Raw genomic sequence first — 234,518 nt, forward strand, 5'->3', positions numbered from 1 at the left:
CTTCTCTGAACATTTATGAGAGACGACTACGACTTATGAATACGACTTATAGATAGACGAATTATGATAGACAAATGGCCCTTTATCGTATGCTGACACCATTGAGTGGAGAGATCGTTGAGTCCGTCCCACTGAGCCGGTCACGAACCTAGCGGGGCGTGGGAGGCGGCCTGACCGCTGATTCTGCGCTGTGGAGCCTCATTAGGCCTCCGCTGACGGTTCGACGCGTCAGACCTGTCTCCCCGCTGTGTCTCCGATCGGGAGGAGCCCGCCGACACCGCATTGAACGCCCTGCTCGAGCGACCGCGGCCGCCCTGCCACAGGTGCTTCATCACAGGATAAGCCGGCGACCGAGCCGGGCTGGGCGAGGGAGAGACCGCGCCCGGACGTCAGCCCAGCCGAGAGCGACCGCCACGTCATCCCCGAGAGCGGAGGAACGGTGCGCTCAGCGCTGCCGACGTCCTCCCGAGCTGGATAAATGGCCACTGGATGTCATTAGATTAGCCAGACGGCCATAATTTGACCGTTACCGCCTCCATCTCCAAACGTGGACCCCAGCGCTGACAATGATAAGATTTCAAATTTTACGAGAAGGTTTCATGGTGAAGCCATTTCTGAGTGTGAAGAGGAGAGAGAAGAGACGTCGAGTAGTCGCCCCCCAGTGGCACCGGTAGATCACACTTTTTCATGAAAATCATGGAAATGCGTCACGCTTTTGGGGTGAAAGTACACAGTCATGGTACAGGACATTTTCGGTACTTACCAGGAACAGCTGGCCGCGGAGGGAACTCCGGATTCAGGGTAACGAGCTGACCCCACTCAAATGGCCTTGGATGACCCCGGAGCTCAAGATGGACCGTCCAGAGTCCCGGCCGTCGCGCATTCACCGCGCAGGGCGATCAGATTAAAGGGACACTCCCACCTTAACATTAGTTTTGAGTTGAGATAGCCAAATTGGTGGCCATGGCCTGCAAATACCGGTTTGGGCACTCACAACATCGACAAATGCTTTAACCCGGCAGTTGCTGGGGTATTTCGCCACCCACCGTTTGCTGGGGGGGGGGGGGCGTTAAACGCCCCCAGCCGATAACTCGAGAACCAATAGGCGCAGCGAAACGCACGAGGCGGCAAACGAAAGAGCGCGACGAGACGCTTCAGATGAGTACTTTAAAGTTGAATTTTGAGGTCACGGGTCGGGTCAAGGTCAGGTCAAACACCTGAAATCGGGCTTTCAGTAGCATGGACTTCAGGACTTCGCAATGGGCGCCTCTCGCCATAAACTCTGTCAAAACGGTGCACAATCCATCTTATAAGGCCTACAAGAGTGTCAGCTCCATGTAGGGGTCAGTCAAGCATAGGTCAGGGTCAAGGTCAGGTCAACCGGGTAGGCACATATCCCCGAAAATCAAAACTGATATTCGCAGCCTGTGACACATGTTTTATAGGTAATTTGGGGCGTAGAACACGATGGTGACATTCAATTCATTTTATCATATGTGTACGTGTTTGGCTCAAAAAGTTCAATTTAAGAAATTCATGTATCATGGTCGTGAAGTAGTCACGAAAAATTGCCAGGATTCAGTTCAAGATTATGGAAAATGCGGAACGATAATCAATAATCGAAGATAGCCATTTGATTGATCATGGTATTGGCAGTCTAATGGCGTTTACGGCATGTCTGTATGTCTATTCCGTGATTTTATATGATTTTTTGAACATAGCCGTTTTTGGTCGAAAACTCAGAAATCATGACGTCACTAAAACCTCGATATCTCAAAAATTTTCCAACCGATTTTTTTGAAACTTTGTCACAATAAACTTCAATCAATTCCCTACAGGTACCAAAAATTTGGCGCGCCTGCGCGCGCCGTTTTTATGCTATGGCCATAGACCCGGGAACAGGGGGGGCAGCGGGGGCGCTTGCCCCCCCCAACTTGAGAGCCGAGGGGGCGGCGCCCCCTCAACATTGAGGCAGCGAGAAAAGATCTTTCCTCCCTTTTCCGGACTTTTTCCCTTCTTGTTTCCTTCATGCATACATCTACGCATCAACACATGGCATTTTCCTTGTCATCTGAATGGTTTCAGCTGATACAGTAGGTATCGATTTGACAACATCTGCTATTGACTATTGTCATCCCGCTTTGATTTGGGCCTGATCGTGGCCATAAGTTTGGCAGGCCAGATTTTATACTGCACCAGCTTGAGTCAACTTTGAGAAATACATAACGTACAACGGTGGTAAAATCGTTGCTATTATAGGTAGGTATAACACAGTTTACCCGCTCCGGATGTGATGGAGGGGTGTGGGGCAATGAGTGCACTGACGTGGCGCCCTCGGAGGGCCGGTATGGGATTAAAGCTCAGCGACACTAAAGCTCAGGCTACACTATCAGCATTTTTTCGGTTTCTGCGTGATTTCGGTTTCCGCGTTTTTACGGTTTCTGCGTTTTTTCGTTCCGGGCGGCCGCCGCGTGGACGGTGTTGTTTATAGCATAGTGATGGATAAGTGATCAATTTATTTAATTATTCATGTTAAATATTATCGTGTTTTAACAAAATTATAATTAAATAACTGTTTTAAAGATTTTGCAAATACCAAGAAAAGATTTTCGATCATAATCATTTGTCAGTTTAATTACAATTATCATATTTGATGTAGAATGATGAGTTTTGAAACACATTTTGTCTTATTTAATCATGAATTACACCATTTTCATTATTTACCTTTGAAACTGTTCCATCGTCACAATATTATAAGCAACAATCACTTCTAATCATCCATCACTAAAACGAAATCCCGCAGAAACCGAAAAAAAGTTCACAGCTCTGAACTTTTTTTCGGTTCCGACTCGTCGGTTTTTGCGGGTTTTCGTTCCACGGGACGCCAGACTGGCAGTGTAGCTTGCGCAATGCATTCGCTATGAGGCGAACTTGACGCGAGCCGAAATCCCGCAGAAACCGAAAAAAACGTCGGAATTCATGCTAGTGTAGCTTAGTTAAGGGCTTGTGTGGTGCCTTTGGTTATCGGTAGCACCCTCAGAATCACCGGCGTAGGGCCCTCAGAGCCGCCGGTAAGGGGCCTTTAGAGGCACTGGTGTGGGGCCGCCATGCAGGTGCCGGTGTGGGCGCTCAGATGTGCTAGTGTGATTCTCTCAGAGGCGCCGATGAGGGTCTTTACAAGTTACAGGCGTTGCTGTGGATCCTCATAGACGGTGGTGTGGGGCCGTTACAGACGGGTGTGGGGCCTTTAGTGCTGCTGACGCGAACTCTCTACAAGCCGGCAGGGAGTCTCAGTGACCGGCAAGGGGACCTTACGCCGGCAGAAGAAGTCCTGTGGGGTCCTTAGAGACAGGCCCTCATAGGCGCCGACGAGGGCCCCACAGTTGCCGTTATGGGGCCCGCAGAAAATTAAGTGTGGGACTATCACAGGCGGGAAATGCCCCTAGAACTGGCACCTCATAGGCCGGTAAGACCTCTCAGAGGCCAGTAACGGGCCTTTGGAGATCACCGAGGTGTCCTTAAAAGCCGCAAGAGGCCCTCAGACGCCGGCGTCGGACCCTTATGGAGATCTTAGTGAGGCTATTTAGGGCCCATGAGGTGCTCTGACGAGCCCCATGGGGCCCTTCTGAGTAGAAATATGGCCATCGTTAACCCTCAGCGGTCAAATGGCGCCGCAGGGCCCCTCGGACCCGAGGATCCCCTTTATCCCGATGGGGGGGGGGGGTACGTGTCCCCTTAGACCCCTAGCGACGCCACTGTTTCATATGCATCATTGCAGGTATTTTAGGCTCGCCCCCCCCCCCCCCAACTTGAAAATCGTTCCCGGGCCCCTGGCTATGGCCCGGCGAAAAAAGTGGGGGCGTTTAACGCCCCCCCCCCCCCCAGCAACTCGCGGGTTAATTCGGAGATATGGAATTTCAAACTTGCAGTTTTCGGATTCTAAGGGGCTAGTGCATTGGTATGCCCCCTTAGAATTTGTGACGTCAGCGGAGATCTAACGATTTTTAAATCTTTTACTAAAACGTTTGGTAGCACGCGGTGGTATATGCTGCTTTGCGCGCAACAAATGCCGCACTTTCAAATAAAGTCGCTAGGAACAGCGGAGATCCCAAAAAGTAAACAAAAGTAAAAGTCTAATATCTTGAAAACCGGTGAATATTTTTCGATGAAATTTGGTGGATATTCGTTTTCGCTCTTTCTGAACCGAGCGACATCACTTTCGTACCGATTCATTAACTTTTTTGAAGGTGGGAGGGTCCCTTTAACAACCACAGCAAAAATAAAGTACTGCGATAACAAACTGCCTATTCTCCGAGCCTGAATTGATAATCTTCAGCCTTACATCACAGTGACTATCCTTACATGAACGCCAAATCGATGAATTACACACAAATGAATGAATATGGAAGCATGATCTTTGTTGAATGCAGCTGCCATACATTGTTTTGAAGTTTTTGCTTTGCTTTTTAGGTAAGCACGGTCGGCTGACAATTGCGTCACACAATAAAATCAATAACCCAGAAACAATGCAGTGACACCACTTGTGAATAAAATTTAATATCTTAACCCGCGCCCTGCTGGGGGTCCTGGATTTCCACGCCCTGCTGGGGGGGGGGGGGTGTTTGAACACCCCCCCCCCCTTGTAACTCGGCTCCTGGGCCACGTAGCGATACGCGGAAGGCGGCGTTCGAAAGAGCGTCAAAAATAATGACGAAATCACTTCGGTCAATTTTTTGGTCAGGTCAAAGGTCAGGTCACCAGAGGTCATTGAAGGCAAAATTTCGCCGATTTCCAGGTCGAATGTCGAAAATTTCCAAGAAGCCAACGCATAACTCGGGAACCAACAGAGCTACAGCGCCGCGAAAAAGCGCATTCGATAGCCCTATTAACGCCCTTTCTGAGTAATTCTCTCAGATTTGACCTAACGTCAACGGTTTTGCCTGCAGGGGGCAAAAACTGCAAAAATAGCCGATTTTTTCGAAAACAGTTTTTCTGCAATAACTTTTGACCCAAACCTTGTACGAGCTTACTTTTACCGGCATCGTGTTCCTCTCGTCAAGACGCATCGAATGAACTATGTCTTGACCTTGAAAGGTCAACTTGAAAATTTGACCTCAGGTCAAGGTCATGACCTGACCGGAAAGGGTCATGTTGCATATCAGTCGATCCGTATCGTCGAGCTGAACACATCTAAGGCGTTTTCATCGCTCTAGCATGCCTCTATCAAAAGTTATTTGCGAAAAACTGTTAGATACCATTCGTGACCTAAGATGACCTCAGGGCATAAACAAGGGTCACGGACACCATTTTCAAGTTCAGTGTGTCTAACCCACTTGTAATTCGGTGTTTGGGAGTGTTTATAATGTCTTTCATCCAAAAGAGGCGCATTTCAATTTTCTCCCATTGACTTATAATGGGGAGGTCGCAAAATTGACCTGACCTTAGGTCATCGATATCAAAATTCTGAGATATACATTTTGTACATGCTATTGCTCTTAGCAATCGCTGAAAGTTTCAAAGCGATCGGTCACTCGGCGTAGCTATGACAGACATTGAAAGTTTTTATGAGGTGAGGTCACTTCAAGTGACCTGGTGACCTGACCTTGAATGACCTTGGTCTGAAATTTTCACAACATGTGTAGAATTGATGTATGGTAAGGTGTACCAAAAACGGCGGCGCTCCGCGCCGCCGTTTTTGAGATATTCGCGAAAAACCACAGGGGGGGGGTGTTCAAACACCCCCCCCCCCCAGCAGGGCGCGGGTTAAATTGCAAGTGCTGAAAAGTTTTTCATCTCTTGCTCTTGTCGCACACACATGACTGATTCTCCAGCACCCAAATGGCCGCCGCGTATGATTGCCGATGAGAAATCAGTGGATGTGGACTGTGGAGGGAAGGTTGAGAAGGTGACCTAGGCTGGCAGAGCCGACTGAGCGGGGATGGGGGAAGGAGAAAGAAACGAAGGGAAGAACTATACGCACACACATCTCCAATCACCGCCTGGCCCTCTCGCCAGATTGGGCGCCTCTCGAATGGATCCGGTCCCTCGGGCAGCGGTGAGCGATGACGGGAGGGGGAGGGGGGTTACCTCCAACCCACGTCCCACGCTCCCACGGAGTGTTCGCCGGAGAAGGCAGACAGGGCGCGCCGGGGGCCAGTTCGAAGACTGTGACCGTTGACTAGCTGGGTCGGGGCAGAGTGAAACGTCCCGATCGCTGTGCCAGTCCCTGAGGTTGAACGAGCCTATGGCCCTATCTGCTATTTTTGATGCGTCTTCCGATATATCTGCAAGAACCATCACTTCAAAAACTCCACTACCAAGCGAGCTCATGTTATTGCACACAAGCGGGTAAAATAGGCACACGCACAACCATGACGGTGATTAAGTACACTGGATAAAAATGTCAACAGCGCGTCAAAGGACACAGTAACGGCCACGGGCGCGGCGGCGGCGACCGCTCGGACTTGGAAGACTGCGAGTGTGGCGCCGGGTCGACCGGCCGCACTCGACCCCGGCCGAGGGCTCCGCGCGCCCGGAAGACACAGACCCCCACCGACAACCCCTCACAACGCGGCGCGCAGCCACGGCACACATACACACAGACACAGACGGAATACCACAGTGCATGGGTAAAACTCGCCAAAACGCACGGCCCCAAACACAACGCACGGTCACCATCATCACAGGGTTGCCGCTAGCAAAAATATCATTCAGGAATGCTTTGTTCAAGGCACAGGTTACGGGCCCGGCGGCCGGAATGCTTTTCACACGATCCGACGCACGACAGATCCACGCACAGGGTGAGATGACAGCCAGGTCGCACCAGCAGCAGCCCCGGCTGGGGCCGCACCGCACTCTGAATAAACACGCCCTGCCGATCTAGATAAGGCTAACCACAGCGCTGGATTACTTCACTGCATAGCATGGATGAGACACATCGCTAAATGACCGCAGCGCGGGCGCAGAATGACGGTTAAATGACGGCTCGGTGGTGGCTCCCGCGTAGAATGATCAGTCATGGACTGTGTGGTGGTAGATCAGTGTGCCAGTCGAGCCCAGTCGTGCAGGGCCGCGGCCGGTCGGCGGGAGAAAACTCCACACCACGGCCGGGACGCCCGTCGGCCCGGTGCGCGTGTCACCCTGTCACTCCGAGAAGACCGCAGTCAGGCGGACGGCCGCGCTCACCGCGCCAGGTACATCAGGTACCGCTCAGAAGCACGGGACGGGAAGACGGCGGCCAACACCCCGGTAAGAGCTGCCAGTGGCGTCACAGCGGCGGACTACAGCGTCCCACACGAGACGGGAAGACCTGAACTTCCTCTGAGAGCACCTGGCCACACCACCTGTGCCGACCCCTCAGCAGACCGTGAATGCTACTAGCGCTATCTGTATTATCTCTGGCCGACTGCAGCACTGCAGCGCGGGCTGCGCTATGTGAAGACTAACGGAGCGCCGCCCGTCCCGCTACGAGTCCAGCTCCAATACCCTTTGCAGCAGTTTGTTCGTTTCGTCAATGCGGTTTGTGTCCCGCACGCGGTCCCGCGCCTCGAGGTCGGACCGCTTCCGGACGCCGATGACCACGTGGTCTCGCTCGTCTTCGTTGCTGATCCTGGGGATAGAACGACGGCGTAAGATCAGTCACCATGTGTGATCATGAAAGAGTTCAGTTGCCGATGGCAGACGACGGTGGATGGTAAGTGAAACACTACCTGCCAATTAAATCACTTATCCAAAACAATGAAACCTCTTCAAGGTACAGGATAACATAAAACACAAGTGGTTTAAAACAATAAAGTCATCGGAAGCGAGCCAACAAAAACAGATCTTAAGATCTCTTTTGAATGAGCCGGCATTATCTGAGTAGCAACATTTATCCAGTTTCAGTCGGGGAAACTGTGGTCAAATCTTCCATTTTTAGAAAGCCTTCCATTTTTGGAAGGATTTTCTATATATGGGTACGCACCTTCCAAAAATGGGTACGCTGACGACGTCATCGTACCCAAATATAGAAAATGTTGCGCATATGTTGGAACTTACCGATTTCCGCCGAACATGAGGCAAATGCGACTATCGCCCCTGGTCGCTTTCTATTCGCCATAGTGAAGTGTCCATAATCTAGCGTGGATGCCTAAATCCTAGCGTGGATGTATTTTAGGTAATTTTTCAAAGTAATGAGTCGTGGAAAATTGACAAAAATTTACCGACAAACGATGGTTTTATAAGACTTTATCAAACATTTTGTAAGCAAAAAGCATCAAAAACGAAAAGTAAATATCCTTAAAAGTACTTTAGTGACGGGCCATGTTTGTTCGATACCGCCGACTTTATTTACAGTGCGGAATTGTCTGGACAGAGTGCGGCGGTTTCGGGAGTGTAGTGGCGAGTAAAACTTGTATTTGTTGCCGTTTTCTGCATTTATTAGCATATTGTGTGGTTGATTTCAATTTTTTAAGGCTTTTGCCAAACATTTGGGTGGAGGTCTCGTCATTTTTCAATGTTTTTTTCCGGAATATGGGACGAATTAAATAGGCGTTGCTGCGCCGTTTTTCGTGTTACTTTCTATCGAAGGAGCATGAATCTTCAATTTATATGAGGAATAGTAAGTTTAATTTAAACCATTTTTTGTCAGGGCTATAGCTGTGTTCCTCCTGGTTGGTTATTGACCAGCTGTTTTCTCTTCTGAATTTCTATGTGTCCTCTAGAAGTAGAAAAAGAGAGCAGTGCGCCAGGACACCATGCTATTATATCACTATGTACATTGACATAGCATGCCTGTATTACCAACACTAGCACTGCTGCTTCTCCTTATATCAATGATCATAAATGGCAAAATCAACTATTAATGTTACACATTTAAAAAGGCCGTAACTTAAATCAAAGAATGTGAATCACAGTTGGGAACACTGAGATTAGACCTTCCAATTTTGGAAGCCTTCCATTTTTGGAAAATGCATACCCATTTATGGAAGGTCCTTCCAAAAATGGAAGGCTTCCAAAAATAGAAGATTTGACCACAGTTTCCCCCACTGGTTTCGGCCGATAATATGACCAACCTTCGATAGCCTACCTAGTGCTCTTGCGAATCAATAAGAACATCGGCCAATGCCAGCACGTAAAACTCACCCTCTCACAAGCTCTCTGCTACCCGGTGACGTGGCCAGGCCACTGCGCGAACGACTTTTGTTCAGCTGGGCACGTCTCTCGGCTGCAACACGACATTAAACCACGTCAGACAGGGAGGGGAATGGTAAGAGGTTAACTGCAAGAGAGGTGTTCACGAAATGTGACTGTAAACTGACTGCAACTAAGCAGAAAGGAGACCGTCTTGAGAGCTACATAGGTAGAAAATGCGTTACCGCTGTGCCTTTCCTCGGAAAACGATATATATAACGGGTCAATTGAAAATCAGTGGGGTGATTGGCTTATTTTTGACACAAACACTGGGCAGCTACAATTCATGACGACGCTTCTTGGAAGGCACAAGCTTAGATAACTAAGAAATGCGTGTGCGTTCACTTACAAAAAGAGATAATTTCTAAAGTAACTTCGCAGCATGCGCCCTACTAGATGCGAAAACGGCTGTTAAAATAGCCAGAAATCACCAAGCCAGACAAAAGCTGCCGGTTCAGTTGCCTAGCTAAGAGCAAACTTCACACATTAATCAATTCCGCGGCATGTCTTCGAGAGTGCTAATGATATTAGCATAATCCCGAAGAGAAGCAAAAGAGAAAAGAAACGTTAGCACACCGCATGCATTCTCTGGTACGGTAAAATTAGCTCTAATATGAGAAAACCAAGCAGCAGGAGCTACACTCAAAGGGAAAATAACCGCTATTCGGCAACCTTGATGGACAATAACAAAACCTAAATGTAAATAGAGCGAACAGCGTACAGAATCCGCTTCAGGAAGAGTCCTCCTAGAAACTATACGTCCGGTTCGCGATTCCATTTCAATAAACGAAGTTGTGATGCATTTTTTCAGTTACGCCCTACTGGCTACGCCCTACCCTTGGCTAGCAAGTCACTCGGAATTACCAACACCACACCATGCCTCGGTCGGGAAAACCGCGTATAATTCGTCTGTGGGTGCCACCATGCCCCTGTAACTGTACAAAAGGCGCCACATCACACGAACAACACATCGTGCCCGGTGCAGCAATCGTTTAACTCCCGGTGATCAAACCCATTCTCTATCTCATCACTGCAAACGTCAAACCCTGTGAAGGAGCACCAACAACCCACCAGGAACCACCAATCACCGAGCCCATTCAGTTCAGATGGTCAAATTGAACAGGACTCGCGTCGCGAATTATAGTTCGCGTCCTGCCATTGAACAGGCAGCGACGGAGCCAATACCCAGAGAGGCCCTGGTGTCACCGGGTCAGCCGCCCGCTGCCCGCTGTAAGGTCATCGACGGGTCACCGTGGGGTCATTAAAAGGTCAGAAAGGTCAGCGAGGTCAGCAGTCAGCGAGAAGCAGCAGCAACAGCAGCAACAGCAGCAGCAGCAGGTATATCCGGCCACCAACAGCTAAACCTTGCAGTCCAAAGTCAGGTCCCCACGGCAAATGCACTCTACCCTGGTGGGGCGCCGCCGAGAGGTCTGTAGCCTACGCAACATGGGCTTATCCTAGCATACGAAAAAAACTGCAGTGGCCAATGGCCACTGGAAAATGGGATTGAGTAGGAATCCGGAATGTAAAACGTAGCCTGCGTGGTCAGCAAGACATGGGTGGGATGTGTATGAGCGGATTAGAAAAAATTGTAACCTTAGGAATGGAAAATGTGGCGAAATTTTTGGAAACTGAACATTGTCACCCTGTACATATACTGTAATGAGCATCGTCAATGAAGTGTAATGCCTGGTGTATCATGCCTTCACAACGTCTTGTTTACCGAAAACGAATGTATTTTGTGCGTTGCATTTTTGGCGAGTCACCAGAAAATAGCTTCCATATTTACACATGTACAAAGAATGTGTAAACCAAACCAAAAAAGGAGAAAATACCAAGTTGAACACATATTCAGAGCCTTGTGGCCAGTATCATCGACTCTGAAACTCGTCACACGGGACTAGTGCAACCTAGGTGGGGGTATCACCATCCCAGCGAGACTCGAGTGTCAGTGTCACCTCCAGCTCCGAGTGTCACCTCCCGTGTCGGCCCGTGTCTGCAGTGAGTGCGCCAGGTCTGCCAGACCAGTCAGTGCTGCCCGGTCAGTGATGGAGAGGGAGGGGTCAGTCACGCGGGTCAGCTCCACCTCATGCGGCCACATGCGGAGGCTCGGGAGGGCGGCTTACCCCATCGGAATGCGATTGGCGCGCGCTGTGGACGGGGAGACGGTCAAAACGGGACGGGTGAACGGAGGGAGGCAGCCGCAGCGACGCAATGAGACCCGATACGGAACTATCACTATAATGCTGCGAAACGGTCACATGACTACAGAAGCGGCGAAGGCGTTACTATAGGCTCAATCGAACACACATATAAGTCGCAGCAAAACTCTTGACGGACAAACAAGACGAAAAGCGCTCTAAAAAAGCGAAGCATGAAATACAATGTTAAATGTTAATGATATGTAACGGCAAGAATATCGCTGACAAAATAGGAGTCCACAAGCAAAGAATGACAAGAAGTATTGAAGCATGAACTTTCAAGCTCAAATATAAAAGGAGCGGATCCCTCTGCTAAATTTTTCGGAAGCAATAATTTCGTGAAAACCCACTGTAAATGCTCGGTTAAGCCGGCCAGTGAGCTGCACGACCAACTATTGTTTGCTACAACGACGATATGAACAGATGTACAGCTGGCTACACGAATCCTTAAAATATACAACTCTTTCCGACACCGAACGCTACCCCAAAGCACGCTACACCTCCCCTAACTACCCTGTCTCCCCTCCCCTCGCTCTCCCCGCCATGGACCCACCTCCTGCCGCCCGCGGTGGCCGCTTCTTCTTCTGTTCCCGGCTGAAGGCGGAGCCCGACTTCAGCGCCTCCAGCAGGCTGTCCATCACACCCTCCTGGTCGTCAGGCGCGTTCATCATGGCCTCGATAGCCTGCTTCTTGGACTGCTTCTCGGACCGCTCCCGTTCCGCCTTGGCCTTAGCCTCGCGCGCCCGCTCGATCTTGGCCTCTGTCTCGCGCAGCTTTAGGTTGTCCTTGTAGGCGTTCTGGAGGCGGCAGTATGGATGTCAGAGGTGTCAGAGGTGTTCACCAAGAGATTGTCTGTATAACAGGCAAGTCACCAAAGTTGTGGCATGATTCATAGTATTTACTATTTATTAGGCTTCAAATTATAAATCAGCTTAGCGTCACATTAAATAAAAATGAAGTAAATGACGTAACAACACATATGACTAACGCCCATAGGATCCCTTCCAAATTCTCACCTGGAAGTGATTGACGAACGTGTTGACGTCTCCGAAGAAGTCCTCCATCACATACTTCTGCTTGTCGAACACGTAGTAGTCGGCGATCTTTGAGAAGAGCTCCGACATCTTCTCGGCCATGGTGGTGATGATGTCGACCTGCTGCCGCGCCTGCACGGCGAAGTCGGTCATCACGTCGACGAACTTGTCGTCAGGAGAGAGGGCCACCTTGTTGTTCTTCAGGTCCGTCTCCAGGTTCTTGGTGGCCGCCTCCATCTGCCGCATGTTCTTCCGTACCTGCTCCTCAGATACCTGCAGCGGGCAGAGGGCGGCGATGTCAGAAATGGCACAGCCGTAAGGATCTCCGGGCGGCTGAGCCGCGGCGCTGAGATATAATGATGATTCCGATTTTAGGGCACAATAGTTTTACATTGCCCATCGGCACTTGGTAGCTAAAAAGTAAAGACGAGCTCATCATATCACCTCCACGATGTTTACTCACAATACTTTCTAACGTATTCCAGCTGCAGAATGTCAGAAGCAAATGAATCACGATGAATCTGAATAACTGCAGTAGGAACCCTCACCTTTGACGCGCGCTCGACGTGGCTGATTTCGTCCATGAAGGAGAGCAGTTCGGGGTGCTTCTTCTCCACCACCTCGGCCAGGTAGTGCAGCAGCGTCATGCGGTTCTCCACGTCCTTCGTGTTGTTCAACTGGGGACGGAAAGGGCGATGGTTAGCGCGCGAACAGATGCACCTGTTAGACTAACTATTTAGTACATGCGAATAAAAGCATGCATAGTGCATATCCACTATAATGGCTTGTGTGCGGTTACTTGTTTAAGTTAATGGGAGCGCCGGCTAAGGAGTAATACGCCCTTGAAGGCTCAATGGCACACAAGAAAAAGATCAAAACTTTCTCAAGATATGCAGCGCATATAAAATCCTAAAAGCTTCAAACATGTTCTCGTTGTTATGCCTGCTCTCTAGCTCTTTTCAACAAACCAAACTCACAACTGAACCAATAGGTAAACACCTTCCATGATTAGAAACAAACGGGCAGCAGTCAGAAGTGACATTGGTGACCAGCGAACGAGGGGGGCGTACCTTGGCAATGTAGCTGATCTCGAAGCCGACTGCCTGCGCGTTTTGTGATCCTGTATTCATGTAGTTACCCATCAGAAGGATGAGCTCCAGCATCCGCGCGAACTTTTTACTAGACATGATCTCTTCACAGGCCGCGGTTGCCGCCACGATCGCCTGGGAGAAAGAGTTGAGTCAGCAGTTGTGCCAGTGGTGAGGGACTGATACACGTCGGATTCACAGCATAAAGGAGACACACATTGGAGCTAAGTTCAGAATAGGCTAGATGTGTGACAGTTCTACGTTTAGCTCAACATAACAGACGCAACAGAACCGGCGACTTCCTCCGGCTGAAGACTCACCGGCTTGACGTCTTGTACCATTTCGGCGAATCGCAGTTTAAAGCTCATTGATTTTAGCCGTGGTAACAACCGCTTGATAGAGCCAATCTGCAAGAGAAGAAATACTGTTCAATCTTTGCTTGAGTCAGTAATTGTTTTCTCAATCAAATGCATTCTTACTGCAGTCTCGCCTCACTTCAACAGAACAATGCATTCATCACATCAAATAGTAAGCGGATCGTCAAATCAGATTCATCAAGTCACCAAGTCGTCTGTAATTCCTGAAGGAGTAAAAACCCACTGATTTTGTGCTTATCAGCGACATCCATTCATTAATCAGTTGACTGATGTAGTTCATTCAGCCCATCTTCTCTTAATTGCACAGCAAATTGACTGCTGAAATTAACCAGCAATGCCGACGTGCACGAAGAGAAGACTACAAGTGATCACAAAAAGCACACACGAAATAAAGGTTGCCCGTCAGCCACGAAGAACCCAAAGCCACCCAAAGGGACAAATCCGTCAAAGCTCTAAATGCGCAAATGCTGTTGCTATGTCATATTTCATCTGTCTCCGGCCATCCGACGGCAATATTGAGGCACCCATTACGTCCCTAAATCCCATGACAGACTACCATTACCTATTTAAAAGTCATTGGTCTACCTTCTACCATACACGACCCCCTCCCCGCTCTCCCGCTGAACTGACCGTGATGGCGAACTGCTCTGCCTCAGTGAGGTCGTCGTACTCGGCGCGGTAGTTCTCCAGCTTCTTCAGCTGATCGGGTGTTGGGCAGTACTGTATCAGCGACTCGGTGAGCGTTTCGGTCAACACCTCTTCGTCACAGCGCAGGATCGCCCGCTTCACGTCCTCGTACGACATGTGCTTCAGCGGGCCGCCGAGCAGGATGGAGAGGTTCTGGGCAGCCTTGCCGTCCAGCACTCGCAGCTCCTTAGTCTGGGAGAGGAGAGAGGGAGGAGAGAGAGCGGCGAGGGTGTCGGTTTGAAAGAATGGACGGCCCATGTAGCTATGAAACCGAGAATAACGTATGTTATAAAATGGCATCATGAGTAATCAGTCCTGAAAGACGCATCGTACTTGAGCATTACAAGCACCAGATGCAGCCGTCGGACTACGCGTTGGGATACAAGTACACACTGCTTATGTTTGAGTGCCGCTAAACAAAACTGCAGAAATCACGACCGTAACTTACCTACCTACCACAATGATCGTACTCACGCTCAATACAAAGGTCGACCTTTCACAGCACAGTATCAGCTAACCAAATCACCTCGAGTCATCTGCAGATCACAGCCCCAGCACGTCACAACCCCCAGCGAACTCACCCGTTTCGTTTTGGCGTTAGCGCCATCCGTGTCCATTTTCACAGCGACTGGTTTGGACGAGAAGCGGTTCTGGAGGCCCTCCAGAATGTCTTCGTCGGCCAGTCGCTCTTCGTTGATGCCCACCCAGAAGGAATTCTCCTTCAGGTGTTGTGGCATCACCTGTGACAAGGGGGAAATGTTGGGAGAGCTTAGAGAAAGTCCGCGAGTGAGAAGACGCCAGCGCTGCGACGTCTTACTTCAACTGCAACGTCATTAGTGAGGAAGCAATGACACCTTTTCCAAGAAAGCGATAACAAACGAGAACTACAAACACATCAACCATTCAAAGATGGTGGCTAGTGGTCGACGGGTCGTACCTTCTTCCAGTTGGCGCGTTTGAGATTTTTGGCGAGGCTCCACTTTTTCTTTGGTTTCATTCCGTAGGGCAGTTGTATCGGCTGAGGAGCTCGCAGGGCGCCGGGCGGGGGCGGCGGACCCATTCCAGGCGGTGGCGGCGGCGGCGGCGGGCCCATACCGGGCATGGGCGGGGGCGGGGGCGGACCCATGCCCGGCATGGGCGGAGGCGGCGGGATGCTGCCGGGCGGCGGTGGCGGGGGCGGCGGAGGCGGCGGCGGCGCTCCTCCCGGCGGGGGCGGGGGCGGCGGGGGCGGGGGCGGGCCGCCGCCGGTCGGCACTCCCGGCATGCCAGCGGGGATCTGCAGCTGGCCGGGCGGACCGGCGCCGCTGGCTATCCGCGCCTCCAGCTCGCGGCAGCGGCGCTCCGTGGAGGCCAGCAGCGCCTCTGTCTCCTGTTTGCTGGTCAGCAGCTCATCCAGCCGGCGGTTGAGCTCGCCCGAGGCCCGCTCCTCCTCCTGGCGACTGCGCTCCACCACAGTCTCAATCAGAGGCTCCACGTCCAGCTTGAACCGCTTCGTGGCACGGAAGTCGGGGTCCACGCCCGACTTGTGCAGTACGATCTGAGAGACACACTCCTCGATCAGCTTGAAGTACGCCACCCTGATAGGAAAGAAAAGATCGTTAGACGCTGCTGAATAGCCCCACCCAACGTTTGATTCACGGTAAAAAAGCGAAGACGAAACGGCACCAATGACATTTGACCCTTTCGATGTGGCAGTCCCTCAATCAGCCAGCGATGCTACTCATCGTTCACTAGCCGGCCTCAGCTCAATGTGTGAAACTCATTGCTTCGCTTCTGCAACCATAGTGCAAACATGCGAAAGGACACGGTGCTGCGTGAGAGACCTCAGCAATGAAGTGATGCCTACAAAGCGCGGCGTGTCGCTCACCTAACGCTGTGGTCGTCCCTGATACAGAGCATGTGCTGCACGATGGAAAGCAGGTACGGCTCGCAGGCAGAGTTCATAGCCGTGTTTTTCAGCAGCTCGATACACGACTCCATGTCGTCCAGCTCGAGCTTGATGTTGTCGAAGCGCTGGCAGAACTCTTCGTAGTCGTCGTCGCGGTGTTCGGTGAACACTTTCAGCTGTGTTTGTAGGTCGTCCACCTGTTCCGACTCCATCGCCTGGCGCAGCACGGAGGACACGAGATCAGCATTGCAGGCAACGGGCGGAACAAACACGGCGCGGCCACGGCAAATTTATCTTTAACTTCCCAAGAAAAACATTTGACAGGCAAGAATTATCATCAGCATCCCCCCCTCATTATATTTCACGCTGTGACTTTTAGCCTTCTATAGTTCTAAACTCCATCGCTGCAGCATCCAACCGGCTATCCAGCGGGATCAAGCAGGACCAGCGCCCAGGCTGCAGTCCGCACGTGTGCGCCATCACAGCCCACTGGTGCTCACCTCCAGAATGTCCATCAGTCCGACGCGCATAAACTCGTTGCGCAGGTGTAACCGAAAGTCCAGGTCGTCGGGGGAGCTGACCAGCGAGTTGATGAGCAGCAGGGTGGATACCTGGAAACGCGCCGAGGATGGCACACGGTCAGACACGGACAGGTGGTAGATGGTAAGCACATTCACAATAGAACGTTCAAGTCGCTCAATCAAAATATACGGGCTATACCGAAAATAAATGTAGATCCAGTATCAACACCCGACCTCTTAAACAAGTCTGTGCATCCTCAAAAAGATACTCAACGGGATGCAGAACATCGTATGTTCTTTTTTGGTCATGATCTCTTTACAGTCATTCCCCTCTCCATCCGCGAAGTTGCGCCTCTCACCCTCAGTTGATCGTTGCTCCTGTCCATCAGGCCCTGGACGATGGGCGCGAACCGCTCGCGCTGGTTGAACTCGCCGCTGATTGTGATGGCCTCCAGGGTACAGGCATGACCGCGAGGCGGCACGATCGCCAGAGCGGCCATGATGCGCACCGCCTCCTGCATCACCTGTGGACGGGAGAGACCGCACCGGCGGCGGCGGGGTTAGACAGAGTGGCGTGAACTGTGGACGGGAGGGACCGCACCGGCGGCGGGGGGTTAGACTGAGCGGCGGAGGGTTGGACAGGGAGAGATCACCTGTGGACGGGAGGGACCGCACCGACGGCGGCGGGGTTAGACAGAGTGGCGTGAACTGTGGACGGGAGGGACCGCACCGGCGGCGGGGGGTTAGACTGAGCGGCGGAGGGTTGGACAGGGAGAGATCATCTGTGGACGGGAGAGACCGCACCGACGGCGGAAGGTTAGATTGAGCGGCGGAGGAAGACAGACAGGCATCACTTGTGGACGGGGGGACCGAGACGGCGGGGGGGGGGGTTAGACTGAGCGGAAACAGAGCAGTGGAGGTAGCGAGTAATATCGTGTGACCGTGTCACTGTTGAGCGAGAAACTATTACATGGCTTAATTGAGCTTCAAGCACTGTGAAAGAGAGCGAAAAACGTACCTATAGTACGCAACAGTCTTCGTGGGAAGCATAGAGCGTATGGTCTCTTTCCAAGTAAAAAAAAAAATATGTTGGTGTCTCAGATTCTCATTCTGTAGCTAGTGACACTATTCAGTACCTAATCCCAACAAACTGAGCGTCTGCTCGCGTGCCATCCCCGGCTCCCCGGCCGTCACGTCATGTCCCTATCTTCCTATATCTGCGCGGTCCCCACTGAGTCGTCCCCTGGCCACCGACCTGCGGCCTGGCGGGGTCGATGGAGCGGGCCAGGATGGTGAGCGCCTCCTTCTGCTCCAACATCTGCTTCAGACCCACGGTGCTGTTCATGATGGACTTGAGACATCGCACGCACTCCAGCTGAATACGATCCCATTTGCTGTCCCTGAGGAGACACGAGGATTGCATAAAACATTTGTTACATAGGTAGCCATATAAGGGGTATATATTTATCTAGGTTAGATACCGGCAAAACAACCCTCGAAACATTCACTTGATGTATCTGCCGTCGCTAAATCGTGCATCACCCATGAACCCACGCTTTTGTACACCACTCGAGATTGGTACAACAGCCACCCTTCAACCACTTCAGTAACCTAATCCGCGCACCGACCTCTATCATTCGATCAAGGTCGAATCGTGGACCCATTACTACCCTACCCGTCCCTTGTACCGACCCCGTCCCACCCCGCCTCACCGTCCCTCCCCCACACACGCATACCGTCCTTTCTCCACAGACCAATTAATATCCCCCACTCGATATAGACCGTCCCGTTTCCTCCCCCCCCCCCGCACAACCATCCTCCCTCCTTCCCTTCACTCACCCACACACCCATTCCTTACATCCCTTCCCACACAAGCCCTCATCCCTCCCCTCTCCCCCTGAGCACACCTACCCTCTGTAGCACTCGTTGAGCACCGAGAGCAGCTGTTTGAGTCCCTTGGTGCCGAACTCCTGCACCCAGGTCAGCGGGTTGTTGGTGAGCGCGATTCGCAGCGACTCCACGCACTGATAGGTCTTCTGGACGCTCAGGTCCGGTTGGCCGAGGTACGAGATGTAGTCGTGTGGAGAGACGAATCGACTCCGCTGCCGCTGAAAGGGTACGAACGGCTGTCAGGTCTCAGAGAAGCACAGAGCTAAAGGGGAGAATCTGTTAGCATTATGATGATAGTGCTGCAGCAAAATAGGGGCCAAACAGCAGTCAAGCTAGATGAAGAGGGAAGATGGTTTAAGTGCTTGGGGCATTATAATTGCGTAAGGATCATGCATAGAAGCAAGGAGAAAGGAGGGAGATTGGGATAATACTCTATTGGATGGCATGAATGCAGATATGATTGGTCGAGTCAACGAAGAATGCGGACCACATTAAGCTCAAGTGTGAGTAACTCAAAGCGCGGATATAACTTAGAGCGCAGGCCCCAAATCACTGATATTGTATCGCGTATTTGATTCGACGTGGATGACTATGAACGACGAATAAACGCACTGCAGTTGCAGTAGCACGTAATGCAGACAACTGATTAGTGGGTTTCTTATCGTTATCTAAGACAGGTTAGCATAACCACAACAGGCTGTCCGCCTGTAAAGGGTGAGCAGAATATCGGATATTCGAGAGGTCAAAAATAAGTGTAGAAGGTAGATATTGACATATTTGACAGTGGACAGGAAACCCATGTATGGCGACCAAGAATTGTACAGATCACGGACGAAAGGCCGGTACATCCGGGGAGGGGAGCGGAGGAGTGGGAAGCGGGATGATGTCATACTGAGGGTGCGGCCGACCGAGGGGGAGGGGAGGGGGAGACGCGAAGGTCGCACCTTAGCCCAGCCAGCCGTTGTGAGGTGCGCCAAACTCGGAACGGTAGTATAACTGTCAGTACAACGTACAGAGTAATGCGGTGTAGAGCCGAGATTAGGAGGATCGCACCCAGTCACAGCCGTATCAAATGTGTACGCCTCAGTATTTATCCGTACAGGGGAGATAGCGCGCGGAGCCGCCGTCCCATCCTGAGCCGGGGAACGATACGGCTGAATCGGACCCGCGACTCAGCCGACAGTGTGGTGACGAGGATCAGAGGGTCAGAGAAGGGACGGAGACTGGTACGCTCCGTCGGCTGCGGCTGCGGCGGGGGCGATCCCCGGTGACTCAGCCGGTATGGATATCGGTCACACGGACACCGGAACAGGCGTAGATATCCAATGGCCAAACATGACCAGCAAAGGCATGCCGCCGTCATCTTATACTGCAGCAGCCCAAAAGATAAATTGTATACGAGTTATTTATTACAAAATATAAATTCAGCTGGAAAGTTAGCGAAACACGGGATACCATTAAAACTACAAACAGGTTTCTTAGGGACAAATACAAAACGACTTGAAAACTCAGAGGGCAGATAATTTCTATAAAAACATGACAACTTTTGTTCACCTGAAGCCAGATTCACTGCCGGGGGCGTTAGGACCTCCTCTACCGTGCCGGCCCAGCCAGCAGGCCGAGGGCCGATAGCGGGTCAAGGCTATCGGTGTGTTACCAGAGCAAACAGACAGAGACGCAGCCCAGCGAGCCACCGCAGCTGCCGTGGGGAGACGGCGCGCGCACAGCGGCGGGGTACGGGACTGGTCTTACCCCGCCGCTGTGCTTGCAGGGATAAGCTGGGCTGGGGTGGGGAGCTGGGACATGGACAGAGGTTGGCAAATAAGTTGACGAGGGGCAATGGTAGGGGAGAAAAGCGGGACTGGAGTGGCGACAAAGCCGGGAGAGAAGACTTAGCGGGACAGGCAGACGGATGGGGGCATGGAGACAAAAAAGGTCAGTGGAAGATGAAGGGTATATGAAAGGGACAGACCACTGACACATATTGGGGCAGGAGCACACAGACGAAGTAGCGGCACGCGACACGTCCGTCCCAGAGGGGTTAATTACGCCTCGTGACCGGGCCGCCGGCCGATGCGGGCCGCCCCTGAGTGATGACCGTTTTTGTGCAGCCCGGCGCCGGTCAATAAAAACAGCCCAGCTCGGGCTCGGCGCCCCACACCGGCGCCTCAGCGGTGGTGTGAGGGAGGATGGCATCTCGGTAGCCTCGCACCAAGGAAGGGTACGTTGGTGATCGTTGGTGGTCGAGCAGTGAGGAAATTACCAGAAATGGGATTGTCTTTCATGCACAGCAGCCGCGGTGACAGACGGTGGAGCTGTAGCGTCATCCGTGCAGTGAATGAAGGTTTATCAACCAGACCTCATCGAAATCAGTATATCTCCCAAATGTCCGGCGATGATTTATAAACAGCTGTATGTATGGAATTTCCTTTGCATCATGTGCAGACCGTGCACCGTGCAATGTTTAGACTCGCGGTGCAAATGAACCAACTGAGTGCCCGTTCACGGATGGACGGCGTGTGCCCGCGGCGACTACCGCTCTACGCGAGAGGGCCGGCCACGTGCCGGTCCATACTACCCATCAATCAGAAAACCACGGCAGCACTCACCGGCGCAGAGCCCTTGGAATGCATGGACAGCATGCTGCGCTTCTTTTCGATGTCCTGTATCCGCAGCGGCGTCTTCTTCTCCTCCGTCAGGTTCATATCGTCCTGTGAGGAGAGGGGGAGGGTTAGTCACCGACCATCGTTCAGACACCGCGGCGCACACAAGGACATTTCAATCGCGCGGGTTGGCAGCGAGCGAGAACTCGGCGCGTCGGCAGATTGCGTAAGGCTCAGGTCAACTCACGCCGACAAACAAGCGAGTATCATCGCGCACCAGCGCCTCCGGGCGGATGGGCGACAATGCAATCACAGCATCATCCACCAGCAAAAATACACAGCCACGAAAGGGCTGAGGTCACCCGCTAATCACAATCCTTCTCAATAAACAGGTCTATGGGCTCAGAAGACGAACAAGGGCACTGGGTAATGATGCGCCAATAGCCCGTGTCATTACTTTGCGAGACGGTGCGCTAACTGCCATTAGTGCCAGCCTAGCGCCGGCCATAACCGCTGACAGGTCACAGTAGCGACGGTAATGTGCTAGTATATTGACAAGAGGGTAGCTACCGGGCTTCAGTCGTGCCTGAGTATTGTCTGTCAATAAGTCATCATCGACGGTATAAATTGCCATCAATATCTTCACAAGTGGCCACATGTCTTTCGCCAAACAAACACAGTTGCCTGAAAGGTCCTTCCAAGTGAACGTCGACAGGCATACGCCGTTTTTCAACGAACAAAAACCATAGAGGTAGTAAAACCACTCCAAATAGCACACTAACCCCAAACACGATCATTCAAATACCTTCCCTATGTCGGCCCGGCCTGTTTTCGACACCCCTCTATCCTCCCCACCCACACCCTCTCCCTCTCCTCCGCCACTGACCAGCATCCTTTCGAAGGCGTGCTCCACCTCGTCCGGGTTCATGGACATGATGTAGGCCTGGTGCTGCTGCTCCGCCTGCTCCTCCGGGTCCGGCTCCGACTGGGGCCGGCCCGGCTTGCCCGCGCGGCGCGGCTTCAGGCTCAGCGCCTTGTCCAACTGTCGGTCACAGGTGGGGGTTAGGAACAAGAGATAGCAAGGACTGCCCTACTGCCCCTGGTGATAGGGAAAATTGTGGTGCAACTTATTGTTGGCAAAAACAGAAGTTCCATAAAAAGGTGTCAAAATTACGATACCGGTGGTGACATTCAATTACTTCGTAAAAAGCTAAACGCAAAAAAAAAAACGAAATTAATATAGATACAAGAATGTTTACTGGAATCATTCGCAAACTTACGGCAACGTAATCATGTGAAAATATCTCGTAAGCTCCAGCCGACTACCTATCGGACCAAATCCTATCGTAATGACTGCTGACGAGCTGTCTAGTGCCGCCTGTGGCTTGTAATGACTAGTCAGGAACCAAAGGAGTGGAGAAGATGTTAAACATCGATCGAATTGCCGTGGAAAAAATCAACACTCGGCAGATTTTCCGGAAAGTCCGACAAGGATTCAGCTTATACACGTGTCAAATGACATAATCTGACCGACTTCAATATCACGTTAAGGGCATTCATTATACCTAGCCAGAACAGACGCTTAGGCGCACGACAGTAGAAGGGTTACGAATGCGGGCGAAGCGCCGAAGCCCCCAAAAAGCGGCAGGTGGGCGGCAGTGTGATCGTGTCGATAACAGTGGGAGACAGGTGGAGCAGGGCACGGGGGAGCGACTGCACCGATTGTCCAGCTGGCGGTCACGGGGGCAGGGGTAGATGGAACCGATACCGGACAATGACGGTTCAACAAGGGTTAGACCGGGACCGACACTGGATGTTATAAGGAGCGGAGGAGTGGGCGAGTGGAGGGGCGGAAGAGTAGGCGAGTGGAGTGGAGTGGAGTAGAGTGGGGCAGAGCTGAGCGTTCTGAGCCGCCACCGACAGCTCCGACGGACGTGACGGGGAGAGATAATAGAAGCGAGACACGATACGCAGCCACGTATGGAAAACAGGAACATTTGCATACATTTTTCCGACTGAGAGTCACGTTACGGAACGTTTGGCACCTGTCATTGGCACGTGTTTCAAAACTGAACGGCCACGACTACGAGCGCGGCCTAATGTGAGGACGTTTTAGGTCTTCAGGGCACACCTGTCCGCAGAGTTATCCAGCGACCACTTAATCTAATGGATTCACGCCAATCATCGTCTGTGGATCACCTCTAAATTATACGGCTCTTCCACGGTCCGAGTCAGGAGTTTGCTCTAATCTGCATAACCAGCTCGTCGGCCACGTCGGGCCGTCAGGTCTGATCGATTGAAGCGCGAGAAGCCCGTCCCGTGACGGCCAGCCCTGACGACAGACCGCTCTCTGACGCAGGCACACACACAGGCACTGACACAGGACAGGTGCGGCGGACGGGGTGCAGCGTGGTGCGTGCGACTACCCTCGTCCTTCACGTGTCGCGTTTGTGGTATTCAGGAGTGATAACGGTGACAATTGCCGTCAGTCGGACTCATTACAGGAAAAACAGACGCGTCAGCACAGGTGGCAAGGCCGCGCGGAGCGACTCAAGGCAGCTCTAATAACCGGCAAATTGCGGTATTGGCACCACAGCCAGCCAAACGTCAACAGCCGGAGCGATCTGACAACGGGATGACGCGCAGTGCAGGCATGTCAACAGTATCGGTGGGGCCGCGGCGGAAACGGGCACCGCAACTCTGCATACCGCGAGCCACACGAGCCGGCCGTTTTAAAAAGCAGGCTCGTCCACACCATTCACGCGCGCAAATTCAGGGTCACGTAACGTCAGCGCCGGTCACATACTGTCGAGTGTGAGCCGGCGGCTATATTTAAATTCCAGCGCGAGGACAGAGCGCTCCAGGGCTGGCCGTGCCAACCACTGGTCAATATTAGCCCGGGACCCGTCCGCGGCCGTTGGGGAGGGGGAGGGGGAAGGATGACGTCACCCTCTGTAGGTGAGGCAGGGAGCGGCGTGGGGAGGGGAAGGGGCGGCACGGCGCGGGAGCGACTTACAAAGCTGGCCTTCATCTTCTCAGGTTTGGCCATCGGTCAGTTGATTCTAGACGCGTCCGTCAGCTGAGGCCCAACTGTGGAGAAAAAGGGGGAACGGTCAGAGCCTATGGATCATCGCTTAGCTCCACGAGCAGCCGAATGACAGCTAGCAGCGATAGGTCAGGCGAGGAGCATTGACGTGTTCAAAGGTCACCGGTCAGTCGAGAGGGCAGTGTGCACGCGCAAAGGTCATATTAGCTGATAGGTGGATGGTTGGTAGTCAATGGTCCCCGGATGGGCTCAGGCGGGGTACGGCGCGGTGGGCGGGGTAGGGTGCGGCGCTAACCGGAGCACACCGCCCCCGCGCCCCTGGACACCAGCCAGACGGGCCGGTAGGCCGCGGGGGAGCAGAGGCCACCGCCGGGAGCCGTGACCGGTCGACCTGCCCCACCGTACCGGGGACCAGCTGATCACCACTGTTCACCTCCTCATACGACACCCACAGGGAGCAAACATTCCACTCAGATAACACAACACTGTAGTGACACACGCGTCGACACCACTGATAACAATGAGACGTCTACCGCAGCTTTCTTCCGACATATCGCGACTCTGATACGGCCACAGATTTATCGCTGCTCCTATACAGCCGCCGCTCTTATTACCACGATATCTGGCGATAATGATAACGATAGAACCCGCAGCACATAACCCGCAGGTTATTATTACTATTATTTAGACATTTTGTCCGAATGGTTGCGTGGGTGGGTTCGGATCCGGGTCCAAGTTGAGCAGTGCTTGTTGGATTGGACCACGGATTCGCCACCCGCCACGCGTGACGCGAACCAGCAAAAAAAAAAAAAAAAACTTTACACTACAGATACATTACATACATTCTATTGAATAGCTATGAAATTAACCAGCCAACTAAGCACAAAATACATTCAAAAAGCAATGAGACCAAACTACGTTTGATTTCGCGGAGTTGTAGACATCGAACCAGATCAGATGTTTGCACAGCAGTAAACAGCCCTTAGTCTGGTATGTAGTCCACCCCGCTCCTGCACCCAAACACGGTGGTTATGATACTCAGCATCAGGGCGATAAGGGAAAATGTCGGACTGCATCGCAGGGATGATGTTCATGATGTGATTGAGCCTGGCAGACCAGATCGGACACAGTGTGATTGATAACAGACGTTGGCTGTAGGATTTTGTTTGATATTAAATGACAGTGTCAGGTCAGCATATTCTTAGAATCATACAGACATCTAACTTAGCCCTGACTTTTTATGAACTATTGTTTTGTAATTGTATTTGTAACTTTATAGGCAACTATTGCTAAGTTTGGCCCAGATGGCCCATATGCTGAACTTAGCTCCCTCAAATCTAATTAAGTTAGAGCCCTAATGAACAAAATTATTGTACTGCCTTACAATACCAAGGCAATGGTAAAAAAACAACTACCAATGCTAGTATGCAATGACATAGGTAGTGCTCCCAGGCCAGATACCTATCACAGCTAGTGGGCAATGGCATAGTGCTCCCAGGTCAGGCTGGCATGAAAACCCCGTCAGTGCTCCCAGGTCAGGCTGGCATGAAAACCCCCTCAGGCATCAGGCAGATGTAAATGGTTGAGCTTAAACTTTCAGCAGTTACCTGCTTGCTGTATAGTTATTGCTGCTGCTAAAATGATACACAGAATGAATTCAACTTTGTCTTTCTAAGACGTATCAAATTCCAAAGTTTTTGCATTTCAAAAAGGAAATCAAAAGCTACATTAACATCAATAGCAATTCAAATCTGGTCATACAATGTCAACTTGGTTAGTAGGCCTAGTTGAAAATTAGAGATGTTATGCTAAGTGACAAAACTTTTTGGCAGTTCACACTTCAAAGTAATAATAAGAAAAAAACAATTAATCTCTAAGCATGCAGCCCAAACTGATTAAGGCACCATGGGCAGTAGGTACTAGGCATATAAAAAACAATTTTACCTACTTATGCGGAAAATGTATTAAGAAATACAATAAGTCATAAGTGCAGGCTAAAGCAGACAATAACACATTCACACGGAAGCCACACTCGCAGATCCAGAAAGGTGATCTTAAATGCTGCTTGAGGGACTTACCAAAAAAAAGTTTCCCCAAATTCCAAATGCTCATTGGATCTTGTTTTCTTATGCAGTGCTGTGCAGTTAAAATCAAACTTTTTTCATAGGTAAAGTTGTCAAGTTTTAGCTTTATCCTTAAAAACTGCAAATTTTCATTGAATTTAGCTACTGCGGGGGAAGGGACATAAGTCCCCAAAGCCCACTGGATCTGCCAGTGTTATGTTACTAATTAAACCTTTATATGAAGGTGGATATTGACAAAGATAATTATTATCTGAAAAAATGTTATTTGTATTACCTAATTGATTTGTTTCTTATACAGATAATGAGAAAGTTAAATGTCACTGTGTGAGAATGCAGATAGCACTTCATATTTATGACCTCCAACCTACCAACAGAGAACTTCAGAGCAGAAAACTTAAGTAACTTCAGAAAGAAGTTGTTTCATTATTTTGAGCAATCAAAGCATATGCCGAACAACGAACATAATAGCACTGGCCGCTGGGCGCTGTATGGGAATATTTGTTGTGATATATGACAAAAATCTATTATTTTTCTTCTTAAATATGAAAAGACTATCTCACTGTTTTTGCAATTATTATATTAGCAAATTACTACAAAAGGTGTGACAAGACACTTCTGACGCAAAAGCATGACCCGAGGCACCATCGAATGTCACTGAACAACAGGTCACTAGCTCAATGTTTGAAACAAACTAAATGAGAAATGAAGAATCCCAGCTTACCTGATAATGAGACATTTAATAGATCCAGAATTTCAATCCACGACCCGTTCCCGAACTGCAGAGCTCCGCCCATCCACTCGCTATCAAACGGACGATACAAAACAAACGGTATGTGGTAGCAAATTTGGTAGCTGGCCTGATTCACTGTCATACTTTTCCTTCACACAGAGGAAAACCCCTATGGGCAACCATGAGCGACCATGAGCCATGAGGGTCCCATCCATATGCAGTAGTAGAGTAGTAAAGTAATCTTGGGCCCCATCCATATGCCGGAATAATTGAACCTCATACTACGTCTATAACTGCTGAAAGTATTTTCAATCCTGCATTTTCATAACCACATGAACACCTTTTAAATGAGTCGTACTAATGAGAACACAATTCATATCACTGAGAACTATTATTGAAATACTCCATGTCCAGTCCATAACGTCGTGCAAGTCATGACGACGGCTCTAAGCATTTTTTGCGGTTTTGAAAACCATTCTTTTTGTACTTGACCTTAAGTCGAATATTGATTCTCGACGCAACATTTTAAAAACATAAATGAAAGTTCAGTACCGACTGCACGATTTTGGAGCTCTTGTTTAAAAACTCATTTTCTCACATTTAGGTACTTCATGTCGCACGGAAGAGTAATGATCAATGGTTAACAGTGCAGTTAGGTATTTATGGCATTGCAAAAACAAAAGAAAACATAAACGGGCCCGGAAACGACTGATAGCAACACAAAATATATGAGCATGACGATGAGTTCTATGTATCTTTTCTTACAAATAAGGTCACACGGCGAAACCACGAATGACATAGGGCATCGTCCAGTTCAACGGGATATTTTCCCAGAGCAGACATATAGCACATCTCAGAAAAAAACACACACAAACACAGACACGTGCTATAATCCGACGCCAGCAAGTCTTACAAGCCGATCGTACATACGAATAGGCATTGAGTAGTGGCAGAGCCCGGCATCTCACCATAGGCTAGCCATTAGCCGGTACGATGTTGAACAGGTAGCGGTAGTTTAGTCCACAGGTGTCAATAAATCCATAATCACTCCAAAACACAATATGCGCGATCGCGTTTACTGACGTTCAGTCACGACCAAGGCCCGTCGCGACCAGCAACCATCAACACATTCACATAATGTCAGTGCCCACTTCGCACACGTCTCTCTCAGTCGTCTGTCCTCTGGCGGATGTTACGCCGCTTGTCGCCCTCCACGCGCCGCTTTTTGAACGTTTCACCCGCGCCGGCACCCAGGGAAGCCACTGTCTTCTGCCGGAAGACGATGCGCGACTTGTCGCGGGGCACGGCCGGCTGCACCTTGGGCTGGTGCTGCTCCGGTAGCTGTAGATCTACGGGCACCGCCGGCTCCCTGCGCGGAACAGCCAGGGGTCAGATGTCAGGGAACAGATAAGGTCAGAGGTCAGGGATCTATCCGTTGTTGTTACAGACACCTCCGTGCTCAGGAACAACGGAGGGGCAGAAGTCGGCGTCAGATCAGACTGTCTAGAAGAGGCTGATCGTTTCCAGGAGAGGGTCGAAGGGAGGGCAAACGAAGTCGTTCAAGTTAAAAAAGAATGGAAAAGCGAAACACCAAAAAATAATAAAAATTAGCACACTCTCGTTACAAAATATTCGGCACTCGAAGAAAATGTTGGATGAATATGTCGGATGATGTAACGTAACCTAAAAACGAGTTCATTATTTATACCGGTCAGAATCAAAGCATCGAACCAGTTTCTTTTTTGTCACACTAGCTTTATCTGACTCGGACACGAGATCAGCTTCCGGCGCCACATGTGGATCAGTGGCGACATCTCTGCACATAACGACTCCGACGAATTACTGCCCAGTGCCTATGTCCCGTTTGTCTTACGATCTTTTGTAACGTAATCGTCCCGTGCTAATGTGATCGTCTGGCTGCACAGGAACAGACGCAGCGCCCCCTGCCCGGAGCCAATACCCACCTGTGCACAGTCTCCCAGCGGCTGCCGTAGGGGTCGGGCCGGGCCGCCGGGCCCACCACCTCCTCCGCCGGCGGCGGCGGCTCGTCACTGTCGGCCTCCTGCTTCACGGCCCCCGGCTCCTGTTTGACGGCTCCCGGCTCCTGTTTGACGGCTCCTGGCTCCTTTTTGACCGTGTCCGGTGGCGGAGGAGCACACTCTGGCAGAGCCACGTACCCCTCGTCGGGTGGCTCCCACACGGCCTCTGCCGGTGGCAGAACACAAGGAGTCAGCGTATTTGTCATCGTCACAACGAAAACAGCATAGCACGCCACATGACAAAAAGTTACAACTTGAACTTTTTGTCTCCGAGCATACATGCTTTGCGGTCATATCCATATAAAACAATTCCTTTATCGCAAGTGCTAATACCAAGAGTCGAGAGGGTAATGAACGAATCACTTGTGCAGTTGCTAAACGTATTTTGCGTCTCTTTCCCTTCGCAACGATACATAACAGTACACTGCATCCTTTCCCGACAAATAAGACGTACATAACTTCCAATGCCCTTAACGCATCTCTCGGAGATCGCGAGCCAGCACTCACCGCCAGTATCAACGTTCCAGTAGTAGGAGTAGCCCTGGTCTGACTTGGCCTCGTGCCATTTCTTGGCCGGCTCTGCTGGCGGCGGCGCCGGGGTCTCCTTGGGTACGGGGACTCCGTCCATGGAGGGGCCCTCCTCACTTGGCACCGGGGCCCCGTCCAGCGTGGGGCCGTACTCGCCGGGGCCCAGCGCGCCCGGCTTCTTGGTCACCTTGACTCCGTACTGACGGGCGAGGTCCGGGTTACTGGCCAGGTCCTTCTTGAAGGCCGCCATCGCCGCCTGGGGAGGGCAGCTCTGTTACCGTATGTGCCAAGGGATGGATAAAAGATGCTTGAGAACACTGTGGAAACACGCACCTGAGAATACACAGTTACACACACCCACACACTGAATCCGGCAAAACGGCAAACCAACAAAAGGATGCTAAAAATGGCTCACATCACACTATCAACTCAAGTATCAACATTAGGCTACATTTAAGTTTAACGTGTTTTTTTTCGAACCCTCATCCATATGTTGATGCATCTAAAAGACAGCAAAATCATTCCTCATACGAATCTTAACTCGAGCTTTCACAGATTGAGCCCGAGTCCCCTGCAGGGGGACTCGGGCGGGGGACTCGGGCGGCTACCGCCCCAGGGCCATGGTGCGGTAGCCGCTCGCTCCCTTGCCTTCTCCATCTGTTCCATTTCAGCGTCCAGTTGCTGTTTCTGGATGTGGTCCTGTCGGCCGCGGCGGGCCAGGTCGGCCAGCTGGGCGCGCACCGCCTCTTGGTGTCGCTTGCCGCGCTCATGGAACTCGATACTCTGCCGTCGGGGAGAGGGGATGGGGGAGGGTGTCAACTTAGATCAGTGGTACCGCTTGCCGCGCTCATGGAGCTCGATACTCTGCCGTCGGGGAGAGGGGATGGGGGAGGGATGTCAGCTGAGATCAGTGGTACCGCTTGCCGCGCTCATGGAGCTCGATACTCTGCCGTCGGGGAGAGGGGATGGGGGAGGGTGTCAGCTGAGATCAGTGGTACCGCTTGCCGCGCTCATGGAACTCGATACTCTGCCGTCGGGGAGAGGGGAGGGGGGAGGGGGTGTCAACTGAGATCGGTGGTGAATTAGCCTGATGCGCTGGTGAAATTGATGCGCTGGTGATATGTTACGATTTACGGCAGAAACGGAAGAAGGCAAGCAATGCAGGATACGCTAGTGGCGAGCGTAGAAGACAACACAACATAATCCAGAACAATGCAATGAGTGTTCATGACGATGCATGACAAAATGACAACCTGCAGCCCAAAATACAGTAAGTTTGCATAAGTCATAGACTCATAAGACATAAATATCTAATTCCCAACAGAATGTGAGAAAATCACTGAAGAACAAAACAGAACAAAACAGATAATCACAATGCCCTTACAGAGTATTTTGAAACTTCCAAGGCACTCTACAAGTATGATAAGAGCGACTTTGAAAAGCAATAAATAACATGGATACTTATGTCAGTTCTCGGGGAACTCACAGATCTATTATCGGCGAACCAGCACTTGCAAACATCGCAAAACTTGCGGGGGTTCGACTTCCAGTAATCTGCCCTGAAAGAAAATAACGGATGCAATTACACATAACCTATAAGTTTGAGCCATTGCAACAGAGTAAAAGAATGTCACAATGGAGTAAGAAGCTAATGCAGCATGCCAACAATCAAATGTCACCTTCACTTTCTAATTTCAATATGCAGGTGGTTGGCCTGCAGAAGTTGATTAAAGTCACATTTTGCAGGGCTGCGGAGTCGATGGATTTTCGGGTGACTCCGACTCCGACTCCGACAACGGCTTCAAAATCGACTTCGACTCCGATTCCGACTCCGGACGCTTCTCTCAAAATTCATATGATAATAATAATGACATTGTGAAGATGCTTTTACTTTACCTGAAACGATATCTACCTGAAACGATATCTACCTGAAACGATACCTACTTTATGCGTACCAATGCCTTGCATTGTAAACGTGCTTTACAGGTAGCATGCAGAATGAAAAACAGGTTCTGGCGAATCCGCCGTTTTCCGCTTGTTTTGCTGAAAACGCTAGTCCAAATTTCCAATACAAAAGCATAGCCTTCTTATGACAAAATGTGCGTAGTATCGTCAAGCAAACTGGTGCAGAGAATGACGTTGAACCATGCAGCGTTAGCTCTGATTCAGGAGTCAGAGCCGGTAAGATTTTGGCGATTCCGACTCTGACTTAGACTCCACAGCCCTGACATTTTGCATGTGGAATGTGAGCTTTGCAATGAGTAGGGTTTGCTTGCTTGTCACTAAAAAAGAACTAATGGTACTTACATATTTGAGAACTATGAGTAATCCTGATTTTGGTACATCTGTTCTTATAGCTTCTCAGCACCTGGAAGAAGAAAAAAATGGGTAAAATTGCAAATAATTATCTAAAGAGATAAGTATAGACAAAAAAGGCCCATGATGATGATACATTTATCAACTTGATAAGATTTTTTTGTGTGGGAATAATCAAAATAAACTGAGCAGCACATTTCAATTTAGATAGCATGGGGAGTGACACTGTTAGCAAGTTGGTGCCTACAGCAGCTAAGCTACAGCCTAAGAGATACTAAACCAAAAGGTCAATGCGATAGCTGCCCATTGCAGCTACAAGTCATGAAGCACAAGCACCAAGCAGTCTACAATTTCAATTTGTTTGAAAGAAAATTGAGCCATGAAATGATGCAGGTAAAGTCATATTACCTATCTATTTAATTTGAACTGGAAAGCAAAAGTTGAAACCAAAATCAAGAAAATTGAAACCTAGCTATCTGAAATTGAAATCAAGCTATCATTATTGATAGATAAAAATATCTAAATATTAATGTTGAATGTTCCCTGAAGTGTTTAGGGTATTGCTTTTTTAGTTTCTGAGCTATTCAGTGTGATGTGTAAGAGTATCCACATAATCCATGGCATAATAATCAACAAAGAGGCACTGGCGGATCTGTCCCCAAATGCCCCCCCCCCCTGCGGCCTGCAGCGCCCAAAATCAACAAATATTTATTTTCTTAGAATAAAGTAAACACATAAGAGATTTTATTACAATCTTTTTTGCATTGAATTACACAGCAGTGTGTAAGGAATCAACATCCAAAACATTTTTTTGGAATTCAAAGAAACTTTTCAGGTGTATATTATTATATGTACCCCCAAAGGCGCGGCATCCCAGACCGCCTTTCTGGATCTGCCAGTGCAGAGAGAATATTAGAATTAGTACCTATTTTGAGTTGGACTACAAACAAGTGGCAAGTCACTGTATATTGGCAAATCAGTCAGGTGCCATGCCTTGGAAGCGTGGTCCGTGGCGTCCGTGGAACTGAAATTGAAATCGTGGTATCCTGTCACTGTCCGATACGGTGACTATAAATTGAAATATCTCAAATATCTGATCCAATCTGTAAGATCTAAAATAATTCTAATTATGTTGAACAAATCATTTATCTTGCATCATACAAGAGTTACTGTTAGAATCTTGCTTGAAACTTGACTGAAACCAAGGGGCACCGCTCGCACCGCCGCTTGCGATGAAACTGTTAGTGTTATGGAAAAGCCTTGGATGAAACGTTCGCAATTTATTTGGCAGTAATATTTCTTAAGCATATGTAGCTGCTGCGCAGCTTCTGTATTCCAACACGTAAATAGAAGAGTGCAGAAAACTTGTTCGATATATGACGTACATTTCGTTGATATAGTCATGTTGCTTAGCAACAAGCTTCAAAAGGCTGATTTTGACGATTTAACACTCATGTTACCTAGCAACTTCATTCCTCACCTTGGATATTGATACAAATGAACACGTTGCTTACGTATAAGTTGTTTACAAATGTTGATTTGTGAGTGCTGCGATTTCTTTTGGGTGTGATATTCGTCAATTTTTGTAGATTGAAGAATATCATTTTTTTTTCAAATTTGCTCTTAACTACATTTTGTAGATTGTATCGCTATTCCTGGTTTTGTTTCATTTAAGAAGTGCATGGACTCTAGTGCTGAGGATTAACTTTGGTTGTTGTGTGTCAATCATGTCAATAGAGTGATTTCATTTGATTAAAATATGTCCATCAAATGATTTATTGTGGTTAGGACTCTAGATCTGATAGATATGACTGATAGATCACTGAATATATTTTCAAAAAGCTTTGTGGTGACTGCCCTTTTCTGGCTTTAAATATATCTTGATCAGCCTGAAAAACTATCATTTTTGTTAAGCACTTAACGGGACTTGCCAATCTCTCATGGACAAAATGTCTTGAATGCCTACAGCATTTGAAGTGGGTCTCTAGTCTCTACTTTATTTTCACCATTTATATTCAAGAATAACAAAAAGCATTTTTAAGTGATTTTGTTTTGTTACGATAAACCCTTTGGCCTTTGCATTTGCATTTATTCAAATTTTGCATTGTTTGTGGAGTAAAGTTTATCAGATGTGCATAATGTGGCCCATGAACAATAAATGTCACTTCTGAAATAAACTGGCTCTAAAAGTGGAGGGAGATTATAACCACTTTAGGCACTAGAGAGTCAAAATGTACCATTTTGAAAGCAGCTTGTGCTTTCTGGGACATTGCAATTAAGGCTCAAAATGACTTTTTGTGTTTACAGGATATAGGTAAGAATTGCACCTACATAGTTCCAAAGAAAGTGATCCCATCAGTGATTCCACCAGTTTGAGCCTGCTTCTTCATCACAACAATGGATCCAGCAAAGGAAATGAAAGTGGACCTACTGGTAAGAGGGAAGAGGCATGTCCATTACATTGAGACCATACATATAAATCATTCCAACCCAACCTGACCAGTGACCATGCAATTGCACATTTTAATCGCTAAGGTATGTATAATTTTTAACACTGACTTTGGCTACTGGCATAATGCTTCTTGGCTATTTGTGTTGTCACTTGGTGTCATTGATGGGTGTGCCATCTCTAGTTTCTCTTATAGGCTGTACCAACTACATAAACTATGAAGTATTGTGTGATATCATCCACTTACACACATTCTAGAATGATTGTTCCCTGAGAGCTGAGAATCTCATCCATGTCCCAAAGCCTCGCTTACCGATCGTGTGTCCGTCAGATGTACGAGGAGTCGAGCGTCGACCCGTCCGAGATCGGGGGTCAGATCAACGTGCCCGGCCAGCCGTCACGCTCTGCTGACGGCACCGTCGAGTACAACACGCTCGACGAGCCGATCAAGGAGACCATCGTAAGTGAGGGACGGTGTGGTAATGTCGGCGACATACGGACACCATCGTAAGTGAGGGACGGTGTGGTAATGTCGGCGACATACGGACACCATTGTGAGTGAGGGACGGTGTGGTAATGTCGGCGACATACGGACACCATCGTAAGTGAGGGACGGTGTGGTAATGTCGGCGACATACGGACACCATCGTAAGTGAGGGACGGTGTGGTAATGTCGGCGGCATACGGACACCATTGTGAGTGAGGGACAGCGCAGAGGTGCCAGGGACACTATCGTAAATGAATGAAGTTGTGGACGTGCCATAGACACGCGGGGCACTATCGTTAGTGAGGAACGGTGTGGAGGTGCCGGGAATACACGGGACGTCATCTTAATGGGGAAGCATAACAGGATTACCAGTGCCGAGGGGCATACTGTAAGAAAGGACGATGTCGATGCCTTTGCAGTAAAATTCACTTCTAATCATCTACATTATTCGATGAGAACGGCACCGTGTCACTATTCGTGTATTCGTGGGTGCAATGATGAGCCGGAGCTTTTATGTGACGGTGAATGTGAAGCATGCTTTTTAAGCAATCAGCGTGCCTGAATAATGAAAATTAATTGTCCTGCACTGGTGTTGTTTTAGTTGTGATAAACTGTCTTCATCGTTTCTTTGTCCGTGACTCTGTCGTCAATAAGTGATCTCTTCGCTCACAGATGCGTGACCTGAAGGCCGTGGGGACGAAGTTTTGGCACGTGATGTACCCACGGGAGAAGAAAGCCCTGCTGAAAGAATGTAAGTCATCTGCAGTGCTCATCGTCAGGTTTTCGTGTATCAAAGAAGACAATTGCGGAGTCCGCTGTGGACGTGATATTTGCGTATTTTATCCGATGGATTTGTTTTATAGCCTACTCGAAGGCCAGGATATGTCGTTGTTGATTGTTGTTCTCTGTATGAGCGTCGTCACATGAGTCATGAGATCCACTCTTCTTACCGGTGTTTTCACAGGTGATCTATCAGTTCCGCTGACCGTCCGGTGTTTTCACAGGGGACCTCTGGGGTCCGCTGATCCTGTGCACCATACTGGCGGTGATGCTACAAGGCTCTCCTGAGGGGGAGACCCCAGCCGCGGGCAAGAGCGGCACGCTGGCCAACGACGGTGGTCCAGAGTTCGCCGAGGTGTTCGTCATTGTCTGGGTGGGCTCGGCCGTGGTCACCCTCAACACCAAACTGCTCGGAGGATCCATGTAAGGATTTGATGCGCTTCATCTATTCTTGCCGATAAAAGTAATTTTTTGACGTATTGTGTGGGTGCTGAACGAGGCATAAAAAGTCGAGAAATTAGTATCGTTAATAAGTGCTGTCCAGTGTCCAGGGCTTTCAGTGAAGTGAATAGAAGTAGCTACTTGCTGCGTCCCAGAGCGCTACGATTCCCATAACTCCCCGCTATTTTCTTGGCTGCTTACTCCCACTCCCTGCCCCCCGACCCGACACCACGATCCGCGACCAAGAATACCATGCCTGTGACGCCGATCGGTCCTCCAGTTCGTTTTTCCAGAGCGTCTGCGTGCTCGGCTACTGCCTGTTCCCGACGATCGTCGCTCTGATGCTGTGCTGGCTGGTGCTGCTGTTCGAGCAGACCACGGCGCTGTTCGCTGTGCGTCTCGTCATCACCTGCCTCGGCTTCGGATGGGCCACCTACGGTGAGTCACGATGGTGCCGGCCATAGCGATAGTAGGTGAGATTGCACAGGGCGGCAGGTCACGGCCAGTAAATAGCGAAATCACGAGCTATCGTCATGCGCACCTTTTGGTCCCGTGCATATGAAATCTGCAGATATAATGGGCAGCAAAAACATATTTACGTTCGGTAAGATGGCAGTTGGTATTACGATGTTATTGCTATAATTGCTTAATTGGTGAAAACTGAAACGAAAAACTGAAACGAATTGAATGTCTGGAGGTCGGGCAGAACTGTGGTGGCATAACTGTCAGCTCACGAAATCTCCGATGTTCCATGTGTAACCAAGCGATTTTTTTGTGTATGAAATCCATCTTTTATTATTTTTTAAATCTTTGTGATATTTTGCCGCTAGTAGCTGTGATAAACGCCATTGAGATGAACTAGAAAGATTACTTACCAATAATAGGTCTCGTAGGCCGATACAATTACATTATATATTATTACAAAATAACTGCCAAGGAAAGAAAAACGAACCGCCAGATGAAACCGGACGCGTTTTTGACGCTGTAATGGTCGGAGGCGGGGGCTGCAGGCCTCGGCCTGTTGATGTTAAGCTTGCAGTCGTGACGCGCTATTCTGACACATTTTCTCCCTGTTTTTAGCGTCGGTCAAGTTTCTGGGTGACAGTCAGCCGCCGTCCCGCAAGGCCCTCGGCGTCTACCCGATCTTCCTGTTCTACTTCGTGATATCTTGGCTGATCATTTCACACGCGGACTCGTAGACATTGCCGCTGGCCGCAGTGCTGTTGTGTTTTACACCGTGCGAGTGTCGTGCTGTTCGGGAGGGCTGGTGGTTGCGGTGGACGTGCGCACAGGTCAGCGCGTGATAAGTTCTCTGCTCGCCTACCGTAAATGGTGATTTGTTTTGTTATTGGTCGCTATGCTTGCGATTGTTGTACTGAACTAAGCTTGTTTGGGCACATTATTAATTTAAGTAATGTCATAATGATGCTATATTTTGAGTAATTAAGTCACATTTGTTTCATGTCTTCAGTCTTGAGACCGTTTGGTTTCAAGAGCATTGTGAGGTACGCGAATACACCTAAAAAAACAAATTTTGAGTGCTTGTGCCCATTCACGCCTTGTTTGTACTTAAAGTCACTTTTTGTACAAACTCGTACCATGGTTCCGCGGCAATAGAGGCTATCGGCCAATTGGGGAAAATATTATCGACTTTTGTGTCGTTAGGCCGCATCAATTCTAAAATGCAGTAATTGAGCTTGCTCAGACTGCTCACTGTATTTGAACATTCGGAATAATTGCCTATTTGGTATCTGCATTCGCGAGCTCCGTTTTGCCGATTGCATTAATTGGTCCAACAAGCAACACTGCGTTGATCGCGTGGATATACACTTACAGTACATACACGTATGCTGTCGGAAACGAAAAGCGAGTAAAGAGCATAATGGCATGAAGACAGCCTTGCAATCGCCATATTATTGATTGAGCTCAAAGTCAAATTATAGGTGGTTTCATACACTCGTTAAGTTTTCGTAATTTGTTTATTTCATGATATATCTCAAGCACTTGTGATGAAACAACATATTCTGATGGCAATGGCTATGATAAATGAGATGAAGAGAATAGAGGTGATGCATGTTATCTTTCTAGTTCTGAGGTAGCCTTGACAGCAGCATCCATCGCAGAGATGAGCTCATCCAGCTGCCCCTTGGTCAGCTCCAGTGTCACATCCTTGCCCTCAGATGTCTTGAAGTTGACTGAAGTGAGAGGTTCATACATCATGCCTGCTGAACTGGATGCCAAGACAACCTGAAAAAGATGATTGAATGTGTTGAGTTTAAACAGTAGAGGGATAGAAGTTGAATATAATTTAAAAGGCATTATCGATTTCTGCTTATTACCAAGCTGTCCTTGGTGGCTTGTGGTAGAAATGATTTACTTGTACTTCATTGATCAATGGGTATTGCCTAAATGTGAACATGTGACTTACCTTAACATTCCAGTCAAAGCCACATACTTCATGTAAACTGTCAGGCTTGGTGTGTGATGAATCAGGGTCCATATTCTGCTTGAATCAGTCTTAGATACTTGAATCGAGGAACCAGACTTGATTTGCAAGCAGGACTATGTATAAATTAATATATCCTGTAATTAAAAACCGTTTTCAAAAGATGTGATCAAAACAATGTCATTTACCAGTTATTTATAACTAGGTCTGTTAAGTTATAGGGTGTGTGGGCATTGTGGCTGTGGAATGACAGGAACGGGAACATGCCTACCTAATTGAGGAGTGGGGCGACACACTGGGCTATGGATAGTGGATACCTGGTTTGTTCATCCATTTCATTGGTAAACCACTCCTCGTCCTCATGCTCCTGAGGCCTGAGGATATGTTGTTCAATAGTGCTCTCCATGCAAATGAAACATCCCACATTTGCAGAACTGTGGACTATTATCACATAATTTGGCCCAAACATGATAAATGCCTTATACTTATACGATATCAGAGCAGAAAAACGGGAAAGGTCAAGGTGAGCAATGCAAAGACTTCAACTTAGCAGGGAAGATGAGCATAGTTAAAATAAGAAAAATATTGGTAAGAAGACATATGACATCTTTAATCAATGGTAATTAGTCCATATAGGTAACAACATATCGACGATATCGACAAGTCCACGCAATAGGGCCTTGGTCCACGCACGCACAGAACCACACACAGAAAAGTTCGTGCGCCGAATTATATACAGGTGCGTCATTTATGTCTGCTAATATGATCACTTGTAAATGACGAACCGTGAACAAAATTAGTTACGGAACCTAGCGGATTTTTTTTTTTTGGAATTGATCATTTTTTGCTTGACTTGAAATTTTAACTACATTGATTTTGCGCATTCAAAATAAATAATATAATTTAGCTAAAAATAGGACACATATCCTCAACAATTGGTAATTCAATGGTAAAAAGCACGTAAAAAGCACATTATCGAAAACGAACGCTAGAGGACACTAGCTATCGAGCACAAGCACAAAGCACACTGCTCCCATCCTACAATAAACAATACTTGCTTAGGGCTTAGGGCCTTGCTTGTGAGAAATTGGAGTGGCTAGGCCATATATTGTTGGACGCAAGAGCCAAGTTGCTACGCGCCCTAACCCACAACAACAACAACAGGCCATATATCAATATAGGTAAGTGATCGGTTGAATATTTTATTATATTTAGGATAACATGATCAGATCGCAGTAGGATCATTTACAATTACTGTTAAAGGAAATAGTTCACTTTTAACATGGGATTTTAAACTGGAATAGCAGTTTCGTAGCTTGAGCTGAGACTAGCACAAATCAGGAGCTTTTACGGCTCAACGATCACCCTAGACGAAGATATTCCATTTCTCGTTCCGAAAAGAGTGCCTTGCAGAGGAATGTGTGCCTTGCACAGGAATGCAGCCACGTCACCGTCAGCCAATCAGCATGCTGCTTACAGCTAATGCAGCATGCGTAGGTTTGAACTACGCAATATGATTGGTCAACGCGTAATAAGCTTCCGCGTCAAACATTATTTTACATAGAATATAGTTCGTCCTATATTAAAGAATAGAAAATAATTGTTTTTACAAAAAGGTTTTATTTTATTTTCTGATCATTTTGAGCATAAAAAATCGTAAATCCATAGCAAAATACTAATTTCAGGAAAGTGAACTGTTTCCTTTAACTACGGTGATATATCAATATTGTTAGTGAGACAACATTGCTTAACTAATGCTATTTCTATTGGACGTTTGAATGATTATTTAATTTACAATTTCTGATTGTTAGTTATGACAGCTACCATTTGTAGAAATTGCAAACAAAAATGATCAATATTTTATTTGGCATGACTTCATGTAACTCCCTTTTTATTGATATTGCTTAGAGTGCTCTTTTTGGTGGTCGTAAAGCGGGCGTCACACATAACCCTCAGAGGTTTTACACGCCACAACCCCCCCCCCACACACACACACCCACATATTTTTTTTGCAACCAAGGAGAGGCACTATACCCAGACATGCTGTCTAATCAAACCAAACCAAAGCTATTCAAACCTGACCTAACCTTACCTACAACCTACAAACTAAAACCTACCACCTATTACCTAAAGCCTAACACCTACAACCTAACCTACAGTGTGGAGTGCCTCTCCTTGGTTGCAATAAACAAAAACAAAAAAACAAATGTGATGCCTGCTTTACTACTACCCTCTTCTCTTGTTTCCTTATTTTTGTTAAGAAATTAGTCTGAATGGATGGATGAGTGGATTTGGCTTCAGCTTGAGGCTTGGTTGCCATGTCTAGTGGTGATTACTGATAGTTGTGAAGATTACCACAGACCCACCAATGACCCTGCCTGGGCCTGCCTTGCTGCAGGTGATAATATCACTCAAAAACTTGACATATCAATTATCACATTCACAAGTAGATAAGCACATATGGTTGTCCTGGGTGTAGTGTGGCCCTCTCTCACCAGTCTAGCTCAAGCTGCTAGGTGCTAGCTGGCTGAATTTAAAATGTTTGTGGATGTAAGTAAATCACTCATGATATAATCACATCAAAATACTAACCCCATTCAACTTAGCACACTGTCAGCTCCTGACAGAGATAGAAGATAAAGTTTGGAGTTTTTCTACTTATAGCTGTGTAGTAGCTGTTCTGTAAACCTGACATAGCTATCCATCCATTCCATAAGTCATAATATACCACATCTGGATCCTGATTATGATGATCTGTTACTCCTTTTCATATACCTATGATCTTAACCTGCTACTAGCTAGGTCTTGAGATAAGATCATGAGATGTTACTGAAGGAGGCCTGTTTCCAGCATCCTCACTTGTATGTCAGAGTTAATTCTGATGATAGTCTAACATTATTATGTAAGCTGAGAAAAGGGTGGCCAGGTAGCAGCTGAACTCTGATTGAGGGCCATGGGAGAGGGCCATGGCTTTGGCCTTTCAGATGCATTTATTAGGTAGGTATCCAAGGTAAAAAGAGGTGTGCTGTCTAGTAAAGAGGTGACCCTCAGGACATGGAGGATGAAGTCATGCTCAGGATGTCTGACAGTCATGAGTATTCCATTGTCAATGGGGTGTGTGAGATGGATGGATACAGAAACTTATGCTGGCATGGAATTGCAGATGAAGATATGTGCATTTTGGAAAAGTTTGTGTTGACAAAATTATTTTGACAAACATTTTGAATGTAAAGTAAATTTTGTATTAAAAAAGTGACTTGTGCACCTTCTGTAGTTTTCATCTAAAGAATATGTGACAAAAGTTGTTATAATTTGGATGCATGGGCATATTACAGTGTGCCATTTTTTAGAAGTCAAATAGCCATGTTTGGGATCAATAATAGACATTTTGATGTGGTTGCAAAATATCCTTAGTAGAGTGTAGTCACTAGTTAGCTTTCCTTACAAACTTTAGAAAACATTGGTGAGACATTGAAACAGGCACTTTTCCTGATTACTGCATCTTATTTCATTTTGAACCAGCTGGTGTTCTGGTTCAAATTCAAAATTCAAAGTTCAAATTCAAAGCCGACCTGACTGGCTCGTCTCCGTGTCGTCAGCTGCTGGCCAGTATGTGCGCTCCGAGCGGTCGCTGCCGACGTGTGTGACGGCGCGCGCCTGACGCGCCGGCCGGCCCCGTGACATGGGATGTATGTCCAGCAAGGCGGACATCAACGATCGACACCCAAACATTTTCCAAGTGGTGAACATCGATGACGAGGGCCGTGAGCTGCGGCCGGCCAAGCTGGAGATCACCGAGCGCGACATCATCCTCCACCAGAGAGGTGAGCGTCGGCGAATCGGGGGAGAGGGACAAGGGAACAGGTGGGAGAAAAGGAGGGGGAGGGCATGCCAGCTTTGCAAGAACGCCAGGTTGTCCCCATCTGGTATTGGTTTGAACTTGGAATGGCTGCTTACAATGATTTTCTTTGCGTGTTTAGATGTTTGAATATTTTATCGTCGTTCAGATATATCGTATCGCATAGGCTTACCTAAAACTATGTCATATCTCACAGCGTAGTTGGCTGTGCTTGATCACTTTCACTATTCACCATCTCTAGATTGTTCCGCCCGCTCCGTCAGCCGCCCACTGAGCCCGCCTTCTCTCGCCCCTCGCCAGGTCGGTCCGGCGTGCGGTGGCCGATCCGCTGTCTGAAGCGCTACGGCTTCACGGAGGGTGTGTTCAGCTTCGAGCTCGGTCGCCGCTGCCCCACCGGTGCCGGCGTCTACGCCTTCAAATGCGAGCGAGCCGAGGCGCTGTTTCAGCTGCTACAGGTCAGTCTCGATGACATCTGTCAGCTACGATGCTATTTTTAGTTAATACTGGTTTTGTGCATGCTCCACTGTGAATGGATTCTTGAATCTGATTGCTTACTAGTGAATGCAGGAGCGAGTGAATTTCTGCACGATACATGTTAGATAATTGAATAAGCGGTAATGTGTTGGTCAGCTTGAGCTCAATATACTCATAACTAAGCTTTCGGCCTACGTGTTTAATGGCAGGAAATTTACTTGATGATTGACTTGACAGGGATTGTTTTTTCTACTTCTTTTTTTTTGTCGGTGGTAGGTAGCTATCTTGAATTCTTGCACATTATTTGAAAAGACCTCAATGGTTCACATTTACCGAATTTTAGCGGCTTGGTGAGTTGAGCTTTGCAGAACGCTGGAAGCTGATGTCTATATCTCGCTCAGTCTCAGCTGCCACTGTGTCTAGTCAAAGTCATTCCAGCCCCATCGTAACTTTAACCCCCTGACTTCCGCCTCAGACGTGCATCCAGAACCCGTCGTTGGACGAGGGACGGCACACGCCGGCGCACACCGCCGACCCGAGCTTCGTCACCGGCTCCAACGGCGATGTGGCCGCCCTGCGCGACTGGCGGGGACCCGCCGGTGAGTGAGACGCTTCTCTGGCCTTACCTGTGCTCGCCGCTTCACGGCGTCAATGCTCCTGGGAGTTGTGTGGGGTGCTGTATGATTGGAGACTCCCTCCATGCTTGAGAGTCCCTCGGGGCTCGGTGATCAGGGTCCTGAATCTTTATAGCATTTAGCTATGCGATGTTTTCTGTTTTGCAAATACACTGCTATAGTCGACCCTTTACCTTGTCATTGAGCTTTTCAGGCATCGTTGTTACGTAACCGCGATTCGCGTTTTCTAGCTGACGAGTAAATCAGTCAATCAGATGTTTCCGAAGGTGGTTTAAGATAGCTGAATACATGCCTGACACGAGCTATGCTGATTTTCCTTCCCGTACTATTCACATTTGAACGTGTTGCAATCATGGGCGCTAGGTATGACTGTTGGCGTCATATCGTCTGTTGTTTTCAATTAGGTCCATTGCTTTGCAGCTATTGAGTGATTTTACATCAGTATTTTGGTTTGCTGCTTGCCTGTAGAGGGCTGCCGTCTGATTTTGCACGTCTGTGCCATTCAGTATGTTTGCCGTCTGTTTTGTTATCTGCTTATTCATTGCCGCGAACAAAGCCACGATTTTTGAATGAGTCGATTGTTCCCTACTGCACCCATCTGTGGGGTTTCTCACCTCTGTTTACATTTCCCCTGCACCGCAGATGGCTCCGACCAGGCCGTATACGTGAACGAGGAGATTTGGACGGAGGATGCAGCGGCGGCCGCCCCCGCCCCCGCCCCCGCCATCGCCCTCGCCCCGGCTGAGCTGGAGCTGCCGCGGCAGCCGCCGGTGCCCGCCCAGCGTAAGACGAAGCCGACACACTCGTACCTGAACACGGTGCCGTGTGACATCAACACCAACTACCAGCCGGCCGATCAGGACGACCAGAGGCACCTGTATGTTAACGTGGTCCCGGAGGCGGCGGCGGCGGCTCAGGCTGTCCCGCTGCACCCGCCGCCGCCCCCGCCCCCGCCAGCCGCCGCCGCCGCCAGTGGCGGTGGAATGACACCCACCGTGGCGCTGCTGGCTCCCGGCGTCAGTGCCGAGGACGACGAGAGGTGCTATGTGAACATTGCCGCGCGCGTCAACTACGCCGTGCTGGACCTGCAGCAGCCGGGCGCCGGGTCGCGCCTCGAGCCGCCGTCGGTCGCCGCGCCCGGACGGCCCTCGCAGGGCTACGCCACCATCGACTTCGACAAGACGGCGGCACTCTCGATGGCCGTCAGTCGAGTCGACACAGACGCCGAGCTAGAGTGTCGCCGCAAGACGCGGCACAACTCGACGATTGCCGAGCCGAATTTGTCGCGACACAACTCGGTAATCAGCACGTGAGCCGCGCCGCTAGCAGAGGCGGTGTAGTCCACGGCGGAATTCGAGCACGCCGGGAGGAAATTGTCGCACCCACCGATGGTATGCAGCCTACAATGAAACGTGTTCGGTGTGCTTTGTATGGCTTCTCGGCATCGGCAGAGGTGAGGAAATTACCGTACGCGCTGCTGGTGGCCTGGATACGACAGTTTCCGCCGGTGGTGCTGTTTTTGCCGACCTTGCACGCGCCTCTGCTGGTAGTACGCCGCCGCTGCTGCTGATGCTGTTGTTGCCGCTCTTGTTACCGCCGCCACCGCTGTGTGTCGAGTGTCGCGGCGGCGTCTGATCTCCCCCTCCGCGCGGTCTGACACGCGCACACCGGTACCCTATTTATTGGCGTGTGGTCAGCGCCGGCCGCTGCTGCCGTGTTGCTGGCCTCCCGCTGGGTGTAGCTGTAGCTCAGTATGTGCCGCGCGGTCCTCGCGTCCCGGCTACTCTCGGAAAGGCCAGTATAGTGTATCGAAGGTCAGTGGCGGCGCACGCTGCCCGGTGACCGCTCACTGCTCATCTCCAGCTGAACGGCGTGCCGTGCTTGTGTTTTATGTCGGCTGACATTGTGGTCTTTTGACCGGTCACTCGTATGGGGTCATGTAGTGTAGTGAATGCGAATGTTGGTGCCGCGCTTTGGCAGTCAACCCTTCTCGGTCAGTTGCTGAGGTCACCAATTTTCAAGTAGATCTGGCACCTAAGGTTTTTCTTGGTTATCTTCCTTACCTATCTTGACTGCTTCTCAAGATTCCCACCGTATCTCTAGTGTTGAACTTGACATTGTTTATCATCCGCGCTTATTTAAGTGTGTTCAACGACAAAGGGAAGTGATGAGCACATTTTAATGTGACACTTGATTGTTTTTTTTAGGAGATGCTCAGTCACAGATTGTGAATCGTGCTGCATAATTTTTCAGGTTGGCTTGTATGTATGTTTCAGATATTTTATGATTGTAAGCTCATCCGTCAACAACCATTCGGTCAAAATGTTGCCGGTACTAAGTGAGTACTAAGTGACAGAGCGTTTCTAACCGAATGGTTGTTGCGCGGTTGCTCTGCCCAGTATTTGTTTCATTTTTTATTTGACGCCATGTGTGACATAACGACAGTGGTGCAGTGTGGTGTGCTTAATGGTGTTAGCATTGGGCGATGGATGTAGATGTTGCCATTTATGCCTGCAAATGCGCATTGTTTTTATTGTGTGCTTGTTTTCAGCAGTGTTGTCGAATTGTTCGCAGAAACGTCTATTTATTGTGCACAACATAGCGATGTGATTCATTATGCGCGTGTTCACTTGGCGCGTGTGTGCTACTGAGCTCAAACTGGCAGCCACCGTCCCGTGCGTCGAGATGCCCGCGCTATCGTGAACTGATGTGGGGCCGCGTGGCGGTAATGGGGTGACCACGGGTCGCCGCTCGCTCCCGTCCGTCTGCTACGGGCAGCGTGGTCAACTCACAGCCGATCGCTCGCAGCTGTCGTGCCGTGTGCACGGGGTCCCGCCGGCGTGCGTGCCGTGTGCACACTGGCCCCGCCGGCGTGTGTACCGTGTGCACTCTGAGTGCCGATGGTATGCGCACGGTGCTGTGTGACATCCCTGCGTACCTGTGTCGCCCGGCACGCGCCCCGACCCTATGCCAACGGGTCGTGGCTGTGGCGCGCGGGTTCCGCCCGATAGACCGGCGGCACGCGGCCGCTGTTCCTCGTCGGTTCTTGCCAAAGGATGTCCGGCGTTGCCACGCGAACCGCGGTCATCCTGAACTCGCCGTCTTCCTGAACTGTGTGGCCGCGGCGGCCGCTCGCTGGGCAGCCCGGTCTGCCCGGGAAGCGCTGCGAGTGCTCGCTTCCAGGTTCCTGACGCGCGGGGAGCGGTGTGTTGTCGCATGTCCCGTGCTCGGCCGGCTTCAGCGGAGCTGGCGACGAGCGAGTTGACGCCCGCAGATGTGCGCTCAGCCACTCACCGAATGTCAAGGTGTTGAAACTTGAAATGACACACGTCCTGGATCTGAAATATTGAGCGAGAAGGAGTGAGATGAATGCCAAAGAGTCGTACCCCGGGCTAGGGCGCCTGGTCGCGTCGCTGCTGCTCGAAATGCTGGTGTTGTTATCTGTGGTGTGCGTGCGTGCATTGCTGTTGTTTGGTGCCCTCGTCACGACCTTTTATTGCAACATACAAAACTGGGAAGATCTGATTAATTGTTTTAGTTTGCGTCTGCTTGGTTCGAGCGATCGGTTTTCCAATCCAACGCTGCCCACCCGTCCTTATTCATCCTGTTGTAGATCAGTTCCATATGGCCTGGTGAAACCACCTCGACAAAAATTTTCAGGCCTTTCTTGTTGATAAACATTATAACTTTAGAGAGCGACCTGAATCAGACAGGTACCAGCCAAAATTATCGACGTTACGCGGGGAAGATCTAAGGATACTCTAAATATGTACGTAGTGGGTGGCAAGATTACTTTACTACTCGTGGGTGGTGCAAGGAGTAAGGACACTGGGGGACCATCCACTTTTCTAAGATATGTGAGTACAAGCTTACTTTCTACATTAAACTGAAGTTATTCTCTGATTATTCTTCATTGTTCGGAAATGTCGGAGTTGTTTAGTGATCGTTTAGCCGTGACGTCACTTTAAAAATTTGCAGCGTTTTAAGGTGATATTGCAAATACACACCCCCTGTGAAAAAGGTGTGTGACTGTGATGATAAATAAATTGAAATAATTTACAGCGAGTAGGCGACGTGTGAATTTCCGCCGATTGCTTGTTGGATGTGAAGAAATTGCTACATTTTCTGTTGCAGAAATTTGACAAGTAGAGTTGGTGCAGTTTCTCTCTAAAACAGCAAGCATAAGGTGGGTATTTTATGCGCGGAGATACGATTCCGGAAGGTGAAGGGGTAGCTTGGGATTGAAATTGAAATAGGCTCATTTCTCGTCACATTTTGCAATATGTGTTGTTTGTGACTTGCATGAGTTTACCAGTGTTATCATCTGCAGACACAATAACAATGGGAACTTTGTATGTGCATTGTGTGTGCGTAGTGCCTAATATATTTTGTTTTGAGCCCGCTTTGATTTTGGTTTTCCTTTGATTGTTCGTGTAAATTTCGGGTGAGAATTATCCAATTATATCAAACTGAAATTTTTATATGCTTAAAGGAAACAGTTCACTTTCCTGAAATCAGTATTTTGCTATGGATTTATGATTTGTTATGCTCAAAATGATCAGAAAATAAAATAAAACCTTTTTGTAAAAACAATTATTTTCTATATTTTAATATAGGACGAACTATATTCTATGTAAAATAATGTTCGACGCGGAAGCTTATTACGCGTTGACCAATCATATTGCGTAGTTCAAACCTACGCATGCTGCATTGGCTGTAAGCAGCATGCTGATTGGCTGACGATGACGTGGCTGCATTCCTGTACAAGGCACACATTCCTCTGCAAGGCACTCTTTTCGGAACGAGAAATGGAATATCTTCGTCTAGGGTGATCGTTGAGCCGTAAAAGCTCCTGATTTGTGCTTGTCTCAGCTCAAGCTACGAAACTGCTATTCCAGTTCAAAACCCCATGTTAAAAGTGAACTATTTCCTTTAAGCATATGCATGTTATTTTGCGTGTTTATGGTATAGATTGACCATGCTGTTTTTATAAATTTAACTTATGTTTGAATGGATGGATTGACACAGCCAGAGCCAATGCAAAGCAGAGCTTGTTGCGTGGACACAGCCCTTACTGTCTGCAGTTCGATTGCAATATTGCAGGCAACTGGATAATTTAGATGCCAAAGTTGAACTAGCCCTTCAAAACCATACACGGCTGGTCCCACTCAGCTGACTTCAATAATCAACTGGCTGTGGCTGCTCCCATCAACCACAGACTATCCCTGTCAGGAGTCTCAAATATTGAGTGCCAGGGCAACTTAAACCTGGGCTCTCACTACCAACTGGGAGTCTGATGCTCTACCAACTGAGCTACAGGACAGCTCTTGACATGCCCTCCTAAACTCTGAAAAAATAAATCAACAACCATGCCTTACCTGATTTAATTGCTAATCAGTGAGAGCATGCTAGTTGTTCCAGTTTGCTAAAATTGTGCACTTTTGTAACCGTGGAACACAAGGACAATTGCCAAAGTACCTACCTACTTACTAAAGAGATGATATAAAAATGGGTACTCAGTTATTGGTACTCTGCCTACTGCTGTGTGAATTGATGTGCAACAGGATAAATGATCAGCATTACTCCTCAGAAATCCCAACACTCACGTTTAGTAGTGACCTTTCATATTTTTTTTTAGATCATCAGCGATATCCAGATTCCAGAACTGCTTGGGCCAGTACTGGATCTTAGGGGATTCTCTGTATCCCAAGTCCCAACAATCTAATTTGCAGACCATGATGAGATCAGGGTTAACCTTTTCAGTGTACTCTCTACTCTTGCCCACTCTTACTAAACCTAACTCACCCCTAAATCTGACTTCCTACAGTGTTAGTATGAAGTGAGTCCCAAAGGTAGACACTTGCTCTGATAATTGTCTGATCAAGCTGTCAGCCACTAGTTTAAAGTCATGTGGTGGGATATATCTACATTGTCTACCTTTTTAACACCCTAAGTTTGGGTCTTTCAAATCACCCAACAACTAACTGCAAACACCCTTATCATTCTGTAGCGGCTAGGGCAAGCTAGGGTCCATGTACCTAGTCTGTCAGTCTCCTAAAATAGCAGGTAGCTGGGCCACCAATATATTCACCAAACCTCAGATTTCAGCTTTGGTGATCCACATGATGTGTCATAGCTTGTCTTGAGATATAGGGATGGGTTACAATACTCATATGTGAGCTGTGATATCCTATCTACATAAAATGCAAACATTTGGCTGTGTCACTAAGGAGTAAATGAGCTCCATCACACTTGCTCCATGCAAAGGTAGACAAGTAGTTGAACTTCTGTTCCTCATGTTGTTGACCACACAAGCCTATTTTGTGAAATAAACGTATAAAAACGATTGGTTACTGTTTCGGTGGAAGCTGTGAAACTATACACAGGTACAGCTGACAGGATTGCCACCGAGCCATGATGAACTTTTACGGTCCTCTGTCAGTCTCTGTGTGATGTTATTTACAGAATTTACGTTACACAACCCCTGTCAACTGGAAACAGCTGTCAATGAATGAAGCCACATAGGCTAAGGTAGCAGCGTAGCCACGTAGCTATTTCCACTAAGTAGCATATGCGGTGTGTGCTAGACGACCTGCCGCGCCTGCTATCGGTCCGGTTGCCTCCTTCCTTCCATTCTCTAACCCTCTCTTCTCCCTTCTCCCCTACACACGGCGTCCGTGGCTCTCTATCGTCCTCCACGACCCGGGTCCGGACCGTACACCGGGAGATGGGACGGGAAGCGGGCCAGCCTGAGAGGGGGCGGGGGGGGGTATCAAACGTCCGGTGTCCACCAACCGCCGAGCGCGTCCGACGTCCGACCGGAAATTGACAGACATGGTATAACACGTCTACAGACATGGTACACGTCTCCTGGCAAATGCGGCGAGCTATTTCAGCACCGTGTATAACCAAAACTGTACTCGTTAGCTGACCACAACTAGGTCAGACTATAATTACGCTGAATGTGTCAGTGGTCCGTGTTTGGACGCGTTGGTTCGAGCAACTGGACCCAATATTTATGGCCCGCCGAATAGTGGCTTCCAAAATTCCATAGTGTATTATAACCTCATTTGCGCGATCACGACAAATACGTCGATTAATATGCGTTCGTACCTATTAATTGTATCGGACTGAAATTGCCTGAAATGTGTATTTTCGCTGAAAGCCGCGTATGCAGGTGGTACCAGGACTAAAAAATGCTCATTGTGAGACAGTGCCGGGTATTCACCGCGCATAATGCCGGTGTCGCGGAGATTTTCCGCAAAAATAAGCCAAACAGACCTGACGTACTCCGAGGTGACTGGGATGTACTGTATGTGTGGCCTTGTAATATGGAACGTGTAAGACGATTGACATTCGTCGGGAGTTGCTACACTGCCTGAATGTTTCATTGGTTTATTTCAGAACAGGGTTCCAGAGGCTGGTGAAGGTTGAGAAGCATGAAGTATGTACCGCTTGAAGTGAACGAATTCTTAGAAGTATCTGTCGTTCTTTAATGTTAACATAATGACTGTAGACTTCTGTGATTACTTCTGGGTAAGTTCCATCTCACTAAGTCCTCTATATCGATTTAAGTGTAGCGACAAGTAAACAATGCTCTTTTAGTTATGAAGAACGCCAAAAGGAGACGAATCAAGTAATGTTTCCCAATTGCGAAAATATGGAACCTAGATTTGTCTTCTCATTAATGGTCATTTACTATTCCTTTTTCGTTATATTTATGTGACAATTACAATCATCAGTACCTAATAACAAATAGTGCATCGTGTTTCTGTCTCAATGCTATTTCTTGCCACAGTGAGTCAACTATCTCGATCTTTTTCAGGGGGAGAAGAACAATGGATTCGATGTTCTGTATCAGAACACCAAGCATGGGCAAAATGCAAGCAAAGAGCTTGCAGATTTCTTCAAGGAATCGTACGTAACTTGTCACTTAATCGTGGCAACATTAACCCCGCGTTCGATGTCTCTCGGACGGCGAAGATTCTACGCCGTCCGGCCAATCACGTTTCATAACCGCAGCCGAGCCCCCGCTGACCTTGGACGGGATTGGCCGGACGGCAAAAAATCTTTGTCGTCTGGGAGACATCGAACGCCGCCTAATTCACATTTTCCACGAAATAATCCAAATGCGGAAAATTTTACGCATTTCATTCAACAATGAAACCGATTGGTTCTCTAGCTAAAATCCCGATTCATGATACATTTCTTAGTGACCTTGTATCCCAGCGTTTCTTTAACTCCCATATCTTCCTGACAGAGCGCTGCTGGAGGAGAGTTACTCCAAGATGCAGGCCAAGCTGGCCAGCAAGGCCAACAGTGCGGGCGTCAGCGGCACCTTCGCCCCCGTGTGGACGCTGCTGCGCACCTCCTCTGAGCGTCTGTCGTCCATTCACCTGGCGGCGGTCACCCGGCTAGCCGAGCTCGTCAAAGAGGTGCAGAAGTTCACCGACGACCTGCATAAGCGGCAGAAGACGGTGAGTGAACGGTGGACGGATATGGGCGCCGGGGGGGGGGGGGGAGGGGACTGAGAGGATGGTCGGTTAGGAGGTGTGGCATGGGGGGGGGTACATTACCAGGAATTTAGTCTGCACTCGCGACGTAAAATGGAACGGACGTTGTGGTATGTCCTTTTGCTGAGAGAAGCATGAACCTAGTGTCTGTGTTTTGTCGAAATGTCATCGGCAGTCCGCACGTATGTTTACCGCCGTACGTTTAAACACGGCTGCGGTTCCATTCAGACAGCGGGATGCTCTATTTGTTTACACGCTGTCAGCAGTGTACTATGTCCGGTCTGGAGGAGCTCTCTCACTACTGCTCCCCTCCCCTCCCATCAGGTGAAGGAGGAGGAGGCGCCCACCATGGAAGTCGTCCAGTCGCTCCAGCAGCTCACCGCCAGCGTTCTGAAAGCTCGCGAGGTGTACCACCAGCGCGCCGCCGAGCTGCGCCGGCTCCAGGAGGCCGCCCAGCCAGCCAAGGACACGGATAAGGCCGAGGCCAAACTGCGGAAGGCGGCAGAGGAGTACCGAGCACTGGTGGACAAGCACCGGGGAGTGCGAGACGACTTTGAGCGGAAAATGGTCGTCTCGTGTCGGGTGAGTGAGAGGCATTGCAACAAACGAATCCCATCTGGACATCATTTTACCGTACACCTCTGTATACAGAGGAAGGTGTATACAGAAGCCAATGACTTATCAGAGCACTACCGAGTGCCAAGGTGTATGATTCATTGCGTCAACATCCGAATTCTTGAAGTAATCCGTACTGAATTAGCCTGTATCGGTGACTGCGGTGCATAGGCGTCGCCAGATATTTTCGGTTGGGGGGGGGGGGGGGGCAAAATCAAGTTTTGTGTTAACCCTCGCCCGTAAACGGCGATCTGCCACCTTCGCCCATGCAGGGGGGGGGGGTTGGTGCGACCCCCCCTTGGCGTTTGAAAACGGAGCGTCGTAGAGCTTAGCGGAAAAGACCAACGGATTGCTCTCGCCGAGATCTCGCGATTGGTGGTATATTTTTTGGTCCTAGGTCAACATTTGACCTACTTTTGACCGGTCAAAGGTCAAATTTTCGGAAAAATAGACTTTTTTCAACTTTCCGCGGCGATTGCGGCAAAACGGTGGGAGATATCGACTTGAAACCTTCACTATCGTATTCCTTGATCAATTCTCTATCGTTTGGTATGTATTTCGTTTCCCTAGCTCTAAAAATGGCGCGTTGGGAGCGCCGGGAGTCGGCAAGGTCACAGTCGGCGGCAGAAATTCGAAAAATCAAAATTTAAATTTTTGAAATCTGATTGTATTTTTGGATTTGGAAGGTCCATTTGCTCCCTATAGAAGCTAATATTGCTGCATATTCCCATTGAGGTGACAAGAATTAGCTAAATAGTGGTTCGGGCGCTTTTCAAAAATAGTACCGGACGCTGTTCCTCTTGTGACGTCATAGCTCCGTGACCTGACCTGACCCGGTCAAGTTTCTTATACCATATGATAGCCAATACTTGCCCCAACATGCATGGGAAGTTTCATCACGATCCATCAACCTATGTCCGTACCACCGGCAGGAAACCTCGGGCGTTGGCACTCAGTTTGTGAAAATCCGGCCGGAGGCTGTTCCCTTTGTGACGTCATAACTCCGTGACCTGACATGACCCGGTCAATTTTTTTTATCAAAAGATGCGCAAGGTTTGCCCCATATAGTACCCAAAATTTGGCGGCGCTGCGCGCCGCCGTTTTTGCACTATTTCCGAAAAACCTCAGGGGGGGGGGGGGTTGCACCAACCCCCCCCTACATGGGCGAGGGTTAAATCTTGCCTTTCCCCATCCGTTACTCACTCGTTTTACATATCATTCGACGCGCAATGGTGCGAGGAATCCGATGGTGACAAAGTTTTCCTTCTAGCTATAGCATGTATTTTACGACCGTTAGAACTACAGTGGCTGCGATTGCCGACGCACTGCAGAGGGCCCCTGTGCAGACTCTCGTCGCTCATGATCATTACCCAGAAGAAGGTGAAAAACGCTCCATTTGAATCGGATCACCTCGCTAAAACCTCCATTCACGCATGCATGCCGAGGTTTTACGTGAAATGCATAGGGCTTATCCCAGCCGCCGATTGTAGCTAAGAATTGGGCATTCAGCGGAGACTGAGAGAGAATGTCGGAAGTGTGAATCGGAAGTACATCATTCATCCTTGCTGCAGTGAGAAGAAGTGTTTTGTTCACTCGAGTGTGAACAAAAAGTTTCTGGTTTTTCGAGTGAAGGGAAGCGCTGCAAACGCGACCAAAAATATTTAACGGAACCAAAAGTTACGCACGGCATAACGGCAAGGGTGCTTAGAGATAGTATTGCGACTTCCAGGCCATTTCAGGCCACTCAGGGTCAGTGTGGACTCTCAGAAGCCTGCTTAGGATCCCGGAGATCGGCGTGGGTCACCCCAAATATTTACGTGTATGTGGTGCTTTAGGGCTTTCCGAGCCTAAGGTGGGCCCGGAAAGCCCTTTAGGGCACACGAGCTTTCAGAAGCCAGTGTGGGCGGCGGGCGCTAAGAGACTAGGCCCAGGGTGAGCCTGGAGCCCTCGAATAACAGTGTGAACCGTCGGGGTCTGTGTCGAATCCTTAAGGACCCTACGTTGGTAGGGACATAAGAAACATGTGTTGCGGCCCTCAGAGGGACACGTGAGTTGTGACCCCTCAGATGCCGGGTTGGGGTTAGTAAAGTCTGTCGCCTCAAAAGTTCGGCTGAACTATCATAGGCCAGTTGAGGTTTTCAGAAATTTTCGAAGGCATCCTCAAAGATTCGTGTGACCCTTCAGAGGTCTACGTATGTATAATGTCCTCAAAGATCCCTGTATGGGCCCTCTAGAGAACATGGACACCAGTGGGACTCTCAGAGGCCGGTTTGGGCCCTCCGAAAGCTTCTTAGAGCTCAGTGGAGCTCCTTAGGAGCCTGTGTGAAAAGCAGGCTCATGAGCCCTGCAGCACTTGAACGGTACTTGTGCCTGTCGCAGACATTTGACGAGAGTTGAGAAAGGCCCCGAAGATTTCGTGTCACGCTTTGAACGAAAATTATGTGTCAACACTCCAAAATTTATGAAAATCAGCTACAAAATGTAATAAAGAACCAACTAGGAACATGGCATGAATCATGGCATTGACATTTCCGAGTCTGGAGTCGGAGTCTTGAAGATTTTGGCGACTGCGACTCTGACTTTGGTTTGAACTGCACGCTCCAACAGAGTCTGACCTCACAGGCATTCTCAGAAAGGTACCCCCATTTTTCCCCGACTCCAAAATTTCATCGGATCTGTATCGATCTCAGGGGGTGCCCGATCCGAGGTTGGGGGGGCAAGCTGCCCCGCTTGCCCCCCCGTGGCGACGCTAATGCTGCGGTGTCTAAGAGCGGCGTTCTCTATCGCTTGATGCCCTGGCATGCCGCTTTGTATACGATATCGATAGGTACTCGGTATCAGCGGGCGATCCGTATCGGTAGCAGTGCCGAGCAGAGGCTATGCAGTTACGGGGTGTCCGGTTCTGCAATGTTTGGGTACACAATGCCGGTGGCCCACTGGGAGGCGGTGAATCGGGTGACCTTGGCGAGTCACTCTGAATCTGATTTGTTTGTATTCCTGGAATTAGAACGGTGCTGTCATATTGATTATGTTTGGAGAGGACTGTCGCCTGCTTCCAGTTTGATTGTTGGACCTCAGCGAATGATATTCTGAAACTTGGTATATTTCATCCCATTTTAAGATGAAAACCAATGTGGCGGATATCGCTCCTGTTAATCACTGTACGCTTTGTCTTTTCAGCATTTCCAAGAGTTGGAAGAGAATTATTTGTGCCAGATGAAGGAATTCATCGATATCTACATCAAGCTCTTTGACGCGAGCTGCAACCAAATCCGCGAAGTAAGTTGTCTACCCTGCCCATTGCTATTTAGTATTGAACACAGGCGTGTGGTTAATCTACCTTCGCCAACCTTGAGCGTCTCGTATTTTGAGTCTTCTTATCTGTAGTCTAGCCCTGCTCCTAAATGAGATTCCATAGCGTCGTTCGGCCAGGACGATAATCGCAGGTTCCAACTCCATTAACTGGACGAACAAGGACTTACCAGCCCGTGGCAGCATCTCTAATCCGCATGCTGGTCGCTTGTGACGCAGTAGCTATTGTCGTTTTTTGGTGTCTTACTCTGAACACCGCTATTTGTGCAGGTGAACGTGGATCTACGCCGTCAGTGCGACGAGAAGACTGTGCTGAAACTGCTCGAAGAGTTCGCGCTCGCCAAACACACCGGACTGGAGAAGCCAGGTATGTGAGGATGTCATTAAAGTGATTGTCGTACAGATCTATCTCGTAAAGCTTTATTCTCCGACCTTCGGAATCCGGTGCACAACGCTGTCTGGTTCCACTTGCCACGGCATCTGACTTGGAAATCTGATTGCGTGATCTTTTCAGAATAGTTCTGTTGGTTATTTGATGACAGTATCGTTACGCGGCTGCCGCCTGTCCGTTCTCTCACTGTTACCTTTGGTGTCATGTCGTCGCTCAGCGTGGCTGGAGTTCGAGGAACTACCAGCCGCCAGCTCGACGTCTGTTGGCTCCACTCCTGACGCCGTCAGCGAGTCGGGGTCGGCGGGGGTCGACGAGACACGCTCGGCCGCCGGCGCCGCCGCCAAACAAGGTAAGTCGGCGCTCGGCTGCACTCGCGACGCCGGCGCTCCCCTCCCCTGAGACCCTCGGTGGTCCCTGCGGGCCCCGTGGTCTCCCCGCCCCTCACCCCGCCCGCCGCGCCCCTGCACCCATCTTGAGCCCGCCCTCGCCACTCCGTGTCGCCCCCGCGTCTGCCTGCGGTGACCTGCATGACCCGGCGCGTGGCCCGGCCCTCCGCTCGAACCCTCGCGCCATGACCGGAGCCGGGCTGTCGGCCCTATCCTCTGTGGAGCATGTGCTTCGCGCTGTGCCGCTCTGTCTGTCTGTGGATCTATCTCTTCTCTCCGTGTTTGTGTGTTTGTGTGACTGTTTGCGCCGGTGTGAACGCGCGGCCGCTCTCCCTCCGCTCTCTCTCTCTCTCCCTCTGTTCGCGCGGCGTGTGACCCTGTCTCTGTTCCGAGCGGTGACTGTGGGACCGTGCCGGCAGCGGCCGGCGGCGGCGGCCCAGCCGGGGACGATGTCTCCACGTCCAGCGGCGGCCCGAGTCGGTCGGCGGCCGCCAGTCCGGACGGCGAGCCGACTACCGGCCGGCCGCTCCAGCTCCGCGCGTCAAAGTGTAAATACGCCGCCGGACAGAGTCCGCCGGACTGACCGAGACGGCGGGCTAACACCGGGTGGTACAGGCTAACGCCGGGTACAGGCTAACCGGGCTGCCGGGCTGCTCTCGGGCTGAGCCTGGTGCCTCAGTGCTCGAAGGTGGTTCGTTGGGCGCCGCGCTGGTTAATCCGGTGGAGCTGCGGGGCTAACTGGGTTCGGTTCTATGTCAGCGCGGGCGTCCTCGCTACGTTTGTCGGACCTCAGGGGATGACGGTGGGAGTGACTGGCTTCGGGGTGCAAGAGGTGGCGCTGCTATGGGCGTTACAGCCTTGGTGTCCTTTTTTAGCACTTCCAATGCCACGTTCTTGGGTTTGTTACGAGACAAAATCTTTGAGTTACCTAGCGCTGGTAATTGTTACGAGACAAAATATTTGACTACCACTGGTAATTCTTGATAATTAACATATTGTCAGCGCACCTAAACGTGTAATAGCATCGAGGCTTCCATATACTTTTTTCAACGGTCACCACCTTCAATGAACTTGGATGCTATTGCTCCCATGGCTTGGGTACTCAAGCTCTTTTGTTCCCTTGTCCCTTGGACCTTTATTTTCTACCGTTCTAATCTGCAACGAGAACGCCTATATGCTGCAATTAATGGCTTGACCTATGCCTGATTGCGACTTTTATGCTTTTTGAGAGGGCTTGCGCCTGATAACACGCTTTTTGCCTGCATCTGGTCGCGTTTCAATCGATATTTACATGCGCGTTTTATGTCACACTATCAAGGACAATCCTGTTTCAGGCCCCGGTTTGTATTTCAACTTCACGCAGCTTCAAATCTTGCAACAGTTCAGATAAACTTTGGAACCTTATAATTAGCCACAGCTGGTTATGGCGCAGACTGCAGACCCATGAATGAATGATTCACTGTTGATTATTGAATATCCGTTTTCGTGTACCGGCAGCTTCACTGTTTGTTTTTGTACCATTGTCAGAGCCCTGGCTATTTGGCTAATCAATGTGCGTTCTGTCAGCCATTTTGTCTTGTGTGTGTGTTGTTATCAGTGTTGACCACCCTGTGCGTGGACATGATGCCCGCCATACTAGGTGTTTCTTGCATGCTTCAGGGGACTTGTCTTCGTGGCAGCCGCAGGGGACCTCGTGGACATCAGGTTAAAACATACACTTTATTTCTCTATCTTTCTGTCCTCTCACTCTCTTTAGTTCACCTCTTCACTTTTGTACACCGAAACTGCGAACTTGTTTCATTTTCTTCCCGATACGTGCACTTGAATGTGTCATCCGTCAGTTTATGTTGTCTTCATTGAATTTGTTTCACTTGACTCTAGTCTTTCTGAGTTTTGGTGCTCGATGCCCACCATCTGCACGGCTAGTCATTAGTAGAATCAAGGAATGAGCCGGTAGGGCACTTTAGGGGTAGCATGATTGGGTGATGCCTGCGACTTAGTTTTACACGATCATTTGCCGATTTTGTGTGCTGATTAGGTAACGAGCACCTTCAAATCTACAATAACTAAAGTTTTCGTGACTAACCGCATTTTTATGATCTTTCCATACTGCTGAAATATTAAATTGTTGATTTTATACAAAAGTTGCCAATTCTTATAACTTTCAAGATGATTTGATAATTTTCGGTCAAAATTTCATTTATGTTCAATGTATCGTTTCTTCTGTCATCCTTTACCAAAAGACTACAATTTACAGGGTTCCTGAGGGGCCGGCGCAAGCGGGAGAAACAATCCAAATCAAAACGTGACAACGAAAAATCGGACAGGTATGCTATAATTTGATCGCTGATGAGTTGAGATTCATTTGAAATTCATGCGTTCGTTCATTCACTCATTCTTTCATCCCTTCATTTATTCATTTATTTTTCCATTCATTCGTGTATTCATCCATTCCTTCTTTCATTCATTCATTCATCGGTCACCTCCGTTCATGTTCTTTCTCTGTTGAATTCGTCGGCTCACCTGCCGACATTGGCTCGTGCTCTGACTGTACCGCTGCACCTCCAGCGAGGAGAACTGATATTGGCTCCTGCTGACGTCTGTTCGTGCTCTGACTGTACCGCTGCACCTCCAGCGAGGAGAACCACAAGTCCAGTCCGGTGGTGGACGAGGAGGGGTTCTCCATCCGGCCGCGGCACGAAACAGAGAAGAAGAAACGCCACGACAGCTTCTATTCTTCTTCAGACTCAGATTCAGGTCAGTGTGGTGCAAATGTGACGGACGAGACCACGCTATTTGTACTTATTACAAGACAAAGTTTGTTTCGTTTCTTAGTAAGACTGTCTGTTGTGTAATGCCCATAGCGTTCACTTTATTTTGAAGTATATAGTTGTTTTAGGTCTTAGAAATGCGTTGGATAACGTCGCATAACTTATTTTGTAAAGTCACTCACCCTTAGGTCAACAAAATTCGAGAAAATAAAACTAATTAGGTCACATGATCAGTGTAACGATTAACAATCCCAGCCGTTCTCTCGACCAACTTGCAAGAACCAAAAGCTGAGCGCGCAATGCGCATATCTAACTAGGTACATTCCCCACAGACGAGGACCCGACCAGTAAGATACACGTGAAGATCAACCCTCTGAGTAACGGCGGCGGTCCCATATCAGCCAGTGTGGATGAGCTGCGTACGCTGGCGAGCGGCCTGACACTCTCCCCGGCCAACACAGGATCGGTGAGTGGGTGAGGGTCAGATCGGTAGGGGCGAGACGGTCAGTGCTGACAAGTAGAGGGCGGCGCTGTAGTCCTGGGAGGGTTAGAACCCCGCCCGTTAGTGAAGGAGTGTAGCCTTACAAAACTACTGACGTCGACATTTGTAGTTGGTACCGACCAATGCAGGCGTGCCGTATTAAATGTACATAGTGTGATTGTTTGCTGTGTGATGTTTGATATTAACGCTAGCTGAATATCAACAGAGTGCAGTTTAGCAGTAGTTCGTGTGCTGTAGGTCCCTGCCTGACACAGAGTCAATCTCCTGCCTGCGTTTTGCCTGTGCACCAACCCTGCATGACACTTAGTGACCACAGTCGACAAACACAAACACACAGCCTTCCGACGATCGAAAACCGATCTCCCTTTTCTATCAGCCCTCGGAGCAGCCACCGACCGAATGTTCTGTGCGTCTGTCTGTCGCCTGTATTTACTATTACCCTTTAGCCACCCGGCGTATTCTGGCATTGAACGCTCTCTGTCACGAGGCCGTCGTGTGTTCTTTCACATGTGAGCTGCAGCTGCGGCGGCCGCGCCACCTCAATGTGGGATGTTTAGCGCAGGTATCGGAGACAGAATCCGTGCATGGAAAGAGGGGGGACTGGACCGCCCGCGGTTGACACACGCACGACTCAGGGATGAGAGTAATGCCAGCCAGCCGCTGCATGTCAGAGCTCGAGTTCTGCGGCTGGTAGCATGTTCTGCACGGAACTGAAGCCGGATGAGCTGACTTGACCATATGTGGTTAAATCTGTGTGTTTGTGGTAGCCTGTAAGTTATTGTTTACTGACTGGGTGATTTTTTGAAGGACTGTGATCATCCCTTAATTTCCTTAAAGACGATCTGTGGTCTGTCAAGGCCGATCTATGCAGGTACTGCCGTGCATGGTACGATTCCTTACCAAACCATGTGTGGTAATATTGACCGAGAACGAAAAGGGTGCCAGGGGGAGTCTTCATCACCAAATAACTCCGCCTGGTAACACTGACAGTCGCGGTGGAGAATGTTCTGTGTCTCAGCATAACCATCAGTCTGTCGAGGGATGCTCTGAAGCAATGTGTCTGGAATGTTTTTGAACTGTTAAGGTTATTGCGTATGCGTAGGCCTGGACATAACGACTCACCCTATCTCTGAAGGGGATTGTTAACAGCATAACCATGTTGTGTTGTGGACATGTTGGTTTTGGAAGGATATAAATACTTCTGCCAGACTCAACATGGCATGCGGCAGAGCACGCTCACATCTATTATCTATTGGGCCTGCTCGCACAGAAGCTAGCCACTAGGCTGCCTATTGTTTAACCCGTCGGCTTCAATTTGCCAGTTATGCCATAGCCGCTTATCATGCGTTGCTTTTCCGAACTTGTCTCGGCTGGCTTGCATGATATGATATGTCGCGGTTGAGATCAACTTCACAAATTCTCTGTAATGTTAGGGCATCTTTTCATTTTACTACTTTCTCTAATGCTCGTACGAATGTGCTGTTACTGATTTTAAGATTATTTTTTTTGCTTTTGTGACTATTGAATCTTAGTTATTCAGCTTACCTTAAAAATCCTAGCCATCTGAGAGTTGCATTTATTTTTATGCGTGCATGCCACCGTTTTAGGCTCATGTGAAACCAGCGCCTTTTGACGTATATAACTGACCTCCCGTGCACTGTGTGTGTGTCGTCGCGCTGATCTGATCGGTGCGCGTTTCCTCGGCAGAGTAAGAGTCCAACAATTGCGGAAGAGAACAGCGGCCTGCGACGTTCTCAGTCACAGCAGCTGTCCCAAGAGTGAGTTGAAAGTGTGATGATGGTGATGACTGTTAGCGTTCAGCTACGTCATGCTGATTAATCGCCATTCATTTTGTCTCATCCCATTCTGTTCTCTTACTAACCTCCCTCACTCTCCCGTCAGACGGCCGAGTAACGACCTGATCGGTCTCAGTTTCCACTCTCCGACGCACTCGAACCAGTCGACGCCGAGCGGCAGCGGGCCGCGACACCTACCGTCGGCAGCGCCGCCCGCCGGCGACGGCGACAGATACGCAGGTCAGACGCGGCGGAGAGAGACAGACAGATACGCACGTCAGGGGCGGAAGACACAGATATTGAAAATAATATACGCACATTAGGGTTGAGAAGGTATACTGTGAAATGCGAGAGCTTAGTGTTGGTCAATACCTTGTTCCCAGTGTGTTTGATTCAAGTCGGTTTACCAATTTTCAGCTTGTCTGCTAATTTTTTCTGTCAAATGATTTTGAACTGATCCTCTCAATTTTCATCGTCACTCACCAGCGCGTGATCCGTCCTATTCGCAATACATTCGGAATTCTAACCCACCCTCTCTGCCTCGCTCACAGAACTCAGTGAAATATTTGCCGAGAGCTCGGACATGCCTCCCGCCCTGCCGCCGAAGCACCAGGCGCCGGCGGCCGCTCCGCAGCGGGGAGCAACTCCCACCCTCTCTTCAATCGCCATACCGCGACCACCGAGCCGACGAAGCGTTGAGGTGAGATTAACTGGAGTAGGGCTAGATGCTGGGGCCTTGGGCTGAGATTAGCTGGGCTGGATTGGAAGAATATACAGGACAGGATACATGGTATTGCGATGGCGCGTTGACAAGAGAGTTTTATATCTTGCATGCGAATGTTCTTTCAAAATATGCTCACTTACAATGGCCAGTTATTGCGCTCATATGACCGTCTAGTGGTGGAAGTGGACTAGGATGTCTGCAGTCTGGTCGAAGGATGCCGCTTTTTGTCCCCATCCCCTCCGCTGTTACTGACTGTCCTCTCCAACCATCAGGGTGTGGCCACGATGACGCGCGGCCGCCAGTCTCCCGCCCTCTCCTCGCCGGTATCCCGGGGTCCGACTCCGGCTCCGGCGACCGCGCCGTCCCCGTCACCTTCAGCGGCCTCTGGCAGCGGCACCCCGCGCGCCGAGCCGGTGGTGGGCTCCTCTCGTGGTCCGTCGCCGCTCACTCTGGGTCTGAGCGACACAGTGCCGCTGGCGGTGGCCTTCCAGGAGGTGGTGCACGCCTACTTCCGCGGCTCGGACCCGTCCAAGTGAGCCGCAGAGCCGAGGGGAAGGGTGGGAGGAGCGGTGGGGTGGTGAAGGGCATTGGGACGTTTATCAAGTTATTGTGTTCTTTTGCTCTAGTTTACTTTTTACCTTTTACCGAACTTTATTGTCTTTTCACTGTTTTATATCATCGACAATCATTATTCCTTGTCATGTAATGTTTCTGGGTCAATTTGATGTGTTTTTTTTTTCTGCGAAAAGTTGCTGATGTTCTCTAATTAATGTGTTCTTGGTGCGTGTTCCTGCATCCTTTCAGTATCGCCTGTCATCCGGTTTCAAGCAGTCCTTCGGTTTGCGGAATGCAAGCGCCGTGCCACCCGACTATGGCCCGAAGCTGCAACAATCACCACCAATATCATCATCATCATCACCACTATCACCACTACCATCACTATTACCAATACCCTCACCAGCACCACCCGGAGACCGAGTACCGTCCTCCGCACGAGCTGCTGAGCCCGGCTCCATATCAGTGTCACCACATCGGGACTGTGCCCCTACACCCACCGTCCCCACCTCCCTATCAGTGCCACACCACCGGGGCCCTGCCCCCATACCCACCGTCCTACCAGTGCCACTCCACCGGGACTCCTCCCCCACATCCGCCGTCCCCGGCTGGGGCCCTGCCCCCGCATCCCACTTCACCGTCTCCCCCACTGCCGCTGCGAGCCTCTCCCGCGGTGCCTCCTGTGTTCTGGCCGGACGTCCTCCGACCCGACTCCTGCCACAATCCGTGGTACGCGCTGGTGGCGGGCGCCGCGGCGCGGCCGGCGCCGGAGCCTATCCCGGTGGCGATCCTGTTCTCGGAGGTGGCAAACGTCCATTTCCAGCGGGATGGAACCGACAACAGGTACTCGGATGGATGGGAGACTCGCTGCCCTTCCCCTTTGTACGAGCGGCCTGAATGTCCTCATGCATGCCATCACTTTTCAACATTTGTTAATGGCTCCCTTTTAAGATTTCCTTCTCCTTTGGTAGTCAAAGATTTAGCTCAATACGGTTCATGCCTGGAGGCATTTTGTTGCCGGTCTGATTACCCTGGTGTCTCGTGACCTTAAGTAACCTTAAACATTAGCATCTGATTCAATTCCGAACGATATATGATCATTATTGCCGATCCTTTCTCGTCATGGCTCGATTGGCCTGTCCTGATTTCATCCGGGTTGACCTAAGCTCACGCTCCCTTATCTAGCTCTGCGGCTGCCGGGTGACCTCTGGTGACCTGTAACCGTTGCGCAGGTGTCGTGTGCGGATGACGGGCGACACGATGGTCTCGTTCCCGTCGGGTATCGTCCAGGTGCTCACGTCCAACCCCAGTCCGGCGCCGCTCGTCTTTCGGCTGAAGAACACGGGCAGGATGGAGAATATGCTTCCCAACCGGCACCTCATCACCCAGTGAGTCCGGATCCAGTAAACTGCCATCACACCGCAAGCTGATACTCTGATCTTGATTTGTATGCATTCTGCTACGAACTGGTTTCTAATTGTTTTTGATTCGTTGAATTAGCAATTCGACGTGCTTGGGAAGTCACATTTAGACATGCCCCGCCCTTTATATTAACATCATTGCATGACGAGTGGTAACAGGGACGCGGGTCGATCTCTATGCTGTTGAATGCACTGACGACGAGACCGCCGACAGGGAGCTGAAGCTCAGTGGTATCGACACTGCCGTGTTCGAGTTCCGTATGGACAACCTGACTGCGCTGCTGCGGAGGCAGGCGGAGAAAAACCCGTCAGCGTCCTACTTCAACGTCGACATCCTGAAATACGAGGTGCGGAAGGTGTTGGGGAAATGTCAAGTGACTGGTACTTTTAAACTGCAGCCGACATACTCAGCTTTTGGCAGCTATTTTGTTCAGTCATTCACTGTTCAAATTTTGGTAACGTGTTATGTGTGTCACTTGCTGAATATTTGAAAACAATGCCACGCTGTTCTGCTTGCAGCAAAATGTATTTGCTGCAGTTTGCTGTTTGATTGTTCGGATAAGCGTTTCGTTATCCGGTGTGTTCAAACTGCAGCGATTTCAAACTGCGGCAAAATATTTACTGTACTTTGCTCGGATGATATTTTCCTTTTTCCGTTGTGATGTCAGTTGTGGATGTGTTTGTTGACAGATTTTGGCCAAGCCCGGCGCGGCCTCTGTTCCGCTGCAGCTGGTCGCCTACTGGAAGTGCGAGCCTACACACACGGACCTCAAGGTTAGTCACTGGACGCCGAAAGGTCATCGCAAGAAGTTATACGAATAAGCATTTTCACAGACATCCCGGGCCTACACAGGCCTGTGCCATATTGTATCTAGGAATGTTCTTTTCTACGAGCGTAAGCCCGTCCATCTGAATGTTATTTCATCTCAATACCACAGGCAAAGCAAACGATCCAATCGTGTGATAGGAGCTCCAACTGGACGAAATCTTACCTCTCCCCATCAGTCTGTGCCACGAAATAAATTCATGCTGACTGTCCTCAGGTGGAGTACAAATACAACTCTGCGGCGCTGACGCCGGCATCGGCTCTGCAGAACATCACCGTCTCGGCACCGGTGGACGGCGGCGTTACGGCCATGCACTCGAAACCCACCGGAAAGTGGTGGGTGCACCGCTCAGCGGGTGGTCCCCACGGCGGCGTGGTGTGATCCGAGATACGGTGGATAGGGCGTTAGGTCTGCAAATCAATCATAGTATGGGAACGTATCTAGGAGTGACGGTCGCACCTCTGTTTGATGGGATCTGTGGTAAAGCGGAATGGCTTGAAGGCAGTCTTGTCAGAGAAGGGCGAATATGATGATCGAATGAATATCTTCACAATCATTTCCAACAACATCTCTGGTGTCTCAGCGTGCTCACTTCTCCCTTACGGGCCCTCCGCCGACTCTCCGTCGCCACTCTCCCGAACTAACCACCGTCCCTCCCGCAGGGTTGTCGAGACAAACCGCGCCATGTGGCGGCTGCAGGAGGTCTCTCCCGCGTCCAGCGACCAGGGCGCCGGCGCGCTCAAGGCCCGGTTCGAGCTGTCGGGCGGACCGGGCAGCCCGAGCACGCTGGCCGCTCAGTTCAGCTGTGAGGGCAGCACACTCTCGGGCGCCGAGTTCCAGCTGCTCGGATCAGGCTACCGCGTGTCGCTCGTCAAACGGCGCTTCGTGTCCGGTGAGCTCGCCCGTCCGTGACCCCGTGCATGTAGTCTGACGTCCGTGTGTGTCATTTTAGGACTGGCCGCATGTTGTACTAATCATGTTACAGTTACGAAGTGTACCGAGCTTGCAACTCAGTTTTAGCCGCCTCTCATCCAAGACACGGATCCACCCAAGTCTGACTGTTACACAATGCTCAGTCTGTTTCTTCCATCCGTCATTGTGGTTCAGCTATCCACTCCTTCCGGTCGTTGCATAATTTCCGTCTGGTCGCAAGCTGTGACGAGACACTTTGATTCTGTTGGCTTATCTCGGCGGTGGCGTTTGAAATGTTCCAACTCAATGCTCGAAAATCTAGACGGCGGGTTTAAACTTAAACGACCATTGTAATGTGGATAGACTGACTTTTCGGTTGTCTATTAGTTGTAACTGAAACATGGACCTGTCCTAATGCCCAGATATCGGCCTATTGCTTGATTCGTTCACATCAGTTCCCATGAGAAGTTCTCGCAATAGGTCAGCGTATCATCCGGACTTATGCAATTTGCGCTCTGCAGACCACCCGGGCGGTGCGAAAGAGGGGAGGGGCTGAGGGGGCGGGGGTGTTCTGTACCTGATCCTAGGCGCGTCCTATCACACGCCGTCCGGACTATCAGAGCCACCAGCGGAGAGATTGTCCCAGAATGGGTCTCCCGCGTAGTGTTTATTTAACGTAGATAACACACGTTCAATGTGTTCCCGTATGACCGTGCTCTTGGTATCTATCAGCTGTTGGGCTGTCTGATTGCGGGGATATTGAATAAGCTCCGAGTTTTGGGCGGCGTACCTGGCCAGTCGTGTTGTTTGATCCACCCACGCTCTATTGACTCGACATGCCTCCCCCGCAGGGAAGTACTTGTGCGACTCGGACTACGTGGAGAGCAGCGAGCGGTACGCGGCGCCGCCCGGGCCCGGGTGACGTCAGCCGCCGCCGGGCGTGACGTCACACACGGCCGCGGTGACGTCACGCACGCGGCACGAGCGTCGGCCGACCTTCTTGTGACCGCGGCCGGGCCGCCTATTCCCTCTGTTAGCTGCTGTTACGGCGCCATCCGGCAATATATTGAGTGTCATGCAGGGACCTGCCGGGCGAGGCCGGTCGGTGCGCGCCGGCCGGTATGTGGCGGGTCATTATCCACTGTATCAGCGTGTGCCGCCGCACGGTCGTTCGGCTATCGATTGGCGGGCCCGTGACTCCGCGCCCCGCCCGCCTGGTCCGACTGCGCTCACGGGCCGGCGGGCGACCACGGGACGCGCGGTCTACCTCGGGAGACTCTCCGCGACTGCGGAGACGTTTTAACGCTGCCGGCCGAGCGGCGCTGGAGCTGCGCGGAGCGGCGCTGTTGACGTTGGCGCTGCCGAAGCGACGCGAAGTCGCACCCCGCAGTATACATACACACACCAGCGCAGTAGCCGCAGTCTGTATTTTATCGCGCCGCTTCTAGTGCTTGTTTTGCTTGTGGCGGCGCGGCGCCGTGCCGAGGAATACTGCCGCGCGGCGGGCGCCCGGTCGATGTTCCGACCGTCCGCCGTCCGCCGCCCGCTGACTACCACCTGTCCGACCCAGGTGTATACTGAGCGAGCCGCCGCCGGGGCCAGCCGTATGTGTGTGTGTCTAAGTGGGACGGGTGACTGCAGTCCCTCGAGCCAGCTATACCGACCCGGACCCTGGAGCCTATGTACACAACATTCACACACCCACGCAGAACCCAGCTGTGTGATGACGCATACTGTGTATATTCGCATCCATGGTAGGCCTATATTTACGAAATAAATATATCAGTATGTTATTCCAGTGCTGATGACAATATGCGGCTGTTGTGATGGCTAATCGATCCCCTTCAGTAGTCCAAGGGCGTGCGTTCAAGATTGCCTGCGGAACGTCATTCGAAGAAAACCACCATTCGTACACATATGATTTCGAAGAAGAGACTGATGTATTTGCAAGTTACAGCATCACTACAAATGGGGATTACGTTCTACATTGATCACATGCGTGTCTACATAGCCTCAGTAGCGCGGACCGCACCACAAAAAAATACAATTTCGGCAAAGTTCTATGCTTACGAAACCTAAACTTAGCCCAAACTTCAGACACAACAAAAATGATTGCTAAGTCGGCACAATTCACTGTGAAAACTCGCATCCAGGAAACTGCCACTGACATGCATTTGCACCACTGGCGAGAGGGCCAACATGTTGCCAATAAACACCCGAGCAAAACCTAATGGGTGTCCGGGCGAACCTGAGAGACAGAGACCGGCCGGCGCCTCTGAAGGGCGGGGCCGCAAGGGCTGGCCCCTGGCGGAGGTCGGTTTCAGTACCTGGCCAAAGCAACAGCAGCGGGAAGGGAAAGAACCGAACTGGAGAAAAGTCGCCGTGGCGGGGGAGGGGACAACCAAATGTCAAAACAGTAACACAAGCCGGTCTTCCTGTAAGGAAGATACCAACGTAACAAAGTCGGAGGAGATACAGCACGTCGCCTGTGGGCCCTTCCGAGTCACCGGTAAAACGCGTGACAAACCTGCCATCGGGGAGTGGAGGCCAAGGGCACGGTGCGGTGCGGAGGGCGGCGGTAGGCCCGACTGGCGGCGATGGCCGCAGACACCCGCTGAGTTTGTGCGCGTCAACCTACCCGAACATCGACTTCAACACACACACACACACACACAAACACACGGCACGTCTAAGACGGGCGGTGCCTACTGGCACCTCTAACAGCTGACTGGGCCCCAGCCGGCGGAGACCGAGTGGGGGGGGGGGGGGGGAGGCGCCGTGCCGGACCGCCCACAGGACACCGGCGGCGGAGACGACTAGCGCTGAGAAACCGTGACCGCACGGACACGCACAAACCAGCAACAAAACGGAACGCGACAACAAAACCCGCGGCGCGCGAGAGGGCAACACAGGAGCGTGGCACGCCACCGCTCGGGAGTTTCGGCGGCCGGAGAGCGCCCTGCTCCGAGCTGGCCGGGACGTAATACCGAGCCGTTTGAACTCCGCGGCGAGTATGCGGCGAGGGCGGTGGCGAGACGGCATCTTTGGTGAGGGTGGCGGCCGACGCTACGGTCCCCTACTGGCAGTGCGGCACCCAAAACGGCGCCTAAATCTGGCGCGCAGCGCACACTCGCTCGACACATCACAAAAGACTAGCTGACGGCGCCGTCTAGACGGTTAATGTCTCTGGCCGGGCGTTGTTCATCTGTTTACTCACCACGTAGAAGCGGTGTTTGTTGCCGAACAGGCCCCAGATGACAGCTATATTTTCTGTGATGATGTTGAACGGTACGGTGCACAGCGCTCCGACTATGCAGAGCGCCATCCGCGCGTAGCCCATGCGGTAGAGACTGAACGACTTTAACACGCCGAACACGTACATGTAGAGGCTGACGGCACCCGAGAGGGCGGCCAGGATGTCCAGCAGCTGGGGCATCGGCAGCGGGAAGAAGGCGGCCAGCACCAGGTTGGACATGGCCAGCGGCAGCGTCACCCACGAGTACAGCGAGATGAGCAGCAGCGCTTTGTAGCGCAGCTGGATGACCGGCGAGTGCACCACTAGCCAGATGCCCTGCATCCAGCGCTTCCGCTGCTGCAGAAAGTCCCAGAACGTGAACGGCGACTTCTCCCACATCTCACCCTCGATGAAGTCGAAAGTGTAGCCCTCCTGGGAACGCACGGACAATCAGTCAGACGGAGGGCAAAATCGGGGAACCGGAACAAGAACCACCTGCACAAGTCACACAATCAGATAGGCGCGCACCAGCGACTCATAAAAACTTTAGCGACATGCCCACCTGTGTAAAATAATAAGCCTGCGATAGTTCCGGGCATTTCCAGAGTGCAGCATTTGCAGTCAGAATTTCATGCAACAGTGCGTCCGCATTTTCCGGCTCGAATACCGAAAGCCAGGCATGTAGCCAGCATCAAATGGAGCTGAAATTGTATTTTTTAACAAACATTTTTTCAGGGGAAGGAGCATTCAACTAAAAAAAAAACTTAAACGAGGCGTTTACAAAATCATAACAAGGCCTTCCTTATCACTATTCTCACCTGGAACGCAACCATGGAAAAGAAGCAGTCCTCGGCTATCGATCCATCCAGTCCATTGTCGAACGAAACCTTACGCTCGGCGCCCAGCTGTGGAGACACAACATTCGGCGTCATTGGCCGTACCATCGCACATGACCTCTGACGTCAGAGTACATGAGGCTGGTGTACTGACGTCACATAGTGATACATACTGACGTCACACAGTGAGACACACTGACGTCACACAGTGAGACAGGCGGCGCTGACGTCACACTAAGTCTCGACCGCGACAGAGCGGAAGGTGACTCATAGTCGGTTTGGAAGCAGCTGACGATGAGCAATTATATTATAAACACGGCTGTTTCATGTCAGTGACAGCCGCGCAATGTTCCGGGTTGAATCATTCAGCCAATGACCGGAGACGGACGACCCAACTTTTCGCAAGTCCGATTCAATGTATTTGAGTACGTGCGACTATCGCAATACCCAACCCACCAGCCCGTCCCCCAAACCTATCGCAGCTCGTCCGAGACCCAGATTGTCGAACAAACGGGGCCGCCTTATCAAGGAGTGTCGAGTCACGTGCGACGCAAGGAGGAGGAGGGGCAGGGCGGGCAGTCAGCGCGTAGCTGCGCGGAAACTGCGCCAATGAGCCCTGACCCATTTGCACCAACCCTTCCCAGCAACCAGGTCGGTTTTTGTACGGAAGCTGTGTTGCTCTTTAAACACAACGAGTTTTGCTTTAGACTGAATTCGCAGAAAAACCTGAAGCCACAGTGAGCTGTTTCGTATTAATAGTGTTTTATCAGCCACTGCACATTATCGGAGTGAAGTTGATAAGGATAGGAACGCAAACTGTGACACAGCCTGGTCAATTTTAGCGGCACGCAGATGTAATCAATCACCAAATGGCAGTCGCTAATCCACCACCCTCACCACAGACCATGGTACGCTGGTTCACCTACCTGGGTCACCACGTAGGATCCCTTCCACGAGAAGTAGGGCTTGTGGAACCGCTTGAACTGGAAGCGCAGCTTGCCCATGTCGTCGGCCACGCGGAAGCTGTCGGCCAGGGTGGTGACCCAGTTGACCACGTTCTCATTGGCGTATGTGATGAGCCCCTGTCCGAACAGGTGGCGTCCGTCCAGCACAAAGTTGATGACGCCGCGCACGGCGTTCTCGGTCAGAAGGGTCTCCTCGTCCAGGTGGACCACCCAGTCGGTGGCCTGCAGCATGTTCACGTCGTCCTCCAGACAGTACTGGAGCGCGCGCGCCTTGAACAGCGCGCCCGACTTGGTCTGGTACGAGCTAGGCACCACTACCTCGCGCAGCCGGGCGTGCTTGGCCAGATGGACGGGCCGGTCAGAGACCACCTCCACCATGAAGTTCTCCATGCCGACCGCCAGGCAGGTGTTCATGTTGCGCAGCGCGTTGGCTCGCACTAGCTCCGGGTAGTCGCCGCGAGTCACGATACGCACACAGACGAACGGCGCCAGTAGCGGCGAGCCCTTCAGAGTGACTTTGTCGGGGAACGCGTCGTACAGCAGCATACCCAGCATGTTGAATATCACCTGTCGGCGAACCGGGCGAGACGGAGGGATGGGGTCAGCTTACGTGTAACAACTAACACTACAGTCAGCACCGGGATATCGGCGATAAAAAGGACTCACAATCTGTTAAACAGTTGCTCAAAACGTGTCTCATCAGCCATCCCTGTTCGTACCAGCTATAACATAGCCAGGTCAAGTGTGTAGTCTCGATATCGAGACATAGACGCATATACACAGATATTAAGAGATAGGAAGTCAATTGTCTATCCTATAAACTATCGATCAGGCCGCATCAACTGGATCCACACCACACGGCAATACCAGCTGCCAGTTCCGTGATACCGCATTCTTCTAAGATGAGCACGTGTTTATGTCCTGGAAAACACGATCCGGGGGAAGCATCGCTTCTCAGATCAAGGTACCGCCGGTGAATCACCACATTGTTATGCAGCCAGGGCGCTTCCTCGTATTTCCATTACGATCAGCGACTACGTCAGGCGAGACACCACGTCAGCATTTGCCGAATCACCCGTGATCGGCATGCAGACATCGGCACCGTGTTTAAGTCGGTCTGCTTCACTGCCCAATGTCCGACCCGTCGCTTGAGAATCCGATTCGAATGGCTATGAACGTCTAAATTCACGAAAATTTCGGCAGATAAGGCAGTCATTTGAGTATGCATGGAGCCATTTGCTAATGGCAATTGGCTTGCATTGGAACACATTTCATTGGGCCGACACTTGACGATGGACGTATTTTAAAGGAGTCGATTGGGCATTCGTCTGTGCAGAGCAGCTTCAGAGCTCCAAGAGAGATAGAGGGCACCTCTAACTGATCAGTGATCATGGTAGAGATGAGGAAAGAAACCATCAAAACCAAATGGGTTGGGGTGAAATGTTAGTCTGAATTTAATCAGAACGGGGAGCATGGGTCTGCTGGATCAACAAGAAAGCCATGATCACAAATTGAGGGGATTCACTTATTCAATGCTACTCGGCAAAAATACGACGGGATAAATGAATGGCTTTTATGATTACGGTGTGATTAAATGCATTGTCAATGGAAAATGATACCGTCGTTCATGTTCAGCATCGTGCGATTCGATTCGATCGCGGTAACACAAACATCCAAACGGTGTTGAGTCACATATCTATCCCAATTCTCAATATCATCTCACGACAAAATACCACAAAATATCCCCCAATATCACTTCTGCCACGGGTAATGAATACCCCGCCGCCATCGGACCGAGGCGGTCGGCCCTGCCGTCGCTCCGTCGGGCCCACGACTCACCTGGGGTAGCGCCAAGAAGGTGAGCAGCCGTAGTAGGTACAGCACCACGGTCCCCGTGAAACCGTACTCCACCCACGGGTTCACCTCAGAGTATTCAAAGTCCGAGAGCCGCAACGCGCCGCATGATGCCTCAAACGTGAAAATCACTATGCACATGAGCACACAGTGGCACAGGTGGCGGACACGTATCATGGCTATGGCTGCTAGAGTGTAGTCGACTTCAGGATTAAATTTTCACTGCTTACGACTGCCAGGCCATGCTGGATCTGAAACAGAAAACAGAGCTCATAAGTTGGTTGTAAGTTATACCAATGCTGTAGGTCACACTGCATTGATACAAAAAATGAAGATAGGTACTTCAAGTACCTACTAGAAAAAAAAAAAAAAATCAACACAATCCCACTGAGAAGGTCCTTTGGAATCATTCAGTATATGTACAAAAATACCCCTGCAAGTACTCCACCCAGCCAGTCTAACTGATGCTTTAATGTCAGCAGTTACTTTGTTGCATTGCAGGAGACTTTAAATAGCAAAATACCAGCAGGCAACATTTTTCTTCATTTTTTGTTTGTTAAATTGCAATGGCATCACTTTCCGATAGCTAATGGTGGGGCTCTAATCAGTCGGGGAAACTATGGTAAAATCTGCTATTTTTAGCAGTCTGCTATTTTTAACAGAAATCTGCCAAAAATGGGTACGCATGTGACGTCATCGTACCCAAATATAGCAGACTTGGGTACGGCCCCATACCAAAGCAGATCTGCACCCTAATTGAAGCAAATGCGCATCAAATGCCTGGCAGATTCATGATTAGAATAGTGCTGAGAATGTCCTCTGATATTTTTGTTCAGATCCGACTATTTTCAAATAATGAATTTGAAAATAGCCGGATCTGAACAAAAATAGCAGAGATCACTCTCAGCACTATTCTCATCATGAATCTGCCAGGCATTTGATGCGCATTTGCTTCAATTAGGGTGTAGATCTGCTTTTGTATGGGGCCGTACCCAAATCTGCTATATTTGGGTACGATGACGTCACATGCGTACCCATTTTTGGCAGATTTCTGTTAGAAATAGCAGACTGCTAAAAATGGCAGATTTTACCATAGTTTCCCTGACTGTAATGGATAATTTGAGGATACCAAAGAGAATACCTTAGAATAATTATTCTGGACAAAAATGTCTGTTTGCCTGCCTATGAAAGTAGTTTTAGTTGCTAGCTTTTAACATCATGGCAAAGAAACAAGATGGCTGTGAATCGCAATATTGTAGTTAAAGGCTGCAATCAGATGCAAGTTCACGTGTGTCATTTTGTGTAGACTTTACAGAGCCTAAGCCTTACCAACAATTGCAGAATTTTAACAGTTGTACTTTGGTGCTGGTGTGAGAGGTGAGCTGCAAGAGACTGCATCAAGCAAAAATATGTAATTGCAAATAAAGACTGGAAATCATAATAATGTGAACTTGGAGAGCAAATGCAGTGAAAATGCACTTCAAACTTCTGGCTTGACCAATTAACACATTACCTTTACAAACAATTCAGTTCATATTTTTTATCGAAGTCAATATTCATGTTTCGTAGAATTCCTTTAATAGCCTTATCTTCTAATAACAATTTCACCAAAACAATCAGTGATAGTTGTTGTTGTTGTTGTTGTTGTTCTGGGTTAGGGCGCGTAGCAGCTTGGCTCTTGCGTCCAACAATCAGTGATAGCCAAACACAGCACTCACCTATTGGGCGGGACCCGCAGCAGCACGGAAGTCCTCCGACATGATTGGTAGTTCGCCAGATACGACGCGAAACAAATATGGGGCGTCAGTTTTGACGTCATTTAAAGAAGATCTAAAACACTGCAAAAATCAGTACCGAAGAGAGTTGTTATTGGTCTTCTTCAAAGGCTGAAACTAAATTTGAAAAAGTGAACTGGACAAATATAAGCCTTTCCTCAATTTCTAATCACAAAATTGGCACAGTAGTCAGTAAATATTTTGATATTTTTGTTAAAACCATCTTCCCAATTAAACACAGTGCAAGTCTTGAAATATTAAAACAACATATTTTAAAACACATTCCAGTGTATAATCCTCAGTTTTGATGTCTATTTGAACTGATAGATATGTAAATTATATGGAAAAACGCTAACTATCTAATTGCTTTTTTTATTCGAGCATTTAATTGGTATGAAAAAATTACTGCAATTTTGTGCAAAAACTGCTGGTTTCGAATTATGCGCGGGAAATACAAACATTTCGTTTTATTTTTTATTCTTTTCGGCGTTTTTAATAGTCGTTTGAGTCGTATTATTTCATAGCAACAAGGCAGAAAATATGAATTCGACTTATTAGATGGCCACGCAAAGAATATTTTGGTCATGTAGCAAAAAGTATCGCATTTGGACGTCCACTCCGAAACGAAAGGATCGGAAAGGATGTTTCCGGCTTATGCCGTGTGGACTGTGGTTTACGTTTAGATTGACTCGACTCGTCGGTCTCAGTCTTGAAATATCAATATTGTCATTTTATCGTCGCATTGTTTCATCTAATCGTAACAAGCTCCAGCAAGTTGTATAAATAATGCTAGGTAATTTAACAAAGCTCATAGGCCATGCGGCAGGCCATGGAAAGGGACAGAAAAATGAAAGTAAATTGAACCAGGTAAGAATTAACGAAAAACGCTGTTATTGTTTCAGCTGAAACGCTTAGGCCCGATTACGGGCATAACCCGTGTGTGCAAATGCTTACGGTTCAACTTACGGTAATGCATTGTCGTTTTTTAGAAAGTGCTTTTGAGTCGTCCCCGACCTGGACTCCCCACGGTGGTTAGGAGTAGGTACCTACCTTCTGCAGAATTTTGACTCGTTCTAAGGACTACCTACTGGTCAGATGCCTTGTCACTAGCTCATCTTAGTGGATCGGTAAGCTCTGATTGACCTCTACCATCTCACCCCAATCAATCACTGCGCTGCTGATCGCCTCCCTTCTCCTCTGACAGACGGTGTTTGAGCTGAAGGCTCCGAATGGCCCGCCCGGTCCGCAGTTCTGGGCCTGGCAGCCGGCCTCCCAGGGTCATGCGCTGCTGGCCGTCGGCGGCGCCGACAGTCGCGTCGGCATCTACAACAACGACGGCACCGTCAACGACACACTAAAACTGAAAGGGTTAGCTACATGATACATCTCATTGATTGATTGAGCTGTGAGCATTGTAGCATTGCCTAGCTTCGCTGGTGCTGGATACAGCCATTCACATACATAAACGAACCATTTATCCCGCGTTCGGAGTCTCTCGGAAGACGAAGATTTTACGTCGTCCGGCCAATTTCGTTCCATAACGGCAGCCAAGCCCCCGCTGACCTTAGACGGGATTGGCCGGTCCAAGGCCCTATATACCGGCCGGTCGACGTAGAATCTTCGTCGTCCGAGAGACTCCGAACGCGTATTTAGACTCCGAACTAGTATCTTTCTGGCATTAACTTTGTTAAGTTTGTTTAAATTTGTTACAGCGAAAAAATATTAATGTTCGAGTTAGGTTGCGAAGGAAAATAAACGGTCGCAATAAAAACGCCGCTTCGCATAGCCAACCGTTTACAGCCTAAAAGCGTCACCAGCATTTCATCCTTCAGCCATAGACTCAATCCATCGTGCACCCGTGCGGGCATGAGTGCAAAATAATTTTCGCGACGTTTGCTCAAGCATTTGTTCGACATTCGGCTCATAGTTAGTTATCGTTTATCGTACCTTCATTCATTCAACGGCTCTCTATTATAACATCCAAACCTATTAACAGTTTCTTGCCGTGATTTTATCGTGTCCTGGCGGTTTCAGGCCATGTGTGGCGCTGGAGTGGAGCAAGGACGGCTCGGCGCTGGCCGCTCTCAACTCGGCCGCCCCCGTGGCCACACTTTTCGATGGTATGAAGGTCAGTAGCGACGGTCACCGGCAGAATGACTAGCCACCGCAGTTGGATATTGACTGGGACGCTGCTTTTTGATGGATCTTTGGGTCATTCGCGATGTTTTTTTTTCGTATGATAAACAGTAAACATCACATAATGGCAATAAGGTACCTAAACAATGTAGCTTCCTTTTATGAATCGTACTTATGTGCTGCCCATTTATGCATTGCAACGCCCGTGCCGATGCTTATATTTCTATACGCCCTGACAGTCTTTTTTTCCGTCTGGCCCTCGCAGGGCAAGAAGAAGGAGGTGATTGCGGCGTTCGCCGACCCGATGACTTGCATGGCCTGGTCCAAGACGTCACTCCTTCTGGCCTGCGGCTCCCAGGCAGGCAACGTGCTCATGTATAACCACGCCAACGGAAAGTGAGTCGGCGGATAGACAAGCTGAGCCCTGCCTCAAGCTGCGTGCACGGTTCTCCGCCGTTCCGGTCAGCGGCCGTCATCGGTCACTTCATTAACCGCTATACTAGCTCAATATGCAGATAGGGCGATGCTTTTGAACGCATACAGGAGCTGGCGGAAGGAACAGGGCGTCGACGCTGATTTTTTTTTCGCCATGCTTATGCGTTTTCATTCTCGTCGCGTATCTACAACGACCAAACACTCTCTTTTCCCTTCCCCTCTCTCTATTCTCCCTCCCGCTCCCTCTCCCTCCTCTCTCTCTCTCTCTCTCTCTCTCTCTCTCTCTCTCTCTCTCTCTCTCTCTCTCTCTCTCTCTCTCTCTCTCTCTCTCTCTCTCTCTCTCTCTCTGTCTCTGTCTCTCTCTCTCTCTCTCTCTCTCTCTCTCTCTCTCTCTCTCTCTCTCTCTCTCTCTCTCTCTCTCTCTCTCTCTCTCTCTCTCTCTCTCTCTCTCTCTCTCTTTCCTTTTCTCATCTTACCCTCCTAAATCTTCCTCCGTTGTCCCGATTCCCTGCAGTCTTCGTGGTCACGTGACACCGCTCCTATACGCGTCCACTTAAGCGTTCGACATTCGATCCGGGGGCATCGGCGCTACCCCTCCCATCACCACATATCCCCAGGTCTCGCCATCCCCTCCCCCCTCTCCAGGTCGGGCTGCATGGAGGGCAAGCACAAGGCGGCCATCACGGGCTGCGCTTGGAGCCCGGACGGACAGCTGGCCATCTGCGCCCAGGACCAAACGCTCAGTCTCAGTCACGAGAACGGACAGACGTTCGCCGAGCTGCGGCTCCGGCTCCAGCCCTCAAACATATCGTACGGACGGGCCGATAACGGCAAGGACTCGCTGGTGAGCACGGCGGGATATAATCGATACGCTCACGAGTCACGACACTCGATCTTGTTGGGATGGGCTATTAAGTTATTTGGCGATATAGCTTAAATGTTTAGATATTCATCCAGATCTTGTCACGGAATCACAAGTCACAGAATAAGCCAAATAGGAAAAAAATAGAAAAAAATAATTAAATGTCGTTTGTGTTGCAGCTGACGCTGCTGCTCGAAAACAAGGCGGTGTTTGTGTTGAACGTCAACAGGAAGGACGGACCCGTGGAGCTCACCTTCTCAGAGCGCTACGGCGACATCGTCGACCAGAAATGGTACGAACTACCCGATTCATCACTACTTCGTAATATTCGTAATATTCACAGATTACAGTTCAATATAGGCTCCACAGCTTTCGGCTCGCCGCCGTCAAAAACCGGGAGGTGCATTGAAATGAAAAAGGACTTGGATGACTTCGTATGCGTACGTGTAAGCGCTATGGCTATGTGCATTTAACTTGCGATAGCTGTTGCTTATATACTAGGCGGTGCGGCCGTTCAGCCCCGAAGCCGACACGGGCACGAATGACCACACGACCAGCGCCTCGGGTACCGGGCTACGCGATCGGTAAGGCAAATTGCCCGATAATTTGTCAGTAACGGGTGTCAAGTTCAAAATGGGACAAACGCAAAATTAAGGTAGACACTGTGTATTATTAGATATTTTAACGAAACTTTCACCACATATACCTTGTTCTGTCGCCAGTCCACTGGTACTAGTGAATCTGAACCAGGGGTACATGCCTGTCTGCCAGACGCACGTGCTCTCCCGCTACCTTCATCATCGATCGCGGCACCTCCGGGACAATTTTCTTGATGCTGCTCAGGATTCTGGCACGCAGCTGCTGATCGGATGACGCTGTTCAGCCACCACGGTAGACTTCTTCTTTAAGTATGCCGCAGAAGTCCTCTATTGGTCTCAGTTGCGGGACATTCGGGGGTTTTTCCTCGCGGCTTAAATATGGTATGCCAGCCTCCTCCAGAAACTGGCACGTGGCACGTGCATAATGAGCTGAAGCCAAGTCTGGCCAAAATGCATATCCACCCCTTCAGTAGCTGGCCTCGATGAACGGTTTGTGTTTGCTGTTCAGGCACTTTGTGATGTAGACATGGGCGCTAACATTTGTTGAACTGGGGCAAATTGTTGGTTTTGCTACTCCCTTGGGTGATATGGCTATTCACACAAGAAGCTTACGTGGGAACTTCCCAATCGGACGGTACGTCACATTCGATGTGTCTCCACCAGGCCCAGCGTAAAAACCACGGTTTTGTGGCATTTCTGAGCCAGTGTAGGCGAAGTAGCTTTCATCGTCCATGATGGCATCTTGCTCTCGAGTGGCACTCAGTTTTCCCCGGCTAAGGGGTCGCAGGCGGCCCTTTTGAGATTGTTCTCGCTGAGCAGATACCGGAGGAGCTTTCTGGCGCATCCTATATCTTACCCCTTCCTCTCTGAGAATGTGCCTCACTCTGTCATGCGTTATGCCAAAGCTGCGGGCTAAGAGACGAAGTGAGACGCCGACTTTGCCGTCTGCCATGCGAACAAGGTCTTGGCGCCTCTTTGCTGACATTTTGGGAGCAGGCCTGCCATTCTGAGCTCGTCGTATGTGTCCTTTGTCTAGGAATGTATTGATAAGGCGATATATCAGTCGATCGTGGAATACCAAGCGATTTAACGTGGCGGAAAACCTGAGCCTTAGTCAAGTTCGGGTTTTGTCAACTACTCTCGCGACAATGTCTCTTGCGGCTTGCTTGCTCAAAAGCTTCATGACGACTGACCTCAATACGTAGCCTTAATATTTTAACATCATGCTCGTGCAATTCACGTATGGACATTCTGTCCAAATTTCAGGTGAATATCTAAAGGGAGGTTGAAAATAGAGTGATTTCAATTTTGTCTCATTTTGGACTTGACACCCGTTAGCAGCTGTGGCTCTGTCGCACGCCTTTGTCACCAGGCTGCCGCGGGGTCTGCTGCTGATCGGCTTCTCTAAAGGCTACTTCAACATCGTGTCCACCAACCCGTCCAACATGGGCACGGAGCTGTTCCAGGTGCGCGACTACCGCTCGTCGGAGCTGACCGGCGTGGCCGTCTGCACCGCCCTGGGCCTCTGCGCCACCATCAGCGGCGTCAGGTCGGTGGGCGGAGGGAGGGGGGAAGTCTTTTGTCAAGTCAGTGGAAAGGGAAATGAGAGCGCTTACGCCTACGGACAGTTTCTTACGGCACTCAAAATACAACAGTGCTTACTTTTCAGTAATTTTAGACGGTGAATAACGGTACCATGAATTGCCACATAGCAACGCTACCCTCCATCAATCCTAGGATTCGTGTTTCCCATGCCCTTCATCATTTCACTCCTCCACTCATCGTCCCTCATCCCACCGCATTCCCTCGTGCTTCCTCCCCAGTATCCGTATCCACAACATTGACGACCCGCGCGAGACGACCGGAAACCTGGAGGTGAAGGGCGAGCCGTCGCCGCTGACAGCCATCGAGTGGTCCGACGACGGTGACGCGCTCACCGTCTCATCGGCGCAAGGTTAGAGACCGCCACTGAGGGTCTGAATGGTAGAGCTTTAACTCAAGGATCAGTGGTTTTACAATGGTCGTCGCCGACGGGTTTGGATACGTGTAGGTTTGGTGATTGGTTGTCACTTGTCAGTGATGCGACACTGGATGTCACCTGGTCAGCGGTCACAGTAAGCGGTCACACTTGTCAGTAACATAGACCCGGTTATGTGGAGGGTAAGAAGTGCAGCAATTATTTGCCGCGCTAATATGTTGCCAGCACAGCTAAAGGGATTATATTTCACAAGACCCTGACCGGACCTTCGTGAAGGGAGCGATTGTGTCCAATTGAGTGGTTTATTTACGGCTATTAGGACCTAGGCCCTAAGGGTAATAATGCTGCCCCACTGTCATCAGTCCAGCCCCGTCCTATCAGTGCTCTCTGTCCTACCGTTCTACCACTGTTATCCCGTCCCCGCCGCCAGGTAACGTGTACTGCTGGCCGGGCTCCATCAAGCGCCAGGCTGCCCCCGCTGTGGCCAAGGCAGACGCTGTCGCCAAGAAGACGGTCGCCTCGAAGGACAAGGAAGGAAAGGACGACAAGCAGCGCCAGGCAGCGGTGCGTTCCTTCCTTATGTTTATGTCCTTCCTCGCAACTATCCCTCTTTGTAGCTACCCATGCTTGCTGGTGTTCCTTTTCCAACTGTTGCTGCTGTACGATGAGCGCCATAGTTCGATTTCCACCAGTGTGTTTCAATCGATGTCAGATTATGCTGTCACTCTGGACTCCTCGAGATTCCTAGTGCAAACGTTCGCACCCACATATTTCAGCTCCATGCCTCCTGCTGTCCCCCTCCCATGAACACAGCTCCAATCGTTGCACCTTGCCTCTGTCGATGACGTCATATAACCCTGCCTTCACCGTCGATCTAGACCAGCCCGTCCCCATTGCACCTCCAGCCATGGTGCATTCACTACAATTCACGGCGCAGTAGCGGGAAAACGAGCGCCGTTCCTGGGATTCGATCCCGCGCCTGTGCACCGATCGATCCACACCGCGCGGCGGGCGGAGCGCCTGACATTCCTCAGTGACTAGTGAACCGACCGGGCGGCCGGACGGACGGGGGCGGTGGTTGTATCCGTGATCGAAAGTGTGTGTGTGTTGGAGTGAGAGTTTGGTGAGACGCTGGAGCGGAAGCTATGGCGATGGATAAGGTGAGAGTTGAGTGGGGTTTGACGGGGAACGCCGGTGTCCCGCACCCTGACAGTTTGTATGTATTGGTATCCATAGCAACGACAGCGTGCCACCTGGCCTTGCCATGACCGGTGGGGGCACAATGAAGTCCCACTCCCAGGTCTCTGAACTTACCAAAGTCACAAGCTGAACTTGTGTCAGTTCCGAGACAGCTGTGATCACCGGGCCTGCCTGCCCCTGAAATGGGGCTGGGCTCTGATACGACGATTGATCCCTCCACATCAAATTAAAACCCAGCTCAGGCCAGGCCTACCTTTACGCTTATATACATCTGAGTATATTTTCTACCGTTTTCGATGACCAGACCAAGTCATTGCGTGTGCTCCATCTCATACGTCATGAAGCTCTTTACCGACGGTGAGATACAAACTGGACGTCTTTATCGGAATCGAGTGCACCAAGTGGGGAGGGGTAGGGGGCTCACTCGTCTGACGTTCTATACGTGACCTGTCACCCGACACCTGACATGCGTCTATCCCCGCCCTCCCGCCGATAGGTCGGGCGGGAGTGGGAAGGGTGTCATTTGAGCTGTCTCAGTCTGTGCTCGCAGGCTGTCTGGAGTTGTGGGGATGGGTGAGCGCGCAGGGAGCGGGGAGGTAGTGGCCGCTGTCTACAGGAGCGTGGTATTTACCCTCGGTCAGCACACGGCCGATGCTGTGTGATGCAGGTTATTGGCTTTTAGAGTTGAGCGTGCAATGTCTGATTGGTGACTATGCCTGCCCACTGCCTAATGTGCATGGCACATTTCTGGAAGTGTTTGACTTTACTGAGTTTGCTGACGACGGCCGACGTAAGCACAACGACGTCTTTGCCTTAACGCTTCTTTCTGTGGACTGACACATGACTAATACACTCGCAATCTCCATACCTTTTCCTGATGCCTCGGCGGCTACCTGCTGCCGTCTGATATTCTGTCAGCCCTGTCCAGTGTCCAGCCTGTCTCGGTCTCTCGACCGTCTAACTCCTGTCCGTTCCTTTCCGACTCTCGTCAGGTAAGTACCCGTCTGGTGACCCACTCCCATCTGGCACCCGCTCCATGCCCGTTTGCTGCCCCACTCTACCGCGCCCGTCTGCCTCCCGCGCCCATCCAGTACAGTTCTCACACCCCTCTGACGCCCCCTGTCCCGTCCACAGCGTCTGTACACGCTGCAGAGCCCGCACGGGCCGGGCGGCATCTTCTTCGCGTGGCAGCGGCGCCACGGCACCTACATGGCCACCACCGGCTACAACCAGCTGGTCAACATCTACGACCGCATGGGCACCATGGTCGACCAGATCGCGCTGCCGGGGTCAGTGTGGCGAGATCGGCAGCCTATCGGACGATTTGCTGTTTATTTTGAAACGCATCTGCCAGTCTCAGAGCCCAGTTTACGCACCTTTCGTCCAGTATTACTGGCGTCTGTTCTCACGACACCAGCTGATGTTATATTGCTGACGATTCAGTGTTGCGTATAGGCATGACTTTCCGATGCAGTCTTATGTGATGCAGTTAACAAATAAGAATTCGTCTGATAAAGAATCGGGGGAGCGAGCTAAAATCTAAATTCCGGTCTCCTAACCCTGTCCGTGTTCTGACCGACCTTCCCTGTCACCACTCTGCCGTCCTCTGGAACCCACAGCAACTGCACCGGGTTCGGCTGGGACATGAACGGTGACATCCTGGCTGCAATCAACGAGAAAAACTCTGCCATCATCCTGTGGGACGCCAACTACAGCAGCAAGACGCGGGTCCGACAGCTGGACTCTGGCCTGCGCGACCCGCTCAGCTCGCTCATCTGGTCACGCACCTCCGCCTACCTGGCTGTGGGCACGGCGAAGGGAAACCTGATGATCTACAACCACCAGACGTCTCGGTGGGTGGACGTGGTCAGCTTTGCCGCTACTACTTAGATTTGCTGTTGATGGTCGGGTATGGTGGGGGAGTTCCTGTGGAATTAAGCTCGATTTGTTTGCTTGTTTTGAAGCATGACCAGAATACCTCGAAGTGTGCACCTTGTCACAGAACCTCTATCACCATCGCTGGCCACTTTTTCTCCCTGTTTCAGCCGGATTCCGATTCTGGGTAAGCACACGCGCCGGATCACATGCGGCGCCTGGAACAAGCAGAACCTGCTGGCGCTGGGCGGCGAGGACAAGACGCTGAGCATCAGTAACGAGTTCGGCGACACGATGCGCGTGGCCACGCTGCGCGCTGAGCCCAGTCAGATCCAGTTCTCCGAGATGAAGATGGACGGCGCCTCGGACGGCGAGAACACGGTACGACCGGGGGTTCGATTCCCACCGCGGGCAGTTTTGTGACTCTCGCGGGAATTGTCTACTATACCTAATCAGTATTTGACTTCCGTCTTTCGATAAGTTGTCAAAATATCTGCCTCCCCGTCTTCAAAAACTCACAACTCTTAATCAAAATTTGCGTTCGCCTTGCAGTCAGTTGCAATCCAGTACAGTCCAGAATGCAGAGATTCGAAGCATCCAACGTTTGCCCAACCTTTCCCAGTCATTCTCTCTTGTCCTCTATCGCATCCGTCCTACGTTAACCCCTTCCGAACCCGATACCTTCACCTCTCCTCTAACCCACGGCACAGGTGAGCTTCATCGGCGACAAAAAGTCGCTGCTGCTGCTTCACTATCTGGAGGAGCCCGCCAAAGACCCGATCGAGCTCGACTTCAAACCGGCTTACGGCAAGCTGGTCGCTCACGAATGGTAACCATGGAAACGGCGCTGGCTCGTAGAACGCTCGCTGTTGATTGATGCTCCTCTCCGTATCGCTCGACAGCTGGCGTAGAAAGTGGCCATATCTCTAGCCCGATTGTTTCTGTATAGTATTGCTAGAGCAACTGCGTCTCTTTTGCTCTCTATAACGTTTCCCAACGTCACTCTGTCGTGGGATGTTTCTCTTCACTTCGTCGTAATATGCTATTCGTCTTAGATTCTATGGAATGTAATGTGTGTTTACAATAGATGCGGATTGTAATTATATTGTTCACCCATGTATACTCCTTCTACTTTTTCATTCTCTGTACATTATCTATGACTGTGTTTGCTGTCTACTGAAACACCACCCAGAACCTTATTATATTGCAATTCAGTCACTTAAGAGCAAAAAAGAAAAAACGTGTAACGCTGACCTTTCAGGGCGATCGTTGACCTGAAATTGATCCTCTGACTCATCGACCTATTGTCCTAGCATATGTACCACACATCAACATATACTCAGGCGCCTGAAAGTTTCATAGCAAATGCTACCCGTCTGATCGTCTAAAACACGGGAAACAGTGCATATTATCTTCCGATGGAAACTGCGCTATTGTGGGCCAAAACATATGCATTCATACATTCGTTAGGAAAGAGCAGGGATGTTCTTTTGACATTTGATAAGTGCATATTATTCCCTGCGATGGCTTTCCCGCGACATACACCGCTTTTGTCGCAGGTCAGTCTCGTGCTGGTCAAGAAAAACCTGTTTCTGTTCAGTCTGACCGACCCGGACAACCCAGTCGAGCTGGCGTTTCAGGCCCGATATGGCAACATCACACAATACGAGTGGTGAGGCGGTGTTCGCTGCAGAGCTCGGGAACCATCACAGACTGCACTGATCGCCCTCCCGTATGAACGTCCTACGTGCTTGGTTTAAACTCGGTTCTAGGAAATATGGGTCTTTAAGAGTTTTGATGACTTCATTTGGTTATCTAACCGGTTCGGTTTTGTTGGGTCTAGGAGTTCTATTATAGCCGTTGTTGGTTCTATCTTTCGTTGTGTTTTACCCTGATACGTGTGGTGGACGGTAATGATTTGTTTTGCTGATGTATTTTGATGGCTTGATGTTAGTTGGACTCCTTTCAACTTTTCTTTCTTTTCCCCACATGCTTTGTGAAATTCATGCAATTTACGTTTAATGGCGCATGTGTGCTTGATTCTTTGTTGCGTGCTTTTGTTGTTGTTGGTTCTGAATGTTTGCACATTTTGTTAGATGTCGTTAAAATGTGCTAGGCGGTCTTTTTCATTGAATCAGCGCTGGTTGCGTTTGAAGTGTGCTGCAATTTCGCTGATTAATATTTGCATAACAAACCTTTTGTGGTAATGGATTATCTGTATCAAAACCCCCATCCAATTTCAACATAATTGCTGTTAACCTGATAGGTAATATTCTGTCAATGTCTTTTACTAAGTCGATCTATTTTGTTAGATTAACACTCTGTGCTGTTTGATACGTTTGTATCTTACGCTCCTTTCTTGTTTTCCTGCACAGTCCGTCACCAGACGCGCCCTCCGCGCCCCGTTTTCTTGTTATTCAGGTTCGGAGACGGGTACATTCTGCTGGGTTTCTCCAGTGGCTACTTCGTGGCCATCTCCAGCCACATGAAGGAGATCGGCACGGAGCTGTTCCAGATCAAAAACCACAAGACGGCGCTCACCGACATAGCCGTCAACCTGGCTCTCAGCAAGGCAGCCTCCTGCGGCGACAATGTGTCAGTAAACGGGGAGGCCTGGTGGGACGACTGGGATGGTGAGGGAGTGGTTTTGGCTGTAGGTGACATTGCAACGTCTTACTGTCTTTGTTAGGGAAACGAGAGTGATTTAGAAAGGATGGGATTGGTTGTTACGTGTAGAGGTGGCAAAAGATGAAAATTTTGGGAACCAGACTCGAACCAGACCCGGCTGGACATTTCTAGAACCAGTCGGACCCGGTCTTAGTTGGAACTGGAACCAGTTGGACCCGTTCCCCAAAAGTCAATTAATACAGACTTCTTGTAGGAATCATTAGTTGCATCATGTAAAACAGCCTATTTCCCACTGGGAATACTCATGAGCTAAGTTACTGTGTGCAAAGAAACATTCACTTCATATTTTGCAATAATGTGTAGTGTGCAAGATGTATAGTTTATGGTAGGACCCGGTTGGACCCGTCAGAAAATTTCCAGGAACCGGTCTAGACCCATATGGGTCCAGACTGGTTCTTTGGACCGGGTCCTCGGGTCCACATTTTGCCACCTCTAGTTACGTGGTGGGCTTTTTATTCGTTATTATGAATTAGAAACGCGCTATCCCTGAACCTAAGCTACGCCATAAATCAACGCATGTCTTCCGTTGAACATACATGTGCTACATTTCCCTACATTTTCTCGTCCCTCCACCCTCAGTGTCAAGATCCACGAGCTGCAGGAGATGAAGGAGATCTGGTCGGTGCTCTCGCTGGACGATGAGAAGTCGGTGGACCAGGTGGAGTGGAGTGACGACGGGCAGCTGCTGGCCGTTGGGTGCAGCTCCGGCAACCTGCACGTCTACCTGAGCTCGCTGCCGATACTGGGCGGCGCCGCCGGCACCCGCATAGCCGTGCTGACCAGCCTGCTGGAGGTCACCATCATGGACTACCTCAGGAAGGTCAGTTCGCGAGGATTGGCGAACTAGATTTGTTTGACGATTGGCAGTGCCCACGTTATCGGGATGTAACTAGTTGCGGATGGAAGAAAACCTTCATGCAAAAAAAAAAAGAGTTTCTGGTACAACCATCGCGGATAAATTTTGCAACGATTAACCAAACCTTTTCAATTATTCTCAGGCAGAAGATGCTGTGAAATAGGCTTGTTTCGAAAAAAAAAATAGCTTGACGCGTTTCTCATTTATTTCGCTGTCTCCTCACTGTCCCAATTGTAGGGCCGTTTCCTGAAGGCTGAGTACAACCTATCCTAAAGTTGAGAGCTTGGGTATGACTTTTGCCTTTGATCTCTGACCGGCGGCCTCTGACCCCGGTGCTGACGGCGGCAGGAGGAGTCGATACCGTTTACTGTGGACGTGGAGCCGAGCTTCCTGGGGATCGGGCCGTTCCACCTGATTGTCGGCATGAACAACCGCGCCTGGATCTACCTCATCGGAGAGGGAGGTGAGGAACGAAGCCACTATCAGTATAACCGTTAACGGCGATCTTAATTGGGTATGAGGATTAGCGTGGTCATGCTGATGTTAAGCCTTTTCGGTACAGTCAGTCTGTACGCGCCTCTGTATGCCAACAAAATGTAATTTGTACGTATACTTGCACTTTTCTCTCTTTCCAGCTACCTCCCCGGAGCTGATAAGGTAGAGGGAATAAATGCCTCAGCACGGTGTCTGACCAGTACCCTCTCTTTTCCCAGCCACCTCGCCGGAGCTGATCCGGGACCGGGAGTACCTGAGCACGGTGGAGTCTGTGCGTCTGAACGCCGACTACGCGTCCATCCTCTGTGACGGCGTCATACAGCTGCACGTGGTGAGTGGGGCCACCATCGAAAGCAGGCGGGCTGGGGTGGGGGTGGTCAGCTATGAGATGTCAAGAGCTGGACAGGTTTTGCTGAAGCTGGGTGACGTTTTGACAGTACCCAGAGCCAGCTCAGATTTTATTGTAGCATCTTCACTCAGCATGGCCCAGATTCGCTGATTGGTATTTGTCCGACTTTATTGATTCTATCTGTCCGACTTAATTGTTACCTCAAACTCTGTTCCTAATCTGACCCGTCGACTGATCTCTTGATTCCCTGTCTGACTCGTTGACTCTCCTCCAGCTGGAGTCAGAGTCTGGCGAGTCTGAGGAGCGTGAAGGCCGTCTGTTCCCCGATCCGGAGCACAGGGACATGAAGGTCACCTGCCACTACCTGACGGCCGACTTCCTCATCTATGGAACCGATGTGAGTCGGACGGGGACGAAAAATGGTCGGGCTACTGGTCACTTGATACGGGTGCTGGTTGAACATTAACGGCTCGTATCATGGACTGGTGATCGGCTGACCAGTTGTAATGCTTAGAATGCCTCTTTGGTTATTTTGTATTTGTTCCTATGGCTGCCTGTGTAACGGCATAGATAACAAGCTTAGAATTTATCCCTCAATGCAGCTGCCTTTGAGAGTTATATCTTTGGTCTATCGTGTGAACCAGTTAAGTGTGTCTGAATGCGGCCATGTCCCGTCATCATCCGCCTAGAGTACAGTTGATTTCACAGCGGTGACGGCAAAACTGCTATCTACCGTCTCCACATTCTCCACTCCATTTTCCAGACGGGCCAGCTGGTGTTCTTCTACCTGGAGGACTGGACTGTGGTGAACGAGTACCGACACACGATGGGCATCCGACAGCTCTACCCGGAGGTCAACGGCACGCGGGTGGTGTTTGTCGACGAGCGCAGCGAGGGCCACATCTTCAACCCGGTGAGTGAGCTACCTGGCGGGCTGTGTTGGGCGGGGTAGGTAGGCTGGAGGTATGTGACGGCAGTGGCCACTGTGTAGTGATATTGACATGCCATTTTATGCATTGGTGTGGGCTTTCAGAATGAGGAAAGATTGGTAGAATGTGTTGGTTCATGGTTGTTACGAGATTGGTCTTACACTGCTACGGGATTGCAGTTTTGTTCGTCGCCGGCTGCAGCTGCTGTTAAGGACTGTTGGCTATCCGGGTGGCGTGTCATTTAGTTTCGGCTTTTAAATGGAGATCCATGAAAGAAACGCATCCGAATAAGCGTCGCCGCGCGACTGCTCTGGCTAGAGCTATGCGGTACAGCCTAGATTCAGGCGTAAATACAACTAGCGCCATCTATGCTCGATTGGCGATACTAGTTGTCCCAAGCGATGCGGAACAGTATATCTACCAGGCGCAGACACTGCCGCCATCTATGTAGCGATACGGAAACTTGATCGTCGGTTACCACCAGGCTTGCGATTTTGTGTTGCGTCTTGTGAATTTCTAGTCCAGTTTTTTTTTTTAATGAGAATTGTCTCTGCGTTGTCCTTTTTTCCGTATCTCTCCCTCTTTCTTTCTTCTTCTCTTACCCTCTTTCTCCCCGCCAGGTGACGGATCTGCTGGAGCGGATTGTCAAGTTCCCTCCCCAGGCGCTGGGTGTACTCTGGGAGAACTATCCGCTGGATCGGAACGTGTTCATCGCCTGGGACCGTACCACCATCTCCACATTCGTCTACACGCGGGAGAACATTGACGGTCAGTGTCCTACAGCCTATATCAGTGTGTTACAGGGTGCAGGAAAGGGGGATTGGAGGCAGGGATAGTACGAATAGCGACACGCTACGACGAGGGAGAACATAAACGGTCAATGTCCTGGATCAGTGCGAGACACAGGAGGGATACAGAAAACTGGGGTTTGGCCGGTGCTGGGGATATTTTGTGAACGGTGCGTGTTTTAGTAATGTACTTTGCTATCCATCGTTGAGCATGCGGCCCTGAGCTACAAGTAAAAGCAGGAACTTTTTGTCTACTATTATTTTCACGACAGCTAGGGTATGAATCGTAAGTGTTGGACCCGATCCCACTAACCTCTGTTACAGGTGCCGTGGTAAATATGATGGACACCACCCCTCTCCCGGCCGGTCAGTCGCCGCTGCTGCTCCGTCCCGCTGACGTAGATACTGTGTGTTACAGGCGCCGTAGTGGACATGGTAGACACCACCCCTCTCCCCGCGGGTCAGTCTCCGCTGCTGCTCTATAACGGCGAGGTCACACTGCAGACGTGCTCCGGACGGGTCACCCAGCTGGTGAGTATCATGGATCTCAGATGATCTCAGGTACTCGGAGCAGCCACTATGCCGCCTTGGGGAGGCGTTTGGTGTCAGCGAGGTTTATCTGCCAAGTAGCGAGACTCGCTTCTCATAGGTTCATTCTACATGGCCTTTTAACTTCCTGGCGTTCTTGCCTCACAATGAATCAGGTGCCGCCTGAATTTTATTTGCGACCCCCTACGTCTCCCGGTCCCATGACACGATTCTCCTGCCGCTCCAGGTGCTGGCCAGTCACGAGATGGAGGCCAACATGAACCAATACGAGGAGAAGGAGCTCACCACCGCGCTCAAGAAAAACATCGCACTGCGCAGGTAAGAAAAACATCGCACTGCGCAGGTAAGATAATTTAGTGCCCTGGGACTTTGTTGGGATCTAAATTAGTCCCACTCGCTCTAGCCGGATGAAATCGTTGCTCCGACTCAAAAATATTGTTCGCTCGCTTGATGTTATGGATATGGTTTAGGACTGCTGTGTATTGTGTGTTATTTAAACAGTACGTGTTTATCTACTATTTCCTTCTCCTTTACTCGATTTCCCACATGCTCCCGAGCCCTGATTCTCTCGCTTCTCATCGTCGCTCCCCACCTATACCTATCACTTCATCTTCCTCCTCCGACCCCAGGTACAAGGACGCGTGGACGGTGGCGCAGGCGCTGGACAAGCCGGAGGAGTGGCGCCGGCTGGGCGAGGCCTGCCTCAAGGACCTGCAGATCGAGATGGCCATGCGGGTGTACCGCCAGATGGGCGACGTCGGCATGCTCTGGTCGCTGGAGACGATCCGGGACATTGAGGACATCAAGCTGCTGGCTGGATACGTGGCCATGTTCCTCGGAAACTTCGACCAGGCGCAGGTGAGTGATCGCAGAGGATGGTAAAGGGATCTGCTTAATGTTGATTTACATTGTGCATATCTCACTTTTTGCGCGGTGTGACGTTTTATCTTGTGAAATACATTTGACGATATGATCTGCATCGCGATATCCTCAATCCTCATGCCGTATTTGCAATTGTTTGGATTTCAACCTTTTCTCAAAACAAATGCAATCACTAAATTCAATTAGACAGTCAACTGAGTGCTGAAGGCATTGCCATCCGACATGCATTAAACATTAATGCAAGTAGTGAAAGTGCTTCGTAATAAACCCCCGTACACATGATTGTGCAATCCGAACCTCACACCACCGAACCGTCACAGCCACTGCGTCCCCTCTCCACCGACAGACGTTCTTCCTGATGTCCGGCACTCCGGTGGCGGCGCTGGAGATGCGCCGTGACCTGCTGCAGTGGGAGATGGCCCTGCAGCTGGCCAACAAACTGGCCCCAGAACAGATCCCCGACATATCCCGAGAGTATGCGCACCAGCTCGAGTTCACGTGAGTAATGTGACTTGGGGTGTGGGTCTGGAGTTTCACTTCTTTACGAATAGTTCTTGTCCCGGTAACGGGCCAGCCCGGAGAACGAGACAAGACTTTTCCTTTTTAGGATTTAATGATGCTAGCTGTGCGGCCGTCCGCAAGCTGAGTTCATGCCGGTGTATTCTGCCGAATGAGGACAAATCAGGGACAGATGGACCACATTCACTAAGTTTTTTTTTTTTTTGTATTATGTTATGCTTACTTTGTATAAATACGCTACCTCGCTCGTACTACCTCAATATAACATTTGCAATCGCCAATCATATTTTTATGGTGCCAGTACTGAGTGTACTGCGTTTTTGACCCACCTGCACTGCTATGATTCTGACAGATTCTCGAAAGTTATTTGTCAAATGCTAAACACACTAGTTCAATTGAAGTGAACCAAATTCAAATTATCCATGTAAATGTGGTTGGCGAGTACTACGCAGCATGTGCTGGGGGTGCGTGGGCTGCCGGACGGCCGGCCGGTCGGACCATAGGTCACCCCTTTTGACAGTTCTGACCTTGCCATGACCTTCTATGAAGGATATTCACACTGCCAATGGCAGTTGACTGTGGATATAGGGGGAGGTGTATAGCGAATGGGGTCGTCGACAGGTAGAAACGACCACCGCCCAGTAGCAATGTTATGTAAGACGCCCGACGGGAAATCGATATGGAGTCAACGAGCAGGGCGAGTGCGAAGTTGTACTCGATTTTGACGGTGCAATATGACCTTATGATTGTGTAATCACTCGCTTGGTTACACCGTGTTCACATACTGTAGGGGTATAAACGTGAGTGTGATCATGACACATTATTTTTAACCGTATTGCAGCTTATAAGAATTGAATATATGTAGATGAGATTGGTCGAAAAAATTGCTTAATGATCACAATTCCTAATCGCTCAAATTTAACAGAAACTCGTGATCGAACTATCGTTTTTGAGACCTTTGGCAGTGATGGTGCGCCGATGACGTGCTCAGTCTTAGACGTTTCTGACTTCTGAGTGACAAGCGTGACATTTCTAAAGTAAATGTCGAATATGTCAAGAATGATTTTGTGGTTGGAAGTAGCGGAGGTAGAGCTTAGCAACAAAAAGGCACCTTTTGCTGCGTAGGTATCTTGAACGTTGAAAAACGATTTTTTCGTGAAACCTGGAGGATAGCCACGACGGAACACGGAGTCAAGGATATGTTTTGTTTGGTCCTCCGTTTCCATGTAATGTACAGCCCACCGCTAAAGTAATGTAGGGTTTTACCAATCTCAACGGTTGGCTTTCACTGGCGATTGTTTAATGCGGAGTGATCGAAAAGAAGATGTCAATAGCTAAAGTTGCAGCTGCAAGGGTGACGATACATATAAGCTACATTCAAAGTTTCATTGTAGTCTGTAGTCTGTAGTCATTGTTCCTAAGCTTCAGAAGCAGAACATACCCATGACTGAACCCCCACATTACTTCTGCTGTGGACTGTACATCATACGTGTAATAAATCCAAGTGAATCACTTTTTCTGGGGAAACGATCACAAATAACCTTGCAATTGAACATCTACTCGCCACCTCGATATCACCCGTCTCACTCTTTTCTGGTATTCCCGGATATTATCTTTAACGATTTACAGCACTGTACCTTATAACTGGCACTAGGCGGTAACCCTTTCGCCGCCGACTTAACCCGCGAGTTGCTGGGGGGGGGGGGCGTTAAACGCCCCCACTTTTTTCGCCGGGCCATAGCATAAAAACGGCGCGCCGCAGGCGCGCCAAATTTTGGGTACCTGTAGGGAATTGATTGAAGTTTATTGTGACGAAGTTTCAAAAAAATCGGTCGGAAAATTTTTGAGATATCGAGATTTTAGTAACGTCATGATTTCTGACTTTTCGACCAAAAACGGCATATGTTCAAAAAATCATATAAAATCACAGAATAGACATACAGACATGCCGTAAACGCCATTAGACTGCCAATACCATGATCAATCAAATGGCTATCTTCGATTATTGATTGTCGTTCCGCATTTTCCATAATCTTGAACTGAATCTTGGCAATTTCTCGTGACTACTTCACGACCATGATACATGCATTTCTTAAATTGAACTTTTTGAGCCAAACACGTACACATATGATAAAATGAATGTCACCATCGTGTTCTACGCCCCAAATTACCTATAAAACATGTGTCACAGGCTGCTAATATCAGTTTTGATTTTCGGGGATATGTGCCTACCCGGTTGACCTGACCTTGACCCTGACCTATGCTTGACTGACCCCCTACATGGAGATGACACTCTTGTAGGCCTTATATGATGGATTGTGCACCGTTTTGACAGAGTTTATGACGAGAGGCGCCCATTGCGAAGTCCTGAAGTCCATGCTACTGAAAGCCCGATTTCAGGTGTTTGACCTGACCTTGACCCGACCTGTGACCTCAAAATTCAACTTTTAAGTACTCATCTGAAGCGTCTCGTCGCGTTCTTTCGTTTGCCGCCTCGTGCGTTTCGCTGCGCCTATTGGTTCTCGAGTTATCGGCTGGGGGCGTTTAACGCCCCCCCCCCCCCCCCCAGCAAACGGTGGGTGGCGAAATACCCCAGCAACTGCCGGGTTAATAGGCGCATTATTTACATTTTGCCATTTGTGACCCCTGTATGACCTCTGTAACCCTGTATGACCTTGTGACTCCCGTTGACCCATCGTGCCCCTGTGCCACAGCGGCGACTACCAGCAGGCGCTACAACACTACGAGCGTGGCCAGTCGCTGGCTGCCGAGGACGCGTCCGATGATCACAAGTCCCAGTGCCTGGGAGGCATCGCCAGGTGGGTCAAAGGAGGTGTCGGGTGAAGTGGGGGAAGGGGTTCTTCGGTCCTGGCGTGACATCCATCACGGGCTTAGGATATCCACGGAAATAAAAGCGGAGTAGGACGGTCGAATTGATAGCAAACCTCATTTCTGAGGTGGAACAGTTAATGAATTCCGTCTGTTTAACGTAAGGTTCCTTTTGATTTTTCGTAACAAGTATTTTCAACGTTAAGTTGGTGATCATTGAAAAATGTCACAGTAAAACAGGAACAATATCATAAATTCATATAAAACTCCATTGATTCATTCTGGATTTTTTTTTCTCGAATGGTCACTCGTGACGCGTGAGTCATGCATTTCAAGTGTCATAGTTGTTACCACTGGCTAGAAACTGTGGGAGGGGGAGGAGGACCGGGTGGGTCCGCCTCCGGTTCGGTCGGTGGGTCGGACAGACCTGTGTTGTGCCCTCTAACCCTGTCAGTGTCCACCGACCACGGGCGCCTGACAACTGCACGGAGCTCACGCTCGGTGTCAACTCGTGTTTACGTCAGATGAGCCTGAGTCATGGTGTTAGTGTCAGTCAGTGGCAGCTGACAATTTGGGAGAGATGACAGAGATGACAGACCTCTGAAACGTCAAAATGAAAAACAAAGTTAAACCGAAACCAAAATGAATCCACGCCGAAAAAGCACAACAGAAACATCACTCGTCGGTTTCTGCCTGCTAATAGACGGTCACACAAGCATTGTGATAGCCATGCCGGAACATTTTACTACATATATATTTAGCTAGTAAGTTCTGATACACTGATCTGTTTATATAGGTCCTACGACGTGTGATAAGTTGTAAAGGCTGCTTGCATCCTAGTTAATCATTAGATGGGCTATCGAAGTTTCGAACGCGGCATTGTATGTGACTGCTATAGCACAACAGGTTACGAACGAATTTTTATTGTGCCGTAACAGTGATCCCACTCAACCAGGATTTTAAAAAGTGTGATGTACTGCAAATAAGAAGCGACACAATTCATTTGTTGCCCGAGCTGCGTAACAGCTCGCTTCGTCCCCACGCAGAAGGCGCCCATTTGGTGGATTTGGGATCATCTGCCGGCTGCCCACATGGGCCGTCTGCTGTCAATCCCCGAGCCCACACACACTCGCACATTGGCGCTCACCGTTCAAGGCTCATGCGATCGGGCGGCCTCAGAGCTGGTCAGTTGATGGCGTTTGGCTACGCAAAGTACTCTGTTATGATCAAAGCTGTTGTGCATTTTATAAAGATCGGCATTGGGTCAATGCCATCGCTTTATTCTTATTGGTGCACCAAACTCTGTACCTATCAAGTTATTCTGCCGTTTGGAGATACTTGACATTTTTTTTTTAACTCCCAATCGTCGTGCTCAATAAGTAGCAAGCAAAAGTCGTCGTTTATTTCATTGCACAGGGTTGCAACTTGCAATAAGCCTTCGTTGCAATCGACCTAACGGAGTTAATCAACTTTAATTGAGTTCATGCTTGTCCCCAAGGAGAGAACGTGATAAAGCGTTGTTAACTTGTGGAGAGGTTCTCTTCGCACGTCAACCAAAAACAACATGATTATCTGATTGCATTTCAATGCTACACGTCAGATACACATGCTGCCTAGGAAACAAAACTGTTTTGTTCCGAATATATCTACCAGTAAGAAATGTGGCTAGTCTGATTCATTACACTCACAAATAAGTCGTTAAAAACGGTGAAGGCAGCTTCCATAGGAATGGCGTTAGCGTCTTTATCAAGCATGAGTGTTGAGCAATTACGAGAGAAGGCACTGCACATGTTCTAGCTGTGTATCGATTCCATATTCTAAGCAATGTAGTCTTTGTTTAGTGTACAATAAGCAGCCTTCATGCATAAATACAGACATACCTTATTACCTACTAAACATTCTTGAACATCTGAGCGATGGAGCTCATTTTAAAGGGGCGTAATCGGTAATACATATACGAACACTGCAATGTTGCAGACGAATTACAACATTCTTTACACTTGCTTTTGAGCGCGGTTGCCCAAATCACCTAAACTAATGTGGAATGGGTAACAGTCAACGATGCTGCTGGAATGAAAACAATAACAATGCATTATTTAGGCGCTACCATTCTGAATACATTTTGTAGACAGAAGACTCCGGACGAAGTGTAAGTACCATTCGAAGTGTAACAGCCACTTAACTCTATAATGGTAGCAGTATTCGCTTTGTTTGAGCCGTATGGCTTCAATCCCTTTGTAGTCCTGAGGCATCGCTATATACCTAACATAACAACGTTACAAACAAACGAACTCGCTATCGCTTCCCTCCATTCCTTCCACCCGTCCTCCATCGTCTGTTCCTTACTCCCGCCCTTCACCGTCCGTTGGGGAGGAACGCATCCAGCGCCGGCATCTCGAACTTGGGCAGGAAGTCAGGCATGAACGACTGCAGTCCGCCGGGGAAGTAGCGGTTCATGTTGTTGAAGACGTTGAGGAAGCCGTCGCGGTCGGTGGGACAGCGGCTGTAGAGCTGGGCGCACCGGTCGCGCGACTCCGTCATCCCGCCCATCATCAGCGCGTGGCTGTACGGATAGAACGAATACGGACGGGCCATGCTGTCCAGCACGCTGAAAACAGTGAGGAGGGTGGGGTGTTAGTGCTAGAGGCTGTAAAGGGCGAGACGATAGATGACTAGGGCCGTCTACTTAGGGAGCACAGGAGACAAGAGAGACAGGTCGGCGCCAGTCATTCATGAAGGAATTAGCGGCTAATATTTACGGTGACAATGTTAAGGTCAACCGATGTCATACGTTTGAAAATTCTCCTTTCTGAATCTTGGGCAATGGGTATGTTAATGAGAACATTACACTCACGTTACTCTGCTTAAATTTATGAAAATAGCAAAATGAAAATGACGAGACTTCTGGCCGAGCATTGCCTCCTTTGGGTGGTTTCGCTGGTAGCTCTATTAAAATTCTGCCTGCGTTCTCCTCGCACATCCGCCGGACTCACCTGAGGAAGCCGTTGACGGCCTGTGTGAACCGCTTCTGCCGGCGGTGCGGCTGCTCGGCGCCGGCCGTGTCGACACTGCGGTACCGGCGGCGGCGGTACGGCGGGCCGGCGGGGCCCCTGCGCCGCTCAGAGCGAGCTACTGGCGCCGCCGGGTTGAAAACACTGAACGGCCGCTGCTGGCCGGGCCGCGGCCTACCGGGCTGTGGCGGCGGTGCCGGCGGCAGCACCCCACCGCCCAGAGTGCCGGAGGTGGGCGGCCGCACCCCACCGCCCAGACTGCCTGAGGTGGGCGGCGACGGCGGCCCGGCCACGCCCGGTGCCGGTGTCGGCGGCGACGGCTCGAGAACGCCGGCGGCAGCGGAGCACAGCATGCGCGGAACACACTCGAGCCGGTCCATGTGGTTCAGCCGCTGGACCAGCGACGCCGCCTGCGCTACTGTCTGGTCACTGTGAACCGAGGAGACGACGGAGGTTAGGTTAGGTTAGGTTAGGTGTCAGCGGGATGGACGAGAGGCGACAATGGTCCGCACGGACTACCATTTTGGTAGCAGACTACGAAAAGGCAGTCTCTCGGCGGCAATGCTATGCTACCAGCATCACGGACGTAGCAACAATAAATCGCTCATCGTGCAGCGCAGCGCAGCCTCGACTGTCATTGCTCCGAATCCGTGTTGTTTCATCAGCGCCATTTCGCGATGACACTTGTCGATGGACGTGGCGGTCTCGGGTCGTTCGACCGAGCGCCAGAGGTCGACGCGGGGTCAGCTGCACCGACCTCTATGTGACAGCTCACGGTCACCCGCTGCTGATTCACGCCTCACGTTCATGAACGTTCGGATCAAAGCCAGAGAGCTAAATGTCGAGCGAGCTGCCCACGCTGAGTGACAGGGCTGCGGGGACAGGGCGGTGTGCTCACATAATGTTAACACATAATTCAAATTGTAATACAGGGTCAGGTTTTGAATTAGGATTGGGTAGGACTTTACTTCTCTGTACAAGGACAAAGGAAGCTCAAGAAATATGATGAAAAATGGAAGATGGAACCTCAAGAAATATGAAAAATGAAACCTCAGACAGATGCGATAGCGTTACTTACTCAGCGCCCGGTCCGAGCAGCATGGATCCGGCGGCCGATCCCAGCGATCCGAGCGACGGCAGGTCGATGAAGCGGGCCTGGGAGCGCCGCGAGCGACCGGTCAGGGCGCGACCCGTGGCCACCGCCGACCGCAGCCATCGACGCGTCGCTGTCGGCAGACGAGAGATATTAGTTCGTCACAGACAGGGCTGTCTCTCCAGGGTGTGCCGCAGATGCTGATCAGTCTGCTGAGTTCTGGTCCATCCCATTGCAATGTCCGTTCTTGTTTTCCTGTTCGTTTTACTTTGTGATTCTATTTATCTATGCATTATATTTTAGATGGCTTCAATGCCAACTGTTCAGCGGTAGAAGATGAGTCCGGTTTCATCGCCGCTTGTCAGGGATCTTCTAATGAGCATCTCATCATATCCCCAACAATTCGTTTGAGTGTAAATTCTAAAAGTCTGACTTTGGTTGGCTTCAGCAGCAGTAAAGCCTTAGTACATCGTTGTATTCTTCATGTAATTGTAAGGTCAAGCCTTTCGTCTCTGAACATGCTTTGTACTTAGGTTTGTGCTGCTGCTGAAGCCAACCGAAGTCAGACTTTTTGACGCGATAAAACGAGACAATTAAAGTCTAAACAATAAGCAGGCCAAGGTGCTCTCTTAAAGTTTTAATGAACTGGTATGCTTACATTAGAACCTCATGTAGTGACTGTCGTCTAGCTAAGAGCATCGAGCCATTCAGCTTTGCCATATGGAATAATGTTTGCAATACAATAAATGCGGTTTAAGCTATTGTTGTGTTTAAAGAAAGCACGTATTTGCCTAAGTTCTTTCGTAATGATTGGTAGGTACCTTATGGCTTCGACTTCGCCATCCGCTTCATGCACGATTGACAGTACTGGGCTGTGTTTCATATTTTATTAAAAAAAGAGCTCACAGAAGGAGACATGCAAAGAGACATTAACAATAGCTATACTCAATACTCAACCATACCAACGTCTCATTGCTCCGCAGTTTCCGAGCCTTAGATGAGAGATGTTTGTCTCATCCAATCTCAGTAATGACACTTCCCGACTTTCCCACATTCAGGCAAGAGGCAGTGAGACAAATGAATACAGGTGTCTTTTTACATTGAGCTGATGCCTTATTGGTTCGCTTCAAAAGATCTATAACCGTTTCACACTAAGTCATGCGATCTTACGCCTTGGCCTTCGATATGGCTTTTGGTCATTGTTGGACAGGGTGTCGTTAACTTGACCTTTCCGATATTCTTCCCGTTTTGGCTCTTTTCTTTCCTTCAAACGGCTAAGCCTCCTCATTCCCCTCCAGACGTTCGATTCGCTCCACATCTGTGTCCAGCCCTGTGCGTGTCCGTTGGTTGTTTGGGCCCACTCGTGCCGCATTTCTACGTCTTTGGTGGTCCTTCTATGCCTCGGCCTGTTCTCAGTTGGCTTACAATTTCTCACGGACCGGCAGACCACTCGCCTTCCGCTCCTTCGGCACCGTTCGAATCGTCCAGACCCCAACTGTCGACACCACCGCGAGGTCCTGGACCTTCGTCTGGATCCCCGTGGCGGATCAGTCTCCATAAATTCTTTCCATTTTGTCCCGGGGAAATCTACGAACTCCTTGAAAAACGCATCATCGCTTCGATTCACACCAACACGGACTACGTTTGTCTTCCCACTTGCGCCTGCCGACGCCTCTGTGCTCATTTCAACATCAACTTTGCCTTTGGCAACGCTTTCTTGGTGAATGCGTGTCTGGCCGCTGCTGCCATCAGTGCTTATGGATATCTTTGTTTCGGTTTTGGTGCCGCCGCTGCCTCTTCCCCTCTTTCTTGGCTCGCTGTCGGTTTCATTTGCGCTCTCTCTACGGTTTGTGCCGCTTTCTTTGCTATATCTGTGATCTCTTTCCTTTCTGTGAGTTCTTTGATCAGGTGATTTGATGGTTGTGTGATATATCGTTTCGCCCAAGACATTTCCACTCGGTCCATAGTTGCAGAAGTAGGACCTCTTCATCCAAGATCCTTCACGGCCTTCTGTATATCCACAACCTACGAATCTGGTGTCTGCCCAAATCACCTGCGTAAGGTGACCGATTGGTTTTCCAGTCGACGGGTCCCTGACAGAACGAAAGACTAAGTCGTTTTGACGAAAGAAGGGTAGCTCTTCGTGGAACCAGCCATGTATCGCCCCTTTGGTCCAGTCCAGGGGACTGCCCCAGGTCCAGGCGGCGTTCTGGCCAACTTGAAACCGTTTGACGTCTCGACACTGGTCGTGGTCTTCCTTGCACTGGTCCGCCCAGCGCTGCGCGATGGCTGCCAGCTCGGAATCCCATTGGAGATCAGGCATCTCCGCAGCTGCCGGTAGACCTTGCTTGGCGTATTTGCCCGCCTTGACATCGCGACGAATTCTGTTGTGGGCTTCGAGGATCTCTCTGCGCTCTTTTGGTCCGACAGCTTTAGGAGTTTGCTTCCCACAGTTTTTACCTTTAGTGCCTATTCTGTAGGTGCACATTGTGTGTGGCTGCCCGGCACAACTTATCAAACGACAGTAATCTGCTATATCAAAACGCCCTTTTCTTTCAACTGGCGTTTCAGCACCATCAGGCTTGGTACTGGGCATACCGCTACGGTCCATATTAACAACAGATACTTCAGTATAATTCACCCCTACAGGATGTGGCAAGTCACTGCGATCCTCGTCTGTATAGGTATTGTCATTGCTGCCATCGTCAAAGACGAATGTTCTGAAGTCATACTGATGCTCACCACGACCAGTGTCCTGCTCGTTGGTCTGGCCTCGGGCGTCCTCTTTGTCGCTGCTCCCCGCAACCCGGTACATCCTCTGGCCTAGGACGTTACCTGCGGGTCCGTAGTTGCAGATGTAGGATCTCTTCACCCACGAACCCTCAGGACTTGCGCTGTATCCGCAGCCGACAAACTTGGTGTCAGCCCAGATCACCTGGGTGAGATGACCGATCTGCTTACCAGAGCCAGAATCTCGCCCGGAACGGAACACTAGGTCCTTCTGGCGAAAATAGGGGAGCTCTTCGTGGAACCATCCTTGTATCGCCCCCTTGGTCCAGTCCAGAGGACTGCCCCAGGTCCAGGCGGCGTTCTGGCCAACTTGAAACCGTTTGACGTCTCGACATTGGTCATGATCTTCTTTACACTGGTCCGCCCAGCGCTGCGCGATGGCTGCCAGCTCAGGATCCCATTGTAGATCGGGCATCTCCGCAGCTGCCGGTAGACCTTGCTTGGCGTATTTGCCCGCCTTGACATCACTGCGAATCCTGTTGTGGGCTTCCAGGATCTCGATGCGCTCCTTGGGCCCGACAGATTTAGGGGTACTTCGCCTGTCGCAGCCCTTACCCATACTGCCTTTTCGGTAGGTGCACATTGTATGCGACTGCCCAGCACAACTATGCAGGTGACAGTAGGCTCTCTGCGCAGAGCAGCGAGTCAGCAGCACAACGAGCGCTAACAAGATCAGAAGGTGGCCGAGGGCCAGCCTGCCTGGCGGCGCGCTCATGGCTGTCAGCTGGTCTAACTGTCTGGGGCTGGTCTGGGTGTGCCCGTGTTTATAGGGGAGCTGCCGCCACCGTCTGACATGTCTAGGGTGAGACTGACATGCTGCTCACGGATCTCGGTGACGTCAGGGAGGGTGACGCATTGTGCGGGGTACGGGTCACCCGGGACGGTATGGCGGATCCCTGGTCACGCCTGGGTCTGTTTTCGTCACCGCTGTAACACGGCTGCTGGGTTGTGCACAGTATATAATGTTCCTTAGTAGTGCACAGTATAGTGTCGCGTTGTCCGGAATCTGCAATGTTTGGCAACGTTTTATTATCATATAGATGTTGATTAGTTTGGACTAGGTACGTTTAATTTATCGCCTTTATTTCTTACACAGTTCACTCACCAATTCTGGCCTTTCCCTCTAGACCCTATAGGGTACACCTGATATCATGAGGCAGACTAGCATCTAAGTACGTAGTTTTTTAATAGGGCGCTATGCTGTAGATGACCTCAATGCATGTAAGCGTGATTAGCGTCTTCCGTACCTGTATCGAGTGGAATGTTCGCGCTGTGTGCTTTTCGTTGAAGCTTTCTGTCAAATAATATCCCAGAACTGTTCGCTAATGGTTTGCCTTCAGAGCCATGTGTCAAAAACAGCGGCTGTGAACTTTCTGTCTGGTATACCTTTAACCTCCCCATAATGATTTCAATTCAACGTCACGCTTTGAATTTAAAAGGTGCAGACAAACATAAATGGCATACAGTAGACAAACCATATCATGTTTAAAAACTGTATGCATAAAACTAAAACTTTGCACATACAGGTAAAAACTGCAAGATAAATTTCATTTGACTGGACCTTCAAGTAATCGTTATCCAACCTTGTCGCTATCGGTGACGATGAGCATCGATCATGTATGATCACAAATACATTTCAAGTGCTTACCAAGGTCCGATTGACTTTGTTGGTATCATCCGCGAGTACCCATAGCTTAAGAGATAAAAGAAAAACACGCCACTCGTGGGTCACCGGTCATGCTTAGTAACTTAAAGAAATGACAGCATAGATTCTCCGAGGGATGTGTCGGTGCACGTTTTCAATCCAATGCCTATGATTGGCTGTTGACAATTCACGTGACCTGGTGAACCTGCCGACATGTCGATAGGTCGGCAACTGTTTGCATGCAGTGTCAAGATCATGCTACACCAGCTGTCGGTTTCCGCGTTTTGTCGGCTATTGTGTAATGCCGAATTCTGCATTTTGTATTGCTTTTTAACTATAACAAATGTGAATGTTTGTCTGCGTACTTTTTATTGACATCGCATTGCACATACCCTTTGTATAGCATAGGTACACCATAAACTGAAGGTAAAAGGTAGGTACTACATTTGCAGTTTATAAAAAGCACACAAAACAAACGAGCAACCAGCAAACGAACCAACGTCGTAAATACGCAACAATTACTATGAGCACTGTGTCTTTCAGTCTTAGCAATGAGGTAGTCAGGCGATTCATAGAAACCATGCAGCACGGTAAAAACACTCCTTTTTAAGCATTTATGCAGTGGCTTAAAGATCTGTGTCCCTCATCCATGCCGGAGTCATCAAACCACCACTTTTTCACTCCTAGGAAATAGTCGCCAAGATGCGCAATTACACGGGCGCGACTATTCCATCACTGTAAAACATCTGCCTAAACCGGTGCCTGCCTTATCATAAGCAGTCAGTGAACCTTGCATATTGACCTACGTGGCTGTTCTAATACATTATGGATATGTCGTCATTAATTTTCTAACCCATCCGATACGTCCTCTTTTCACCAAGTGATTTGGCCTTATCACACCCCTCTAGGCGCTTTGTTTCTCCTAACTTTTGTCCGATTTCTTTCCATCACTCCGCGCCTGCGCTCCCGTTCTTATCCTCCTCTTGGCCTCAGTGTTTTTCATGTGCGACGTCCGTTGCCAGTAAAATGCCATCACTGTCTTAGCTTTACTTTTTCTTGGTTTAGGCAGTAAAGTATTCAAGCTGTGCGGTATATTCTCTGTCCCAAGACATTGCCACTCGGTCCATAGTTGCAGAAATACGACCTCTTCATCCAAGAGCCTTCAGGACCCTCCGTGTATCCGCAGCCTATATATTTAGTGTCCGCCCAAATCACCTGCGTAAGGTGACCGATTTGCTTACCAGAGCGAGGATCTCGTATGGAACGAAACACCAGGTCATTCTGGCGAAAATAGGGAAGCTCCTCTTGGAACCAACCTTGTAACGCCCCCTTGGTCCAGTCCAGGGGACTACCCCAAGTCCAGGCGGCGTTCTGACCAACTTGGAACCGTTTGACGTTACGACACTGGTCGTGGTCTTCCTTGCACTGGTCCGCCCAGCGCTGCGCGATGGCTGCCAGCTCGGAATCCCATTGGAGGTCGGGCATCTCCGCAGCTGCCGGTAGACCTTGGTTGGCGTACCTGCCCGCCTTGACGTCGCGGCGAATCCTGTTGTGGCCTTCGAGGATCTCCCTACGCTCCCTGGGTCCGACAGGTTTGGAAACAGTTTGCCTGCCACAGCTGTTGCCCATGACTCCCCTTTTGTAGTTGCACATGGTGTGAGGCCGGCCGCGACAACTGTTGAGGTTACAGTAATTCGCGCTGGCAAAACGACTTTCTTGTTCAGTAGGCGTTGGCCTCTGAACAGGCTGAATATTGGGCACGACCCTACGGTCTGTTCCAGCAACAGATGGCTCAATATAGTTCACCCTTTCAACTTGCGGCATCTCTATACGATCTTCACGAACATAGCGGCGACCATTGGTGTCTTCCTCAATGACAATTCTTCTGGCATATTGACGCCCTCTATCACCAGTGTCCCGACCCCGCGCCCTGTTCCGGGCATCCTCACCGTCCTTGCTCCCCACAGGCCGGTATATTCTTCGGCCCAGGACGTTACCTGCGGGTCCGTAGTTGCAGATGTAGGATCTCTTCACCCACGAACCCTCAGGACTTGCGCTGTATCCGCAGCCGATATACTTGGTGTCCGCCCAGATAATCTGCGTGAGATGACCGATCTGCTTACCAGAGCCAGGATCTCGCCCGGAACGGAACACCAGGTCATTCTGGCGAAAATAGGGCAGTTCCTCCTGGAACCAGCCCTGCATAGCCCCCTTGGTCCAGTCCAGGGGACTGCCCCAAGTCCAGGCGGCGTTCTGGCCAACTTGGAACCGTTTGACGTTACGACACTGGTCGTGGTTCTCCTTGCACTGGTTTGCCCAGCGCTGCGCGATGGCTGCCAGCTCGGAATCCCATTGGAGGTCGGGCATCTCTGCGGCTGCTGGGAGACCTTGGTTGGCGTACCTGCCCGCCTTGACGTCGCGGCGAATCCTGTTGTGGCCTTCGAGGATCTCCGCGCGCTCCCTGGGTCCGACAGATTTAGGAGTGCTGCGTCTTCCGCAACTTCTACCCATGACGCCTCTGCGGTAGGCACACATGGTGTGTGGCTGCCCGTCACAGCTACTCAGACGACAGTAGTCGTTCTGGGCAGAGCAGCGAGTCAGCAGCACCAGGAGCGCTGACAGGAACAGGAAGTGCCACATGGCCGGTCGACCCTGCGTGACGGTCATGACTGTCGACTAGGCTGACAGTGTCTCTGCGACTGGTGTGGGTGTTCCGCCTTTTATAGGTAGCTGCTATCGCCATCTGACATATCTCGGGGGGGGGGGGGGTGACGCACATCGCCTATGAATCTCGGTTACGTCAGAGGTGGTGGTGTCGTTATGCGGGGCGCGGCTCGTTCGATATGATGTGGCATACATTGAATTCTTTGTCTATTTTGTCACCGCTTCCGGCTGATTTTTGGTTTGTATGACAGAAGTATCTCTCTCCGTTCCTGATGGCTGATCGTAGAGCTAAGGAAAGCAGAGAAAAGTTCGGATGCGTTTGAAATTTACCACACCCAGTGATCTTTTTTAAATCGGTCATTCCCCTTATGCTCACCTAAGAACGCACAGTCGAAGATCTAGTTTCAAACCTGGAAGGGGCGATTCCTAGTTTCTCTGGCACGCGGTTATATAACGGCGTGATGCGAGGTGCTGCCTTCCCGCTCACATCCTCGTGCGTGGAAAAATCAGACTGGTGTTCATATGTGGATCGACAGCGAATGCTTCACTTGGCCAGAAGTCGAGAGAAAGATTATCTGTTGTTCCCGCAGATTGTTTGCAGGAAGTTCGTACCACTGACAAGTTTTTTTTTAACATCATCTCGCACGTTCGATATTTGATCCAACTTTTGTTGGGCAGTCCCAACTTGTGGCGCAAGGGTGAGTGCTTCGACAAATGTTTTTGTCCGACTCGTTTTCATGGTCTGCGAAGCACTATCGGACGTGAGACTGAACCAAGGTGCTGACTGCTGACTTCGGTTGTCAGGAGCTCGAACTGAAAAGCCGCAGCATAGTTTATGCTGCACTCCATCTACCTTTCGTTCATCTTCGCACGCAGTTCACTGCCCTATTCCTGACCTTCTTCGTGAAATGCCTGAAACGCAGCTTCTGTGACGTCTGAAAAGATATGCGACACTGGCCTTTACATTAATGTGAAACTGTGCCTCTTATGTAACTCCGTCAAGTGAAATGCTACCGCTTTGTTGAGTTCGCAGAACCCTTCTGTCAAACCATTTCCCAGAACTGATCGCTTCCTCATAAAATAAAGTGTCAAAAGTGTTGCTAGAGGTCTAGATCTTTCGATAACGCTTGAATTTAGCTTAGGTAATCTCAGGCAGCTTTTGAAAAAGTGTCAAGCAAATCAGATTTGTTTAGTTTAGTTTAGTTTAGTTTATTTGTAAATCATCAACGGGGTATGCCCCCAATCACAGATGAAGTTTTTCAATAGAAAACAACTATAACGAATAGTGTTTTTTAACTATTAAACCTCGCCGGCCGAGGGGGGGCGGGTGCCGCCCCCCCCCATAAGTTTTTTTTTTCGCGGTAGCTCCGAACACGCTGGCGATAGAGAGCTCAAACTTGGCACATCTGATCTTTGATTCAAGCCGGAGCTTTTGCCACCAACAGCATTTTCGGGTCAGGTCAGGTCACTGACCTATGACGTCATAAGTGAACCTCTGCACGGTCTTCAGATGTCGCAAGTTCGCAACGCCCTCACTGCCAGAGGAGCTTTCAAAGGGAAATGAAACTTGCAGGATCTTATTTCCATTACGAGTCTCACAACTTGTATATCTCGGATTTTTCCTAAAGGTCATAAAGGTCATATGAGGTCAGGTCATTTTCGTGACCTCACCATTAAAGTCAATGGAGAAAAATGAAAACTGCTATTCTGGCGCCGGGAATGATCTCCAACTACCTCAAGCACACAAAATCGTGATTTGGTGCACTCCTTGCAAGGTTAGATGCGTCCATTTTGCAATGTTGGCCTTGTGTGACGTCATTTATGACGTCATTAGGGTCATAACAGTTTTTCGTCAATAACTCCCGATCAAAGTGAGCTATCGAGTGGTGAGAGCCACCAATGGACTCAGGAAGACCTGCCGATCGAATGATATGCGACATGACCTACTTCGACAAATTTCGTGACCTGACCGTGACCTGAGGTCAACACCCTTAGTTGACCTCACCCAAACAAAAAGTATATCATTCGAGGCGCCTGAGCGAGGCGAACACGATGCTGCCAAAATCGCGGTTCTGTGACCGTTTTTCGCGAAGTTATTCACCAAAAACCGAACCGTACCTTAGGGCACTTGACCTGACCTCAGAGGTCACCGGTTGACCTAGTACCTGAAAATCGGGTACCAATCTCTGCGTCCCTTAACGATGCACAAGCTCGTTTTTCCGCGACGCGCTAGCTGCACCAGGGGCGAAACGGCGATGGGGGTCGTACCCGCCCCCCCCCCCCTCGGCCGACGCGTATGTAGAAAACCAACAGGTCCGGCGAGGGTTAAATCTTGCCGAGTCAGACCTCGGAGTCGGAGTCGACATTTCTTGGCTATGTCGACTCGGAGTTTGTTGGTCGGAGCACTGCTCATTTGGTACCGTTGGTATACCGAAAGTGCTGAGCGATATTGAGTAGTCAGATCTGATAGTTCACCACTGGTTAGATCAGGGCTGAATATCCCATGGAGTCGGGAAGTCAGGACCCCATGGTCACAATTGACACCCCCAAAATATTAATACTGAATCCTGGGTCCTCTGAAAATCGGCGCGGTGTATGATGGCTTGTCAGACTAGCATGGAGCCATCTGGGGTTGGTATGGTTCCTTGAAAACTGACAGCTGACTTTCAGTCGCACAGAAAATTAAAATTCCAATTATTAATTACTCTGAGATCGATATAGGCCTCTAAGGCTTGTGTGGGCCATCGTACTTGTGGGACCTCAGCAATCCGAACCCAACAGACTGGAGTGACTTCCAGCCCGCTGCGGTCGGATGCTGTCGCTTCAATCAGAGCGCAAGAGGGACACCTAAATTCGGAGACGGAGTCGGAGCCAATGTTTTAAGCCTAAGCTAGACTACCGTATGGCCGGAGTCACCAGGGCCCAATCTTACCAATGACGTGAATAGGATTTGGCAGCACTGGCCGGAGTTTACGGCACTGATTACGAGCGAGCGAGCGCAGCGAGCGAAGCGAAGTCTTTTCAATACGGAAAAATCTCAGTATAATACAGTGTACAGTAAATCTCAGTAAACGGAAAAATCTCAGTATGAGCGGCCCGGCCCGGCCCGGCTAGGCCTGTAACGCTTTTGAGAGGCTTATATCTCAGCAACCGCTGGACCGATTGGCCTGCGGTCTTTTTTGCTGGGTAGCCCCATCCCTTCTACCCCGTAATTGACTACTTTTGATACATCTCAGTGACCATCGTGGCACGTGCCACGAAAATAGTCAGGGGTGTTCAAGCTGTTTTGCAAAAGTAGTGATTTTGAGAGGCTCCTATCTCAGCAGCCGCTTGAGCGATTGTCTTACGGTAATTTTTGTAGGGTACTCTGCATCCCTTCTACCAAAGGTCGAATACTCTTGATCTATGTGAGTGGCCCCCACTGCACGTGCAAAATACAAAAAGAAGAGGTGCCGAATTCGTTCCCATTTCAATATCTCGGTAATTACTTGGGCGATTTCGCTGAAACTTGGCATACAGGTAGGCACCCACCAGGCAATGCATTCCCATGTGTTGCGGTTAGGGTGATACTGCACGTGCGCACGTGCAGGGGGCGCTCCCAGATCTCGAGAACGGCTGGGCCGATTGCGCTCAAATTTGGTGCACGGTTGGGGACCGGTTAGTAGGGTGCCGTGCAAAAGTCAGTTTGGACCCCGTTTGCACGTGCGCACGTGCAGAATGCCGCTTCCAGATCTCAGGAACGGCTGCGCCGATTGCGTTCAAATTTAGCACACCGCTAGCGACCGGTTAGAAGGGTGCTTTACACAAGCCCGTTGGAAGTACCCTCTCGCCCTTCCGCACGTGCAGGGCTCACTATCTCGCTCGCTCGTTCCTCGCCCAAAAGGCGTTTTACTGGTATTAAACATACCTATCCTTAATATTTACATCTAGCTAATCTTGTCCAATGATTTTTATAGCGTGAGTGATTATGAATGCTGCCTGAACGAAAGAATAAATGAATGTTGAATAGTTCTGAATGTTACCAAATGCCTTGAATGCGCGTTAACGGCCTCTATTTTGACTTCTTTGACCCCTGTGACGTCATTTTTGACTTGGCCTTAAAATGACCTTTTAAAAAACTTATATCTCGTCCGCCTGTATCCTATGCCGTTTATCGCTTGTCGCTAGCTTGTTTTGTTTTCGAGATCTTGGGGGATGCAGGTCCCCGGCAGCCCGTCCCCGCCCGTGCGAAGTTGGCCCGGACCTGTCGGTGCGTGGGTTGGAAGTGACCTGTAGGAATCGTGTAACATGGATTCCAAGTGATTGTGGTATCGAGTGTTTTGTCAATGTCATGGTACTCGAGTCTGACGTTGACTGCCACCCTGTCATAGCCACGCGCTTCCGTTATCCCAGCTTCAGTATGTAAGCTGTAAAGAACATACATCAGTAGATCACATTTATTACATTACTGTGCAGCAGCATCGACAATCTTCATCACAGAGGTTCAGAATCAGACATACGACTTAAAACATTGCAGGCATACACGTAAGGTCTAGTCTAAGCTACGTACACGTTTGGTTTTACGATATTCTCATGATTAGAGGTGGCAAAAGATGAAAATTTTGGGAACCAGACTCGAACCAGACCCGGCTGGACATTTCTGGAACCAGTCGGACCCGGTCTTAGTTGGAATCGGAACCAGTTGGATCCGTTCCCCAAAAGTCAATTAATACAAACAACTTGTAGGCATCATTAGTTGCATCATATAAAACAGCCTACTTCGCACTGGCAATACTCATGAGCTACTGTGTGCAAAGAAACATTCACTTCATTCACTTCATATTTTGCAGTAATGTGCAGTGTGCAAGATGTATAGTTTATGGTAGGACCCGGTTGGGCCCGTCACAAAATTTCCAGGAACCGGTCTGGACCCATATGGGTCCAGACTGGTTCCTTGGACCGGGTCCTCGGGTCCACATTTTGCCACCTCTACTCATGATACCGTAATGGTCTGGATAACCCTATTGACTCCTTGAGAGAACTGTGTCGAGTTGGAGAAAATTTTGCGTTTAATGCCTTCTCCCTGTGGAATGTGGTCCAGAATCGGACTCAGTTGCCTGACGATGTCATCCGATGGTGAGACTTGTTCGACGCGCTGCCGCTGCACCCGTACGTCCTCGACGACGTGCCGCCGTCCGGACGGGCCGATGATGATCTGTCGCTGCTGGCCGGCCCCGTCCTGGGCCTGGTGCAGCACCACGGGCCGGCCGCGGATGACGCGCCACTGGCCCGACCGGCGCACATCGCCCTCCTGCCGCCCGTCTGGCCGGTAGACGCGTTCTCCAGACTTGTACCCGTCATCAGGCTTCTGGTCTGTCTTGTATCGGTCGTCGGGCCTTTGCTGCGGCCTGTTGGTGTCGTCGGGTCTCTGCTGCTCTGGGCGTCTGGTCGTTGGTCGTCTGTAGGTGGTTGTCCGCTGTGGCCGCCTTGTCGTGGTCTGCCGGTAGCTGCTCGGCTGCCGCGTCCGCCTTGTGTTGCGGGTCGGCCGCCGGGTGGTAGTGCTGTAGGACGGCCGCGCGCCGCCGTCGGGCTGCTGGCGACGGTGCTGTTTGGCGGACGCCGACGCCGACGCGGAGGCCGACACCCGGTCGCCGTCGCGGACGATGCGACCCTGCTCGGAGCGCCTCACCTCGCCCTCGCCGTCTCTGACCCGAGCCTCGCCGCGACGAGTCACCTGGGCGTGCGGCAGCATGTCGCCCTCGTTGGAGTGCAGAATCTCCCCTTCGCGAGGCTCCTTGAGGTAGGGCAGCACGGTCAGGATATCACCGGAAGGCTCCGGATCCCCCTGGCGCGACGTTGGCTGCGGGCCTTGCTCAAAGTTGGGGCGCGATCTCCTCGGTGGCTCCGTGGGCGGGTCGAAGCGGCCCTGGTTGCCGGGGGTCCTCGTGTCTGGCTGGGAGCGCTGGGGTCGCCTTCCACCCCTTGCGGGCTGGTAGATTTTGCTACCGATGATGTTACCGGCAGGAGCGTAATTGCAGAACAATGCCAACATATTGTTGGGACCGGAAGCGAGTCCGCAACCGACTGCCGTTGTATCGGCCCAGATAATTTGCGTGAAATGTCCAGTATTTTCGGAGAACTGGAAATCTACGCCACCGCTCCACTGGTTGATTTCGTCAAACCAGCTTTTTACCTGCGCCGCCAGATTTTTGGGGCTTCCCCAGGTCCAGGCGGCGTTCTGTCCGACCGCGAGTCCGTTGTTCTTTTTGCGGCAGTCGTCGTGCGCCTGCTGACACTGGTTGGCCCAGCGCTGCGCGATCTTGGCCAGCTCCGGGTCCCAGCGCAGGTCGGGCATCTCGGCGGCCGCCGGCAGGCCGCGGCTCGAGTACTTGCCGTTCTTGATCTCTCGCCGGCGCTGGTTGTGCGCTCTCAGGATGACGTTCTGGTCCCGAGCGCTGAGTTGACTCTCGGAGCAGCCGTTCCGGCCGCCGGGCCCGTACGAGCACATGGTGTGCGGCCGGCCATTGCAGCGTATTTTACAGTAGTCCTGGCCGCTGTCCTGGCCGCTGCTGAGGGTAGACAGGGCCAACAGGACCAGGAGCCGGCCGGTCCTACAGAGCGCTGCGGCCATGGTGGCTGTGCTGGGGTGGCGGTGGACAGTGCTGGCCGACACCGATCGGCGGCCACCTTTTATCCTGCGCCCGCGGCGTGTCATGACCTATGACAGGTGAGTGTTCTCTCCTGTCAGCCGGCCCACGCGCCCATCGACTGGCCATGCTGCCATGAGCCGGCTCGGCCGGCCGGCGGTGCATGGTAACGACGGCCTGCCGTCCGCGCTGCGGCTCGGTGAGAAGCCGTCACAAACCCCGTACTGCCGCGTCACCGCCGCCGGGGAGTGCGGAGTTATCTAACATCTATGCATGTATCTGCAGTCTGCACTGCCTTGGTTGTGTCATGAGGCAATAACTTTTTTGGGTACCTTTTTATAGGTGTTTTTCGCGAGCATTATGCCCCGTTCCTGATTTGGGTCGTATGTACTTGCTTTTAGGCAGGATACTACAGGACTACATATGCTGCGTTTTTTCTCTATCTCTCTACTAGTCGCCACGTTTATCAATTACACAATCTTAAGAATCCATTCGGATTCCCTAGCCTACCCCATAGTTCTCTTTTGTTTCTGGTTCCCAAGATCTCGAGGTTCCCAATGCCAAAGTTCTTAGGATCTGTCCGTGCGTGATAATTGGAGGGTTGCCGCTTGTTTTATTAACATTTTCTCCATAAGCACATTTCTGCAGATTTCCTCGGATTCACCCGCGCCCCGATGGGGCTCTCAGCCAACTTTGTCATGATGAGGGTGGACGTACTTGGCCACGCCAGGATTTGCTTTGACATCTTTCAGCATTATACATGTGATCTGAGATCACTGGAAGTCTTCAAAGATTAAAATATCACAAGAAATCCTGATTTTGACAATTTTTACAAGTCGGCGCAAAACTCGGGAAGAAATAGAGCTACAGCACTACAGAAAAGCGCGTTCGATGTCCCCTTTCAAGCCCATTCTAAGATTTTTTGCAATAACTGTTGACACGAAGCTTAGGTAGGTATATTGCATTACGTCGATTTTGCCGGCTTTGCGTTTGTCTCATTGAGACGCTTCAAATGAAGTAGGAGGCCTTAAGAGATCAACATCAAACTTTGACCCCAGGTCAAGGTCACGGAAAAGGTCGTGTTGCACTTAAGTCGATTCGCGTAGTTGAGGTGAACGAATTTAAGGTGTTTTCATTGCCCTAGCATGCATTTATCTAAAGTTATTGTCAAAAACTGCTGGAGACCTTTTATGACCTTAATTGATATCAGGCCTCAGGTGCATAAAGAGGTTCGCATCTTGCATTGCATGCGATTTGCATTTCGCCGCATCATGCTTGCTCAGAAACCTTGTAATTCGATCGAGGTCACCTTCGACTGGTGTCGCCACCAAGCACCGTCCCTGACAGTGACAGACGTGGTTCGACTGCTGACATTCACATTTCACCGCGATGCACAATTCCATTTGACTCTCGATTTTTATTTATTTAGTCAGGGGCATTGAAATATGACCACCATGCCCTCTATCGGATGCTTTCCGGCTTAGAAGTTTGCTGTAGTGACCGGAGCGTGGCGTTAGGGACTCGACTTTTTGCCTATTTCCTGACTGCGCCATGAGATAGCGCTCCGACTCGTCTTCTGGTCACACTGGGATTTAGTGTGAATGGGTCATGGTACGACTATCCACATCGTTGCCAATTAATTGCGTAAAATCAGATTAAAACTTGATGACTAACGATTAGGTAAGCCAACGCTTTTTCCTCAAAAGCTATACATAGACTAGAGTTTTACGAGAGTCTTCGGAAGTAGCAGTGCATGCTGGAAAACATTGCCTACCCAAATGAGCGGAAAGTAAGGTATGTAATGCTGCCAGGACACCTAAAATGCCAACCTTCTCTGTAGCCTTTGCGAGAAGCGCTATCAGAAGCGCAATGCAACTTGCAAGGATCAGAACTAACCCGCGGTCCGTGGGGGGGGGGACGAAACGGCCCCCTGTCCTTTTTCTTTTATATCTCCCAAACTGCTGAAGATATCGTCCCCAAACTTTCAGGACCTTTCCGGGCATCCATTTTACACATTGTGATCAAACATTTTCTCAGCCTGTGATAGGTTGGCCACAAATGACGTTAGAATGACGCCATGCTCTGCCATTTTTGACCCAAGAAAAGTTTTTGCGGGAAGAGCTCTTGCAGGCCTACAGCTTTGAACATACAGGAAAATGCACAGATTATAAAGGTGTAAAATTACCCGGGCTGTAAAACTGCTATCTCGGATTTTTGACAATGCTGGTTTTTGACTTCCAAAAATTAAAAAAGATTTTTTTTTATAAAATACGTAAAACTCCCATTTTAAGAATTTCGAAAAACGAAATATATGTTATAGTCCCTACCATGTTCCATCGACATACCAAATTTGAGAGCGAAAACCTCCTTTTGGCCAAGTTATGGCGAAAAACGTTCAAAATTGATTGTCAAGTTTTCAAACTCAATTTTGAGTCATTCTAGACCACGTAGCGCAAACGAAAGCCACCATTAGACTCCCCGTGACGAGCTGCATCGAATCGATACCCATTTTATGCAAAATATCAACTTTGGAATTTGACCTCATTTAACCTGACCTTGACCTGACCTTTATCAGAAAGCAAACCGAAACTGGCCCCAAAAATCGCCTAACCCACATAATCGCATTTTTTCATGTAAAATGGACTAAAAACATGCATCACACGACACTCAAGTTCATATTGTGACCCTCACTGGCCTGACCCCTGTGACCTGACCTGGTATCAGTGCTCTCAAATAGCAAAATGTGTGTTCAACAAACAAGTCTCCATCGACGATTTTCCATAACATGCCTTTTGCTCGATTTTACAATACATTTCTTATAACGCCTGTAAACGGTGAAATGCGACCTTTAACCTGACCCGTGACGTCATCGGTTGGTTTTTGCTGGGTAGCGGTAGGGCTCGCCGACCACGATGGTCACGAAGCGCCTCCCGTCCGTATCATTACGAGCGAGCGAGCGCAGCGAGCGAAGCGAAGTCTTTTCAATATAACGGGAAAATAGTATGAGCGGCCCGGCCCGGCCCGGCTCGGCCCGGCCTGTAACGCTTTTGAGAGGCTTATATCTCAGCAACCGCTGGACCGATTGGCCTGCGGTCTTTTTTTTGCTGGGTAGCTCCATCCCTTCTACCCCGTAATTGACTACTTTTGATACATCTCAGTGACCGTCATGGCACGTGCCACGTGAAAAGTCAAGGGTGTTTAAGCTGTTTTGCAAAAGTAGTGATTTGAGAGGCTCATATCTCAGCAGCCGCTTGGACGATTGTCTTGCGGTATTTTTTGTAGGGTAGCTGCATCCCTTCTACCAAAGGTCGGATTCTCTTGATCTATGTGAGTGACCCCCACTGCACATGCAAAAATGCAAAAAGAAGAGGTGCCAAATTTGTTCCCATTTCAGTAACTCGGTAATTACTGGGGCGATTTCGCTGAAACTTGGCATACAGGTAGGCACCCACCAGAGGGGTGTTCACGGGCACCGCACACTGCTGCGTGCGGTGTGTGCGGTGCGTCCAGCAGGCGTGGGGGTAGGGGATGGGTAGGCGGTTCTGACGTCACGGCTGCGTGCGGTGGATGGTCCGCTGTGGCCAGTCCCGACCGGCCACAGCGATCGCTGTGTGCGGTGACGGAAGGCTGACGTAGGGACGCAGTGGGCGGAGCTTGGAGGCTGTGTGCGGTCCGACCGCACACAGGGCCCGTGAACAGCCCTCAGGCAATGCATTCCCATGTGTTGCGGTTAGGGTGCTACTGCACGTGCGCACGTGCAGAGAGCGCTTCCAGATCTCGAGAACGGCTGGGCCGATTGCGCTCAAATTTGGTACACGGTTGGGGATCGGTTAGTAGGGTGCCGTGCAAAAGTCAGTTTGGACCCCGCTTGCACGTGCGCACGTGCAGAATGCCGCTTCCAGATCTCAGGAACGGCGAGGCCGATTGCGTTGAAAGTTGGCACACCGCTAGCGACCGGTTAGAAGGGTGCTTTGCACAAGCCCGTTGGAAGTACCCTCTCGCCCTTCCGCACGTGCAGGGCTCACTATCTCGCTCGCTCGTTCTTCGCCCAAAAGGCGTTTTACTGGTTTAGGTATTTCATCCATGCTGTGGATTAATTCGCGAGCTATGAAGCACTTACCGATTTGACACAAAAGGAAATCAAATTAAGATAAGCGAACTTTTGTCGACATTTGGTGACCTGAACTCTGAAATATGGCCGGAGATCTTCGTATTTTCTACACGCCATAACCCAAAACCACCTCTACCAGTGTTCCACGTGTCACCGCCGCTGCGCGAGCTCACGGATTCATTACGGAGCGAGCGAAGCGAGCGTAGTCTTTCCTTAGATTAACGGAAATTTCTGAGTATGAGCGGCCGGCCGGCCGTGGGGACGCTCTTCAAAAGCTAATATCTTAGGAACGGGACATCCGATTGACAAGCGGTCTTCTTTACTGAATGTCACGTGGACGTAAAAGTTCTGTGGTGTGATGGCCACCATGCGTTCTTGCCAACCACCGCACGTGGCGCGTGGTAAAGTTGGACATTTTTTAAGAACCCCCAAAATTGCAACCTCAATAACGGCACAACGGGTGGGCCGATTGAATTGAAACTCGGTACACAGTTAGGTCTCCATCAGATAATTCATCTGCATGTGTTAAGGTTGGGGTGCTGCTGCACGTACGCACGTGCAGGGGTCGTTTCCAGATCTCGAGAACGGCTGGACCGATGGCGCTCAAATTTGGTACACGGCTAGGGACCAGTTAGTAGGGTGCCGTGCACAAGTCAGTTGGGACCCATTTTGCACGTGCGCACGTGCAGGGTGCCGCTTCCAGATCTCGAGAACGGCTGGGCCGATTGTGCTCAAATTTGGCACATCGCTAAAGACCGGTTAGTAGGGTGCCGTGCACAAGTCAGTTGGAGGTACCCCCTCGAAATTTCGCACGTGCAAGGCCCACCCTCTCGCTCGCTCCGTTAGTCGCCCCATAAGGCGTTATACTGGTTACGGAGCGAGCGAAGCGAGCGGAGTCTTACGTAGAATAACGGAAATTTCTGAGTATGAGCGGCCGGCCGGCCGGCCGGCCGTGGTCACGATTCTGCGACACTTATATCTCAGCAACCACTTGACCGATTTACATGCGGCAATTTTTGTAGGGTAGCTTCATTCCTTCTACCAAGTATTGGACTATTCCTGATGCATGTGGGTGACCCCTAATGCACGTGCCACGTGCAAAACGAAGAGGTGTCCGTTTTGTAATAGTTGCAATATCTCGGTAACTACTTGGCCGATTGCGCTGAAAGTTTGCATGTAGGTAGGCACCCACTAGGCACTGCATATCCATGTGCCAGAGTTGGGGTGCTGCTGCACGTGCGCACGTGCAGGGGTCGTTTCCAGATCTCGAGAACGGCTCGACCGATTGCGCTCAAATTTGGTACACAGTTAGGGACCGGTTAGTAGGGTGCCGTGCACAAGTCAGTTGGGACCCATTTTGCACGTGCGCACGTGCAGGATGCCGCTTCCAGATCTCGAGAACGGCTGGGCCGATTGTGCCCAAATTTGGCACGTCGCTAGAGACCGGTTAGTAGGGTGCCGTGCACAAGTCAGTTGGAGGTACCCCCTCGCAATTTCGCACGTGCAAGGCCCACCCTCTCGCTCGCTCCGTTAGTCGCCCCAAAAGGCGTTATACTGGTGGTTACGGAGCGAGCGAAGCGAGCGTAGTCTTTCCTTAGATTAACGGAAATTTCTGAGTATGAGCGGCCGGCCGGCTGGCCGGCTTTTGCGAGGCTTATATCTCAGCAACCACTTGACCGATTTACACGCGGCAATTTTTGTAGGGTAGCTTCATTCCTTCTACCAAGTATTGGACTATTCCCGATGCATGTGGGTGACCCCTTATGCACGTGCCACGTGCAAAACGAAGAGGTGTCAGTTTTGTAATTGTTGCAATATCTCGGTAACTACTTGGCCGATTGCGCTGAAAGTTGGCATGTAGGTAGGCACCCACTAGGCACTGCATATCCATGTGCCAGAGTTGGGGCGCTGCTGCACGTGCGCACGTGCAGGGGTCGTTTCCATATCTCGAGAACGGCTCCACCGATTGCGCTCAAATTTGGTACACAGTTAGGGACCGGTTAGTAGGGTGCCGTGCGCAAGTCAGTTGGGACCCATTTTGCACGTGCGCACGTGCAGGGTGCCGCTTCCAGATCTCGAGAACGGCTGGGCCGATTGTGCCCAAATTTGGCACATCGCTAGAGACCGGTTAGTAGGGTGCCGTGCACAAGTCAGTTGGAGGTACCCCCTCGCAATTTCGCACGTGCAAGGCCCACCCTCTCGCTCGCTCCGTTAGTCGCCCCAAAAGGCGTTATACTGGTTTCAGTACCCATGTATGTGCGAGTATGCATCCTTTTATTACGTAGACTAGTGACCTTTCGCTTAAGCTAATGCTATTTTTTATAGGGCACTTGTAGTATAATCAGGGACTAATTCAGTTGTGTTTTAGGTCGTAGGTATGCACCTGCTCTGGACGCGTGAGGTGAGTATATCGTTTTGTTTTCCACCAGTCACTTGTGGTCCAAAGTCACAGGGAATAGGGGTCATTTTCAAGTTTTTGTGTTCGGATAACTTAATTTTTCGATCGATGTCTGTAAATTGTAGATCAATGAGAGCATTTGTACCTATGTCCTAGCCATTCTCTAACACAGTTAGTTGTCTCCAGCATTTATTTTTCCAAATTTCTCTGGATGATGACTGGCCTAGTACTCCGCAAACATCTATATTTCTTTGAGCATGTCACCAAGCCTTTCTATAACACATGAACATGTTGAACTTTACTTTTAACCACTCCCTTGCTGTACTGTAATTCACTTCAGAGGGTTTCGTAGACATTTTGGTTATGCATGTTCCCACGGGGACCGTAGTTGCAGAAGTAGATCCTCTTCTTATACGGATATCCCGGCGGCGTGCTCTCCATGTATGCGCAGCCGACCTGGGTCGTCTGCGCCCAGATGACCTGGGTCAGGTGGATGGCTCCGCCTCCGCGGTATCTGAGATTGTTCAGAGTGGATTGGACGTACTGCAGCTCGGTGCTGAACCACTGCACGGCCACCTGCTGCCGCCAGTCCTTGGCCCTGTTGCCAGACCAGGCCAGGTTTTGTCCCACGAACATTCCCGGCATGTTACGGCATTCGTCGTGTTCTGTCTGACACTGGTTGGCCCAGCGCTGCGCGACGGCAGCCAGCGACGAGTTCCACGCGAGGTCGGGGATGGACTTGGCCGCCGGAAGACCGTAGCTGCTGTAGTCGCCGTTTTTCACGGCTCGGCGCAGGTCGTTGTGGGCCTGCAGGATCTCGGCCTGGTCGGCGGCGCTTACCGAGTTGGCGGCTACAGGGCCGCAGGCGCTGGCTGGCGTAGACGATGGAAAGCGGCACATGGTGTGCCGATTGAGGTCGCACTCGTTGATGGAACAGTAGCTGCTCTGTGCGGAGCTCAGAGGCGGGAGGGCGGCCAGAACGGCCAGCAGCAGGCGGCTGATGTCCGTGATGGTAGCCATGGCGACGAGCGATGGCTGTGGTGCCCTGGGTATGAACCGGGCCGCTTTTATACACTTATATTATATGATGTATGTGTGATAGCTTTGGCGGCGCCCACGTGTTGTCAATCACCAATAAAGGTTACGTGGCTTAATAATGTGGATGTGAACGTCAACAGGCAGTGGTGGTCAGACAGGTGATGATGTTACTGTGCGGCAGTGGACATAAATGTGTGATCGAAACGCTGCAAATATATGAAATGTCGACATTTCTCGTTGAAATCAATACAGGCTATTTTTTCAAGCTATTTTGACAAATGATTTCACCTCCTTTGTTATTGCACACATGATCCATGCAGGCATGAGCCATTAATCCATTGTCTGATCTACTCGTATTCATCGATTTAACAGTTGTGAATTGCACTGAATCTTGGCCAAAAGGCACGCCAAAAGGCAGACACCCACCGGACAATGTGTTTCCGTTTCCATGGATCTCGATTAAGTTGCTACTACTCGTTCCTGCACGCGCAAAGGACTCTTTCACATCTCTAGAACGGCTGTATGCTCTCAAATTTGGTACACCGTTGGTAACTGACGAGAAGAGTGCCCGGCATAAGTCACTGGTCTAGTTTTAGACTTCACTGAACACTGCTATAAGTTCACTTATTTGTTGAAGTTCGTGTAAAACGTACTTGCTCGACACGAACGCACACAATACAGCCGACGTTCGGTCCTGCTGATGGCTCACAGCGCGGCATTGGGTGCCCGTGAGTATATGGTCCTGGCACTTACCTGGGTTCACCGCCAGAAACTGGTCCACCAGTCGGTCTATGTTGTCGTACGCCGGTGCCGAAGGGAGCAGGAGCACAAGCGCCACGAGCACCGGCAGGAGGCCACCGACCTGCGACATCGGGACAGGTGGTCATAGGCTGTCACCGGCGCCGTCGGGGTCGCTGGGGCCTGGGTTCACCGGCTTATAACTCCATGGAAGAACTTCAGTCCCAACCTTATACCCTACCGGCTACCAAGTACCAGTATTTATCTACATCTTAGTATCGCTATGCTAGTGGTGTTTCCGTATGATTTACTTCAATTATTTTCTACATATGACTGTCCCCCACCAACGTGTGGCAGAACATGACACTCATACAAGGTAATGACAGTGACATTTGTCGCAGCTCGCGAGTGCCCTTCCGCATGGCTCTTGTCAGTAACAGCCACTAGAGGCGCAGTAAGGGACGCAGTTCACGTCACCTTTCGATTTCCCACTTCTGTCGACGGTTTTAATTCGTATTTTCAGGAAATGACTGAGACAGTCGACCAATGCATGTCGCCTTGGAATGATATTGAATAGAATGATACTGATATTAACATGCCTAAGCGTGTCTACAGGAAGGGTTATACGAGGATGCTTAAACGAATGTTTGATGTTTTACATCAAGTCGCGCTCGATGTCCGTGCGAACGTACCCGTCTCCACATGTTGCCGCTCTATCAGCGACCAGTCGTCACCGTCCTCTGTAGCCCTGTTCACCTGAGGTCAGAGGTCACTGTGGGCCGACCGCCGGGTCACCAATCACAGGCTGGGGGTCACTGATCACCGACCGTTCGCGAGCCGCGCACACTGACTGACTGCCGACTGACTGCCGGATGCGCGCCGCTCGCCACCACTTTCTCTGGGGGCGGCCGGTCCGGCGGCCTCCCCCGCCGCCTCACGGCACGGGGCCGATCTTGTCCTATCGGCCCGCCCCACCGGACCTGTCAGCCGAGACCTACTGCCATCCCATCCCATCCTGATCCGCCGTCCCCTGTTCACCCTCAACCCTTCTCCCCTACATACACAATACGCGTCCCAGCCCGACCCCAACCCGGTCGACGCCCGTGTTGACGGCCGCTGTCTGGTGCAGTACGGCGGGAGGTGAAAGCGGTGCTGGACGCCCACTGCCGCGGCGCAGCTCGTCAGTGAGATGAGGTCAACGGCAGGGTGTCTGCCCACGGCGACATGGAGTATCCCATCGCGGCTTCCAATGGGCCTCCGCCACTGTGCTGCGCTGAGGAAGACCGGGCAGTGAGGCGCCGGATTGCGCAGTGTTCCAGAGTGATTGCGCTAGTTGACGGATGTCCGGATGCGCTGCAGGTCTGTTGGCACATCGACTGCTCATATTGCGAAGCATCGGAAATTCAGAGTGATTTGGAATACAGATAGGCATTCGTCGCTCCATCCTCATTCATGACTCACTGCCGTAGCCGACCTGTTCGACCGGCGCGGCGCGGTGGTCCCCGGGCTCGGCCGGGCGCCGACCCGGGCCGTGGTGAGGCCTCTGCACCACGCTCGGCCGTAGTCGACGGAGATTTCACTTGCGATGGGTGTGACGGACGCGCTCCACCCGGATACCACGGTCAGGTTACGCAAACGGAACTCCATGCGTGACGCAGTTTCGGTTACAGTTGGACTGCGACATTGACTGGAAATGGTCTTGTTGAAATTTGGATCGGAATGTCGGAGTAAGTATGTGATTTTTTAACAGAGTTTATTTGTTCGTTTCAGATGTTCTATTCGTTGTGGCGACATCCGGAAGGGCGTTCAGCTCGCCGCCAACTCGCCGAGCAAGCTGCTCAAGAAGGAATGCGCCGAAATCCTCGAGGGCATGAAGGTCAGTTGACTGCATTGCTGTACACTAGTAAAGCATAGCACGGTCATATCCTCTTCCAGTATCCACTCCTACTCGTGGCACGGTCCTCTTACGCGCCGCCTCGATATCTACGGCGCCGCCGCGATGGCTGTTTCAGCGTTCCACTTCAGGCGGCTGTCGATGCTGGAAAAACGAGCCTGTGGGTGGTAGCATGCTTCTCACCGGCCCATAACCAGATAAAGCGGGGGCGATTTTCACTACACTGGACAGGAGCAGTCTGGGTGAGACTGATACATATTCAAAGCCCGCCTGGCGATTGGACGGCAGCGAATTGCGTCATTCACTTTCCATTGTCTGAACTCCCTCCATTGTTTTTTTTTTCTTGTGCCTGGCGCGACGACTGTCTAGGTTTTCATATTTGCATTGTATGCAGAGGCCGCGTGGAACGGCTGGTATGCTTTGCCGCCTGCATCATCTAGCAGCTAGCTGACGATCAACGCTGTCGGTTTTTGCTTTTAAGGGTGCTGGGTGCAGTTTTCAATTTGAAATAGAGTTTTCCCCAAGCATTGGATTGGAATATAATGTTGCGGGTGGCGATGAGCTGGGGAAGCCCAACTCCTCGCCAGGGAACCGTGCTTGTGAAAGCCCAAGCACGGTTGTCTGGAACTCAGGGTGTATGCTTTTTGGTAGGTTGTCTTTTCTATGCACATTGCACATGCTGTAAAACAGTGGACAAAAGACGGTAGTGTTAACCGGCTTCGTACTCATGGTCGACGCTGGCCATCTTATGATACGGGTTAACCTTTAACGCCTTTCCTCTTGAACTCCATCGATGCCATACCGTATTGCCTCATAAGCATAAAGCAATACGATATGGCATCGATTCTGGTTAAGCCGCTGTCCGAACATGTGCCATGCTGTATAGCCTTCCTGCCTTTGATTTATTGCTGTCCTTTAATGCATTTTGATCTTTAGGCAATGCTACAACGTAAATTGCTGGCATTTGTTTTGCTTCCTGGTGCTTCGGTACCCGAGCTGGAGCGCTGCTTCCCCCTGATTCAACTTGCTGGCATTATTATATTATTATATTACACACATTAGTTATACCAACATGTGTGTTACATTTCCATAGATCTGCTATGTGGAAGTCGTATGTTCGATTCCGTGAAATACAAAGCTGACGCGTGGCTCGGCTGGCCCAACGACGGCCCACCGATGCGCTCGGTTCGCCGAAGTGTCTGATAACTGACAGGTAACCTATGACAGCTCCCTGTTCTCGCCTGCCTGCTGACATTACAGAAGATGACAATGCAACTTCAGAACATAGAACCTGTCATGTGTCTTCGTGGCTGTTGATAGGCACACTTCGTTCCTTTTTCATGATTTTTTCCATGAAAATGTGAGCATGGGTATTGTGTAATGTATTTGAAATGCTTATGAAATCGTGCAATCTGAGACAAAGAATATCATCAATTAATTTGCAAAATGAATGAGGAGATGCTTCCACGTCTGTGCTGCCGGATCTGTCTGTAGATGGCACTAGTTCTTAACGCCTGAATATAGGCTGTACCGCATTGCTTTGCATTTTAACTTTGTACTGTGCAACTGCAGATGACGTTATCTGATGAAGTGAATATGTTCTGTAACACGGGCACACATATTTCCAGCCTGAAATTATTTGTCGTGTATCAGCAGCCGCTAGGGCAATGTGTGATATTGCTTCCCCGAGCTCCCCGGTCTTTGGGATCGTGGAGCCTTTGACTGCTATCCACTGATGCCTCCCCTGCCAACAGCAATACAACGAGGCGGCCGTTCTGTTTGAGAAGGCCGGCCTGTACGACCGCGCCGCCCAGATGTACATCAAGCTGAAGAACTGGAACAAGGTGGCCGAACTCCTGCCGCAGGTCCAGAGCCTCAAGATTCACTCACAGTATGCCAAGGTCGGTGGGCTCGTGGGTCTCTCGCGCTTAACGGCGTGAGCTTTTGTTTTTAGTTTTGAAGCTGATTGTTAGGCAAACCCAAGGGTAAACCTTGTACAATTGACTGAACTGGTGAAAGTTTTTTTTTCAGTAAGGTGAATGATGTAAATCATAAGGTTTTTCAAGCACACCTGTGTGCAACATAAGCTAGCTTTTGAACCTAGGGTGTAGCAGTTTATTTTTCAAAGTCTTGAATCACTTAGATCATTATCAATTTTGTTTTACGTTTGTCGTCCATTGACAGGCTCGCGAGGCGGAGGGCAAGTACAAGGAGGCGCTGGCCGCTTACGAGACGGCCCGCGAGTACGACAGCATGGTGAGGATCCTGCTGGACCACCTCAACAACCCCCAGCAGGCGGTCCACATCGTCCAGGAGAGCAAGAGCGTCGAGGGCGCGCGGCTGGTGGCCAAGTGAGTGAGTGGGAGAACGAGGAGGGGTCCTGAGGGAGGGGTAGAGACAGCTGGGGTGGGAATGATGTCTGACTTAGGATAGAATGTAAATGGCCGGTAGCGCTCGTTTAGCTGAAGAAATTCGACCATACCGTCGGATACACGCGTTTGGCTTGCTTAGTCAGATTTAGCGAATATACACTAAAAGGCCCGAATTTCGCGCAAGTTTTATTCTTGATAACTTTGACTTTCAGGTTCTTCATGAAGATGGGCGACTTTGCGTCGGCGATCCAGTTCCTGGTCATGTCCAAGTGTATTGAGGAGGCCTTCACGCTGGCTCAGAAGCACGGCAAGATGGACACATTCGCCGATATTATCGGAAACGGTGAGTCCTCGCCAGTTGGGATTTATGTGGAAACACTTCTGGCAATCTGGATTTCTACAAAATGTAGCTGACTCTTCTGTTGAAAGTAAAGTAGGTTAGGAGGTCTGCATTGCTAAAATAATTGATGAAAAAAGTTCCCGTGGAAACCAGTGGTCTAAAGTTCTCAAGCATGGCTGGTTCACACATCGAACTCCATTGCGGTTGTTTCGGGCGTGCTGACTACTGAGTCCTGTCATGCGGATCTTCATGCTGTCCAGTCCACGTCTAAACTAGCTTATTTCTGTAGATCAGTCTTTGGGACCACTCTGTAGTAGCCCGAAATAGTGCCGATATTATTGACAGCGACGTACGGCACGCACCATATTGCGTAAAAGTTCTATGTGACATAATGGGTCTGACGAAAGGTCAGATGTGCGTGAATGACTGCTGCTACTGCTATACTTAGACTACGCAGTCTCAGAATAGTTCACCTCTGACTCATCGATATTCACCATCCTCGCTGTGTGTTTGCGAAACGCGGTGATTGGTTCTAAATAAATTGGCACCCGTTGAATTTGTCGACATTTCTTTTTACGGAGAGCTAATTGTGAGGATCGGTAATCCACTGTCAGCTCACTTTTTCTGTGCTTTCTGTCTGCATCCAGGCTCGGTCCTGTGACTAGTAATGTGCTCTTTTATTTCGGTTTTGACTTACGCTCGCGCTGGTCTCGTTCACCAGTCTCCCGTTCCACCCCCAGACGGTCGTCCGGAGGACTACCGCAGCATGGCGCTGCACTACGAGAACTCGATGAACTACTTCTTGGCCGGCAAGTTCCACCATCTCTCCGGAGACTCCACCAAGGTATGGGTGAACGTTCGGCTGCACTTGCATGGGTCGCTTACTGAGGCTCGGCTCTAAGCCATTCTTGGCCAGTCGAACAATTATGGATCAGTTGGTTTTCAGAATGGACAAAGAACGCTGTCGTAGTGCAACAGGCAGTCGTCATTTGCTGTTTTGTGTCCTTGGCTTTTTGTGTGTTCTTTGAGCTTTTCTTATGTATAGTCGTAAGGTGATGGACAGCGTTGGCGGGTAAATTTGTTTAGTAGGTAAATACATCCATGGATTCTTCATTAATTAGTAAATGAGTAGAGGTGTTATGTCATCACCGAACGCCATGCCTTGTTGCCGTGCGATCTGGCACTCAGGGATGATGATGACAGGCTCTGTTACTGACGGACTGACGTAAAGTTCATGGACTGCCGCGGCTCGTGGCGCCGGCCGGTCGAGGGGCGGCCGATCGAGGTGACACGTGTGGGGTCGGCCGATCGAGTGGTGCTGACGCGACGGGAACTGATGACACGTCCCAAAGCTCAACATCAGGGGTGGGGATGTTATACAATCAGCGTTCGCCCACACAGACGGGCCTCTGAACTGCGTCTACCTGTCAGCGCTCTCAAGTGCCGCGCCATCAACAAGGAAGAGTTCACCATCATGATGCGTATTTAATACGGCGTTATGCAATCATGTTTCATCTGTGGTGCTCGGTTTTAGGTATTTTGTCCGTCACCATAACCAAGTTGAACTAGTTTTTTCTACACCAGTCGATCAAACCTGCACTATCCAGTTTGAGTATTTTTTTTAGTATCATCTTCATCACCGCTCCACCATCCTTTGGCAGGGCCTGAAGCTGCTGCTGAAGTCGGCCCAGGGCGCCCAGGAGGCCGACGCCATCATGCTCGCCATCGACGTGGTCGGCGAGGCCAACTCGGAGGGTCTGGCCAAGCAGCTCATCGACTTCCTGCTGGGAGAACAGGATGGCGTGCCCAAGGACCCCAAGTACCTGTTCCGGCTCTACATGGCCAGGAAGATGTACAGGGAGTCGGCCAAGACGGCTGTTATTATCGCCAAGGAGGAACAGAAAGTCGGCTCATACAGGTTTGTGGTATTAGTGGGGTACAATGAAGCGAAACGGTCATGGCCTGTGCCGAAGAGCGTATGGGCCGCAGGGAATCTCAGGTTTGCTACTTAAAGTGACCATCCCACCTAACATTAGTTTTGAGTTGAGATAGCCAAATTGGTGGCCATGGCCTGCAAATACCGGTTTGGGCACTCACAACATCGAAAAATGCTTTAATTCGGAGGTATGGAATTTCAAACTTGCAGTTTTCGGATTCTAAGGGGCTAATGCATTGGAATGCCCCCTTAGAATTTGGGACGTCAGCGGTGATCTAACGATTTTAAAACCTTATACTAACACCTTTGTGAAGCAGTGGTGGTATGTGCTATTTGCGCGCAAAATCTGCCGCAAACGCCGCATTTCCAAAATGAAGTCGCCAGGAACAGCGGAGATCCCAAAAGTAAACAAAAGTAAAAGTCTTATATTTTGAAAACCGGTGAATATTTTTCGGTGAAATTTGGTAGATATTCGTTTTTGCTTTTTCTGAACCGAGCGACAACACTTTCATGCCAATTCATTAACTTTTTTGAAGGTGGGAGGGTCCCTTTAACCATGCAAACGTGGGCCGGTCGTCATCTAATACTGGTGCCAAACTTGCTGGTGGGCTTTGTGCCTTTGCGAGCGATCAATTACAAACAAGGTCGAGGAAAAGGGTCTGTGACATTTACTTGATACGTGGGCGGCCCATGAACTACCGCGGTAATACTGATTTCCAAGAATGGTCACGAGCAACTCATGCTAGATCTGAGAACTAAAAGGTGAATTGGGTAAATGTCAACTGGGGACTGTTATTGCTAAAGCAAAGCAATTAGTTACATTGTGTGGGCTGGTCGGTGAAAATGTCATGACTTTGCCCATTTGACTAAATGTGCTATTTTATTTATGTAGGTATTCTCTTCTCTTTTCCCGATAAGCAAATCTGATCAGAAGCTGACCCTGCGCATAAACCATGTTATATTTTCCTGCCAGGAACGCGCACGATATGCTACTGGGCATGTACCAGGAGTTGCGGAAGCACAAGATCCGCGTGCCCAGTGAGCTGGCCTCCAACATGATGCTGCTGCACTCGTACATCCTGGCCAGGATCCACGTGAAGCGCAACGAGCATCTGATCGCCGCACGGCTGCTCATCAGGGTATCAAACAGCATCTCAAAGTTTCCCGCCCGTGAGTACACTGATAGCCCGCAGCATCTCAAAGTTCCCCGCCCGTGAGTGCAATGTCCAACAGCATCTCAAAGTTCCCCGCCCGTGAGTTAAACAAATCCAATAGCATCTCAAAGTTCCCCGCCCGTGAGTTGCATAAACCCAACAGCATCTTAAAGTTCCCTGCACGTGAGTATACTGTCCAAACAGCATCTCAAAGTTCCCCGCCCGTGAGTTAAACAAATCCAATAGCATCTCAAAGTTCCCCGCCCGTGAGTTGCATAAACCCAACAGCATCTTACAGTTCCCTGCACGTGAGTACACTGTCCAAACAGCATCTCAAAGTTCCCCGCCCGTGAGTGCACTGTCCATCAGCATCTCAAAGCTCCCTGCACGTGCGTTATACAAATCCAACAGCATCTCAAAGTTCCCCACCATGAGTATACGGTACAACAGCATCTCAAACTGTTCCCCGCCCGTGAGTTTTGATAGATGCAACAGTCAGTACCTCAAAGTTTCCCGCCCGTGAGTATATTGTCCAACAGCATTTCCAAGCTCCCCGCCCGTAAGTACTTTGTCCAACAGCGTCTCGAAGTTCCCAGCCCGTGAGTGTTAACAAGTGTTAACAGCATCATTGTTCAGTACATTGTTCAGCAACATCTCTAAGTTCCCCGCCTGTGAGTGCATTAGTAAATCCAATAGCATCTCCCCGCCCCGCCTGTGAGGAATCGCCCTCTGTGAGCGATGCTCTGACTAATTGTGGTGTGATTTCTGTCCCATGGGTATAGGGTGGGGAGAGCTGTCAGTGTCGTTACTGGTCAGTCAGGTGTCAGAGGTGACAGTGACACCTCTCCTGACACCCAGTCCGACCATGGTACAGAATGTCAGGGTCCGTTTAGCCAGTGCAAAGCGGTTGCAGCCAGATGGAAAACAGCAAAAAAGTAGCTAACAGATGGGTCAAATGAGTTGATGAACTGAAATTAGTTCAATTATAAAAATTAACCAATAATCTCTTAGTTATCTGTGCGATCATAACAGATTGAGGTTACAGGAGGTATAGTTCGTTTTTTTTTCAAAAGGACGCTGGGTCCAAGCATGTTTTTCGAACAAGCACGTGTTTTAGCCGCCAAAACGAGCAAAAACCAAGGGGAGGCACTCGCCTTGGCCGTATATGGGCCAGAATGTCTAACGATTTCCGCCATGTTGTGTATACCAAAGTCTTGAAAAGTTGATCACTGCAATCAAACTGCAAGCATGAAGCAGCAGCACTTTTGAGTAGTGTACCTCTCACTAAACTGCACCTCTGCTACCGTACATGCAATTTATATTTCTGGTATACACAACATGGCGGAAATCGATAGACAAAAACAAGTCACCAATGCTCCTTCCAGTATATATTAGAGTTCAGTGGCAAAAACTGAACCTGAGAAAATCGAACGTCGACTAATTTTAACATGTGACTTCTTCCCGATAATTTCCATAAGTGCGTTTTGGAACCAGATATGGGAACAGTGGTGACGTCATGCTGTCGAACATGTGTTGCAATGTAACGTATAACTATCATGGACGGAACCGCTCACTCGATTATGCTCGGCAACAGTGAAAAACTAAGTTTCACCCAAATTCGTTGACACTTGTCCCATTGCACGGACATTTGGGTGCCTGCTGCCACCAGTGACGTCAGTATAGTATGTTCATTTTTAAGAAACAATTTCCAGTTACTTACCGTGCACAATTTGAAATTGATTATTTTTTCGGTAAGAAATTCTTGGCCAGACACTGAAGCTGCCAGAACTCACGTGAGAGCTACGATATTGCACTTTGAGCCAGCGTCCTTTTGAAAAAAAACGAACTTATAGTTAACCTATTCTGACGGCAGTTATTGACGCCCAATGGTCGTGAAGTCGATGTTCCACAAACACAGTGCCCATCACTGTTCACTGTTCCACAGACACGGTGCCCAGTGTGACGTCACTGTTCCACAGACACGGTGCCCATTGTGACGTCACTGTTCCACAGACACGGTGCCCATTCTGAGGTCACTGTTCCACAAACACGGTGCCCAGTGTGACGTCACTGTTCCACAGACACGGTGCCTATTCTGACGTCGACTGTGATCGAGTGCCAGCGGTCCGGACTGAAGAAGTCCTCGTTCCAGTTCGCCGCCACCCTCATGAAGCCAGAGTACAAGGACCAGGTCAGTTGCAGCTCGCAGGAGAACGTCGCTGCCGTTTCGTTAAAGACGACAGACATAAAAATGCTGACGTGAAACAGTCAGATAAATGTTTTAAAATATTCATTTGCTAAGTTTTAGCCAGGCACAAATATGTTTCATGGTGGCTGGTCAATATTTAATAAGTGTCGATCCGCCGTGCCCTGCTGAGTGCCTGTCAGGATTGAGTGTTGCATTATCACCCCGTCATCCATCCTCACCCCCTCCCTTCCACCCCTCCGTGCACAGGTGGACCCCAAGTACAAGAAGAAGATCGAGGCGGTGGTGCGGAAGCCGGCCAAAGCCGAGGAGGAGGAGTTCCCCTCTCCGTGCCCGTTCTGCGAGAACATGATCGCCGAGACGGAGCTCAACTGCGACAAGTGCAAGCGCACGCTGCCCTACTGCATCGCGTCCGGTCGGCACGTGGTGAAGGGCGACCTCACCGAGTGTCCCTACTGCCACTTCCCGGCCATACGGTCCGAACTGGCCAAGTGAGTGAAAGATTGAAGAGGGCAGATGTGGAGTGTGGTGGAACAGAAAATGGGAGAGGGGAGCATGCAGTGAGGTAAGCGGACTAGGGAGGTAGCTTCTGGTATGTAACATATCCTGCTTGTATTTCCCGGGTATATCGAGCCGGCCGACCCGTGTATGGTCTGTAACTTCTTCATCGCTTTATTTGTGAACACACTTCTGTCTCCACAGGTTCGTCGAGTCGGACGACCCGTGCCCGATGTGTAACCGGGGTCCGATCGGCGCCGGCGAGCTCCGGATCTTCCCGGACGCAGAGGTGTTCCTCCCGCTCATGGGAGAGGAGTAACCACCGACTCTCACTCACGAAAGACCAACAGAGAGTTGTGTGATCGGGGGAGCAGTGAGGATGACGTCACTGGATGGCATGTGACGTCACTGAGCGGGTAGAATGGAGCAAGGTGATGACGCTCATGGACGAAGTGATCGGAATTGATCTCAATGGAGACAGACCACGTACGGTGTGGCAAAGAGAAAATATTCAGTGGTTTGTTGTGTTATGTTCACGTTATACTATACTGTGGCTGCACAAATAGAATTGTGTTTCAGTATTTGTTGTTGTTTCTTATCGACTTAACTAGTACAGCAGAATGCATGATAAAAAAACGCAAAGAAAAATCGGTCATGGTTGAGCCAGCCGCTAAAATACGAATAATTTGAGCTTATCAGTCGGTTTCAAAAAGGCGGTGATGGTCCTGCCTGGGCTCTGCCAGGGCCGGAGTCCAGTATCTCCCGGAACACCGCTCGAACGTGATGCGATCGCCAGGAGTGGTTACGAAGGACACAATCGACCGCGCATCGACAGCCTAATAAAGCGGTGCGCCGCGGTGGAGGGGATGGCTGGGGGACCGGGAGGATAGGAGGCTCTGTGCGGCAGCAGGGCCAGTGGAGTTTGGAGGAGAGACGAGAGAAAGGTGGTGGTTTAGGAGGCTGGGTTGGAATTGCTAAGGCTTCGACCTGGTCGCTTGGTCGGTATTCGTTTCTTTACTAGTTGGAGGGCTTTGTGACGATAGCTTCGAAGACTGCGGTGCTCAAGATAATTTCTACAGTACGGTGAGAGTATAAGTGTTCATTATAGTACATTTTTGCCACCGACGCATGTTAAAAAAGTTCAGTTAAATTTTTGTATAAAGGTGGCCTGCTGAAAGCCAGAAGCGCGAGAGACGGTTAATTTCAGTCGACGCCAAAACTCGGAAATGCCTATCAAAACCCATGCATAAAAACACGGCGGTTAATTTCATTATACGGCAGTTTTCTTCTCTTCAAAAGCTCCCTGTTGAACAATGCGTTCGATGACTGAAACCTCAATAAAAATCCGGTCATGGAAGCTTGTAGCTTGGAATAAAGTAAATTGCGAAACAGGTGGACAAGTGAATATTGGCAAGAACACAGCCTTATTGTGATGACTTATCGTATTTATTTCAAAGAGATGGATTAGCAGGTTATGCATAAATCTAGAAGGCAGATTTCGAGGCACATGTAGTCCTTAAGAGCCAGTGAAAAGAGCCATTGACGCTGACCCTTACAAAACGGGAAGAACAGCACTGCCAGAAGCCAGTGTTCGTAGTAAGATCGACGCTTGTTATCATACCTTCATGGATATTGGATGTCAAAATATAGGAAAGATGAGAGAACGCAACGACATTTCCCCACTAATAAGACAAAGCATGTCTCCGCAACGCTTACTCCTCACTCGCAATTACTTCGTAGCATGAATGTCTAATAAAAGTAACAGACGCGTCTCGCATGTTTACCAGGAAATATCTGAGAAATCGGGGATGAATTTCAAGCAAAATACGACGTGGTAGGCAATGTACAATTTGTAAAGGTATAGTGAGACCAAGTGGTAGATTAATTTCATTATTCGCCCATCGTGTCTTAAAGGCCATTGGCAATAATTTTCATTATACGCCCAAAGCTTTACCCATTTGCTACCCCCCCCCCCCCCCCTATCTTCCGTGCCCCTCCTTGATGTCGAAGCCCAAAAGCGAACTCTTTCTCAGAGATGCGTTGGTGCTCGGTGCCAAAAATTTACTATAATAAATTTAAGTGCCCGGTCCGAATACTATGCCAGCCATGATACGGTCGCTTTTCCTCAAGGGTGTTTTCATTGAATGTGCTCGCAGGCTCGCACATTCAATGCGAAAATTGCACTCATTTCATTCGTGCAATTTTCGAAAATAGCATCCTCACTCCGTTCGGACGCTATTTTCGATAAAATAATGTCCTCACTCCGTTCGGACATTATTTTAAAACACCCTTGGGAAAGCGACCGAATAATGTCTGGTATAGTGTTCGGACCGGGCAATTAAATATATATTATTGCATGGGGTCCATGTATTGTCGAGTCAGCTGCTTAATAGATTTGTGATTAAGCTAATCCTTAGCTCGACTTTCTCCCTGCAAATGTTTGTCAATGGTCGTAAAAAATGCATATCCTTCTAAATCAAAGATATAATATGTTTTGATGCGCTACAATACTGATCATCTGTCTACTAAGTGACCTTTTTCTGGATAACACACCTTGCTGTCTAGCAGTTCTGCCTCGAGCGTGAGGGAGGTTCGCTCCCACCTCAATACCACCTTTGGGCGGTGAGAAGATGGTCAGCGGCAGGAAGATCCCTCCGTGGCGACTGAGTCAGGTGTTACGATCCTGGGCCGGCCGGCGACCAAAGGTCGTCCCTGGGTCGGAGGACGGCTCTGACTCCTTCCTGGAAAAGTTCACCCACACGGTGGCCGATGGGGATGTGTACGGCACAGAGACTGGTGATGACAAGCACACCTTCTGCTTCGGCCTGATCCCCGGCTACTTCACAGTGGACACGTCCAAGTCCTTCCACTACTGGGTGAGTGGATACAGCCGCAGGCAATGATGGCAAGCGTCCGGCTCAGCCGTGTAATGTTTCGGTATGTGTAAGCTTGGTTAATCAGTGTCTACACCTCCAGATATCTGGTAGTTATAAATTCAAAGCCAATTTTTGTGTGAGGTTATCTAAATTTTAATATATGAGGCATAGTTCAGCATGATACGGTTTTGATACCCATTTAAATAGGCGGTTTTGCTATTCAGTCGTGACTAATCCAAATAGATGCTCCTTCCTAATCGACTCCTAATCCTTGTAACGTTAGTGCAGCTCATCCCACAACCAAGACTCCTATAGATACCCACAAATATGACTGAAATTCACCGTCTCCGTCTGTCCTATCCTCCAGTGGCTGCTAGTGATGACTCTGACGGTGCTATACAACCTGACGCTGATCGTGGGACGCACCGTGTTCTGGGAGCTGCAGACGGTCGCCGGCGGAGTGTGGTTCACGCTCGACTACCTCTGCGACGCAATTTACATCGCTGACATGGTTATCAAGGCGCATGAGTGTATGTATACGGATGGCTGTAGTCTCTGTAATATCTTGAGTCTTTAGTTTGTAACTTGCCATGTTCTCTAGAATTGTATTTCATCTGATATACATCCATATTCTATGATCTAAATTCTAATGTTGATTCAGCTCATCTTACTTTGGGTCGGCATTATCAGTGTCTCTTTCACTCGGCAGGTTACCTGGAGCAGGGTCTGCTGGTGCGGGACCCGGTGAAGCTGCGCCACAACTACACCCGCTCGCCGGGATTTGTCCTGGACGTGCTGTCGATCCTGCCCACCGACCTGCTGTACCTCTACCTGGGCACCGAGTGCAGCTTCAGCATGCCCTGTCCGTTCGTGGTGCGCATCAACCGCGTGCTGCGCTACCCACGTATGACACAGTTCTTCGAGCGAACCGAGACGCGCACCAGCTTCCCCAACGCCTTCCGCATCAGCAAGGTGGTGCTGTACATCCTGGTGCTGATCCACTGGAACGCTTGTCTGTACTTCGCGCTGAGCTATGCCATCGGCTTTGGCACGGATCAGTGGGTGTACCGCAACATCACGCCTGGAGTGAACGGTACGCTGTCGCATCAGTATATCTACAGCTTCTACTGGTCTACGCTGACGCTGACCACCATCGGCGAGACGCCGCAGCCTGTGGAAGATGTCGAGTTTGTGTTCGTGACGCTGGATTTTCTCGCAGGCGTGCTCATCTTCGCCACTGTGGTCGGTAACGTCGGGTCGATGATCACAAACATGAACAGAGCTCGCGCCGAGTTTCAGAGCCGCATGGACAGCGTCAAACAGTACATGGAGTTCCGCAAGGTCGGAAAAGCGCTGGAGAGACGAGTCATCGAATGGTTCGAGTACCTCTGGTCCAACAAGCAGTCCCTCGACGAGCAGAGTATTCTGAAGACGCTGCCTGACAAGCTGAAGGCGGAGATTGCCATTCATGTCCACCTCGAGGCGCTGCGCCAGGTGCGACTGTTCCAGGACTGCGAGCCCGGCCTGCTTGTCGAGCTGGTGCTCCGACTGAGGCTCCAGGTGTTCGGGCCGGCCGACTACATCTGCCGCAAAGGCGACGTCGGGAAGGAGATGTACATCATCAAACGAGGGCAGGTAGTGGTTGTTTCAGATGACGGGAAGACCGTGTTTGCCACGCTCCATGCAGGTTGTGTGTTTGGGGAGATCAGTATCATGAATATCCCCGGAAACAAGATCGGGAACCGGCGAACGGCGAACGTGCGCAGTGTGGGCTACTCGGATCTATTCTGTCTCTCCAAGGATGACTTGTGGCAGACGCTGAACGACTACCCGGAGGCACGTCGTAGTCTGCTGGAGCGGGGTAGACAGATTCTGCAGAAGGATGGACTACTGGATGAGGAGGCGGCGGAGGCGGAGGAAGCGGCGGATGTCGACGAACAGATCACACATCTCGGTGAGTTATAATTGGCATCGATAGTTCATCAGTAGATCACCCAGCTAGTAGTCGTAAAATCGAAATATTTGCTTTGTAAAATTAACATTCAGATCGTTCATCTTTTAGTACAACAGTCTCAGATTAAACGAAATTGCATTTGCAAGCTAGTAAGCAGCTGATCAAGTACTTCGTTTATGATTCTGCTAATTTTGCAAAAATCAAATTCACAATGTTCGGTAGGATCACAGGCTGTTTCGTGGTGCCCTCGTCCTATCAGTCTTTGGTTACCCCTCCAGAGACGGAGGTGGAGAAGCTTCAGTCGCGCTTCTCGCGTCTGATGACCGAGTATGGCCGGTCGCAGCAGGCGCTCAAACAGCGGCTCACCAGCCTGGAGCTGGCGCTGACGGAGCGCGACTCGGCAGGGTCCGTCCGCGCCATCGACAAGTGAGTCGACTCACCGCAGTGGATCGTCCAAACCACGGTCGTCACTGTGATGCCAGCAACGGTTGTGTCCACTGTATTACAATCATGAAATCAAAACAAATATAGGTCTCTTTCCTTTTGTATTCACGTATTAATTTACCTTCGATGTTCTTTGGCACGTCGATCCATGTGCATCACTGTCGACTCGTATTGCGGCCAGCTTCTACGACAGTTCGGGGAAGATGAAGGAAGCCGTGTTTTCTATTACCGCTCCTAGATGGCAGTGGTAGTGAACGCCTGCAGCTAGGCTGTACCGCAATGCACCCAACCTAGATTTGTGAATTTCAATCGAACAGAAAGAATGCTGTCTTTTGTACTGCTGTATCTTATATAAGATTGGTGTCTCTGAAAAGCTCATTGACAATCACACCTGACCATGTGCTCCCGTGTCGCCGCAGCCTGCTGGCGCCGCGTGCGTTCGACTCCCGGCGCACCTCCGTGTCTTCGATGTGCTCGTGGGGAGCGACACCTGCCGCGCGCAGTCCGGACATCACGTTGGCAGTCTGTCCGCCAGATGGCAGTGAGGAGGCGCCTGCGGAGAGTAGCCACCGGCCGCCGTCGCCGTCAGGTAATGCTGCCGAGAGGAGGCGCCACACCGACTGACGGAAATGAGTGACATACGTGAATGCAACTAAACGGCTTATGTTTGTGATCCATGCGCTGTTCGTAGGAGTTGGTGTATCGGGTACTGTGCTGACAGTTTTTTCGAAGCTGAGCTGTCATTCTTTGAGGCAATTTCCTCAGGAGCCGATAAAGATTTATCGGGTAAAGGGCTTACATTCAAGCATGCAACTGCAATGCCTGGTACTTGCAATGTTAGTATATGTATTTGCAGTCTTTTACTATGATTTGATGGATGACGATTTGTGTCACTCGTATGAGGCTAATATTTGTGTGCAAATAACATTTATCACCTATCTGCTTGCCATTGAAACGATTGAATGTTATAACAACCAGAAGTTAACAAGGAGGAAACTACACTAATTCCAAGAGGATATTTTCCATTACAACCCTTCAGCCCATCTATTTGTTTTAACTTTGATTGGGGTGAACATGACGCCAAACCAGTGCCCTCCTTTTCCTCGTGAGACGCCCATTTCATTTTGTACACGGGGCCAGGCCGCCCAGCATCTGTATTTGATGGAATGGACAGCGGCAGTGCCACAACTCGCCCTTACACGACACGACACATTACCTACATAAAACAGGAACATCAGCTACGGCAATTAAATTAAATATGGCCGCTCGGGAACGGCGCTAGGTACGTATAAATACAACCGCAACACGCGCAGCTTCAGACTGCGACCGATAGGCAGCAGCTGCAGCTGAACGAACGCACAGCATACAGACTGAAACTAGCCTCATAATGATTCCAACAAGCATACCCACAAATGCATCAACATATGTAGTAGTCGCTCGGGCAGGATGCTAATCGAGCTCCAATGTGCCCGTAGCCTCTGGATCGAATATTAAATACTCGAAAATCGGCCCCCTGATCGGCACATCGCCTGCAAATTCGCCAATCAGTTTATGGACACCTGTAAGGTATACACACACTGCACAATGCACTTCAAATCATTCACCTCTGTCAAACTCCAAGCACACTGCGCGCACTGCGAAACTCCAGTGTCCTCATGGCTGATCACTCTAAGCGATTCACGAACCGGGCGCTACACGAAGTCTGCGCACTGTCTGTTATTGTCCACAAGCAGTAAGCCCGCGCCAGTGTGTTTGCTCTAGGAAGCCTTGTGATATCCACTCACACTATCGCGCGGCACACACACTATGGTCCGGTAAGACACCATCCGCGGCGAGGCACACTGTGTCCTTAGGAGTCCCGCTCGGAGCTCGGAGCCCCGTGAAGTCCGCTCGGTAGGTGGCGACACGGTCGCGGACGGCTCGGCGAACGGCGGCAGTTTGGGTTCCTTTGGTCCCAGAGACGGCGGGCGGTGGTGTGGCGGTAACTGTTGGTGAGGAGCATGGCACTGCCGGGCTGAAAAGAAACAATGCTGTTGATGATGTAACTAATGAAGATTGGTTAGCAGGTGAGTTTTATCGTAAATTATCGTAAGGTAATAGTCTTCCATCCATCTAGCTTTAATGAATCTCTCAATAAAGCGGATGTTGGAACGAGGTTTGTTTTGTTGGGTTAGGCCCTTTCGGTCCAATTAGACCATTTCAGAGCCGGAAGGATGATAGGAATTAGGGGAGACATTGGTCTGGGCAGGCACCCTAGTGAGTCACCGGGGCTGAGCCCGTCCCAAAAGACAGGCCGACCAGCCCCGAGGTACTCACTGCACCCGGCTACGGGGTGCGCTCCCTCGGGAGCAGCGGTGCCGCTCCAAGGGAGCAGCCTGTATGAGATAAAGTTGCCTGTCCAGCCCGGAGGGGGTTGCGGCGTGGAGGAGAAGGATTTCAGTATCCGAGGATAGAAGCATGGAACGGTCGGAAACGAGGTAGCTTTGGCATAACTTTGACATTTAGCTACTCTGATATAATCACTCATTACTTCCAAGAAATGCAAACTACCACGGAGAGCAAGCGTATCTGCATGCATATCTGTCCCGTTTGACATTTCAGACGTCATTTACCTACCTATAGTTTTTCCTGCATCAGAATGTCGACCGGTAGGTCGTTGAACTTGCTCCCTGCGTGTGAGTGTTACTTGCGCTCGAGCCTGCGAATGAAAAGGTCACATTATAAATAGCACTCATATTTGCCACCAGATCAGATACTGGCACGAATTCAGCGGTGAGTGACGTGGGCCGTTAAAAACAGTCGGGTATCATATCTATGGGCAATCGATTGGAAAGTAGCTGACGTGCGAATGAAAGAACCCACGTCTATGCCGTTCCCACGTCCATGGACGGCCGGTGACATTATAACCCGGGCGGGTGCCGGCTCCCCTCCTATCTGCGGCCGGATCTGTACCGTTTCCGGTCCTGGCCCAACCGGACCGGATGTCTAAGACTACTGGGAATGGGTAGCGGATACACGAAACCTTGTGAGTTTCAGGCGACAGATGGGAACTAGATCAGCGAGGGCTATATGTGCTTTGTGCTCTTCAGTTTGATTTCTATGGGTAAGGGAACTTAGGTATGTATTGCGGTAGTCACCAGGGAACGCACTAGTGTAGTCATCGGGGAACTTTTAGTGTAGTCACCAAGGAGATTACTTGTGTAGTCACCGGAAAACTCACTGGTGTAGTCGCCGTATTCGGGGTAGTCGAAGTAGTAGTCGTAGTAGTCCCCGTAGTCGTAGACGCTGTCCGTCTTGGTCGACTCGAAGGTGGTAGGCTCGGGAGCCGGCGCTGTCGGACAGGGTTAGTCAGATTGTATCATTGTTATGATGATCAGCACGTGTTCGGCGATCGGTGGTTAGAGAGCCTGGCTGGTAGCTGGAGTCTTCATTCAATGATTTCGCCTGCCACTGAAAGTCCGGTTGGGGTCCTTGGAAGGCTTCTAACTAATCGCAATAGGATATTGGTATCAATTGAGTCTCTTGTAATACACAGGTAAAGTCCTACAAAACTTGGTACGGACATGATACCGCTAGATATTTTTAAAATGATTAAGATGTTATTTGTTTTGAGATTGTGTTAGATTAGAAACGAAACAACTGATACAGCTCATATCTACAGCACTTATTGGCTCAATCAGAGGGAAATTACTGGGTTCTCCGTTCAACTTACTTGTTACGATTAAGTGATTGTTGACGTGATAATTTTTCGCTGATGACGAACAGTCTATTTTCTCTATCTCCTGACATGTCCTGGATTTCTGTTCGAAGGCTGTCCCGCTACCACACAGGAACTTGTAGTCGGTTATCCTGCAAAGATAGGGCACGCTAGTAAGAAGGAGCTGGAAAACACAACCAAATCCGCCGCTACATATTTGCCTGTATACGAGTATTTTCCTTTCTACATCACATCAGCCGTCACCATTCACGAACGCAGTCACAACCAACGTCACGAGCAGCGTCACGTCATGCACCTCCACCAACTCTTGCCGCGTCACGTTCGGCGCTCTATACTCACGTCTTGTCGGGTCCCATGACGCAGATGTGGAACATCCTGCAGTCCGTCTCGGGGTCGGCGTAGTGGCCGCCGCTGACCTTCGACTCGCACGTGAAGTTGGTCTCGGGCAGCGTCAGCGACGGAAAGTCCTCCTGGAAGGGGGTGGTTTGAGTGAGACGGGTCGTGGTAGCGCTCCTTCTCTGGGTCGGTGCCGGTCGTAGAATTGTGTCAGAATGAGGCAGTTCCCAAGCTGGGTCAGGCGAATGGGCTGGAGCACGCCATCACTTGGTAGAAACGGGCTGAATGCTCTATAGGATTTTCTCTAGCTGCGCCAGGCCGTGAAAAAGTTCAGATTAATATCTAAACGGACACGCATAGTTGCCTGCTCATGTAACTATGAATGTTTAACGTTCGTCGTGGCACATGAGGCTCGACAATATAGGGGCTCGTAGAGCCGAATTTATCGTGTGCATGGGAGCGGAGTAGATTGCATAATCGCTTTCACGCTGTCACACCATCGGGCTGGGTCGAGTAAAAATAGACGTTTTCGGCAGTGGTGAATACAGCCCAGAAACCGCACCATCACATCTATCACCAACGGCACCACCGCAAGGGTACACTACATCAATACCAGCTTTCACAGATGAAGCACCGAGATCACATGTGGTTTCTGCTTCATGCATTAGAATGTGCCGCTTATTCAGCATCTCAGTCAAAAGAAGTGTCTATCTCGGTGAGACCCTATCATCATCTCGTTCCCGATCGTGCACTCTTCTCAGGCATCATTCTTTTCTCCCCCGGCCCCAGTCCCCAGTCCGCCGCTTCCCATGAGCGCCATTCCTCATTCCCCAAGCCCTTATTCCTTGCTCCCCAGCACTGATTCCTATCCCTTCTCACCTCTTCGGGCTCCTTTTTGGGCGCCGGATCGGGCGCGCTCAGCTGCGGCACGAACGGCTTTCCGTTGGTCACCACCACCCGCGGCCGGTTCAAGTCGTCCGAGGTGGGAATCAGTGGTACAGATACCGCTGACCGACGGCTCGGAGAGGCCGTAGGGGTCGGTGTTGACGACGGAGGCCACAGCAGACGGTCCTGCCGGAACCGGCTGTTGGAGGGCGAAAGAGGGGAGGAGGGGTCAGAATGGGTCGATATCATCATGTCGGGTGTGAGTCAAAGGCTTATGCAGGGCTTCAGCAAATAATATAAATTGCTATGAGCTTTGCTGAGGGAATAACACGGTGGACTATTGGCGAACAGAATCCAACGGACGGCTCCCCAACTACATGGATAGATCTGACTTCAACTAGCTGGATATTTTTTCTGGCTAGTTTTCTGGAGGGGACGCCCTGGTTCACTAAACTACCGGGGTAGCAGGTCTCGTGCAAATGTATGTCGTTTGGTATCTTTACCTGAATGCCGGCTGGCTGGCGGCCGGCGGCGGCGAGGTGCGCGGCTCGGTCCGCCGCGGGCTGAACAGGGGCACACCCAGCCGGGTGCGGGTCGGTCGCCGCGTCGGACCGACGTCGGCGAACGCGGCCGGCAGCTGCTCGGCGTAGCTGGTCGTCGACGCCGTCACCGTGCGGCTGCCAGAGTCGGCAGAGTTTACTTTGTAGAGCACGCTGGCCACCGAGGCCTCGCCGTCCGAGTCGGTCACCGTCGACGACTCTTTGGGCTCACTGAGAGGCACAGGGGACTCGAGTCAAGGCGGCAGGGGGAGGGGGGGATGCGACGATCCTTTGGGCTCGCTGGGAGATTCAACCACTAACGGTAGCAAAATCACTACGTCTATGTATATGTTACAGGCAAAGTGAAAACTCGGGCATTTTGCAAAATGCCTAGGCAATTTGCAAAATGCCTGACTGGCTAGGCATTTTGCAAAATGCCCAGGCAATTTGCAAAATGCCTGACCGGCCAGGCATTTTGCAAAATGCCTAGGCAGTTTGCAAACTGCCTGGCCCACCAGGCATTTTGCAAACTGCCTGAAATTATTTTCTCAGGCAGTTTGCAAAATGCCTGACATCGAACTCACACCAGCGACGATGCGTAAGCATCATTGTAAGTGCCGCCAACAGGGGTTAATCACAAGCGATACGCACCAAGTGGGAGGACACACAGTGAGACATTCTCCGGGTAGCGCTGCCGAGTTCAATGTCACTGAGCCCCAGGCAGCGCGTGCGGCCCGGCCGCTGCGCCGGCTACCGGGCGCCCGGCGCGGTTTTATCGGTAAACACACGCGTTAAACACGGTTATGTTTCTCAGAGCCTTGATGGCTCTGGAAATCAGGGCTGCGGAGTCGATGGATTTTAGGGTGACTCCGACTCCGACTCCGACTCCGGCTTCAAAAAACGACTCCGACTCCGACTCCAACTCCGACTCCGGACGGCTCTATTAAAATACATATCATGATATTGAAGTTCATAATGGAGATGTTTTTATCTTGCCTGAAACGATCTCTTGTGCTTTCCAAGGGGTTGCGTTGCAAATTTGCATTAAAAATAACATGCAAAATTAAAAAGCAGGTTCTGAGGAATTCACCGTCTTCTGCTTCCTTCGCTGTAAACGTTCGTCCAAAACAGCAAAATAACCTTTTTTTCGACAAAATCTTATTTCGAGCGCAGTATCGTCAATTAAACAGGTGCAGTGCATGACGCTGAGCCATGCAGGCAGCGTTAACTCCGGCTCCGGAGTCGGAGTCGGTAGGATTTTGGCGACTCCGACTCCGACTCCGACTCCGGGCAGAACTGTCGACTCCGACCGACTCCAACTCCGACTCCGACTCCGATTCCGCAGCCCTGCTGGAAATACTTTGTGTGGATATTGATCAGAAAAGAATGTTCTTTCGATTTATGGTAGCTTGGTTGGCGAGCCACACGTCTACATTATCAATGCATTGTGACTGTGTAAAGATGAACATGCCCGTTGCATGTAAAACTTGGCCCTGTTCATGAACCCCGGCGGTCGCTGCGGCCGCTGCGGTCGCTGCGGTCAGCCGGGTTGTTACGTCACGAAAAGGGGCGGGGCTCATGTAGTATGACGAATGTATGACGTCACCTTGCTGCGGCCGCTGCGATCTCTGCGGCCGCAATCCAGCGACCGCCGAGCCGCAAGAAAACTAATTGCACTGAACTTGGCGCACTGAAGTAAAAAAGGCGCAAGCCGTGTTGTCATGGAGACGATTTTGTAAACAAATTTTCTAGCGGTGTGCGTCAGTTGTAAACAATTGTCAAAAACTATTTCGGCAGCAGACGCTGTTCATGGAACGCTGCTGCGGCCGAGTGAGTGATGACGTTTCAAAAAATGGGCGGGGCTTAGAACCTGCGGCCGGCCGCAGCGACCGCAGACTTCATGAACAGGGCCCTTGTAATTTCTAAACGTCTTTTTATTACAAAGGTGTGCACGTGGGTCGTGGATGACCAAAAACTTGCTTTTCTGGAAAAGCGGAAAAGCCACATGTTCTTGTCTATGGAATGTATCTCATCTCATTCCAATTTCCAATGCATTGCCATTGTTTTTTTTTAAATGCAGTTTTTCCTGAAATGTACCAAAAATGGCTGATTTCTCAAGATATAAACCATTTCTTTCCACGTGACACGTGATAAACAAAAATGTTTATTGGATACGCTTGTCTCTGCTCTATCGATCGCTGGCAACCCCGTGTCGCTGCGGCCCTCTCTTGCCGAGATGTAAATAAGCACGGGAAACGAAGAATGTCGGGTCAATATTCGGCTGGTCGCCGCGTTTTTCCGCGCCCATGTTTCTCTGTGCCAATCTACACCAGTTCCATCTCGACGGAAGTGGCGCAAGACGTGGGTATATTCGTAAATATTGAATGTGTTTGGGGCTCATCCACATGGGAGCGACATGGTCAACGCCTGTGGTAAACAAAAACGGTAAAATAAATCAATCACAACTCAGGCATTTTGCAAAATGCCTGACCCGCCAGGCATTTTGTAAACTGCCTAGGAAGTTCGCAAAATGCCTGGTGGGTCAGGCAGTTTGCAAACTGCCTAGGCATTTCGCAAAATGCCTGGCGGTCAGGCATTTTGCAAATTGCCTGGGCATTTTGCAAAATGCCTAGCCGGTCAGGCATTTTGCAAATTGCCTAGGCATTTTGCAAAATGCCCGAGTTTTCACTTTGCCTGTAACATATATAGAGACATTTATGCAGAACAGAAGCGTGCGGGCACAGAAAAAAAAAAACTAGAACCGAGTCGCAGGAACAGAAACAGGTAACGGCGGAGGCAATGAAATGAAATTCATTGGAAATTTACAGCATTCAGATCAGGGAAAACGCATGGCTAAATACAACCAGGAAAAACATTTTTAGGGGAAATGTTCTTTACTCTCCGCCAGAGGCGCTCAGATATTGTCCAGACAGATCGGCAGTTAGAATCTTAAGAATCAAGCGCAACTATGAATGAAGGAAACTTATTGTAAACGGTTGCCGTCCAAACTTTCTCAGAAGTTTGGCATGAGCTATGACCTGTTGGTGAATTTGAAATGACCGGGCCAACGGCAAAAAGCTTTATGTACAACTATTTTTCATACATCTCTCCGAATATGGTTTTTGAATGACTGCACGTTCCCGCGGTACACGAACCTGTGCGACTTGACGTTGGGCTGATAGAGCTCCTTGTTGAGGTCGTAGAACGCCACTGACTCGGTGCAGGCGACCTCTTCTGACCGCTCACACACCCGCGTCTCCTGGTCAAACACGGTGCCTTGCAGGCACAGGAATTTGATGTCTTGGGTTTCGCCTGCAACGAACGAACAAAATATTCGGTTATGTGGAATGCGATGTTAAATACAGACGAGTAACTGTGAAAGAAGTGAAAATAAGCATCAATAATTGGGATTAAAATTATGAAACACGCGGCATTGAATGTGAAAACTGGAATGTGGTGTATCCGAACTGTTTGAGGGTCAGTGTTTCTCGTTTGTGTGTAATTTTATACGCTATTTATCATGTCTATTGTCTATGGACATGAGGAATGTTCTGATCAGCGCAGCTGTAAACCGTAATCTTCTGAAGAACGCGACCTTGAGAACTAAATTATTATCTCTGCGTTCTGGGAATAGAGCGTCTTTTATATCTATGAATAGAGCCATCAACTACCCATGCTGCCAATGGGCGATGGTCATAGGAGCGCTAACTCCGCTCATGTGGGCTTTGAGACTAAAGCAAGGTCGTGAATAGGACTAAAGGACTAAAGTGTCATTTAGCTAGCATTCCTGGATATGGATGAAATGCCAGTGGGCTCGCCACATCGATAAATTAAAACATTTTGATCACTTGAACATGCGATGATGAACCATAACATACCGGTGACATCGGGCTGCCAAATGGAAATTTTTTTCTTGAATGTATGGCTGACAGTTAACCAAAAACAAAACACAAAAAACACTCAATCCTATGTCCATTTGTCGCTTTTACAGTGATAAAATATTCTTGCTAAGTGCCATATGATAAACTAGCTCATGTAAATCTCTTAAAGGAAAAGGGCCACCTTCGTGAAATATGAAGATATCGTTGTTTTTCATTTTGACATTATTATTTTTCATTTTCTTTTTAAAACTGGTGCCAGAAGTGCACAATTCGCGAAAAAGTATTTAAAACTATTTAACATATTGGTACTATGTTGATACTCTCTACGGCACCTACTGTATGATGGCATAGCGATGACGTCACACTCAAGCCAATCAGCGTTCAGAAGACAGACTCGTCGGACTGTGTCAGATAAGCTGATTGGTTAGAGCTGAGCTGGTTGGAGCTGATTGGTAAAAAACCAAAGCCTCGCCGCGGGTGGCTGTATTGTCGGATAAGAACGCATTCCTGGGATAAGGACGCATTCCTGGCGTATTTTCTTTTAAAATTGCCGATAACTACGAATGGAGGCCGAAATCGGCCGTAAGGAGGTAGACAGTTAGGTTTTCGGACACGGGCTACAAGATGGCTATCTCAGTTTCAATCCCCATGTTAAAGGTGGCCCTTTTCCTTTAAGTTGCACGCCTAGAACATTTCAATTGAAACGATTATCTCTAGTCATGGGGAAGTGAAGAGGCGGGTCGTTTCCTCAATCACCTAATTGTATATAAGGAAATATAAAGACATTTATTTAAATTATATAGTTATATAAGAGTAGCTATTAGTTAGGTAAGATCTTTAAAACGACGAGCAGCCACATTGAGCATAGTTCGACGATGCGACAATAAGTATAGGGTGAGCCATTAAGATTTACCCATCGAAAATTTATTTTTGTTTCAAGGCGCGCTGACATAGCTATGTCATCTTTTACATACATATAACAACGTCATCTCCTAACTAATAAATGTAGTCTGTTTTCTGTATGCTTGCATTCTTATGTTACGCGCCCGAGACGCAAGAGCACTATGGCACGCGGCCGCCGCACCGTCTTTTCACTTATTTTCCTCGATCACCCATGCTATAACAATGCTGCGCCGTATGTCATTTGCGGTGTTTCAGGGACTCGGTAGAGTCGGGTTTCAGGGTATTTCAGTTTGCGAAGCCCGTGGGGCTGAAGTCGGGGATAAATTGTGCCCAGCATTCTTTAGACCAAGGAGTGTTCAGCAGCCAACACCCAGTGGTGATTCCTGAATTTCAGGAGCGGTGGATGTGCGTTAAGACGACCTCGCATTTCAGGAGCGTAGCAGAGACAGTGGACGAGCATATACAAAATGAGCTACACTGTCAGGATTGGAGACAAATTTGCGACATATATGCAAAAGATGGCATACCTACGCCAACCCGTTTGGAAATAAAGTGAATTCATCGATGGGTAAATCTTTATGGCTCACCCTGTAAAGCACAAGGCCGTAACGACGGTTTGAACTGGTTTGGCAATGCTGGCGCTAAGCTCTCGTAAATACCTAATCTCCAATGAGTTCGTTAGCATACCGATTCTAATGTCATGACAACACCAAATTTACGTACACGAGTGCGTAAGTGCATGCGCAGTGTCGCACTAACAGGTTTCTGTGCGCTACGGCGCGGGGGCGTTCCTTTGTACTTGGAATGAGGTGGGGCGGGATGACAGAAGTCAATGGCGTCATCCCGAGTCCTCCACAATCGTTGTGAAACGCCCAGTGTTTGCGACCCGCCTTCGCTTTTATGCCAGTAAATGGGATATTGATCGCTATGAATTAAATAGAAACCTGTCCTTGTATTGAAGCCAGGTGATTCGTCACCAAGAGATCGATTTTGTTTCTCATTTGGATAGATCTTGTCTTATACAGTGACACATATTGATCGTTATCGCCTGAAGCACACTCGTTCATCGCAGAAGTCAAGTGGTTATCGTTTTCAGAACCAATAACGTTTTGAGGCGTTATTACAGGATCATTTCTCATAAGCATGCTTATGTAAATGCACTTTGCAAGAAAATACTCGTACAGTCAACAAATGCGTGCCTTCTGTTCGACAACCGTTAGTGCATTTCGATGATTATTCCCCGCAGAGTGTGGACTGAGGTGCACGTTATTCAGTTGAACGGTATAGTCAGAAGGCGTCGCCCTTATGGTATCTAAAGCCTGTCGTGACTGAAAGATTAACGGCCCAAAATCAATCACAGCGATCATCTAACATATTGGATACGGCTACCAGTCCCTGACCCGCTACACCGAACCGCTCATTTGACAATTAAAAATACCGTGCAAGAGGTTTGCAGCAGCATGCTTTGTACGTTCAAAAGTCCGCAGATAGGGCCTTGAACTGTGCACCATTTTCCGGTGCGGGTATACGGTGATGGTGGCATGTCGGCTGCAGAGAGCACACGCAGCTTATGTAGCAGGTATGCTCGCTGCCTGGTGTCATGGTCAACTGTCTCACAGACTGATCTGCGAGTGACGGGGGCGCTTACCCTTGGAGCCGAGCGTGCAGACGTGGAACATTTGGCACTTGGTTTCGATGTCTGCATAGTAGCCGCCGACCACCTTCCCCTCGCAGGAGAATGATGTGTCCGGAAGGTTCTCCAAGTTCAGCTGCAAAAAAGAAAAACACATAAACTTTATACTAAGACTGCGATGATGCCTACATTATGTAAGTGAATCATTTTACAGGCCGCATTTAATGCGATAAAAAGGCGAATCTTGTCTAAATCCAGCATCCGAAAGCAAGTTCGGCGCTTCGGTTACCTATACGCTGTATGAAGCCATTAAAAGTCAATAAGCGGCCATGCGCGGCGTCACGGTGACCATTCGAGCGGCTCCGGCTTCCCCTCTCTCCCTCTCGAGCGGCTCCGGTCTGCCCCTCTCTCCCTCTCGAGCAGCTCCAGCCTCCAGTGCTGCCCCCCCCCCCATTCCACGACCCCCGCGGCGAGTCCAGCGCTGCGGCGGGCGGACTCCAGCTGGGAGAGTCCGGAGTCCCACTGGGCTCACTGGAGTGCATGCACGGAGACGGGGTCGCCACCGAGACTGTGTGTCACTTGCGCTCCGTACACCAGTGACGCAATAGAGACGGTCGGCTGGGACCACGAGCGGTATCGGCCACCAGGCAGCGGACCGGCGCCCACTGTGGGGTTTGCTGGTGGTAGCTTACCGTGTCCGTTGCTAACATGTGCATTGTGCGCTGTGCAGTGTCCCTTCTAGCGAGAGATGGACTGTTAGTTGGTGGGTTCTGGCTAGTGATGTCAATTACGGAAAATTGGAATACCGATACCAAACCAACTACCAACCAAAACCACGGGAAAATACCAAAACCAAACCAACTTGGGAAAATGAGGGAAATACCAACTTTTTACCGATTTCTTAGCCTCTTATACATTAGTGAGGGTTTATGATACCAACAAAATACCAAACACATTACGATTGAAATACCAAATACCAAGTTGTACCGGTTTGGTATCGGTATACCAAAAAGTTGGTATCCGATTGACATCTCTAGTTCTGGCGTCGTTCTGCTTATAATTTACGATGGTAATAATGACCTCCATTGGAGCAACGGTTTCTTGTCTGTCTTTTACATTGCGGAAATTATACCTTAATAATATCATTTAATTTCTTTAGGAAAATAATTGCGCCTTCGCATTGCGGTACCAGTCAGCCGCAAACATGAAAATATCGGGACGTGCAATTTGCAAAGCCGCTCACGGAAACGGCCTTCAAATAGCATCTGGGATTGTATTAATCAACAGCATTGGTGAATGAAAAGTTGCGGTTGTCAGTGTTGTGTCTGTGTAAAGTTATAGCTAAAGTATTGAACAACTCATCTATCCCTTTGTGTTCGACTAATGTTCTTTTTTAACTTAATTCTCATAATGATAAATGATGGTTGTTCAAGCAGTGGACTTTCCGTAACTGTTATGCACACTGCTTTGATAAATGGTGATGCGTCTTTGCTGGTTCCCATGTGTATCACCCTGCCTTGGATTTCTTCGAAGGCTCTTCCTATATGAAGCTCTGATAAACTTCAGTATCGTGCTACAGTTATTTGGAGCATGCTATAGAACTACACCATAATCATAGGTCCCATTACATAATATACTCATAGCATTGCTATTGTGCAATCTTCCTAAAAGAAAGAAAAAATCAAATTAAATGTAGGAACACCTCATGGAAATATGAGGCTTAGCTACGATGGAATGTTAATTGTAGCATTCTATTTGAAACAATGCACAAACACTTTTCCCTCCCTTCTCTTTCCTCCTACTCTCTCCATCACCCTCTCTCCCTCTCTGTTCTGTCTCCCTCTCTCTTTCTCAGCGTTGCAGACATGAGACCTTACAGCAATATCTAGATAAGAGGTCGGCGATTGCTCCACACCTCATAGTCGTGCAGCTCAGTACGGTTTGCGTGAGATGACCGACGCATAATTAGCCGGCAGATATGTCTGTCCTTGGATAGCGTTCATTGGCCAGCACTCGCTCTTGGGTATAGATATGTTGCAACCTTATCTCAAGAAGCGATTATTGAAAGTATCTATCGATCCAAACAAAAGATAAAGCTTCCTAGACATAACATCCATGAGCTCGTAAAGTACTCACTGCACGTGCTGTGGCAGTAAGTTCATAGGCGTTCTTGATCTTCAGCGCGTACAAAGTCCGCATGCCAGATCTAGGATAAGTCAGCTATGTCGTTTTACACACTCTCCTATATGAATCATACATAGACTGGTCGCTTCGCTCTGGAAAGCCTTGCCGGATCTGTGTGCTGCATAGTACATACTTCTGATAAGGTGAACATAAAATTAAACAACCACCAAATAAAGAGGGTGAGCGAGCAATCGAGCATTATGATGCTTATGAAACAAGAATGCATAACTATCTTATTTCTCACTTTGACTACTTTAGGTCATAATCGAGCTGATTCGATTGCTTGTTAAGAACAAGTATTTTAATGACGCTTTGAAGTTTTAATTAAATATGACCGCAGAAGCATCTCTCTTTTCAGCTCTGACCAGCACGTTAATCGGTTTCCAGAACGACTTAATGTCGTAAAACGACTTTAAACCGTTCAATGCACATTGTCGGTACCTGTCCCCGTTTAGCGAGTAAATTCAGCAAGCAACCATTTCCAGAACGACTTTCCAGTGGGTGGAAAGCCGGCATTATGCATCGTGCAGCGGCCGGCTGGAATGTGCAGCGCGCGACAGTCGCCGAGAGCCGCGGAATGCCGTTCTCGCATTCCGCATGTATTGCGGTGCAGTATCTGCTCCAGGCGCTCGGCGGCGCAGTATCTCCACCTGTGCGCTCCGCGGCGCAGTATCTCCGCCTGTGCGCTCGGCGGCGCAGTATCGCTCCGACTGTTATCCCACTGATGACGTCACGAGGGGGACGCACCGCTCCACCCGGCGTGAACCGGTTACGCGTCTATCTGGAGCGGCAGAAGAGGAAATACCTACCTCTCGCGGGAGATCGACGCCTCGCTCTGCAATTAACGATCCGGGCCGCCGCCCCGGCCGTAGCCTGAAGATGTGGCGCGCAATGTGCATTCCTCTACAGATGGGGAGGGTAGTGAGCACGTCTAGACGACTACGGCGGCCGGCGGGCACGGCCAGCGGCCATCACGGCTCACGGTACACCAGCAGAGCACGTCTAGCTGGGCTACCGAGTAAAGAGTTGGATTAGATCGTACCATTTCCGGGAAATGTCGGGGCAGATCTGCCTCGACATTCCGACATCTATGTCGGATGCTGTGTTGTGTGTTTCAGGATGTGTCGTGCGATGGCGAGGAAGAAAAAACAGCGGCCAGCGCTTACGTAAAGACAGGTGATGTATGATGGACGATTTATTATGCTCTGGCACATCTGAGCTGCCTGTCCAGCTCTCGCGATTACAGCATTTCTCCGAAAGGCACGCCCATACCTACTTTCTGGGCTGCGGGGTCAGCCGAGTCATATTTGGGGGGGGGGGGGACCCTCGTATGTCGATGAAACTGAGGATTCATCGAATCTCTCAGTCTAGTCTCATCCAAAGTTTCCCTTTGTTACGGTTGGTTGTGGTCGAACCAACTTTGCGAGCTTTTAAAAAACTAAAACATAGAAATAAACATATGTTTTAATTTTCTCTGGATACGACTGTAATAGTGCGTCCATTAATGCATAATATAATAGGGGGGGGGGGGGGTAGCACATCTTTTTACCCGAGCTTGAGAGTTGGGACTATGGAATAACTTTTCAGCGTATGAAAGGAGGGCTGTGATTGATAAGAATGCATTATGTAATATTTGGGGCCCAATATAGATCGTTTGTCTACCATCATTGTCTGTCTGTCTGTCCGTCCGTTTATCTATGTGTCTATGCAGCATGCATGCATGTATCACTGCACCACACCAGCTAGTCGGCCAGACATGCGCCGGCCGACTGCAGGCGGTTATTATTGCTCGGCTCGTGTTGGCAGTCAAGGTCGGTGGTTTGGCCCCGCCCAGGGCTGGGCCCGGCTGCACTGCCGAATGTCACTCGGTCAGATATGTGGATCAGGGGCGTGCCGGCTACACAGTGCGCGCCGAGGCCGCGCTGCAGGCTGCAGTCACCGAAAACACGATCAACACTCGCCAAAAATACCACCAGCTGCAGAGAAAACTGCCGAACGCGAAATGTCAGATTCAGAGATACAGAATTTCTGTGAGAAGCGAATGACAGCGCAGGTAAATGAATGTCTTGCTGTGTCTTGAACATAGTTTGCAATGTGTTTTCTATGTAAGTGTTCTGTCTCCGACTTGAGCCCTCTGAACATCTCGTGACACGAAACCCTGCAAACGGGTCATAAAACGGCAAAACACATCGGAAAGATCGGAATGAGCCAGAGCTGAGGCCATGATCGGATCGAAGCGCTCGAGTATCTTCCGTCCATTGCCGCAACAAAATGTCGTCCAAAGCATGAGACAGACATTGAACGATCGCCCAGGCAGTTCGGAACGGCATATCCGCCAATATGTGTGATATCGAGGCCCGAGCTTCACACACGTGCGGCGCCGAACTTTTCATCACTATGGCGCCCGACGCCTGTGGGATTGAAGGCACCTGCTGGGCCGCGGCCAGCTCGTGCCTACATTGTCAGTCAGTGACGGTGCTCATCACGCCAGGCACTGGTGACGTCACTGGAATGATGGCGTCACCGGGGGAAGAGTTGTGAGTCACGTGAAACCCCATTCGGGTGGTGGAAATGATCCGGTTTGGTCGTGGAAGCAGATCCCATACAGTTTGCGCACAAGTCAGTATTGTTGCATGGTTGCTTCAGACCCGTTAATCAATTGATCATATTCTAAACATACGTGGGTTCAGGTTTTAGCTGGCTTAATTTGCATTTATCGTCTTGTCTCGAACATGAATCACCTGAGGAAGTGCTTGTAGACAGCGGTATGGCAGAAATTTTGGCACGAATGACTGCAATCGCTATCCCCTAAATCCCTCTTAATTCCAGCCGATCACCCATCCAGTTATGCTGGTCAAAGTCCAGCGGATTATGGGTATTACGTGGAGCGACTACCGTCTCCTACGAGAGTGAGAGCATTTGAGCGCGGGGCTGGCTACCACTCCCAGTCCCAGCCTGGCGCGGGCCAAGATACTTTCACCAGGAAAACGGAGGTGCTCTGGCGGCTCGGCGGGGTCCGCTACTCCAGCGGCACGCTGTGTATTCGGGGGTGACCTTGATCTCCAGGTGATGGGGTCAGGGCAGCTGAGCCGCCGAGAGGAGAGCGGCCGCTCCGCTGGCGAGCTGGGTCGCACGGCGGGATCGGGACGGCGGTTAGGGAGAGAGAGAGGGAGGGTTCGGAGAGAGAGAGAGAGAGAGAGAGAGAGAGAGAGAGAGAGAGAGAGAGAGAGAGAGAGAGAGAGAGAGAGAGAGAGAGAGAGAGAGAGAGAGAGAGAGAGAGAGAGACCTGCCTGGTACGTGAGAAAGGCGTGAGAGGGATGCGCCGCCGTGTGATCGGGACCGGCGACTGGTATGCTCTGAGCCCACAGGCCCAGGTCGCGTCGGGGCCAATAATGCTCAGAGCCCGCAGGCTCAGGCCAGGTCGGGGTCGGTTATGTAGTTCGGTGGTCGGCGCGCGATGTATCACGCACGGTATGTCGTGTCAGGAGCGTGATGGTGTCAGTCACCAGTCGCTGGCCGGGGTCATTTCGACACGCACGCTGCAATGTCGTGACCCCCTGCTGTTGGATGGCGGCCGCATTACGTGCGAGGCTAGCCGGCCGGACACGCAGAGGGGTAATGGCTGGTCATTTATCAGAGGAACTACGTGCGCGGAGCAGTGTGGGATATGTACCTTGATAGGCGCGATACGGTTAGAGGCTTAGCTACCTGTCATCGATAATGTAATGCTGGGTAGCATTATTCATATTTCATATTATGTGCCACGTCCATTGTAAGTCTAAGACTTATAAAAAAAATCCGTGAAGTGTCCATGAAAGACTCACCGAATTCTGAAAGCACTGACTGGTGGCTTGCGCCTCAACTAAGCCCAACGAATTATGGAGGCATGTTCACATTTTTCACGCATTCGAAGATAAAGGTATTGTCAGTTTAGAATCTAGATTTAAGTGATAGCGAGATAACCTTTTGTTATTCAAGGCCAACTACGTCAGGTGTCCACGCCCAGTGCCAATTAAAACGCTGAATATAAATAGCTCAGTCACGCAAGCCCATTATCCAGAACCACGCGAAATCTGACAGTCTGAATAATCATTTGATTGCCGGGACCAAAGCTTTACAAAACACCAAGTGAAGGTCATTAGTCATGTCAACAAGCGGTCGTTATTCACTGTAAAAGTAGCGGCAGAAATGGAGGAGTGAAGTGATGGATAACCCCCAAACAGCAGACACAACCAGTTCTTCAATAAAAGGAGTGATGAGGTCATCTGTTACGAGTAGAGGGCGCGGTCACGGCAGGGTGCCGCCGTTTTAGTGCATAAGGCCAATTGTTTCGTAGAACTATGAAAACACGTGGGTGGAGACTGAGGTGATCGGTAGAATGGGTGCGCCAAAATGTCGACCAAACTCGATATAACGTCTTACATAATTATGAAATACATTCATAAACGGTTTATATGTCATAGCGTTTGTGCTTATGCATACACATAGATAACACATTTCCACATAAAAATGCACAACAAAAGGAATCAGAAATGTTATTATAAATCGTACATAGAGTGGATTCCTTATTGCTGAATGATTGAGATAACCTTTTTTTGCTATACCGTTCAGTGCACTCATATATCACATCAGTTACGTTTTACGGTATACCATACAATAGTGGAACACTCACTTAATCAGTCCGTTTAAAAGCACCATGCAACCCATGTAAACACCGTTCAACCCGGTTTAGGTGTCAGCTTACAGCATCGGTCACACACCGCTCGTGCCAGCGGGGTCACATTTCAGAGCACCGCTCCGTCCCGCTGCTACTCCGAGCCGTTTGTTTGTTGGTCACATGATCCGAACTGGGGCCACCAGTGTGAGGAGAGGTCGTATCCAGCAGAGGGTCACGTGACACAGTCGCGCGCTGTGACGGGGGCGGGCCGGGTGACACGTCACGTATGTAACGGGGGCGACAATGACAGGCCGTGCGGCTGTGACGCTTTGACGATGGTGTTTGGTAGAGCGTCACGGATACCTTCATAAGAGGTGTGCGCGACGTGAATCATGAAGGACGAACAGACACTATCTGGTCCGTATTTAGGACAAACCTGGTAGATGAAGGTCAGGCACCCGCCTATTAACGTTCCATCTCGGCTTATCTCCGCGTTTACGGCGGCTGTTCACCTTGTAAATATGCATGAATTGGTGCCCGATAGTCCAACGGTTGCGTACCATGATTGTGGATGCTGGTATACATCAGTGGGCCAGCAGTTCAGGCCCAGGGTCTTCATGTGTTGAATTCCAAGCTTTTCAGATAGCAAGCAAGCAATTTAGATCCTTTTGGGTGAACACGGCATTAGATATATTTTACGATGTATTAGATACATTTGTGACCAGTGTGCGAGCCACCTTCCTTTGCACCCCACTTACATCACTGACTGTATCTTTAGCTGCTCACTGTGGTTACGTGTAGCCTCACCGGAAATACGTTTAAACGCTAGTAGCGGCTCAGTTGATGCTACCGCATTTGCGTGAGGCGGAAACGGTCGGCGATAAAACTCCGCCGGTCACGGCACTTTCCCGAGTAGCAGTCAGTGGCAGCGGCGGAGGCGGGGGCGGCTCGGGCCACTGAGGCGGGTCCATTGAACCCGTCTGACCTTCCTCTGCCACTGCCCCTCCCCGTCGCGCCCACGCGCTCCCGTGCGCCGGACGGCCCCACGCGCGTGAACTTCTCCCGCTGAGTCAGCCAGTTTCCGGACGGATCTGCCCTCAGGCTCCACTGTCTCTCCCTCTCCCAGTTCACCACCAACTCCCTTCAATCGGTATCAGTCGGGGATTGAACGGGTCCAGCACCGAATCCTAATCAGATCCAGCGGCGGGTCCGGGGTCCTTGCTCTCCGGTAACCAACCGGTTGGTCTCCGCTTGGGGCGAGACACGTCTTCCAAGGAGCATCAAACAATGTTTACGGACGAGGTATGGCTGTACAGCGTTCTTCAACCATAAAAGCAGCTCTGACTCATTGTTCTTACCTGTGTCTTTACATTCTTGTCGGACTCTACTGGCTCGAAATGGGCGTGGCCGTTTGATTTACACATGTTATCAGTTTGTATGGTGTGCCGATTTTACAGGGAAACAACTGTCTGATCAAACACTGACTTACTCCGAATCATAAAGTTTATCTAATCTTTTTCCTTGTTCATGCACGTTATTTGCGTTTTTGTTTGTTAGCGTGATAAGTGAATGATATGAGCCTACGTGAGGAAAGTTCGGCACTTTTGTATCTCAGTAAACCCATTACGTCGACAAGCATGCAATTCATCACAAGAGCATACAAAAAAGTAGGCATATCTACCTAATAAACCGAATCTAAGCGCAGCCCGACAGAGGTCATTACTCACGTTTGGAAAGGGAGGCGCCTGTGAAGCCAGTAGCGGAGGAAGAATCAGCAATTGGAAGAGCCACAGTCGACTCTTCCAGCCTGCAAGCAGAAGAAGAACGAGTCAGTCTTAGACGCGAGTACCTGCAGTTGTCAGAGAGAAAACTCGAGTTTGACGAAATACCGGCGCGGCGCTGTAAATGCTGCCAGTGGAAAATCCGCTGTAAAATGGGAGAGTGACAAGGCATTTCAGAGGCACGCAAAACGGGTAAGGACGAGAAAGTCGTATGTCTCATCTTCCGATCTCCAAACAGGCTGTAACTGAGAAAGAGATACGATAACACGAGCGGCGCTCGTGTATAATCTCACGTCTGCAGAGCACAAAATGCGAGTGATTACAGGCTGGACGTGACGAGCGCGTCGTTTGGACCAGCTACCACCGCGGACCGGCCCCCCTCCCCCACAGCTACGGGCACGTGTTCCGCACGCCGAGCGGAAGTCCGCCAACAACCTACTTCTGAGCACAACCCGCTCCCGGCGACACCGGTTGGCTGCCGGCTCGCCGGCAGGACGCGCCGCCGCCGCCGCGCGCGGACACTTTCTCGACTCGTCCGTCCATTCCGAGCTGTCAGCGGCCGCGCCGGCGACCAATGCCGGTCATGAGACGAACGCAGCGCGGCGCGGACGTGGCGGTGCCGCGCGCGCCGCGCAGAATTTACGGCCGTGTTTGCGGCGTGTTCGGCGCGACGGCGGCGTCTGTGGCGCGCGCGGCCGCCTTCTCGTAACGAGCTGGCCAGCTTGCGACACTGCGCCGAGCTCGGGTGAAGGGCGGCCGGCGCGAGACAGCTGGGGCGCCGGGCCGACCGCCGCCGGCAGGCAGCAGGACGGTGCGTGGGCGGCGGCCACTCCGGTCGGTCGGCGGAATCACAGGGCGATCGGACGGGAATGGATGGTCCGGTCCACTGTCCAGTCACGCCCAGGACACACGGTACGGCGCAGATCTATCGAGAGCGATACTGAGGAGAATGATGACGGGCAAACTCAAATTCAGGCCCGTATAAGAATGGATGTGTAATATAGCCTGGTTCCCAGGCGGGCTGCGAGATGACATGTCACGAGATTCCGGCTGCTGGTGACGAAGACCTTATTTGTGGTGTGTCATTTCCGGGAGCGGTCTGTCGTGATACGTAGGAATTAACAGAAGTAGTCCAACTGCAAAATAACGCTTTATCACGTTGTCAGGCTCTCCCAGTGGATACATAGATAACTCTCTCTCTCTCTCTCTCTCTCTCTCTCTCTCTCTCTCTCTCTCTCTCTCTCTCTCTCTCTCTCTCTCTCTCTCTCTCTCTCTCTCTCTCTCTCTTTCTCTCTCTCTCTTCTCTCTCTCTCTCTCTCTCTCTCTCTCTCTCTCTCTCTCTCTTCTCTCTCTCTCTCTCTCTTCTCTCTCTCTCTCTCTCTCTCTCTCTCTCTCTCTCTCTCTCTCTCTCTCTCTCTCTCTCTCTCGAGTATTTTATATATACAAAACAGGCTCTACAGCATTCATTTAGCAATGTCATCTACTTTTAGCCCGTCCCAACCCTCGCAACCAGCATTAGACACTTAAAGCGTCGATGCCTGTTGCATGCAGTCATGAACGCCTCCCAGCTCTCCGTGGCGCGGCGGCGCGTGCAAGTCATACGCCGTGGGCGGCACGCGAGCACCATCAGGCGCGACGTCTGACGTGCCGAGATGGATGGCGTCACAGAGCACCCGCTGGCGAGACGCCGGTGCCGTGGGAAATACCAGGAGAAGGCCAGCGGAGACGCTTGAAGACGGGAGACGCACGGACAGACACATGGGGACGGCCAACGGGAGGCACATGGACGGTCAACAAGAGACGGTTGGAGACGGCCAACGGGAGGCACATGGAGACGGGTGGTAAGAGACACGTGGAGACGGTCAATGGGAGACGCACGGAGACGGACAACGAGAGACGCATGGAGACGGTTAACAGGAGACAATTGGAGACCGGCGAAAGACATGGAGACTGCCGAAGGGAGACGCATGGAGACACGGCCAATGGAAGACGCACGGAGACTGCATGAGACTGACGGGAGATACGCGGAAACGGTTGATGAAAGATGCATGGAATTAGAGACTGTCTACCTCGGTGTAGCGGAAGATCATCACAGAGACGGCTGGAGAGAGGCCCGGAGACGGCTGACGTAAGAGTCGTGATGAAGACACATTTAGGAGACAGGGAGGCAGTGAGGCACGGTGAGGCGGGGCGGGGCCGTGACCCCTGGAGCCTCACTGACGGCGGGTATTCACGGTATGTGCCGCCTGGGTAGGGCCGACTCCGTGAACCGCACAAAATTGGGCAACGGCACGTCGGTATTATACGGGCACTGAGAGCCGCTGCCGGCTGCTGGTGGGCGCGGAGGGCACTGGCCGCACTGGGACAAACAGAGAATCGGCGTCCGCAAAGCCCATTGTTTGTCGGCGGTGGTGGAATTCGACAGAGAGCGAGTACGCCGCATTCCGTCATCACGACGCTGAGATTCCGACCAAGACGGCTGAGTGGACCTGCTGTCACTTTCGTTTTTATCGGACTGTGACCTGATCCATAGGCCGAGCCAGTCGGCAAGCCCTCTCAGGGACTGATGCATTCAGGTGTTTGCCGATGGCCTCTGAGAACGGAGATACAAGGCGGCTAGAAAACAGCTCACGTGCTGCTTTTACACGCAGATGCACACGATAAGCCGGCTAATATCCCAGCGCGCCTGTCACATGCCACTCTGGTGCTGTGTTTACCGGCATCCTAATCGTCCCTGCCCGCCGGTCCCGTCGGTCCCGCGGGCCCGGCCGCACAGGATCAGGGGCCACATTCCGCGCGGCTCACCTGGCCAGCGCTCAGTGCCCCGTCCCGTCAGGTCACTTTCCATTGGACGACCACTTGGTTATACGGCACACCCGGTACAGAAAAGGTTACGTATTTCCGGTTTCTGATTGCATTGCTAGAGTCAGCTTTCGGTCACATCCATACAAGCTTAAGCTGATTACGTATATCATGTCCCTTATTACAGAGCAATAAAACAAATATTTTGACATCCAGATATTGGCCGTCACAGCTCTGACCATAACGACTCGGGAAAGGGCCGAGTCGAATGTCTCTCATTGTCTTATGCAGTCTGCAGCCACAACTGGCTGGCTGACCACCAGGCCCGCCAGTAACCGGGCACCAAATGACGTCACAGTCTCCAGATGACGTCACAGTGTCACAGACGGCGGTCTGGAACAATGCGCAGCGGCTGCTGAAAGCGGTACCGGTGTGAGATGTGGGAATGCGGCGGGCTGCGGCCGGTCGTTTGGTGCAACTGTTCCACGGGGCGGACCGAGGCGCACGCGGCGCGCCAGTAACCGTCGCCGCCATTGTCCCAGGATGATGCTGATGGATTGCACCTGAAGATCTTATCGTGGTGAAATGAGCGAGCGAGTGATTTCGCAAACATGGGATGTTGTGTAGATATTATGCAAGCGCTGCGTAGCCGCTATTTAGGTTTTAAGGACAAGCGACTTGCCTTAAATAATGCAATCCATAACAGGTAACTGCACATGTGACTGCGTCTCTAAAGATATTTCCTCAGCGCCTTTTTCAATGAAAAACAACAGCCTTTTATACGAGTGATAGGTACGCGATAAGATACAAAGACAAGAGATAAGTCAGAAGTTTTGCCAGCTGGTAATTTCCGGAACGTAAGTGCTTATGTAGGATATGCATACCTTAGCTACCTACCTAGATATCAAGGAGCCAGCCAAGGCGAGCCAGCTGTCAGCAGGATATCCTGCACAGTGCACAGTCAGATAGTGTAGCAGAATTTCTGACTAAATGTCAGGCGAACTCACAGAGTGATCCAGAATCCAGACGGGCTGATATCAGCTCCAGGAAAGTCACGCCCAAAAGGCGGATCTCACGCCCCAGAAAGCCTACATCATCGCAGGATAATGTGAAATGCATGTTAACCGACCTATGTCCCGGACGAATGGTCGTTGATTCAACGTAAAAAAGTTCATGTTCAGCAGCTGCCAAGGGCCCAAGGCATTGATAATATTATTTCAGAAGGCCTCTTATGTAATCCTGAAGTTTGTTGCCGCTACATTCCATTTAATTCCCGATGTTAACTGCCATGCTCTTTTACCAAACATGCATTTCTGTTAGTCCCCAGTCTATCCCGATTTATCAGCATGAATGTTTTTAATGAAGTGCGTCAAATTTGGAGATTAAAAACCACTTATTATTTTTTTTTCAAATCGTTCTCAAAATAATTTATAGTTAGGTAGATCATCAATCGTTAGTCGTTAAATCGGTATTAAATCAATTTAAACATTAAACAGCCATTTCAAGCCTTTATAGTTATTAGTATGGTTGTATCTCATTATTTCTTATTATTTACATATATCCAACAAAGTTAAAAGCACTAATGCTCAGTGCCCAGTTCGCAGGACCGTTTCAGCAGGCAAACGGCTTGGTCGTTCCTATTGTCCGTGGGGCAGCTGGCTACTGAGGTGGCCTCTAACAGCGTGGGTGAGCTCCTTTATCCGCTGACGTCTCACGAAACACGCGGGACATTACAACAATGAGCCACCTAAGCGCGCTGTCTTCATCATAGGACTGGCCGACACGGTGGCCCATTGTCCAGGTAATTAGATCCCATCTGCAGGAAGCACGCCTCCAGCCCCTTCCGTCCTCCAGGGGCGCAGGGCAACAGCTCAGAGGCAGATTATCCGAGGACAGACCCGCCCGCAGGAAAGCCGCAACTGCAGACACACTGCCGGGCCCGGGAAAGGTCATAGCGGGTCTGAACATTTTTGTGGAGAGCCTAACGATTCTGCACCTTGTAGATATGCTTAAAATGGTACTAAATAATTGCAGACATAATGTTGCATTATAAGCATACCTATAAATCATGCAGCGTTGTTGAATCTCTATTTTGTTTAATTCTTACCTGTGCGAAATAGATAAACGTTTAACACTTTTCTATAAGAACAAAAAAGAATATTCCACGCATTTTGTGTAGCAGGCCTATCATCAGCTTTTTCTTTAACTACGGACTTCTTATTAAACAGTTTTTCTATAGGTACCGATGTGCTTTAGAAATTCTAAAGAGCATTTAGCAGTTACCATGAGCTGTGATTGCAAGGAAATGGACTCAAGCTTCGACAATGCAACATAGGCACATGCAAGGCTCACTTTCGAAGGTTATCAGTTTTAATCTCCGCCAGTCTCTGCTGGATTAATGTTTAACGAGCCACACAGAGCCACGACAGTTTGCATAGGCATGGCTGCAAATGGCCATGATAGCGCCTTTATTTCACGATATCTGACCTTCGGGCGCTGGCCGCGGTCAACAACCATGCAGTTCCGGCCGCCAGTGCCATTGGTAACGTGACCTGTGCACACCTGACTCGGTTCAGTTCAAACCCTGCAGCCGCTCAATAGGAGAACTTTGTCCCTCTATGAGGAAATTCCGGTCTCTGCTGAGCATATTGACACGGGAATGGCATTCAAGAGCAATGGTCTCTGAGCGGATACGCCGTTCAGCCAGCATTGCTCTTAAACACACACCTAAAGTAAAATAAGAAATGGAACGGCCATATCAGACATATCAGGTCCGAATGGTACATACAGGGTTACTTTTACAGGAAAAGTTGAGAGGGGGAATAAAGTTCGGGGCAAAGGCGGATCCAGGGGCATCTGAAAGGGGGGTGGGCGGCAATACCATTAGGTTTTTCGTTAGGATGGAGCCCGCAGAACCTTACCTACCCCCAAATCCTATTCTTTCCTCGGGTTTCAGCCACTTTATTTTGGAAGGTTGCCAAAAAATAATTTTGCTAAAAAATATACGCACCTACCTTGGCTGTAAGGGGCGGGGGAGGTCCCAACTTGACTGCGCCCTTGCAAATGCCAATCAGTAGTATCAACCTATCAGTGGTATCAATAACTAGTAGGTATACCCCGGCCAAACATTAAGTAACGCCTTTCTAAAGAGAGAGGTTAATCCGCGCCCTGATTGGAGGTCATTTTGGCCCCCATGTGGGTTTTCTTGAAAAGCGAAAAACGGCGGCGCGCAGCGCCGCCAAATTTTTAGTACCTTACCGGGCATCAATTTGAAACCTTCGCACAAAATTTCAAGTCTTAGGTCACCTTAGGTCAGGAGTAATTGATGTCAAACTGTTCGAGCAAAAATGAGCAAAAAACATGAAATTCTTAAACGCTCACAAAAGCTACAGTTAACGAGCAATTCCAAAGTTCTTTGTGTGGTCGTGTATGTAGAGAAACGACGGCGCTACAAAACTGCAACCTCTACAACTACAAGGTGGGCAGTGATATCCGAACAAAAACTAATGAAGCACAAAACTTGAATTATTACTATTAGTATTAGTGAGCAGTGAAAGTTCCATTGGGAAAGCCGGCTGTGATGAGGTACTTTTTTTTGCGCCCTGCTCTGCATGCAAAGCAGATGAACGTGAATGCTGCATAAAGAGAAAAGTCATTTATTACTCAAAGCTTTGATGCCTATGGGACAAAAATAACGTTGTTTTTCCTTCAATGATTCAGGTTTGGAGGATGGTTAAACACGGCCATTGTCATATTGGGACAAAAATTTTAGATGTCTGGCCTTGGCGTCGATGAAAAAGTGAAAATAATCGTGAATAAATGGGTCGTTTCTGAGAAAGAACACAGAATATAAAAGGGGGTCCAAAAGGGGGGTCACCTTCTTTTTGCGTCAAAGGAGGGGCCATGGCCCATTGCCCCCCTCCCCCTGTATCCACCCTTGGTTCGGAGAGGTAATCCCGTCCCCCGCCGGTTCCTACGCCGACGCCTGTACCGATATGTCAGTGATTGCGAAAAGACGGAAGAGACAAGACAAGAGACGGTCCCACCGACTATCCGATCGGTATCGGGTCAAATCTGGAGTTCCTGCTGCACTGAACGTAAAATGGTTGGATGGAACCGAAAATTGAAAATTAATAATTATCTTAACGCCAGCAACGTTGATTGATGACGAGAATCTGATTAACGATGACTATAGAATCTGAATAGCGAATTGATTGAAAATGGGCTCCAAAATAAATTTGAAAGGGGGAAATTCCCCCTTCCCTCCCTAGCCGTTCAGACACGATTTGAAAGGGGGAGCGGAATTTTCGAAGGGGGGAAATTCCCCTCTTCCCCCCCTTTAAAAGTAACCCTGGGTACATAACATTATATTTGTCCGGAATTCCTTCAGTCCTATGTTGGGCCGAGCGACGAGCACGTCTGCAAGCTCAGACGTCATGAAGCAGTTTCCTTACGCAAAATCGTGCCAACACTCAATGTCTATTTCCCATTGCCGAAATGCTAACAACATTATCATCCACAGAACTTACATTACGACACAGCGTCTTCACCTCTGGAACCGGCTCCCCGTGGCAGATCTCGAATAACACGTGACCCTCTCGTGAACGCGCCGAGCACGGTGATTACCTCAAATCAGATGAGCCCGCTCCCTTCATCTCCTGCGCGTCTCCACCGCGGGCCAGGCGTCACGGACGGACAAACAGACCATTTGGCACGGAGACCGGTTTGGCAACGGGCAATTATACCGAGCTGGTTTACCAACCGCTTGGCACCGTGCGCCCATGGCTTGCAAGAGATGATCTAGAGTCGGACTGTGGAGCATGTCCGGTGGGGTGCCGCTGATACGGTGAGCGATGGGAGGACGAGGGCGATGGTAATGTGTCGGGGACGTCGTGAGCACGCGCGGCCCGTGCGCGCTCGACCTTCGACCTCCGCCGAGATGGCCTCCGATAGACGAGTGTGGAGCGGTCCGGCCGGACAGCGGCTGTTTGTGCCGGACAGAGCGATAGAGAGAGAGAGAGAGAGAGAGAGAGAGAGAGAGAGAGAGAGAGAGAGAGAGAGAGAGAGAGAGAGAGAGAGAGAGAGAGAGAGAGAGAGAGAGAGAGAGAGAGAGAGAGAGAGAGAGAGAGAGAGAGCGATAGAGAGAGGAGACAGAGCGGCGGAGACGCGTCGACAACATCCGGCTCGGGATCGGAACACCTGTTCCTGTCGGCGGCCTTCCGATCGGCACAGCTGGTCCTTCGACTGCCTCCAATCTCCATAGCATGGTTGACCAGAAAATGAGAGCAAAGGCATCATACCCATCCATAGGAGCATGAAAAGGGAATACCCACCTGCTATGTATGTAATTGATGGGTCATTCTTATTCAGTATTCACCATAAAACTGCACCCATTTTTCCTGCTGTACAGCGTCCAGCTCAGGTCTTGAGCACATGCCATAGCCACTAGAAGTTCACACTTATTCATCGCAGTATCACTTTGACCTTTCTCTGCTGCATTTTTATCTCGGTTGGATGGCGAAGGGGCTGATACTACACGGGAGAGAGACTATGCTCCCTGTTCACTGCAACATCTGACCGTTATCTGTCCTTGATCGGACCGTCCTTACTCTACAGCACAGGGCCAGCGTACCTTATATTCCATATCCAAGTATCGAGCCGGCCCTCCCTCTAACAACAAGGTCCGCTCACTGCCGGGACAAGGGCCAGCAGTCCGCCCCTTTGTGGAGCAGTGCAGTGGCTCAGCAGTCTGGCCACTCCGAATGCCGCGCGTGCCGGTGGCGGAGCCGCTGTCAAACCCTCTGCGACTGCACCCGGTGGCAGAGCCGCTGTCAGTGACTGCCGCACACACCGGTGGCAGAGCCGCTGTCAGTGACTGCCGCACACACCGGTGGCAGAGCCGCTGTCAGTGACTGCCGCGCACACCGGTGGCAGAGCCGCTGTCAGTGACTGCCGCACACACCGGTGGCAGAGCCGCTGTCAAACCCTCTCCGACTGCACCCGGTGGCAGAGCCGCTGTCAGTCCGCACACACCGGTGGCAGAGCCGCTGTCAGTGCACACCGGTGGCAGAGCGGCTGTCAGTGACTGCCGCACACACCGGTGGCGGAGCCGCTGTCAGTGCACACCGGTGGCAGAGCGGCTGTCAGTGACTCCCGCACACCGGTGGCAGAGCCGCTGTCAGTGCACACCGGTGGCAGAGCCGCTGTCAGTGACTGCCGCACACACCGGTGGCAGAGCCGCTGTCAGCCCAACCCGACTGCCCGGTGGCAGAGCCGCTGTCAGTCCCACGCGGCGCTGAGAAAGCCGGCAGCGGCGGCGCGCCGGGACACGCGCCACTGAGCACCGCCGCGCCGTGCGGATTTCACCGGACAGTCGCGCAGCCGTGCGGCGTGCCAGCGGCGTGCCGACGGCCGTGGTGACCGGCCTGGTGACCGCCGCACGGCCCGGCGGCGTGCAAGACGCCCCGGCGCCGGCCCGCGCCCCTCGGACCCACTGTGAGTGCGGTCGGCAGACGAGTTACATCACCTGTGTGAGAGTGAGGTAACGCGGCCGGCCGCCGCGCCTGGGAGTTCGGGGAGCAGGGCTATGGCCCGGCTGGTGGCGTGCCGACAGAGATTTGTGGTAAACCGCGGATAGTGCGCAGCTGATGCTCCGAACGCTTTACAGGGGCATATTGAGGTGATTTAGCGGTAGGTGCCGTTGCTACGGTCCATATGCTAGGTTCGGATGAAATCATACTTTCACGGTCGTTTTCAGCCAAAGCAAGCATATAAAAAGTGAGCACCGATATTCTCTTATGCTGACTGAATACAAAAGATGCTTTTCGTCCTCTGACTTGCTTGCTTTGTCACTAGCATAGCACACATATGTAAATCAACGTACTTTTTGTTACAATCTAGATGTCAACAAGCGAATCATCGATCGACTTTTGTATCGGATCCGGACTCACTGGTCAGCATGGCAAATGCGAACCCCCGGCGGGTTTTGCTCGTTTTCAAACAAAGATGGTCTATTTTCCATCAGATGACCGACCGAACCGAGTTTAGTAAGTACCGTGCTCGAGATGTCTGTCAAAGGGAGCAACTGTGTTCAGTGACCTGGTTTTACATCCGCTAGAAATATCGCTCATTTGTAGCATTGTCCTCAATATCCCAAATGGTCCGGATAAAGTCAATTACTGCCACTTCAAGGGTGACCTGAATTAGAGCTGCTGGAGCGCAGCCCGCTTTCAGGAGCGGTAGATCGTCCACCATCCTCGTCCGTCGTCGGCAGCTGTCGGAGCGAGGTGGCAGCCGGGCCCGATCCGTGTCGCCGTCCGTCACAGCGGCACGCAGCCGGACCGCCGCCGCTGCGCCAGTTATGGCGCCGGTGCGCTAGTTGCGCGCCGCATCTGTCGTCCGGCGGCGATCTCGGCGCGGCGCGGTGGTCGGCGCGGCGCCTGTCGCAATCGGAGCGGCCGTCGGAGGCGCCGTTGCGCCACCCTCGCCGTCGGCGCGCCGCCGCTGGCCCCGAGGCGCAGACCTTGATCTGGGAGAACGGTCCCAATGCGTGGTGACCTGCTGACCCCAGGAGCGGACCGGTGCGACCTCCGGCCGACCCCCGCCGACCTGACCTGACCCCCAGCCACGAGACCGCCACGGAGCGTTCAGCGCGACCGCCAGCGGCGTAACAGAGGCACTCGGCGGCGCTCACGGGCGGCCCCCGCGGGATGGAGCGAACGCACGGAGCCGGCAGAGTAGAATCTAGGCTCTCGGTCAGGTTCAAAGCTGATCTCTTGGGCAGTCTGCAGAATCTGGGACAGAATGGCGAGCTGAGTTCTTCAGGGCTCTGAAGCGGTGTGGACAATTAGTTTTGGTTCGGAGAGCAATTGATTTGGAGTATAGGGTAAAGGTTGGAACTTGGAGCTAGTGCGTTTTAGGCGGTAGTTCTGGTGTTGATTGAAGATAAACAGTCTACAGCGAGATGGAACAGGAAAAGTTTCGACAGAAAACATTGAAACGACAGGCAGCCAAGATACATTTGGCGTAGGTTGCGGTCGACGGGACGGAATCGATCAAGTGCCTCCTAATGTTTGGTGTTTCGCAGCGAGGTGAATATGGTTCGCTTTACGAAATCCGACAAAGTGACTGGAAGGGGAATATAGTTAGACTTCATCACATACTAGACATTACGAGTAAAACCATGATCCGACAGACTCGGTGTGAACTGTGAACTTCTTTTTTAAAAAGGCCATAGACTCCACAACTGCTTGTTCATTCACATCACTTAGATTAATTACATTCTAGCATGTCGCACACCAAGAGTCTATACGTTACTGGCAGTCTCAAGCCATGCACATGCACATGCACGGCTTGAGTCAAGTCTGGATTCTACACATAGATATGCTGGCTGCTGCCAGACCTTCCTCACCATAAGTTTACTCGAGGCAGTCGGACCAGGGCCAAACAGCTACCTAAGACGTGCCGCTGCGTGAATGTAGCGCTGTCCAGACTCCGTGCATGCTAATGCCGTCCAACTACGCTCAGCGCTGCTCTGATGGATCGCCAGCCGTTAAATGACTGCCAACAATGAAGCCGCCTTGCCATTAATTCCTGTATAACAATTTATCATGGGGCGTCTGAGGATACCGAGGCAAGTCAAGCAGCTGTGGAGCTGTTGAAGAATGTGGATGTTTCAATTAGATGTTTTGATACTGAAGTCTCGTTTGATATTGACCGCCCATTATACATTTGCTTACATTGTAATGCCTATTTAATATAAACGGTGTAATTAAAAACAATTATCAGAATGTCTTTCACAGGACAGCAAAACTATTATACCCGAGTTAACCCGACTAGGTAGCCTAAATTTATAAGTTCTAAAAAATGCGCACATCCTCAGTCCTCACTCATTTGATCCATAAAGCTTGGCATCACCGCAGTGTAGCAAATCCTCATATTCGAAACATAAAACTTCACCTCATCGGTTTATGTTTCATTCAAAGCACGCACGACACACGCGCTCTATCAAAGAAGCGTCCGTTTCGTAGTACGCTATTAAAGTCGCGTAGACACCTTCAGACCTGCAATACACGGCAAATGGGCAATTACGACAGCCTTAAATCGCCTTTAGCGCCAGTCAAGCGCTTGCTTAACACGAGTCGACCACCAGGCACGACAAAGGGCGTACTCTATCGTCATACTGATTAAAGACACGCTCAATGCATCGAACATACGGTGCCGTCCAATGAAAGCTTAATTGCACCTGCCTTTTATCAATACGCATCTTGATTAATACTCTGCATTCTATTTTCATGAAACCATCCATCATGACTCTCATGGGCCATGGCAAGTCATTGCATTGCAGCTACATACAAGGGTACAAGACACAACCTTGGCGAATGATATGCTTTCAGCCGACAGCAATGTGTCGTTCCATCGGAGTGTAAGAATTTGGTTATCTCCCTATGCGACGCTGCAGTCTCCGCGATACTTTTCCTCCGTGAGCTGCAGTAGCCGGGCGCTGGCGGTGCTAGCCTTATGTGCTGAGTAGCAGTCGCCGGGCGCTGGCTATGCTAGCTTTATGTGCTGAGTTGCAGTCGCCGGGCGCTGGCGATGCTAGCCTTATGTGCTGAGCTGCAGTCGCCGGGCGCTGGCTATGCTAGCTTTATGTGCTGAGTTGCAGTCGCCGGGCGCTGGCAACAGGGGCGCGGGAACTACTTTCCGACTGGGGGGGGGGGGGCACACCATAATAGAGATTAACCTAGGGTACCCCCCAATCTAGTTTTCTCACCGGTTTTAGGCCACTTATTTTTCACCCCTCGGCTTTTTCAACAAAAGAAAGAAAACATTTGCAAAAAAAGTGTGGTATTCCGTCTCAAAGCTGTGGGGGCACCGCCCCCACGGCCCCAGAGTTGGGGGGGCAAGCTGCCCCCACTGCCCCCCCGGCTCCCGCGCCTATGGCTGGCAATGCTAGCCTTATGTGCTGAGTAGCAGTCGCCGGGCGCTGGCGATGCTAGCTTTGTGTGCTGAGCTGCAGTCGCCGGGCGCTGGCGATGCTAGCCTTATGTGCTGAGCTGCAGTCGCCGGGCGCTGGCGATGCTAGCCTTGTGTGCTGAGTAGCAGTCGCGGGCGCTGGATATGCTAGCTTTATGTGCTGAGCTGCAGTCGCTGGTCGCCTGGTGTTACCTTTCTGTGACGAACTGCGGTCACTCTGGGCCACCAGTGCACGTGCGCTCAGCTCGTTTGTTAGCTGCGTTCACAGCTGCGTCAGCGTACTAGGAGCACGCATCACACCGTGAAACGGTCCGATTAGAAGGGCGGCGGCCGCCGCAGATATAGCAGCACCACCCATTCCAGCCAGCAGCTTTCCAATCTCAGTCAACCGCGAATATGTCTACGGTATGGTGGCAGTCCCTCCCACCGCCAGTGCTGCCGCAGCTTCACTGTTGCAATCCAGTTGCGCAAACTGAATTCGCTCGGGCGTTACTGATGTCCTGCATATAATTGTTGGGAAAACGATCACACTGCATGCGAACTGGTCATATCACGATTCATGCAACTTCGTTTGCATAACTTTTAGTTTCGCAGACAATATGTGTCAGTGTAGTATGCTATAGCAAAAGATTAAAAGTAAATGCATCCCTCCTTGAAAATGAGCGTGTTTCCTTAATTTGGAGTGCTACTCACCGGCTCTGCACAACATGATGTGCTCGGGTTCACATTGGCCTCCAGATCCCAGAGACAATGTTCCGGCCAGGCGGCCGCGCTCCGGTCAGCTGACCCGCCGGTCTCAGTAGCCCATCACTCGCTCTGCACCCCTCACCAAACGCGCCCGGTGAAACTAGACGAGCCTACACGCGCTGCACACACTCCTCCCGCTCGAGTTTGGGGCCGACTGCAGGCTCCGCTACCGCCGTCGCCGCCGCCGCTGTCGCTGACGACACCTGGCGTCGGAGGCTGCAACTACGCACGGAGCCAGCCAGCGAAAGCGAAGCGAAGCGTGCTCGCGCGTGAGCGCACTGTTCACGGTCATGGCATTATGCAGTGTCCGCCGTCATCGCGAGCCGCTTGTATGAATGCATAATTGGGCAATAGGGTGTGTCACTAATCGCAATGCAAGGTGCTCCATCGATTTTATTGTGCTCCACTCATGTGGAAAGGGCGTGGCATTGTTAATTTCCCGCAAATTTTAACCCCCAGGCGGCGCCGAGCGAGAGAAGTTTGCCCTATCTCACAACATAGGCGACCCTAGCGCCCCTGGCGGCTGTTTGCGAAACTAACAGGCCGTTGACTGTATGGGCTTATCCCTGCTCTCTGTAAGCGCGTCTAGGGACAAATAATAGTATGGGCAGATTGCAGAGAGTGCAAGCTAATGACGAATACCTATAATGAATACAATATATTGTCACAGGGGCCCAGGAACATTCTTCAAGTTGGGGTGCAAGCCCAAAATACCTGACATGACGCATATGAAATAGTAGCGTAGTCAGGGGGTCCCAGGAGGCACGTGCCATCTACTCCCCCCCCCCCATATCGCATTCAGAGGACCCCTCGGGTCGGAGGGGCTCTGTGGCACCAGTTTACCGCTCAGGGTCTATGCTGGCCATATTTCGATTCAGAAAGAATAGGGCTCGTAACAGCACCTCGTGAGTCCAAAGAAGCCTCACTAAATTGTCCATGAGGGTTACACGCCGGCTTCCGAAGGCTACTGGCGGCCTCTGAGGGCCCTTTACCGGCCTCTTATGGCTGCTAGCGTGCCTCTGAGAGTCCTAGCCGGCCCAAGAGGGGCCATATCTAGGGCCTTACGCCAACCTGTAATCAGTAATGGCCTCACACCAATGTCTCTGACGGCCCCATTACGACGACTGTGAGACTGAGGGCCCTCACTGGTGCTTCTGAGAGCCCACCCGGCCATAAAGACCCCTGCGGTACCAACTGACCTCTGAGGGTCCACGCTGACTATATTTCAGCTGAGAAAGACCTCACAGGTCTCGTAAGAGCACCTCATGAGCCCCTAAGTAGCCACACTAAGATCTCCGTCAGGGTCTACGCCGGCTTCTGAGGATTCCATAACGGAGACCGTGAGGGCCCTCAGCAGGGCCTCTGAGGGTTCACAACCAGCACCTCTGAGAGACCCACACCAGTGGTTCTAAGGGCCCATAAGGACACCACTGAGGGTCCCCCAAGCCAGTGCCACACCATTTATGCAACCCTATATTGGTGGCTCTGAGGTACCCACACCTGCGCCTGTGAGGGTTCGGCAAAAGCATATCTGACGGCCACCTACCTGCAACTCTGAGGGCCCTACACCAGAGACTGAGGGCCACACTGGCGTCTCAGAGTACCTTGTCGGTATCTAAGGACCCCACAGGGCTTCTGACAATGCCGCCGGCCTCGGTGGGCCCCTTGCCGGTCTGAGGTCCCCCTCCCCGGTCGTTGAGGGCCCCTGCCGACTTTTAAAGGGTTCGCACCAGCAGCTCTAAGGGCCACACGGCACACACCCACATGTAACGGACCCACACCAGTGTCTCTGAGGGTCCACAACGGCGTCTGTATTCTGTGAGGACCCTCACCGGCGCTTATGAGGGATTCACACTAGCACCTCTGAGGGGCCACACGGGCGTCTGTGAGGACCCCACACCAGTGCCTCTAAAGGCCCTTAATTGGAGGCTCTGAAGGCCCTGCATCGGTGATACTGAGGGTCCTACCAAAGGCACAACACAAGCCATTAGTCTCCTTCTGAGTCCCACACGCCGCCCTCCCACCATAGGCGGCGGAACGGGGAGGGCACCGGGCACCGTGCCCCCTCTGATTTGGGCATTTTAACATTAGCCCTATGGGCGTTGCATGGAAAGAATGGGACCAAAAGTCGGCAGTGTCCCCCCCCCCCCACTTAATTGAAGGTGTTCCGCCGCTACTGCCTCCCACCGGAGCGAGTAAACCTGTATCAATCAACGACTTTACCACCGTTGTACGTCATAATGTTCTCATCACGACAAATCAAATACCATCCGGCACCAAAATGGTCCAGTATAAAATCTGACCTACCAAAGTTATGATCAAGTTCAGATAAAATCAAAGTGGGATGACAATAGCAGGTGTTCTTAAATCGATGCCGAATCAGCAGAAACCATTCACATGCAAGAGAAATACCTTGTGCTGATGTTTATATAAAAACAGACATGTAGGTCCATAAAAGGGAGCAGAGATCCTTCATCGTTGCATCAATGTTGAGGGGGCGGCGCCCACTCGGCTCTCAAGTTGGAGGGGGGGGGGTAGGGGTAAGCGCCCCCACTGCCCCCCCCCCCCTGTTCCCCGGGGTCTATGCAGTGAACGACGCTACAAAAAAAAAACATGTGACACCTAATAGCAGGCACTATAAACATGCGCTCGTACGTATCCCGTCAGACCAGGACGGGGATCGGGGGTAGTACTATGCAATATACATTAACACAGAACTATTTCGTGCTTTAAGATGCATAACATCACATTTTCACCAACATTCTGAGTGCCAGACAAGCCAACAGCAAGGCGTCATTTCGGTAAAATGCATTTAAAGGGACCATCCCACCTTAACATTAGTTTTGAGTTGAGATAGCCAAGTTTGCGGCCAGGCTCAGAAACCACCATTTATCCTGGTCGCAACCCCCGCAGCTTTATGGTGTTCAAGAAATTTCTTCCCTTTACTTGCAGGGTGGGACCAGCTTAGTCCCTATCTCTTAACCATTAGCGGTTTGTTGATGACGTCAGCAGTCATTTCAACGCCCGCCATTCCTTGAACCCGAGTTTTGCTGACCTTGAGCTCCCTTTTTTATCAACGTGAAATCCGTCGTCGGCGCTGAGAAAGCCTATTGCTTTTCATTTTAATTTGAATATTAGAAGATACCCACCACTGGAACTTGGACTGATATTATACCAAGGCCGAAGATGATCAAGCTGCCTGCTATATCTGGAGCTTGGTGTTCAACTTCAACATGGAATGAAAAACAAAATATCAAAGCAAACTGGATATGGTACTGCAAGTTTAAGTCCAAAGAAATTTGAAGAGCTGACAATTGACATTAATTCTTTTCCCGCAAGGTTTCCATAGGAGAGCACACCATGAAGAAATATTTTTGATGTTAACAGTTGAAACATCAAAATTGTCAGGTGATGTCAGGCGTAGGTCATTCTCGGTGCGCGGTGTGAGACTATGGAACTCCCTCCCGGAGCACGTCGTAATGGAACCTAACTACAAAACCTTTAAGGGTTTGCTGGCGGAAGCCCTAGGCGACGCTCTGTATGACTTTCACTAACCGCCTTGTTTTGTTCTCCGTCTTGCGAAATGCACTGTACCATGGACACATTTAAAGTAGCATTGACTTTGTCTTTCTCCTGCATCAATTATGTACACACAACTACTCTTGTTTGCATCTTGAACCATGCCTGCTTTCGCGCAAACATGTGTGCAGGCGCTCCACTCCGGTAGTAGCAACTGCTGGTGCGCCTTGTGTCTGCGGGTTCCTACTGTATCCCTGCCTACTCCTTCCTGTCTGCAGACGTGAGATTGGGAACCCCACCAGGTGAGTGAACCAGGTGAGTGAAAGGGGATTGATCTTCCAGTTTTGACGAAAGACGCTGCTGACTGTCTTTGGAAAAGGATGTCGGCATGAGGTGCAATTGTGCTTGTGAAGTGGTTATAACTGGTCTTTTCACAGTGTTAAATTAAATGTGCCATTGCAGCCAAGTGTGTTATCATGTAAGGTAAAATCAAAACTACAATGTTGGTTTTACGAGCATTGAGAAGGCTGGTAGGTAACACCTGCCTGTGCTCGTAAATCATGCTGCCAAAGTATTCTAAATTAATTTTATCATACACTTTTGTTGTCCAGAATGGTTGCACTATTGTTTGGTATCATATTATTCCATGTACATATGGTAGTGTTAAGTCCGACCAACATGTTACCAGATTTGAAGCTGTTACGTTACCTAAGTACCTACCTGTTTTTTTTTTTTTACTGGCGTGGTGAATGTCACCTGGATTTTGTTTTGAGGTGCAGACCTAGTAACTCTGACTACATGGGTTTGAAGCTATTATCTATTCTGTTTTTACTGGCCTGGTGAATGGCGACTGATGTTGTCCGTGGATGGCACTGAAGCAAATTTTGAGTGTCAACTGCCATGTACAGTGTTTTAATACAATGCTGAGGGCTGAAAGTTGTCTTGTTTAGAGTGGTGAAAGTTCAGGATATGCCAGCCACCATGGTGGGTCAGAGTTAATGTGTTGCAGTCAGTTCGGCTTCGGCAAGCACACGGATGGGCATACGCATCAAGACCTGCTCTACCATACTTTCAGCCAATTTTACCTAGGCAAGTCTTTTCTTTTTTTCTGCCAAAAGCTATGACATTGTGAATTTCAGTGCTGTGGCCTGTGTGTAGCTTTCAGGAAAGCAATTCTAAATAAAGCTCTGATAAAATGCATGAAATCAGCAATGCAGCCCTCTATTACATTTTCTACAACATCTTACTTGTTCCTTGCATGGAGAGAAAAATGCAATGTTATGAATTCGTTTATTCACATAATTTGACAAGCATGCAGTTACCTGCTTCTATCACTGCACAAAACAGAGCAGAAAACATCAGTTGATCAAACACAAGACACAACAGAAGTTTACAACATAGGCCTGCCGAACCTGCTTCCTCCCACCACAGTTGATGCCATTTCCTAGCCTGGCTTGATGTGAGCACTGAATAGCTGCTTTGTCTAATTACAGCTCACTACCATTCAACTTAAACTACTCTCTTTAAAGTAAGAGTGAGAGCGTTCAGTGTTCATAGCAGCTCGACAGACGACAGACAACAAACATCTTGACAAACCAACCAGTATTTGATTTGGCTAATGATTTATGTGCCTGTTGTATCATGGCCAAACTACTTTAACAGCAATAATCCCTGTTTCATCTTGATCTTGCTTTTAATTCCATTTGAACTCAGATCTTGAAACAATCATCTGAAGTGATATCAGATACTGGCTTCTGTTTCTCTTGAAAGCAAGTTAAAACAACAATGATAAACTAAGGCAGGAGATGTGAGTTGTGGCAGTAGATTTTTGATTCAACATATGCCAACCTTATATTGCTTGAGACCTCTGTGACAGACAAACAAATATTTATAGTTTTTTGATAGTTTGGATTCTTGGCTTGATTTAGCAGATCAGCTGTGAACCTTGACTTTGAAATCACATAAATGTCATGGTACCCGAACGAATCCTCGCATGACATTTCTTCGTCCGCATTTCTTCGTCTACAAATCTTCGTCGGTGCATTTATTTGTCCATCAATGCTTACTCTTGCATATATTTGCGTTGAAGAAGAAATGCGAGCCGATTTTCATATATCCTGATGCGAGACAAAGTCATGCGATACGAATAAATGCCCTGACGAAGATTTGCAGACGAAGAATTGCGATACGAAAAAATGCCATAAGAAGAATTGTCCTGGAATCCTTTGTTGGCCATCATATATTGACCTTGATAAGATAAACGCATCATTCGCGCAATATTTGTCGCACTTTGATACCAAATTATTGCTTCCAAATGCCGACGTAAAGAAAACCTTTATGTGACGTCATAGAAACAGCGGAGTTCCCAAAAAGTAAACAAAAATAAAAGTCTTATATCTCGAAAACGGTTGAATATTTTCCGGTAAAATTTGGTAGATGTTCATTTTCGCTCTTTGTGATTCACGCTACATCACTTTTATGCCAATTCATTAACTTTTTTGAAGGTGGGAGGGTCCCTTTAATGATGATCGTAAGCTCACAAAGCATAGCGAGCGTGTTAGTTCAAAACATTGCCGCTAGGGGCGCTGAGGTCGCTAATGCTGAGAGATAGGCCAAAGTGTCGGCGGTCGGCGCCGCATGGGTTTTAATATTTGGGGGAAATAAAAAATGTCACACGGTTTCTACGTGTCTGGGGCACGATAAAATCAGTGGAGCACCATGTTTTGCGAAAAAAGTGCCCAAAATGACACACCCTATTGGGCAAATTAGCACGGAAATCGCTAGGGTTTTCACGTCTTGGCGACTGTTTCTTTTGGGCGTCGTGCGGCGGCGCCGGCTGAAATAAAAGGTGTGGGTGCTAGCCAAACTCTCCCTGTGGGCTCTGCAGAAGCTGGGCCACCGGCTGCTCGTCTCACAGACGACCGTCAAATGCGGCGGGTTTCCAACACTGCACGTTGGGTGAACAGACAAGTGAAGATCACCTATCACCATATTTTATGTTTTCATGCATTAGTTTATTAGGTTATAGGTATATTCAAAATATTTTCTACATGCCCTTGCTTCCCACTAAAATCACAATTGGATCTACTGGTGGAATATTCGCACTCGTCACGTCACCGCAGACCATTCGTTTGGGTTATAAGCGCACGCCGGCCCGTTGCGACCTTTCCAAGCGTGTGCGAGCTGCTGGTCCACGCAACTGGTTTTAAGTAGGGTAGCCTGGGGCAAGACGCCCCAGATGATTTATTTTACTGCATAAATTTTGTCCAACATCACCTGGAAGGCCAAATTTGTGCTCAATGCGTTCTTTGGACATTTTACTTTTAAATTGCACCCCTCAAATGGATTCACTTATGATCGGACTCCAAGCTAGGAAGTGATTTGTGAAACAACTGCAAATGGGGCATTTTGCCCCAACCCCAGGGCAAAACGCCCCACGGCCTGGGGCAAGTAGCCCCATACTTTAGATTAAAGATTTAACATGGTAGTTGGCTAAATCTTATGTGAGAGGTCCGTTAGACCTCTGGAGGCACGGCACTGAAGTTAGCACATTCCATCCTGTCAGGTGCTCAGCTATGACACTATTGTATGAGCAGGTTTTTCACCTACCTCATAAGACCAAGTAATAAATTATTGCAATGCAAATGTTAACAAAATACTTCCTTTGCCATCCAGTTGCTGAGAAAAATACACATAAAGGCATAGAAACTTACTGTTCGCCAGCTACCGAACATAAGGAAGTGGGTAGCCCGAACAACACATGAGGTAAAACGCCCCAGGGGCTTTTTGCCCCGCGACCTACTGGGGCGTTTTACCCCATCACGTAGTTCGGCCAGAGAACAACGCCTTGCACTCCAGGAAGACATAATTTAACACGAACCAACCCGGCATGATAAGCGTTAGACAATAGTTGTTCAAAATACATAAAAGTCGTTAACCTAATGTGGACCATAAAAGAACGCCATGATACATAATCTGACAACAAAACATAAAAATCACTCAAAAAACACATTTTTGGCTATATCTCCCGAAAGAGTCATCACAATTTCTTTCCAGTCTGCTCATATAATGATCATATAGGGCACGTTTTATAGAAGAGATGATGTTTCCCCAGAACCCTGCCAGTTCCGAGAAACATCGGTGAGGCGTTTTACCTCGGCGGGGCGACTTGCCCCGGTCTACCCTACGCCTAGACCAGCGCAGAGGTGTCCGCGTCGTGTCACCGGGGTTGGGCCAAATGCCGGCTACATCGGCACGTGTGGGGCCTTGTTCGTTATCTGCAGGCCTATATAACTTGAATGGGAAAACGAACTGCTGGACAGTGGCATTCTGGAACTCGTGCGCTCCAGTCGGCAGATGACGCTTCGAGTTCAGGTAGATATGTCAGAATGTCACTTTCATAATTGCTAGCATTAATGTGGAAGACACCGCATAATATATTGCAATAGTTACATATAATTATAGGTACCTACATGACAAGTTAGGGCCGAAACAAAGTTAGGTAGGTATACATGACTAGTTATTCAACGGGTGACTTAAAGGGTAATTCTTCATAAAAACCGTATATATTTCACACGATTGTGAAACTTAAAAAAAAAAATGGAATCGAAACGATGCTCATCCTTAAACTAATATTGAAAACAAAGCAAAATCGAGTCTTCAAATTTAACGTACCTACCGACATAAAACCAAAAGTAGGTATCACTTCTCGAACGCCGACGCGTATCCAGTATCGAGCAAGGAAAAACAGTTATTGCCCTCAAACAAGGCACTATGGAATGTTAACGTTCTCATCACATAGCTACCATGGAACCGGTGATCCGTCAGCCGAATCCGTCTTTAACACTCTGTGATCGTGGCCGGATCAAGGAGCCAGGGACAGAACGTGAGGTATGCGTGTTCACTGCAAACTGTAAAGGCACAGAATGTTCGGCCGTTTTCCCGACAATACCGTTTACCGCTTATTCTATGCTGGCCTGCCGCCAACTGGAGCGGTTTCGGCCGGCTTCATTTCGCAAGTTAACAAGGGTAGGGGGGGGGGGGGGCGAACGGACCCCCATGGTTTTTCAAGAGTAACTCGCGTGAAAAACAGCCGATCGTGACGAAACTTTCAGTAACCTCGGGTCAATTAATTTTACACATATCCTTAATATTTCATGACCCTGACCCAAATGACCTTTGACCTGTGACCTAATTCTCGAGACCATGTTTGGCCGGAATCGCGATTCGGCGTGTGTCGGCTCACTTTGTCCGGGCTTTTGCAGGCAGTCTAAATGTGCTTTTAAATGTTCAAACATGTGAAATGATGTTGGTCGCATGTATTATGGTGGGTGCCAAGGTCACGTGAAGGTGGTTCAATAAGCTTAAGATTTCAAAGAACAAAATAAAACTAAGGCCAGTTTGATGTATATCCCAAAACAGCTGATCTTATTTTGTCTTTTCTGCGCCATCAATGTAAATTTTCGTCATCTTGCGCATGACACTCGTCTTGCCAAAGTAATCGCGTCTTGCCAAAATTCCAATTAGTGGCTAAGGCAATATAAAAGCGTGATTAAATCCGTGGTATACTACCGACTGTTTGTTAAGCATTATTAAAATTTTAATTTTGAAAGCCCGTTACAAGAGGAGCATGGGTATTTCCTAGATTTGAGTTGTGATGATGCGTATGTTGAGCTCAAAATGCTGGCGCAACTCACCCCTGCATTTTCCTTCAGCATTCAATGATTTCATGATCAGCAGACAATAATTATTCATTGATTTCAATGACCTTCCATTATCTTTGAAGATTTTTCAATGATTTCATAAGCATTTAATTTTGGACTTATTGTTTTTCTATCCTTAATAATGTGAATTACCATCTTTCGTATTGTGGGATCTGATACACTGAAGCCTTCCATTTATCAGCTCTTGTTAGGCTTACTGTGAAGTGTGATGCCAAAGTCAAAGTCAGGAGATAAGAAAAAGAAGAGAGAATCATCTGGTGGTAGTGTGAAGTCAAATTCTAAAGCAAAGGAGAATGGAACTTCTTCAGCACCTAGGGAGGGTTCAGCTCCCCCAAAACAAACTTCAAATTCAAAGGAAAAGAAAGCTGAAAAGTCAAAAAAGAAAGAAAAAATTCAATCAGAGGATGTTCAAAAAAGTCAATCTCAATCATCCTCTAGTCCTAAATCTACGAAGCCAGGTGGATCATCAAACAAAGGGAAGAGTGGCTTAGAATCTGAAAGCTCTTCTGTTAAAGAAGGTGAAAAATATCAATGTTACATTTTTATAACTGAATTATGGTAATGTTTTTCCGACAATGTATATAAATAGATAAATAATATAAACGTAGGTTTTTCCTAAAGCCTTTGCCTGCTTTTGTTTCAGTATTAGTCAGTATAAGTAATCAGTAGCTTCATAAAGGAATGCAGCTTTTACAGCCTTTTAGTTTAGGGCATATGGTAAAGCATTGCGCTATTGCCTAGTGTTTTCCTACTTAACTTATCTAATGAGCACTGAGCAGTACCATTCTAAGTGCCTGTATGAATGCTGGGGTGGTGGTGCTTTTTCATGCATAACATGGACAGTCTAGAAAGACCTGAAGAAGTTCTAAATGTGATCTCTTAGCTGGAATACATGAGCTTATTAAGACAACTTTCCATTGCTCTCAACATGCATACACTACTCCATTGTCTCTTCTTTAAATGATCCAAAAATGTAAGCAAGCTTGGTTAATTTGGGCAGTTAACCAAAGGATTGATGTTCTTTCTTCTAGCTTTAATGTAATGTCCATGCATTATACAAGACTTTTGAGACTCTTGAGGCTGTGGGCCACCATCCAATACTCTTGTGTTATCAGTCATATAAGATGACTAGCATAAAGTGTCAGATTGCTGGAGGATGCACAGAGTAGCATGATTCTGATCCAAGCCTCGAAAGACTCCTGTGGTATTGATTAGGGCAGTGACAGACAGCATCCTGCATCTGCAGCCTGCACTTGTCAACCAGCCAGACCATCAGACTCTTCCTGTGTGGGGTAGAAGAAAGGCAACAGATCAAAGTGTCAAGTGCATTCACTCCTGCAATTTCAGTCTGTTCATGCCACATTGAAACAGGTGGGGCATTTAATCCCCCCCCCTTCCCCACCAAACTCAGCTCCTGAGGTAGGTGACACCAAGCAACTGGTAGCCCCTCGCCCGTGAAGGGGGTAGGGTGGGGTCGAACGGACCCCCTTTTTTCGCGAATAACTCGCGTAAAAAGTGACCGATCGCGACGAAACTTTCAGTACCCTCGAGTTGATCAATTTTACACTTACTCTGAAAATTTCATGACCTTGACCCAAATGACATTTGACCTGTACCTTACCTACTTTTCGAGACCATGTTTGGCCGGAATCGCGATTCGACGTATGTCGGCTCGCACTAGCCGCGCGTTTGCAGTCTTTTCGTGGTTTCAAGCGTTCAAACATATGATATGATGTTGGTCCCACGCATTAGAGTGTGTGTCAAGGTCACCTGAAAGTCAGGTCAGGTCATTGACCTTTGATGACCTCGGTTCACCTTATCTAGTTTTGCATGTTTCGAAGCTGTCAGGGGCGGTTGACACGTACTCCGAATAGGCGGCAGGACCCTATAACTGTTTGACCTAACCTGACACGACCTGACCTAAATGCATGAAGACATCATCTATGATCAAAACGAACTTTTTATTCGTGATCGGCACCCCGAAAACTCCATAGCAGCCACACTTTATGACATTCTAAGAAGTCCCGATTTTCCCGAATTTTGGGTCATTGACCTGACCTGGAAGGTCAAGCAATGGCATAGGACCTTAAAGTTGTGTATCATTGGCATCCTCTCGTCACGGGCAACACGCTCGTTTTTCCCGCGAAGCTCTAGCTCGATCAGGGGCCAAACGGCAAGGGAGTCCAACGGACCCCCCCTCCCCCCCCACACGCTCGCGGCTGGCAAAACACGAATACGGGTGAGGGTTAAGAGACACTGAAGAATTGTCAAAAAAATTATGGAGAATGTATATTTTCTAGCCTGTTTTTTCAGGCCAAATATCAGGTCACAATTAAGGTAAAAGCTTACCTCTCTTAACCTTGCCAAATTTTCCTGATTTCGACATCCATCAACAAATTGATTCATAATTCGTGAATAAGTATAGCTAAAACATCACATAAACCTTCTGACCTCTGCAATTTCTTCTAGGCTCTTTTGCTTATGTGCCCTCGATCTGGGCTAAGACCAGCAGTTTGGCTACAGAGGGCAAACTCCCTCAAAACTGATATTTTTGTGGAATATTATGTTTTGTTAGGTATCTCTTCAGTTGACATAAGACTTTACCTCTTTGTTTAAGTGCATCAAATGATCAAATGTTTTGACCGTAGGACAAAGTCATGACCTGAGCATATCAGTCATGAGATGCATGTCATGAGATGCATATCAGTCAATTCATGTTATGGAGCTGAACACATTCATCGAGGAAGGGGCGTCCAAACGCTCCACTTCAGTCACAGCACCGGCGAAGTTCGTAGGGCAAACGTTCAGAATCAATTGCGTCCAAACATTACTTCTAGTAAGATCAACAAAGTTAAGGATGACATGTCATAACGATATCTCTCTATCTGTATTCAGTGGCCGCGAGAGTACCCTCAGTAGTCAGTGGCAATAAATGGGGCGGGGGAGGGAGTGAAACTGTGCTAGGCTGAGGCCGTGAAGTGGTTTTGGGAGAGAGAGGGAGAGAGATCAGCATTACCTTATATATTTTTTTTTGTGCTTTGATAATTTTATTATGAAAGCTGTTGTGCATCTTGGTTTGACATGATTCACTGTTTCCAATTTCAGTCATGGATGCTATGGACGAGCTGAAGCCTTTGTTTGATGATCCATGGAGCAAGAGCTATGCGCTAGTTCAGGAAGATGGTTCCGACCTTCGTGCCAGGGAACTGTTAGCTGATACACAGTACTCTTTCCAGATTCCTATTCGCCTCATGTGAGTTTTCTCTGGTCCAATTATGTACCTAGTATCTAAATGATAGGTAGGTACTTATTACTTTTTGTTTTGAGCTAAAGATAGCTTTCACTATGTATAATGCAAGTAATCCCCAAGCTGCTTTCTTTTCGTCATTGCCTTTTGCGTTCAAACAAATTATTTTTTTACTTGTGCTTAATTTCATTGTTTTGACATCTGTCTTTTTCGACAGAGAGCTATTTTCCAAAGATGAAGCTGAGCTCCTGGATGAGATGAAGCAGCTGAAGAGCCTTCTGCCGCCACTCTCTGACCTGGTGAGGGATGCTGTGAGACGACATGAGGATATTATTGCTTCCTACTCAGTGTCAAAAACCACTCTCAAGGCCCACAAAGGTGAGGATCCGTGTCATATGTTCGGAGGAGTGAGAACGAGCGTGCACCGTGTGAAGTTATGAAATTTTTGTATGAATATTCCTTGAATCTTATCTCTGTTACAGTGTTCTTTCATTTGTGCTCAGGGGTTAGATTGGCCAGACCATTGCTGACTAGCTGTGTCACGATCCATTTCGTCTGTCCGTGATTTCAGGCCCATTCTTCAAGCGCTCCACTGTGAAGGGTGACCCAAGTCTGGAGTTTGTGCCGGTGAACCTGCACTTGCAGCGGCTGGTGGCCGACGCGCCCGCTGCCGACCGCTCCGTGATCCACGATGTCATCACCGTGGGCGCCTTCACGGCCTTCTCTCAGAAGTTCCGCGACGGCGGACTGCTCCAGTACGCTGAGCTGCTGGGCGGCCGGCCGGTGCCGGGCGGCGGGCCCTGCTGCAGCCTTCCCAGGTCCTGTCCTCTCCTCGCCGGGCCTCTCTTGTTCTGTGATGTCTTTTTCTCTCCTCCTACCTGCTCCATTCTTTAGACGCTGTCGTTTATCGTACGTCCAGCCCTTGTTCATCCATGTAATGACGTGTCTTCTCACATAACGCCACTTCGGCCTAGACCCCTCTCCTCATTCTCAGTGCATTCATTCTCTTCTATCACTTTGATCAATTCCTTCCTCTATTACATATGTTGTTTATCATTCAGTCACTCTTTCAGCATGCTTGCCTCGCATCCCGCTTTGCTCTGTCATAGCACATCAGTCCTTGTTCGAGTCCTCATCTTATTTGCTGATAATCCTACCTGTTCCTTTCCTTTTCCTATACCCTGTCATTCTCTCGATCCCTGGCCATCCTGTTTATAGCTCCAGTCCTAAGTCCCAACCCATGAATGTAAAATCCACCCGCAGAAGTAATGTGCGGTTTCAGTCGTGGTTACAGTGGCGGGTCCAGGGGAGGGCAAGTAGGGCAATTGCCCCTCCCAAACGGCAAAATTTTAGCATTACGCCTATTCCCAGTCGGATCTGCCAGTGCGTGGTCATGTTTTGCTTCTGTTTGCTATCTTAGCAACAATATGCCAGACTACAATGACACTTGGAATGTAGCTCGCATGTATCGTTATCCTCGTAGATGCAGGTTTATCTTTAGTTGTCTACTCCTGGATCACTCTGTATTTAAAACTCGTCAGGAAAAGCCATCTGTTGATATTAGTAAACCCGCACATCACCTCAGCGGTGGGCTGTGCCTCGAACCTGATGGATTGATGGATTGTGCCATCTGTCGTCCATCCCTCCGCTTGACTCGCGCCTTGGCTGTGCTTTTTGTGGTCGGCTATTGAGTTTATTATAAAAAAACACAGTTAAATATGTGATGATCAGTCCAGTTGTAATGTATAAAAAATACAGTTAAATATGTGATGTCAGTCCAGTTGTAATGGTGCCATTTAAAACGCCTTGTTGACGTTTAAAGCTCACCCTCGCATATATATTTTGAGCCCGGCCTCCTTCCAAATACCTGACTAACACAGGGTGTGCCGTCTGCGTTCAGGATGGTGGAGCGTCTGGCTGCCGGCGGAAGGACAGCTCTGGATGGTGATAAGGCCTCGGCCATGTACCAGGCAGAGGGCGTGGTGCAAGGTACAGTCGTGTACAGGTTGATGGTCCTCTACTCTTTATCCACCGGGTTCCTATGGCTCAGCATTGGCAGCAGCCGCCTGGTACCGGTAGGCTGTGCCGCATGACCCGAGAGTGAAGCGGCACAGCCTACCCACACTGTATGACACCGGCTCGGGTCGCCTGGTAGAGCGATTTGACCGGACGCTGCGTTACACCGGCTGGGGGGAGGGGGTGGGGGGTGGTGGTAAGGGTCATGCCTGTCGATTTGGCTCGGCTCGGTGGATGAGGCGGGCTGGAGTGTGGTGTGGGGCGGGGGTGATGTGGGGAGGGAGTGAGCGGACCTGGGGCTGGGTGTGTGCCACTGTGTGTGGTCACTTGTCGCATAGAACCGATCGTAATCCACCCTCCAAAAATTCGACTTAGAGATATTCACAAAGCCCAGGGGGTTCAAACACCCATCTCCCAAGTGGGGTGCGGAAGGACAGGTAAGGGTCCATACGGTCTCCTCATGAATTGCAGCAAAGAAAGAAAACAAGGTCAGTCACCAAATAATCTTTCTGAAAAGTGGACTAATCGCAAAGCCTCCCACACACAAATAAACATCCAGCACGCGAAGCGTCTCGAACCGGGCCTCTCACTACCGGTCAGTTTGACAGCCTAGCGCTCCTACGCTGAGCTACACCGGATAGCGGATTGGGCCGGGGCAGAGTCCGGCCGGGCGGGCGGCGGGGCCGGGCGGTCGGTAGCAAAGTCAATGAATGTTTTTGTGGTTTCGGGTGCCGGTCGCTCTAGCTTGGTGGAATGATGATGGATCATTGGCAAAACTATCAACGTGGAGTCCCGGTTCGAGCCTCATCGGGGCTCCGGGTTACTTTTCCGAGTTAGAATCTGGTTTGATTTTAGTGGTTGCGAGCCATTTATACGGTTTTATACCTATATGTCGATTGTCGATTGATTGATTGATTGATTCATTCGTTCATTTAATACATGTCGACATTTAGCATACGAATTGACATCCAGGATCAATCTACCATTTTCATAAACGCATATTGCCTAAATATCATGCATATATGTGGCACAAGACCTATGGTTTCCTCGATACCGTGCAAATCACGTTTTGCACAATGCACAAGTAAAGTAAATTATATTCGCTGGGTCTTCCGTGCATGGTGCTTAGCAAAAACAGGAATGCAATTGTTAAGCGACGCAAAATGTGCAATGCAGCAAGTGACCACACACAACCGCCCAGCCCCCATGGTCCACCAACACGCCCCACACCACTCGCCAGCCCACGCCAACCACCGAGACGAGCCCCTCCCCCCGCGCTGGTCTGACGCAACAGCTGGTCTACAAAGCGCTCCACCCGGCGACCTGAGCCGATGTCAAACGGCGTGGGTAGACTGTGCCGCTTCACTCTCGGGTCATGCGGCACAGCCTACCGGTACCAGGCGGCTGCTGCCAATGCTGAGCCATAGGAACCCGGTGGATAAAGAGTAGAGGACCATCAACCTGTACACGACTGTACGAACGAGGAATGACGGCTCAGAACGTGTCTGGACTGAGGTGTCATGAGTCATGTATATACTAACTAGGTGGAGAGAGCGACTGAATTGTGGAGGGGGGGGGGAGGAGGCCATGTCCCCTGTCCTTGAGCTGAGTGGAAGGTGTTGAGAAGATATTAAATTGTCTTGAGTCGCCATCGTTGTTTTGCATCTCATTGTGACTTTGGACTAAGCAGCGTCCCCAGAAACTGACTGGTAAATAAGACGTGCCTCACTGGTCTGTTTTCAGCCATAGAGGAGGCGAGGTCGCGGATATTGGAGGCGTGTGTGGGCCTTCTGGAGGCGGAGAAGGCGGACGATTCGGCCGCCATTCCCGCTCTAGTGAAAATCATAACGGCAGAGGTACGTGATGGTGTTTAAGAATGATTATTTCGCTCGGTTGTACTGCGGTTTTAACTGATCTGAATGCAAGCGCTACAGTAAAATTGACGCCACGCAATGTGAAGTTAAGATGTGCCACACCACTGTGATCATAAATGTACGCAGCCGTGGATATTCTCATCTGTCTCCTCATCCCGTCCCAGCCGAGGAGCTCCCCAACTACACACAGGCCCGCCGCTCACCGCCCCTGTGTATTTGCAGAGCTCGCGTGTGGACGTGGCGCTGCACAGTCCGGTGGTGGCCGACACCCACCAGCAGCTGGCCTCGAGCAGCGCGACGGGCGCGGCGCCGCACCTGGGCTGCCTGCCGGTGCCGCCGCTCGCCGGCCGGCTGGTCTCCCTGCCGGCCGCCGCCGCCGCCCCGGCCGACTGGCGCTCGGCCGCCGCCGCAGTCAGCGCCGCCGCCGCCGGCCTCTGCGCGGCAGAGGGCGCCGCGCTGGCGGCGGCCGTGCCGCAGCTGCGCGCCGGCTGCGACGCGGCGCTGGCGGCGGCACGGCTGGCGCGCGCCACGACCCGGCTGAGGGAGCAGAGACGCACCCAGTTGCTCAGGGATGCCGCGCGGCACCGACGGGACATCTGCTTCAGCCACGCGGTACGGCGGGAGAGGGCACCGGAGAGGGACTCGCCAGAGACTGCTTGGAGAGCTAGAGAGGCTCAGTGCACTTCGTAAATGCATATATTTTGTGAACGTGAGAAGTAAAGTGCGAATGACTTTGTGCTCATTTTCTGAAGCTATTACGTAACTGTATATGCTCATCCGCCATATTTTGAAATTTGAGTTCTGATTTAGATTGTCAGGGCCATCAAGTGGTGACATAAGAATGAACAAGTTGTCTGCAGCTCTGACTTTGCGACGCTTCTAAATTTTGCGAGAACTGACCCCATGTTCGCTACTGATGATCGTTGATGTTCGTGTTCGTTACTGGTGACCGATGATCGTTAATGCTCAGGCCCTTCTGTTCTCTGCCGTCTTTATCACCTGTCGGTCTGTTAACTCCCCTCCCTCTGTCACTGGTAGGTGACGGCAGCCAGTGTGGGCCTGCTGACGAGACTGTGGTGCCGGCCAGCCGACCCCGCCTTCATGGAACAGCTGGCCTCCGTCGGGCCGCTCCTCCAGTTCGAGGGGCTGCTCTCCTACTATGGGTGAGTTCAGAGTGGTTACGTGAGCTCAGGGTGGTATCGTCAGCTCTGATTGGTATCGTGAGCTCTGTGTTGGACAGTGAGCTCAGAGTGGTATGGTGAGCTAGAGTGACATTATGAGCGCCGAGTGGTATCTTTATCACGTTATCACGTCAGCTGTGATTGGTGTCATGAGGAACGGTGCTGTATTCACGGGCGGTGCCGGCTCTAGTGTAGACTGCAAGCCCCAAAATATGGTCAAAGGAACCAATCGATGAGTACATTTTTGGATCCACCTAGTATCAACCAAAGTCATTGGAAATGGGCCGGCCAATATTCTGGGTGAAGCGGTGATGACAGAGTCACAGAACAGTAAATTCCGAATCCAGAATTCATGTAATTTATTGTCTCTTAGTCGGTTTTGACTTTTGTGTGCCTGGTTGTTCCTAGTTCAACTTATAACGCTCAGCCACTATCACTGCCCGCTGTCGTCTGTTCTGGAACCCCGCCCGTTGCCCCGTCCTCCTGGCGGCCCTGCCGATCCGTCTCCCCGTGTCGAGTATAACCGCTGTCTGTTGGTGCCGCAGACACGAAGCCGGCATGGTACAGGATATGGTGGTGGCTGTCCAGGATCTGGAGGGCGTCGAGTTCATTCTGGAGCCGGCCGCAGCACCCAAGGTGAGCCTCGCCTCACGGTGTGTGTAGCAATTATCGGGACGTTTGCTTAGGCCTTACCGAGTATCGGCGTGGCGTCGGTGGCTGCTCTGAATGTGCGCTGAATATGGCCATAGTTCGTTCTTTGGCAGACCATGACAATAGTGCTGAACTAAAGTAAATGTTCCATCGCCTGATGGGGTTATTGATTGAGCTGGTGGAATGACCTGTTTGCACAGCGGCTGCAGGAAGAGGGAAAATATTCAGCCGAGCCTACAGCGTCTGGTGTTCGTTATACCTCTTATGGGATCGCGCACTCCCTTCCACTAATGGCGACATTATCTGCAGCTTCAGCCCGTATGTGGTGAATTATTTAGTGGACATATCGCCATTTCTCGTGAACAGGTCGGCATGGTGATCTGCCTGAGTGATAGGGCCAGCACTGCCTTTAAATTATTATATTTCGCTCCCCCTGTTCCACCTATACCGGCGCCCGCAGTGGTCCCATTGTTGAGCCACCCTCCACCCTGTACCTCCAGGGCCCCGGCGTTCCGGAGGTGCGACTGGAGGGAGGCAGGGGTCGCCTTCAGGTCTACCTGCCCACGCCAAAGGCGCTGCTCGCTGGCAAACGGGCGGGGAAACAAATCAGGTGAGAGGGAGTATCTTAGGGGTCAACGGTTTGAGTTCTTGTCATGAAACATGAAGTAATAGATCATTGAGTGTCATGCTGGGTTTGAATTTCGATCCACCCAAGCCACCATATTCTGAGAAACCACAGCGAGGTGACAACATGTTGACCAATACCTTCCTCGTGCTCTGGAACCTGTGTCACCTCATCACAGCTCGCTATCCTACCGGCAGGTTCCACCCGCGTCCTGTGTTCTTCAACGTGGGTATCAACGAGCAAGCAACCTTTTCCGAGTACGTGGGTGGTACGGGGCCGCAACGGGCCTTCAACGAGGACTCATTCCGTCAGCTGGCCGACTACGTGAATCTCTGCAGCGAACAGGGAGTGTTGCCCAAGCCTCCCAGCAGTGGTGAGTAGTGTTCTGGAACCGGTAGTGTCCAAGGGAGGGGGAGGTTATGATGTGGTAAGCGGCACGACTTGCATTGCTATGCGCGGAGAACTCATGCATTGCTATCGCTGACTTATGCGTTATCGCTGGCCATCAGCGATGTGTGTGTAGAGACTGGGCTGACGACGGTTGTATTGTATCGTATCGTATCGTGCGGCTTTGTTTGACGTCAGGCGCGCCCTATCAGTTGTTTGACATTCCTGGTTGTAGGTATGTCCATGATAGCGCTCAACTGTGCGCCGTCTGTCTCAGGGGACGAGTCTTGTCCGGATGTCGGTGACCTGATCATTCAGCTGGGACAAACTATCCGCTCGGGGCGGCCCAAGGAGGTGAAGATTCTGCAGCTGGCCTCGCAGATCTGCCGCGCCGTGTCAGGTGAGGTTGCGCGCCCGGCGGCGGTCCTCTGGGCTATGCAGTGCGGCAGCTACAGCCCGCTGCCTATATCAACGTCGAGGGCTGTGACGTCAGCACCTCCGTGAGTCACCAATTACAATCCCGGACATATAATTGTGCTCTATTCATATTCGCAGATGATAAATCTGCAAGTATAACGTTTTCGTGATCATTATCGAATCATTGTATCCAAGAACTCCATTGAATCCTCCTCGCCCGCCCCCGACTGACCCGCCTCGTCTGCCCCCGGCGCGGCAGGCATCCGGTTCTGCAGCTGCAAGTCGGCCAAGGACCGTACCTCCATGTCTGTGACGCTGGAACAGGTGAACATCCTCAGTCGCGAGCTGCAGCTGGCCTCCGCCGAGCGGCCGCGCGCCCTCGCTCTGATGCGCACGGACGGCGCGCGCCGCCGAAACGCCGAGAAGAACGTGGGCTCTCCGCGCTTCTCCTTCAACACGCTACAGTTGCTGACCATGCCTTCCGAGTATCGCGCGCCGCCGGGCACCTACGGAGCCGTCGAGTCGTGAGGCCGCGCGCCGCCGCCGAGTCGTGGGGTGGTGCGCCGCTGTGGGACCGCGCAGCGCCGTGCCACGGGGGCCGTCGATCCACGTACGGAGGGCCGGCGCAGAGCGACCAGAGGGCACCGCTGTCTGAATGGGACGGGCGGTATTGGCTTCAGGTAGTGGGCCTCACTCCTCTGCACCGGGGCCGCTGCTGAAGGATGGTGTTGGACACCCTTCTTATTTATTAAATTGCGTGGCCTTATGTTTATGACCAAAGCGCACTTGGTGCTTTTCTGTTTTATTTAGTTCTGCTACCTAGATATTAAAGGAGCTTTAAGGAGGCTCATGGAACGCAGCGATAGTCTCCTATAAATTTCACCAGTTACCGTTTTGTAGCGGCATGGTATTGGTTTACAAATAGCCATGCTTGCGCGTATATTTTCTTCGAGTGACCAGTCGAAGAATAGCTCGGGCTGTGGTGTGTGCGAATTGTAGGTGCCGCCGTGAGCCCTCATGCACATCCCTTTGGTTTCTGCCTGACAGCAGCGGTAGAGAGCGTTTCTGCCGCCGTCCTGCCGCCCTTTCCGCGCCGGTCAGTTCGACACGCGGGCCACCGGCCGCCGACTGCACTACGCGCTGTTCAGCGCCGCCGTCCCCGATATGGGAGTGCCGGCGGCGCGTCGGGCCGATAACCCGGCGTACGATAGCGCTGTGTGACGTCGCGCCGACGCGGCACACAGGGCGATTGGAGACCGGTGGAGGGGCGCGGACGGGTCGGTGCGCCGCGGACCGTGGGACGACGGACTACACAGAAGCGGGTGCGATACTAAGAACACGAGCGGGTGCCATAGTTTACGGGCTGGCCGTTGCATTGAAAGCCACGTGAGAAAACGATCGTCTTTGTTGCGCTAAAGAGCACAGACGGGAAACTTTCGAATGACTAACCTATTTTGTTAAATGACGTCGTATAAAGCGATCTTGCAATGCTTTTTTGAAGTAGATGAAGGTGACGTCAAGCATGGTATTTGCCAAGCTCGGTACGAGCGATTAAATATTTACAAACTTTGCGGGGAAAAGATGTTATTGATGTACTGCGCTATGGCGACCGCCTCTTCACAGGCCTGCTGATATGACTGTGCCATGTATCCTGGGGATAATCCCATAGATCGCCGGCTTTTGTAGTGCTGTCAGTACTTCATAGAACATTTATTAACCTGTTACCCGACGTGGCGATAGGCCGTGCACCATGACCTCAAACAGTTCTTCAGTCACGGTCGAATGGCTCGCCTTTTGGGAGAGCACCATGAACAAGATTAGTCTCTTCAACTGTACCAAACTATTACCACAACGACGATCTCGTCCTATACTCAGCCTTCGTTTCCCCGCCGATTTTAGCGACACATCTGCAAGGTGCACGGACGGCCTACCTCACTCCGTGCAAAGTTGGGGCCCCTCTGTCCATGATCAATGCGCACGGGGTAACGCTGGACGGTCGATGTCGAATGGGTGCAGTCCGCGTACACTGCTGGTTGTCATGGACAGGTGGAGGCACTTCGAGTCGACAGGGCGTACATGTGCAATGCCGTACCGTGTATGTTGTCTTTCAATACTGAAATACCGCCCGGACAGAGTTGTTTCGGAACGCCGTCGGGCAGCGGCCCTTGGTGCGAATTACTTGGCAGGTGGAATAGCGACGGTCACACCTGTAATAACCACCGGCGTCGAGATAAATTTGATGAAGCGCGAAATGTTTCTGTGTCTGTACTTTCAAATTGTGTTGCAACTCCATGACATCATTCTGGAACCTATCGATTTTGACCAAATGATGTAATTTTGCCGAAACTGTGAAATAAATGGGACCGTGACAACTAATAAGTCAACCAAATTTATGTGAACATCTCACCCGCCTCCACAGTCGGTGATTTTTTTTCATAACGAATACCAATCTGTAGGCACGCCTCAGATGATGTCATCGTGTGTGTCGTGTGGCCGATCATGTCAATGAACAGTATCCGGTGCAATTATTCGGCAGTTAAAAACGAATATTACCTTGGTTGATAACAGCCGCTGGGCTCCGTTTATTTCGGAGTCGCTTGGCGATCCTATATTCAAGATGCACTCATGTTTGCACTTGCGGGTGATTTGAGAGTTAGTCAGTGAAGCCTGGCGCTCAGGCCTCAGCCGAGACTACCCAGAACCTAAGATGCAACCCTCAGTAAACGGTCACTCTCGGCTGAAGGTATACAATAAAAGGCTGGTGAGTGGTGACAAACTCCTTAAAATGACTAACAATTCACACACGTGTCGGATCACAAATGCCTATCCATACTGTCTCTGACTGAGCTGCAGAGGAGCACAGTTTGTACGGTTCTTTGTACGACTCAAGGGGTTCGAGGTCACTCATAAGGGCCTCTCAAACATCCCTCATAGGTGAGGCAGTTCACCGAAAGCTCACTGTTGCGTGATATCATCTAAAGGTTAAGGCACAAGCTCCACGCCATGTATCACAATAGCATATAACTCTCCTGCAGGTGAAAAACACGTTGCTGGGCCACCCTACTCGCAGGTATAAGGTACCTACCTACATTGACTCAATTCAACATAACAAATGACAGTGCACAGGAGCTAAGCTCTTCACAATCCGTAAGCTGGTTATCCTGAAGCCTCGCCAAGCTTCAAATCCCTTCACCTAGACAGGGCATATCACGTGTTATTCGTGACAACGTAGCAGCACGCCTAATATAAAACTCATTCATATCGAAGTCATTTTACTGAGTGAGAACACCCCGCGTGGTGCACCTGTCCGTCCCCCTCCCGAAAGACGTGCGATCAAACTTCGACGCGAATCCAGTGGTGCGTGCGCCTGTCCTCCCGGGCCAGCACCGTGTACCGCAGACTGTTGAGGCCGTCCAGCGCTGCGCGCTGCCGTGCCTCGCGCAGCAGGTGTATGCGGTCCTCGCTGGGCGTCTCGTGCCGGTGCTCCAGCATGGTGTAGCGGCTGACGCGCGGGTCGGGCCGCGTCAGACGCAGCTCGGCCACCACCAGCCGCTCAGCGAGGTCGTCGTCCTCGGCGCCCCAGCCAAAGTAGAGGTTCGAGAAGCCGTTCGCCTTCCGGAACGCCTCGACGGTGATGGCCAGCACGCCGCCGGCCAGCATCGAGTAGGGGAGCTGGTAGCGCAGGCTGCTGACCAGCACGGACAGGTGGCGCGGCCGCGCGCCGCACGCGTACACGTTGCCCAGGTTCTCCGGGAGCAGATCCACATCGTGAAGCACCACACAGTCGACGCCGGACGCGGCCACCGCCTCGGCCACGCCGATGTTGAGCAATTTGCCGCGGTTAAACGGAAAACGGAACGTCTGCTCCACCACGTAGATGGAGTAGTCGAGCCGCTGAGCGCGCAGGAACGGGTGCATGTGTCGCAGAAAGATGCGCAGCTGGTCGGCGCGCGCCCTGTACGGCACTACCACGGCTACGCGGTGGTGCGGCGTGCAGTTGACGGGCGCTCCGACTGCCAATGCCGCTACCTCACTGTCCGTGGCCGGGCTCTGATCCACCGGGAACTCTGCCGGCAGCGGCGAGGGCGGCGCGCAGAGCGGCGGCTGGCCGTCCGCCGGCCGGGGCGGCGGCAGCAGCTCCGCCGTCAGACGCTCAGCAGGAATGTACTCGTAGTAGAGGCTCGGGAACCGGGTCGGGATGCAGCTGACGGTCAGCACCAGCAGCAGCAGGCGCAGCACGAGCAGCTCCGGCGGCTGGCGCGCCAGCCACGCCCGCGCCCGCCACCAGCAGCGGTGGCAGGCTGCAGTAACCATCGCCGGGGATGGTGGCATGCAACCGCCACCTGGGAGGAGCGCCACTGGCCGGGCAGATGCGTCAAATTCGTGACACCCCGTATAGATTATCCCTGGGACGTTCTAAGAGAGTCTAACAAACAGTCCCACAAGCATTTCGAATTCCTGAGAATCGCTTTCGTTATCGTCATCCAGCACGGTCGACTTATCCAGAGGACGTCGTCAACATTAGCGGCAGGTTCCAGGGGCGTGCGAAAGCAGTGATCGGTGTTAGAGGAGGTTGGATTTAATGATATTGCACGGAAAGAACCAGACATTAACGTGATAGAAAACGTCACAAAGTGAGACTTCGTGACTGTATGAAATGAAGGCAATGGTTTGGATTGAGCGATACTGCAGGGAAAGGATGATGCAATGACGTGATAGAAAACGTTTTCAAGTGAGGCTTTCTCGTACTATAAAGGCCATAGTTATTACCAGCGTGCGCGAAGCGAGTCGTTCCAATATAGGTACGCGAAAATCTCAGTATGAGCGACCCGGCCTGGCCTGTAAAGCCTTTGAGAGGCCTTTATCTCAGCAGCCCCTGGGACGATTTACCTGCGGTTCTACTCCGTAATTGGCTACTCTTGATGCCTCTACGTAATCGTCGTGACTCGCGGCACGTGCCACGTGAAAAGTCATGGGTATACAAGTTGTTCTGCTGAAGTAGCACTTTTGAGAGGCACATATCTGGGCGACCGCAAGGCCGATCGACTTTTTTGTAGAGCGATTGCCAAGTAGTTGCACCCTTTCTATCAAGCATCGAGGAGAACTCTCAATGCATATGGGTGACCCCCACTGCACGTGCCACGTGCCAAATTAAGAGGGAGCAAATTTGTTACCGTTTCAATAACTCGGCAATTAATGGTCCAATTGCGCTGAAACCTGACGTGAGGGTAGGCACTAGGCACCCACCGAGCAACGCATTTCCATGTGACACGGCTAGCGCACGTGCGTAAATACGTGCATGGGTCGCTTCGAGATCTTGAGAACAACTAGACCGATTGCGGTTAAACTTGGTACGCCAAGCCCAAACTGCAGTCGGCGAAGTGGCATTTTCGGCGCTAGCAGAGCTTATCTAGTTGCGTCGCTGGCCGCGGGGGCTGCCGGCGTCCAGCAGAGCGGGTCGCGGGTAGAGTACAGGAGAGAAGAGGAGGGGTGGGGTCGGGAGTGCTAGGGACGGGAAGGAATGGCAAGTCTGTGTTGATCGATGACTAAGCTAGAATAAATGGTTGTTTGGTTTTCTTTAACGTGTTTTAGTGTTAGAGTTTGCCTGTCAAGTATGAATCGGCCTAAATTGCTCGCAAACCACCAAATTTTCATCATTTCAGTGGTGATAGTAAAATGGTTATAATCAAATTAATATTGAACACATTATTCGTAAGCTAATGGACTCGTAAGTTATTACATATCATGTAAAAGCCAGCCGCCATTTTCCATTCAAGCGCACATCTCTACACAACAATAGGAATAATTGTGATCGAAAGCACATCATTCGACAAGGCATAGGCTGCAATAACTTCCTTTGAAATCCGGATTCGAAATTCTAGCAAAGTGTCATCTCATTTGAGCTGGAAGGCATGGACTGGAGTATCTATTTCCAGCGCTCTAGCTACGCTGGTGGCGCTGCCCCACTGTCCCTTCACTAGGATCGTGCTTCGGTCTCTAGCACAAAGCAACCATTGCACAAAACCAAACACGGGTCTAACAAACGTAGCAATGCACATGCTGACTTCTCAAGCCACTTTATAAATTACAAACGCATTGCGCTGAATGACTCGTTTTGATATCCCTTTCTAACATCTGTGGCACAGGGACGCGAATTATGAACCCGGCGGGCGTCCACTATTTACCGTCAGCGTCGTTCCACCGCTCCCGCCATGAGCTCCTCCGAAGCACGGCAACCGGCGACTGGCCATGCCCGCCGCACCTCCACCCAGCCCACTCCCATCCAACCGACAGGTGGCAGCACCGGCGGCCGGCGCAGCGATAAAGACTGTAACTCAGCCTCTCAGTGCAGCGGTCTGTATCAGTTAGCCAGCTGACAAAGCTGCCGGGCCAGTAAAGAACAAACCCAGCAGAGCTGATTCCGAACGGTGTCCGGTACCGTCTGATCCCGGTTCATCATCTCTAATAATTTCACCTTCCGATACTTAATGATACTCACTCAGGGCATGCATAATCCCGCGTGTCGGAGCACTTCGGTATGTTTTAATAGTAAAAAGTAATAACAAAAAGTAATAACAAAGTAATAACAAGTAATAACAAAATGATATCGCATGTATTCAACACTAAAATATTCATGCCCCCCCCCCCGTGACATCAAATCCAGCTAGCAGTTCCCTCTCCCCCTCCTCTGACCGGTTGTTCCGCCGTCACCGGGCCGCCTCGGGCGCTCGCTGAATGCCCTGCAGCTCTCGTAGCGCCTCCAGCACCATGTCAATTTTGGCGCGCACAGCCACCGCGTCCCGGCCGAGACTTTTGGCGCGCTCCTCGAGTGTGGAGACTCGGCGCGCCACGTGCTCCAGTGCCTCCGACAGCGTCATCTCCAGGTAAAAGCCGAACCCGATGCGGACGAAAATTCGCGACGGGTCATCCCTGGAAGAGACAAATGGGCAGTGTGAGACAGCAGGGAGGCTTTCAGACAGGCTGGAGGCAAGAAAACGGCGGAGATTTCGCAAGAACACAACTAATGGGAAATCGGGAGTGACTTTAGTCCGTTTTTTATGCACGACCCTCACTGTTATGCTAATGAGCAGAGCACGCGAATGGCCGGGTAAATTACTTAGAAAACTGGTTAGCGCACAATACTAGGATTTAATGGCTAAAACATTCCAAAATTATTTTTTATATGAGTCTAGTTGCCCAATAAATTTAGTATTTGCCAAAAAGCACAGTCCCATATCAACATATGACTGGTCGGGGATAATAATTGAGCTCATTTATCGATCGCAAGGCGTTTAACAATGTGGTATCTTGTCGGCGTTGAAAAGACACCTTCACAATACCACTCACCTCTTCAATACCATGTGAGCTAACCAGCTTTCTCAGTCATTCTATAAGCAAGTCTCTCAGCTATGTCCCAAAAAGGTGTTATAATGAGGGCCAAACTAAAAACGAACTCAAGCCATTTTCATCAGTTTATGCTGCTAATTTATAAGAGCATAACATGGTATCACAAAATTCCTTAATTTCAGTTTCGTTATGGCACTTACACTTTAGCAGAGCAGTAAAAGTTGCAGCCGAGGTCCACCTTTGTCTTCAGCGGCTTTTTGTCAGCCTGGGCCTTCTGCAGAGTGTTGATAGTGTTTCTCAGTTCGAGATGATGGGCAATATCTTCATAAACTGCATCACGATGATCGAGCAAAGTCCTGCCAGACATAATAGATGCAATAGAGCGCTGGTGTCCCTAATATGAAACTTCATGACCAGGCAAAAATTATTATACTTGACGTCAAAATGTAAAAATGCTTCATTTTCCTTAAAATTGCACGGTTAATGTAATAGGACTTGTATTTTAATTGCCTTTTGTTCCCATAATTGGGAATGCCCATTCCCATATTTGGGAACTCCATTCCCCAAAAAATGGGAACGTTCCTATATTTGGGCACTCATGACCATAGTTCTGCCTACTGAGCTGCAAAAAAATGCAGGGTGTTCATGAGCACCCACTGGTCCGGTATGGGTTAATGGTAAGGGCACTGGGCAGAATTAAGCTATAATGATTAATACATCCAGGGTTACTTTTACAGGAAAAGTCGAGAGGGGAATCAAGTTCAGGGCAAGGGCGGGTCCAGGGGCATCTGAAAGGGGGGCCCTGGCCCTGTTTCACCGGTGATAGCAGCACGCTGCTATCACACGTGTCGAATTGGGTTTCCATGGAAACATCAACAAACTATGACGCCGTCAATCTGTGTGATGTCATCAAATATTGCTGCTAACATCTTCACGGCCGTGCGATCAAACAAATGTATCAAACGCAATGCAACGAGACGGCAACTCTGTTCCAAACGCAGCTCACGGATTACACGAAACGTCATTAGTGTGACCTCATCACATTACGTCAGCTCGCGCAATTTGATAGTCGCATGCTGCTATCACCGGTGAAACAGGGCCCTAATGCCATTAGGTTTTGGTTAGGATGGCGCCTACAGAACCTTACCTACCCCCAAATCCTACTCACTCCCCGGATTCTGGCCACTTTATATTGTTAGGTTGCCAAAAAATGAATTAGCTAAAAAATATACGCATGTAGGTACCTACCCTGGCGGCAAGGGGCGGGGGAGGTCCCAACTTGACTGCGCCCTAGCAAATGTCAATCAGTAGTATCAACCTATTACCATGGCCAAACATCAAGTAGCGCCTTTCTAAATAGAGAGAGGTAACACGTGACTATTTTTGCTAGGCCAAGACCGATTGAAGGACTCTGGTTCGAAGGAAGACCCTTGGTTCGGAGAGGTCATGACCCCCGTCCCCCACCGGTTTCTACGCCGACGCCTGTAGCGATATGTCAGTGATTGCGAAGAGACGGAAGAGACAAGAAAAAGACGGTCCCACCGACCATCCGATCGGTATCGGGTCAAATCTGGAGTTCCCGCTGCACTGAACGTAAAATGGCTGGATGGAACCTCAAATTGAAAATTATCTAAGCGCCAGCAACGTTGATTGATGACTAGAGTCTGATCAACGATGATTATAGAATCTGAGTAGCGAATTGATTGAAAATGGGCTCAAAAATAAATTTGAAAGGGGGAAATTCCCCCTTCCCTCCCTAGCCGTTCACGCACAATTTGAAAGGGAGAGCGGAATTTTTGAAGGGGGAAATTCCCCTTTTCCCCCTTTAAACGTTACTACATCACCACTTACTTTAGGTCTTGCTTGAGGACATCATTGAGAAACTCTTCATATTTTGCTATCTTGTCGGCATCCATTTTGCTTTTGATGGTCCAGGGAAAAACGGACTTTACTTCCACACACTTTTGAGTTGCTTGAGATGTTTAAGCCTGTAAAAATGATTGAAAATATATTAACCAGTTACAAATAAGATGTGCATAAATATCTTGCATCTTTTAACATGCATATTTAAGTTAAGCACTTTCATTGTCAATATTTGAGGCAATATGTTGAGCCAACCATAGGCGGCGGAACGGGGAGAGCACCGGGGCACCGTGCCGGGTGCCCCCCTTTGATTTCAGCATTTTAACATTAGCCTTATGTGGGCATTGCATGGAAAGAATGGGACCAAATGTCGGCAGTGCCCCCCTTAATTGAAGGTGTTCCGCCGCTACTGGAGCCAACATTGCATTGCACCATTTCAGTGGGGGAAACTGTGGTCAAATCTTCCATTCTTGGAAGCATTTCATTCTTGGTAGGACCTTCCATAAATGGGTATGCATTTAAAAAAAAAATGGAAGGCTTCCAAAATTGGAAGGCCTAATCTCAGTGTTCCCAACGGTGTTTCTCATCCTTTGATTTAAGTTACGGCCTCTTTAAATGTGTAGGTAACATTAATAGATGATTTTGCCATTTATGATCACTGATATAAGAAGAAGCAGCAGTGCTAGTGTTGGTAATACAGGCATGCTATGTCATCATACATAGTGATATAATAATAGCCCTGATCGGCGGCCGGCTAGTACTCTTGCCCGCGCTCACATACGTGCACGTTACCCCGGCAACGGGCTATTGACCAATGAGAAGCGAGAAAAGTGTTACGTCACTGCGATTTTTCATATACCTGTGCCCCCCGGACGTGACGTAGTGTGCTCGCGCGCGTGCAGGGTCTCTGCGATCGAAAAAGAGCGCTAGCAGCGCGCCACTCGACGCCGCAATTGTCAAAAGCGGCGTGTTAGTATGCTTTATTATGAATGATGTGTGTAAAAGTGAGTTTTTATGTTGTTTATTTGGAGGAAATGGTTGGAATAAATTAAGTTATTTTTATTTCTGTTGGTTGGAGTTTTTATTCAAAAGATTTCGGTCTATACCATTGATATTTACTGAAAATACCTTCGCTTGAATAAATTGCAGATATCTGGCAACTGAAGTGTTAGGTAAGCCTAAATGATATGTAAAAAGGTAAGAGACACCCTGATTATCATTTGAGAAACGAAAATATATGAATTTTCCTTATAAGACTCGCTCAATATGCTGCTCCGCGGTTTATGCCCCGAGGGTGTCCGAGGGTTCCCGTTAGTTTGTCGTTGGCGCTCGGCTCGCGCGCGAGCCGACGTCACCGCCTGTGACGTCGGCTCGCGAAATACGTCATACCCTGCACACAAAATAGCCGGCTGCCGAACAGCGCTAATAGCATGGTGTTCTGGTGCACTGCTCTCTTTTTCTACTTCTAGAGGATACATGGAAATTCAGAAGAGAAAACAGCTGGTCAATAACCAACCAGGAGGAACATAGCTATAGTCCTGACAAAAAATGGTTTAAATTTAACTTACTATCCCTCATATAAATTGAAGATTCATGCTCCTTCCATAGAAAGTAACACGAAAAACGGCGCACCAACGCCTACTTAATTCGTCCCATATTCCGGGAAAACCTTGAAAAAATGACGAGACCTCCACCCAAATGTTTGGCAAAAGCCTTAAAAATTTTAAATCAACCACGCAATATCCTAATTAATGCAGAAAACAGCAACAAACATATTTTTCTCGCCACTACCCTCCCGGGATTCCGCACTGTAAACAAAGTTGGCGGTATCAAACAAGCATGGCCCATCACTTAAGTACTTTTAAAGACATTTACTTCTCGTTTTTTGATGCTTTATGCTTACAAAATGTTTCATAAAGTCTTATAAAACCATCGTTAAATTACGAAAAATTACATAAAATACATCCACGCTAGGATTTAGATATCCACGCTAGATTATGTACACTTATCTATGGCGAATTGAAAGCGACCAGGGGCAATAGTCGCATTTGCCTCATGTTCGGCGGAAATCAGTAAGTTGCAACATATGCTCAACATTTTCTATATTTGGGTACGATGACGTCGTCGTCAGCGTACCCATTTTTGGAAGATGCGTACCCAAGTATGGAAAATCCTTCCAAAAATGGAAGGCTTCCAAAAATGGAAGATTTGACCACAGTTTCCCCGCCTGATTTACCAATCCAAATCATCCCATTCAGTAAAATGACAAAACTACAAACAATTGTCCTGATGCATAAAAAACTGAACTGGGTTACCAACACTGACATCCCCTTTTCAGAAATTATTGAATTTTGTGACTCAACATTTCCAAGAAAGCCAATGTTGGAATAAGAAATTGTTGCCTGTTGGCGCGTGGCCAAGGCCCTATATGCGCGTGGCTTATACCTATACAATGAAACCATACACAGATAAAAACACTTATGGCCCTGCGCTCTAACACACAAACACCATCATAGTTCACAATCGTCCGCTCTGCGAGCTTTTTGTCTTCTGAAATTGTTACCAAATCGCGGAGTCCATATCCAGGATTCCATATCCAGTAGCGCCGGAACAAAAGCCTTCATCCTCCATTATCATATTCTAAAAACCAATATTTGTTCACAGCGAGCTAGAGCGTTGCAATTTCATTCAGGCCCTAAACTGAATGACTGTCGCATGAATTTGTAAAATAATTTGTTTTTGATTAAGAGTTCAGAAAGTCAAGTAAAAGCAAATAATGAGGAAAAACTACACCGTTGCCATGACAACTGCATATCTCGAGAATGTGATTGTTTACATTTGATGATTTTGATTTACTTGATGATTTGATTTGATGATTTACATTTAGGTTTGCATTTAGGTTTGTCAAGGCTGGTCAAGGCTATTCAGTAAATAACAGGGGATGGCCGAGGGATGGCCTGGCGCTTTAGGTAGGTATTGATAAAGTAGCCACGATGAAGTCGTTCACTTCGAGACAGAAAAACCGCGAACCAAGGCAAAGCGTGTAGGAAGCTTGAAGTTGATTCTAGAGGAGAGTAAAAGCAAGGTGAGTCAAAGTCAGGAAACTAGCGGCAACTTTACTTTTAGTTCAAGTTCCCTATACCGCGGTTCAAAATTACTACAGCTTTGCCATGCTCATGGCCAAGGAAAATTTCGTAGGACAGGTGCTACGTTATGGTTTTAGGATTGGGGAGGGGGAACACCAGGCTATATAAACCGGGGAACGCAAAATGCACACCCCTTTGTTTCGGCGCCAAAGAAGCGGGCTCCGTATTCTCGATCCCCACATTTGAGCTATAATGATATTACGTGGTCAACCTGAGTAAGGCGAACCCCATAAAAATCCGGGAAATGCAAGTTGGAATGCTCGAGCGAGAGTATGTTCCCTCATCTCCCTGTGAAAGGTTCCCCGGTAATAAGAGCCAGGTTGCGAAGTTGCGATATTATTGGATCGTGCAGAGGTTCAGGCATGACGTAGGTATCACTGCAGTTGCATCAGTGACCTGACCTGATCTGATAACTCAGCTGACGCCAAAAGATCTGGCATGCAAAAGTCATGTGCAAAATGTAATCCATCTCTGATGCTTATCGAGAAATCACAAAAAAACTGCCCGGGAACTGGGGAGGCTCCAATCCCTGAGCTAGGAGGTGTCAACCACAGATCAGTTCGTTGCCGGCCGCGCTCGCTCGATCCTCAATTGTTTTACTAAAACTTTGATCTTGCTCGCGTATGAATAATGCACAATCACGGTAGCCGAGGCTAATCGATACGTTTGATAATTTTTACAGGACCAGCTCTCAACATGGCTGGGAAAAAGAAGAGTCCCGGTAACTCCCCGAACAAGAAAAAAACGAAAGGGAAAGGCAAAAAAGGCAAGGCAAAAACCGCTGAGGAACCTGTGCAAGAAATACCGCAAGAAGAGCCGAAGGAGAAGAAGGAAGTCCCTGAACCGCCACCTGGTATCGTCCCTTTATTTTTCACCACGCAAACTCAACAAATTTTCAACATTTTGGCAGATGTTAATGTCTCAAAGGAGTCGCCCAATGCTGTGCTTAGCAAAAGTGCAATCCTTGAAGACCTAAGCACCAGGAAAGCGATTTCAGACTTTCACCCCATCAATGAACTTGTATCGGGGTATCCAGGAGACGAGATTCTAGTTGTTTATGACGCTGACTTTGTCTTTGGCGAGAACTTCTATGTTTGTGTCACTGAGGAAGCGAAAGAAAGCATCTTGTTCCCCCCTGACGCCGAAGAAGAGGAGGAAGATCCGTTCGCGCTCCCAGACATCCCATACATTCCCCCGGAGCCAAAGCCATGGCAAAACCTTGGCAGTGACGTCGAAGTCACGGACGAAAACGTGATCGAATCTCGGCCAAAACTCAAACTCTCCATTATGAAGCCCCGCCGATACTTCTCTGAGAAATGCATCTTCAGCAACCGTGACACTGACGCTGGTAAAGACACATATCAGGAGTGTTTGCCGAACTATGAACGGAGAAACGTTGTCTGCCGGAAGGAGCTCGACAAGGGAACACAAGCCGTGCCTCAAGAGGAGGTAAAAATGATACAGACTGACTACCGTAGGCCCCTCAACCAGTGGTCTCAATATGTGCCGCGGGAACTGACCGAAGAGGACAAGGGAGACGTGATGGAGTCAGATCGCATGGGCCGTTTCGTGAAGGATGTCACTCCTGCGATGGAAGCGGCGTTGCAACAGAACGAAATCATCAATGTCTTCCGCAATGACTGGGAACAGCTGAATCCCGGCAAGTCAATGATGTCAGAACGCCAGGAAACATACTTGAAAGAGTACCAGTCATTTCAGGATCTGCATTACAGCAAGGACAAACAGATCATATGCGAAGATTGGCATGCGACGATCCCAGGGCTGGTGGGAGTAAGCTGCGTGGAGCAGATGTCCTACGATGTCAGACTGAGGAACATGTCTCGGATAATGATGGTGCCGTCACTCGTTCTCATGTGGAACTATCAGGACCCCATCCACCCACGTCTGCTGCTGGAATCGCCTGACGACTGCTTTGTCTTCCGATTCAACCCAGTCAATCCGAACATTGTGGCCGGTGGTTGTATCAGCGGGCGCATCGTGATATGGGACCTCACTCAGTACTACGGTAGACTGGCGATGACCGAAAGCTCAATCCAGATGAAGAAACTGTCATTTCTCAGTTCGTTAGTGGAAGACAACGAGGGAAAAATTCCCGTCGTGCAGCCGGTGGCCTCTACGCACATCGACTTCGGGCACTCATCTTGCGTGACAGACCTGCAGTGGCTTTTGCCTCCCTATGTCGTGGACAGACAGGGAAGGGTGACCGAAGACTCTGTCAAACCTGAAGAAGAAGAGTGTCACCAGATCATATCCTGCGCTGGCGATGACCACTTCTTAGTGTGGGACATCACACCACAAAAGCCACGCAGGGGCGCGGCACCAGAAGCAGAAAGCCATGATAAGGATCGATGGCAGCTTCTCAACCACAACTGGCGTCCTGTCATCCGCATCTTCCTTCCCAGTCGTGCAGCTGGGATCCCATACAGTATATGCCAGTTTCGCCTGAAAAACGCGAAGAAAGATTCGAAGGGTGGCGGGGAAGTAGAAGAGTCTGGAGAAAAGACGAAGACTACAGCACCAGAGATGGCAGACGACGTGACGAAAAGCCCAGTCAGCATATATGCTGGGACCCAGGCGGGAGACGTGCTCTTCACCGATCTCCGAGTGAGACGAGACTCGGACACGAACAGGACCGTGCTGTGCGAGCTGCATGAACAGCAGGTACACGCTGCTCCTATCAGGTCCATTTGCATCTCGCCGTTTTTCGATGACATGGTGCTCACAGTCGGTGGTTTTCGATTCGCCGTCTGGAAAGTGGGTATCAAGTGGGAGCCACTAATGGTGTCAGCTGAAGCTCCCGCTCGTCGGACCAGCGGCGCGTGGTCGCTCTCACGCCCTTCGATGTTCTTCATCGGCCGTCAGGATGGCTCGGTCGAGGTCTGGGACATGCTGGACCGAGCACAGGAGCCTTTGCTGTCACAGAACCTGTCGGGTGTGGAGGTGACAAGCCTGAACATCAAAAAACTTGGACGCCGACAAGTTCTGTCAGTCAGTGACAATTCGGGAAACCTGCACTTGCTGGAGATTCCTCTAGTGCTGTCGCAGTTAGACGGGGACGAACAGCAAATGTTAGAGAACCTGTTTAAACGCGAGACGACCAGACAAGAGATCCAGGCGAAGAAACGGGCTGAAAGACAAGCGGCGGAGGAGAAAACGGGCGAAGCTCCTCCACCCGAGAGTGCCGAACCTCCCGAGAAGTCGCAGGATCACCCAGGAGGATCAGCGGCAGGACTAGTGCAGATGGCGCAGGACGACTTCGATGGCCAGTCAGTGTATGACGGTTATCTGGAGACCGAAGGAAGGCTGGTAAACCAGCTGGCGGGTGCCAAAGATACAGGCACTAACGAGAGTGGCGTGTAGATGTAGTAATAAGTATGTCTATGCTCAAGTATGCATGTTGTATATGTTCTCTAGTCAGTTGGAGGATGATTTATGCGGTTTGCATTGCAATAGGTTGTTAATTGGTGACATGGTAGTTGACCCATGAGAATCACCCAAGCAGTCGCTTACCTAAAGTTGTTGCTGTCCGGTGCATCAGATACTCGATATCGTATGTCGCCAACACACAAGAGTGGTCTGGTCTGTCAAATAAAGAATATCCCCAAACATGCATCTTAGTGTTTCGTTGCAACCTCCATTGCGATATTTAGGATGTGCACCATAATTTCATCTGAAGAGTGGCACACATTCGTTGAAGTCTATTGCAGTCATCAAGCATAACGCAATTGAGGTTCATTTATAACTACAGGGCGATCAATAAAAAAAATAACAATGAGTTAGCCCCCACGAGAGGCACAGCACATAATGTAACTACATGTAGATGCACGCTAACGATGTCCCAGCGAGACCTTGAAACTTGCAGAATTAAAAGGTGATTGGCGTTCATTTTTAATGCTCTTCGAATCAGTGAACAAGACACCACTCACGGCTTTACCACGATCAATTACCGTAAGAGTGACGGAAGGCAGAACCCTCGCCCGTGTGCATCATAAGCAATTTTATGAAAAAAGAATCTCTGAACCATGTGTCCAACTTCAGAATGGACAAAAATTACCAGGAGGCCGGAAAACGATTCTGGACATTTCTAGAACGATTTTAGTAGAAGGTTGAGAACTGCAGAACTGCTGCTTCTCTCGCTTCAGCTGCTCCACTGCTTCTTTTGTGATGTTTTCAATGATGATCATTTTAGAAGCGAGAACAAATCGGGACCATCGTTAACATGGTAAACAAGTAACAGTAATATGACAAAGATAAAGTATATTTTAAGCCAAACAGTTATCAACAGTTCTTATTCCTAAAAAAGTCAAACACCACTGAAAGTGCATCTTGTCGCAAAACCATGGAACCTTACTTAGTGGCTGTCATTCACTAACGTTGCCAGTGAAACAAAATGATTCTTCATAAATGAACTGCACCATCCACTATCCTTCCTTCGCTCTTAACACGTTAATATCTCATTCACAACGTAATTACCCATCCCATCATAAAACACAATAGCAGCATCGGGTACTCCAACACCCGCACGTTCACAACAGGTTCACACATTACGATCCATTTCAATCATACCGCTAACTAAAATAAGGCATTGGCATTTGGGGGATCTGAGCACTGAGCAGTTAACCGAAGTCGGGCGTAACACCCGGTGTCCTCTCCTTCCAGTGCCTCTTTGTGCCACTGCCCGAGCCATTGTCACATTCGCAGTCTGCCTGGCTATCCATTTGGTCCCACGCTGGCGGCCTTAAAAATCTTGAAGTAATGATTGCGCCAGTTGCACCGCACCCTCACACAGCAAGGAGTAACCGGATTTCATCAGGGACTCCTTGACGTACGAAATGACGTTCTGGGCGCTGCGAATTGCCTCGAAGTGATACACATCACACATTATGTCAGCTTGAGTCGAAACGTACTCACGAAGTGATCGCAGTAGCCGCATGCGATTTGAAAGCATCTCCTGTAACACAGCCAGGTGCAGGTTGTTTTGCAGGTTGTCCCAAGAGAAAATTGGTAATGGCCAGTAAAAAAGAACAAACGACTCGTAAAAAATGATTCCCACAATATTGTTAAAGACAAAGACTTGAGGAACAAGCATCTATATTGCACTCATCACAATGCTAAGGATAATTATATACCCTAATTTAAATAAATAAAAATTTAGAAATGATCTTCAATCACAATTTTGAACAGAAGGTGTCGTAACAAGCATTTTCAATGAACAATTTTCCATTAACCCTCGCCGGCACAAGGGGGGTGATTCAACCCCACAAAAGTTTTTCGCAAATAGCTCGCGTAAAATGCGGCCGACCACGATGAAACTTTCAGTACCCTCGCGTTGATCAATTTTACACCTACCCTGAAAATTTCATGACCCTGACCCAAATGACCTTTGACATGTGACCTACTTTTCGAGACCACTTTTTGTTTGGCCGTAATCGCGATTCGGCGTATGTCGGCTCGCAATAGCCGCGCATTTGCAGTCTTTTCGTGGTTTAAGGGTTCTGACATGTGATTTGATGTTGCTCCAATCCATTAGGGTGGATGTCAAGGTCACCTGAAGCTGAAGGTCAGGTCAGGTCATTGACCTTTGATGACCCCGGTCTACTTTTCGAGTTTTACATGTTTCTACGCTAGTTTTTGGAGCTGATATCGAATTTAACAACCGTTTGAACATTTACGAAGTAGTTTTGGTGCCTAAGTATTGTAATGAAGCTGTCAGAGGCGGTTGATACGTACTACGAATACCCGGCAGGACCTCCTACTCTACTGGTTGACCTGACCTGACCTGACCCGACCTGGCCTAAGTGCATAAAGACATCGTTTGTGATCAAAACTAGCATGATATTCGTGATCAGCACCCCGAAAAAACTGTAGCAGCCACACTTTACGACGTTCTAATAGGTCCTGATTTTCCCGACTTTTGGGTCATCGACCTGACCTGGAAGGTCAACCGATGACCTAGGACCTTAAAACTGGGTATCATCGGCTTCTTCTCGTCACGGGCAACACGCTCGTTTTTTTTCCGCGAAGCTCTAGGTCGATCAGGGGCCAAACGCGAGGGGGGGTCGTACCCTTATGCCGTCGAAGGACACCAATGACCAAATGGCCTGTGCCGGCGAGGGTTAAAGTATCTGAAATATTCAACATTGGTATGACAGCAAAACCTAAAAAAAACTGCCTATACCTAACAGACAAGGTTAGGTATCTAGAGGGTGTCTCAAAAGTTCGTTGACAGGTACCAGCCATGCTTTTTTTGTCAATAATTCTGAATCCACAAGAAATTAACGGCCGAAATTTTGCATGGGCATCGATACCAACCTTCCTCAAGCAGTCTCATTGTTTTCAAGCGCATTCGACCCTTCATGAGCTCACAAAAAGGGTTCACCTCTGACCATGGGTCAGGCATGAAAATGGAGGTCGCAAAATCGGGTCGGCTGAGAAACTCTGTTTCAGGAGTAATGGGAATGGTTAAGTCGGAAATGACACATGACCAGGCAAAGTGTTGGTGAGGATGAGTACCTACAACATGATTATCATCTAATAAAAACAGTGGCTTAAAATTTTTGAAGGATGAAACCATGCGAGACTAACAGCGTTTTGAACGGCTCTCGTACGGCAGCAGATTCGTGCTCCAGAAAGCAGCTAAAATGCAGTCATAACTCATAACTATTGAAAACTGACAAGAAGCTCACAGACAGAGGTTACCCAGTTTCAAAAATTGCAGGTCATCGTAAAATAAAGACAAAGTATCATTTAAAATGTTTATAATATCTAACGCTAATTTTTTTTTGGGGGGGGGGGAAATTACACGAAAATCGTCAATGCCAAGGACAACTGAACCTCCAAAAGTGTCCATTAATGTAAAGTTTTATCTTACGAAGTTTCAAGAGGCAGATCTGGAACAAATGGCTTTCTTTTAGACACAAAATCCCGATAAAACCGCACGATGGACAGGTTTTGGAAGTTTACAAAGCAGAACCTCTCCTGAGGAGAACACTCCGCAACCCAGCGAAGGTCTTGGCATGGGGAATGACGAACGTTTGGGATTTGCAAAATTTGGACAACGTGTCTAAGAAACAGATGGCCGTCACATTCTGCTATGATATGCTGCGAAAAATTTGCCCCTGGCGCTTCCCACTTGTTCAGGAATGGGGTTGTTTTGAAAAGGAAATGGTGCTTGGGATGTCGGCGCCAGTCATTCATGAAGGAGTTAGTGCCAGAGAAGACCTACAAAATACTCACGGATGGTGTCGATGCAAGCTGTCGGCTTTCAGGGAGAAGCGGATGTTGCCGGGGAGTTCGTCAAACCTAAATCCGACGCAGAAACTGCAGGGGATTCCCCTACAAGAGCTGGAAAGCTGGTGACCTTTTATCAGCCTCCGGCAGCCGACGCACCGTGGGGACTTATGCCATCCTAGCACGCATTAAGTGGCAAGTTAAAATATTTCGATTTCCACTTTTTTGTTATTCATTCCACGTAGAATTGTCCAGCGCATCCGAATCACACCTTAAATCGTCTGTAAAATGATTGTTTATGCCTCAAAAAACCTCTCAAAGTGTAGCTTCGTCCTGACCAGCGTCGTGCTACCTGCATACAGCGAAAAAGCACACTACAATAAAACGCCCTCTCACTCGTTTCCCTGAACAGCAGGTTATAGTTGCGACATGTTTTCATTATCTTTGACTTATAAGGAAGATGATGGTATGCACGAAAATTTCCAAAATTCATCCAAATGTATAATTTTTGACTGAAATGCTAAAAATGTTAAAATGCTTCTTGATTCAGAGAGTTGACAAGCAAACTATTGCCTTACAAAGTTTGATACGCGGTGTTACGCGTGGAAATGTATATCAAAATGTTCTCCAATAATTTCTGCATCGGGGGCAGCTCTCATTTTTTGCCGAAATTTGCCTAAACCAGTCACTATGAGACGTCAAAGCAGACGGTGCCGCGTGGTTCCTTACGCCCCGCCGGGCCGCGCCGCGGCGGGTTACCCGACCGCAGCACACCGCCTGGGGGTTTCCGGTCAGTATACAGGGTGTCCGGAAAGTCCTGGCGCTTCTTTTGGACGCCGTGTAACGCGCGCTGTGATTATTGGACATTCAGCCAATCATCACAGACATGACCCCTCGTTGATTGCTCAGCCAGAGGTCGTGTAAATATGACCTTGAAATCGTTTTCAGTGATGGGTAGATGGGCGAAGATGCGCCTTGTCGCTGAATGCCTGCGCGCGGCGGCCGGGTGCGACTTGAACGAGGCTCGAGTTGCAGCGCGATGCGGCGTTTTTCGATGAATGGTTTAGCAGGTAAAGGTTTATTTCGACTCGGGAATTCCTTAGAAAATATTCTCAGACCGTTTCGAACGCGATATGGGAACGGAGCAGCATTTCAGCGCGGCAATCGAAGAAAGTGCGGGGGTCTGATTGACAAAAATGTCCCATCATCTTCGTCAATGTCGAATAAATGAATAACAGGCTGGCCCACGAGGGGTTCCTGGACAGCCACATCAACCCGAGGGTCAAGACGACATGCCCTAAGGGTCACTTCGCATTTCAACAGCACAGAGCACCCTCCAACAACGCCGCTGTCATTCAAGCTAAACTGACAGAGGAGCTTGCCGGGCCAGATCACCGTGGCGAAATGAGATCAGGCCGCCTTATTCTCCTAACCTGACCCGCTCGACTAAGGCGTGCTACGCGTTTTGTAGAACAGGATCTAGGCCATTTCTCACCCCAACCTGGAGTCGCTAAAGACTCGCATCATGACAGCATGGGAGGACCTGGAAATGCCCCGCATCGTCAAAACCCGCAGACGCTTCCTCCCCTACGTCGAGGCCGTCGTCGGCGCCGGCGATGGTTACATTGAATGAGCACGTAGCGGAAGCATGTGGCTTGGTGTCCCTGGTCATTGTTTTGATCCATTGATTAGTATCTATGAACCAATGGCATTTGTTTTAGAAAATGTTGAAAAGCGCCAGAACTATCCGGACACCCTGTAGGAGTTGGGAGGAGGGAGGAAGGGGGTGATACCATGTTGACATTATTTTTCTATCGCCAAATGTTCTTTTTGAACAAAACAACAACACCCTTGCAACGCTGCGTCCATTTTATTGGTTATCACCGCCAATGTTCACCTTATTGAACTTCAGTACAGAGCTTTGATATAGGTAAATCGAAAAATGCTGTAACTTTGTAAAGTGAGGTTGGAGGTTTTTGGGGTGCTAATTACGAATTTCAAGCTAGTTTTGATCAAGGATGATGTTTTCATGCTAGGCCGGGTCAGGTCAGGCCCGACCAGTAGGTGTCTTGCCGGCTATCCATAGAAGGTAGGCGTCGATTACCTTTGACGCAGGGGCGTCGACGCATAAGGAAAACTGGTCCGACTTTTTCTCGGGGGGCCCCCACCGGTGGGGGCCTCCAGGTGTCGAACGGCTTCCCAACGTACATTTACATACATACATGAGCAGGGCCCCCCGAGCCGCAGTAGGGCCCCCGCGGTCTGCAGCAGGGGCCCCCGCGAGCCACAGCAGGGCACCGCCTAGTCGAAAAAGTGGTCCGACTAGTCGGAAAAGTCGGACCGGTGTCGACGCCCCTGCTTTGACGGCTTCGTAGCATGTTCCGTTAGGCACCAAAACTACTTAAATCTTCAAATGGATGTTAACCCTATTCCTGGCGGGGGGGGGGGGCCTCAGGAGCCCCCCCCCTGAGGTTTTTTGGTTATTTCTCCCAAACGCGTTGAGCTAGGAAGCTCAAATTTTCTGACTTTTCCTAAAAGGCTTCTACGCAACATGTCTGAAAATTTTGAGTTGATCTGACCTCAGGTCAGGTCACCAGAGGCGGTTTGGTGACCATACCTCAGAAAAGTTTGCAATCACGCCAGAGCTAGAGTTTTTGACCGATCAATTTCTTCTCTTCAGGGTTTAGTTAGGGTACCAGTATGTGCAATTTGTATATCTCGGAATTTTGATATCGGTGACCTAAGGTCAGGTCAATTTCGCGACCTCCCCATTATAAGTCAATGGGGGAAAAATCAACTCCCTGTTTTTACCACTAAAACGGGTCGGAATGGCCCCATATACCATACATGACTTCATATACGATCAACCTTCACTACCTTGAGGTCTGTTTTGCTGTTGGGCAGCTGTGAGGTCATGTGACGTCATCAAAGGTCACCAAAGGTTTTTGGCCAATAACTCCGTACAGGAACAAGATACAGACGCGTGGATGGTCTCATTGTGTTCAGCTCGTCAAGACGCATCGAATGATATACATGATGACCTCGAGGTCACGTGACCTGAGGTCAACCTTTGACCTTGACCTTTCGAGGTCAACATATATATCATTCGATGCGGATTGACGAGAGGATCACGATGATGCCCTTAGTTTGTTCCTATCTTGACTAATTCGAAAGTTATTCGAGAAAAACTCTCTCCATATCTAGCGCCGCCATTTTGACTTTTTCGACCCCTGTGACGTCATCTTTGACCTGACCTGAAAATGACCTTAGTAAAAATTGTAGATCTTGGCCGTGCGTATCCGATGCCGTTTACCGCTTGTCGCTATCTTGCTTCGTTCTCGAGATCTCAGGGGGGGGCCGAATCGGCCCCCCCGCCAGTTTCTTGTCCCGGCGGAGCCCGCCAGGAATAGGGTTAAGTTCGAAATAAGCTCCAAGCACTTATCTAGAAAAATCGTATAACTTGAAAAAGTCAACTAAGGTCAACTAAGGTAAATGACCTTGATTTGACCTTAACGTGACCTTAAAATGCAAAGAACAAACAGCATTTCATACCTTGGAGAGTTAACAACCACAACAAGACTGAAAACGCGCCGATAATGTGCGCTGATAAGCGCCAAATCGATACCAGCCTGACATGGTCTGGTGAAACAGGTCACAGGTCAAATTTTTATTAAGGTCAAGGTCATGAAATTTTAAGTGTGTGAGTAACATTGATCGAATCGAAGGTATAGAAAGTTTCGTCGTGATCCGCCACGTTTTGCTTGAGTTAGTATGCGAAAAGTCGAGGACAGAAGTCTGTGCGACCCCCTCCCCCTTTAAGTGCAACGACTAACAAAGTGCAAAGGTTAAGCCCGAAATGCCTTTTGGTGATTGGGCTAGACATGAACAAATATCTACTTCTAAAACGATTGTAGTTTCGTTCTACTTTTTTAACGCTTCCACGCCCTCGATGCATTGCTAGCCGAAAACGCTTCAGTGCTAAGTCCGTGGGGAGGGGGCGGGGGAGGGATGGGGTCAAACAGGAGAGCCAACCATGTTGTCAGGGATCATACACCCTAAGCCTAACCATTTGAAGGTGAAATAAAATTAGTTAAGGTAGCGGAGGATGCGATATAAATAAATTCGTGCTAGGATCGATAAAAACCCCACAGTGCGACGGAGCGACGAAAATCGGTATGGGCAAATGTTTTTGGAGATACAGCAAAGGGTTTGGTTTTCAACCTTCCGAATCAGTTGTCAAAGCATGCATATTTGTCTAGTGTACACACAGACACCAAAAACTTAGATTTTTTGGCCGGTTCTTATATGCTTTATTGGCATTGAAAACGTGTCAACGAGCTTTTGAGACACCCTGTAGTCTGTACTAAAAGGCAGTTTTTCTATGTAAGGCAGTAGCAATTTCCATGGGAACAATCATGTCCGTTTAATCAAACTCTCACCTCGCTGTTTGATATGTTATTGAAGAATGAGTGATATCGAGCGCGTGATAAAACTTGACAGGTTCAAATAAGTTCCACCTAACCACACCAGCATTAAGTTGATATGATTTATCCGATACGAATACTGCGAGAATATCGGTCATATTACCTTCACTTGGCTCTTCTTCGTCGGCCACGTTTGATGGTAGGTATGCGAGGATCTGATGGGCCACATGGCACCGCCTTGACTCGTGAGTAGAACGGCTCCTCTGTCGCCGATGGCTCTTCGATCGAGAGCTCGCTCGCAGGATCAGATTCGGTTGACGTGGCGATGCCTGGGAAGACAAATAGCACGAATCAGATGGCAGGCAAACCATAGCTAAAACGATGTGGCAACAGTGTCCCAAAAGTAGATTTTGGTTTGGGCGTCGGAGTGGTATATTCCTCCCGATAAAGAGGGCTGAGGGTGGACAACTGTCCGCCAGAGAGGCACCCAAAAAGGGCGGAAAACAGGGATATACAATTTATGCGTGAATGTCAAACCATCTAGGAGCTGTTTTAAGATAACTGTCAGTAAATGGAGTATAATGGTAAAATCAGCCAGCAAAATGTACGCACGCATGCTGTTATTGGTAGAATAGGGAACGATAATTGCTCTTGGAAGTTGGAGGTGAGGGTGGATTTTTTGGAGGGCATGTCACTAACTCACTACTCACTCCCCCACCATGAAACTATCAAATTTTGGGACACTACGTGGCGAGAGCGGAACAGAATACAACTAAAATAATGCGTAAAGAGGTCAGTGGATCAATGTCAGAATATCTTTGCATCAGATTTAGGAATCACCTTTTTCAAAAGCACCAGAATATCGAACATAACATGCAGGATAACAGCACAAACATTTATTTTCTCGCTGCATATTCATATTCGATGTAGTATGCACCGCGACACGAACCTGCCGACGGGCTGAGGGTGTCGTCAGAGCCGGCTGTGACACTAAATGTTGCGACCGGCATCAGAACAGCAAGCAGGGAGCCGCCCTCAGCATTCACCAAACGACGAGCTCGGCAGTCTAGGAGCTGGCCAGACTTCCCCAGGATTTTAAGAGGCAGATCTGACAAAGAAAAACGAATGTTAATAACTGATAAGAACAGAGAAAGACAAGCAATTTTACAAAGATGATAGTGGGAGTGATTTCACGAATCCCACTGTCGATGCTTTTGCCTGTAATTATGTCAGTAAGAAGCCCTTCATAGCGAGATGCGAGCGAGCACGGGTAAGCGAGATGAGGTTGCGAGTGCCCTTTTGTACCGCAATTACCGCATTTCCGCACCGGAGTTCCGCATTCGATTTGGGGTTCGAAGTTAGAGATATTTAACTGAATTTCGGTACAGTACAGTGTACAGTGTCTCGTCTAAAATAGCCTGATCCAGACGTTATGCGCTCCGTCATCCAAGTCAATGGCAGGTCAACATGCATCTCAATCCCCCATAAAAGCAAATGCGATACGAAAAACAACACGGAGCACGCTACTGCACAGTCAATATCACCAGCTTACCTGCGGGTACACCTTCTGGGACAGTGGCAGCGCTGTCGATAGCCATGTCCGTAGCGCTGGAAGAGATTTCCAGAGGATCCCCGGTCGAAAACGCTTCTTTCTCTTCGTGCTGCAGAAAAGACTCACTGCCGAGCACGGTTTCGCCGTGGTCTCTTCGTTGATGAGTCGCCACTGAGTTGTCCTGCGCCGGGTTACCTGCGGCTGAACCGTCTGGAACAGTGGCAGCGCTATTGATGGCCGGGTCCGTAGCGCTGGGAGAGATTTCCAGAGGATCCTCAGTCGCGAACCTCCTCTCCACGTCCAGCCGAAGAGATCCACCGCCGAGAACGGTTTCGCCGCGGTCTCTGCGCAGATAAGTCACCACTGAGCCGCCCTTTGTGACTTTCATCGATGAACGGGGATGAGTTCCGCCGAACCCATTCGGAAGAGCTGTGAACAAAATGTCAGCGCCATGTAACATACACACATAACGCATAACATAACGCCATAACATACACTCGTATAATGTAGGTGCCGCTTAAAATTGATGCGAAGTGTTCAGTGTCTTGTGATAATTTGACCATTACTCGCCCCATAGGTGCAGAATCGTGCCGAACTGGGGGAGCTAGGGCCCAGCAAATCCGTCGCCGTCCTATCGGTGACCTTGACCTCCGACGTCTGTTGCGGCTCCAAAGCCAAGCCGGAGTGGAATTGGGAGAGTTCGAGCATCCCCAGTTGAGCACAATTCTCCACTTTTGACTCGCCCGCCTGGAGCATACTTTTTATGCATCATTTGAGTGTCAAGAGTAGTTCGATACCTGATACAAGGAATATAGCTACCATGGATGCTGGGTAGACACTAGACATGTAGCTATCCGCAGCAGGCATACTTACATTCCATTTCTACCTTTGGACGTCCAGGTCCTCGACGGACAGGCTTGACTTGCTTGACTTTGGGAACTTGTCGCCGTTTTCTGGGTTTGACGATTGTTTCGAAATCGGTCGGCTTCGGCAGCGACAGCCATGGTTCTTGCGTCTTGCGATCTCTTTGGGAGCGCCTGGGTGGCGCACTGTGCTTGCCTCGTCCGGGTTCATCACCCTGCCGTTCGACAGTATCCGGAGTGCTCTCCTCCAGCGAACTATCCTTCCACACACAAGAGAATTGGCAGTATTTGTGATCTAAGGCAGCTCTTCTGTGCTTCGGAAAGTAGCTAGGCGCCGGTCGTCGCCACCGCAAGGTTTGCTGGAAAAACTTGCGCAGAAAACTTTTCGTGCACGCGTCCAGTTCAGCGCGTAGGCCATTCCGCATTTGTGATAGGTGCTTACAAAGAACATTGATGCACCATCGCGGCGTGCATAGAGAGTCACGCACTGCCAGTGAGAAAAGGTATCCTTTGGAGACGGTGACAACATCGTTATCGATACGGATGCCACCGGCAATTTTCAGGTCTTCATTCAGAGAGCGCGGGAGGACGACATCAGATGGTTGTGCGATGGTACCTAGCGAATTGTTGGTAACTGCATGTTCCCTCGCTGTGTTCGCTTGCTCCGTGCACAAGGTAATCTCATCAGATTTTTCCCTACATGTGGACTCACTGACTGGCTCCTCTTTGATGCACGCCAGCTCGTTAACTATCTCCACGTCTGATGGCTCACCAGTAACAGGTTTCACAGACGGTGCACAACTTTCTGACTGAATAATGCAACGCATTCCTTCAGTAGACACGCCAAAGCTCTCAGAGCGATTTTCCAATTGCTCACCGCTACTCTCATCCATCTCACTGGTGCACAACGATTGATGGCTAGTGGTTTCACTCAACGCTCGCCAGTTGACTTCATCGCCATCGTCAGGGCCTATGAACTCTGGGGGCTCATCGTCCTCCTCCAGGCTATCCTTGCCAAAGGTCGTACCTTGCATCGGCACAGTGAGCCGTTCGGAGGCCACTTCACGGATGCCGCCGTGATTTGCGTCCGGAGCCCTCCAGTAGCATCGGAACTGAACAAAGAATTTTTGGTATCGTGCCACACAATAAAGGCGCCCGCCTTCGGAGCGAGTCCTCAAATTGTCGTGGATCGCTTTCAGCACCCTGTTCAGATATCTAGCCGTAGCATTATCAAATTCCGCACGGAGGCCGTCTTCTGACAAATGTTCACGTAGCTCAGCCAAAAAATCACGGCCTCGTAGACAGCCGGTACTCATTGACAGTAAGTATAAGAACCGTTTTGAAACTGTAACGATGTTGTTGGTGACTTTAATGCCTCCAGGAACACTTACGTTCCGAACGCACCGTGGAAGGCGAATGTCAACGCCTTCATTGCACGCCCTCAGTTCGGTTCCCGATGACAGATTCGAGCTGACCTCATGTGCATTTTTGGAACAGATGGACTCTCTCACCTGCCCTTTGTCATCCCCTTCACAAAAGTCCGTCAACACCTTCTCAACTCGACCAACTTTGCACAACCTACTCATGTCACCATCCATGTCACTATCCACTAGTTCACCAGACACATCTTGGCGTTTAACATGCACATCTGATTCTTCCATGTTAACAAACTCGGCTTCTTTTGGTATACCTACTTCCGTCATCACACATGTTTACTGCGTTATCCTCTTGAGGCAGTAAGCACCTAATAAAAGTTCCAAACCTATAACAAGGAGACAGTCAGTCAATGATGTCAAGAGACAGTCAAAAATGCATAGTGACGGACACATTTGTCATTCCTCTTCATTACAAAAAAAAAGATAGGAAATGTTACATGTTAATTGATAATTGATATATGAGCCCGCGCCCGCTGGAGGTCCTGGATTTCCATGCCCTGCTGGGGGGGGGGGGGGGGAACATCCCTCCCTAACTCGGCTCCTGGGCCACGTAACGACACGCGGTAAGCGCCATTCGAAAGGACGTCTAAAACTAGATGCCGGCAGCGCTCGTGCGTTGCCTTGGGCCAGAATTGGAGGATCCATAGCCCAATGACTTCATCAATAGCGGCTGCGCCATGCCATCTTTCTGTTTCTAATAGCGTGTGTCTAGTTCTATCAGTGTACCGACTTTTGTGTCGCTAGATCGACGTTTCCCGGGATCAGAGGATCCCTCGTCAAAACCGTTATCCGCCCCCCGCACGCGCAGCTTGCACCCCTCGGATATTATCTCGCCAGAATGTCGTGATCAAATGTATTCTTCTTATGACCTGCAAGTTTTGAACCAGTTAGAGCTGCCGTTTACCCTGCAGGCGTGGCAACGTACGAAGGGGTGCAATCGGCTTGCACGTGCATAGCTCATGCACCACAGAGTTTAGTTCAACCAAATGTGCATTATTTTGGAGGCCTTGCCTGGGACTACCATTGAACCGATTTTGAGGTTGACAGCTTAAAATTTCTTTGAGCCAGAGGACCTCACGTCAAAACAGTTTTCCGACCCCAGCACGTGCAGCCTGCACCCTTCGCAGACGGTGACCCCCCTGGTAACACCTTGAACCAGTTTCCAGTTTGAACCAGTATGGCTTTGCCCGTGACCTCGGGTTGACCTGTAGCCTTGACAAAAAATTTCGTGTCACCGAAACTTTGAAGCGGAATAGCATGTGCCACGAAGCACCGAGCGAACCGAGGCCAGCACCAAAAGTTTACCTCGCCGGAGACGAATCAAACGGTCCCACTTTCGTCCCGATCAGTCCACCCATTTTGACTCCAGGTCCAAAAAAGCTTGGACAAACTCACATACTCACTCACTCACTGACAAACAGGTTCAGCCGAACTTTTTTTCAGCGACCCACCAATGGGAATTTCCGGATGCAAAAGCATGCTATCGCATGCTTTTGATCCTCCAATTCTGGATAAGGGCGAAATCACTTCAGTCATGCTTTGGGTCAAGTCAACAGAGGCCATCAAAGATAAATTGTTGCCTATTTCAACATTCTTCGAAACACCGGCACATAACTCGGGAACCAAAAGACCTACAGCGCCGCGAAAAATCACATTCGATAACCCTATAACAGTTTTTCTATAATGTATTCTCAAATTTGACCTCAGGCCAACAGTATAGCCTCCAGAGGGCAACAACTCAAAATATAGCCGTTTTACGGAAAATGTTTTCTTCAATAATATTTTTCTTTTTTACTCAGGAGAGTTACGACCTTTCTTTTGCCAGCATCGTGTTTTTTTTTTTCTCATGGAGGCGCGTCAAATTAACTATCATTTGACCTTGAAAGGTCAACTTGAAAAATTTGACCTCAGGCCAAGGTCATAACCTGACCGAAAAAGGTGACGCTGCATATCAGTCGATCCGTATCTTGGAGCCGAACACATCTAAGGCGTTTTCATCAAACTGAATAGGAAAATTGTACCCGTGACTCCTCTGTATGCCCCTGAGGTCATCTCAGGTCATGAAAGGTCATCAACAGTTTTTTTAAACTATAACTTAACTTGCGCTCAAATTTGGCACATCGCTGGAGACCGGTTGGTAGGGTGCAACCATAAATTAGTTCAAGGTACCCACTTGCAATTTCGCACATGCAAGGCCCACCCTCTCGCGCGCTCCGTTGGTCGCCTCAAAAGGCGTTTTATTGGTACTAAGAAATTTCTGTTAACCCGCGCACCGAGGGTCTGCGCCAGCTTAGAACCGACGGTGGGGGGGGGGGGGGCAGTTGACCCCCCCTGAGATCTCGAGAACGAAGCAAGATAGAGACAAGCGGTGAACGGCATGGGGTAGTGGGTACGCACAGACAAGGTCCACAATTTTTACGTCATTTTTAGGTCAGGTGAAAGATGACGTCACAGGGGTCAAAAAGTCCAAATGGCGGCACTTTGTGGAGGCATGTTGATTGGCAGCATATTGAGGAGTTTTCTCGAATAACTTTTGAAGTACCGTAAAATGGGGTGTTAAGGGACAGTGGGGTGTTAAGGGACAGTTGCATGGGAAAAACTTTGAGTCATATTAACTTCCTAATTTGAGAAGCTTCAATAAAAACTTCAGTGTGGTAGTTGACACTGTTTTGCTCTTGACCATAGGAGAAAATGGTATGGTTTTTCATGCAAGTGATTTGGTTCAAAAATGGATTTGAAAATCATGCTACATTTTCACAAAATTGAAACATCTCCAAAACTTTGTGTGTACCACATAAACTAGTGGGTGTACAGGGAAAATGGATGCATAGGTGTATTGTCACATGTATTGCACATGTTTCCTGAAAAACTTGTGCAAATCCACCCATTCATTTATCATCCTCTTCCTCTTTTCCGGATACATGCATATTTTGAGGTGCACGTGGGGTGCTAAGGGACAGGGAAGAAAAATAAAAAATAAAATCTAAATATAATTTAATTAAGTAGGCATGGAAAACACCAAATTCCACATAAAATGCTGGCAAGTTCATGCTTTTATCTCTAACACATCTTAAGTTATGTAACAAAACATCTCAACACTCTCTTTTACAATGATGGGTCAATGGAGACTGATGTAGGTAAATGTGATGTCATCATAAAAAGGCTAAAACAAAGAGGGCAACATAATGACAAGTGACTAGCTTCAACATGGGTTTTTATTGATGACAGAAGGGTACTTTTTGGTTCTGTTTACCTTATAATTAGCACTTTTTCCACAACCACAAACTGCATTACACGTAATTGGCTAAAAAGGTCATTAGTGGTGAATGAACCTGACTTGTTTTGTGACAGAATATGCAAAACATTTCAATAAATAAATTGTGTGCCCTTCCACACCCCAATTGTGGGCATTTGATGACCATTTCTTGGAATAATATAGGTGTCCCTTAACACCCCACATTGGGGTGCTAAGGGACAGTGATGAAAAATAATAAAAAAATATATGCAGGTATAAATCTTAAAAACTTTAACGTGGCAGGCATGTAAAGCACCAAATTCCACATAAAATGCTGACAATTTGATGCTTCTTTCTCCAACCCTTCTTGAGTTATATAACAAAACACCTTCAAACTGTCCCTTAACACCCCGTTTTACGGTAGCCAAGCTAGGAACAAACTAATGGCACCATCGTGATCCTCTCGTCAATCCGCATCGAATCATATATGTGTTGACATCGAAAAGTTAATGTCAAAGGTTGACCTCAGGTCACGTGACCTCAAGGTCAACATGTATATCATTCGATGCGCCTTGACGAGCTGAACACGCTGCGACCACCCGCGCGACTGTATCTTGTTCCTGTGAGGAGTTAGGGGAAAGTGGGGAAAGACGGGCACCAGGGAGACACCGGTTGGTCACGTGACTCAGAAACAAAAATCAGCTGATAGAGTGGCGGAATTGCCGTAATCAAACACGAATAATTCCGGACGATAGAGCGGCAGTATAGGAGTTATCTTCACATCAGGCAAACATTGCAATGTTTTATCATTCTATGATGAAGAAACGTTCATAAATCATATATTTCTTCGATGATTACTGCCGCAACCGACACGCACATATCGTAGCCAGCGCATAAAGCTGTGCTTTGCGATATTAAATGTAAAGAAAAGCATTCTATATCCTGCTTCAACCTTCTACTTACGCTTTTATAATTACGACAGCGACACCATACGGCCTATCGACGCTATGCAACTCCATGGAGTGTCCGGCCGCACTCTGCCGAGTGTGCCGGGATCAGAGGCGGACCATCCGGGGCACGTCCAGCTGCACTGCCCGGTCGCTGGGAGGGCGACACCTAGCGCTGCTCTGGCCGCTCGCTTCCGTGCACAACTTAGCTACCTGGCTACGCCTGTGGGAGGGGAGGGAGAAAACCAACAACAGTCTGATGAGCCAATGGAGTCTGCGAGCCGCGCCAATCAGCACCCTTCCGCGCGCAGACGGGAGCTAGAGCTATTCATCTCCTTTCCTGTTTTCGCTGGTCCACCGTCCGCCAGTCACCAGCATCGTTCCGTGCTCTCCATCGTCGCGATTCGGCCGTGTTGTCCTTTGTGCGTCAGCAACGACAGTGAGAGAGAGAGAGAGAGAGAGAGAGAGAGAGAGAGAGAGAGAGAGAGAGAGAGAGAGAGAGAGAGAGAGAGAGAGAGAGAGAGAGAGAGGGAGAGAGAGAGAGAGAGGGAGAGAGGGTGAGAGAGAGAGAGAGGGTGAGAGAGAGAGATAGAGAGAGGGTGAGAGAGAGAGAGAGAGAGAGAGAGAGAGAGAGAGAGAGAGAGAGAGAGAGAGAGAGAGAGAGAGAGAGAGAGAGAGAGAGAGAGAGAGAGAGAGAGAGAGAGAGAGAGAGAGAGAGAGAGAGAGAGAGAGAGAGAGAGAGAGAGAGAGAGAGAGAGAGAGAGAGAGAGAGAGAGAGAGAGAGAGAGAGAGAGAGAGAGAGAGAGAGAGAGAGAGAGTCTCGGATCACGCCAGACAAGACAGCCACATGGGTATCTATTTATTTACTTTCCAGTGATCGCAAGCGTTTAGTTGTTTGGAACCGGGTGTGATCAGTATTTGACGCATTTCTGTGATCTGTATGATAAACCTGGAAACAAATAGTGAAATATATCCACTTTAATTCACATATCGCTTTTGATTCATGGTACGGCTGCTTGATTTTGCCACAGCGTATATAGTATATACACAGCCGATCTCGGCATGCTTCTGTTCCAGAACAGCAGCTGCAGTGGACACCAAAAATTCATTCATGTTCTGACAACTTATTCCAAAGATACACATATTTTACGACGAACGTTCCAGAGAAAGTATTTTCTCGCTCACAGATGCTCAGCAAGAAGCGCGCGATTTATTGCAACTAGCACGCTCACGATTTCTAAAATAGCGCTGGCCAAAATCTGCCCCTTACATCCAAATATAATAATCTTAACTCCAGTATCTGTCTTAGTTATTACTTATTAGCGCATCGAGAGTGAATGATACCACGGCATAGCCGTCATATTACATAGCACAAATTGCGAGACGACGTCGAGACCCGTATCAGCGTATCCTTCACATCCGGGTGTCTCGCCTCCACTCTCAATCAACCCTGACACACCATCAACCGAGCCACGTCGGCTCCGACCATCTTGATCTCAGCACTGAAATATGATGGCCGTCATTTAATCCTATCCGTCAGCGCGCACTACACCCGAGCTCAGCCTTAAGTACCCTGTGCGACCTTCTTCGGATGACGCCTCGGAGCATGGCGCTTGCTTGCACCTGGATGCTTAGAGCCTCTTGTTCGTGTACGGCCATTATCATTTCAGGAGTCGGATGATCTCGGCGGTGGCGGCGCTGGTCACCGTGGAGCCGTTGGAAGACACCGTCAGCTCGAGCGCCCGCGACCAGTGACCTGTAAAGCAGCGAGTCGCGGCACGTTAAGACGACCGTCACGTTTCAGTCACGAAGGCCGTTATAGAAGTCACGGCGGCCGTCATATACCAGCCGCGGCGACCGTCACATAGCAGTCACGGTGACCGTCACAGGTCACGACGGTCGTCAAATACCACTATGAGCCACGGCGACCACGATTCATAGCTCATCATGTTTCCTGTCGCACACTCAGCTATAATAACAGTACATTAGCCTGTACAGTGTACAATCTGTCTTAAAAGTACCGCGCAAAGTGACGGTGGATCCATCATGCCTGACCGAGGAAGGGCCTACTAAATTTGAGTCACTGAAGCAATTTACATCCTCATCCATTCCTTAGGTCAATTGGTTCGGTGACTTTCAAATTATAGCAGGCCCTACCTCAGTCAGGCTTGATGGAATATGGATCCACCCTCACTTTGCGCGGTACTTTTAAGACAGACTGTACACACATTTCTCACTCGATAAATTGAAGCCCGAACCTGAGACCCATCATACGTCACGACACTTGCAAGTTGCAACGGCACCTGCATTAGCAGACATCCCATCCCGGCAACACATAAAGTTCCCCCAAGCAACCCACCTAGGGTCACTGACCTAGTAACGAAGCAGGACACAGCTGACCTGTGGATGCGTTGGTTGACACAATTACTGACCTGGACATAATGTGATCGTTTCTGATCAATGTCGATACGCGCGCCGGCGTATCGACGCCGTCGGCGAGCGGGACGCGGTCGGCTGGCAGGGCGCCGTCGGCGGGTGGGCCGGCGTCGGTCGGCGTTAAGGTCGGCGAGCCTCGTTCGGCTATGTATGTATGTATGTATGTATTGACACCAAAAGCCTTCCACATATGGCGTGGCGATTATGTGGAACCGGATCACCTTCGGCCGGCGAGCGACCGTCGGTCGTCGGGCCACCATCGGCGGGCAGAACGCCGTTGGCTGGCGGAAGCCCGTTGGCTGGCGGGGAGCTGTCGGTGAGCAGGCCATCGTTGGCAGTCCCATCGTGGTCGCGTGGCGCTCTGAAACACAGTAAAGAGTTAATGACTCATTAGGGACCATATTATTTTCAAGTCCTATGCTGAATATCCCTAAGGTAATCTATTTAACTCACCAAGAAATATTCAGAGCATTCACTGGAAGCATAGTCATGCAAGTAGGCCTTTAACTGCAATGCTATATTTTTTCCTTATGACACAATATGCCATGCCATTCAAACAGCCCATTATGGTCAAACAGCAGACTGAGTGGAGCATAAAGCAATTAATCTGGTTGTAACTTGTAACACCGAAGGATTGTACAGTGAAGGATAGGTGGTGCCTGACGGCCTTCAATGACAGGTTCAGGCTCTGGAGCTGGTCCTGGATCTGACTCAGCTGACTGCCTGAGGGTGGAGGGCAGAGGAGGACGCAGGTCGGGTTATATTGGCAGATGTTGAACAGTGATTGGTCACAACCATTTACCTATAAATTGATAAATTCACATATTGATGGGAAATGCATGTATGGGACCACGCCTCCAGCAGACGGCCAAGGAGGTCGCCCCTGGGCCCGCCTCGGCTCTTGGACCACAGCGACAACCGGCCCCGATCGACCTGTGGTCGACCGGTGACCGGTCACAGTCATCACGCCACTCACCGAGAACGGGGGGACGCCATTATCACCTATCAGGGGGCAGGTAACACAATTGGCATTATATCACTGCCCTACAGAGTCGGTGGGATGCACAACTGACCTGGAGATGACGTGATTGTTTCTGGACAATGTCTGTATGCGCGCCTCGTAGGTGGTGATAACACGCTGCCATTTCTGCTGGGTGACGTCCGGCCCACAGCTGGATCGAACCGCGCTGTCTCCAGAACCACCGCCAGATACAACCTGGTGGATAGGATGATAACTCAAGAACCACACAACACACAATGAAAACAAAGGCGACAGCAGCGCATAATGACGATCTTATATCATTTCGCTTATTCAATGTCACCACAGGTTGCAAACACTACATTTTACTAGTCAGACTCCCATGGTGGGCTGATGTGCCTTGCTAGCTGTACTCCGAATGTAAGACTTTCCAAATGTAACTTAAGTAAATGTAAAAAATCAACAAATAACTTGTCTAGAAATAATGTTGCTAGTCTAAAACCAGCTCGAGCTCCCCCCCCCCCCCCCACCAAAAAGGCACCCAGGAGCACATGAACACCAATGCACAATCACCTGCACAACACAGCACATGCTCAAGGATGCCTGGTGCATGGTGGGGTTTGTAGGTCTACACAGCAATTCATGCTTAGCATGGGCTCTGGCTCAATTCTGCCACATTTATGCAGGGCATACTGGTACACTGGACTTGGAGGGTACACATTTCCAGATTGGTTGATATAGAACAGTCGGGGAAACTATGGTAAAATCTGCTATTTTTAGCAGTCTGCCCATACAAAAGCAGATCTGCACCCTAATTGAAGCAAAGCGCATCAAATGCCTGGCAGATTCATGATTAGAATAGTGCTGAGGATGTCCTCTGATATTTTTGTTCAGATCCGACTATTTTCAAATAATGAATTTGAAAATAGTCGGATCTGAACAAAAATAGCAGAGATCACTCTCAGCACTATTCTCATCATGAATCTGCCCGGCATTTGATGCGCATTTGCTTCAATTAGGGTACAGATCTGCTTTTGTATGGGGCCGTACCCAAATCTGCTATATTTGGGTACGATGACGTCACATGCGTACCCATTTTTAGCAGATTTCTGCTAAAAATAGCAGACTGCTAAAAATAGCAGATTTTACCATAGTTTCCCCGACTGAGAATGATGCGGATTAGTCGAACTAAGTGATGCATTTTGCTTGCCTTTTTGCCAAGTATTGTAGTCTGTTTCATACTCACGTCGTCTCCGCGCCAGCATGACACTGCTTTGCTTCGCATACTCCATGCAGCATCGGCAAATGAACCTCGATTGCTTTGAAGAATATAAAAAATGTGCAGCATCCATTTGGGCACAGACCTGCTTTCTTGAATGCAAATCAAGGCTACGAACGAGCCAGGACTTGAGGCAAACTTTGCCCTGCCGTGTTGCCCATAATTGTGGCATGAAAACAAAAAAAAAATGTTTCCTGGTGGCATTGTGATTGCAAATTTCCAACCCCTGCAAAGATCACAAAAGAGCACAAGAAAAAGGAAATTTCAAAAACGCCAACACCCCATACAATCTCTACACAACTCTTTTATGTTATGCGCTTCACAACTTCTACCATCAACAGGGGGCCTTGATCGGCCTAATCAGAACAAATTCAAAAATCAGGGATGTTCTCCGTCAGCAACGAACACGCCGTTAAACCAATCAAATGAGAGCGCTGGCGTTCGCTAGCGATAGCAGTACAGTAAACTGTGCGCAGCTGCAGGTGATAATCATGGTCTGCAGTTTTTAACATCGGATTTCGTACTGAGCCCCAATTTATTTTGCATAAAACCTTACACCAGCAGATAGAAAATTTAATTTTGTATATTATTGTACTATAAATAGATGCCGACTCGGTTTTATTTCTTAGTAATATTCCATTGATTGTTACAGTGTGACTTTTGGCAGCAAGGAAGCTCTCACATTCTAGACCAAAAAAATATATCTTATGTCACCGAAACTGCAATAAAACATGCTTATCGGGAAATAAAATTTAATTTTTATTATGATGAACACCTTTTATGAGCCCATCTGCGGTAGGTTTACCAACTATGAATATTTTTGTTCAAGAGTGTTTGGTACCCAAAACTTTAAATTTCAACTTTGGAAGGAAAATTGACAATGAGCCCCAATTAGCTGAGCTTTAATACTTTTATATGTTATAGTCTGTGCATTTTTGCACATTTTGGTGGTTTATTTGGATGCCGACTCGGTCTTGTTTTTTAACAATATTAAATTTAGTGGAACAGGGTGACAAAGAACACCAATGGTGGTGATGTATTCGACATGGATTAATTCTAGTTTTGAGCATTAGTAAATGCAAAAGACACATAAAATATGAAAGACAATTCAATTTTGATATTGACTGCTACTGATTTGAAACCCACACCACTGGTATTATTCGAGAATTCGTGGTACAACTTTGGCAGGTCCGGCGGGATGTCAACTTTGGGAGCATGGTGGTTTCGAAATTCAAAGAAGCAATATTAGGCTATGATAATAGTTTTTCACCATTAGTTTTTATTTTTAAGGATGAAAACATATTTTCGTTACTAAAGAATCCCTACAACCTAAGATTTATTATTTTCGAAATGGCGTGGCCGGCTTCAAAATTATCTTCGCAAATACTTTACAGAAATACACCAGTCCTGCCCTGAATACATTTATGGATAATATATATGTAAATAATAAAACATATAAAAATATGAGGCCTAGTTCCCTTTTTTGGAATTGGAAGGCCAGCTGAAAATAGTGGTCAAAATACCTTAGTGTTGTGGCGGCGAACCGGTTTTACCTAGTTCTCTATTATCGGGGTTACATGAGCACAGTAAATACGTATTTAGCCGCTAATTCGAATTAGGAACGCATTACCGACTCATGTAGCCACCTGCTAGTACGAATCGGCAATCCGATCCGCGGTTACATGAGCAAAGCAAATACGTATCACGATCGGATTCACCGCTAATGCGAATCAGGAGCGTACTACCGACTCATGTATCCACCTGCTAATACGAATCGGCGGTCGGAACAAAATCCGCTGGGAAAGAGGCTTAGAAGCGAATAGGACCAAAGACGCGTTTACATAGGGTTTGTTGCAAGCTTATATCTCCGTCCGTGATGTTGCAAAAGATGTCAATGGTGCTTAACAATTTACAAAATGATCCCCTCTAAATATTTGAAGACCACTGCATCGAAATTATCGCCAAATTAACGAGCTAGAGCCTCGTCAAATATGCTATGTAAACCGGGTTCAAGATACGTATCACAGGAACTATTTCTTCGCAAAGAGAAACATTAAAATGCAAAATAATTGGTATTTTTTTCATTTTCTTCTTTTGAAATAATTTTTAAAAAATATGTCGGTATTTTGTCAAGTTTTCAACAATAAATATAGTGAAAACCAAATAGTAAATATCCACATAATTTCAGTTGAAACATTTTTCTGACAGCACTACAGACAAATCAAGAGAGGCAATTGCCCAATGAGTCAAAACAAGACAACTTTATGTTCAACTTTTTTTTTTAAGTTAATTGAGAATGTTTTGAGCAGATTAAATGCAAAAAAGACATAAGATAATAAATTTTTAATTTAGTCACCTCTATTGCTACGGAAGTGCGCCACATTTGTATGCTATTCCGTTTGTAATGCGCATCGGGCCGAGAGCCAAACTAGATCCGTTTGACGTCACTGATACGAATTTGCTCATGTAGTCGGTGCACTGAATGCGTTCTTGGGGAGCTGATGCGAATTAGCGTAGTGCGTATTTGGAACGGATCGCTCATGTAACCGAAACGTCCGAGGCACACGATTCGGGCCGTATTTCACAAGAACTATTCTTTGCTGACTGGAAGCGTCAAAATGCAAAATACTAAGCATTTTTTTTATTGGCTGCCTCGTAGAAAATAGCAAAAAAAATGTTGGTATTTTGGTTTAGTCTTTGGATGTGAAATAAAATGAATGAAATATTTTGATACATAATTTTTTCTGACCACCCTGCTGTCGCTGCATGGCGAATCAGTGCCCACTGACTTAAAACAAGAAAACTTTGTTTTCATTTTTTGATTTCATGTTAATTTTAAATGTTTTTGAGACTATCAAATGATATAACTATTTAAAATTTAGTTCAGTCGTCCCGGTAAATGCCGCAACTGCGCCATGACTGTACGCTAATCCTATTCCGTTTGTGATACGAATTACCGGCCGTCGAGGAGTCAGCCCGGGTGAGCCAAACAAGATCCGTTTGACGTAGATAAAACGAATTAGTCTCATGTAACCGGTGCCGTAGATACGTTCGTGGGGAGCTGATGCGCATTAGCGTAGTGCGTATTTGGAACGGATCGCTCATGTAACCCCGGTATATATACCGTGACGGGCACCTTAACCCGCTACAAATGCAAAATAGGCGAATGCTTATAAAATAGTCAGAATGCCAGTATTCAATATTTTTCAAATACGTTTGTATGTGACGTCATTGACTTTTATGCTTCTAGCCAATTGCAGCGGTTCTGAGACGCTGGCAAAGACAACCGACCTTCCGAATGATGACCAAAAGACAACCCATCCTAATATAAATATTGACCTGACCTAGCCAACAAACATAAAGATACGTCAGCCACCAAACATACCAAAACAAAGTTAAACCCTTCATCAACTTTTACGTCATATTATATCTAGCCGACAAAGGCCAAAACAATAGGCCAGTGAGCCCAGTGAGCCAGTGAGGTTTACTTGGCGCGCATGATGGTGTCAAGGGGCCCTGTTCAAGTGTCTGCGGCCGCCGCGGCTCCCGCGGCCAAAAAGGCGGAGCTTAGCTGGCGGCCAATTAGGCGAGAGCAGCATTCTGGGTAATGCGTAGCTCTTCCTGCGGCTCCCTCGGTCGCTCGAGAGCGACCGCAGGGAAACTTCGACATAAACTGCGCGCGTGAGACAAAACATTGCGGATTTCGCTCTTTGTTTCGGTTGATTTTATTATGTTGTTAAGGAATACTTGCTTCAAAAAGGTACTAATTGAAGTAATAAAGCCATTATAAAGCCATTACACACAAAATTTTGATCAGCATCTCCTTTCAAAACAACCGTGCCATTCTCATCCCCGGCCGCAGCGGCCGCAGCCGCAAGGGTGTTCAACCTAACCGAAATTAGGCTCCGCCTCCCGGGCCCTGTTTCACCGGTGATAGCAGCAAGCTACTATCAAATTGCGCGAGCTGACGTAATGTGATGACGTCATACTGCTGACGTAAGGGGCAATTCTGGCGCACGATTGCCGCAATATTGTTTTACGTCATCAGCTAAATGTTCGAAGTTAATGTCCAAATTTTTCCTAAACCCAACTTTTTTTAAATACATCATATTGAAAAAATATATATCAAAAATATATATACTATCATGACTGCGTAAACTCTTACTTTTAGGCTCATACGTCACTTAATGCCGCCGCCAAGGTCGCGGTAATCGTGCGCCGGAACTATCCATTACGTCAACAGTATGGCGTCACATCATGACGTCAGCTCGCGAAACGTAATAGCAGCTTGCTGCTATCACCGGTGAAACAGGGCCCCGGCCCGGCCGCGGGAGCCGCGGCGGCCGCAGAGCACTTGAACAGGGCGCCTTGGTGTCAGGGTATATTGAGTGATGATGGTGTGATGGGGGCTCTCTCTATCGTCTGGAGGTTTCGAAAGATGCTCTCCAGAGATGGCGCTAGTAAATTTGGCTGACATGACGTCATGCTAAAAAGTGATGGATTTTGTGAGAGCAAATGTAATAAAAGTTGAAAATTTTGTACTTTTGCTTAATTAAGAAAAAATAAATATACAATTGTTCAAAACAGCGTTTTCCTCATTCATCCTTCATTGTTTTAAGAGGAATATAGACAATTTAAATATTTTTTCTTGACCGCAATTCGCACACGCACTAAATTAAAAGCTGGAGTTTTGTGCGTTCGTAAATTGTGATTTGAGAAAATAAATTGACAATTATCTTTTGCACTTTTGCTTTACAATCATTTTTCAATGCAGATGAATGCATAAATTATTCAAAAATAGGCATATCTTTGAAATATTATGATTTTCCACAAGCAAATTTTCCCAAAAACTTGAACTACTTACAACTGACGAACGCATCCAATAATCTGGATGTCTTAGGATGAGTTCGTCATTTTTTCCCAAGGAAATACGATACAGTTCAAGCTATTTTACCGATTTATTAGGGTACTTTTGCCAATGAATTAATAAATAAATGACAACAATTAATCTCATTATCAACCATACTCGGAAGCATTTTTTTCGCATAAGCGCGAACACATCCGCGCTTTCATGAAAAGTCACGCCTGTAGATGTCAGGACTGCTGCTTTATGTTTCGCAAGGTGGCGCAGCGCGCAGGGTGCCGACTACCGAGGCTGAGGTCTCCAGACTCTCCACCACGATTTAACTTGGAAATGGCCGATGGGGAAGGTCTCACCCAAAAACGGACGCCCTTTTACACAGCTGCATAAAGAGAATGAATTATTGGCATAGCTGACCACACGTCCCCTCCCCCTCTCCGCCCCAGCTCAATAGGAAATATCGCCTATTTTCCTTAGTCAGTTATATTCTGACTAATTTCTCACTCTTCCCAGTAAACCTTAACATGCATGATGCAGATGTCCACTGCGTAAGTCGTGTGCTTCCGTATGTGTGCCAACTATATAGTGTTGCCTACACTCTACAGTACAGCCTACTGCTTCCCCATTGTCGTTATAATTGGTGATTCTCAGGTCAAAAGTTACACAGTGGTCTCAGAGAACAATCGTTTCAACAAATTAACGATTCAAACCATTGCATTCTACTTATATTCCGGTCAGTTCTGCTACTAAACGATTCCGGCAAAACACTCTTTAGGTTATGTATTAGCGAACCACCACACAAAATTCGCCCAATCAATGGTCAGTTATTACTGCTGGGCTGAACCGTCATACGCTATATAGCCTATTGCAGTCAATATTTTCAGAACGATACTGACTGACGAAACACAACGTATTCGCGGATTCGCACATACGTTGGCACCCAGGTGGCCTGTCAGCAGCCGCACAAATCCGCACAGCGCAGCCGGGATTTGACATTGAGATGGTACACCGTAAAGCATGCCTTTCCACACAGGCACAAGCACAGGGACACAAATTCTCAAAATCCAAACTTATTCCAATACTGGTCAATTGCGAATAGGCATAAAGTTTTGAGGTTTTCTCATGTTCATTCTTCTTTCACTAACACACGCGGCAGACTGCAGCAGCTGCAGAACATCTCACAGAGCTGCGCTGGATGCAGTCATGAGCTGGGACACGGTTTGTGACCAATGACCGATCGGGGGTGCCAGCCTCCTCCCGGCACGCGATGCACTGGCCGCCGCGCAGTCGATGTCGGGGCACCGCCGGCATTCGCCGACAGGGTTCCATCCGATTCGGTGTATTGGTGGCAGCCCGAACAGTGACCCACGCGAAGCTGGCGGACGTCGATGGCCGATGAGCGATGCCCTTCCGCGACCGGCGGTGGCAGTCGGTCCCACATCAAGAACAGATACCAGTCATGCGGTCAGTCAGCGACGGCGCTGTCGCGAGCCGATCTGATGGTCGCGCGGTGGGCGTCGCCGACGTCCACCGGGACCGTCGACTGGGGGAGCGCGGCCGCCTCTTGGCCGCCGCCTCTGGTCGGCGAGCTCGTTGCGCTGTGGGACGGCATCCACTGCAAGTCGTTCACTGTGAAGCGGTCGTTTGACCGGACCTGGCAGGCGGGGAAAGGGGGCCTCAGATGAAGTAAAACCATCCCTCAGGCCAGCTTGAACTGGCTCTCCACCTCACCATGTTAGATAAGCGGACACCCTCGTGATCATCGCAGCGATGATTGCCAATTGGTGTGTCATTATGGGAGAGGATGCCAGCCTCCTTTGCAAGATAGTCTGCCTTTAATATAGTGCAGCCCGACCCATTGCCTGTGGCGCAGACTGGGCTTGATAATGCAGTGCAGGACACACCAAACGTAAGCGGCCATCTGTACCCCCTGTGCAGTAGGGCTGACTCAAGAGCCCAGAGTTGCCCTCCCCCCACCATTCTGTGCACGTGATAACTGGATGGGACATGCCATGGTCAGCATCTGTTCAAAAGCTGCCCTAAGCATGTAAAGCTCCACTGGCATGCTCAAGCATGGTCACAGTCAGTTCTCACTTCTCAGTTGAACCTCCAATGGAAACCTATCACAAAGTAGAGATCAGGGCGCCTCTCACACTGCAGCACACTCAACGACTGAGGCACCATCTCATTCTCATCACTTGCAGGTGGTTCTTGCCAGGAGCAATGCCAGCCACGCACATCAGGTGATAACAGCAGTGTACAACTGCAATCTACAAGCATCCATGTTCTTTCTGGTT

At 49.6% G+C, this 234,518-nt stretch overlaps 17 protein-coding genes and 2 long non-coding RNA genes across 71 annotated transcripts; 7 read left to right on the forward strand and 12 right to left on the reverse strand.

The window, feature by feature from the left end:
* Positions 1–6,314: 6,314 nt before the first annotated feature.
* On the reverse strand, positions 6,315–27,614 carry LOC122394172 (protein diaphanous-like). 2 transcript variants are annotated; one of them, XM_043390871.1, is made up of 20 exons: positions 27,312–27,614; positions 24,477–24,550; positions 22,347–22,502; positions 21,467–21,568; positions 18,879–19,075; positions 18,223–18,367; positions 17,327–17,491; positions 16,947–17,057; positions 16,426–16,661; positions 15,496–16,135; positions 15,140–15,298; positions 14,502–14,750; positions 13,815–13,901; positions 13,477–13,629; positions 12,955–13,083; positions 12,389–12,679; positions 11,926–12,169; positions 11,298–11,322; positions 9,124–9,205; positions 6,315–7,609 (listed from the first exon to the last, which is right to left on the reverse strand). In XM_043390871.1, exons 2-19 carry the CDS (start codon positions 24,507–24,509, stop codon positions 9,142–9,144), a joined length of 3,186 nt encoding a protein of 1,061 aa, XP_043246806.1. In that variant the 5' UTR covers positions 24,510–24,550; positions 27,312–27,614; the 3' UTR covers positions 6,315–7,609; positions 9,124–9,141. The 2 variants fall into 2 exon arrangements, with proteins under 2 accessions (XP_043246806.1, XP_043246801.1); XM_043390866.1 differs by lacking the exon at positions 11,298–11,322 and having other exon boundaries at positions 27,312–27,612.
* Positions 27,615–28,047: 433 nt separating this feature from the next.
* LOC122394185 (WW domain-binding protein 4-like) lies at positions 28,048–33,493 on the reverse strand. 4 transcript variants are annotated; one of them, XM_043390893.1, is made up of 7 exons: positions 33,197–33,493; positions 32,195–32,255; positions 31,374–31,446; positions 30,536–30,670; positions 29,867–30,143; positions 29,285–29,525; positions 28,048–28,689 (listed from the first exon to the last, which is right to left on the reverse strand). In XM_043390893.1, coding segments are annotated over exons 2-7 (930 nt in total). In that variant the 5' UTR covers positions 32,197–32,255; positions 33,197–33,493; the 3' UTR covers positions 28,048–28,487. The 4 variants fall into 4 exon arrangements, with proteins under 4 accessions (XP_043246828.1, XP_043246848.1, XP_043246839.1 ...); XM_043390913.1 differs by having other exon boundaries at positions 33,425–33,449; XM_043390904.1 differs by having other exon boundaries at positions 33,365–33,443.
* A 193-nt stretch (positions 33,494–33,686) lies between these two features.
* On the forward strand, positions 33,687–38,437 carry LOC122394198 (protein YIPF6-like). Of its 10 annotated transcripts, none has more exons than XM_043390923.1 (7): positions 33,687–33,744; positions 34,511–34,636; positions 34,984–35,112; positions 35,812–35,890; positions 36,144–36,342; positions 36,641–36,798; positions 37,441–38,437. In XM_043390923.1, the coding sequence occupies exons 2-7, from the start codon at positions 34,601–34,603 to the stop codon at positions 37,557–37,559; spliced, it is 720 nt and encodes a 239-aa protein (XP_043246858.1). In that variant the 5' UTR covers positions 33,687–33,744; positions 34,511–34,600; the 3' UTR covers positions 37,560–38,437. The 10 variants fall into 10 exon arrangements, with proteins under 10 accessions (XP_043246858.1, XP_043246883.1, XP_043246890.1 ...); XM_043390948.1 differs by having other exon boundaries at positions 33,736–33,767; XM_043390955.1 differs by having other exon boundaries at positions 33,740–33,941.
* LOC122394252 lies at positions 38,321–39,543 on the reverse strand. Of its 4 annotated transcripts, none has more exons than XR_006258835.1 (3): positions 39,504–39,543; positions 38,789–38,943; positions 38,321–38,607 (listed from the first exon to the last, which is right to left on the reverse strand). It is a non-coding gene; the product is annotated as an uncharacterized LOC122394252 (long non-coding RNA). The 4 variants fall into 4 exon arrangements; XR_006258836.1 differs by having other exon boundaries at positions 39,516–39,542; XR_006258834.1 differs by having other exon boundaries at positions 39,500–39,524.
* Positions 39,544–39,606: 63 nt separating this feature from the next.
* LOC122394373 (fibroblast growth factor receptor substrate 3-like) lies at positions 39,607–47,299 on the forward strand. 3 transcript variants are annotated; one of them, XM_043391220.1, is made up of 6 exons: positions 39,607–39,906; positions 39,971–39,987; positions 42,406–42,630; positions 42,966–43,120; positions 43,615–43,738; positions 44,417–47,299. In XM_043391220.1, exons 3-6 carry the CDS (start codon positions 42,489–42,491, stop codon positions 45,085–45,087), a joined length of 1,092 nt encoding a protein of 363 aa, XP_043247155.1. In that variant the 5' UTR covers positions 39,607–39,906; positions 39,971–39,987; positions 42,406–42,488; the 3' UTR covers positions 45,088–47,299. The 3 variants fall into 3 exon arrangements, with proteins under 3 accessions (XP_043247155.1, XP_043247164.1, XP_043247173.1); XM_043391229.1 differs by having other exon boundaries at positions 39,869–39,911; positions 39,976–39,987; XM_043391238.1 differs by lacking the exon at positions 39,607–39,906 and adding an exon at positions 42,329–42,336 and having other exon boundaries at positions 42,370–42,630.
* Positions 47,300–47,699: 400 nt separating this feature from the next.
* On the forward strand, positions 47,700–68,312 carry LOC122394263 (F-BAR domain only protein 2-like). Of its 16 annotated transcripts, none has more exons than XM_043391026.1 (25): positions 47,788–47,960; positions 51,179–51,310; positions 51,600–51,691; positions 52,035–52,251; positions 52,612–52,869; positions 56,083–56,181; positions 56,485–56,581; positions 56,823–56,954; positions 57,411–57,539; positions 58,651–58,695; positions 59,249–59,318; positions 59,627–59,748; positions 60,095–60,228; positions 60,785–60,826; positions 61,972–62,042; positions 62,167–62,300; positions 62,612–62,760; positions 63,057–63,316; positions 63,589–64,182; positions 64,572–64,727; positions 64,975–65,107; positions 65,451–65,534; positions 65,804–65,922; positions 66,250–66,479; positions 67,351–68,312. In XM_043391026.1, the coding sequence occupies exons 2-25, from the start codon at positions 51,281–51,283 to the stop codon at positions 67,419–67,421; spliced, it is 3,468 nt and encodes a 1,155-aa protein (XP_043246961.1). In that variant the 5' UTR covers positions 47,788–47,960; positions 51,179–51,280; the 3' UTR covers positions 67,422–68,312. The 16 variants fall into 16 exon arrangements, with proteins under 16 accessions (XP_043246970.1, XP_043246992.1, XP_043247030.1 ...); XM_043391032.1 differs by lacking the exon at positions 47,788–47,960 and adding an exon at positions 47,971–47,996; XM_043391035.1 differs by lacking the exon at positions 60,785–60,826 and having other exon boundaries at positions 47,700–47,960.
* Positions 68,313–68,420: 108 nt separating this feature from the next.
* On the reverse strand, positions 68,421–75,250 carry LOC122394338 (beta-1,4-mannosyltransferase egh-like). Of its 7 annotated transcripts, XM_043391178.1 has the most exons (6): positions 75,108–75,170; positions 74,719–74,781; positions 73,375–73,640; positions 71,497–72,102; positions 70,553–70,639; positions 68,421–70,166 (listed from the first exon to the last, which is right to left on the reverse strand). In XM_043391178.1, the coding sequence occupies exons 3-6, from the start codon at positions 73,564–73,566 to the stop codon at positions 69,669–69,671; spliced, it is 1,383 nt and encodes a 460-aa protein (XP_043247113.1). In that variant the 5' UTR covers positions 73,567–73,640; positions 74,719–74,781; positions 75,108–75,170; the 3' UTR covers positions 68,421–69,668. The 7 variants fall into 7 exon arrangements, with proteins under 7 accessions (XP_043247113.1, XP_043247098.1, XP_043247143.1 ...); XM_043391163.1 differs by lacking the exon at positions 74,719–74,781 and having other exon boundaries at positions 75,108–75,250; XM_043391208.1 differs by lacking the exon at positions 74,719–74,781 and having other exon boundaries at positions 75,079–75,109.
* Positions 75,251–75,618: 368 nt separating this feature from the next.
* Positions 75,619–132,228, forward strand: LOC122394385 (WD repeat-containing protein 19-like). 3 transcript variants are annotated; one of them, XM_043391252.1, is made up of 35 exons: positions 75,619–76,031; positions 76,369–76,532; positions 77,199–77,292; positions 77,566–77,696; positions 78,381–78,579; positions 78,777–78,889; positions 80,569–80,745; positions 81,020–81,150; positions 81,605–81,738; positions 83,509–83,663; positions 83,994–84,227; positions 84,420–84,630; positions 84,960–85,078; positions 86,671–86,844; positions 87,517–87,757; positions 88,142–88,256; positions 88,507–88,619; positions 88,912–89,034; positions 89,401–89,550; positions 90,187–90,334; positions 90,773–90,885; positions 91,130–91,221; positions 91,533–91,761; positions 92,132–92,283; positions 95,019–95,123; positions 123,018–123,123; positions 124,896–125,042; positions 125,326–125,492; positions 125,726–125,856; positions 126,594–126,697; positions 127,515–127,771; positions 128,763–128,959; positions 131,025–131,134; positions 131,399–131,640; positions 131,852–132,228. In XM_043391252.1, the coding sequence occupies exons 1-35, from the start codon at positions 75,951–75,953 to the stop codon at positions 131,964–131,966; spliced, it is 5,274 nt and encodes a 1,757-aa protein (XP_043247187.1). In that variant the 5' UTR covers positions 75,619–75,950; the 3' UTR covers positions 131,967–132,228. The 3 variants fall into 3 exon arrangements, with proteins under 3 accessions (XP_043247187.1, XP_043247195.1, XP_043247202.1); XM_043391260.1 differs by lacking the exons at positions 75,619–76,031; positions 76,369–76,532; positions 77,199–77,292; positions 77,566–77,696; positions 78,777–78,889 and having other exon boundaries at positions 78,547–78,579; XM_043391267.1 differs by lacking the exons at positions 75,619–76,031; positions 76,369–76,532; positions 77,199–77,292; ... (3 more) ...; positions 81,020–81,150; positions 81,605–81,738 and having other exon boundaries at positions 80,652–80,745.
* On the reverse strand, positions 96,517–122,113 carry LOC122394422. The gene is made up of 5 exons (XM_043391295.1): positions 121,940–122,113; positions 121,263–121,371; positions 99,223–99,370; positions 98,127–98,573; positions 96,517–97,741 (listed from the first exon to the last, which is right to left on the reverse strand). The coding sequence occupies exons 1-5, from the start codon at positions 121,949–121,951 to the stop codon at positions 97,489–97,491; spliced, it is 969 nt and encodes a 322-aa protein (XP_043247230.1). The 5' UTR covers positions 121,952–122,113; the 3' UTR covers positions 96,517–97,488.
* Positions 100,110–102,760, reverse strand: LOC122394402. The gene has a single exon (XM_043391277.1). It carries the CDS (start codon positions 102,740–102,742, stop codon positions 100,394–100,396), a length of 2,349 nt encoding a protein of 782 aa, XP_043247212.1. The 5' UTR covers positions 102,743–102,760; the 3' UTR covers positions 100,110–100,393.
* Positions 110,759–112,974, reverse strand: LOC122394411. Its single transcript, XM_043391285.1, has 2 exons — positions 111,316–112,974; positions 110,759–110,913 (listed from the first exon to the last, which is right to left on the reverse strand). Exons 1-2 carry the CDS (start codon positions 112,944–112,946, stop codon positions 110,907–110,909), a joined length of 1,638 nt encoding a protein of 545 aa, XP_043247220.1. The 5' UTR covers positions 112,947–112,974; the 3' UTR covers positions 110,759–110,906.
* A 521-nt stretch (positions 132,229–132,749) lies between the features above and the next one.
* Positions 132,750–137,964, forward strand: LOC122394430 (cyclic nucleotide-gated cation channel alpha-3-like). The gene is made up of 6 exons (XM_043391306.1): positions 132,750–133,236; positions 134,216–134,523; positions 134,891–135,053; positions 135,233–136,477; positions 136,756–136,903; positions 137,341–137,964. Exons 2-6 carry the CDS (start codon positions 134,278–134,280, stop codon positions 137,543–137,545), a joined length of 2,007 nt encoding a protein of 668 aa, XP_043247241.1. The 5' UTR covers positions 132,750–133,236; positions 134,216–134,277; the 3' UTR covers positions 137,546–137,964.
* Positions 137,965–138,038: 74 nt separating this feature from the next.
* Positions 138,039–171,120, reverse strand: LOC122394439. Its single transcript, XM_043391319.1, has 11 exons — positions 170,909–171,120; positions 157,385–157,464; positions 148,832–148,952; positions 145,555–145,711; positions 142,364–142,630; positions 141,855–142,059; positions 140,979–141,109; positions 140,634–140,770; positions 140,142–140,252; positions 139,538–139,619; positions 138,039–138,935 (listed from the first exon to the last, which is right to left on the reverse strand). The coding sequence occupies exons 1-10, from the start codon at positions 170,922–170,924 to the stop codon at positions 139,555–139,557; spliced, it is 1,290 nt and encodes a 429-aa protein (XP_043247254.1). The 5' UTR covers positions 170,925–171,120; the 3' UTR covers positions 138,039–138,935; positions 139,538–139,554.
* An 8,862-nt stretch (positions 171,121–179,982) lies between these two features.
* Positions 179,983–192,974, forward strand: LOC122394443 (inositol polyphosphate-4-phosphatase type I A-like). 9 transcript variants are annotated; one of them, XM_043391340.1, is made up of 14 exons: positions 180,126–180,144; positions 180,371–180,722; positions 183,310–183,457; positions 183,669–183,829; positions 184,023–184,269; positions 185,352–185,440; positions 187,211–187,323; positions 187,564–187,953; positions 188,380–188,504; positions 189,068–189,158; positions 189,674–189,783; positions 189,996–190,171; positions 190,463–190,585; positions 190,862–192,974. In XM_043391340.1, exons 2-14 carry the CDS (start codon positions 180,413–180,415, stop codon positions 191,128–191,130), a joined length of 2,352 nt encoding a protein of 783 aa, XP_043247275.1. In that variant the 5' UTR covers positions 180,126–180,144; positions 180,371–180,412; the 3' UTR covers positions 191,131–192,974. The 9 variants fall into 9 exon arrangements, with proteins under 9 accessions (XP_043247300.1, XP_043247309.1, XP_043247317.1 ...); XM_043391365.1 differs by lacking the exons at positions 180,126–180,144; positions 180,371–180,722 and adding an exon at positions 179,983–180,043; XM_043391374.1 differs by lacking the exons at positions 180,126–180,144; positions 180,371–180,722 and adding an exon at positions 179,993–180,028.
* A 181-nt stretch (positions 192,975–193,155) lies between these two features.
* LOC122394497 (beta-1,4-galactosyltransferase 3-like) lies at positions 193,156–197,156 on the reverse strand. 2 transcript variants are annotated; one of them, XM_043391401.1, is made up of 2 exons: positions 196,788–197,156; positions 193,156–194,960 (listed from the first exon to the last, which is right to left on the reverse strand). In XM_043391401.1, the coding sequence occupies exon 2, from the start codon at positions 194,932–194,934 to the stop codon at positions 193,936–193,938; it is 999 nt and encodes a 332-aa protein (XP_043247336.1). In that variant the 5' UTR covers positions 194,935–194,960; positions 196,788–197,156; the 3' UTR covers positions 193,156–193,935. The 2 variants fall into 2 exon arrangements, with proteins under 2 accessions (XP_043247336.1, XP_043247345.1); XM_043391410.1 differs by having other exon boundaries at positions 193,156–194,945; positions 196,788–197,155.
* Positions 197,157–197,196: 40 nt separating this feature from the next.
* On the reverse strand, positions 197,197–199,953 carry LOC122394508 (protein UXT-like). Its single transcript, XM_043391421.1, has 3 exons — positions 199,801–199,953; positions 198,150–198,305; positions 197,197–197,532 (listed from the first exon to the last, which is right to left on the reverse strand). Exons 1-3 carry the CDS (start codon positions 199,863–199,865, stop codon positions 197,310–197,312), a joined length of 444 nt encoding a protein of 147 aa, XP_043247356.1. The 5' UTR covers positions 199,866–199,953; the 3' UTR covers positions 197,197–197,309.
* Positions 199,954–203,641: 3,688 nt separating this feature from the next.
* On the forward strand, positions 203,642–206,591 carry LOC122394517 (dynein axonemal intermediate chain 3-like). Its single transcript, XM_043391433.1, has one exon. It carries the CDS (start codon positions 203,655–203,657, stop codon positions 206,337–206,339), a length of 2,685 nt encoding a protein of 894 aa, XP_043247368.1. The 5' UTR covers positions 203,642–203,654; the 3' UTR covers positions 206,340–206,591.
* Positions 206,592–206,662: 71 nt separating this feature from the next.
* LOC122394520 lies at positions 206,663–222,343 on the reverse strand. Of its 3 annotated transcripts, none has more exons than XR_006258884.1 (6): positions 222,316–222,343; positions 217,059–218,810; positions 216,186–216,614; positions 215,583–215,741; positions 214,797–214,962; positions 206,663–207,930 (listed from the first exon to the last, which is right to left on the reverse strand). XR_006258884.1 is itself a non-coding variant. In XM_043391457.1 (6 exons), exons 2-5 carry the CDS (start codon positions 218,749–218,751, stop codon positions 214,799–214,801), a joined length of 2,445 nt encoding a protein of 814 aa, XP_043247392.1. In that variant the 5' UTR covers positions 218,752–218,810; positions 222,319–222,340; the 3' UTR covers positions 206,663–207,930; positions 214,797–214,798. The 3 variants fall into 3 exon arrangements, 2 of the variants coding, with proteins under 2 accessions (XP_043247392.1, XP_043247383.1); XM_043391457.1 differs by having other exon boundaries at positions 222,319–222,340; XM_043391448.1 differs by lacking the exon at positions 222,316–222,343 and adding an exon at positions 222,170–222,302.
* A 1,364-nt stretch (positions 222,344–223,707) lies between these two features.
* On the reverse strand, positions 223,708–226,473 carry LOC122394532. The gene is made up of 3 exons (XR_006258888.1): positions 226,176–226,473; positions 225,099–225,463; positions 223,708–224,422 (listed from the first exon to the last, which is right to left on the reverse strand). It is a non-coding gene; the product is annotated as an uncharacterized LOC122394532 (long non-coding RNA).
* Between the last annotated feature and the right edge of the window lie 8,045 nt (positions 226,474–234,518).

Source organism: Amphibalanus amphitrite, unplaced genomic scaffold, assembly GCF_019059575.1.
Source record: "Amphibalanus amphitrite isolate SeventyFive unplaced genomic scaffold, NRLGWU_Aamphi_draft 000025F_arrow, whole genome shotgun sequence".
NCBI lineage: Eukaryota > Metazoa > Arthropoda > Thecostraca > Balanomorpha > Balanidae > Amphibalanus > Amphibalanus amphitrite.

What these genes read in the sequence shown, in the direction of transcription:
- LOC122394172 (XM_043390866.1), bottom strand. Translation starts at nt 24,509, where the DNA reads ATGGCCAAACCTGAGAAGATGAAGGCCAGCTTT. An exon ending in TGGTACAAGACGTCAAGCCG is followed by an intron (nt 13,630 to 13,814) that starts GTGAGTCTTCAG and finishes TCTTTCTCCCAG; the next exon opens with GCGATCGTGGCGGCAACCGC. An exon ending in ACGTCGAGCGCGCGTCAAAG is followed by an intron (nt 12,680 to 12,954) that starts GTGAGGGTTCCT and finishes TGCCCGCTGCAG; the next exon opens with GTATCTGAGGAGCAGGTACG.
- LOC122394185 (XM_043390893.1), bottom strand. An exon ending in GGTTCGCCGATAATAGATCT is followed by an intron (nt 30,671 to 31,373) that starts GTGAGTTCCCCG and finishes CCCCGACGGCAG; the next exon opens with AGTATCGAGTTCCATGAGCG. An exon ending in CTGGAACGTTGATACTGGCG is followed by an intron (nt 29,526 to 29,866) that starts GTGAGTGCTGGC and finishes TGCCACCGGCAG; the next exon opens with AGGCCGTGTGGGAGCCACCC.
- LOC122394198 (XM_043390923.1), top strand. Translation starts at nt 34,601, where the DNA reads ATGGATCCAGCAAAGGAAATGAAAGTGGACCTACTG. An exon ending in AAACTGCTCGGAGGATCCAT is followed by an intron (nt 36,343 to 36,640) that starts GTAAGGATTTGA and finishes TCGGTCCTCCAG; the next exon opens with TTCGTTTTTCCAGAGCGTCT. An exon ending in CTTCGGATGGGCCACCTACG is followed by an intron (nt 36,799 to 37,440) that starts GTGAGTCACGAT and finishes CCCTGTTTTTAG; the next exon opens with CGTCGGTCAAGTTTCTGGGT.
- LOC122394373 (XM_043391220.1), top strand. Translation starts at nt 42,489, where the DNA reads ATGGGATGTATGTCCAGCAAGGCGGACATCAACGATCGACACCCAAAC. An exon ending in CATCATCCTCCACCAGAGAG is followed by an intron (nt 42,631 to 42,965) that starts GTGAGCGTCGGC and finishes GCCCCTCGCCAG; the next exon opens with GTCGGTCCGGCGTGCGGTGG. An exon ending in CGCTGTTTCAGCTGCTACAG is followed by an intron (nt 43,121 to 43,614) that starts GTCAGTCTCGAT and finishes CTTCCGCCTCAG; the next exon opens with ACGTGCATCCAGAACCCGTC.
- LOC122394263 (XM_043391026.1), top strand. Translation starts at nt 51,281, where the DNA reads ATGACTGTAGACTTCTGTGATTACTTCTGG. An exon ending in CACCGGACTGGAGAAGCCAG is followed by an intron (nt 56,582 to 56,822) that starts GTATGTGAGGAT and finishes GTCGTCGCTCAG; the next exon opens with CGTGGCTGGAGTTCGAGGAA. An exon ending in CCCCGGCCAACACAGGATCG is followed by an intron (nt 60,229 to 60,784) that starts GTGAGTGGGTGA and finishes TGTGAGCTGCAG; the next exon opens with CTGCGGCGGCCGCGCCACCT.
- LOC122394338 (XM_043391163.1), bottom strand. Translation starts at nt 73,566, where the DNA reads ATGATACGTGTCCGCCACCTGTGCCACTGTGTGCTCATGTGCATAGTG. An exon ending in CCTTCTTGGCGCTACCCCAG is followed by an intron (nt 72,103 to 73,374) that starts GTGAGTCGTGGG and finishes GTTCGCCGACAG; the next exon opens with GTGATATTCAACATGCTGGG. An exon ending in TTTCCATGGTTGCGTTCCAG is followed by an intron (nt 70,167 to 70,552) that starts GTGAGAATAGTG and finishes GTGCGTTCCCAG; the next exon opens with GAGGGCTACACTTTCGACTT.
- LOC122394385 (XM_043391252.1), top strand. Translation starts at nt 75,951, where the DNA reads ATGCTAGGTAATTTAACAAAGCTCATAGGCCATGCGGCAGGCCATGGA. An exon ending in AAAAACATCGCACTGCGCAG is followed by an intron (nt 91,222 to 91,532) that starts GTAAGAAAAACA and finishes CTCCGACCCCAG; the next exon opens with GTACAAGGACGCGTGGACGG. An exon ending in CAGAAAGTCGGCTCATACAG is followed by an intron (nt 127,772 to 128,762) that starts GTTTGTGGTATT and finishes TTTTCCTGCCAG; the next exon opens with GAACGCGCACGATATGCTAC.
- LOC122394402 (XM_043391277.1), bottom strand. Translation starts at nt 102,742, where the DNA reads ATGAGCGCGCCGCCAGGCAGGCTGGCCCTCGGCCACCTTCTGATCTTG.
- LOC122394411 (XM_043391285.1), bottom strand. Translation starts at nt 112,946, where the DNA reads ATGGCCGCAGCGCTCTGTAGGACCGGCCGGCTCCTGGTCCTGTTGGCC.
- LOC122394422 (XM_043391295.1), bottom strand. An exon ending in CTGCTCGGACCGGGCGCTGA is followed by an intron (nt 98,574 to 99,222) that starts GTAAGTAACGCT and finishes CTCGGTTCACAG; the next exon opens with TGACCAGACAGTAGCGCAGG. An exon ending in GCCGTCAACGGCTTCCTCAG is followed by an intron (nt 97,742 to 98,126) that starts GTGAGTCCGGCG and finishes CACTGTTTTCAG; the next exon opens with CGTGCTGGACAGCATGGCCC.
- LOC122394430 (XM_043391306.1), top strand. Translation starts at nt 134,278, where the DNA reads ATGGTCAGCGGCAGGAAGATCCCTCCGTGGCGACTGAGTCAGGTGTTA. An exon ending in CGAACAGATCACACATCTCG is followed by an intron (nt 136,478 to 136,755) that starts GTGAGTTATAAT and finishes TTACCCCTCCAG; the next exon opens with AGACGGAGGTGGAGAAGCTT. An exon ending in TCCGTCCGCGCCATCGACAA is followed by an intron (nt 136,904 to 137,340) that starts GTGAGTCGACTC and finishes GTGTCGCCGCAG; the next exon opens with CCTGCTGGCGCCGCGTGCGT.
- LOC122394439 (XM_043391319.1), bottom strand. An exon ending in AGGCGCCTCCCTTTCCAAAC is followed by an intron (nt 148,953 to 157,384) that starts GTGAGTAATGAC and finishes TCTTTTTTGCAG; the next exon opens with CTGAACTTGGAGAACCTTCC. An exon ending in GTCATGGGACCCGACAAGAC is followed by an intron (nt 140,771 to 140,978) that starts GTGAGTATAGAG and finishes CTATCTTTGCAG; the next exon opens with GATAACCGACTACAAGTTCC.
- LOC122394443 (XM_043391333.1), top strand. Translation starts at nt 180,413, where the DNA reads ATGCCAAAGTCAAAGTCAGGAGATAAGAAAAAGAAGAGAGAATCATCT. An exon ending in CCCTGCTGCAGCCTTCCCAG is followed by an intron (nt 184,270 to 185,351) that starts GTCCTGTCCTCT and finishes GTCTGCGTTCAG; the next exon opens with GATGGTGGAGCGTCTGGCTG. An exon ending in GGCAGAGGGCGTGGTGCAAG is followed by an intron (nt 185,441 to 187,210) that starts GTACAGTCGTGT and finishes GTCTGTTTTCAG; the next exon opens with CCATAGAGGAGGCGAGGTCG.
- LOC122394497 (XM_043391401.1), bottom strand. Translation starts at nt 194,934, where the DNA reads ATGCCACCATCCCCGGCGATGGTTACTGCAGCCTGCCACCGCTGCTGG.
- LOC122394508 (XM_043391421.1), bottom strand. Translation starts at nt 199,865, where the DNA reads ATGGATGCCGACAAGATAGCAAAATATGAAGAGTTTCTCAATGATGTC. An exon ending in GTCCTCAAGCAAGACCTAAA is followed by an intron (nt 198,306 to 199,800) that starts GTAAGTGGTGAT and finishes TATGTCTGGCAG; the next exon opens with GACTTTGCTCGATCATCGTG. An exon ending in TTTTACTGCTCTGCTAAAGT is followed by an intron (nt 197,533 to 198,149) that starts GTAAGTGCCATA and finishes TGTCTCTTCCAG; the next exon opens with GGATGACCCGTCGCGAATTT.
- LOC122394517 (XM_043391433.1), top strand. Translation starts at nt 203,655, where the DNA reads ATGGCTGGGAAAAAGAAGAGTCCCGGTAACTCCCCGAACAAGAAAAAA.
- LOC122394520 (XM_043391457.1), bottom strand. Translation starts at nt 218,751, where the DNA reads ATGACGGAAGTAGGTATACCAAAAGAAGCCGAGTTTGTTAACATGGAA. An exon ending in TCCAAAGGTAGAAATGGAAT is followed by an intron (nt 216,615 to 217,058) that starts GTAAGTATGCCT and finishes TTTTGTTCACAG; the next exon opens with CTCTTCCGAATGGGTTCGGC. An exon ending in CACCCTCAGCCCGTCGGCAG is followed by an intron (nt 214,963 to 215,582) that starts GTTCGTGTCGCG and finishes TTGTCTTCCCAG; the next exon opens with GCATCGCCACGTCAACCGAA.